Here is a 288358-nt window from a genome sequence, read left to right on the forward strand (position 1 = left end):
ATGACCTGAGCCGAAATCAAGGGTTGGATGCTTAACTAACTGAGCCATCCAGGTGTCCCTCTGGTGCCTCTTCTTATAAGGGCACTAATCCCATCATGAGGATCCCATCCTCATGACCTCATCTAAACCTAACTACTTCCCAAAGGCCCAGTCTCCAAATACCAACAATTTAGGCTTAGGACTTAGCATATGAATTTTGGAGGCACACGACTCAGTTCATAGCAAAAGGTATGTGAACAAAATAGCTTCAGGGCTTTGTTTAAATTTCAGAAGAGGACAGTGGTTAGGAAGAAGGGGCCCACAGATCTAAGTGGCAGAAACAGACCCTACCTCTCCCCCTGATTTTCCTCTCTTCCTTTGCCTGGCCCCTTGGGGTTTTGAGGTGGGGGGTTTTCCCCAAGATTCTGTTGCTGGCCCTCTGCTCTCTATGTACATTCTCTCCCTTGGTGAGCTGATCCACTCTTGCATCCTCAGCTATTACTTGTGAAAGACTCCCAGAACCCATCTCTGACCTCATTCCCCAGTTCTACTTCTGAACCAACCATGTGTATTGAATATTAAAAATTTAACCCATTAAAGATGTAATAATTACTAAAATTGTTATATTTCCCTCCATTTTCTTCCCATGCATATTTTATGGAGAGTTTTGAGTTTTAACTAAGTCGTGAAAAGCACAGGTCCAGGATCCAAAATGAGATGAGTCAAAATATAACAGAAAGCAGGTTACCTAGTAATTTAAAATGTGAAGCTTGATCCCACAGAATTATTACTGACATTCTCAGGTCTATCAATTCTCCCAATTATAAACTGCTTCATTGTATGAGAAACAAGAAGGAATAAGTGGCAAAGGTGATAAAAGTTTGGCAAATTTGCAAAATTTCAGCAGTTTTGCAAAGCAATAACTAAAGTGAATTTTATTTCTTTCTTTCCGTGTGTGTGTGTGTGTGTGTGTGTGTGTGTGTGAAGTTTGTTCTATGTGCCCTTAAAGCTACCAGGACAGTGATATTTCTACCCACGACATCATAAATTGATATTATGAATAACCGATCTTTAAATTTAGCTCGCTAATGAATAGATGGTTATAAAATGAAAGATTCCCCCCCCCCAAATACTCAATAGGAATCTATTCCATTTTTAAAAACTTTCTTGCACAAAATGTTCCTGGACTCATCATTCTTGAAACGAGAAAGAAAGAAACCTGCCTTCTTGACATTCCTTAGTGTGACTTTGAATTTCATCTCACACCAAGTACAAGTTCATGCTGGAAGCCTTGCAGGCTATCAATAGAACTCTGCTCACCCGCCTTATTTTAAAGCAGAAGCATGTTAAGCTCTCTAAGCCTCCTCTCATAAGACATACCCTTCATCTCCCAAATTAGTCCTGGTGCCTTTGCTGGACCCCTTCCAAGACTCAGATATTCTTTTAAGCTTCATGTCCTACCACACACCATGCAGTAGACTACAAGCAGTGAGAGTTCCTTTGCCTCAAAAATCTCCATTAATTTATGGACCCTAACAATGTCCAGCCTCCATATCTCCTCTGTGCTAACTGTGCTTATTGAAAACACACAAAAGTTTTCCTAAGTTTGATGACTGTAGATGACGTGTACATTTTTTTCAGTAAGAAACTAAAAATGAAGCAAAACAAAAAACATAGTAGAGTGTAATGTAACTCAGAGGTTCCTGACCTTGACCCATCATTTCCCATCTGCAGATTTTCATTCCTAGTTTCTGGCAGCTGAAGCAGCATTCCTACCCATCATAGTGGCTCCAAAGCTGACCGATTTTGGAAGATAAACTCAAAGGTGACTTCCTCCACAGAGTCTTTTCTGATGCTCCAGCTGGAAATTATCTCTGACTTCTCTGAATATGGACAATCTTTGCATGGTAATTACAGTCTTGTTTACCTCATATTATCCTTATTTATGTGTATTATTGCTTAAGCCAGAGATCTCAACCTGGTAGCCTATGAGCTAAATCCAGTTTGCAGATGAATTTTGCTTGGCCCACATACTTGTTTCATACAAAAGATATAAATATAAATGTATGGCTTCCCTTGGAAATATTTGGTCCAGATAGAAACAATATGGTGGAGCTCATAGGGACCACCCCAGTTTGTTTTTTGGGCCACTTCAGTCATTTGTGTTACATGCCTAGTCCAGGTGGGCATTTGAACTTGCAATACTTTGTAGACAACATCTACTTGTCTTAATCATATCTATAGCCTTACAGCAGATGCTTAGTAATTTGCAGCTGAAAAAAAAATGTATCTGGTCTGAGAGGCAAGTTTGTTCTTTCTTTCTTTCTTTCTTTCTTTTTCTTTCTTTCTTTCCTTCTTCTTTCTTTCTTTCTTTCTTTCTTTCTTTTCTTTTCTTTCTTTTCTTTCTTTCTTTCTTTCTTTCTTTCTTTCTTTCTTTCTTTCTTTCTTTCTTTCTTTCTTTCTTTCTTTCTTTCTTTCTTTTTCTTTCTTTTTAAACTGACTTTGAGGTATACCATTGGGATTTGGCCAATTCTTCCTCCCATTCCCTTATCCCATCATAACACTGTTCAAAATCTATCAGTAAGTATGTACTCACCTTCTACTATGTGTTGAAAACTTGGAGATACAAAACAAGCAAGTGTTGTACCCTGCCTTATCCCAAAGGGGAGATTTGAGGTAACAAGAAATATATACGTGGAATAATTTGTGAACAAGATATCTTTGCAATTTCAAGACCGCACAGAAAAGTGTTAAACAAATGAGATGCTGGAGCCAGACAGAATTGGGTCTAGATATTGGCCCTGTACTTAGAATCTTCCAATACTGAGCAAAGTATTTACCCTCAATTTCCTCCATCTTTTGCTGGCTCCCTTTCAAGAGATCTAGATGGGACAATAATAACATCTGCCCTATAGAAATGTGAGAGGATTAAATGAGCTAACACATGTGAAGTCCATGGCATCATGTCTGGACCTGCTAAGGGTTTTACAGGTGGAAGGGGTTAGTCCTGGCAGAGAAATGATTCAGAATCACCTATGGCAGATACAAGAACATCTCATCACTTGACAAAATTTGCCAAGTCCTCTTTCTCATCTGGTCCATATTATCAGGTGCTATATTCTACTAAAAATGGCTGCTTAATATTCAGACTTTACTCTTATGAGGGATTGCTGATGCTGTGTGTGTGGGTGTGATGAAAAAGATGGGCTTGTCACCATGAGTCCTTTCACACGATGGACATGTAACGGCCAGCCTTGGGTCTGCAGCTGCAGCTGCTATTTGCAGCCCTGGGGCCTCTGAGATGGGATTCTGGGGCTCAGATTTATTTTCTGCCCTGTGCCTTTGTTTGAAAAGACTCTGGTCCTGCTCAGCTGCCCTGACGGTTGCTGCTGTCCTGCAGTGCCCTCAGTTTGCCTCCCTGGGTGAAGGTGGGTTTCCTCCCTCGGCTGTCTCCCAGAAAATTCAGGGAAGTCAACGTCATTATTTATTAGTAAACATTTATAGTGTCCTGGACATCTTGCTAAGCATTTTACATGTATTATCTCATTTAATTCTTAAAAAACTCTGGGAGATGGGAAGCCCTTTTATTGTCATTTTAAGATGAAGAAACTGAGGTACAAGGAGATTAAAAATTTTCCAAAGCTCACAGTAAGAAGTGGAGCAAGTATCTGAAAGCAGGTATGTTTCCCAGAATCCATGGTCCTTTTTTTTTTTTAAGATTTATTTATTTACTTGAGGGGGGGGCTCCCAGGGGGGAGGGCAGAGGGAGAGAGAGACAAGCAGACTCCCCACTGAGCAGGGAGCTGATGGGGGGATCAATCCCAGGACCTTGAGATCATGACCTGAGCCGAAATCAAGAGTCAGACACTTAACCAACTGAGCCACCCAGGGGCCCCAGAATCCATTGTCTTAACCATTAAATTATACCTCCTCAAATAAATTTAGGTGAACGTCTTTCCTTTGAAAACACATTTCTTCCAATCCTCAGTTGTTTAATGTTCCTTTAGCATGACAAAGAGGGTGACAAAGAGATTCCCTCTGTAGGCTCACTTCATAGATCTCCATAGTGTCACCTGCAACAGTATTTTAAAGACTCTGAATAGCATTTGGGCTAAGTGAGGAAAAAGGAGTGATCCATTAGCAAAATCTGCAATGGACTTTCAGAATGTCTATCTATTGATTATGAAGTGAAAAGATCCACAAGTAAGGATCTTTGTATCTTAATTTTGAGGGAATGTGTCAGTAGAATGATTTCATGAGTTAGGACCACAAATCAGACAAAGTCATAGCATCATCTTAATATTCCTAAAGGGTATATTGTCCTTAATTTCCATAAAACAAAATAGAGAAACATTTTCATATCTTAGGACTTTGTCAAGTTCTAAGTCTTTTTTTTTAAGAGAGAGCACTTGCATGAGCCTGGGGGGTGGTAGGAGGGGCAGAGGGACAGAGGGAGAGAGATAATCCCAAGCAGCCTCCACTGCCAGCTCAGAGCCTGGTGTGGGGCTCATCTCACATCCCTGAGATCAGGACCTGAGCGGAAATCAAGAGTTGGACGCTTAACTAACTAAGCCACCCAGGAGCCCCAACTGCTAAGTCTTTGAAGTTAAGAAGAAAAACGTTTACGTATCTTCAAATTACATCAAGTCCAAAAGTCTTTAAGAATAAATGAGAAACCTATGCACATATCATAAGAGCTGAAGAAACAAAATGCAAACATCTGATTAGCATGGTTCAGAGTTGGTTGGGAGCTGCAGACTCTTGACAACAGAGAACTGGGTACTGCAAGATAGAGGACAGCCAGCCTCCCGTCAATTTTCAAAGCCCAAACCATAGTGACTACGAGAAGGAGCTCAGGTTGACAGCGGAGTGCAGAATATCTCTGGAGTTCTAGGTCTCATGTCTGGACAAAATCTCTGGTCCCAAATTATCACTACTACCTAGAATAATTTCTTCATTGTGCAAAGGGCAAGCTCAGTTAGCTAGCATAGTAATCATCTTCATTAAGTGATGATGTGTTTTTTTAAACTCTGGAAATATTTAAAACTAAGTGTAGGAAAGTTTCAGAGAAGCAAAACCATGGTATGAATATTTTTGTATTGATCTTTGACATTTGTACTGTACTATTTAGGAGACAGCCTCATAATTCCAATATAAAACGTGTAATTGATTTAAACTTGTGGTTTTAAGTTGAAACCTCATTGAGTTTTTGGGCAATATCAGCATATCTTAGAAAATTTTATTTTATACACACACACAAGTTATTTAAATATTTAAGGCATTATTTAATTAATAAAAGTAAAATCTTTTTTTTTTTTTTAGATTTTATTTATTTATTTGACAGAGAGAGACACAGCGAGAGAGGGAACACAAGCAGGGGGAGTGGGAGAGGGAGAAGCAGGCTTCCTGCCGAGCATGGAGCCCGATGCAGGGCTCGATCCCAGGACCCCGGGATCACGACCTGAGCCGAAGGCAGATGCTTAACGACTGAGCCACCCAGGCGCCCCAAAAGTAAAATCTTTTAAAAGAAAACCAAATATATAAATTTATAAAACTTAGCCTATTAGAGTGATGTGCTGTTTTAGAAAGATGATTTAGCTAACTAGATTTGTAAATGGAACAATCTAATGCTATCTCTTTAAAAGTGATGGCTAAATTTTACCACAGGTAAAAATATAATTATTACATTTGTAAGCTCATTTTAAAAGCTTAAAAAACCTAGATTTATAGTGTGCAATTACAATAAATTTTTTATTCCAAAATAAATTTCTGAATAATCTTTTCTGCATACAAATGCCTCCAGCAAACTCTAAGCTTTCCATGTGCAGGAAGCATCTCTAACCTGTCATTTGATTCAATTACAGTCTCTTGAGATATCCAAGATTCCTATGACTAATCCTTGTAAGGGACCTCAATCCAATTCAGTTCAATGTCTATTTATTGAACATCTCCTTTGGGCCTAACGTAGTATTAGCACCGGGTATTCAACAATGAAAAGACCCAGCACCTGCCCTCACAGAGCTTATAGTTTGCTGGGGAGACAGACACTAACAATTCACCTCACGGCAGTTCACCACATTATCAGACTCATGGTGGAGGGATGGATTGACACCTCTTCAATACCACCTAGTGGACTAGACCTCACTGTTGCTGATGCCACTGTTGGTTTAGTATGATTGTTGGTGACACCAATAGACTTGAAACTATTCAAGAAGCCAGATATGATTTCTTTCATTGGTTGAAGAAGAGTCTGTCCCCACCTCCATGAAGGACTTCTTACAGTCAAAGTTGCATTAGCCACACAGCATGGCTGTGGTTTCTCCCATATTCCTTACCCGGGTTAATAGCTCTACCACCAACCTAGTCGTCCAAGCCAAAATATTTGATTTCACATTGTCCCCACTACCCTGCAAACTCTGCTGAGTCTATTTCCACCATAACACCATGGTCATTTACCATCTTACAGACAAAGGGAGTAATATTATCACACTGCACATCTAGACCAAGTCTCCTATTACATCCATGTGTCTCTATTTGCGTGTGATTTGCCTCCTGGGACATATTCCCAAGTAGAAGATCTATAGAGTCATATCCCAAACTTATATTACATAAATGACTTAAACATCTAATAACATTTTTTAAATCCTGTGGTTTGCATGTATGTGATCCTGGGCCTTCCACACAGGACCTTAGTTAGCAATCCCCCATGAAGTTTGGTCTGTTCTATAATCCCAATTAGGTAATTAAACATTTTCTCCAAAGAAAGTTACTAAAGAGGGAGGAGGTTCAGATATGGTATCTAAGAGCCCCTTAGACCTTCCCTTCTAGGCATTAAGAACTTTCCTACACAGGCCCTTCTGCTCCTCAGGACCATGTGGATGGGTTCTGAACCTTCCAGGCTAACACCACAATACAAATATTTAAAAACTGAAACTAGAACAACCAACTTGGAAAAATGCCGGGCAATATTTACAAAAGCTGAACATGACCCTGCAATTCCACTCCTAGTTACATACCCAACAGAAATGCATTTTTTATGCACATGACAAGATAAATAACAGCATTTGTCATAATATAAAGAAAACTGGAAATAATCCAATTGTTTACCACCACTGTAATGGATAAGTTATGACACATTAGCTAGCAATGAGAATAAATGATATGGATAAATGTCACAGACCTAATGCTAAACAAAAGCTGTAGAGAAGCAAAAGACACAGAGAGAACATGCTATATACCCTTCTATCTATGAAGAACAAAACAGGCAAAGCTGACCTATGCTGTTAGAAGTTGTAATGTTCTGTTTCTCAGTCTAGATGCTGGTTACACCAATGCATTGTGTCTGTGAAAATTGAGCTATATACTTATGATATATGCACTTTTCCATATGCATATTATACTGCAATAACATTTTCTAAATGGAAACAATAAAATAAAGTATTTTAGCTATGTAAAAAATCAGCTTTGAGAATATAGGATTTGCTCCAAAATAATACAGAAAGCAAGGGACTTGGTAGAATATAAATCAAAAAGATTGGCTATGAGTTGATAGTTGTTGAAACTGGGTGATGGGTCATTATACCTACAGAACGAAGGTTCATTATCATTCTTCTGTTTGAAGTTTTTGATAATAATACAAAAACCAGAGAAAAAAGCTGACTACCTATCTCAGGCTAACGGTGACTGGAAAGAGACTGCCTGAAGGAAATGAAATCACCTTTCCCCACTTTCTCCTAGTGTGAAATCTTTGGGAAATAACAATTTAGTTAAAACTTCTTTATTCAACACGATAAGATGGTGGGTTGATAAAAAAAATCTGATAATTTTTTAAATGATATGTACCAATATTTTTATGTAAACTTTACAAGTGCACATTCAGTCATCTTTCTTTTGGTATAAGACTACATCTTTTTCTTTTTTAGATATGCTGACTGGAGATCTTTGTTATATTTATCACATAAATGACATTCATAGGATTTCCAACATTTGTTTCTCAAAAACAGAGCAAAAACTTAGTCCTAGAAGTCTTCTAGATTATTACCACTTTCTAAGTCTTACAGTTCATGATTTGACCACTTACGTTGACATTGATTTTTACAATTTGAATTAATTTATGCATTCCACCTAGTTATTATAGAAACAACTCTCCACATTCATATTTCATCTGCTTAGTTAACATTTAATTGAATTCCAATTACGAGTATAACTGGCATACACAAGTTGGGGAACAAACAATACTCTTGATAAGGTTATCACTCCACTGGTAGGAGAAATAAGCCTGTGTAGTTAAGAGTATTCCAGGGTGCTAGGGGCATCAGTTGGCACGTGTTTCTAGAGAAAGTAAAGAGAGGTGGTTAATTTGCCAGTCAGTTAAGTAGAGTTGGATAAAGACAGTTAAGATAGTAATATATAGGGGCACCTGGGTGGCTCAGTTGGTTAAGTGTCTGCCTTCAGCTCAGGTCATGATCTTAGGGTCCTGGGGTGGAGCCCTGGGTCAGGCTCACTGCTCAGCAGGGAGTCTGCTTCTCCGTCTCCCTCTGCCCCTCTCCCCATCTTCCTGTGCTCACGCGTGCACTTTCTCTCTCTCAAATAAATAAATAAAATCTTTTTTGAAAAGGATAGTAATATCTATTATTTCTTGACTACTTAGATATGGTACCTAACTCAAGCACTATGCTGAGCATTTTGCATAGATTATTCCATTTAACCCTTTATTAAGGATTCTGCATTTACTATTTAATTCTTCCAATGTCCCCAAAATTATCATCACCATTTCACAGATGAAAAAAACAAGTTTCAGAGAAACTGAGTCATTTGTCCAAATATATAAATGTTTAGGAAGTACAAGAGTCAGAATTTCAACTTGTGTGGTCTGTCTCCAACACCCACCCTTTAACTGCTGTGGTCTCTGTTTCTCGTGTTCAGTCAGCCATGAAAAGCTGGGAAGAAATGTTAACACATGTCCCCATTACCTAATGTAGGAGAACACCATTTGACCAAAAATGTCCTCCACTTGAAGGTGTCACAGGCTCACATTTTGAGGGCTTACTAAATAGGGGAGAGGGCAAGACACCAGAGGAAGCCAACTGTCTGGTTTCATCCTTTCTTAGGAAACTGGTTCTGAAGGGAGCAAAAGAACTTGGTAACCATAATTAGTAGCCATGAGGCACCCTCAGTAAGACAACTTCACTTTCTTTAAATAATTTCCTTGGGTATCTTTACACAAGTCAGATTCTCTTCTCTCCCCCAACTGTCTTGGTTATTACAGTCCACTTTCCCCCTTCTGAGGAAGGGAGGGGAAAAAATGTTAAGTTCTAAGTAGATGCTTGCAACTTGCTCAGGGAATTTGAAATAAAAATTTCTTTCAGATTTAGGTGGTTTGCAACCCTGATACCCATCAGAATCTCCTGGGGAACTTTGAAAAAAATACCCCTACCGGGACTTTCACTGCCTGGTTCAGGTCCACATTCAGATTTAATTGGGGTGGGTGGGACGGAGCTCCAGCATCAGGATTTTTTTTTATTCACATTCTCCAAGGTGATTAAAATGTGCAGCCAAATTTATAACCACAGGTGTCAACAGTCAGACTTTTAAGGACCGAGTGGTGTAGTTGATTGGTCCAAAGGAAGGATTCCTCCAGGTGTAGCTCCCTTTTACAGTGGGGGTATTCCTGAAAGGCCACTGGGATTATAAACACCTCCTTGCTCACTAACTTTATAATTTCAAAAGGCCTATTTTTTTCTTTCATTGTTGCTCACTGACATTTCAGCATCTTTGTCAAGTAGCAATGATCTAATAATTCTATATCACATAACTTTTTAAAATGTGTGAAAATTCACCACCTATTTTTCCCCCGATATCAATATCATGATAATCCAGGGGAGGGGTCAATGATATGTTCAGCTGACTTAGAACAAAACAAAGATATTTTTGTATTTTACTGGTCCACATCACCCAATTGTTTATGAAATAATCTGTTAGAAAAGACCCTAACTTTACATTTTCTAATTGATTTGAAAGGGAAATGGGAGAAGGAGAGAAAGATCTGGATATTTTTTAAGAACTACACTTTTGCAGGTTATGCTAATGATGAGCAAACCCTGTGCGTCAGAGTATAAAATCGGCCCCAGAGAGGCCAAAGTGGAATTTTCACAGCGCTACCTGGGGTAATTGGTCAAATGTGTCATAAATTGTTATCTTCCCTTTCCTGCCAAACCCAAATGCCTATCTTTCTTATCTATTCTGAGAAAATCAGATGTGCTTGAATTGTTCTTTAAGAGAGACAAGAACTCTGTCGGGACATTTCCATATTTACAGAAAAGGGCAATCATACATTTCCAGTTCTCTCTTATATTTCTCTTCAAGGTTTATTCAAGGTCGTATTAATGTTCTTTTTTTTTGTAGGAAAAACTTTACAGTCGCTTTGATCAAAATGGCTTTTTTTAAAGAAAGTAAAATATTAAACTCTTACACTGAGCTTTTCTGATACATTTATGTTAAAAGACACTGCTGCCTACCCAAAACAAAATGATGTGTCATCACATTTTTAAAAAATTAGAATTTGCTGTTCCTTCCTTCCTCCTTGGCCATTTTAAACATGTATATTTATAGGTTTGATGAAATGCATACTTTGTATATATTTATCCCATCAACTCTACAAGACTTAAGGAGATTTATGGAGTCCTTTTCCCAAGCATAATGGACTGAAATCGCTCTTCGTGACCTCTCAATGTCCCTGTAGCTCTGTGTTCCCCTCTGTAAACTGAGCGACCCTCACAGGAGTCTGAAATTTTCTGAGAGAAAGGGACAGCTCTGCAGGTTTAAAAAAAGTTCTCCCCTCCAGAATTTCCCAGTTTCTAAAGACAGAGAACTAGAGACACTGGTTGAGAGGCCCTCCTATGGGGGAAGATTCTTCATCCCAAAATAAACTCTTCCTGCTCAAGTTAGAGCCTCGGGCTTAAAGTCTCAGCATCCTGGAACCAGAACAATACAAACATGGGCTAAGTGGAATGAGACAGGAGCATTTGTACATGATGTGATCATCGCTTTGTTAGTGCAGGCTCGGTGACACATCGGGAATGTGTGGAAGTTAGGGGGGATTTTAGTCAATATAAAGGAAGACTAGGTGCCATCTACTGGTGAAGAAACGGAACACTCTCCATTTTTCCAACAAAACTTACTGTCTTTTCAGACAATGCAGTGTGCGGGAGCTGGTTACAGGATATACAAATCATCATCCTGTAGTCATGATAAGCTGGAAAGTCTGTCGAGCACATTCCCCAGCCTGCTTTGGAAACTTACATTTTCAATTCCAAAAATTTACTCTACAAAACTCTGCACAAGATGGTAAAGATTATGTAAAAGAACATTTACTGTGGCACTGTTTGCAATTACTAAGAAAATGAGCCAAGGGACCAGTAATAGGAGTCTGATTAAATATATTATATCTATCTGCTGCACAATGAGAGGGCACATGCAAAGGAACTTATAGCCATCAAAAAGAAAGAAGAGGGGCGCCTGGGTGGCTCAGTCCTTAAGTGTCTGCCTTGGGCTCAGGTCATGATCCCAGGGTCCTGGGATTGAGCCCTGCATTGGGCTCCCCGCTCTGCGGGAAGCCTGCTTCTCCCTCTCCCACTCCACTTGCTTGTATTCCTTCTCTCGCTGTGTGTCTCTCTCTGTCAAATAAATAAATAAAATCTTTTTTTAAAAAAAAGAAAGAAGTAGAGTTAAACAGTTTGTCATGGAGCACCATGTTTGACATATCAGGGGGAAATAAGCAAGCAGAACAGTAATATATATATATATATATATATCAATATATATATGATACATATAATGTAATCCTGTTTTGTAAATAATATGGAGGACTATTCAATAAAGTAGTGACAGTTTTTATACCATGTCCCATTTGTAACCAGGATAAAAAAAAAATGAATTTTAAAGGAAAATAAGAAATTTGCAAGATTTAGCTACGTAGTTTTTTTTTAAGATTTTATTTATTTATTTATTTGAGAGAGAGAGAGAGAGAGAATGGGAGATAGAGAGCACGAGAGGGAAGAGGGTCAGAGGGAGAAGCAGACTCCCTGCTGAGCAGGGAGCCCGATGCGGGACTCGATGCTGGGACTCCAGGATCATGACCTGAACCGAAGGCAGTCGCTTAACCAACTGAGCCACCCAGGCACCCCTTAGCTACGTAGTTTTTTATTATTTAAATCTTTTACATTTCTAAAAAATGGTTTATGCCCTTTTTAAAAACTTTGATTTACCTATGCACTTCCTTTTCTAGGAATTTATTGTACAAAAAAACACTTGCACGAAATAGCAAAGATTGTGTAAAATCATGCAGATATAGAAAAGCTAAAGAGGGGTGCCTGGGTGGCTCAGTCAGTTAAGCATCTGCCTTAGGCTCGGGTCATGGTCCCAGGGGCCTGGGATCGAGTCCCACATCGGGGGGGGGGGGGTCCCTGCTCAGCGGGGAGCCTTCTTCTCCCCCCCCACTCCCCCTGCTTGTGCTCTCGCTCACTCTTTCTTGCACGTGTGCACTCTCTCTAGCAAATAAAAACAAATAAAATATTTTTTAAAAAAAGAAAAGCTATAGAAATAGAAAGGGGAAAAATCCCACATGATATACAAAAGAAAAAGATAAATCACCTGAAATTCCACTCCCCATGTATTCAATGTTGTTGGTATATTTCCTTCCTTTTGGTATTGGTTTCACACTGTTCTTTACACACACATTTTATGTGCTGCTTTTCTGCACCACATTACAGTAACTCTAGAAACTGCCCAGTTTTATTTTTTTTTAAGATTTTATTTATTTATTTGACAGAGAGAGAGACACAGCGAGGGAGGGAACACAAGCAAAGGGAGCGGGAGAGGGAGAAGCAGGCTTCCCGCCGAGCAGGGAGCCCGATGCGGGGCTCAATCCCAGGACCCTGGGATCATGACCTGAGCCGAAGGCAGAGGCTTAACCGACTGAGCCACCCAGGTGCCCTGAAACTGCCCAGTTTTAAAGACTCTCCTTTTCACTTCCTATGCTGCATCTTGAGGTAATTTCAAACAAAGCATTCACAGTTTTACCGTACCGTCTTAGCCCCTTCTCTTTGTTAACCTAGTTGAAATATTGTTTTCATGCCGTCACTAAGGATAAAACTCTAGCATCTTCCAAAATAGAGACCAAGGAAACGATCAGATTTCTTTAATGCTCAACTTAGCATAATAACTTGGCTGATGGAATAAATACATGCTGAAGAGTGGCACAAGGGCCTTGTAAATAAAGGGCTGGTTACAAATATCACAATTCTTGCAAAATCTGACCAATTAAGAAAATAAGATCCTTTGGTGAAATGAAACCAACTGGGAAGATAGACTTAATCTGGTTGAAATCTGAGTGAAGAACAGTGTAAGCCACTAGGAAAACTTATTTAGAGAAGTACTTAATTAAGTCTGGCTTATGCACTTTCTCTTTAACTGGCAGGGAGGCTCCTAGTGGACTTGGAAAAGCAAAAAGCGGGGTTTATGCAACCCTGAGTGTTGACGGAAAATTTTATTCAAGTGCTTGGCTCGCCTAAGAAAGGAGAGAACAATTGGGGTGACAATGATAGCGAGCTGGAGGCTTGAAGGTTTTGCTACGTGAGGCCCCACTGTATTACACTGTGAGTTATTTTGGGATGGTCACAAGAGTACTTGAACCCTGAACAAAGAACCTCTCCTTGCCTTATCCTACTGCAGATGGGAGTGAAGTGTTTCAAGTGCCCCAAATCTGAAGCAACTGTGAAACTCCAACCAAAAGGCTAATGGATGGGGGTCTTTTCCATTCTTTTGGTCTGCCTTTCTACTAAAAACCAGTAACATTTCCAAACGCATGTTAGCCCTGTTTTCTCGTGACATTTATAATCGTCTGCTTAGGGGGCATTTGATAGGACTGTTGAAACAGAGTGGGCATCTGATACAGCTGGTGACAGGTACAGTAAGGAAATGTCACTAACTCTGGTTACACTTGGTTTTAGCCAACTTTGTCCGCCTTGGGTACTGGTGGGAGTTGAATTTAGAAAAGGAAAAACAGCACTACCAAGAACACATGCCCGAAGTCATTTTCCCTTGCCGGTAAGCAATTCAGGAATATTCAAGCCTTCAAGACTTTCTTACAGGAGAATAAGTTTTAAATAATAATACAGAGAAAAACACTTTTTAAGAAAAAAATTTAGTTAACATACAGTGCAATATTGGCTTCTGGAGTGAGGGAAAAAAACACTTTAAAAAACAAGCCACACTGTGGGTAAGTTGGGTAATATTAGCTTCCCTTTAAGTTCAACATTACTCAGTATCCACTCTGGAAAATATCCCCGTAACAAGTGAAAACATAGATCCCAAGCCCTATTATAGATTAGTACCGGCTACCTAGAGTCTTCTTCCCCTTCTTTCATTGGCCTGAACTCAACTTGGATCCCAAATGAACAAGGACCTTTCATCTAAGCAACAGACTTCCAGGGCAGTTATAAATATAGGCTCAAACTGCCTTACTCATGGGGTTAGGTTTAACTTCTGATATACGAAGTGCTAATAGTTTCAGTGAAGACCTGGCAAAGTACCTGTAGTGCTCTCTTTCCTTGTACTATATTATGATTCTATTACCCAAGCTAATTCCAACTCATTCAAATGAAAATTTCTCCTAGCCCCTTTGCTTTCTATGCTCATCCCATTTGGATTTAATTACAATGCTCAAGTTCTATTTCATCAAAACATTTAATATAAGAAGAAAACCATTCTCAACTCTCCATCTCAAGAGGACTAATATAATATTACTCTTTACTATTTATGACTACAACAATCCTATGTGGAAGGTAGTATTATCATCCTCATTTTTCAGATGAAGGAACTCCTTTTGCCCAAGTTACACAGCTAGTAAATGGTGGAGATGAGATCTGACTCTGGACTATCAGGTTCCAAGCCCATAGTCTGAAGCTTGGAGAAAATATAAGCTAACTAATACCCTCAGGCTTTCATTTTATCTCCCCCAACTCAATATCAGCTTGTTCATATATTTTGAGCACAATTCAGTGATATGTTTGTTGCTGATACAATTCTTCAATAATTCACTTTCACACATAATACTTAAAGATTTAGGCAATAACATCTTCTCCAAGGATACCAGATTATCTTACACCTATGGATAGAATTCATTCACTGGCTGTGCAAATTCTACCATACTAGTAACATCCAATAGCCATATCAATAGAGTAAAAAAGATACTTTAAGTTACAGTCAGGTGGTTGGGTCACCCCTTTCTCCTTTCCATCTTGGCAACCTACCTGCTGTTGTTACTCCTTTCACATGCCTTACCTCTGCTAACTTGGTTCTCCTCTTCCATTTGACTCTGACACATTCCTGCCTGCAGGTTGCCAAACACCCTTGTGATGGGGCAAAAAAGAAAAAAGTCATGTAAGAGTGTCTACAACTTTCCTTTCCTCTCTGCCAAAGAGAATTCTCCCTCTTCCCAAAGCCCTAAAAAAAGGATTCTTGCTTAATGGAAGAAAAACTAGGTCAATTCAAAGATGAGGAAACTGAGTCATAGAAGTTGCTTTCCCTAAAGTTCATTGTATGGTTAAATGATAACACAAAATTCTAAATCTAAATGTTGCAGGAATTACATCTTGTTAATGCTTGTACCCCCATAGCAAGGTGCTAAATGTGGTAGCATGGTGCTACGTGTCTGGTCAAAATTTGTTGTGTGAATGAAATAGATAGGAAAGAAAAAAAAAAAGGAAAAGAGAGAAGAAAAGTGGGGCATCTGGGTGGTGCAGTCAGTTAAGCGTCTGACTCTTAGTTTTGGCTCAGGTTGTGATCTTAGGGTGGAGGGATCAAGCCCCACATCGGGCTCCACGCTCAGCATAGAGTCTTAAGGAGACTCTCTCTCCCTCTCCCCATCCCTCCATGCTCTCTCTCTCTCTCTCTCTGAAATAAATAAATAAATCTTTAAAAATCTTTAAAAAAAAAAATCTTTAAAAAACTGAGAGAGGAGAAAAGAAAGGAAATTGCTAGCAAGTGCTATTTATTACTGTGCTTGAACTCATGGGAGGCAGTGATAAATTAGGTGAAATTATTATCATGGTTGTTTTTGTGCTTCTTCTAACTAGAACCCCTTGCGTGACATCTGAACATACCTAGGTTTATGCCTAATTCTGCTTTAGAGTTGGTTGTGTAATAGTGAGGTGTTGAATTAAGTTGTCCTTGGATGTCACTGAATACCCAATTTTCTTTCTGGGTTTTCATTCCCCATGGATTTTGCCAACCAACAGATTTGGAGGCCTGTTATTTACTAGTGACTATGCAGGGTGAAAGAGGAACAAAAAATGGGTGGGTATGATAATCTTGTTGGGGGCATCACAATATAGAACCAAATAGTTACAGTATAGGATGGTAGGTGGTCTGGTGGAGAAATGTACCCAGTGCTGGGCACAGTGGACAGTAGTTCCATCTTCTAGGGGAAAGAAGAAAATAATCAGGAAAACATTTCCAGAGGAACCCTGGAGGGTATGAAGGACATTCCTGACAGAGAAAGAAGCCAGAACAACGGCACGGAGGCATACACATCATGCTGTGTTCAGGGACTGGTGTAAAGACTGGTGGGGCTGGTGCAAACTGCCTGGTGGGGCCTGCACAGTGCCAGCGGCAGAGGCAAACAAGGAGGCTGAGCCAGATTCTCAGGGGCCTTCTCTGCTCAGCTAAGGAACTCAGGCTTCTTCTTTCTTTCTTTTTTTTTCTTTTTTAAAAAATAACCAGGCTTGGAGGCGCCTGGGTGGCTCAGTCGTTAAGCGTCTGCCTTCAGCTCAGGTCATGATCCCAGGGTCCTGGGATCGAGCCCCACATCGGGCTCCTGCTCAGCAGGAAGCCTGCTTCTCCCTCTCCCACGCCCCCTGCTTGTGTTCCCTCTCTCGCTGTGTCTCTGTCAAATAAATAAATAAAATCTTAAAAAAAAAAACAAATAAAAACAAACAAAAAAAAATAACCAGGCTTATCTCATTTTCTTGCATAGATTAATATCTGTGCATTCCTTGTTCTCCCGTCTCCTTCTGAGTGGACCTGCTTCACATGCCTTCACCAGCCTGTACCTTGGTCCTTCTGGCAAGAAGTCCTAGAAAACTCTGTTTTGGTAAGACTGCAACTGCCAGCCACAGCTTGATGAGAAGCCTGGAACAATGGGAATATTCTGGAGGTGTGTGTGTGTGTGTGTGTGTGTGTGTGTGTGAAGGGGTGTGGGGAGAGACATAAGTCTCTTAAGTACGCCACAAAACATTATTTTTGTTGTCCAAGGAAAAGCTTCCTAAGAAATTTTGTTTCTTAAATCGGCTTTCAGTATTATATATGTATTTTCACTGTTACATAATTAACTAATCTTAAAGTAAAAGGTCAATAAGATTAAAGAGGTAAATAATTCCATTTAAAATACCAACTACTAGCATTTACAACATTTTTTGCCTTTTTTATTTTAAGCATTGTGTAAATCATTTTTTATGTAACTAGTATAAAGCACACATGGCCTGTTTTCTACTTTTTCACTTAGGGTATCTCAGAGTTCTCCATTTGTCTATTCATTTGCCCATTTATTTTGTAAACTATAAAGTAGTAGTAGTAACCAGAAGGATATGCATATCTTATCTAACCATCAAAGCAAATCTATTGGTTAGATACTCTTGTTATCCCCATTTCAAGATGAAGAAACTAAAGCCCAAAGAAATTAACTGACATGCTTAGAGTCACACAGCCGGCAAGCGATAGACCCAGGACTCAATCATAGGCACAGTATATATCTAGTTCTGGCCTTCATGATTCTATCACAATGTACTTAGTACATTATGGTTTGCTTAATTACTCCCTGGTTTTTAGCCATGTGAGTTTTCTATTGCATTGCTGAAGAAAAATTTACACATTTTTTAAAAAACTAAAAGGGGTCATAAAGAGGGGAGAGGTAGCTATTTCTTCAGGATATATTCCCGAAGTGAGTACCATTTATTCTAGGAAATTTGTTTACGTGGCTCAGTTCCTTTCAACAATCATGCTACTGATTCTTGCAGCCCCCAATTACCTGTCAGCATATCTGCTGCTCCACAGTCCTGCCAACAATGAGGGCTTTTTTCTCATACTTTATTTGATTTTCCTTTCAAATCTCAAAAGAAATACCTCCTTTTTGCCACAAGCCTGAATAAGCGAACATTCTCCTCTGTAGGATTTCCTCTACCACAAATACCATCCTCCCTCAGATCTCAAGGTAACTAATAGTAACAGTTGAAATACATCCTTCCATACCTTTCTCTGTCATATACAAATATATTTATACATACGGAAGGCTTTTCCTCTTACCTTTTTTAACTTGAATGGATTGAGCTATACACATTATAGTACAACTTGTTTTCTCACTGTATCATGAATATTACTTAAAATAAATACATACAGCATTACTTTTACTAGTATGGATATACTACAAATTTTCTTTTTTTATGTTAATGGATATAATATTTTTGCTCAAATAATGCCACACTAAACACCCTTGTATAAATATCCTTATATTCTGGTGCTCCAGAAAGAACCAAAGGGTATGAATGTTTTTAATTTTATTGTATACTGCTACATTTCTTTCCCTAAAAGTTGTAGTAACTCAAAATTTTTTTTAGTAATTCAAATTTTTAATAGCAATGCATGGCAATGTCTATTCCCTCATAATCTTGTCAACACTGGATATTACTAATATTTTTAATGTTTTCCCAAATACTTCCCCCCCAAAATGGTATCTCATTGTTTTAATATACATTTCCATGATTACCAGTGAGGTAGAGTATCTTTTCATGTATTTAACATGTTTATTAGCCCTTGAGGGAAGTTTCTCTTCTATGAATCCATTTTTATTTATAAGCACTTTATAATGTATTGCTCTAATTGAAAATCCATGCATGAGAAACAACAGTTTTTATAAATCTTTATAAATTGATAAATGTAGACGTGCTTATTTCAGGTGAGAGAGGAGTTGTATAGATGGGTTGATTGTGAGGTGTTTCTATTTACTATTTAAAAATTTTTAAAGATACTACTCTATGTGCACACACAGAGTTGTTTCTGTGTTCTCTTCATTTTGCTCTTCACTCTGCTTTTCTTTTTCTCCATAACAGATCCTGTTGGTGCCCTCCCCATGACCCCTGGGCACTAACCATTCCAGTGCATGCTTGTAGGAGTCGTCTCCACTTAAGGGCCTGTTCTTGGCCCCCTGGAAGCAGGCTAAGTGGTTGGGAATTGGAATATAAATACCTTAGCTTCCTCTCCTCTGGGGAAGGCAAATAATTTTGAGATGCCTCTGAGATGGTCTCTCAGAGTTCCCCAGTGTAGTTGCTCAGTGACACACCATTATTGCCCTCCTCTTCCATGTCTTTCTTCCCCACCTCTTTATTAATGCTTCCTCCAGGAATATCTACTTCAAGCCAGGCATTTTGTGAACTGCTGGCTACACTCTGTTGAATAAGATGCCCAAGGTTCTTCTCCATGTGAACTTAGTTTTATTATTTTTTTATTCTTTGTTTCTGAACTTGTTGAATAGCATCAGCAAGGGCAAGTTGCAGAAAACAGATGCTACAGAGCCCAATATCGTTCATTCAGAAGGAGGTCTAATATTCAGATGGTGTTGGAGTGAACTCAAAGAGGCAGAAAACTTGGAATCTGCTCCTTTTCCCATTCTTTGCTAGGAATTTGGCATGAACACGTCTAACTTGAGACATGTTTCCATAACCAATCCCAAGTGTTTACATCCCTTACCCCAACTCTACCCCAGCCCCATCTCCCAATTAGGAACCCAACCTGACTGATAAGTAAATCCTCAGTCACAGGAGATCTCAGAGCACAGTGTTGGTCTTGACCCCACATCCTGTTCAATGGATTGTAAGGACTCCCTTCTACACACACACACACACACACACACACACACACACACACACACACACACACACATTAACAAAATGAAGAGTCAGAGTACAAGCTTCAGAAAATTTCTCTTTGAATATGTGGGTTGCTATGGGGATGGGAGTGTGGCAGAATTGGAGAGGGGCTTGTGGAAGTGACTATAAATGAAGCTTAAGTAATTTTCAAGAACGTTTTCCTCTCTAAGTCAGGCTTGAGCAAGAGCATCACGTTGGGCTCCCTTGGCTTGTGATGAGCACATTTTTATGTTCACTTATTTAGTAACTTCAGTGTGGTAGGTAATTGATCAACCATGGTGAACACATACCTGCCTGCCAGGGGTTGATGGTGAAATAAGACACCTTCCTTAGCAAGTAGAGGCATAAGTGAGATATATGGTACCAAGCAAAGAACAGGGGCTATAAGAATAATTCTATTTTATATTTGTTATTTATTTACATATTACATTTGTGATAGCATAAAAGGGGAAAACAGAGAGAGGCTTGGGGAAGGGAAGCTTTCTAAGGAAGCATTACTAACTGTGGTCTTAAGAATGAGTGACAGTCCTGAGCCATGCCTGAGAATGGAAATGGAGAGCAACAGCACTGCAAGGGTTAAGGGGTGGGAAAAAAGGTGCTACATTCTGGAACTGAAAAGCACAGGGAGCATAGAATCTAGTAAATGAGATGAAGAGTGGGGAGTTGGGGTTGGAGTTGGAAGTGGTGCCTTGTGGCTTCATACCATGTGTATTCACATGTCTGTCCCTAGAAGATTGTTATTTCACTCCTAGAAGTCTCTTAAACTTGGATTTTCTGTGCCTCAATTACCTCTCTGAAATATGCACCAAGGTTGATAACTGGGCCACCTGTTTGGGAAAAGATGAACCTGCTTTGAATAGAGACAATTATCAGGAAGGAATAAAAAATGATGTGTGCCAATAATCCCACTAAACCTTCGGGAGTATGTCCCTGTGTTGATACATGAGACCACTTGCCAGGATCACCCACATAGGCTTTCTCTGCTTCCTGAAACACTTCCTTCCCTTGGCTCCCATGACTCATGCCTTTTCTAGTTTCCTCCTATGTTAATATTTGCTCCTTTTTCTCCTTTGCAAGCTCTTCACTGGCTCTGGAAAGGTGGGAGTCCTTCACAGGTCAGCTCTCATTTTTGCTGGTTAGTGCCTACTTATCACTCAAATTTCATTCTAAGCATCAGTTCCTTGGTAAAGGGCTTTCCTGGTCTCCTTGACTAATCAAACCCCCTTGTGGACTGACATTTGTGTCCCTCTAAAATTCATATATTGAAGCCTTAATGTCCAATGTGCTGGTATTTGGAGATGGGGTATTGGGACATAATTAGGTTTGGATGAGGTCATAAGAGTTGGGACCCCATGATGGGATTTGTGTCTTTTTAAGAAGAGGAAGAGACCAGAGCCATGTGAGGACACAGAGAAGGTGGCCATGTGCAAGCCAGGAAGAGAGCTTTCACCAGAACCTGACCATGCTGACATGCTGATCATGGACTTCCGGCCTCCAGAACTATAACAGATCTCTCCTGTTAAAGCTGCCCAGTCTGTGGTATTTTGTGGTGGCAGCCTGAGCTGACTGATACACCCCCTCTTCCAGGCATGGCACCATTCTCCTGTCCTTCAGATGTCCTTATAGTCATGATTTTCATTTAATTGGTGTGATTAATGGATTTCTTTCCAGGATTTAGCTCCATGAGTACAAATGCTCATTTCCTAAGGCTTATCATAAGAACTAGCTTCATGTAATGTAGTCACACAGTCCCCATGCTCAGAAGGACCCCATGCTTGGTTTAATGCTCTGAGGTCACCATCTTGAAATTCTTAATGCTTTTTGAACAAGGGGACCTGCATTCTCCTTTTTTACTGACCTCACAAATTATGTAGCTAGTCCTGCTTATCTTTTTTTTTTTTTATCTCAGCACTGAGCATAGTATCTGGCACATAGTAGATCCTCAATAAATATTAGTTGAATGAGTGGGTGAATGCATTAGTAACTGACTGGTTGAATATAAAATGCCAGAGCTAAGAATTATGGCTGGGTCTGTCTGACTCCAAAGCCTATGCATTTTCTGCCTCCCCATATACTGCTATTTGTACTTACATATGGAGCTGGGTTTGACTAAATCTGCCCAAGGACCTTCCTCTCTCACTTATTTTCCAAATTATTTTCTCCCGGGGCATCTCTGGGGTAGTGTTGCAGTGGCAGCATTCTCTGGCATAAACATCCCTCTGAGTCATAGAGCAATGCCATCGCAAGGGGCCGGGACAGCTGCAGCTGTTAGGCATCTGTGAGTTACTTTGAGATGGCATGAAAAATATCCCCCGATTGGTTAAATCTACCTTACGTCCTGCCCCCAGATCTGTAGGATTGACGTTTCCAGAGAATACTTTTATATACATATGAAAATACACCACCTGCCACTGAAAGGAATGTACCTTCTCAAACTCAATGAAGAGAATCTTTCACTTCAAAATTAATTCAGATTTTTATCTGAAACTCTTTGACACCTCCCTAGTCATAGTTAACTAACAGGAGTAACGTGAAGGGATTACACTTGGAATCAGGAAGTTGGGGCCGTCCGGGAGAATTGATTCAGTTTAGGTAAAGGAATTTGCGAATTGGCTTGCCTCCCCAAAACCGAGAGGTCTGTCTCCATGGTTAAGCGTGCGGTGAGATAGATTGGCAAAATCCTACCTTGAAGCAACCATCAAAGCTAAAAAGCTGGGGCCGCCTTTGGTGCAGTGCCCACGGGGCAAATATTTAGCTCTTTCAGCATTCCAGAGATGAGCTCTGTGCCCATAAACCATCTTCCAATGGCAAGCTGGGGAGAGGTTCAGGCTCAAAGAGAATTAGCTGGTGTGCTTTCAGTCATGCATAAATCATACCCTGGGTGAGGGGCAAGGGGCAAGGGTTGCTGGGCAAATGGATCAGCTCCAGGAATAGCAAGGCCTAACATTCTTTAAATAAAAATCGGACCGGGGCTTTTTTTGTGAGATTGTGCTTTGCGGCATCAACAATGTCACTTACCCTATCACGGTCGTGCCACCTTTGCTTCAGTTTGTCCTCTTGGTATTATGATGCAGGGATGGATAAAAAAATCCCATCTACTTTGGGCTCCTTGAAAGGGTGGAGGGTATTATCTTTTGGATTGATAGGTTTAAATGGCTGGTGGTTAGAATCTCAAGGAATCTTCAGTCTGCTCAGTAACTCTGTGTACCCTAAAAAAGTCTCAAGAGCTGTGTTTGAGGTCCACATGAGTCTCTGGGAGGTACAGAAAGGACACTGTAGCACATTTGTCCATCCCAGACAGATCAGGAACTCTCAAAGACCAATTCATTCTCTCTGATACCATCCCAAGAGAACGCTAGACCAGCAATATCTCCTACCAGCCACTCAGCTCTCATATAATAGTATTGATAATAATGGTAAAGGCATCACTAACACTTTTTTAGTGATCAAAATATACAGAAACTATTCTACATGTATAGACATTTTACATGTATTGATTGATTTACTTTATGCAACAGCTCTCTGAGATAGGTACTATTGTTCCTCTCCTTTGACAGATGAGGAAACTGAGGCACAGAGAGTTATGTAGGATCCCTCTGCCTAGGGAAGGGACTACAGTGGTTTTCCTCACCATATTTTCAGGACTCTGTTGTAGGAGTTTGCAAAGGTGACTTGAAAAATAGGTTTCAACATAAGGCATTTGGTGGTGATGCAATCATTCAGTCTACAGCAGTGTTAACCACTAGGCAGTTTTGTGTGGTAATTTTTAGGTATCTCCTTGTGAGGCTCAGCCTACACTTACTCCTTTTTCTCTGACACTCAATAGAAATGTTGGATGACAAGTTTGAAGAAATCTTCCAGACAATATGTCAAAAAGAAAAAAAGAAGAAAAATAGAGCAAATGTAACACCTGAATAATAACAGTTATAATAAGAAAGAACAGAGAAAATGAAGGCAAGGAAAGCCTCAAAGAAATAATTCGAGAACATTTCACAGACTGAAGTATTTGAGCTTCTAGACTGAAAATATCCACCAAGCATCTTGGAAAATGTGTGTGTCTAGTCCCAGACCTTAACATCCACTGCTTACACTACCTCTTCTCTTGGATATCTTTGAGGCATCACCAACTCCACAAGTCAAAAATTGCACTCAGGGTGTTTCTCCCCTCAAATCTTGTTCTCTCTGTGCTCCATATCTTGAGGAAGGGTATAGCCATCCATCCAGTTATACTGCTTAAAATTCCAGGAGTTATCCTGACATCTCCCTCTCTCCTACTTTCTATATCCATTGCATCTCTAAGCCCAGTTGGTTTTACCGTCTGTCTTTCAGATCCATCTACTTGTCTTCACATTTGACTTCACCTCTTGAGTGGCTGATAGCAAGTGTTCTTATCTCCCTGCAACCTCTCTTAGCCTTCTCTAACGCCCCTACCCCCACCCTTTGCTCACCTTGTTATCTAATTATCTTCTCTTTTCTTTTTTTTTAATTTAAGTAATCTCTACACCCAACATGGGACTCAAACTCACAACCCTGAGACCAAGAGTCACATGCTCTTCCAACTGACCCAGCCAGGCACCCCTCTAGCTCTTTTTTTTTTTTTTTTTTCAAAAGACAAATCTGATCATGTCTTTCCTCTGCTCTTACCCAGAATGGAGATTCTTTGGTGAGACTTAAAATATGTAAGAGCTGCACTTCTTTTTCTGGAACAGTTGGTTTCCTCAGGGGTTCACATATAAGCTGTGATCAAAATGCCTCTATCATATGCTCTGCTAAACACTGAGAGAAACATGAGACTAAGGCTCAGAATTGGTTGGATAACTGAAGAAGAGCAGCTAAAGGGAGGACCAGACGTAGGAGTTGGATTGGTTGTTATTTTAGGTTGCACTTGATAAGAAATAAAGGCCATGCGTAGCCCTTTGCCTCGTCTCTATGTCTTGGTGTCCTGACATTTTATTTCATCATAATTACAAAGAATCAAAGTGAGGCTTGACCCAGCAAAGAAAAGCATCCCTAAGGTTTGCAGACCCAGTGACAGCTTCCCAATGTTCTTTATGTAAATATAAAGATGTTTGGCCCTACCTACTTCTAGCTAAAGCTCAGCCAGCCTGCCCTCACTGTTTCAGTCTCTGTCCCTCACTGTGCCCCTGCCACCCCAGGACTTCTACTAATGCTGTTCCCTCTGTCTAGGATGCAGTTCCCTGCTCTCTCTACTTGGTTCACTCCTACTTGTCCAACTCTCAGCCCTATCAGCAACTTCCCTGACCAAATCAAATGCCTTCCTCATAGGCTCTCAAAGCAATCCTTTCTCTTCTCAATAGCAATTATGTCAGTTGGCAATTTTATTTGTGTGACTATTTGGTTAACATTTCTATCCCCCCTGGACTGTAAGCTCATGGGGACAGGGACTGTATGTTCTGCTTCCTTTTGACTCCTCAGTACCTAGCAAAATTTCTGACCCATAGTAAGCCCTCAATACGTATTTGCTGAATAAATGGAGAGTTGAATGACTATATAGGTAAATGAATGAAAGAATTAAGATTTAGTCATCAAAAATATATTTTTAAGTGGCCCAAAACAACTGTTGTAGAATTACTCCATTGTTTGTTCAAAACCTGTCATAAAAGAGCTCCAGGTAATAATTAATATATCATGGTACTTAGGCCCTCAAATATATCCTGTGATATTAATATGGATTTGTAGCTGTAAGCCGTAGTTTCAAGAAGGCAAGTGCTGTCTTCTGCTGTAGTGAATCATGGTTTTAGTCTCTTAAGAGATCACCAGAAAGCAAGCTGGGATAATTCTATAGCTGTGAGCTTAATTTTATATCCCAATAAAAATATGATATTGCTTATTTGGAAAATTCAATAAGAATCTATTTGTAGTGGTGTCTGGCTGGCTCAGTTGGTAGAGCGTATGACTATTGATCTTGGGGTCATGGGTTCAAGCCCCATGTTGGGCATAGAGCCTACTTGAAAAAAAATTTATTTATTTTATTTTATTTTATTTTATTTTATTATGTTATGTTAGTCACCATACAATACATCATTAGTTTTTGATGTAGTGATCCACGATTCATTGTTTTCGTATAACACCCAGTGCTCCATGCAGTACCTGCCCTCCTTAATACCCATCACTGGGCTAACCCATCCCCCCACCCCCCTCCCCTCTAAAACCCTCAGTTTGTTTCTCAGAGTCCATAGCCTCTCCATGGTTCATCTCTCCCTCCGATTTCCCCCCCTTCACTTTTCCCTTCCTTCTCCTAATGTCCTCCATGCTATTCTTTATGGGCTATTCCACAAATGGGGAAAAAAAAATTTATTTGCAGACTTAATAGTATAAGGAACTTAAAAAATAATAATATAAGGAACTTTGTTGAGTTACAGGTTACCCATCTTTGTGAAAGTATAGCTCAAGACCAAACTCCCCCTGATAGTCTTTGTTTGACGTGAGATAGGAATTCTGGAGTGGCATATGATTATCTTCGCAAAATGTCAGACATATAGTCCCTATTTGGAAAGCTCAGAGCTGGACCTTATTGAAAGTTTGCTTTGATCATTATAAGGATGTGATTAAATGAATATCTGATGATAAGAAAAGGTAACATTTACTGAGCACCAACTCTGTGTCAGGCAATGTTCTAAGCACTCATTTAATCCACATAACAATTCTGAGTTAAGTAGGGACTATCATTTTTCCCAGCTTATAGATGAGCAAACTGAAACACAGAGGTTATGTAACTTCCCTAAGATTACATCCCCAGGTACTCTGGCTGCAGAGTACCCACACTGCCCAATATGGCGCCCACTAGTTCATGGGGCTGTTGAGCACATGAAATGTGATCAGTAAGAACTGAGATGTGCTATATGCTATATTTTGAAGACTTAGTATGAAGCACATATATTTCATTAAGTGTTTCTACTGATTACATGTTGAAATGATATTTTAGACAGGGTTCATCAAGACATGATTAAAATTAGTTTCATTTCTTTCTTTTCATGTAGCTGCCACAAGGAGGCTCTGCCCCGGGCTGGGGGAGGAGCTGTAACTGTAAATTTGTGCTTTTCTAGCTACATGTGTCTATTTAAATTTAAATTAATCAAAATTAATTAAACATTAAACAGTCAGTGCTTCAGTTGTGTTAGCCACATTTCAAATGCTCAACAGCCACATGCAGTTAGTAGCTACTGAAAGGGACACGCCAGAATAGAATATTCCCATCATCTCAGAAAGTTCTGTTAGGTAGCACTGTTACAAATTCATTGTAATTGGTTTTCGTTAACAAATGACAAACAGTAATTGAACAATAATCAAACAGTCCATACAAGAAGTATGGATTATATGTATATTGAATACTTCTATATGATATATAAGGCCTCATTTAAACCTCATAGCAACTTCTAGAGGAAGCCTCTATTATTATCTCCACTTGCAGATAAGAAAACGGAGGCCAGAGGTATGAAGCAGTCGAGATCACATAGCTAAGCGAAATGAGATAGTTGGGACTTGAATACAGCCCGCCTGGCACTGGAGCTGGTGAATCTAACTAGTCAGTCATTCTCAAAGTATCGTCCCTGGACCAGCAGCAGCAGCAGCATCACCTGGAGACTTGGTAGAAATGCAAATTCTCAGGCCCCACCAGACCTCCTGAATCAGCAACTGGTGGAGGGGCACAGCCTGCTCCGTTTTCGCCAGTGCCCTAACCAAGCTGGGTGCATACTCCAGTCTGGGAACCACTGCACTCTGCTGTGCTGCACCCCCGCTTTTAGGCATCTCTGACCTACCCAGCCCTGTGCTCAGCGTTTGCTGCTGGTATATCTTATTTTATTTTTTAAGATTTATTTATTTATTTGGGAGAGAGAGAGAGAGAGTGCGCACGCCAGAGTGGGGGGAGGGGCAGAGGAAGAGAACCTTCAAGCAGACCTCCTGCTGAGTGTGGAGCCCAACACGGGGCATGATGCCATGACCCATGAGATCACGACCTGAGCCAAAACCAAAAGAGTCAGACACTTAACCAACTGAGCCATCCAGGCACCCCATGACTGGTGTATCTTAAACTTGGAATCGTATGCCTAAAAGAATCTTTTTAGCAGATAAAAGGATAATTAACTAACATGTACTGAGCATTTACTCTGTAGTAGACTCAGGGGGCCATTTCTCACTCAAATGGACTTGGAGTCATCATCTGACTTATCCACAGTCATACAGTTAATAAGTGGTGGGGCAGGGATGTGAATCCAGGCTTCTGGCCCCAAAGCCCATCCTCTTCACCATGAACCCTTACTTAAAGAATGGTGGAGAAGCAACTCTTCATGTCCCTGAATAAAAATGAGTTTTCCAAATTCTCTGCTGCTGGAATGTCCTCCTCCTTGCTTGTCTCCTAAAGGACACAGACTGTCCCTTCTCCTCCCGAGGTCACATTCCATCCATTTCTTAAAGTGTATCCCAAGGGGATGGGTGAAACAGGTGAAGGAGATTAAGAGTACATTTATCTTGATGAGCACCGAATAATGTATGGAATTGTTGAATCACTATATTGCACACCTGAAACTAATACGACACTGTACATTAATTATACTGGAATTTTTTTTTACAAAGTGTATCCCAACATAAAAATAATTTTTCACATCAAAATATATCTGCTCTAGAATGTGCCAACCTGAGGTTCAGGATTTCTATTCCTGAAGGTTTTCAAACAATAAACATTCATTCATTCATTCTTCCATATAACAAATTATCAAGTGCCTTTTATGTGACAGGTGCAGTCCTAGGCAGTGAAGAGCAAACATGGTTAAAAGAGGAGGTTCCTGCCTTCATGGGGCTTGTGTTCCAGTGGGAGAGACAGACCATAAACAGGTAAGCATATAAACAGAAATAATAAACACATTGTAAAAAGTAGTAGGAAGGAAATAAATAAGATGCTGTGCTAGGGGATAAATGTTGGTCATTAGGCATAGGGATAACTTCGCTGAGAAGGTGACCTTCAGGCTGATACATGAAGGATGAGGCGAAGCCTGTCATCCAAAGAGCCTAGGAGATGGCATTCCAAATGGAGAGAACAGAACATGCAAAGGCCTGAGGCAGAAAAGAGCTTAGCTGGTCCTAGGAACTGACAATCTGTGGAGCATAAGGGGGTAAGGGGAGAGCTAAGCTGAGGTTGGAGATGCAAGAAGGAGCCAGGTCATGCAGGGTCATGTGGGCCAAGATAAGAAATTTGCATTTTATTCTAAATGGGACTTTATGCTTTAGCAAAGGAACAGCATGATCACTGTACCTATTTAATAACTATTTGTTGAACAAGTAAATTGATCAAGGGCATTTAAAACTGATTCTAGTAAGAAGAACTCTTATTTTTTCTTCTGAGAATAATAAAGTGGCAGCTCTAATTTATGAAACACCTTCTATACGCCACTTGTGCATTCATCAAATGTCCTCGCAACAACCTGGTGAAGTGGTACTATCATCATCCCCTTTTTACAGCTGGGGAAACTGAAATTCACAGACATACCTTCAACACATTTACTCAAGTGTTCTTTGAGTTCCTTATCTCATGGATAATAAGTGGCAGATCTAGTCTTAAACTTAAGACTGATTCTGAAGCCCATGCTCTTTTACTAAGTTATACTATGTCTGCTGAAAATTAGAGAATTGAGAAATCTATAATCTCCCTAGATTTGCTCTATAATTTGTAGGTAGCAGCAAGTACAAAATGGGAGCTGGCTAGGTCAGGTTCAGAGCACACCATAAGCCTGTACCTCTGACCTTTTATCCCCAACTCGGAACACTACTATGCATGACACCAGGATCTCTTGTCAGGGGTGGAGACAGGGAGCTGGCCGGCTCCATGTGTCTACATTCCCACTTGCTGTCCCAAAGGTCCAACTGCCTGCAGCTCCCCGACGTTAGGCCCTGACTGCTAAGTCTGGTCTGGCACAGGGACAGAGGGACTCCGAGGCCCACTAGTTGAGAATTCTTGCTGGCCGCTTTGGAGGGCCAGATAACGCAAGTGAGAGGCTGGCATGCTAAAAAGAGGGAGTGCTATTTCGAGCCTCTGTTCAAGGAACGTTTCACAGTGGAAAAATGGTGACACGGTGCACAGGATGTGACCTGACAGGAGTTATGTCTCAGGCATCAGTGCCCTGGGTTTCTATTTTTATTGCTAAAACTTGCAATTTGAACCAAAAAAGGCTGGCCCCTAAGAAATAAGTAAAGATTGGTATGAAATCTGGAAAATTTCTGGAAATGTCATGGATCAAGATCGGAGGGTCAATCTATTACATACATTATGTCATATCTACACAAGGAATACCATGAAGCTATTAAGATGATAATATGAAGCTCTACTTGCCCACAAAGAAATATGTTCATACTACATTTTTCTGTGTAAAGAGATGATTACACAGTGCGCACCGATGGCACCATTTTGTAAAATGCATGCATATGTATATGTGTATAGAAAAGGCTTGGAAGGAGATATTTTTAAAAGGTAACTATTGTGCCTTTATATCTATATTTTATGAACTTTTTACAAGAAGTATGGACTATATATATGCAACCAGGAAAAAAAAATGAAGCTATTGCCATTCTGAAGAAAAAAGATGGTGATGAAGGGGGTCCCTGACCAAGTGATTAAGGGGAATCCTGTAAGGTAAAGATTAGGTAAGAAAGGGCCAAAGTCCTTAACCTGTGCTTTGTTTCCATTATCCTCAAAGAAAGGGTTTTATTCCCAAAATTATACCACAATTGCTTATACTGTGATGATTACATGTGAGATCAAGATTAGATGTATAGTTCTGGGTTCAAAGAATATCTAAAAAGTCAATGAAGGAAAAAAGAAGAAATAAAAATTAATCGGCCATCATATCCACAAATTTATACTCAGTTCATGGGAACTAATTAACATGGAAAGCTTTGGCTGGGACCAGGACCACTATTTACATAGGGGTAACAGAAGTCTACCAAAGGCAGGGAGCCCTGTGAGAAAAGAAACTGAATGCTGCAAGAGCTTCAGGCACCTTGACCATGAAAGTTAATATGATGGACACATTGCAGAGAGAAAATAAAACTTACCTCACCATGTGCTAGTGTCACATTCATCTACCACGTTAATTTTCTTAGTTCTTCAATTTAGAGGGAGTGTTTTTTTCCTCTCAAGCTCCCCATGACAGGATATTCTGCCTACAAGTTGGTGTATTTAAACTGCATAACATTTTGAGTAAATATTTAATTGGAAAGAGGGTCTTTTTCATTAATACTTTGGAAAATATGTTAAATATTATGCAATTATCATATGTAGCACAAAGTTCTCTGTGGCTGGGTTATGGATTGAATTGTGTCGCCCCAAAATTCATATGTTGAAGTCCCAACTCCCAGTGTCTCAGAATGTGACCTTATTTTGAAATAGAATTGATACATAGTTAAGTTGAGGTCATACGATTGTAGGCTGGGCTTTTAATCCAGTATGACCAGTGTCCTTATAAAAGGGGAAAATTTGGACACAGATAGTTGCATAAAGGGAAGATGAGGTAAAGAGACACAGGGAAAGAGACCAAGAACAGACTCTTCCCTCACGGCCCTTAGAAGGAGCCAATCCTGACATCTTGATTTCCAAGCTTCTAGTCTCCAGAACTTTAAGACAATAAACTTCTGTTGTTTCAGCCACCCAATTTGGTGTACTTTGTTGCAGAAACTTTAGCAAATGAATACAAGGAGCAATATATCCTAAGGATATGTGTGCATTAAATTCTAATAATAGGCATTTGAGTTGGGTCACCATATTTTCCTCCTTTATGGGGGATATCACCAAAGCTCTAAGTGAAGAGCCTGCCCAAGGTCAAAGCTGGAAGTTATCTCCGTGTTCTCTTTCTACCTCTGGGTTCCTCCAGAAACCGTTCTCAATCCAATCCTTAGAAGGATATTACAAATGGTAAAGCTATTTATCCCAACAAAACCAACCCCTTGAGGAGATGGTTGCAGACCTTTCTACCCATCAATAGCAGAAAGAGTCCTGGATCAATTATTAAAGGTACCACGATAAGTTTAAGGAAGACTTTGTGCTCGCTGAGTTTTCTCCAAGGGAAGAAAACCATTATCTAAAATGAAGAGTCTTAAGGGTCTATGAGCAGTGACAAAGCCCCTCTCCACCATTTCGCTTTTACGTCCCCAGTTTTAGTTCTCCGCAAGATGTTTACAACATTTTTGTTTGTTTGTTTATGATCTGCCTCTCCCTTCTAGAAAGTGAGCTCCATGAGAGCTGAGACCTTGTCTATCCTGTATCCTTGATGGTGCCTGGAACATAGCAGGCTTCAATAAATGTTTTCTGAATAAGCAAATAGATCATTTTAATATAAGTTAATAAAGAAGTCAGGCAGTTTTATAAGATGTTGCAGTCAAATTCTGTTGATGCCAATTCTTAATGCTAGTGTAAGGATGGGAAGATTTTTAACAAATTCAAGCTCACCACACACTCTCTGAGAGGCTGAATGGTTTCTTCCTTAATGCTGTATGGAAAGATATAACTGAATGATTGTTCTGTATAGTAGAAGAATCTTAATATATGATGATGCATTTTGGGCTGGAAATCTGGCACAATCAACAGAAAAAAATGTTTCTACATAAGGCTAGTAAATTAAATTTCCGAGTTTATTCCTAGGTCTAATGACTTATTAAATTTTCTCAGTACCAGCACGGTAGTTAAAATCAGAGTCTCAATAGTCAGACAGTAGAGACTTAAATTCCAGCTCTGCCCCTTCTTGGCTGTGTGACTGTGGATCCAAAGTCAAATGAGCCGAATAAGTTCTTCGGTATGGAGGTAATAAGATAGCAAAAATATTTTTATGAGTTTGAGTGACATAAACCTTCTCTCACTCAGGGGACATGATAGGATATTCTTGCTTTACAAAAATGTTTTTACATCATCTTGATATCATGTAGTCCCTCCATATAAATGCTTCTAAAAATATCCATAAGAAACGTTGGGTTGTTTTTGCCTCCGGAAAAATTTACATAAGGATGGGCGCCTGAGTGGCTCAGATGGTTAGGCGGCTGCCTTCAGCTCAGGTCGTGGTCCCAGGGTCCTGGGATCGAGTTCCGCATCGGGCTCCCTGCTCCCTGGGAGCCTGCTTCTCCCTCTGCCTCTCTCTCTCTTTCTGTTTCCCTCTCTCTCTCTCTCTCTGTCTCTCATGAATAAATAAATAAAATCTTTAAAAAAAAGTTTACATAAGGAAAACTAAAAGAAATACCAATTTCCTATGACCAAATGCATACAACTCATGTTTTTCCCTGTATTTTAAGGTGCATTACATATTTTAAAGTACAGCAATATAATAATTCCATTTGAAGAGCCTAAGAAACAGTAATGTCTCTTATATTCATTATCTAACCTCCTTATATAAGATCAGTGATTTAAATAAAAGTGCCACACAAAATTGACAAATCATGTCACTGTCTTTAAAGAAAAACTCAAGGGCGCCTGGGTGGCTCAGATGGTTGGGTGTCTGCCTTCGGCTCAGGTCATGATCCCGGAGTCCTGGGATCGAGCCCCACATCGGGCTCCCTGTTTCTTGGGAGCCTGCTTCTCCCTCTGCCTCTCTCTCTCTGTCTCTCATGAATAAATAAATAAAATCTTTATAAAAAAAAAAAAAGAAAAAAAAAAAGAAAAACTCAAAGTTAGCTTACAAAAAAAAGGCAATGAATAAAATAATGCAATAAGTAGATAGATGATAGATAGATACACAGATATAGTTTATGCCCCAGTCTACCCAAAAAGTCTATAAAGAAGCAGGCAATAAATGCACATAAAAGTGTGTTTGATAGGGGTGCCTGGCTGGCTCAGCTGGTTAAGCGTCCGACTCTTGGTTTCAGCTCAGGTCATGATCTCAGGGTTTCAAGATAGAGCCCTGCATGGGTTTCTGTGCTGGGCATGGAGCCTGCTTAAGATTCTCTCTCCCTCTCCCCCTGCCCTTCTCACCCTGCTGGAGTGCGCTCTCTCTCTCAAAAAAAAGGTGTGTTCGATAAATGAAGATAAGAAAAAAACAAAATAAACATATACAAAAGATGAATAATTGAATCAGAAGTTATGAATAAGAGTGTTTAAATGGATAAATAAATGAAGGGGACTGATTGTTATTGAATGTCTACGATGTTATGTTCTGAATTTCCTGGCCATTGTGGCAACAAGGAAGGAGGAAGAAGCAAATTAGATGCAATCACTGCTTCTCAAACTTCCCCATTTAAGTTTGAGGAGAATGATTCCTGGGGTGCATAAACTGAAACATTTCACTAGAAGTGAAAAATTATTTTATGATCTAGTATAAGAATCAATGGAAATACTGTGTTCTATCATTAATGCATTGAAATTTGTTTTAATAAAAAAAAATCATTTTTCTTGTCCCTGTCTGCATAGAATTTGTTCTCTAAAATGAAGTAGCATGTTGATCCTTAGCTAAACACCATATTCCCACAACATCATACATTTCCTCTTACTCCTGGGAAGTAAATATGCAGTTTGAAAAACATATGTTTACAAAACTCTCATTATCTGATTTATTTGTTAAAATCATTCAACACACTTTTTAAAGTAAAAAATTTAAATTTAAGTATAACACATGTGCAGGGTTACACCCTAAGAAATAGTATTAAAAAGAAATAGGTTATACCTTATAAAGACTGAAACTCAGTCTTGAAATTCAGCCCCTAACTGGCATAAGGTGATCTACTCCTAATCTATATTCTAACCAAATCTACGAAAAAATTCTTTCTGGAGGAAATAAGATCATTCAGAGTCTATAATTTTTCATATTAAATATCTGGCATTCATTTAAAAATTACCAAACATACCAAAAAATGGGACCAAGAGGAAAAATAGACAATAGAAATAGACTCACAAATGATCCAATGGAGAGGTAGTAACTGCCTTGGCCAAGAAAAGTGTAAGAACCAAGTTGATTTGCCTCTGCCTGAGAAGTTTAGCATTAGGAGGCAACAGGTATCATAGAAAGCTGAGGGCAACATAGGATTGAAAACAATGATTAGTTGGAAGTCTTTAAATGGAGCAGCTTCATCTCCAATTCCTCCATCAGAAAGGTAACTCTTCTATCTTAATAGGAAATTATAAATTGATTATGTGAGGAAATTGAATCAGAATGGCTCCAACTTATGGTTGGAGGGTAAAGTGAAATGTGAAGCTAAAAACACTAGTATTAAGTGAACATCTGCTTATTGAATACTTCGATCTTTTTCAACCTGCTCTGAGAACTCCAGGAAACTTGTCAGTCTCCCTCCAAGGAGTATTATTCTTGGGAAGATTTCTTTGCAGGTGAGGGTATTTGGGTTTCCAAAGAAACAGCCAACTCTCAACCACACCATTTTAAAGGGAAGCCCATAGTTAGCAAATTCCACGAAAAAAATACTTTTTAGCGCATGTTAGTGGAGAGTCCAGAATCACCAGACATTTGAAGAAAATCACGAACATAAGACAGAAGGAAAAGTAAATAGGAAAAAAAAATAGAAAGGAGTACTTGGAAAGAAAGGAAACTATGCTGGAAATGGAAGAAAACTTATATATTTAATAACCTTAGAGAGATAGTAGAGGATAAGGCATAGTGGGGAGGAAATTATCAAAGAAGTAACAAGAAAAATATCCTATAACTAAAAAGCTCACGTCTCCAGGTTTAAAAGATCCCATAAGTGCTCAGCATATTTTTAAAGATACACATGTCAGGGCACAAATCAAGAAATTTTAGAATACCTAGGATAAAAAGGAGATCCAAAAGCTTTCAGAAAGGAAAAGAAAAGGAGCTACTGTCTCAAGGGCATGTAGTGTCACAAAAACAGTGAATATGAGAAGGCAAGGGAGAAACGCCTTCGAAATTCAGAAGGAAACTGGTTTTTAACCTTGAATTCTCTACCCAGTCAAACTATAACTCAAATATAAGGATAAAATGAAGATCTTTTACATATACATGGACTAAAAATATTAACCTATGAAGTTACATATTATGAAGTTATAACAAAAGTTATTTGAAGGGTGCCTGGGTGGTTCAATCAGTTAAGCGACCCACTCTTGGTTTTGGCTCGGTTCATGATCTCAGGTTGTGAGATCTAGCCCAGTGGCAGGCAGAGTCTGCCCAAGATTCCCTCTCCTTGTTCCTCTCCCTCCCCACCCCACCCCCAATTCATGTGCTCTCTCTTTAAGATAAATGAATGAATGAATGAATGAATGAATGAATAAGTAAATAAATAAAATAAGAAGTTATTTGAAGATGTTCCTTAGGAAAATGAGAGGAAGCCTGATATCCTATAAGTGTGGACCCAGCATAGAAGAGTGCAGGCTGATAATGTTAGTTGATAATATCTAAAGTTGGGAAACCAAGAAATAGTAGCACTAGCATTTATTTAGACATGTGTCATAAATATAAAAGAAATAGCTAAAAAATTTGAAGTGGTTGCCTCTGGAGAGCAGGTCTGGAAGAAGGGAGGATTAGAACAAGGTTGCTACTGTTTTTCTTTTTTGTTTGTTTGTTTTGGTTGTTGTTATTTTTTAAAGATCCCATCTATTTGACAGAGAGAGACACAGCGAGAGAAGGAACAAAAACACGGGGAGTGGGAGAGGGAGAAGCAGGCTCCCCGCCGAGCAGGGAGCCCGACGCAGGGCTCAATCCCAGAACCCTGGGACCATGACCCAAGCCGAAGGCAGACGCCTAACAACTGAGCCACCCAGGTGCCCCTACTGTTTTTCATTATAAACTTTTTAGAACTATTTGAAGCTTAAATTCTGTACATGAGTACTTTGACAAAAATTTAAAAATATACTGATTTCTAATTATATGTATTTAAGACTGATTAATATCATCACACTGTTTTCCAAAGGTATACTAATATAAACTCCCATCAATAGTGATGGAGAGTAGGTGGTTACTTTATATATGGTTTTTGCTAAAAGCATTGAATAATCTTAGCAAAGGCTTTTCTGCAAAATGATAATACTGTGAAAAAATAGCAGTGACACAGGAGAGAACCTATATTAATGCATGCCTAAGATAGTCTTTACATCAGCAGACATTATGGTGTAGTAGAAAGAATTAGATGAACCTGAGTTCAAATTGACAATGGGACCCTCATTAGCAGGATGACTTTAGAAAAGATAGTTAAATTCTTCTGGTATCAGTTTCTCCATCTATAAAATGGGGTGCTAACACCCACCTCAATCCATGGTATAGTCTGCCTGAAAGAGAAAGGGAAAGAGGGAGAGAGGAGAAGGCAAACAAACTAGTATTCTAGTAAATTCAATCTTCTGCTCTCATCCAGAATTGATACAACTGAGTGTCATAAGTAACTTGATTCAGTTAATGGCTCATATTGGGTCTTTCCCCTCCTCCAGAAACCGACACTAAGACAAGAATGTGAAAGTCAGTAGTCCGAGAGGTGGTTCCAGGAACTAGCAATAGGGAAATAGGGAAGTGCAAGAACATTTCTCAGCATTATTCCAACTATGGGATGAAGAAGCAGAGGTAAGTATCTACCAACTCCCATATGTCATTGATTGAGAACTGCTCTAAGGAGCCATTAAAAGCTTGAGTACTTCTAATGTACCCCCTCTCATCCTCAAAGCAAGCTCTGGCAACCAGAAAATGCTCGTGGGGAAAAATCAGTATTGGTTATCTTATTTAATTGTAACTGGTTAATTATATTATTTTGAGTTCTTCAAACTTAATCCCAATGAAATTAAATCATGAAACTGGAACATTGTAAGAGACCTTTGAACAAAGGAAAACAGATATGAATAAAGCCTCCATATTGTGAAAGTTAGAAATTATAGACTTCAATTTCTTAGGTTAGCTTCAGTTATAAAATATAAGTTAAAATTTTATTTAATGTTTGGAGAATTTAAATACTGTGCTGAAAGTGTCTTCTCAGAAAGATAAGGAAAAGTTGTTTAGAGACTATTTAAATTCCTACGAGCACAAAAGTACCAAGAACAAAGAGCATTTTTGGAGATTAGCCGGGTAGGGCAAAGGTCTTTAAAATTAAACTATACATGATATGATCCCTGTTACTGTAGTTAAAAATTCTAATGAACTTTCGTCATTCTTTTGGCTGCCCAGCATCTGAACCCCATTCTATGTTTGGGGAATTTTTGACCTTGTAAGTCTTGATAGGATGCAGAAACGGTCTCCCATTTTAAGAATTGAAAGTTCCAGATAATCACTTTTCTAGCTTTCTTTGCAGTCAAGTATGGACATATGACCAAGCATGAGCCAACTAGAAGTACCCTTCCCAAAATTTGAATGGGTTCTAGTGATTTATAGAAGCAGGGATGGTAGACAACCACCTGTGAATGCAATGGCAGTTGCAGCAAGATAGTTTCTGGGGACAATGGTGATGCTATGGTAGCTCTTTTCAGTGATACGTGAGATGACGTTAAGTCGAGGCATCTGGTAATTGGTAACACTGGCAGTGTTATGTGATGTCCTAACTTGGCCAGAACTTTGATGTGGTTTAGGGCTTTACGTCTGGCTGCTTATTCTCCAGCTTCCTCAGAAATTCTGTAAGCAATATTTTTAAAAACATCCCAGTGAATACTTCAGTGAGGTAAACCTTCAAAGCTGATTTCAGTTAGCTACAACCAAAAGAGTTCAAAATTCATTACCAGCAAGTAGGGTGTTGTCAGTAGCAAATGCTAAAATGTGGAATTAGCAATCTCAGACTTCTAAACTTGAATTAACATACTGCTACTCAGTACTGAGGAAATACATCTTTCAAATGCCTATTTCAGATATGACCATAGAAAAAATAAACTGGGAGATTATTCCAAGAGGCAGAACCAGGGATCATGAAAGACATGATGAAGGGCATTCCCTGAAGAGAATGTAAATAGGGTCAGCCTCACTGACTGACAGGAATTTACCTCTGTCCCAGGCGGGAATCTCATCATCCCTGTGTAGTTTGGATAAGATATGAGTTATGGGGAAGTGACCGGGAGTGGTTTTCTGCTCTTGCCCTTTCCCAATGTAGTCTATTGCTGAACCATGAAGAGCAAACACAGTTATGGATCAGAGGAGACAAATGAACATTTGTATGAATCATGTTTCTAGCTTCTGTAAACTTGATGCTTTAACGTCTGCCCTGCATGCATAAGCCAGACACACCTGTTTCTGGACAACCCAGTAATATGCCTGAGTTACCTTGCCTTAGCCAACTGCCTCCCTTGTCACCTTCTCCATCCCCCTCCAGGAGGAATCCTCCCTAAGGTGTAATTTTTAAATACAAGTCAATAAATCCAGAGTCTACACCCCAACCACTTCCCTTGTGGGGTTCTCATGCTCTGGGCCACTATGTACCCATCCTAAACACCCTAAGGCCAGGTACCAGGCAAGTAGGGGAAGCCTCTTTGCCCCACTAAATTATTTAAACTAGCCAATCCTAAACCTGTTCACCTGCCTCACCCATTTCTTCTTGCAGAAACCACAATAAAACCTTTTGCCCACAGTTTCCCTTTCCATCTGCCTCATGACTAACCCAAGTGCTTCTCCATGTAGCCATCATGGCATGATGTGTACTCTCTTTCTTGGAATTGTGAGTGCAATAAATTATTTCTTTGATGGCACTCTTACCATGTCTAAATAATAATAGTATTAAAACTACATTTTCCAGCAATCCTGGACTTGGATGTAGTAACCTGATGAGGTTACTTCCTGTTAGGGAATACGTGAATAATTTCAATAAAGGCATGAACACCTTTTAAGTATGGAGAGATATTGGGCACTCAAAGTGGTGGACTATAGCAAACATTGTTGGTTTTCCACTCAACATCCATTACTCTCTCCTTTCAGGCAAAATACTAGTTTCATTCAGGTATTCATCTCTCTCTTCACTAACCCAAGGGATCATGACCCTTTTCCTCCTCCAGGATTGAATTCCCTTTGGTCTGAGCCAGTAACAGTGGCTCTTTTCCTTTGCCAGTGAATGATTTAGGCCTGAGCAGGGATCCCAAGTATGGACAATAGGACATGAGATGTTCTGGGGGGTTCTGGAAAATTTCCCCGACTGAAAAGAGGACACTGGTAGAAGTGGCTCTTTCTGTTGAACACTGCTGTGCTGATAAGAGTTGGAACTGCAGTAGTCATTTTACTCTTAGCAAACCTGAGGAAAAGGCCAATGGCAAGAAAGTGTAACAAAAGACTCACCAGAAAACGAAGCCAGAACAATAATGTGTCATGGTTGTAGCGTACTCTTCCTTTGGACTTCTTTATCTGTGAAATATTAAATTTTCTTATCATTTAAACCAGTTTGAGTCAGGGTCTTTTGTTACTTGCAGCCCAGAGCATCCCAATGAAATTCCCTCCTTTTACTAAGAGTTAATAAGAAATGAAGTGTTCCAAGAGGTATCAGTCTGACTTATCTGAAACTTGTAAATGTGATCTTTCATCACGTAACTTGCTATAATTTCATTGCATATGTAAAGCATGATTATTAAATAAAATTTTATTTGTTCATCTATATCATAAATTTTTGATTATAGGAAATTCTGTTTGTTCACTTAAGCTGCGTATGAACTCACTGGCCTTTTGTTGATTAATCCTCCACTACAAATCCTGGGTGAGTGTGCTTATCAAGGAGAATCTTCCCTAGCTTCCACAGCTGTCAGGAATTAAACTATCTCTGATAGCAGATCCAAACATTGTACAAAGCTTTGTTCTTGCACAATTTGCAAATTTCTCATATTTGAACCACATCTACTTCTTTGACACTGAATGTTGACTCATCAGATCACCACTGAAACATTCATATGCTCTCTTCATTTGGATTTCTGATTCTGGGGTCCACTACCAAAAAACAAAACAAAACAAAAACCTAGATGCTCTAGATTCTTCTTCCACATTTAGTTAAACTAGTTCATGGCCAAGCTAAGTCAGGGCTGCTCCTGACAGACAATCTTTGAGGTAGTCTGTTTCACACATTTATGGGATGCCTCACTGTGCTTGCCTGACAAAGCCACAAATCCCGGGGCACCTGGGTGGCTCAGTTGGTTAAGCGACTGCCTTCAGCTCAGGTCATGATCTCAGGGTCCTGGGATCGAGCCCCGCATTGGGCTCCCTGCTCGGCGGGAAGCCTGCTTCTCCCTCTGACCCTCCCCCTGCTTGTGTTCCCTCTCTCGCTGTCTATCAATTAAATAAATAAAATCTTTAAAAAAAAAAAGCCACAAATCCCTACCTGCAGACCCTTTTCTTTCTAGTAACTATCCACTGCTCTTAAAATCCATCCAGGCTTAAAGAGGCAGCCATCTATTAAATTCAAGCTAATTTTTCACCATATTGCAAAGGCAAACATAGAGTATCTTCAGCTTTGAAATGGGGGGCAGGAAACTTGAATATGGTTCATTTTAGTTTAAAAGTATTTTCATTAACTTTCAACAATCCATGAGAAAGGAGTAAATTGCTTTAAGCCTATTTTACATTAATATCATCAGGATTTGTATGATCAAAATACAAACTCAAATTCCATCCAGATTACATGAGTTGGGTAAAAATATATTAACCAAAATATCTAAATATAAATTGTGGTTTTATGAGTGTACATCATTCCAACTCTGTGGAGGACAGGCATCAATGTTTGACAATAAGGGAACACTATCCATGTGAATATAAGAATATTCTGGGTCCATTTTATATTTATAAAGTCTGGAGATTGAAGAAGAGATTTCAGGCACTGTCTTTTTAAAAAATCAGGAGCTGAAAAGCAGTAAGAATAAATTCCTCTTATATCCAGCAACACTGATGAACTTCATATTGTATTGAGGGAAACAAAAGCAGATGCAAAAGAATACAAACTGTGATTCCATTTATATGATGTTTAAGAAGGTGGGCATTGGGTAAGAGAACCTTATGAAATGCTGAAGTGTTCTGTATCTTCATCTAGATGATGGTTAAGTGGGTGTATAGATCAGTCTGTACAGGTTAGATATAATTAATGTTGCCACATTGATGCACTTTACATACTTCACAATATATGTGCCCAATCAACCAATAAATTGCTCTTCGGTAAGGCATTAGGTAAACTTTGGTTAAATACTAATAAAACTTACCAATCTGTATTGACAGAATTGAAATTTCCTAACAGAAGAAACCATGTGTTTCACTTAGCACTGGACACCTCCTCACTGGAGAAGAGTTTGAGTCATTCAGCCAGGTGACAGTGACAAGATAGAGGTTGGGATACCATATATACTAGGAAATGAAGGGCCATGATAGAGTCTAACAAATCTCTCTTCCCTGTCCTTTGGTGGTGGTAGGGAGTAACACCCCGTTTGAAGTAGGGCACATGGCACACAATATACGGAGGTTTTGGTCTTTAAGGACTGACATGCTTGTGAAAATGGCCTTTGGTCAGCCCATTTTGGGTAAAAGGCAGAGCCCAGATTTCTGCCCAAGAGAAAGCTACTCTGTAGAACAGTACGAAACAGATTAGGGGCTGACTGGGGGCTTTTGGGAGAATTGTCAAGATGAACCGCTCAGGCTGGCATTGAGTTTAAGAGGGACTATGGAGAGAAGTAAAATGTTAATTTTATTGTTGGCTGAATGATCTGTGTAGTAAAACCTCTTCATTTATTTCCTCTTCACAAAGTCTGGTAAAATTTATGTGGTTCATTAATTTACAGAGCATATTTCTTTGTAGGAAAGTGAACACAAAAGTATGCTGGGTCCTACTTTTAAGGTGAGCACTGATTGGAGCTGTCTTGCTCCTTTTCGGCTGCTGTAACAGAATACTGTAAACTGGGTGTCTCATAAACAGAAATTTCTCACAGTTCAGGAAGCTGGGAAGTCCAAGATCAAGGCGCCAGCACATTCAATGTCTGGTAAGAGCCTGCTTCCTGGTTCATAGGAGGCCGTCTTGTGTCCTCAAGCAGAAGGGGTGAGGAAGCTCTCTGGGTCTCTTTCACAAGGCACGAAGCCCATTTGAGAGAGCTCTTCCTTCCAAAGAGCCTGCCTCCAAATACCATCACACTGGGGGTTACGTTTCAACATGTGATTTTGGGGAGGATGCAAACATTGTTTATACCAGAAGGCCAGACTACCTGTGCAGATGGCCAGTATCATTACCTTCACTTAGTCTGCCATGTTTTTAAGAATCCCTGAGGGATGAAGGGCACCAGGAGGACACAAAGAAAAAGGACAATGGTACAAATCAAATAGGGTAGGCTCCAAGCAGCTCTTGGCCTGGACTGAAGATAGCCCATGTAGTCTAGGAAGCTCTCCTGTGTCATGGTAATACAGATGGAATATGTATGAACCTGCCAGGTTTCGTAAGAAAGTTAACAGGGTTTCCTTCTTCATTACTGATGGAATGTTGAGAACAAACCATAGCTTTCAAGTCCTGGTTCCTTTCTGGATTTGCTAGTCTCTATCCTTTATCAAAATCTTTCTTTTCTTTTCTTTTTCTCCAATTGTTCCAGCCTGGTCTTAGCTGGGCTAATTCAAGGGAAGAGGAAGTCTTGTTTCAAAGTTGGGCCAGAGAGCCATTAACAAGGCAAGAGCACCTTCTTGTGGCTGAGCGGCAGGATAGCAAGAAACGTTAGCTCCTGGATCTACCCCAGGGGAGAAATGCCAGGAAATGACTTGTGGGTAGTATAAGCTTTGGAGTTCTCTTATCAGTAAGGTAGATCACATTTTCCTTAGATCATTTCTTTAGCGCCACAGGGTTACAGACCATGAGGTCTGAAGTGCAAAGAAACTATCTTTTTTAAATCATGAATGTATTTTCGCATGACTATCATATGCAATTTTGTTGTCACTAAAGCCATCAGATATGTTAGAGTGGTATTTTTTTTTGCCTTAGTGTATGACAGGAAAACAATATTTAAATCAATATAGGTAAAATAATCTCTACTAGCATTGTTTATCTGAAAGTGTTGCATAAACAATAGTAAGAGGAAGGACATTTAGTCTGTACTTTCAAATGGGGCTTGATCATTTACAAGTTGTTCACTGGCAGATTTTTTCACCAAGTCTGTATAGATTATAATCTGTTTAATGAAAGATTAGAAACAATGAAGTTAATTGTTTTTCCCTCTCCAGCATTTGCTTTAAGAGAAAAATCTTGAAATTGGTAGGGATTTCTGATGCCAGGAAATAATGAAATGTTAAGAGAGTATTTAGCAATCAGGGTGGCTTAGCTCATGATAATCAGCATATGGACAATTACAATTTGCATTCCAGTTACTGAAGCTGAGAAAGCCTTGCTCAGGTTGAACATACGGTGAGTAGAAGATCTCTTTTTCTAAGAAATAAGATGGAGAGAGTCTTTGGAGAATGGCTTCACTGAATTGGTAAGTTAGCTTTCTCCGGATTTTGGTGATTTCCCCAGTTCTTCCATAATTCCTCAGTGCTCTGGCCATTTTCTGGTAAGTCATGGTCTTCCGGTTGCCTTTTCTTTTCCCCCAAAGTTGGGCAAGTTTTTCTTTGTTTTTTGACACAAACTGAAAGATGCCTTTGGTTTTATCTACCCACTGAATACAAGATGCCATCTCAGGATTACACAGGGATTCATGAAGGTATTCGAACAGTCGGAGCTTCTTCCTGCCTAAAATTGAGAAAAACAATGTCATACTCCACCATGGCTACACACAAGGAAACATCCTCAGGAAGGGTTTGCTGAGTGACTACTAAATTCAAAGCTGCATTGGGACTTGAAAGTCAGAGGTCTGTTTGGCCTACTGAAGTTTCAGTTGGACCTTTCTTTGTTGGGGATGTTGTAAAAATTTTTGTACTGTCCTTCACTGGAAAAGGAAAGCCTGGTGCCTTTTTATCCGAGTCTGCCATCTGTCAGGTGGTCTTTCTTCACCATTAAATCTTTAACTACTAGTTCTATGTCATATGTTAGAACAACAAAACTAGGGCGCCTGGGTGGCTCAGTCGGTTAAGCGACTGCTTTCGGCTCAGGTCATGATCCTGGAGTCCCGGGATGGAGTCCCACATCAAGCTCCCTGCTCAGAAGGGAGTCTGCTTCTCCCTCTGACCCTCCCCCCTTTCATGTGCTCTCTCTCTCCATCTCTCATTCTTGCTCTCTCAAATAAGTAAATAAATAAATCTTAAAAAAAAAGAACAACAAAACTGAGCAAAATGAATTGCAAAGTTTAGTGGTTTTAAATAAAGAGAAGCCTCAAAAGCCATTTTCAGAAAGCAAATCATTTGAAAGGGCTTTATTCAAATAGTCAAGTCAAATGGGGTAAGGAATGTGAAAGTATTTTATAAAATGCAAAATAGTATTCAAATATAAAGTAATATTAGTAAAATCAATAACAAAAACTTAAGTAAAAAAAACTGTGGGTCTACATAGTTATGGGAAAAATAAAGAATAGAAAAAACTGGATTGGAAATGCCACCTTCATTGCCATATTCATGACATTTTGACATCATTTATGAGCAATGACAATGGGCATTGTGGTATTTTTCATTGCTGTGAAATAAAATGGTACTACCAGGGTTTTTTTCTCTTTAGGAATACAGCCCTATATTTCAGAATGTCTAGACAGAAAACTTCAGGAGGATTTGTTGTGATTTTTGCTAAGTTGATTGGATGTCTTTGGCCTAACAGAGAAGGGGACAGCCCATTTTGTGACTTCTGAATTGGCCTGTAAATATGATGCCTCACCAGATCTATCAGTAGCTAACACATTCATGGCCAAATTCCCTTTTCCCCTAGAGAGAGTGGAATAGTGGATTCCCAAACTGCTTTGAACAGTCTCTGGGGAGTAATACTCTTGCATCAGTCATCATTCATCCTAAAACCTCAAAGGTTTTTATCTTTTTGTGGTTATATTATCTCAAAATTAAAAATTGAGAAATGAAAGGGACTTACCAAAAAACACATCATGAATTAAAAGTCACAGCCTTAAACTTTGTCTCTTATCCGGTGGTCAAATCAATGGTAATGGATCCTCACCTTTTAAAATTTGTTTTCAGTTTTGAAAAGAAATATTTAAATTTTTATTTAAGTATGATGTGGGGTGCCTAGGTGGCTCAGTTGTTAAGCATCTGCCTTCGGCTCAGGTCATGATGCCAGGGTCCTGGAATGGAGCCACACATCGGGCTCCCTGCTCCGCGGGAAGCCTGCTTCTCCCTCTCCCACTCCCCCTGCTTGTGTTCCCTCTCTCGCTGTCTCTCTGTCAAATAAATAAATAAAATCTTAAAAAAAAAAGAAAGTATGATGTGCTCAGAGTAAAAGATTCAAACAAAAGCACAAAGTGAAAGTAAAATTCCAGTCTATTCTACATATTTTTAAAATTTAAAAAATTTGCATATAAACATACACATCCTTAAATACTAGGGGTGGGATGCCTGGGTGGCTCAGTTGGTTAAGTGTCTGCCTTCGGCTCAGGTAATGATCCCAGGGTCCTGGGATCGAGTCCCACATCAGGCTCCTTGCTCAGCAGGGAGCCTGCTTCTCCCTCTCTCTCCCTCTGCTTGGGCTCTGTCAAATAAATAAAATCTTTAAAAAAATAAAAATAAATATCCGTGGTATCATATTATTTTGCAGTTTTTTTCAGTAAGTAATATATCTTAAATCAGAGAACAATACAGAAATTAGCTATAGATGGGTAAAATACCCAGCTGTTGAAGTAACAACTGTTACTTCCGGGACATAACATGGGAAGAAAGAAGGAACACTTCGACTTATTCTTTGCGAATTTCTGAATCCTTTGAACTTTTAATAAATAATGTGCATTATTACTTTTAAATCATGGAATTAAAAAGGATTAAAACAATTTACTTTAGAGTTTTTTGGGGTTTTTTTTAGATTTTATTTATTTGACAGAGAGAGAGCACAAGCAGGGGGAGCAGCAGGCAGAGGGAGGGGGAAGCAGGTTCCTCGCCAAGCACGAGCCTGATGCAGGACTCGATTCCAGGACCCCGGGATCATGACCCGAGCTGAAGGCAGCCGCTTAACCAACTGAGCCACACAGGCGCCCTAAAGTTCTTTCTTTATCAACACATTAAGATACGCCTTCTTGCCTTTTAACAGCTATGTGTTCTGTTTTATGCATGTACTATTTTTCTCTGGATAATGAATCCCCAGGTAATTTTGAAATTTCATTCTGTTTCAAATGTATCCCTGTTTCAGGTGGAAGATGAAACGTTAAAAACAGAAAATGGTGGATGATATGGCCCATACTGGCAAAGCAAATAATAATATTGACAAGCTAAACACCTGGACTGAGGTAGAAGTGTTATTCTCCTTATATTAAATTACTACTAGTAATAGTTCAATATTCAATACCAATATTCAGTGATACAGATTTATTTTACGTGTGTGGTTTTATGCAGTATTCTTTGCTGGATTAGATTATTGCTGAATATTTAGAATTTTGTTCTAGGATACAGTATTCTAAGATGCAGATATAGGAACAAAACTAGTTTTCAAAAAATATTCATTGAAAATAATTTAGAAACTATGATATGAAAAAAATTTCATTGTAAAATTATGATGCATCTTACACATCTCTGTACCTTATACACAGACAGATGCAGTAGGTAAGTTCCATTCTTTTCCTTCAACAAACAACATTGCAAGGAACATCCTAATGTGTATAGTGTACACACAGACACCCCCTATGGTCTCTTGAGAAATTATCCAGTGCCAGTGTCAGGTTATGAGTGTAATGCTTTACAATGACTTTCTCATTTAATTTTTACAGCAATCTTACAATGTTAGTACAATTATCGTTATTTGTTCTTTGAATGAGGACACTGTGGTACAAAAGGTTAAGTGATTTTCCCAGCCTCGCACAATTAATCCAGAGTTCACACTCAGTCACTCAGTTATATAGTCCCTAAGAGTCAAAAGATACAAACATTTAAGTCTTTGTTAGTTATTGCCAAATTGCCTTACAAAACTTTGTACCAATTTATACACTCCCTCCAATAGCACATGTGCACGTGTGTGGCCCACAACATAGCCATCAGAGGCTACTATCCTACTTTATCACTTTGTCCATCTGTTAGGTGAGATCACCAACACCTTCAATTTATGAAATCAAGATTTCAAATTTATGAAATATCGAAATTATTATGAACTTCATTTGCAGGAAACTTAAATGGAGAGACAACTTCTATACTAAGGCCTTCATGATTAGGGTGGACTGCTAAAACAACTTATGGAAAAGTTCCCCTTTCTATACCCCAAATATAGACACATTATTCTTGAATACAGATTTATTTGAGTGAAGTGATACTTTGCAGCTTCACATTTCTATGAAGCAATAGGAAGGCTTACTCAAGCTGAATGGCTTGGGAGTGGTTCAGTCTGTCAGAGGTCAATTATTCTTAATCACAATACTATAATATTTTGCAAATGCAGTTCTAAACTCAGATATGAAATCCCTTTAAAGTTGATTTGAAGAAGATTTGGTTCTTTTACCTATAAAAAGAGTGCTGGATCCACATACCTTTTCCTCCCTTTTGATGGAGAACAGCAGGTTGTACCAGTTGGTTTTCAGGGATATTTGGCAGAGATGGATGAGTATTTCCTTCAAAATAGAGGTCCGCAGCACTGTTCTATATAAATAATGCAGCAGGATGTTAAAAGGGACTTTCCATGTGGCCCCCAGTTGATGGCTAAAGTCAAAAGCTGAGGACAAAAAGAGTGCTAAGCATCTCCCAAATTCTAAAAAGCATAATCCTCAACTGCAGCCAGATTATCTCCCAGGGCAGAACTAGCCTCAAATCCACATAAAGAGAGGACCAAGGGATGGAAGGTACTCTTTGGCTTTGTGAAGACTTTCATATCATCCCTTCCCTATAAGAAAGAAGAGGGGGTTGCTTCCTTCCTTCTCCCTAAAAATACCAGGAAGAAAAATTTTAAAGAATTATCAGTACAAAATTGAAGTGCCAGCAAAAAGGGGAAGATGAGTTTCCATTCCTCTGTTGGATGCCCATCTGGGCAAGAGGAGACAAGAGGAGAAAGATGACAGCCAAGGGAGGGCAGAGCCAAGAGAGCAGACAGGAGGAAGCAGCTGTTACCATTACATATGGCAAGGATATGTAGGTCTCCATGGGTTAATTCGACAAAGATTGACTTGAGCCACCTTACCATACCCCATAAGAGACTTCCCAGCAGGCAAGGAGTGCCCCCAGCCACAAGAGGCTGTGATATATACTGGGGAGTGGGAGTTGAAGGGGAAGCAGGGTTGCCAGATTTAGCAAATAAAAATGTTCACATGCTGTATTTTACCTGGCAACCCTAAGTGAGGTAGAAGAGGTTAAGTTGGAACCCAAACTCCCTGTTCAAAGAAATGTCTTGTGGAGAGGCCCTAACAGAACAATTTAAAGGGTCAGGGAAAGGACATTTGACATAGCACAATGACTGGGAAAAAAAAAGAAAAAAGAAAAAACATTTCATATTTACACCGCACCACATTAAGACAGCCGGCATTAAGAAAACAATACAGGGGCACCTGGGTGGTGCAGTCCATTAAGCATCTTACTCTTGGGTTTTGGCTCAGGTCATGATCTCAGGTTCATGGGATCGAGCCCTGCATCAGACTCTGCGCTGAGCGCAGAGGCTGCTTAAGTTTCTCTCTCCCTCTCCCTCTGTCCCTTGCCCCACTCACTCACTCTCTCTCAAATAAAGAAATAAATCTTTAAAAAAAGGCAAAAGAAAATAATACAAAAGAACACATGGAGAGATAGATGGTGGGGACACTTTGTTTGCAGGGAGCTATAACAATATCCATGAGTTGGTCCAAGACATGTAGCTAGCTCTGAGCTCGGGAAGGGAAACAGAGCAGGTTAATACAAGATTGTAGGTAAAGCCAGTGCAGGGGAAGTTTGGGCTTTGCCCTATGGCTTATAGGGGAACCATACTTTTTTGCAATTTTCCAGGTGGACGAGAAGCAGTAATGTGAGAACCCTAAAAACACATCTTTCTAGAAGTCATTCAAACCCTCTGATGCTGGATGGAGAGCAATGATGGAGGGCAGTTTCCTTCTTGACAGCCTTGCTGAGATCACCCATGTTGACTGTAAAATTCACAGCATTGATGTCTGTGAGTGTTCTCACAGTCACCACTGCCTCTAAGCTGGGTTTCAGCAAGCGTACACCAAGTGGAAGGCAGGTGTGAATAGGGAATTTGCCTGTTACTGGGAGATTGGTCTACTGGTACATGTACTCACTATTACTGTTCTCCAATTATAGACAGGTTCCTCTGTAGGCAGCACACCATAGCAGTTGGAATTTCCTCTAACATGAGAGCAGTGGTTGATGAAAGCCAGGTAATTTTTGTAATCTAATTTAAAAACAGAAAAAGAAAACTCCAAAAGTCAAAGTTTATAATTGCATGTGAATGTATGTTTATATATGCATATAAGCTTATATGTGTGGTTGCTTCATCATGTGTTCTCTGTCACTTTGCATTTCCCTACATTTATTGCATTATACTGGTATCTTTTACATATCCCATTTCCCTTACTGGAGCACATGTTCCTTGCAAGCAGAGATCCCATGATTTCTTTTATCTTGGAACTTCCCGAAATACCCTGTATAAATTCAATAGGCAAGATACCTGTGTTTCACCTACACTATCTTTCCACAGTCTATAGGGCAATGGGTGAGGAAGAAGAAGAATATTTACTCTCAAAAGAAAAGAATTCTACTTCTGAGTAGAATATCTCTTGTATGGAAGGTCTATAAGATAAATTAGAATAACCGAAAAGCCCACTCTGACAGTTAAAATTTTCTATTAGATAAATATCAACCAGATATGCTTAATAGCTAATAATTTTATGTGCTAGTATTCCTATGTGGAATGTCATTCTCTATACTCTTGCATTTTCCTATGTGACACTTTAAATTTACGTAGGCTAGGTAACCCTGGAAGCTTTTTGCCTTTGTTAGAATAAATCCTAGATGCACTAGATTAAAATGGTCTTCTCTGTTCTGATAATTATTATGTCTGTGTGACCAAGAAGCCATTTGATTACCACTAAAAGAAGGGGACTGACATCTTTACCTGGAGAGTACTGAAGATCTCCGGCTGAATGTTGCCTCAGCACCTCAAAAGCATCTTCAAAGGCTTGTCCCAGCTTGTCTTGTTCAACACAGGACTGCTACAATGGCAGAACCCTCAGGTTATGAAATTATCAATTGAACTTAATCTTTCTGATATAAAGGAGGGTTTCTCACCCATGACACTATTGACACGTAGGGTTGGCTAAGTCTTTGATGTGGAAGGCTGTCCTGTGCATTGTAGAAAATCTAGCAGCATCCCTGGTCTCTACCCACTCACTGGATGCCAGCAGCACTCTCAACCCTGGTTGAGATCCACTGCTCTATAATATACAGTATTTAGAGAACAGTATTCATGCTATGGTATAATATTTAACATTCTCATAAATTTTAGTAAGGAGTTGTATAGCAGGAAACTGATTTGGAAAGAAGGATCAAGGAAATATCTTTAATGAAACAGAATCTGAATCACTACTTAAAATGGAATGCTCTTAATTTCAAAAGTATGTCCCCAAGATGTAAAATTAAACTGTTTTTTTTTTAAAGATTTTATTTATGTATTTGAGACCCAGGGAAAGAGTGTGAGCGGGGAGGGAGGAAGAATCTGAAGCAGACTCCATACTGAGCATGGAGCCTGATGGAGGGCTGGATCCCACCACCGTGAGACCATGACCCAAGCTAAAACCAGGAGTCGGACCCTTAACAGACTGAGCCACCCAGGTGCCCCCAAATTAAACTATTTTGCAAACCATTTCATGCCCTTATAATCTAATCCATATATTTTCCAAAATGGAGGATATTCATCCTTCAAAGAGGATGCTCGTCCTCCAAAGATTTTAAAATGCCAACTTACCATGCTTCATTAATATATTGACAATTCTGAAAAAGACTAATAAATAAACAAAATTAATAGTGTATTTAATTTGCCTCTGAATTAAAAGATCTTACTCAAAGTATTTTCTGAAAATACCTTGTATGAATCCAAAGTACCATCTGAAGTCTCTTTAATGAGTACACATTTTTCTTCTTATAAAATTGCCTACAAACTTTTTTTGCTTTTCTATTATTACAAAACTTTTTAAATGTTAAAATAGCTAAATAGAGTTAATTACCTAAACTGCTTAACTTATAAGAGAATATAAAAATAACTCAGGAGAACACTTAAGTATTTCAAAATTCTTTTAAAGAATTAAAGTATTTAAGGGGCGCCTGGCTGGCTGAGTCAGTAGAGCATGTGACTCTTGATCTCGGGGTTGTGAGTTTGAACCCCACATTGGGTGTAAAAATTACTTAAAAATAAAATCTTAAAAACAAAAGAAAGTATTTAAAAATTCTGAAAATCAGAATCCTTTTTACCTTAGCATAGCTCTCCATTTACATCGGTGATTTTTTTTTCCCCCAATCTTTCTGGTGTCAGCCTACTGAGAATCTGGTGAAAGATAGGCTTTTTCTCCCTTGAAATGGAAATCTACATTACAAATAAAATTTACCCTGTAAAACCCATCCATTGACTTCTTAATATCCTAGGATAAGAGCCCCGGTCTACTTTCTTATCCATGTAAGTTAGATTTTGTTTTAAATAAACAGTGATAAAAAAAAACATTAAATGGTTTTTAAAAGATTTCAGTTCTATAGAACTAAAAAACAAACAAATTTACATAACAAGAAAGAGCATGTGGGGGGTCCAACACTGCTTATCATTTTATTTAGCACAGCAGCTGTTTACAAGTTATCATTTACCCTGCAAACAGTGAGTTTACTCGTTAACACTGTAGAATACAAAGAGATGATATAATCTAACACACTATTACAATATAATAATTACATCAGTATAGTATGTCAGACACTGAAATTCTATTCTGCTCTTCAAAATCACTATGCCATGTCAGTTGGAAGAAAATATGAGGGAAAAAATCCCTAAAAAAAGGTAAAAGTAATTATGTAAGGTGATGGAAGTGTTAACTAATCTTATTGTGGTTATCATTTCATAATATATTCGTATGTCAAATCATCACATTTTCCACCTTAAACTTATATCTCAAAAAAGCTGGAAGACAGCTTTCCACTGTGAGAGATATTGAACATTTTAGCAAAAACTTAAAAGAAAAAAAAAAGAAAACCCATAAACCATGCCTGGGCTATGATCCCTAATGATTATCATCAGTATATGTATTTTTAAAAAGCCATGTCAATGACTTTCAATTAACTATGCCTCAACTCATAAGCACCAAAGCAAATACATGAGTGTTGTACTTTGAATCAAATACTTAAATGACTTTAAAATACTCCACAAAATTATCACAACAATCACAACTCTTAAAAGTAGCAAACCCAAAGGGAAGAAAAAAGCTCAAAAACGCTATTGATCACTTCAATTGCATAATATTTCTTGTATCTGAACAATCAATATGAGAAACATTCTTTAGGGCAAAGGAGAAAATTATCACAAGGTATTTTGGAAAAACAGAAGCTAAACACTTACCAGGAAGACACTTCAACCCTTTACAAAAATGTTTCATTAATATCAGAATCGTTAAGACAGAACTGTCAAGAACTCACTGGCAGAGTTGCATTAAATAGCTGTTTTTAAGGAAGTGCTACAAAAGGGGATTTTTTTTAAAAGATACAGTGTACTCATGATTTCTATTTCACGATACAGCCAATAGACAACAGGGGCTATTATTTTGAAGAGACACATTGAAGTTTATATCCCGTGGGCCAAAAACATCCAAACAAACCCCATGAATCCCCCGCCCAGCCTAAATTGCAGTGCCTCTGGCCCCCCACAGACACACTGGAAACCTTTGACCTGCACAACTCTCGTTCATCCCTTTTTTGTTCCCGTTTTTCCCCCCGATTCTAGACCCTATGTTGCCTTTCTTGCCTGAACTGTAAACAGCCTTCACTCTGGCCTTCCAAAACTGGCCTCTTTCCTCTCAAACCACTTCGCTCCTACTTATCGCCTTACTTAGAGATCTTAAAGGCACAAGCTTTTGTCCTGGCATTCGAGGCTCCTCATCCCAACCTTAGCCTTATTTACCACCATTCATTTAGGAGCAGGAAATGGAATCCATTGCTATGGTCTTCCCTCCATACCTAAATCCAGCAGAGGTTCCCAGTCAAGAATGGCTCATGCGTGGTGATCCAGGATACACTTGAAGCTGCTGATCTGCAGAGAGGTCCAGTTCTCTTATTTAACTATAAGTTCTACTGGAGATGGATTTTGGTGACTCTGATGGAAATCATGGGGTGCACCCTCCACCTATAATTCTTCCTTCCCAGTCCATTTATCTGCCCAGTTACCCATTCCATTTTACCTGTCTATCAGAGTCTGATCTAGTATCCACATGTAGCAACCAGAAATAACTTTCCCTTCTGAAACACGTGTCTGAACCAACCTTACCTAACTGCAAACTTCTACCATTTTAATAGATACCACATTTTGCCAGGGGGAAAACCACCTGAGAATTTTTTGTAAACCTTTTGGGTGGGGAGAGAGATTTTCTGTTTTGCATTGTTGGAATCTGAGCTCACCTTTGATACGGGACTATTGTTCTAGACCATTTACTTTTTGGACCCAATTTGTTATGCAAATGTAAACACACATCCCCTCTTCTGAAATGTAGATGTTATAGTAACGACCATATAAAACTGTAATCACTAATGTTGATGAGGTTTTAATCTGTACCATTTCCATGTCTACGCCCTCCGCTTTGTTCCGTTCGATTCATTTATTTAACAAGTATGTATTTCTGAGCTTTTTTTCTCTACTGGACACTGTCCAGTGTCCTGGGACTATAACCCTGAACAAGTTCTAATGAGGAGAAATGATTTTTTTTAAAGCAAACTACTCAAGTGTTAGATAATGAATACTAAGAAAATGATAAGAGAAAGGTGACAGGGACAGAGTATGGAGTCATGATGAATGGTCACGAAAATTCTCTGAGGAGGGAATGTGTGTGTGAGCTGAAATCTAACAATAAGAAAGAGTGAGCAAAAGAAATGCAGGGATGCAAAGAACCAGGGAAGTAGCTCCTGGCAGAGGAAGCAACAGGTGTAAAGAACCTTAAATAGAAATGAGTGTGGTTTAGTCAAGGCAGAGGAAGAAAACCATGGGGGGCTCAAGCAAAATGAGCCTAGGGGCTGAGAGGCAAAGTTAGAAAGTAGGAGGGAGGATCCAGAACAACCCATACATCAAGCCAGAAGAACCAAAAATATATTTCAGAAGAATCTAAAAATTGCATGCTTAGCCCCATTTTACAGATGAGAAATATAAACCTAGGCTCAAAAAGGCTTCATGAGCACACTGATGCAAGTGAGAGATAGGCTGGGCTGGATCTAGATTTGGGTCTAGATGTGGGAGATAGGCTGAGCTGGGTCTAGATTTGGGTAATTTCATGAACACCCTCTCAAGCAACATGCTGGAGCCCTGTGTCTGCAGGTTAGGTTCCATTTGACCAGGGTTCTCAGTCCGCATGGCAGCCTCTGTAGAACTCAACAGATACTTAGAGGAGTGCAGGCTTGGTACGTATTTGAAATGAATGTAAAAATAAGTGAACTTTTTTTTTAAAGATTTTATTTATTTATTTGACAGAGAGAGACACAGCGAGAGAGGGAATACAAGCAGTGGGAGTGGGAGAGGGAGAAGCAGGCTTCCCACTGAGCAGGGAGCCCGATGTGGGGCTCGATCCCAGGACCTGGAATCATGACCTGAGCCGAAGGCAGACGCTCAACAACTAAGCCACCCAGGCGCCCCATAAGTGAACTTTCTAAGCCAGTATTTTCCCAGCTGGTGTCTCCAGAGTTTTATTCTGCAAGATATTAATAAATGGACCCTTGAGTGGCAGCCAGGCTTGCTATGCAGAACTTCTTCAGCCAAGCTCAGTTTGTAGAGTAGGTGACTCTTGATCTTGGGGTTGAGTTCAAGCCCCACACTGGGGGGGGTAGATTGTACTTAAAAAAAAAAAAAAATCTGGGCACCTGGGTAGTTCAGTCCGTTAAGCTCTTAGTTTCGGCTCAGGTCATGATCTCAGGATCATGAGATTGAGCCCCGTGCATTCAGTGTGGAATCTGCTTGACATTCTCCCTCTCCCTCTGCCTAAAATAAATAAATAAAATAAATCTTAAAAAAAAATCTTTAAGAACTTCTTCAGCCAAAGCAATGAGCACACTGATTTTTTTTTTTTTTTTGACACAACCCAATATTACAGATGAAAAAACAGAAACATAGTTTTGTGTCCTTTGTAGGGCTAAGATGTAAAAATGCTTTCAGCAACTTGAAAAGATGATGCAAGTCTTTTTAGCATTTTAGAGGTCAAAGCTTCTATTCCTTGAGAATCTACTGAAAGTTGTGAGTTCTGTCCCCAGGAAAATGCTATCACCACACATTATCTGACAATCCTCCAAGTAGGGCCAACAGACTCCAGTTTAGGAACTCCTGCCATATTGTATTCTCAAAGCCTTCCTATTTAAGGTCTAAGTACTTTTTTTTTTTTAAGATTTTATTTATCCATCTGTGGAGGAGAGAGAGAGAGAACACAATTAGGGAGAGTGGCAGGCAGAGGGAAAAGCAGGCAAAGGGAGAAGCAGGCTCCCCACTGAGCAAGAAGCCCAATGTGGGACTCAATCCCAGGACCCTGGGATCATGACTTGAGCGGAAGGCAGACGCTCAACCGACTGAGCCACCTAGGCATCCCTAAGTACTGCTTCTTAAGACATTTATACCCAATAGACAAACACATACACAGAACATCTTTATCGAGGTAGACATCAACGATTCCCTCAACACCAGAAATGAGCTGAGTAACAGGGGCTCTAAAGAGACGATTCCTGATGAAGTCTCTTTTGCAGAAGTTCATTGTCTGCAGTGGTAACTGAGATTATTTTAGAGAATCTTAAGCAACAGATGTTCTGGATTCTATATCATATGGTGCCAAGCTTCAGGTGGAAGATTGCATTTTCTGAGAATAGAGAGAATAGAGAGCTTCATATATATGTTTTTTTTTTTTTTTTTGAGAAAGAGAGTGAAGTCCTCTGTTGGGCTCCATGCTGGACATGAGCCTGCTTAAGATTATCTCTCTCCCTCTCCCTCAGCCCAACCACCAGCCCCCTAGCTCACGTGTACACACTCTCTTTCTAAAAAAAAAAAAAAAAAAGAATGTGGTGCATATATACAATGGAATATTACTCAGCCATAAAAAAAAGAAATCTTGCCATTTGCACCAACATGAATGGATATAAAAGGTACAACTAAGTGAAATAATCAGAGAAAGATAAATACCATATGATTTCACTGATATGTGGAATTTAAGAAACAAAACAAATGAACAAAGGAAAAAAGAGACAAACCAAAAAACAGACTCTTAACTCTAGAGAACAAACTGATGGTTACAAGAGGAGAGGTGAGGAGGGGGCAGGGGTGAAATAGGTGAAGGGGATTAAAAGTACACTTATCATGATGAGCACTGAGTAGTATATATAATTGTTGAATCACTATATTGTACACCTGAAACCAATATAACACTACATGTTAACTATACCAAAAGTTTAAAATAATAATAATAATAAAATAATAAAAATAATAAAGAAATAATTCCATTGTTTAGGGGATTAAAGAACTGAGTCTTAAACTTAGTAAGATCTTGGGGTGCTTGGGGTGCTCAGTCAGTTAAGCGTCTGCCTTCAGCTCAGGTCATGATCCCAGGGTCTTCAGCGGGAAGCCTGCTTCTCCCTCTTCCTTGGCCTGCAGCTCCCCCTGCTTGTGCTTTCTCTCTCTCTGCCTATCAAATAAATAAATAAAATCTTCAAAAAAGAAAGAAAGAAAAACTTAGTAAGTTTCTGAAAACCTAGCAAGCAAATAATATTGCTAGATTTGGAAAAAGGTGCTAGAAAATTTCTTTTATCAGAGTAGGAGAATTCACAGAATCACAGATTATAAGACAAATAACTAGCCTTCTCATTTCAATAATTACTTACACTAGATTCTTTGAAATTTATTGAGACTTGTTTTATGACCCAACATAGGGCCTATATTAATGAAGGTTCCATTTGTATTTGGAAGAATGTATATTTTACAATTATTGTACATAGTGCCTGATAAATGTCAGTTAGATCTACGTCACTGATAATACTGTTCAAATTTTCCATATTCTTACTGACTCTTTTTGGCCTGCATATTTTATCAGTTATAAAGATTACAGAAGGTTACAGAGATTACAAGGAGTAATGTCCAACTATAATTGTGGATTTGTCTATTTCTGTCTTTAGTTCTGTTCATTTTTGCTTCATGTATTTTGAAGCTCTATTATTAGATGCATACTCATTTGGAATTGTTATGTGTTCTTGATAAATTGAGTCTTCTGTCATCATAAAATGTCTGTATTTCTTTTTGGTAATCCTTTCTTGTAATCCTTGAAGTCTACTTTTATATTAACCATACTAGCGCTCTTAACCTTTTTACTTTTGACATGTCCAATCTGCTGTGTCCTTGTATTTAAAGTATGTCTTTTGGATTCAGTGGGTTAAAACATCCAACTCTTGATTTCAGCTATTTGTGATCTCAAGGTCGAGATCTCAGGGTTATGAGATCAAGCCAGGTGTCAGGCTCCTTGCTCAGCGGGGAGTCTGCTCTCTCTCCCCGCCCCCCCATATGTGTGCCCCTCCCCCCGCTTGCTCTCTCTTTCTCTATAATAAATAAATAAATCTTAAAGAAAAAAAAGAAATTTAGGTCTGTTATCTTCCTATTTGTTTTCCATTTGTCCTATTTATTTTTGTTCCTTTGTTCTTTTCTTTCTTGCTTTCTTTTGGATAAAACAAGCATTTCTATTATTTCATTTTATTTCCTCCATTAGCTTTTTATATTTTGATTATATGTTATGATATGATATACTTCTGTAATTTTTTTTAAAGATTTTATTTATTTGAGAGAAAGAGAAGGAGAGATAGAGAGCACGAGAGGGAAGAGGGTCAGAGGAGGAAGCAGACTCCCCGCCGAGCAGGGAGCCCGATGCGGGACTCGATCCCGGGACTCCAGGACCATGTCCTGAGCTGAAGGCAGTCGCCCAACCAACTGAACCACCCAGGCGCCCTACTTCTGTAATTTTTGAGTTACCATTATACCATTTCATGTATCATGTAAGAACCTTATTTCACTGAGATGTGGAATTTAAGAAACAAAACAAATGAACAAAGGAAAAAAGAGACAAACCAAAAAACTGACTCTTAACTCTAGAGAACAAACTGATGGTTACAAGAGGAGAGGTAAGGAGGGGGCAGGGGTGAAATAGGTGAAGGGGATTAAAAGTACACTTATCATGATGAGCACTGAGTAGTATATATAATTGTTGAGTCACTACATTGTACACAGTACACAGTTGACCCTTGAACAACACAGGTTTGAACTGTGCAGGTTCACCTATATACAGATTTTTTTCTTTTATAAATATAGTACAGTGCTGTAAGTGTTTTTCTCTTCCTGATGATTTTCTTTTCTTTTTTTAAAGATTTTTATTTGACAGAGAGAGACACAGCCAGAGAGCGAGCACAAGCAGGGGGAATGGCAGGCAGAGGGAGAAGCAGGCTCCCTGCTGAGCAAGGACCCCGATGCGGGGCTCCATCTCAGGACCCCAGAATCATGACCTGAGCTGAAGGCAGATGCTTAAATGACTGAGCCACCCAGGTGTCCTCTCCGTGAGTTCTGATTCTGGTTCCATATCTCCTATCTGTGTAAACTGGGGCAACTTACTTAAACTTTCTGTTTCCTCTCTGTAAAATGTGGATAATGATTTTACTTACACATAGAGTTTTGGAAAATCTGAGGGAATCCATGTAATGTACTTTCGACTGTCCTGACATTTAATAAATGCTCAACAAGCGTTAGGTACTGCTTTATAATTATCCCCCTTCACTGATGAAGCAACAGAGAGAGGTTCCAGGAAGCTAAGTGCCTTTCTCAAGGTCACATGGCTAGTAAGTGGTAGAGGTGAAGGTTTTTCAAACCAGTTCTATCTGACTCCAATCGAAGACTTTTAACCATTCAACCAGACTTTGCTTCCTTATCTTTGGAGTGAAACTGAGACAAAATGAGAATGAGAATAAGAACTTGATAATGGCTCTAGAGAGGTTTTATTGAGATAGTGCGGAATAGTAGTAAACATATAGTGTGGTAGCCGTGCCATCACCAAAACTGTGCACTTTCTACCACATTTGGGACCTGCAGCCTAGCTGGCAAGCAACAGAGTCAGGACTCAATCCCAGATCTTCCCTTGCTGTATCTGGTGCCTCTTTCCAATAACCGGGTTGCACGAATATTCTCCACAGTCTCTATGTATTTACTGTAATTAATAGCTCCTATCAGTGTTCATACCAATGGAGGAAACTCCTTTGACATAAGACTAGTGAAAAACCAGGTGCCTTGGTGGCTCAGTCAGTTAAGTGTCTGCCTTCTGCTTGGGTCATGATCCCAGAGTCCTGGGTTAGAGCCCTACCTCGGGCTCCCTGCTCAGCGGGAGTTTACTTCTTCTTCTGCCTCTCCACCACTCCTCCTTGCTCTCTCTCTCAAGTAAATAAATAAGCTTAAAAAAAAAAAAAAGACTAGTGAAGGCTCCATAGAGAAGGGGAGACAACAGATCTATTCTCATGGTCTCTGTGGGGTGCTGCAAGGGTGGCAATTTGTTATCCTGTGTTCTTTTTTTCTTTTTAATTAAATTAGCCAACATATAATACATCAATAGTTTTTGATGTAGTGTTCAGTGATTCATTAGTTGCTTATAACACCCAGTGCTCATCACATCACGTGCCCTCGTTAATACCCATCACCCAGTTACCCCAACCCCCCACCCACCACTTTCTGCAGCCCTCAGTTTGAGAGTCTCTCATGGTTTGTCTCCCTCTCTGATTTCTTCCCATTCAATTTTTCCCTCCCTTCCCCTGTGGTCCTCTGTACTATTCCTTATGTTCCACGTACGTGAAACCATATGATAGTTGTCTTTCTCTGATAAACTTATTTCTCTTAGCATAACACCCTACAGTTCCATCCATGTCGATGTAAATAGTATTTTTTAAAAAGATTTTATTTATTTATTTGAGAGAGAGAGAGAGCATGAGCAGGAGGAGGGGCAGAGAGAGGGAGAAACAGGCTCCCCGCTGAGCAGAGAGCCAGATGCAGGGCTCCATTCCAGGACCCTGGGATCATGACCTGAGCCGAAGGCAGATGCTTAACTGACTGATCCACCCAGGCACCCCCTATGTAAATGGTAGTTATCCTGTGTTCTAAACCATGACTGATCCTGTGCAGGGACACTCTCTGACAACCTACTGGTGTACCTGACTGCATTTTTAGGCAGGGAGAGGTGAGCTAAACCATAGCTGAATTCTTAATACATCCTTATCTTCAATCTAGAGAGCAAGTATCCCTCTTCCCTTCAGCCTTTCCGGCCTCAGAAGCTTCTAAACTCAAACTATTCACTGGCCTAGGAAAGGGAAGAGGAATGACCTCCCTCCCTCCTCTTACTGGGGTCATCATGCCTATTTCACTTTCTAGTTCACCAGGAAGAAAGGCTTACAATGGGTTCTGCTTCATCTCTAGGTCCTTTTGGTTAGGATTTTTTTTTTTTTTTTCCTAGCAGTTTATAAGTGGTAACCCTATGTTTTAACAAAATCCATTAACAAGGGGCGCCTGGGTGGCTCAGTTGGTTAAGCGACTGCCTTCGGCTCAGGTCATGATCCTGGAGTCCCGGGATCGAGTCCCACATCGGGCTTCCTGCTCGGCAGGGAGTCTGCTTCTCCCTCTGACCCTCTTCCCTTCGTGCTTTCTATCTCTCATTCTCTCTCTCTCTCAAATAAATAAATAAAATCTTTAAAAAAAAAAAAATCCATTAACAAGGCTACAGTGTCCTTAGTTATGGAGAAGCAGCAACCCATTGCTACAGAAGTTAACTGGTTAACTGGTAGGAAACTGGTACGGAAAGTGGGGTGGAGGTGGGGGGTGGGATACTCTGAGCTCAAAGCAGTTTGGGAAACTGACACTTAATGAGACCCCAAGTTACAGCTAAGGTATGTGTTTATAACTGGCTCTAAGTTTCTAGAACCAGTTGGCATTCATTATGAAATATATAGTATCTTTATATTGAACTTTTATCAGATAACTGAAATTAACAATGAAAATACTCATTTTTAAAAATCTATCAAGTGCCTTTGGTATGGTTAGAAAAAAGAGGAATTGCAGGGTGCCTGGATGGCTCAGTTGTTTAAGCATCTGCCTTCAGCTCAGGTCATGATCCCAGGGCCCTGGGATTAAGCCCTGCATCAGGCTCCTTGCTCAGCAGGGGTCTGCTTCCCCCTCTCCCTCTATGTTTCTCTCTCTCTCTCTCTTTCCCTCAAGTAAATAAATAAAATCTTTAAAAAAAAGAGAGAGAGAGAAAGAGAGATATATCCCTCAAAGATCTTCTTCAGGGGATTCTCAGTACTTTATGCTCCAGTTTTTCACTTTTATAATTTTTATAACTTTTACATATTCTTCATGATAACCACCACCACCACCATGATCATATAACCTTCTACTTCCATAGGATTCTGTCGTTTTCAGGGGGACGCCTGGGTGGCTCAGTTGCTTAAGTATCTGCCTTCGGCTCAGGTCGTGGTCCCAAGGTCCTGGGGTTGAGTCCTGCTTCGGGCTCCTTGCTCAGCGGGGAGCCTGCTTCTCCCTCTGCCTGCCTCTCTCCCTGATTGTGCGTGCGCGCTCTCTCTCTCTGACAAATAAATAAATAAAATCTTTAAAAAAAAAAAGGATTCTGTCATTTTCAGCATTATCTCTGCTGTAGTACTTTGACAACTCCAAAGAGGAAAAGAAGAGTTCTCATATATCTTTTGCCTTCCTGAAGTAGGTGGCAAAACACTATAACCCAACGTGGGACGTCAGTGAAGGTCAGATGAATAAATGAGGGCCGTGCATCATCTACACTCACAAAAGCCCATGAGGCTGGCAAGGCAAGTGTTATCACCATATTGCTGGTGAGGAAACTGATGCTCAGATAGGTCAGAAATCACTCAGTGAGTTAGTGTTACTTAGAATTCAGATCTCCTCATTTGCAATTCAGCTTTTCAGTTATCATCTCTGGAAAATGTTGGCAGATACCAACATTGTCTTTTATTTTTTTATTTTTACTTTATTTTAATGTTTTTCATCAATGTCTTTTTATTTGCATATTGGGCTGACTGCCCTCTTCAAGCAAGTATGTAAGGTACAATGCTCAGGTATCCTGGTTTATGGTTTGCATTTGATTCAGGGTGTCAGTCTGCTTCTGTTTTAATTATATCCATCTCGATATGTTATTACAGTCTCAGGAAAACTTCTTTTCATTCTATAAATGGCTATAAGTATATACACTGGTACATGAGTGCCAGGTTATCTGTACAAAGATGGTGTTAGCAGCCATGTCTATAATAGAAAAGATCTGCAAACAACTCATATCTCTATGGAGAGGGGAAGAAAGAGGTATTTATATACACAAACACACACAAAGATAGATACCTACATAGATACATCTATATACACATTGGCAAGAGAATGAGTAAATTGTGGTATGTTTGCATAATGGAATCATACAGAAGAGTGAAAATGAATAAACTCCAGCTAAATGCAATGACAAGGAAGAATCTTGACTACAATATTCAGTGAAAAAAGTAAAACCTAGGGGTGCCTAGGCTCAGTTGGTTAAGCATCTGCCTTCAGCTCGGGTCATGATCCTGGGGTCCTGGGATAGAGCCCTGCATTGGGTTCCCTGCTCAGCAGGGAGTCAGCCTCTCCCTCTGCGCCTCACCCTACTTGTGTTCTCACTCTCTCTCTCTCAAATAAATAAATAAAATATTTGTTTAAGAGAAGGAAAACCTAGAAAACCACTTAAAATATGGCAAGATTTTTAGAGTTCAAAAACAATTAAACAATATATTTTAATCAGCTTTTCTTTCTTTCCTATTTTTTTTCTTTTATCTCTCATCTATCTAACTACCTATCATCTATCTAGCCTATCATCTTTCCATGGTGTGTGTGTTTGTAAACCAAGGGAGTAATAAGCACAAAGTTTAGAGCAGTGGATACTCCTGAGAACGGAAAAATGGAGATTCAAGGAAGTAGCACATAATTTATTAAAAATGTTTTAGTTTTGGGGTGGGGGGCACTTGGGTGGTGCAGTAGGTTGAGCGTCCAACTCTTGGTTTTGGCTCAGGTCATGATCTCATCGGGCTCTGTGCTCAGTGTGAAGTCTGATGGAGATTCTCTGCCACTCCCTCTGCCCCTCCTGCTCGTACTCTCTCTGTCTCTAAAATAAATAAATATATCTTTATATATCTCTTTAAGATTTTGTTTATTTGAGAGAGAGAGAGAGAGAAATCACGAGCAGGGGACAGGTAGAAGGAGAAGTAGACTCCCCGCTGAGCAGGGAGCCCAACCCGGGACGATCCCAGGACCCTGGGAGACGCTTAACCAACTGAGCCACCCAGGTGCCCAATAAACAAATCTTTAAAAATGTTTTAGTTTCAGGACCAGGAGATGGCTTCATATATGTTCATCTTATCAGTGAAAGCATATATACAAAGGGAACAAGCAATATAAGAAAGTCATCTAACAAAGTTCCAAAAAAGAAAATTCTAAGGAAACAATTTTGCTTTGAATATGAAAATACTCATTAGTGTTGCAAAATTAATTTTTTATTCTATTAAAAGTCCTTCATGGTTTAAATATAATCTGTGTACATTTATGACAGAAATTTGGAAATATGACAGTAATGAAAAAGTCTGACCGTTTAGAAAGCCGATTTTGTCCCGCTCACCTCAGCCTCCAATCAATTCTAAGTGCAATTTCTTGTTTGAAGACCTACACTAAGTGGGAATAACTTTTCCATCAGATAACACTGCACTTTACATATGGACTCTAGATTCGTGTTTCTTGGCATGCTACTTTGGAAAAATATAAAAGCAGACCCACCTGATTTTAAATATATTTGGTAAGACATCTATGTTCTCTTATTTTGTTTAATGAGAAACCAAAAAGCCCAGTTATTTTTCTTTTGCATTCATGGTGCCAATTCCCACGGTTTCTGTGGAAAAGAAGAAGTTAGAGATTAAATTGTCAGATTTGTGGTACTGATTTGTGCTAATGTGCCTAAATGTTCAGGCGTTTGCAAGGATCGCCATCAGATAGGTTCAAAGTGAAAGTCTCTCAAGAAACTGGACAGAGGAAACATAATATTGTTCTCATTAGATGAAACAGCAAGAAGAATAAAAACAAGCTCAAAACCTCCTGAAAGAAATGGGTGAGCCGGAATATCCAAAAAGAGGAGGAGAGGATGAGTCATTCAGGAGGGAATGCTACTAATCCTCAGAGAAAGAAGCCTATTCTAGAACTATCCAAGAAGTATCCAGAAGGAGAGGTAAACCGCTTCTGGGGAAAACCATCTCTATTGTGGAAATGGGTGCTGGGTGTGGTAGAATACTCGGGAATCTCTTAGGAGACCATCCTCACGGTGGGATGCAGAGACAGATAAGGGTGGGCTGGGCTGGTAGGTTCCAGGAATAACAATCTACAATATCTAGCCCTAATCTATCACCACAAATGTATAGCGGTAAAGGAAATATATTTACCCGAATTCCTCTTGAGGCCTGTGCTATAATAAGTCATTGGAAAAAAAATGTTTGATCAACTGTGGGGCAGTTTGGGGAAGTGAAACACATGGACATCGGTGGGAAGACAGTCCAGGCAGAAGAAGCCACCAGGGAGATAGCAGGTCAAGGGCTGAAAGAAGCAGTGGGGCTGTGGGCTGCTGAGGAGAGAGTCCTGTTTAATTACAGGATTATATTATATTGCTTGCTTGGAGGCACTGAAGAAAGTGATCTTTATCTGACCTTTCCTGCACTCAGAAATCACTTCTAAGTACTTCAAATGTCAGATATTTTAGGGATATGGATTTGAGCATGCACCAAATTAGGAGCCTACCTACGATGCTTGTTTTGTTTCCGTCTTTTCTGATGCTGTTAAACATTCACCGTGGCTTGCTCTGGGGAGGAGAGGCATTTAAATTCCCCCTCTAGCAATTTGAGTTGAGAGCCTTCAAGCCTTCACACTAGGAGTACATCAAAACAAAAGGTAGACTTGCCCTACTAGGAATTTTAGCCTGATTTTGTACCTGTCATTTCAATCCCTGAAATTGGATTAAGGCAATCCCTGTTGTTAATGTCCTTAGGCACTTTTCTGTAGGAGATTACATCATAGCCTCAAATTACTTCTACGTTGTTTCAAATACAATGTTCAGCAGACATTAAAGAATCATCAGGCACATAGATTAGGCAAATTGAAGGAGAACCAGTTCATGACAAAAAATAGAGATAACCACACAAGGGCTTCTGACACTAGGCTTATCAGCCCAGGCTTAAAAATAATTGTATTTAAAAATAATTGTATTTATAGTGTTTAAGGAGATAAAACAGAAGATTGAAAGTCTCAGCAGGTAACTGGCAATTATTATTTTTTGTTAAAAGCAGAGTTGGGGGGCATGGCAAATATGAAGGACCAAATAGAAATTTTAGAACAGAAAAATGCAAAAACCACAAAAAAGAACTCAATACATCCATTCATGCTTTCTCTATTTTACAAAACAAAACAAAATAATTTTGTTGACCTTTTCAAAAAATGTCAACTGTTGCTTTTATTGTTTGCTTCTTTGATTCATTCTCATATTTACTATATCCTTCCTTTATTCTCTTTGGATTTGTTCTGTATTTCCTTTCTAACCTCTTATTTGGGATACTTGTCTTTAATATTTGTTTGTGCTTGTTTTGTTTTTTAACTACTATGAGCCTATGTAATTACGACTAAAAACATCACTTTTGCCCTATCTCACAAATTCTGATAAAGAATATTTTTACCACCATGCTGTTCTAATTGTTAACTTTCATTATGATTTCTTCCTTGACCCTTGAGTCATTTGTAAGTACATTTTTAATTTCTAAATACAGTATCTCAAGGTCTTTTAGTATTAACTTCTTTGTTATTAACGACTAACTCAATAGTGAGTGATTAGATCATGCTCTCCAATCACTCACTGTTGAGAAAAATTAGTAGCAAAAACAGAACCTAGCAAATTTTTTATGTGAAGAACCAAGTAGTAAATATTTTAGGCTTTGTGAACAATTTATGGTTTCTGTTGCACATTGTTCAATGAAATGTTATGTAGCTATGGCAATGAGGTACTTTTTTATATCAAAGTGGAATTCTAAGATATATTGTAAAATTAAAAGATGCACGATACTAGTGTATATGGAAGAATTTGATTGTATTTATAAGACTATATTAAATATTATGTGTGCTTACATACACATAGAATAGCCTGGAAGGATACATAAGAAACGGTTAAAAAAATGAGTGTCTTAGGGAACACTAGGGGTTGGGTACCAGAGATGGAAGACTTGCTTTTCATTATATAGTGTTTGATACTCTTTGAATTTCTTCTTTATCATATGTATTACCTAGTTTAAAAAATATAAAACCTTTTCAAAAATGAGAGGCTGGCATTTTATCATATAACACATGTTTAATATATACCTTCCTCCTTCGTTCAGAAGAAATTTTTCACAATTAGGGATAAAAGAGGGGATGAGTAAGAGTATACTTACCGTGATGAGCCCTGAGTGGGAGTGCTATTGTTCTTAGTGCACAGTTCAAGGAAGCCAACTTTATTTTTGCTTCTACATGCTGTAGACTAACAATATATTAACAGGTAAAAAAAATCATGTGCCCATGTGGTTTAGAAACCAAAAGTCGGGGCGCCTGCGTGGCTCAGTCGTTAAGCGTCTGCCTTTGGCTCAGGTCATGATCCCGGGGTCCTAGGATCAAGCCCCGCATCCGGCTCCCTGCTCGGCGGGAAGCCTGCTTCTCCCTCTCCCACTCCCCCTACTTGTGTTCCCTCTCTCACTGTGTCTCTCTGTGAAATAAATAAATAAAATCTTTTAAAAAAAGAGATTAAACTGAGGCACATTAAAGTTTACAAGAGTTTATATGAGCAAATATTGATTTGAATTTAGATTTCTAAAATAGGATACAAAATATTGATTTGAATTGGGCAGCACCAAACCAAAAGTGGTTAAAAGCACCCCCCGGACAGAAGCTAGGGGAAATGTTCTTAGATGCCTATAGAGCAGATATAGAAGCAAAGCAAGGAAATTGTTTGACAGGCTACAGCTTAAGCAGTTATTTTATGTGAGAAAGCCTAGTTTACTGTTTGTGATTGGTTGTTCTTAAATTTCTTTTTCTTTCTTTCTTTCTTTCTTTCTTTCTTTTTTTTAAGATTTTATTTATTTGGCAGAGAGAGCACACAAGCAGGGGGAGCAGCAGGGCAGAGAGAGAAGCAGGCTCCCCACTGAGCAAGGAGCCCTATGTGGGACTCAATCCCAGGACCCTGGGATTGTGACCTGAGCTGAAGGCAGAGGCTTAACCGACTGAGTCACCCAGGCGTCCCGGTTGTTCTTAAATTTCATCCTCTTGGATATGAGTGCATTTACAATTGACTGTGTCCTAGGTTTTGGTTTGCTTATGTAGGCTATCAAGCATGAGAGTCACCTCAGTCTAATAGTCTCTTTGTTTAATTGCTTTAATTGCTTTAACTGATACAATTTACATTCAATAAAATGTACCCACTTCAACTGTATACATTTCAAGTGTCTTCAATTTGCTCTATTTAATATTGTACTGGAGGTCCTAACCAGTGTAATAAGGCAAGAGAAAGGAATAAAAAGCATACAGACCGGAAAAGAAGCTACAAAATTGTCTATACGTAAAGATGATATGATTAGCTATGTATACAATACTAAGAAATCCACAAAAATGCTACTGCTACTAATAAATGAATTTAACAAGGTGGCAGAATATAAGGTTAATATAAAAAAATCGATTGTATTTCTATATATTGGCAACAAACAAGTGGACATTGAAATTTGAAAACAGTATCATTTTTTTAAATTTTTTTTTTAGATTTTATTTATTTATTTGAGAGAGAGAGACAGAATAGTGAGAGAGAGCACAGATGGAGTCCTGGGACTCCATCCCAGGACCCTGGGATCATGACCTGAGCCAAAGGCAGATGTTTAACCGACTGAGCCACCCAGGCACCTGAAAACAGTATCATTTATAATAGCATTTTAAAAACACAAAATACTTAAGGATAAATATGTGTAAGGCATGAATACTGAAAGCATTGTTGAGAGATATGAAAGAGATCTGAGTGGGGGCGGGGCCGCAGGCACCCACCAGATCCCATGGCCTCCACGCCGGAGCCCGGCGAACCCACCAAGTGGAAGCCCTTTAAGTTCTTAGGAATTTTAGATGTTGAAAACATTCCCTGTGCACGGGATTTGATATTGTATGGTTCATTAGGATCTGTTGTGGCTGGCCTTGGACATTTTTTGTTAACTAGTAGGATTAGAAGATCATGTGATGTTGGAGTAGGAGGATTTATACTGGTGACTTTAGGATGCTGGTTCCATTGTAGGTATAATTATGCGAAGCTAAGAATCCAGGAAAGAATTGCCAGAGATGGAATTAAAAATAAGATTTTGTATGAAAGTACCCACCTTGACCCTGAAAGAAAACAAAGCCCCAGGGTGGCTGGGTGGCTCAGTTGGTTAAGTGACTGCCTTCAGCTCAGGTCATGATCCTGGAGTCCTGGGATCGAGTCCCGCATTGGGCTCCCTGCTTGGCGGGGAGTCTGCTTCTCCCTCTGACCCTCCCCCCTCTCATGTGCTCTCTCTCTCTCTCATTCTGTCTCAAATAAATAAATAAAATCTTTAAAAAAGAAAAAGAAAAAAGAAAACAAAGCCCCAGTAAGAGCAGCAGTTGAGCGGAATCATGCTTGAGAATACAACTCCGTGGAGTCAGTGTGAATAAAATGGAAAGCAACTCGATTAAACCTCATATGTACCATTAGACTTTCAATCAAGTAAATAAAAGATGTGTTGGTTGTAAAAAAATAAAATAAAATAAAGAGATCTGAGTAAGTGGAGAGTTATACAATGTTCATGGATTAGAAAGCTCAATATTGTTATGAAGTCAAATCCTCTCAAATTTAATTATAGATTTAGATGATGCCAATCAAAATACAGCACATGACTTGTAGAAATTGACAAGCTGATTATAAAATTTATATAGAAGTTCAAAGAATGTGAAATAGCCAAACAATTATATAAAAGAAGAACAATGTTGGAGACTTACCATAAAGTCATGGTAATCAATATCATAGTTTGATATTGGCATAAGGATAGACATGTAGATCAGTGGAAAATAGAGAGTCCAGAAATAGACTTACACATGTATGATTGATTAATTTTTTAAAGTGAATCTGGAATAATTTGATATAGATGGAAAAAAAATAAACCCCAACTTTTACCTTATAACATATATAAAAATTAACTCAAAATAACTCGAAGATTTAAAGTAAAGAGGTAAAACTCGAAAACTTCAATATGAAAACATAAGAAAAAGATTTTATGCTCTTATATTTGGAAAGATTTCTAAAATAAGATACAAAATACACAGAACCTAAAACGGGAAGAATTGATAAGTTGAAGTTCATATAAATTTATACCTTGGCTCTTCAAGAGATTCTGAGAAGATAATTAAAAGCCAAGCCACAAACTGGGAGAATATATATGCAAAACTTATTTCTGATAAAGGACTTGTATCCAGAACATTAAAAAAAAAACGTTTAAAACTCAATAATAAGACTAAAACTCAAGTTTAAAAAGAGGACAAAAGATTCACTTCACTAAAGAGAAATATATGAAGGATAAACACATGAAAAGATGCTCAACATCATTCATCATTGGGGAAATTCAAATAGAAATCACAATGAGCTACATCTACACACATGCTAGAATGGGTGTAATTAAAAAGATTGATAATTACTAAGTGTTAGCAAGGATATGAAGCAATTGGAACTCTCATACATTGCTGGTGGGAATATGAAATGATATAGCCATTTGTGAAATAGTCTGCTTCTTTTTTTTTAAGATTTTATTTATTTATTCATGAGAGACAAAGAGAGAGAGAGAGAGAGAGAGGCAGAGGGAGAAGCAGGCTCCCAAGGAGCAGGGAGCCCGATGCGGGACTCGATCCCAGGATCCTGGGATCATGACCTGAGCCGAAGGCAGACGCTTAACCATCCGAGACACCCAGGCGCCCTAGTCTGTTTGTTTCTTATAAAGTTGAACATGCACTTTTTGACCCACTCATTCCACTCCTAGGTATTTGCTCAAGAGGAATGAAAACATGTCTACACAAAGACTTGTATAAAAATGATCATAGCAGCTTTATTCATAATATGCCCAAACTGGAAATAATCCAAATTTCCATCAACTCTCGAATGAATAAACAAATTGCGGTATAGCCATACAATGGAATTTTACTGAGGAGAAAAAGGAACAAACTGTTTTGCACACCCACTCAACATGGATGAATTTCAAAAGCATTTTGCTTAGTAAAAGAATTCAGATATAAAAGACACCATAATGTAAGATTCAATTTATATGAAATTCTAGAACAAGTAAAATTATAGTGTCACAGACCAGATCAATACTTATCTAGGATCTTTTTCTCAATTTAAGAAATCAAGAGAAATGGTTAAGAGCTCAGACTCTTAAGGTTGGAGACAGACTCCTTGGTTTGAAATCCCAGCTCTGCCTTTTCCAAATTCAATTTTTCCTGTGCCTAATATCAATAACACTAACAATGACATCACTGACATTACTTATGATATGGCACAGAGTGGTTAAATAACTTGCCCAAGGTCACATAGCACTATCTACCTAAGGAAAAGACTCATCTTGGTATGAGTATCACCTATGGTGATACTATGCAGAGGGAAATTAATCCTGACCCTCCTATTTGAAGCCTGGAATCCAGCAAAATTCAGTTTAACCCATTGATTGAGCCTGTGCAAAAACAGGACAAGACTTCTGTCCTTTGGGCCCTGAAAATCTTTAGGGAGTTATATGAGGAAACAGCTGGAGTAGTTGTGCAAGAGAAATAGACACGGGAAAAGAATTTTGAAAGCTGGGCGCCTGGGTGGCTCAGATGGTTGAGCGTCTGCCTTCGGCTCAGGTCATGATCCCAGGGTCCTGGGATCGAGTCCCGCATCGGGCTCCCTGCTCCTTGGGAGCCTGCTTCTCCCTCTGCCTCTCTCTCTCTCTCTCTCTGTCTCTCGTGAATAAATAAAAAAAAAAAAAAGAAGCATTACTAGAAACAAAAGGGACATTTCAATCAGGAAGATATCAATCATCCCAAATGTGTATGCACCGAATGGCAGAGCTTCAAAATACAAGCAAAACTTAACAGAACTGGGGAGCCCGGCTGGCTCAGTTGGTGGAGCATGCGACTCTTGATCTCAGGGTTGTGAGTTCAAGCCCCACGCTGGGTGTAGAGATTACTAAAAAATAAATAAATAAACTTAAGAAGTAAAATTATTTAAAAAAAAAAGAATTTTGAAAGCTTAGTTATGCATGGATATGAGAGGATATGAGATGAAGGTCTGCATGAATCAGGAAAAGCCACAGAGAGAAGGGACCTTGGAAAGGCACTTTAAAGCATGCTATTCTGAATTGTCTTCAGAAGAAGTTCTAGGTCCCCAGGACATTGCAATGGGGCCTGACTTATTCCCATATAACTATGGTTTAAGTGGGAGTCAATCTCAACTCTGTTCAGCTAATAGTTTTTATCTCTTTCAAAATATAAGTTATTAGGAATGTAGCATGTGCCTAGCATTGTTCTGAGCACTTTGCCCATATTAAATCATTTATTCTGTACCTCTTGTATTAATCAGAAGCATGTATGCAGAAAAAAAGACATTCAAGAGCTTTTTATCCTCTTTCAGAAATGATGATGGCTGGTTAGATAGGACAAATCTATGGGAAATGGGAAACAATTCTCCAGTAAGTATTTCTCACAGCTTATCTCTGCTTTGCAATATTCTGATTTATAACCTATTTGTATCCCTTTTAAATACAATTTTACTCTCCCAGTTTAAGGTCCTCTATAGAACTATTCTTGATTCAGAAACTCTTCTGACCTGGCGGAAAGAAGATTGGGAAACTTTGCCATTTGTTTGCTTGTTTTTCTTGGGTAGTTTATCCGCCCCCATGCTTTAGGGGAGGATGGGAAGCCACCAGTATCTGTGGTTTTTGTTGAGTGATTGATTTAGTCCATCAGTGCTTTGAGCAAGAATGAATTTGAATGGAAGGGGTGGTTTACTATATCTCAACCACTCCACCAGAGCCTTGGATTTCTGTTGCCAGAATGCCTTTGCTTTCAAAGGGGATTTCCATTTCTCCTCAGTTTTTATATTGCCATGGAACCTTTGGTTACAAAAATTCATGTCCCCTTCCAAACACCCCACTCAGAAACTTCATTTTTTTCCTACTTCAAAACCTCCAAGGAGGGGGAAACCATAACTTTGCTTTGAAGAGCAAGCCTAATGAATCAAAAGCCTTTATGATAAAGAAAGGCAATTATAGTTTGGATTCTACCAGTCTTATCTACAGTAAATTATCTACAGTGAATTATGTAGCATGCTGTACATATCCTTGCCAAAAACTTACTTTTCTGTGGCCAGAGTAGTGCCTGGTGCCAACCAGTCCACGAATAAATGCTTCTTCTTCTTTTTTTTTTAACTTTCTATTTTGAAATAAGACAAGATTTAAACAATTTTAAGAATAGTACAGATTTGGCAATTGTTAATGACTTGCTATATTTTCTTATCTTTTTTATTTATACATATATTTACAAATCCTTTGAAAGCAAGCTTTCATGCCCCTTTATGTCTAGATAGCTCAATGTACATGTCCTAAAAACAAGGACATTCTCTTTTTTTTAAAGATTTTATTTATTTATTTGACAGAGAGAGAGACAGCGAGAGAGGGAACACAAGCAGAGGGAGTGGGAGAGGGAGAAGCAGGCTCTCCATCGAGCAGGGAGCCCGATGCGGGGCTCGATCCTAGGACCCCGGGATCATGACCTGAGCCAAAGGCAAACACTTAATGACTGAGCCACCCAGGCGCCCCTAACAAGGACATTCTCTTATATAACTGTGAGATAATAGAAAATATATATTGGTCTCTGCCCCTGGTTTCTGACACAGAGCTCCTGAAACTCTTATAAATTCCTAAGTGATAAGAGCAGTAGAAGCATCTTTTGTTCTATTGAAATGACTCTGGTTAGGCTCCTGGATGGCTCCTGGATAGGGGTAGTCACCAGAAAGACCTAACCTTGATTAGAAGCTTGGGATCTTTGGCCCCAACCCCCAATTCTCCAGAGAGGGGAGAGGGGCAAGAAATGGAGTTAATATTTGATCATGTCCATGTGAGGAAGCCTCCATAAAAATCCCAATAGTATGGGGTTTGGTGAGCTTCCAGACTGAACATATCCACACCAGGAGGGTGACACACCCCAATGCCATGGGGACAGAAGCTCCTATACTCAGGATCCTCCCAGACCTCTCTTTGTGTATCTCTTCATCTGGCTGTTCATCTGTATCCTTTATCATATCCTTGAATAAACTCATAAATGTTAAGTGTTTCCCTGAGTTCTGTGAGCCTCTCTAGCAAATTAATCAAATCCAAGGAGGGGGTCACTAGGACCTCTAATGTATAACTGGCTGGTCAGAAACACAGGTGACAACCTGAGCTTATGATTGGCTTCTGGACTGAACCCGTAGGTGTGGGATCTGACACTATCTCGAGGTAAATAGTGTCAGAATTGAGTTAAATTGGGGCGCCTGGGTGGCTCAGTTGGTTAAGCGACTGCCTTCGACTCAGGTCATGATCCTGGAGTCCCAGGATTGAGTCCCGCATTGGGGTCCCTGTTCGGCAGGGAGTCTGCTTCTCCCTCTGACCCTCTTCCCTCTCGTGCTCTCTATCTCTCATTCTCTCTCTCTCAAATAAATAAATAAAATCTTAAAAAAAAAAGAATTGAGTTAAATTGTAGGACACTTGGTGTCACAAAGAATTACTCGGTGTAGGGGAAAAAAATCTCCACACATCTGGTGGCCAGAAGTGTTTTGTATGAGCAGTAAAGGAGACTCGGAGGGAAGAAACACATAGGTGGAAAACTGAGGTTTTTCCTTTCAATAACCATGGTATAATTACCTTAAAACAGCTGTCTCTGACTGCCATTGTAGGGGTTAATTATAATAATAACAATCACTAATTTTTATTGAGCACTTACTTTGTTCTAGGTCAAGAATTAAGAAGTGCTTTATTACATTCATTGCTTCCTTTAATCCTCATTACAAGCAAATGAACTGCTGACATTCTCATTATGATCAGTTTCCAAAGGAAGAAACTAAGGGATTCATTAATTTGCTCAAGGTCACAATTGCTAAGTGGGATCAGAGATTTGAACCAATATGTCAGGTGCTAAAGCCTGTGCTCCTAGCCACTCTGACTTAATCTCACCTATATGATTCATCAGAGTAAGATTTTGAAAAACAACAAATTGGTTTTTAATAATAAGAATTATAAAATCCATTTGTGTGATGATAAATGACCTCAATTTAGCTATTCAGTTGAAGTGTCTATTGTTAATGTCACCAGTAGTGGAGAAAACTGAGATCATGTGTGTCCTGATGAGACACTGAGAACACAACATGTGCAGCATTTCTGCCCAAAGTTCATGATCTGAATCTAATTGAGAAAAACCCAAATTGAGGGACAGTTTATGGAATAACTGGCCAGCACTCTTCAAAAATGCCAGTGCTATAATGGACAAAGGAAGACTGAGGAACTCCTCTAGATGTAAGGGGATTAAGAGAAGCACAAAGTGCAATGTGTGATCTTGAATTGGGTCCTGGAAGTGGGGGTCAGAAATGCTACAAAGGACACGGGACCTTAAAACTTTCTCAACCTCTTTTGTCATGGAGGTGGGGCCATGTGATCAAGTCTGGCCACAGGACTACAAGTGGAAGTGTCATGTGCCACTTCTGGACTAAGGTCCTCGCAAGACAGTGTGCTGCCTTCATCTTGCTCTCTCACCCTGCCATCATGACCTTGGAGGCTGTATGTTCTACGTAGAGTAGCTACAAGATGGAGATAGGGTGCTTATCACATATAGAATTTAAATGAATAAGAAGTAAACCTTTTTCCCTTAAGCCACTGAGATTTCAAAGTTTATATTTTACTATACAGAATCTAACATTTCCTTGATTAATTTAAGTAACGTCCACGTAATGTGTGAGCAATGACTTGACAATTATTTAAAAGACTAAATATACTTTCAGTTTTATCTTTACTGATAAAAGAGTCTATGTTTACTGATTGAGTCTATGTTTACTGATATTCAACAAATATTTATTGAGCTCTGACTATAAACCTGATTGTTCTGGTAAGTGGCAAGTGAAATCAGAGTTCCTGTAATCATGATAGGAATAGTCTAATGGGAGAGACAGGCATTAATTGAATAATGACATAAGTAGTTGCAAAGTGTTCTGCTTGGAGAAAGGGAGAGGAGCAGAGTGCTACAAGAGTCTGTAACTGAGAAATGTGGTCTATCACTAGTTGAGTTGCTTGGGTAACTTGGCTTGGCAGCCTCAGTTTCCTCTATAATACAAGTCCATTGGCTTTGCTTATCTTAAAGATCCTTTCTGGCTCTGTTATCTTATATTCTTTGTCAATTCTTCCTTTTTCTCTTGTTTGTGTGAGGATTTTTTTTTTAAGATTTTATTTATTTATTTGAGAGAGAAAGGAGAGCAGGCCTGCACATGAGTTGGGGGGGGGTGCAAAGAGAGAGGAAGAAGCCGACTCCCCACTGAGCGCAGATTCCCAACAGGGGACTCAATCCCAGGACCTGACTTAACTGATTTAGCCGCACAGGAGCCCTGTGTGAACACTTTTGAAGTGAGAAAAAAAACTAATTTAGCAGAAACACTGGTTAGCAGACAAGGCAACATGACTTCTTTTCAAACCACTAATTTAAATCTAATACTGTTAGGCAGCCTCTCTCAAATGTTTTTGTTGAAACTTTGGAATAATGCTTATTAATCATCTTCAGGGGAACTTTGTGAACTATGAGTAAGCAAGTTTCATTGAGTAAGAAAGGCAGGAGGTTTACATCCATTTAGCAAAGATGACCCTCTCAGGGTAGAAGTTGAAAAGTACCCATAGAAAGCGGCGAGAGGGGGAAATATCTCCCCTGCTAGCTACCTGAAACTGTATATTATTCATGACTTCAGAAAATGTTTGAACGACAATGAAAGTGTTAACTGGGGAGAACACTTACTAATAATTTCTTTTTTCCTAATACTTGAGTGTGAATGTCTTGTAGTAACTGGAAGTCACTAAGGGATAAACAAGGGAAAGAGCTCAGAAAGATCTAGAACTTGAGAGACTTGGCCAGAGACTTGGGTCTGAGTGCAGAAGTTAGTATGCTCTAGGAGGGCCCTTGCAGCCAGGCAGAAGAGACAACCCAAATGAAGGATCAAGGAACAATAACTTTACTTGGCAATGTTGCCCAAGGGCTGACAATCAATACCTGGCATGTTCATTAGCAAATAAATTCATTACCTAATGCCAGGCACCACAATAATGTGGAATAGTGGTCTCACATAGTCTAAGGAAAGAAATATAGTCTAAATACTTTAAGCCAGAGAAGAAAGGGGTATGATCTTTTTTCCCTGAAATGACTGGAGGTCTTTGCTATGAATTTCATAACATCTGTATACCGTAGAAAGGTGTCAAAGGGAAAAGGACAGAAAAAAATTAGCACTAACTTCATTTCATGTGACTTTGTTTCCCACGTTGATGCCAGCGAAAAAGCCAATACATAACTGCAAAATAACTTAAAAAAAATACATGACTAAGCAAAACTGGTATTAATAAGCCAGTTCTTCTTTTTGTAAAGGACTCGAAACTTGCTAACATAATAGGAGCAGTTTTCTCATGCCCATAGCATCATTTTCACATCCCACATTTTGCCAGTTTGGTATTTCCTTCCTTATTGCTTAAAAGATTGTTAGAAAATTTGAAAGGAGAAAAGAATTCAATTAAAATGCATGTAAACTGTTCTTTAAGAATTCTGGTAGACAAGGAGAATTTTAAAAATCAGAAACAATTGAATATAAGGGTGTTTTGATTATGTTTTTGTGTTTTGAGAGGGCAAGGAACTCTGGTTAATGTTCTATATCCTTAGGGAAAAATGTTGTATTTGTGTTAAAAGTAAATATGATTTTTTCATTCATTGAAGCATAGTAATTCACTTTATTTCATATGATTCTTGAGTTGTCTCAAACAAAAGCTCCACATGTAGTTTATAAGGAATTTAAGGAAAAAGAAAAAATTTCTCCATAATAATACACTTGTCTAGTTTTACAGAAGGGACTTTGAGGACCCAGTGATTTTCCAATCTTTTTCTTTCTTTCTTTTTTTTTTTTTTTTTAGCATTGGAACTGATTTCTATAATAAACTCTCATCTGGAAGGTCAACATATAAAACACATGAAAACTACTCTGGTGGGAGAGGGGACTGAAGACCCCAACCCAATTTCAATCCAGTACTCATTTCAAATAAACTTTCTTTACTTTACTACTTTATCACCAGAGTCCAGGAGAAGATCTGGCATATAGTAGGGCCTTGATATATATTTGTTGAAGGAAAATATTATGCTGCTTCAGTCACTATCAAATAGAGGCTATCCCTTATAATACACATTAGAAAATTTATAAAAATAAATAACTAATAATGGAAACTATTATTTAGTGTATTATTTTTAATAGCAATTGGCCAGGTAATAGTTGGCCTTAAAATACATTTTAGTACTTGGCAAAGCAATGTTAATTCATTTTCCTTTGAGAAGTATATTTTGAGTTCAACAGTGTGCCGTGCTGAAGTGAACTGGAAGGATAAAGTAGCTGCTGTCCACTTTGCCCAGACACTGTTCCCCAGTCCTTGTATGACTGGCTCCTTCTCATCTTTCACCCTTCAGGCTTCAGCTGAAATGCCACCTTCTTCAAGACCTTCCCTGACCCTTCTTTTTTTTTTTTTAATTTTTTTTTAATTTTTTAAATTTATTTATTTGAGAAGAGAGAGAGAGAGCACAAGAGGGGGTAGGGTCAGAGGGAGAAGCAGACTCCCCGCTGAGCAGGGAGCCCGATGCGGGACTCGATCCCGGGACTCCAGGATCATGACCTGAGCCGAAGGCAGTCGCTTAACCAACTGAGCCACCCAGGCGCCCCTTCCCTGACCCTTCTATCTAAAATAGCCCCTTCTCCCCAGTTAGTTACATTTGATCACATTACCCTACCCATTTCCTCCATAGCATTTATTGCAATCTACACACAGCTTGTTTATTTGTTTACATGCTAAAGGCAACATGTTCTCCTTTGCAGGGAAGTCCCCAGGACTAAGCATAGTGGTTGGCCTATCATCAGGGCTCAATGATATTTGTTCAATGAATGGATAAATAAACATCTTAGTGCCCAAGAGCACACACCTGCCTGTGATGAACTTAGAATTTAAAAGGAAGGGCACTTGGCTGGCTCAGTTGATAGAACATGTGACTCTTGATCTCAGGTCGTGAGCTCAAGCCCCACAATGGGTGTATAGATTACGTAGAAAAAAGAAGGAAAGAAAGAATTTAAAAGGAGTTTGAGTTCAGGTTGTGCTTGAAATGGCTGTGAATGGAGGGGTTCCTCAACCCTGGAAAGGCAATCTGGAGAAATAGAAGACTTTAAAATCAGTATCAGCTCCCTGCTTGAACACCACAGACCCACTTTTTTCCATCTTTGATACTTATCCTCACTTTTCTCAGTTGTAAATGACAACAATAACATCAATTTTGAAGTCCATTAATAAAAGTCAACTTTGGGGTGCCTGGCTGGCATGTGTCTCTTGATCTTAGGGTTGTTTGAGCCCCATATTGGGTTTAGAGATTACCTTAAAAAATAAACTTTAAAAACAGAACAAAACAGGGGCACCTAGGTGGCTCAGTTGGTTAAGCATCTGACTCTTGATCTCAGCTTAGGTCTTGATCTCAGTGTCGTGAGTTCAAGCCCCACACTGGGCTCCAAACCCAGTGTGGAGCCTACTTAAGTAAACAAATAAATAAAAATTAAAAAACAAAATAAAACAAAACAAGTCCATTTTGATGTCCATTAATAAAAGTCCCATTTTGCCATGCATGCCAATAAGGCTCATGTGAGGAAAGAGGACTCTACGGGAGCACTTCATTGTTTGGGTTTAGCAGTGGGAGTGGGGTGGTGTGTGTGACTCATCTTGAGCTAATGAATATAGTTTCATTAAATGGAGTGAGACCCAACTGGGGATATTTGAACTTTAGCTGAAGAGGGTCTACCAGAGATCTATTTGCATGAAAAACCCCTGAGCTTCATAGGAAGACTTATTCCAAGGGAATTACTGGAGAAGAAAGCCAATTTTGAGTGTTGCATGTTGTTTATCACTCATATTTGAAGGGCTTGTGCATCATGTCAAAGCCAAGAACTGGACAAGGCATTCTGACCCAAAAGTTTTAGTGGAGCTTGATAGGAGAAGAGATGTCATGTTGTCCTTTGTTGTGCAGAATATCATGGTATGAACTTCTCTGTGTGATGGCACCAAAGAGTTCACCTATATCTCTCATCACTTGGAGTCTGAGAGGACATACCTGTGGGATTTTCAGGGCGAGGGGCTGGAAATCTTCCAGTCACATATACAGGATAGAGTCCAAGAAACACTGTTTATTGATGTTAATGAATTTCTACTTTTCATTTCACTTTCTTCCCCTGTTCTTCCCCAATAGAACATTTTACCACTGTTTTAAAAGAATAAGGTAAAATTATGTGTATTGATATAGAACATTTGTCAAGATACATTATTGTTAAGTGTGAAAAGATACAGAACAGTGTGAATATTATGCTACCATCTAGATTAAGGGAAGCATACATATACAAGAATACCTTGGAGATATTGCAGATTTAGTTCCAGACCACTACAATAAAGCAAATATCATAATAAAGCAAGTAAAATGAAGTTTTTGATTTCCCAGTCCATATAAAAGTTGTGTTTAACTATACTATAGTCAACTAAGTATGCAATAGCATTATGTCCTAAAAAACAATGTATAGTTGCCACAAACAAGGTAGGGTTTAGGGGCACCAACCTCCATACAGTCAAAAATCCACATATAACTTGGGTCCTCCAAAATTTAACTCCTAATAACCTATTATTGACCAGAAAATTTACTGACAACAGTCAATTAACACATATTTTGAATGTTATATATATTATATACTGTATTCTTACAATAAAGTGAGCTAGAGAAAAGAAAACATTATTAAGAAAACCACAAGCAGGGGTTCCTGGGTGGCTCAGTTGGTTAAGCATCAACTCTTGATTTTGGCTCAGGTCATGATCTCAGGATTGTGAGATTGAGCCATGCGTCAGGCTCACATGCTGGGCATGGAACCTGCTTAAGATTTTCTCTCTCCCTCTCTCTCTATCCTTCTCTCTCTCTCTCTCTCTCAAAATAAATAAATAAATAAATAATCACAAGGTAGAGAAAATATGTTTATAGTGCTATATGTATTTATCGAAAACAACCCACATGTAAACGGACCTGTGTAGTTCAAAATCATGTTGTTCAAGGGTCAACTGTACATCTTTATCAATAAATATTTTATTGCTAAAAAATCCTAACCATCATCTGAACTTTCAGCAAGTCATAATCTTTTTATTGGTGAAGGTCTTGCCTTAATATTGATGACTGCTGACTGATCAGGCTGGTGGTTGTAGAAAGACAGGGTGGCTGTGGCAATTTCTTACAATAAGATGACAATGAGGTTTGTCATAATGATTGACTCTTCCATTTGCAAATGATTTCTCTGTAGCACGTGATGCTGTTTGATAGCATTTTACCCACCGTAGAACTTTTTACAAAACTGGAGTCAATCCTCTCAAACCCTGCCATTGCTTTATCAACTAAGTTTATGTAATGTTCTAAATCCTTTGTTGAAATGTCAACAGTCTTCACAGCATCTTCACCAGGAACAGATTACACTTCAAGAAAGCACTTTCTTTGTTCATCCATAAGAGGCAACTCCTCATCCATTAAAGTTTTACCATGAGATTGCAGCAATTCAGTCACATCTTTAGGCTCCACTTCTAGTTCTAGTTCTCTTGTTATTTCTACTCCATCTGCAGTTACTTCCTCCACTGAAGTCTTGAACTCCTCAAAGTCATCCATGAGGGTTGGAATCAACTTCTTCCAAACTTCAGTTAATGTTGATATTTTGATCTCTTCTCATGAATTCCAAATGTTCTTAATAGCATCTAGAATGGTGAATTCTTTCCTTTACTTTGCCCTGATCCATCAGAGGAATCACTCTGGCAACTATAGCCTTGCAAAATTTATTTCTTAAATAATAAGGCTTGAAAGTCTAAATTATTCCCTGATCTATGGGCTGCAGAATGGATGTTGTGTTAACAGGCATGAAAAACATTAATCTCATTGTCCATCTCCATCAGTGATTTTGGGTGACCAGGTGCATTGTCAATGAGCAGTACTATTTTGAAAGGAATCCTTTTTTCTGAGCAGTAGGTCTCAATAGTGGGCTTAAAATATTCAGAAAACTGGGACACTTGGGTGGCTCAATAGGTTAAACATCTGCCTTCGGCTCTGGTCATGATCCCAGGGTCCCAGGATTGAGTCCCACATCAGGCTTCCTGCTCAGCAGGGAGTCTGCTTCTTCCTCTCACTCTGCCTGCTGGTCTCCCTGCTTGTGCTCGCTCTCCCTCTGACAAATAAATAAATAAAATCTTAAAAAAAAAAAACTCAGAAAACCATGCTCAGAAAACCATGCTATAAACAGATGTGCTATCATCTAGACTTTGTTGTTCCACTGATATAGCACAGACATAATAGATCTAGCATAATTGTGAAGGGCCCTTGGATTTTCAGAATAGTAAATGAGTATTGGCTTCAACCTAAACTTACCAGCTGCATTAGCCCCTACCAAGAGAGTCAGCCTGTTTGAAACATTGAAGCCAGGCATTGATTTCTTCTCTCTAGCTATGAAAGTCCTAGATGGCATCTTCTTTCAATAGAAGACTGTTTTGTCTACATTGAAAATCTGTTGTTTAGCACAGTCACCTTCATTAATTGTCTTAGCTAGATCTTCTGGATAACTTGCTGCAGCTTCTATGTCGGCACTTGCTGTTCACCTTGCAATTTTATGTTATGGAGATGGCTTCTTTCCTTAAACCTCATGAACTAACCTCTTCTAGCTTCAAATTTTCTTCTACAGCTTTCTCACCTCTGTGAGCCTTCATAGAATTGGAGAGAGTTAGGGCCTTGCTCTGCAGTAGGCTTTAGCTTAAGGGAATGTTGTGGCTGGCTTGATTGATCCAGATCACTAAAACTTTCTCCATATTAACAATAAGGCTGTCCCACTTTCTTATCATTTGTGTGTTCACTGGAGTAGCACTTTTCATTTCCTTTATGAACTTTTCTGTTGCATTCACAACTTGTTTACTGTTTGGTACAAGAGGCCTCACTTTTGGCCTATCTTGGCTTTTGACATGCCCTTCTCACTAAGTTTAATCATTTCTAGTTTTTGATTTAAAGTGAGACACATACGACTCTTCCTTTCACTTGAATACATAGAAACCATTGTAGGATTATTAACTGGCTTAATTTCAATATTGTTGTCTCAGGGACTAGGAAGGCCCAAGGAGAGGAAGAGACATGTGGGAACAGCTGGTTGATGGAGCTGTCAGAACACACACATTTATCAATTAAGTTTCCTGTCTTGTAAGTGTGCTGTTCATGGGCCCCCCCAAAATTACAATAGCAACATCAAAGATCACAGATCACCATAACAAATATAACAATAATGAAAAAGTGTGAGGTATTATGAGAAATACCAAAATGTGACACAGAAACATGAAGTCAACAAATGCTGTTACAAAAATGGTGCTGCTAGACTTGCACTATGCAGGGTTGCCACACACCTTCAATTAGTAAAAAACACAAATATCTGCCAAATGCATTAAAGTGAAGCACAATAAACTGAGATTGCCTATGTATGTGTATATGCATAGAATACATTTTGAAGGATACCTGAAACTATTTATAGTGATTAATTCTGAGAAGATGACCCTGGGTATGGAAGTCAGTGTAGGAGAGAGACTTTTCATCCTTTATCCTTTTGTACTGCTTGAACTTATTTTTTGGATATATAAACATATGTAACTTTTAAAAAACTATGCACTGCAAAAAATAAAATTAAAATTGAAAATGACTGATAAATTGGTCTGAACTTCCTCGTATTGATTATTCCTATCTATCCCAAATAAAAGGAAAAGAACACATCACTTAGAAAATAATATGTAGGGTGCCTGGTAGGCTCAGTTGGTTAAGCATCTGCCTTCCGCTCAGGTCATGATCCCAGGGTCCTGGGATCGAGTCCCGCATTGGGCTCCCTGCTCATCAGGGAGTCGGCTTCTCCCTCTACCCCTCCCCCCTGCTCATGATTTCTCTCTCTCGAATAAATAGGATCTTAAAAAAAGAAAATAATATGTAAATATTTTCATATACATATCTATTTATTTATTTTTTTAAAGATTTTATTTATTTATTTGAGAGAGAGAATGAGATAGAGAGAGAGCATGAGAGGGGAGAGGGTCAGAGGGAGAAGCAGACTCCCCGCTGAGCAGGGAGCCCGATGCGGGACTCGATCCCGGGACTCCAGGATCATGACCTGAGCCGAAGGCAGTCGCTTAACCAACCAAGCCACCCAGGCGCCCTACATATCTATTTATAAGTAATAAGGAAATTTCTCATTTTGGGTAGATCGGTTTCTTTCCCAGTAGCAGAACCTAGCAATTCTGCTTAAAAAGTCTGGTTCTCATACTTGGGTCCAATCTTAGCACTACCAAATACTAGCTCTGCACCTTGGGTAAACTACTTAACCCATCTAAGCTTCAGTTTTTTGTTCTTTTTTTTGTGTGTGTGTCTTTAAAATGTGGAAGGGATGCCGGGGTGGCTCAGTCAGTTAAGTGTCTGTCTTCCGCTCAGATCATGATCCTGGGGTCCTGGGATCTAGCCCCATGTCTGGCTCCCTGCTCAGTGGGGAGTCTGCTTCTCCCTCTGCCCCTTCCCCTGCTCATGCTCTCTCTCTCAAATAAATAAATAAAATCTTTTTAAAAATGTGAGAGAATAACAGTATGCATTTTATAGGGTTGTTTATGAAGATGGAATGAAGTAAAGTAGTTGACACTGACTGACCCAAAGTAAGCATTTGGTAGATGGTATTAGAAAGTGTATATGATGAAAATGAAGGACAAAAATGGGAAAAATTAATGGGGAAAGTCAATATTTGTTTCCCTTTTTGAAAAATGTGGACATCCAGTGACAAATATAGATAATAAGACACATTTAGAGAAGTTCCATTTGTGTAATTGCCATCAAGTCATTTCCAGCCAGTGGTTAAAGTTTGAGTCTCTCAAGGATGGCTGACCATTGAGAGCTGAGTGGGGTGTGGATAAAATGGCAGGACTCCTGGGCGCCTGGGTGGCTCAGATGGTTAAGCGTCTGCCTTCGGCTCAGGTCATGATCCCAGGGTCCTGGGATCGAGTCCCGCATCGGGCTCCCTGCTCCTTGGGAGCCTGCTTCTCCCTCTGCTTCTCTCTCCCTCTCTCTCTCCCTCTGTCTCTCTCATGAATAAATGAATAAAATCTTTAAAAAAAAAAAAATGGTAGGACTCCCCAGCCAGCCTAGAGGAGACTAGGCTACCTCTTTCAACTATGTGTGTTTCTTGATGCTCTCACCATTCATAGTTTTCCACGTCTCATTTAAAAAGGTGGAAAGGGCCATGGATTGAAGAGAAGGAGAAGAATTCAAGCCTGAATCTAACTACAAGCTGAGTAACCTTGGGGCTGCAATATCCCTGCTTGTAAAATGAGGAGACTGGCCCTAGTGATCTCCAGTGTTCTTCCAGATTCTATAGAGATGACATTTTTCCCCCCAAAATTTCATTTTAAGTAATCTCTACACCCAACATGGGGCTCGAACCCACAACCCCGAGATCAAGAGTTGCATGCTCTACCAACTGAGCCAGCCAGGTACCTCAAGAGAGATGACAATTTTTAAGAATAACAAAAGCCCTTCTTAGTCCTAGTGGTCTCCATCAGTTGTATGTCCTGTGTTGCTCCATTCTGTTGAACTCAGATTGGGAGGTGACAGAGATTTGCAAAGTCTGAACTAAAAATAAATATTTTCCATAAATATTTTATCAGAGCTAGAGAAGTAAATAAAATAAAGACAATTAAAAATTTTTTAAAAAGTCTGCTGAGACTTTTCACTTCATTATTTATTTTGTGAGGAGAAGTTTCCATCAGAGGTGGGTAAACTAAATTAAGAATGGAAATCATTTGGAGTTTAAATAAAACAAACTGATTTAGATCACTAAAACCTACTAACAAGGAGATTTATTGTGACTAACTTTTCCATTCAAGTGATACAGTACTTCTACTAAGTGTACTCATTTAGCTCATATTTTCCAGCATTTTGCAGAAATGTTATACTTTATGTGTAATCATGATTAAAGTGCTTTACATTTGTGGAGCTGGAACTTCACAGTCTACCAAGAAATTTTTAGTTTGATAACTTACAACCAAAACATCTATCTGGTCAAGAATTTGATAATATACAATATAGCTCTTTTCTCTTGTCAAAAACAATAAATTGATATTTGAGTTAAAGTCTATCTTATAAAACAAATACTGCAAGTTAAAAAAAAACTTTAATGGAAATGCAAAATAGGGTACTATGTTCTGAAATGCTTCTAACTTTTTTCCCACAATAGTGAGTTAGGCAATATTCAAAGAACTTCCTTATTTTAGCTTTAAAATTTAAAACAACTTCTCTATATCAATAATAAAGACTTTGTTTTTCACCAGAGTTCACTTCATTGTTTGATATGCAACATGGTATTGGGTGTAAGGCAGTTTGTTTAACCAGGCTATTGAAATCATGATATAATACTAATTTTTATTCTAAGGACCAATCTTTTATTCTATATAATGCCAAGTTCTCACATGTAATATATTATGTGTATTTGGTTTTAGAAATTGGGACAGAAACAGTGGTAGCAATTTTTGTTGTTTCAGAAACTGCAGAGAGAAATTTGAATTTTAATATAAACTCATTTTAGATATTTTGATATCACTTATTTTTAAAAAGATCACATTGTTTAGATTGAGCTGCCTCATATAAGTGGACTGGGGAAATTCCATATTGGATCTTTCCTTCATATTCTAGAAAACAATAGAGTACAGTAAAACATTTGATTTCTCTCTGGAGTGGTAATGCTAAAGTGAGTCATTCATTCATTCATTCAACAATGATTCGTTGAGTACTTCCTATATGTGAGGCATTGTATTAAGCCTTATAGTAAAGAAAACTAACTGGGTACTTGCATACACACAAAAACCAATAATTATCTGTAGATGATGGGTCGAACAACAAGCACCAACAATAGATACTTTAATAGAGTGAAAAAAGATGGAGTAGGGGCACCAGGGCAGTCAGAGAAAGCTTTGCTCAGGAGTAAGTGCCTGAAAAGATGTGTTGGATTCATATAGGAGGAAATGAATGGAGAAAGCATCCCAGGGAGGAGAAGCAATATACAAAATGTTATAGTGTCAGTCACACAGAAGGCATGTCCAGAAGACATAAAAGGGTTATAGAGGACAGTTTTATAATTCCTTGAAGGGTGGTCTGTGGACCAGTAGTATTAACATCCCCGGGAGCTTGTAGAAACACAGGATCAGAATCTGATCCCACATGTTCAGGGTCTGTGGGTGCTTTGTATATACACATTAAAGGCTGAAAAGCTCTAATCTAGTCCAATCCTTCCTTTTGCAGAGGAATCTGAACCACAGAACAGTGGGTGGCTTCCCTGTTAATAGCAGTAAACTTCACTTCAGAACCAAAATCTAGAGAGTCCTGGAAACACTGAGTTTCCCCCCAATTCACAATGTTTGCCTAAACTAAAGAGGGGTAGTTAGTAAGTTGGACCTGACTGTGGAAGTATTTGAACGCCAAGTTAAGAAGCTCAGGCCTCATCCATTCATGTATTTAACAACCATTTACTCAACTCCAGTGTAGTAGCAGTGGGGATGCAGAGAAGAATACGAAAGGCCCTGCCCTTAAAATCCTCACAGTCTTCTGGAAAAGTAAGTAACCAACAATTATAAACATCTTGGAAAATGAGATTTAAAGGCTCATGATACAGAAATTAACATGAGTTTTATTCAGTTAACATTTATTTAGTACCTAGTACTTGCTGGACTTTCATTAGAAGCAAAATGGTGGTGTTCAGGGGTATTTGAGAGTGGGGAGAAACAGATGAATCAGTTAAGTGGCTACTGCCTAAGAGTAGGAAGTAAAGGAAGAATGAATAGGGTTTGGTCACTGTGAGGCTGATGGAGGGCAAGAGAAAGCAGCAAGTTTGCATTAACCAGAGGTGGTAAGGCAAGATAGAATTTGGATCACTGAGCAGAGAGATAGGGAAGCTGGGAGAGTGAATCAGATTTGGGGGGTTTTGTTTATTTTACTTTTCTTTTAGAAGAAAATATAGGTGTAAATCTTCATGAGCTTGGATTAGGCAATAATTTCTTAGATATGACACCAAAAGCACATGCTACAGAAGAAAAAATAGGTAAAATGGACTTCATCAAAATTAAAAAGCTGTGCAGGCTCCTGGGTGGCTCAGTTGTTAAGCGTCTACCCTCAGCTCAGGTCATGATTCCAGGGTCCTAGGATGGAGCCCCGCATCGGGCTCCCTGCTCTGCGGGAAGCCTGCTTCTCCCTCTCCCACTCCCCCTGCTTGTGTTCCCTCTCTCGCTGTGTCTCTCTCTGTCAAATAAATAAAATTAAAAAAATTAAAAGCTGTGCATCAAAGGACTCTATCAACAAAGTGAAAAGACAACTCACAGAATTGGAAAAGTATTTGTAATCATATATTTGATATAGATTTGGTATCCAGAATATGTATAGAAAACTTTTACACTCAACAATAAAAAGATAAATAATGAAAAAATGGGCAATAGATTTGAATAGATATTTTTCCAAAGAAAATATACATATAGCCAATAAGCACATGAAAAGGTTGTTAGTTATCAGGAATTATTATTTATCAGGAATATTAAAATAAAAACCACAGTGAGATACCACTCTACACCTACTGTAATGGCCAGATTTTAAAAAGTGGAAAATAAGTGTAGGTGAGGATGTGAAAAATAAGAACCCTCAAACTTTGTTGGTGCAAATGTAAAATGGTGCGAAATAGTTTCAGCGAACAATGCAGCTGGAAAACAGTTTGGTAGTTCCTCAAAAAGTTAAACATAGAAAAAAAAGTTAAACATAAGTGTTACCATATAATTTAGCAATTCCATTCGTATGTATATACCCCACAAAACTGAAAACACTTATTCCTACAAAAACTTGTACACAAATGTTCATAGTATCATTATTCAAATAGACAAAAGCAAGGACAACCCAAATGTCCATCAACTGATGAATAAACAAAACATGGTATATCCATTTAATAGAATATTATTCAGCCATAGAAAGGAATGAAGTGTTTGATAAATGCTGTAAATGAATGAACCCTGAAAACATTATGCTAAGTAAAATAAGCCAGACAAAAATTGGACAAATATTGTGTATTCCCATCTATATTTTCCGATAGAAATATCTAGAATAGGCAAATTCATAGTGATAGAAAATAGATTAGAGGTTACAAGACACTAGGGGAGGGGTCAGCTGGGGAATTACTGCTTAATGGGTACAGAGTTTTCATTTGGGGTGATGAAAATGTTCTCAAATTTGGGTGATCATTGCAAACCTTGTGAATATACTAAAAGTCACTTAATTGTACACTTAAAATTGGGAATTTTATTGTATGTGAATTACAACTCAATGAGAAAAAAAGACCTTTATTTTTATTTACTTTTTAAAAAAAGATTTATTTATTTTGAGAGAGCAGAGGGGTGGGGGCAGGAGGGGCAGAGGGAGAGTGAAGGAGAGAATCTTCAAGCAGACTCCCCGCTGAGCACGGACCCCAACATGGGGCTCCATTTCATGACCCTGAGATCATGACCTGAGCCGAAATCAAGAGTTGGGCGCTTAACCGACTGAACCACCCAGGTGCTCCAAGAAAAAAAAACAAAACAAAACACAAAAACCTTTAAAGAGAAATTCTTCTCTGTTGGCAAAATACATGTCATTGAAAGGACACATTTGAAATATAAATAGACATCTTGCTCTGTGAAAATCACACGCCTAGTTATGATTTCAAAATGCTCCTTAGTTTACAATTATAAATACACAGTATGATAAGCCCTTCTGAAGCTTATATTTATTATATATTTATATTTATTATATTTCATAGGTTTCTGCTTCATGGAATATAACCTGAGCAAAAGAATGCAACTTTCACTAGGTAATGAAACATACAGAAATGTTAAGTTTCCAACTTTGGAAACTACAGATTCTTGAGTCATGGTCATGTGTTTGAAAATCAATTTACCAAATGTACAGATCATGGCTCAGTTACAGAAAGCATCATAACCTAGTTACTCCAGGTCTGGAAGTTAAATGATCAGGATTGCTGTCCTGGCTGTTTCTTAGCTTGTTTCTACTTCATCTATAATTGAGGTGGCAGGAATTGAGGTTCCTTTTAGCTTTAAAATTCTGAACTTATTTGATCTTATTGTGACTTTATAGTCAAAGGACTTTTGAACTTGTTTTACTTGCTTGGACTGCATTAAAACATTCACTTTTTTTAAAAAAGATTTTTATTTATTTATTTGTCAGAGAGAGAGCACAAACAGGGGGAGCAGGAGATGGAGAGGGAGAAGAAGCAGGCTTCCTGTTGAGCAGAGAGCCTGATGTGGGACTCGATGCCAGCACCCTGGGATCATGACCTGAGCCGAAGGCAGACGCTTAACGACTGAGCCACCCAGGCGTCCCAAAACATTCACATTTTAAAATTTAGTAAATTATTATTGGACCATGAGATTTGAGAAAGATTAAATTATCCACTCAGCTTTTAATTGGACCAATTGATCTGTCTATGGAGAATTAGTTTGAAGCAATACCACCACCTGGTGGCCTCTCCTCAAATAAGACAACCTCCTCGAAAATGATAGTTTGGCCTCTATCAAACTATGACAGGTGGTTCGGATGTATCTATTTTAGGAAACACGTTTAATTATATTGCACGATATATGTTTAAGTTAACTAACGCTTATAGCATTCGCCTTAACAACTTATTTTATAATTCAACAAATTCTCTCAACAAATATTTTAGTGCCCAAGTACAAGAACAAAACAGTGAAAAAAAAAATATTGCCATTCACAGACAATATATAATAGGTATAGTAAGTAAGCAAATTATGTTTAGTGGCAAGTTCTAAAAAAACAGCACAAGGAGGATGTTGGGTAGGTTGCAATTTTAAATAGAATGACATTTGCGCAAAGACTTGAAAGGTGAGGTCAATTCTATGTGCTTGTCTGAATAATAAAATTCCACAGACTTACAATCTAAATATTTAGTTTTAATTCTAGCATGCCACTGTAATTCTGTTTCCTCAAGTATCTCTTTTTCGTGAGCAGTAACTGTAATACCAGGCCAATATTAATGACTACATTTTAAAAAAATGATATTGCCCTAAAGATAAGTATCTTTCCTAGGTAATGACTGTCTTTAGTATCAGAAAAGATACAGGAAGTGGAAGTTTTGTTATCTTACTTTTCACAACCTTAAATTTTCCTTTACACATTGAAAACTATGTTCCCATTAAAGTAGGAACTGCTCTAGTCTTATGAATTGAGATTGAGAGAAGGGAGGAGAAGGTAGAGATGCGATGTTATCACCAATAAAGATTAGCTAAATTTCTCTAAGCAGTTTATGGTTTTGCTTTTATAAATGTCTCAGCATTTTATGAAACCATTTAAATTTTCTGTCTTAAACACCCTTGGGTTAATGAGTGAACCCTTGAGAGTAGGCATAGCATATTTAATAGGCATAGCATAGGGCCTTGAACATAGTAAGTGGTCAGGAAAGTTATTTTAGTTGTCCTGAATCTACATTAGAAAAAAATTTAAAGGTAATATCTTAATATTTGGGGATTTTTCTTTAGATCAAAGGTTTCTGAGAATGGAGAAGAATTTTTGATGCAACCAGGAAATGAGATCAAATCTTAACAGACAAAGCAAAGAGTTAAATGGGTAAAATTTAAAAATACAGTGTTTCAGGGCACCTGGATGGCTCAGTCGTTAAGCGTCTGACCCGGTTTGGCTCAGGTCATGATCTCATGGGCCCTGAGATCCAGCCCTGTCCTTAGCGAGGAGTGTGAAGAGTCTCTCCCTCTGCTCCCCGCCCCCCATGAATAAATACATCTTTAAAGAAAAATAAAGTTTTGATCAAATCGCCTAAAGAGTTTTTATTTGTTTTTTATTACAGTTTCCATAGTGACTTGTAATTAGGTGCTTAATACACATTATGAAAGGCTGAAATGCCACCTGATAGTATTAACAATGCTTTTTAATCTGTATATAGCACTTCAGTTTACACTGCGTCCTCACATAGGTTTCATTTGTTTATTTGGTTCAGAATATGCAGTGCAAATATGAACTTTACAGCGTATCTTTCCTTTTAGTTCTCCCTTAAAGGGAATTTGTATTTTCTGACATGGACAAAATTTGAAGTGGCAATGGTTAAGATTTGCCAAGTGGCAGTAGCTAATCTTGGCGAAGACATGGACTGCAGGTGTATGAAGAACGGGTGAAAAAGGTCAGTGGAATCTCAGCCCACTTAAGTCCAACAGCTGGGACAATGTAAAGGTCCAGCTGTTTAAAGAGTCACTCAACTCTCTCCATAAATAAATAAATAAATAAATAATAAATAATAAATTAATAAAATAAAAACAAATAAAACCAAACTTTTCCTTGCGAGAAAAATTTCTGTGAATTTATGATTTAGAAGTGGGGAAGGGAGGCGAGAGCAACAGGCAAATCTAGTTCAATGCCTAGGCAGCTGGAAAGGTCTGAAAATTGAAGTAAAAAACAAAACAGTCCATAAACTGTTAAATGGATGAACATCTCTAAATAAAAACATAATATGCAAAAATTATATTTGGAAGGAGGCCTAAGAGTTTACAAAGGTGACTTCTATGAAGAACTGTGGGGTTGGGGGCTAGGGATAGGTTTACTTTTCTATGTACCTTTACGAATTTTTAAGACACGCACGCTCAACCTTAGAAAGATTAGAGTCTAGGAGAATCCCTTCTTCCCATCCTCCAAGTATCTCTTCCTTCCTCCCAATACAATTTCCTCTCAAGACCGGCAATACTCTCGACGCCCCTTGAGGGAACAGGTCCTCAGTCCTTGTGAGCTGAACCAGTTCCTCTATACTGCCTATCCCAGAAAGGTGGTCAGTTAAGTGGAAGAAAGGGGTGAAGGGCTCTAACGCTGACCCTACAGGCCACTGCGACTCCAAAAACCTCCAGTTAGCGGCCTCAGGTGTAAGGTTGATTAGCATTGGCCGCGCGGGGCTGTTCCTATTATTATTACGTAGTCCTATTTCCGTGCGGGAGAAAGCACCCAGGGAAAAGTGCGTCGCCCACGCACGGCGCTTTAGGACCTGCAACTTCCACGACGCTGCACCCTGAGCCGCCGTCCAGTCAGGCTACAGCATCGAGGCCCGACTCGAATTCTTGGCTGGCAGATTCGCCACTGTTGGGTGTCAGAATTTAAAATGAAAATTCGAATTTCTCTATTTTGGAAGCCCTTTCAGTACAAGAAAACAGAAGCAAGAGAGATTTGGGGTCCTTGAATATTTTTATCCTCTGGCTTCCACCCAGTGGGCCGGGAAGTTTCGTTGAAAGTGACGACGCGGACGCTCAGGTCGCCGTTCCTGGCGCGTAGTCGCCGCGGCCCGTCGCTCCCGCCCCCGCCGGGAATCCGACGTGGAAGTTGCTGGCCGACCGGACCTTCCAGGGATTCGCCAGAGAGCCGGAGCCGGAGCTGTAGGCCAAGGCGAGCAGAGGTGGCGGCGCCGAGGCTCGAATAGGAGTCGCTGTCAAGTCCAGGGGCCTGTCTCTCACCACCGATAAGGGCGGACAGGCGGTTCATCATGGGTGAGGGATCCGAGAAGGGCTCCCGGGAGCATTGGAGGGGCTGCGGCCGACGGCTGGGGTCAGGAGGAGGAGAGGGCCCGGCCTGGGAAGCCCACAGTAGCCAGCTTTTCGGGGGCGGGTCGCTGAGGACTTAACTTACCTTGGCTGTTCACCTGTGGGGGTGGACCCTGCCTCGAGCTTTTGCCCCTGCCCTCACTCTTGTTCCTTTCACCCCAGAAGGGTAAGGGGGTGGGGGTAGCGCGGGCCCGGAGAGCGCTGCGGCCTGGGAACCCGGCCCTGAGCCCCTTCCCCCGACCATGAACTTTTCCCTCACCTGGTCAGACCCAGCTCGACTTGGGGGGCAGAGTTGGCCTTTAGAAGCTTGGCAATTTGTCAATCGCAGGTGCGCTGAGGTTTCTTGCGTGAAAGATGAGATCTGACCCCACAGTGGAAGCTTGATTCTCTCTTCCTGGCCCCTGGGATTGCGTCAATTTAAAAAATCCAAAAAGAATTGTTGCTCACAGTGTTTTATAGCCAGCTTGGTATTTGCCTGCTTATCTGTAGCTTTTCATGTAGATGATGGAGTAAGGTGGAGAAGGAAATGGGGAGGGTACTGGTCATTACTGGTCAGTGAGTGAAATTTTAATATCGATATTGGAGTGCTAATTGAGGGCACTACATTGTCATCACAAGCACAAGCTAGCTTCCCTCCCCGCTGGAACCCAAATGAAGGTGCACATTTTTAAACTGGTTTACAACTGTCCAAATGATGCAAATTCTTTGGATTATTTTAATTCCTCTACCATTTTCCAGGGGATTTACTTCTTGTCCTGGATCATAAGTGCTTTCCTGTCTTTTTCCATACCTCCCTTCAGGTTTTTTTTTTTCCTTAAAGATTTTATTTTTAAGTAATCTCTACACTCAAGGTGGGGCTCAGATTTATAGCTGCAAGATTAAGAGTCGCATCCTCTACAGACTGAGCCAGCCAGGTGCCCCTGTTTTTGTTGTTGTTGTTGTTGTTGTTTTTAAGGTGTAAAAGGTAGAAAGGATTTTGTCAAGTTACACACCTTCTGTTACACTTTACCAGGGTTCTCTGGACCATGGTGTTTTCATTTTTCCAAATTTGCGTCTCTTAATTGTGCCATTTCTTTGTCAGATAACCATGTATTGCATGTGACATCACTTCAGTTGTCAACTGTTTTGTTTTGTTTTTTATTGTTAATGTAACTTTCTTTTAACCTTCTCTAATGGCTTTTGGTGGGGAAGGGCCAAAGTGCTTTTTTCTGGTAATCATTAAGGAAAAAATGTATTTTAAAAAAGCTTCTGTGGTGCCTGGATGGCTCAATTGGTTGAGCCTCCCATTCTTGATTTCGGCTCAGGTCATGATCTCAGGGTGGAGATATCCAGCCCTGTGTTGGCTCTGTGCTGGGTGTGGAGCCCGCTTGGAATTCTCTCTCCCTCTCCCTCTGCCTTCCACTATACTTGTGAGCGGGCTCGCTCTCTTAAAACAAAAACAAAACCCTTTCTTTTGTTGTAAAAAGAGTAATAAAGACTAAATCACCACCTCCCCTACTCTTAGGGATTTCTTCTTTAAGTGCAATCCAAATGAATCAATGCCTTAATCTGTTACCAGGAGGCCCTGCTGAGACAAAAGTTAATTTTTTAATTTTAATATTTTTCCAGGTTTCTTGAGGTATGAATGACAAAACTGCATATATTTAAGGGATACAATGTGATGTTTTGATACACATTGTGAAATGATTACCACAATCAAGCTAATTAACACATCTATCACTTTACATTAGCTTTTTTGTGTGTTTGGTAAGAACACTTTCAGATCTACTCTCTTAGCATATTTCAAGTGTACAGTACATTGGTTTACTGTAGTTACCGTGCTGTTCATTGGGTCTCCAGAACTTACTCATTTTATAAGGAAAGTTAGTACCCTTGACTGACATCTCTCCCATTTCCCCCACTCCCCAAGCATCTGATAACCACCATTCTATCATTCAGTCACCAGTGGTGATTCTGATAATCACCACTCTGTTCACAAGTGCTTTTATACTACACATTACCTTATGTACAAGAAACTTCCTGGAACTATTTCATGAAACAGTGAATGTAGCTTTATTATTTTTTTAAATGAGTTTTCTCTCAAAAATAGGTTTTGTTATTTTGGGCTTCTGTGTCTCAATTTCTTTTGCAAGTTATATTGCTTACAGAGAAATCTCAGTGATTGAAAGTAGTTATGATGCTGGTGTACAGTGATAATAATTGCTTTTCCCATGTGAGAACCTCATTGTCCCACTGTCATTCTGATTTGTCCCTTGGTGTTTAGGGGTTGTGAGATCATGCTAAGGTATCTATATTCTCATGATTAGAAAGTGAGCTCCAGGGAGTGCCTGGGTGGCTCAGGAGGTTAAGCAGCTGCCTTTGGCTCAGGTTATGATCTGAGGTTCCTGGGATCAAGCCCTGCATCCCTCTGCATCAGGCTCCTTTCCCTCTCCCTCTGCTGCTCCCCCTGCTTGTGCTCTTGCTCTCTCTTTTTCTCTCAAAGAAAGAAAATCTTTTTAAAAAATTTTTATTTAAAAAAAAAGTGAGCTCCATGAGGACAGTGGTTCTTGTTTCTCATTCTGGAATATATCTTCTTGTGCCTTCCTGACACAGTATCTAGGACATGGTGACAATCACTAATTACTTGTTTGAAGTTGGTTAATATATACCCTTGGGAGCAAAGTTATGCACCTAAGAGTTGAGGAGAATATTACAGTATTATTTAATTTGGTATAGCTTTCAAAGGGCAAGATTAAATGTTTTGTGGACTTAGTTCACAAAATGATTTTGAATGCATTTTTTTATTATTTTTTCAGGTGGCTTTTTCTCAAGTATTTTTTCCAGTCTGTTTGGAACCCGGGAAATGAGGATTTTAATTTTGGGATTAGATGGAGCAGGAAAAACTACAATTTTATACAGATTACAGGTTGGAGAAGTCGTTACTACTATTCCTAGTAAGTGTTGGTATGATAAACTAATTGTAGGGGTTTTTGTTTTCTGTCTAATGTAACTTTATTTCTGATTAAGTAATTATCTAATGTAATTTTAATATAGTAAGGTTTGTAAACTTCTAGTGTGGACATAATATTGATAACATTATTTTTTATAAATGTAGAGGCAATTTGTAAACCCCTGTGCATGGCTGGGTTTTGCTGTTTTTAAAGTTGGCTAGAGTTAAGCCACTTAATCTCATTGAGAGTCAGTATCTTTATTGATAAAATGAAGATAATACCCACTGACTTTAAGGGGGAAATAAATGAAGTACATAAAATACTTTGTAAACCTGTTTAAAGAATTATATAGGTGTTAAGTGGTATTACTGCATCTGATGTGCTTTTTTTCCCCCCTCTGTTTGTTACTATTTTAATTAAGATTTGTTTCTCTTAAGTAATTCTGTTGATTGCTTGTAAAGAACTGAGGGGAAGAGACTGACTCTTGAATTAATCTGGTTGCCTAAAAGTATCAAGAGAAGAAATACCTCAACTTTAAATCAGTTGTTGATATTTTAGAAGGATATTCTTAAACAGTCCTGTTTGACTACATGAAAATACTGTTATTTATACTTTTTAAATTTGTTGACGTGAATTTACTTAGAGAAGATTAATATATTTAAACTAAGTTTAAGAGTTTGTAGAGTTTGCTCAAGAGTATTAAATTATGCCTCTAAAATCACTCTGTCACGCAAGGTATTTCTATATTTAGTAGTATTTAAACTTCCAGATTAAAAAAAAAAAGTCTAGGTTTCATGAAAGAAGAACTTTTTTTTTTTAAATATTTTATTTATTTATTTATTTGACAGAGAGAGAGACACAGCCAGAGAGGGAACACAAGCAGGGAGAGTGGGGGAGGGAGAAGCAGGCCTCCTGCGGAGCAGGGAGCCTGATGCGGGGCTCCTCACGACCGGAGCTGAAGGCAGACGCTTAACGACTGAGCCACCCAGGTGCCCCGAAAGAACTTTTTAAACCCTGTGGCTTCTGTTATTTCTTTGTGCCACCTTCAAAAAATTTCAGTTCCCTTGGTTTTTACTTCTCAAAATCACCCATCTCTATTATGGTTAAGTCTTGGCCCCTGCAGCGCACACAGCCCAGTGGATTGCATTTCAGTGAATACACTTTACACCATACTCTTGTCCAGCATACTCTTGTCCTGTGCGTATAAACAGTGTTTGTAATTGAGGTAAAGATGGTGATTACACTCCTACTTAATTCTAAGGGCGACATCATGAACTTGCTTTTTAATTTTTCACTCAGGTTTATTATAGCTGTTTTTTAGTTGTGGTAGGGAATGCTTACCATATACTCATTAGCATCATTTACCAATATAGACTTAAATTTAAAACAAAAATTAATTGTCCAGTTATAGCTATGTCGTTTTTTACTTTGATTTTTTTAAGCTTCTAAAATCTTAGTAATCAGTTTTTTCAGTATCCTCTCTATCCTCCCTTAGATTCTTTTCAGTGAAAATAGTATCGTGCCTCAGCTGTGTGATGCTAGAGCTCCACCTAAAAAGGATGTCAGGGAAGAGAGATGGGACATCTCCCCTTTGACCATCCAGCCATGACCTTATTACAAATGAGCTCTTGAGGAAGTCTGCAGAGGGTCTGTGAGATTGCCACACTTAGAGAACCCAGTTTCCATAAAGTGGTATATAGCTATTGCTGAATCCTTACCCACTAAAGTTTAGAATTTGGGCTTTCTTGGTTTTGTTCCCTGTTTACTTGCTGCCTATCAAAATTCCATTTTTTGTAATATATCTACGGCTGTTCTTTCTAAACATAACCTTCTAAACACTTGTATGCCTGGATTGTATTGTACAGGGAGTTAACATAGGATTTCTGTTGAGCTAAAAATTCTATATTTGCAGAGGTGATTGGGGATTCTTATATAACCTGAAAGTGGTGCTGAACTTGCTAATTGATGGTGTGCGTGTGTATAGCACAGCAACTGTTTTGTCTTAAATGGAATAATATTTTAACCAATAATGTGATTCAGTAGTAATTCATTAATTGCTAAAATTGGATTGGATACTTTGAAGGTAGAATGCATTAGTCTACGTATACTACTGATTGTGATTTATCTTCTAGCTATTGGATTTAATGTTGAGACGGTAACATACAAGAACCTTAAATTCCAAGTCTGGGATTTAGGAGGACAGACAAGTATCAGGTATGGTACAGAGACCAGATTACTTTGTAGTATTGAACATTTATTGGCCCTTTTAAGGTTAAGAGCAATAAACCAAATATGTTTTCTTTTGTAATTTAAATGGAAGCCATTTAGTTTAAAATGAGGTAAAACTGCTTATTCTCTCAGCTGAATTAAAATAAAATTTAAGGAAGCCGGCTCTTCAGATATCTCCTTAATGACAAATTTTTTCATAAAATCTCAAGATCTACTTCAGTAGTTTTCAACTGAAAAGGGTCTTCCATTTAGTTCTTGTCACTTTGTGAAACAGACTGTTTTGGATTTTATAAAAATAACTTTCAGTCCACCATTTAGGGCTAATGTGAACATAGATGCCCTCTAGAACTTAGGTCTCCTTAGGTCTCCTGCCCAGCATTCTGTGCTTGGCATGGCAACTGTGAATGTTTGGTTACTGTCAGTATTGCTCACTATGGTACCTACCATCTTAAAACATAAGTAGTGCATTCTCCAAACATCCTGCTGCCTTTTAACTTGTTTTATTTTTTGAAGTGCTTTTGAGTCCCTCTCTAATTTTAGCCATTTCTACTTCATGAGGTCTTCAGTAATCAATTTAATGTCTGCTATATAAAATCATATTAAAAGTTTTTTTAAGAATCCATTCCTTAAGGAGTTCCTAGTTAGAGATTTATTAGCTGTTAACAGTAAGGTCCGTGTATAACTTTATCTCAGTACAGTTAGTGATTTTATAGATTGATTATAAAGTACTCTCTTAGCCTAAAGTCTGAACTCATTTTGAAACTTCTTGATCCTGTGATTTAATGTTTATCATTCCACCGCCATTACATCTGAAGGATATGATACGTACCATCAGAAGCAATGAATCATGGCATTGATTCTAACATGGGGGGGGTGGCAAGATTGGCATGTAAACCCCCCACTCCCCATTATTGCCAAGTCCTAGCATATAAATTAACATAGCAGGTTCTTTTTCTTTCAAATAATAATATATTCTCCCTTTCTGAATGTTCTTTAGGCCATACTGGAGATGTTACTATTCAAACACAGATGCAGTCATTTATGTAGTAGACAGTTGTGACCGAGACCGAATTGGCATTTCCAAATCAGAGTTAGTTGCCATGTTGGAGGTAAGAAAACTTTATTCAAATGTGGGGAAATCTTTTACGTTTGTTTGCTAGTTTTCATTGTTACTACATGTAGGAATAATTAAAAGGAAAGTAGGGATTTTTCCCCCCTTGTCATTAGTATAATTTTCTTTTATACAAATTATTTCCTATTCCAGAAATTCTGTTGGGAAGAGAGAAGGAGACAAAAAGACAAAAAAATCAAATCCAGCCATGTAACTTCCTTTAAACTAGATTTCTTGATTTCTAGGAAGCTCAGAGCTGAACTCTTTCTAAACTGAGGAACTATTTTAAGTTACTCCTGTGAAGTGCTTTTTTATAAAATTTATTTCTAGTTGTATAAGTTAGTTTATGGAAGCAGATAAGGGTATAAATAATAAGAAAGCCTATTTGTTTGTTTTAGAATTTTTGGGTTTCTGGCACACCGCTGGCCCTTGTTTATCTATCTCTTCCAGCTTTTTCATTCTTTATTCTTCCCTGTGTTTACAGTCCTTTAGCCATACTGACCTTTCTGTTCTTTGGATACACTAAGCTTGTACACTGATCATGTGGCTTAGGGCTTTTTGCACCTCCTCATCTTTCTGCTTGTAATGCTCTTCCTCCAGATCTTTGCATGGCTACCTTCTTGGCATGTTTTATCTCCCGTTTCTGCCTCAGAGAGGAGCCTCAGTTATTTTCTAACACCTTATTCTACCTTATTTTTTGTACCACTTACTGTTTCTTTCCATTATTTTAAAATATATTGGTTTGCTTATATATGTCTCCCACCCTAAAATGTAAGTTCTTTGAGTTTACCCTAATATTCCTGATGTGTGGAACAGTGTACAACACTTATTTAAAATCTCAAAACATTGTAGTCAATGAAGATAATTTATTGGCTAACTAAATTCAGAGGATGCATTAAATAATCAAAAGTTTAAAAAAATCTCCAGTTGTTAAATAAGCTTTTCAAATGTACTTATGGTTAATTTAAGTAATAATGAAATTACCTTTGCTTGAGAAAATTAGATGAGTAAGTTCCCTTTTCCCACCAGAACAATGATTCTGAATTAGCCGATCATTGAATGCTTAAATAAAAGTTTTCTAGGCCATTTAATTACCTAGGTAGAAACATTTTTGGAATACTTTGGACTTCTGATTTGACTACTGACTTCTTAATGGCTTCTGAGTTAAAAATTGCAGACCTAATAGTTTTAAACTTTTGCTTAATTTTCTTCACAACATAGCATCATATTTATCATAAGAGCTTCTCAGTCCAAATTCAAGTATAAGGAATTTTAAGGGACAGTTTAATTGCTTTCAGTGTAATGAATTTTTTAAAATAAACCTTTAGTTAGATGTAATTCAAATGGTATAGATTTTTGTCACTAAAAGTACTGCGTTAAAGAAATGCGTTATTAGCTTCAGTTTATAGTTTTTGAGTTGTGCTGGATTGTTCTTTGTGATATTAGGATTTGACTTGTATAATTGTATGAGAAAGAACTAAAAATTGTATTTATTCTTTAGGAAGTAATTTTTAATTGATTCAGTCAATAAATATATAAAGTTACATGTAGCATATGATCAGGTCTGTTCTCTATTACATTCAAACTTACAGACAAAACCACTGTAAGTTATCCCATTTTTGTACACAAAAATAAATTCTTCCTGGAGTAAAGAATTAAATGTAAAAAATAGAAATCGTTAACTCCAAGAATATGTAAGTGAATATGGCTAACATTTCTGGATAGGGAAGGTCTTTCTAAATCAAAGGATTGGAAGGAATTACAAAAGAAAAGATAGATTTAATTATATTAATACAAACAAAAACCCTACAAATACAAAGTAGCGTAAAACAGGGAACTAGGACATAGTTTTACAACCAGTGACTAAAGATTAGTGTTTTTTTTGTTTTGTTTTGTTTTGTTTTTAAAGATTTTATTTATTTGAGAGAGAATGAGAGAGAGCACGAGAGGGAAGAGGGTCAGAGGGAGAAGCAGACTCCCTGCTGAGCAGGGAGCCCAACGCGGGACTCGATCCTGGGACTCCAGGATCATGACCTGAGCCGAAGGCAGTCGCTTAACCAACTGAGCCACCCAGGCACCCTAAAGATTAGTGTTTTTAATCATATCAAGACCCTTTGCAAATAAATAGAAAACTGAGCAAAAGGCATGAACTTACAGTGCACATGAGAAAACTCTATTGCTGATAACATTTGCATTATGTTTGGAAAAATATGTAATTTCTAATTCTTCCAAGACTGCTGCATTGAAGAACAGTACTGTCATACACTGTTGGTGGAGTTTAAAGTGTTATAACCTTTCTGGGAAGCGGTTTATTAATGTATATATAACAAGAACCCCAAAAAAGTTCATACTTTGATTCTATTTTTAGAGAATTTATTAAGGAAATAGAGATTCACACAAAGATTTCTGTGTAATGACTGTGTCCCTTGAGTTTCTATAATAGTCAAGTAAAAAGAATCTAGTAAGTGTCTAATACTGGAGAACAGTTACATAGTTTATGGTGCATGCATTCATAGTATAGAGTATATTTAACCATTAAATTTTTTTTGAAAATTTTGATTGGGAAAATATCCATGATTTAATGTTTATTTTTTAGAGCAGGGTATAGAACTGTATGTAAATGTGATCTCAGATGTATAAATGTATTTATTAATGAACTTTAAGTATCTGAATTACAAAGCAGTAGAAAATACCCAGAATGTTAAGAGTGATCGTTTGGGAGGTAAGATTATGGACGAAGCTTTTTTCTTCATACTTTTCTATAATTTCAAATGATTTATAATGAACATTATAGATTCATAATTAGGGAATATACTTTTAAAATAATGTATTTGTTGGCATTTCTTTCTAAACTCAAGGAAGCAAATTGATTAGAGAAAATTAAATACCTTCTATTTTATTTAGGAAGAAGAACTGAGAAAAGCCATTTTAGTGGTGTTTGCAAATAAGCAGGACATGGAACAGGCCATGACTCCCTCAGAGATGGCAAATTCACTTGGGTTACCTGCATTGAAGGACCGAAAATGGCAAATATTCAAAACTTCAGCAACCAAAGGCACTGGCCTTGATGAGGCAATGGAATGGTTAAGTATATTTCCAGAAACCATTTGTGCATTTGTTCTTGCATGCAGCTGTTTGCACACGTGTGATTTCCTCTTAGTCTTAAGGATGAAATTCAGATTACTTAGCAGCTTATTAAGTTCCTCCAGCCTTTTCTTCCACTGGTCTTCATATGCATTAGCTGTTATTTCAGTCACACCTACCTGATTATAGTTAGATAAGCCAGTCTTCTCTCATTTTTTTTTAACTTTTCCCTTCCTCACCACATCCTCCATTCCTTATCCTTCAGGACTTAGGTTAAGACTGTCTTCTTCTCAAGAACCTTCCCTTGCATGTCTCCATGCCCACTGCCTTTCCACACACATAGTTGGATGTCCTTGTCACAGACCAGTGATACAGTAGTTACACTGTCCTGTAATTGATTAGTGCATCTACTCATTAGATTTTAAGCTTCATGAGGACTGAGGCTAGTTTTCACCTCTGAGTTATCTACATCTGGCCATGCTGCAGTAGTTACAGCCTGGAAAGAAGATATTTGGTCTTTTTGATTATTCATTCAGAGCATAGACAAAAGTGAAAGCTAAAAGGCTTTCATGGAAATTGGGTCCATAACATCATTCTTCAGTGTAACTGTCTTAGCCTTCATCATTTAAAGTGCTTTGGAATCCACTTTCAGTATAAAACTTACCATAAATGATCATGCTCTATACCTGAAAGTTTGAAGTTAATGTTATGAAACTGTTGATTTTCTCTTCACAGGTTAGTTGAAACATTAAAGAGCAGACAGTAATTCAATCACTTCTAGCCCTGTGAAATGAAGACTACATCACATATCCCTTTGGAAACAGTTAAGTGTGCTTCATGCTACTAAATGTTAAAACTGTGTGATTGTTGGCATATACTGGACTGCGATATTTGTAATAAATATAAAAAATAAGTATTTGGTTGGAAGGGTAATTCACCCATGATTGAACCAACTGAATGTCTGTTCTGTGTAATGTAAAATCTTTCCTTGCTTTCTTGTGTTAAGTATATATTCTATTTGTATGGAATTCTTATCCAAATAGAGTCCTATTAAAGAATGTACTCTTATTGAGGAAAAACCCTCCTATTTTTGAATTAGTGGTTACTGCTTGTTTGTATAAACACTAATAAATATCTTAACTCAGATTTTTTTCCCCTAAAATGAATTAAGTTCTTCCAAAGATTAGACTCAGTAGAGTAGGAACATAGTGTGGGTCATACAGTCTTCATTTGTTTAATGACACTTTATTTAAGCTGTTTTGTTTAAAAGTTTTTGGTTATAGGCATGAAGCTGAAATATTATTTTGGTGGTTAACCTCACTGACATCTGTAATTGTCATTTTATAGTACTTTATAGTTGCCAAAAATTTTTTCATATATACAGGAACCCTGTGATGTAGGTAGGACAGGTTGTAGTGTCTTTATTTTATGGACATGGACCCAAGGTTCTGATAAGTTGGCTTGCTCAGGGCCACCTGCTAGTGAAGTCAGAACAGGGCTGAAAGTGAGATTTCATTGTCAAGCTCATCCCATAAAGTATACCATAAATTCCTGGAAATGTCAACACTGGTAACACAGACAACCTTAATTGCTTAAATAAAATTATGCTAATTGAAGTAGACATGGTACATTCAAAATAATTTCTATAAATTTGTCTATACTGGTAGAGGTAGTAACAATCCTAAATGGTTATATTTGATGGAATCCACAACGTATTAAAGGAAATTAAAAAAATCTGTTTTAAGAAGCATTGTAAGAGATGTCTTTACTGTCTTTCATTTGTCTGTAATTGGACATGTAAATTTGGTGAAAAGTCAAAACATTATTGGTTGTACAGGGAGAAATGGAGCATTTTTGGTTTTAAAAAGTAGACTTACTGCTAGGGTATCAAAAACAATTATGTTCAGAGGAACTTTTCAAACTACCCAGTCTACCACAGGATTGGCTACAGTGGTGACAGAATATGGTCCCTTGTATTTACCTTAAACTTGGGGGAATCTTTAAGTTGGACAACCAGCATTTAAAATACTTGATGCCCCTCACTGGTGTTCTTGTGAACACTAGTGGTCCATTCCCTGTTCTAGCCAACGCCTTTCTGGAGGCCTATAGCCTCTCCTTCATACTTTTGGTCTTTTAGATCAAATGAATGTGGCTTTCTCTTTTTACCTGTGGGACTTTAATTTTTTTTTTTTTTAAAGATTTTATTTATTTATTTGACAGAGAGACAGCGAGAGAAGGAACACAAGCAGGGGGAGTGGGAGAGGGAAAAGCAGGCTTCCCGCGGAGCAGGAAGCCTGATGTGGGGCTCGATCCCAGGACCCTGGGACCATGACCTGAGCTGAAGGCAGACGCTTAATGACTGAGCCACCCAGGCACCCCCTTTTTATGGGGGGGACTTTAATCTTTCTGCCCATTCCCCAGCACCATTCTTAATTTGGTCTCTGAAGTCTTTTTTGGAGACCTTCCAGGCCCAAGTGTTAGTGCTGCATCTAATATTACTGAGAATGTAATTAACATTGTTTCATAGTTTCCAAATCGCTCCTGATGGACAGACTTTTTCATATATATCCTTAGAATCCAATGTAGTGCCTGGCACATTATGGCACCTTAGAGTATATGCATGGTTGAAATAGTAGGTTATATGTTTGCCAGCTAGGAAAATAGTACTGCTTCAACTTCTACTTGGGTTTCCTTCTGGTCAGTGGCAGGGTTTGTACCTAAGTAGCTAGGTGCCCCACACCCCCACCCCAGCACTTTAGGAACATTGTGAGAAGTGTGGGCGGAGAGAGGCCCAGGCAGGCAGATGCTGGGCAGCACATAACATTCTTGCCATCTTGAATACTGAACACACCTGAAGTAGTAGCAGACACCGGCACTTGAATGACTGTGATCTCTCTGTTTTATCACAAAGGCTAGAATGGGGTAAACAGAGCATACACTAATTTTAAAATGGTATAATTATGAGGTCCTTGTCTAGTAGGAAACAACTATATAGGTAAGTTACAGGAGTTTGAATGTTACTTAAAAAATCTACTGAATATTATTTTGCAGAACCCTGAAAATGGGAGAAGCACCAAACTTAAAATCTGAACACGAGTTCTAGGCATAAATGGCCATTCCTTCAGTTTGTTTGTTTTCCATAAAACGAGAGACTTGGACAAATCATATCAAAGGCTTCTTTTAGCTCTAATATTCTGTTTTATAACTCTGGTTGGTAATTATGCTGTGTCATGTGTTAACATTTAAAAAGAGTGGTGGAATTTTGCTATTAGAATATTTGAGATAAGTGCTGAGTTGTAGAAAGGTAAGCTCCTTGAGAGAAGGGACCATATCTTATTGTTAGTATCCCTTGCATCTAGTGTGGTGCACTTGGCATACAGTAGGCACTGAATAAATATTTACTAAATTGTGCTCAATATCCCTGAGATACTTGTTCTTTCTGATTTTTGTCTTAGTGTTAACTTCTGATTTTTTTATTTTAAAAATTTTTATAAAAGCTGTACATGCACTTTAAATCACTTAGAATTAATTGCAGTCAGCCTTCTGTGATGCCCCATGTTTATGCTTTTGGCACATTACAAACCCCTTGGAAGTGTGAGAACTCCTGTTTGAGACAAACTACATCAAAACACAGATGCTGAAGTTCAAGAATGTTTGAACATTTGATTTCTATGCCATATGCTATATTCTGACTCCATAATTAGAAATTATAAAAAGCATAGGCTTTCAGTCCTGGGTGTGAATCCTACTTATGCCACCTGCAACCTCTGTTACCCTTAGGTAAATTACCTAACCTGAGTCTCAGTTTATCAGTTAAATAAGAAGCAATTTTAGGCGGCTCTCAGGAATACTATGAGGACTAAACAAAATGTTAGCAAAGTATCTGGCACATAGGATGGATTCTTCCCGCCTCCCCAATATATTGAGCACTAAAGAATATTGCTTCCACACCACGTGTAGATTGAGACAAAGATACCGTATAGGTGAACAAGATAATACCACATTGTTTTCCAAAGTGGTTTATAAGAGTTCCCTTTGCTTCCCCAAGCTTGCCAACACTTGGCATTGTCAACCTTATCAAACTAAAGGGTTCAAAATGGAATTTCATTCTGATGTTAATTTGCATTTTTGTAATTACTGAGGTTGAATATAGGAGTGATTCAAAGTATTAAATAACCAGACATAGCTGATGTAGGAAGACCCCTACTAGTCCAGGTGTTAATCCTGTAATTTTTGGTGTGGGGAGATAGGGAATCTAGGGACTCACATAGCCAAGGTGGCACTTGTGTGTCCCAAGGCAGTGACTACTTACCAACTAGTACATAAGTACTTGAATGTTTAGGAACTAGGATAGCCACATCAAGTATTAATGTTTAAGCTCCATTTCTTTTTCTTCTCTGCAGTGACACTTTTTCTACTGGATTGTCTTTGTTGATTCATAATTATTCATTATGTAACCTGGGTACTACTACATTCATTATCCATATATGCTACATACCATATCCCGGTTGTGTCCGCACAAGCAGAAATTTTTAATTTTCATGTAGAATTTATTACATGTTCACTATGGAGAGCACTTCTTGTGACTTACTTTTGATATCTGACAGGGAAAACTCACCCTTTTCAGCTTATCTTCCATATAAATTTTAGAATCAGTTTGTTAGGATAATATGAAGAACTCTTGGGATTTTACACAGATATGCCTTTAACCAATGGGATCCAGTTTGGGAAGAACTAGTATCTTATGATACTAAGTCTTGCTGTTCATGAACATGGTTATTTCTTCATTTGTGCAGATTTCTTTTAATGACTTTTGATAAAGTTTTATAATTTTCTCCATAAAAGTATTGCATATCACTTGTTTTATTTCTAACTTCTACATTGTCTTGCTATTTTAAAATATGACTTAAAAAAAAACATTATCACTAGTGTCATGTTTTTTAGACAGTGAAGATACAGTAGTATTATGAAAATGTTTTAATTTAAAAAATATAAGCATGATTAAACTGTGTAATATACAATCTGTGCCAGTTTAACTTAAATAATAAAACCTGCTGTGATTTCAGACCAGCAGATACATGGAGAAGTTCATGCCTTGGGGTAAATTGTGATACTTTATCAGCAGAGGGAGCATATTACTCCACTATTGCTAAATCTTTCAGGCTGTGGCTCTTTTGTCTCTTGGTCTTATAGCCTGGACGCAGGAACTCTATCTTTCTCTTCTTTGCTTCACTTTTATTTTTGTGTTTCTTCAGCTTTTTCTTGGCAGCAATATCAGGATTAGTTACGAACTTGAAAAAGACAGAAATTTTATATTACTTTTAAAGTAAATGCTAAACCAATAAAAATCAAATGCAGAAATGGGCCATTTTGTTCACCTTTAAATATCACACATGCAACACATTCCCATTAAAAAGAATCTGGAGCCCCAGCTGTAAAGTCGCCACTTCTCAAACACAACCGTTCCTCTTTCCTCCCTGAGTAAGTGTGACACACACATGCACACACCCCTGATTAAAAATATTAAGTCTAATGAACACACCATATTTTCAAACAGCAAACGTACACACCATATTTTCAAACAGCAAACGTACCTCTAAAGCCTTCCTCTTTTTCCGGAGTGCCCTTTTCTCATTAGCCTGTTTCTGTACTGAGGCAAAGGCTAAGGAGAAGCTCTCAAGTCCAACCAGCTTTTTGAGTAATTCTATGATTTCCAGGGATAGATTCTTCAGCATAGGATCTAATCACACACAGAGTAATAATTAGATAGTCATGTAGGAAAGGACACATTTGAACATCTATAAAATTAACAACATGCAAAATATAAACTCCTACGGCATTATCACTTATTACTTGAACATTAAACACTGATCTAAATCCAGCCTTTACGTTTCTGAGATGGGAGAATGGAAGTGTTGGGCATGACACTCCAGCCACCACTCCTCTGGGATGCACCAAGGAGCCCACTTTCTTTTGGAATCCTGGCTCAGAAGACACTAATTTGAGAACCTGACAGAAACATTTTGGGTTGCTTTATTAACCTGCTCAACTCTGTGCAGACAGGGGAAAGGTAAGTGTGTCTCTAGGCCCTCTCTAATTCATGGGTCATAAATGTTTAGCTCTGGCCATAACCTTTTTTCAGGGGGGATCAAAGACTCTGAGAAGCTGACAAAAGTCTTTGCTTCCCCACCCTTCCCTGCCTTCTATCTCCCAAATGCAAATAACCCACAGGTTTTTGTATTCAATTTCAGGAGCTGTTCTGGGTTACAAATTTCTCGAAGATGGGGAGTAGTAGGGTCTTTTCTACCACTGAACCCCCTCCCCAGTGCCTGGCAGATATTAGGGGCTCAATAAATGCTGGGTGATGAGAACCAAAGCAGACCTGACCTTGACCATTGCTTTTCCTCTGAGAGGAAGGAAACTTTCTCAAGGTTGTAAGACTAAGAATATTTCCTACTTTGACATTCACTTTATTTTATTCTAAAACTTAATAATCCACTTTACCTCCTCTCTTTCCAACTCCCAATTCCTTCTTTTCCTATTATCAAAAGAGACTGTTTAGGATCAGTGAGGGAAATGTACCAAATGCCCAGGCAAGAAAAATGAAAAATAGGAAAAGTAAAAATATTTTAAAAGTACTTCACACTTTTAGGGCACGTGAGTGGCTCAGTAGGTTAAGCTTCTGCCTTAAGTGTCTGCTTTTGACTCAGGTCATGATCTCAGGGTCCTGGGATGGAGCCGCAAATTGGGCTCCTTGCTCAGCAGGGAGTCAGCTTCTCCCTCTGCCCCTCCTCCCTGCTTGTGCTCTCTCTCTCAAATAAAAAAAAATTTTTTTTTCACACTTTAGCCTTATAATTAACAATAAGAGAATATCATTCATTATTGTCCATAGCACCATGAGGTTTAGAACCACCTCAAGTTATGGATTTCTTTGCATATTTAACCTATGCTTAGGAGTAAAACATCTTTTAGGAGAGAAACATTCACTCTTCGACACAAGAAAACACAAAGAAGGCAGTCAAGTATAACAAATATGCCTTATTTGTTTGCTACTAATTGTTTTGATCCCTAGCATGTTTTCTTAAACTCTGGCAGGGAGGGAGGGAGGACAGAAAGGAAGAAGGAAGCATTCAGGAAAGAAGTGAAGATTCAGAAGACAGGCTGCAGTTACCCTCGTCCGAGTAGGTGCTGTTCATTTCTCGGAACAAAGGAGCTATGATCACTGGGAGATACGGCTTCACCTTGTCTATTCCAAGATCCAATGCTACAGCTCCGAGAAACTTAAAGATGCACGATCTCTGAAAGTACAGATCATTCATTGTTCGTTTGAAGTGTTTCTCTTGCAATCCTACAAACAGTTAACTTAGAAAACAAGGTCTCTTTTGGGGCAGATATTACTGCTGCAGTTTTGGGTTAAAAAGTTCTAGAGACTTGGGAGGATTACTAGTACCACTAAAATGCTTTTTTAATGTATTTTTTTAAGTGACTACTTTCATTCTATACATTCATCACACCTTTAAGGGGTTTCTAGGTGAATAGGCAGCCTCCAGTTTTGCGATCCGGGACAACTTCTGGATCAGCCACAGCAGCGTGGCTGGCTTGCTGTGTTCTTCCTTTGCCTCCTCGTTCTCTTCTTTGTCAGGGTCCATCTTCACATGTGCACAGGACTTGTGTTCTTTCACTTCCCCTCTGGCCACACCATCTCCTAAAGCTGCTTCTTCTTCCATGTCTTCTTTTATCTTACCTTGCTTATCCTCAGATTCAGGTTCCAGTAAATACAAGACTTTGGCTACAAATAACAAATTCTTAACAACCTTAATGGGGGGCGAGAGAAAGGGAGGAATTGGGACTTTGATTTTGAAATAAATACAGCTTAGTAAAATAGGTATTCTACACTTAGAAAAAAAAAATCACTGGGTATTGTACTATTAAACTGAGGACTATTCCATATTTTGATAATCTTCAGCTCTACTTTATAGTGTATCCAAACCCATTTTCATGTAACTCATCTACTAGGCCTAGTTCTACCCTCCAAGGTCACAAAGAATACTAAGGAAACGATTTCATTCCAGACTATCCATTTACATTTTTAAGAGAGCTTTCATTCCTCCTCCATTAAATCTCTTCATACAAATAAGTTTCCATTTCTTGAGCAATGACTTTATACACAGCAATTCTAATTCAACTCTAAAATATCACTATTAGGTACTATTATCAGGAGAGAAAAGCAAGGCTCAGAATTATTAAATGACTCACCCAAAGACAAGAAAGTGGTCAGCCAGGATTTAAGTCTTTAGAATGCAAGCCTAAGTTCTAAAGCACTGAGCTCTTTCTCCTCAAATCCCATTTCATCCAGTTAAACAGCCCAGGGACCAATTTTAGACTTAATAATAATGGACCCATATATTGAGTCCCTAACTCTGACATCCATGAAATCTCAGACTTAGATGTTTCACACTAATTATGTGAAGGAGGACGCCAAGTTGGTTTTGGGTTTCTTTACCTTCCTGGATGCTCTATTAGAGGTGCTATGTGCCAAAAGTTTCCCCCAAATGAAGGACTCAGAATTGTATACACTGTCCTAGGCTAGCCTGGCCATCAAGAATTCATGCCAAGATTCTAATTTCCTTCTTCTGGAACGCTGGCCTTCCTGAAGATAGTCCCAGTTTTGGAGGCCTTTTCCCCTTGTGGCAGCCACTTCACCCTAAGATTACAGTGAACTAAATTCTATAATTTCTTTCATCCTGGGTCAGTACTAGTAAATCCCTTCCTGTCCCAAGTTTCTATGGTTGTATCTGTCAACCTCCGTTCAGACTGATAATGTGGGAGACCCCACCTGCTACTACCCTGGCAGGATTTCTCTGGTCTCACTTTGCTATCCACCTAATAGCTTTCCATTCTTTCTCTGGCCCTGCCATATAATGAAGCATGCTATATTTTCATGAAAATGGGATAGAAGTATCTGGGTTAATGGCATGCTATTTGAGATCACTCTTTGGATACAGCATTCAGTTTCCAGTTGTCCCATAACTTAATCTACATTGCTGCTCTATCTTGTCCATAATGACAAGAGTCATGATCCAGTGCCTTGCTCATATCCAGATAACACATCTGTGTCATCATCTACCAACCCAATATGGCTTTACCAAAGGAGGTAAAAAATAAAGGAACAGTAGACCCTGTTCAAAAGTAATTGACATTTGCTGCATATTTATAAATGCTTCCCTATTTACATTTTACTTACAGTTAACATTTTATAATATGAAAATCCATAAAACTTTTTAGTGACTTATCTGCCTTCTGTTAAGGATAGACAATTCTCAGACCACACTGTAACATGACCATTATTACTTTCTCTTCAGCTTCCAGGGGTAAGGGAAGGAAATTCAGTAATACAGTTTATTGTAGAACAATCACAATCCAGTCAACCAACTAATGCCCTTCAAAGCTTTGGTCACAATGTGGAATAGATCTTAAAATTAAACATGAAAAGATAAATAACCTCCCACTGCATCATCTTTATTGGGAATTTTAAATTGGAATTTTTAATGGATCCATCCCCAAGATGGATCCCACAGCTGATTAGATTTATGTTATAACTGAACATATATTTCCATGTATGTCTATATTTAATTCCCCAAGCATTAAAATAGGAAAACAAACACAAATACCAAATGTAAGCCTATTCCTAGACTTGGTGCACTAGATCCCTACTATTAAACCAGAAGGATGGCAATACTTACCTGCTCTCCTAGGGACTGATCTAAGAATTTGGAATGCAATTGATGGCAAGAGGCTAGGGAGATACTTTTCATCTGTGAAAAGAAAATGGACATTGGCAGACACAACGCAGGATATTTCTTATTGTTTTTAAAAACTCCAAGTAACTAACAGTAATAGAACAACTGAGGTGCTAGATTTTGCTCTGAATGACTTGTATAGGTCTGGAGAGGGAAGGTCCGTGACCAGAAATTGTGTCATGCCTTCTACCTGCCCAAAGCACTTCAGCCCAAAAAAATGGGATACTTTCAAGCTCTGGGGCAATATAATCCCTCAGATTATTAGTAGAAAACTTGACAACATTCCAGTATCTTCCTTCTTTCCTTCCCTTCCATTTTCTACTCATTCAGTATTTATGGATTCTCACTATGAGTCATGCATTGTTTTAGGCCCTAGGAAATCAGAGATGGATATAACATGATCTCTAATATTTTCATGAACATGATCTCATTTAGGAGGCAGGATTGACAGTATTGATATCATTTAAAAAAGTATTTTCCAATGTTGATAAAGAATTTGAAGGTGGTTAAAAAAAAAAAGAATTTGAATAGAGGATGAATTTGCTAAATAAGCAAAAGTCTGACTAGACTGATATAAATTATTTTGGAAAACCCTGGCCTTGAGGTTGACCCTTCTCTAGTTCCCACTACTCCTATAGAATCACATGTGCAACAAAGTCAGCTGTTAAGAATTTCTCCCTAGGGCCAACCCCAAGATAGTTACATGAAGCAGAATGAAGATCACAAAGAAAAAAAGGTTTTAGGGAAATCTTACCTTTTGCTCAAGGTCATTTGTTAGGAACCTTATTGCTACAGGTACTGAGAGTTTCTTTTTAGTTTTTTTGGCCTTCTGTCTAATAAGTTCCTCTGGTTGGCAAGAGGCAAAGAGTAATCCAAAAATCTGGGCTGCAGTGAGCCACACCCAGCTGTGTGGATGTCTCAGGTGACAGTGCACATAACCTAAGGGAACCAAAATGCATTTTCAGATGTCTCAACTTTCCTGACTCTTTGGTGGTAAATATGATTAGTGTATGCATTCATTATCTATTATGTGCTTGGATTTAGGAACCAAAAAGGGACAAAATAGTCCCCGCTTCCCAGAAACTCTCAAGGAGCTAGGGAGAAGTGAGGTGGTGAAACACTGGAAACTTCAACTAGAAAACCAACTCCTAACATGGTGAATGACAAAAGAGGTAGGAGTAAGCCTAGAAACTGACCAGTTCCATTGGAATTAGTTTCAGGTTCAAGGGAGATAAGGTGGCTGTAACACTTAACAATTTCTAAATTAAGTAACATAAGTAATATATATAGGCACACATTTGTTTCTAATAATTCTTGAAATCAGTGGAAAGTTATCATTTCTTGAGGCTTTCTGTGTGCCAGGCACAGGGCTAAGTGTGTTACATGTATTATCTTGTTTAGACCTCACAACAGTTCTGTGACATTAGAATTGTCAGTTCCATTTTACAGATGAGGAAAGGTTTCAGACAGGCTAGCTGAAGTGCCAAACTGTAATAGGCAAAACCAGGCCCGGGCCCCAGCTTCATCTGGCCCCAAAGCTTATACTCCTATGTTACCTGGCCACTCTGAAAAGTCTTGTGGGTTTTAGGGAACAGGATTAAAATTCTGGATGAACCAAGTCATATCTGAGTTTTAGTCTATGCTACTTTATTTCATTAACAGGGTTTTACTTTTGTTCTCTGTGTATTCTATTTTGTAACAATCTGGCCATGCCTCAGTGAAGTCATACCAGAGTGGGCCATATAGTAACTGTACTTAAAGCTTTCACTTCAATGTCTATTTCCTACAGACTAATCAAAATTGAATATGTTAAATTAAAAATTCTAGGATCTTATTTTTCATTTAAAGAGTGATATATAATAAATGTCCCATAGAAATTAAATGGTTTACTAAATCATGGCACATTTGCATGGTGGACTATTTATAGCTATTTTAAAAACCCATCTACTGAATGTGTTATGGTATAATGATATTCTTATTTAGGTAACAAACAAGATAATGAAATGTATTACTTGTGAAATCATAAATACATAGTACTTTTCTTAGAAAGAAACGTTTTCACCGTAATCAATTTGAAAGGGCCTTTTAAATCTTTTTCTCATGGACTTTTTCCCGGACATTATATACTTTCAAAGTGTTCATATTCTAATTTCCCAAATCTGTTTTCAGTAATTCTTTTACAACTAATGTGTTTGTTTTTAGATTTAAATAAAAAGGAAACACTTACTCCAGATTTTATTCAACGTCTCAGAGGGCTTGGTAAACTGAATAATATTACATTCCTTGATGAGTTTACTAATCAGTGTAAGAAAACTAAACAGAAGGCGATCTGCAGCTTTTTCTTCAGTCTCTTCCATGATCTAAAAACAGGATGGATGTAAATCAATTAAGACAATTTCAAAGTCTCTGATGGATGCTTTTACTCCAGCATGTAAATCTGGACCAGGGTTTCTCAAAATCTCAACTGACATTTTGGGTCAGATAATTCTCTCTTGTGGGGAGCTGCCGTGTGCACTGTAGAATGAACTACAGCAATCCTGGCCTCTGCCCACTAGGTGCTAGCAGCACCCTCCACCCTCCACTTGTGACAAACAAAAAAATGTCTCCAGATGTTGCTAAATGTCCAGAGTAGGTGGTGGTAGGCTGGTGAAATCACCTGCTGGAGAAATTTCTATCTTCATATACTATGGAAGATAACTTACTTTAAAACCTCATTAAAAAAAAAAAAGATCCAACTACACAATTCTTTTTTTTTTTCCAACTACACTAAATTCTTGCTTTCATTAATAAACATTTTTTGAACACAAATACTATTTAATCTATTAGCTAAGCCACCTTACGTAAAACTACAAAAATTAGCAAAAGTTTTATTCTCTGGCAAATTACTTACATCTTTAAAGTTTTCGGGATCAATTTCCTTTTCAATCACAGGAAGAACAGTTCCAAGTCTTCTCTCAAAAGAGACTCCTTCACTTTCCACAAACAAGCCACAGATGAGGGCAGCCAGTTGTCTATTTAAGCTCTACCAAAAATAAACCACCAGAAGACAATGTTAACACAACTTGGGAGGCCATTTCCAAAATCATAAAATGAAGGTGGGCACGACTCTATCCTCAGTATTTCTTTATGATGCCAGAAGTCAACAGAATATGGACCTTTGGTGGCTAACATGAAAAATATGGAGAAATCTTCATACCCAAGAATAACATTTAAAAAAAAAAATGGAACTCATCATTATCCATTAATACTTTTTTCCATTGCAAATTAAAAAAAAAATCATGGTGAGTACCAAATAATATACAGAATGGTCAAATCAATGTTGTATACTTGAAGCTAATGTAATATTTATGTCAATTCTACTTCAATAATAAAAAAATTTTAATTAAAAAATGGAAATATTCATACAGTACCCCCATTCCCCATTCTGACTTTAATACTTAAAGCCAATATTATGACATATGTTGTTTATATTCCACAAACACAGGCCACTGATGATGGTGGTAGAGTCAGCAATGAGATACAATCATTGACAAAAATTTCATTTCATTAGCTGAATAAGCAAAACTGAAAACAAAGATACTCAATGGTTAAGCACATAAGTGATACATTCATGTAGTAGTGTAACTGGCTGACAATCATGTAGTGGGACTACATATGTATTCTTACTTAAAGTGAACACCAAAAATAGACTTTTCATTGAAATATGACTAAAAGCAACCCTAACCTTTTTTGCTCCAAACCAGGTGGTAACCATTTCAAAGAGCCAATCTTTTTTCTCAAGGTTGATTTTACTGAGTAAAGATTTGATTGTCATGGATGCCATCTTTTTACACATGGCAGAGTCATCATTCACCATCATTAGACAAAGAGGAATAAAGAACATTCCGCAGTTCTCATGGAGCAGTCCCTAAAAGAAAACAGGCAGTTATGAGCACACTCAGACTGGAATTATCACAGGTGCCCATATGGGAGGCCTGTGGCTCCCAGGGATCAAGGGGAACACAGCTACAGTTTGTGATTCAAGGTACCTGAGGGAATGTGTCAAAGAGATAGGAGATCATTTCCAGTGCAGACTCTCTCCCAGTCTCATGTTCGTAACTAGGGCAAGATTAGATAGACTTGTTAGTATCTTTTAAATTTACCAATTTTTTAAAAAAATTTTAAACATTGTTTTAAGGTGTTTGTTTCGGGGCACCTGGGCGGCTCAGTCATTAAGCATCTGCCTTCGGCTCAGGTCATGATCCCGGGGTCCTGGGATCAAGCCCTGCATTGGGCTCCCTGCTCAGCGGGGAATCTGCTTCTCCCTCTCCCACTCCCCCTGCTTGTGTTCCTTCTCTCGCTGTGTCTATCAAATAAATAAAATCTTTAAAAAAAAAAAGGTGTTTGTCTATTTCTTAAAAAGTGGAAAAAACTCCATTTTCCCAATTTTAATGCATATATATATATCATGCTACCATATAGCTTTAAATGTAATTTTGTTAGATTTTTTACCATTCTCCTTAAGTAGACTCTAATGAAAATCAATACCCAGACTGAATTCGAAAAGCAACGTACAGAACCGTCACAGGAAGCCATGCACATTGTTTGATAACCAAGTCAATGATTCACATGATAAGACCCTTAGAGAAGGTGCCATTAGGTTTAGGTTTTGTCATTTTTAAGACAGCTGCCACATTAAAATGAGAGGGGATACTAACTCTTTACCCCTATGTAGTTTGTGGCTTAAACTTACTTCAGTTGAGCAAGCATGAATTCCAAGTTTGGTCTCAATTTGTCACCCAGGGGATAGTCAAGAATATATTTCAGAAAAACCTAGAAACAGAAGTCATACAGATGATTATTTGGGTCCTGTCTCTCCCGGATTCCTGCTTCCTAACCTGCTTTCTGACATACACTGGTAAGTTATAAAGACCTTTCAGAAGGGTAATCAATCAGGTGAAGCCTGCCTTCTGAGTCAACAATGCACTTTCCTTTCTCCTCTGACCTCACTTACTCAGGTCCTGCCCCATGTGCCTGATTACGACTCAAGTTCTGGCCTACCACTGGCATGGTTGTTTTGGGCTCCAAATCTAAGCTCACATGTAGGAAGCACCTCTCTTCCATAGTTGGTATGCTGTGGTGGACTCAGTATGGACTGTGGTTCAACCCTGTATTTCCCCCTGAATAAGAATGACAATGGTAATAACATTAATACTGATAATACTATTTATTAAACATCTTCTATATGCCAAACACTGTACTAAGTGTTTTGCAGTTAACTGTCATCAGTCCCTTGGAAGGTAGGGGATATTGACCCCATTTTACAGATGAAGAGAATGACGTTGGAACAGAGAGGTAAGTTAACTTGCTCAGATGACAATGCCAGAATTCTATGCCTCGTCTATCTGCATCCAAAAGCTCTGTTTTCAAGCGATTATACTAATCAGCCTCTTTTACTAATAAACTGCAAAAGCTAAGGCACATCATTATACTTCTTAAGGCCTATTTTTTTCCCAGCCATAAAATGGGGGTATTTCTTCTGAAGGGTAACTCAAACAGAAGTCATGTATGTAAAGTTCTGGATACACAGCTAGTGCTTAATAACTAATAGCTGGCCCTCCCCTCCTTCTTCCTAACAATACTCAAGGAGACTTTTTCTAAAGACCTGCTTCCACCCTTTCCAACGTGGCCTCCTCAGCAGCCCACAGCTTCCTTCAACCCCAAGTTCATATTTCCAGTTCAGACCCTTCTATCCTGGATGTGATATGCACTCATATAATCATGGATGAACAAATGTATAAATACAGATCTTCTCATGTCACTCTCCTCCCTTGATTTCAACAGTTTTCTGCTATTAGAATAAAGCCCTAAAGTCTTTAACAAGACCATAAGGACTTGCCTGAACTGGCTCCTTCCCCATCTTCGTTTAGCTCCTCCAAAAAGCGAGGCCCTTACCGACCTCAAGGTTTACCTTCCTCAGGCTTTGGCTACCTCCTTCACCCGGAAAGCTAATCCTTATTCTTCCTTCACATTTTGGCTTATAAGCCAATCCTCAGGAAAGTCTTCCCTGATTCTAACACCAGGGTGGTCCTCAACCTGATCATATGCTTTTCCATATTTTCTCAATTCTAAGAGGCACAGTTTTTCACATTTTAACATCTCTGAAATCGGGCTATGTCTTAAAATTGATGGCATCTTACCGTGTCATAGATTTTTCTTTCTTTGAGGTATATAAATAATGGTGTGTCTTGTAAAAGATGAAATAGGATGGCGCTTTCCCTCTCCTGGCACTTAGTATGGTCTGTAATTAAAGAACTGTAGAATTTTTGCTTTGTGCCTGTCTACTGTAAAAATTTCATTGGTAGGGACTGTAAAAATTTTGTTGACTGCCTTTCCAGCAGCACCTGGCACCCAGTGATATGCACAGTCAGTTGATGACTGGACCAATGGATGGAAACCTTTGGTGCAGGTTACTATGCTGCAGAAGGAAAATGTCTTCACCCATGTGAAACATTCCACACGTTATGGGCTATCACTCAGTGCTCTATGTTAACTGAAAATGCCCTAAAGACAAAGCAGAGTTGCTCCTCAGACTTGGTAAGTAAATGGGTTCCCGAGTCTTAGAATAAAGCAACAACAATGTGACACAAAATCATCTTCAGAATTCAGCCAATGTTGACATGTCTCTATCTAAAAACCAAACCGAGAAGACAGGACCCAATCCTTGCTATGGGAATAAGGTCTCTCTACAAACCTGTCTGCACTGGACTCTGACGGGTTCGCTTTGTGCAGAAATTGCCAACTTAGATACTTTCCGCATGACATCATCGATTTCCGGGACCAACAACTTTCTTGATAAAATGGCCTAAGATACAAAAGGAAAAGACATCTAATTTCATGTTCTACTACAGATGGGTGTAAGCTGACCTGATGTTAAAGCAGTCATAGGCAACTTCAAAAATAATGGAAGTAATCTCCAAAAGAAAAAGAACATACACTTAAAAATATTTAAAATGGTGAATTTTAGGTTTTATATAGATTTTACATTTAAAAAAAAAAGGAAAAAAACTCCAATGTCCAATACAAGCATGGTATTTTTTAACCTATATTTATTTTCCTATATTTTTATAGAAGTCTCTGGAAGTGTTAATAGAGAGTTCACGTTCAAACATTTAGTAAGTAGATATATTAACTTACAATTAATCCACCAAAATCATAACAATGTTTATAAATTAATTTTGGAAATCTACAGCTAGTCAAAACACTATGCTCCACATTATTCTAAGTATCTAACCCGAGACTCAAATCCAACATTCTGGTGACACTGTACCTTCAGAAGACCGAATGCAGTAGCCTGTCTTGAAGTATCATAAATGTCTTCCTCAGCATATGCTAGTAGAACTTGAAGCTGCTTCTCGGTTATCTGGTAAGACTTCACTTTCTTCACAAGTATGGTCACACACTGCAAATTACAATAGTGAGGTTAATAACCAGGACATCCTACAAATGAAGATCCACTGAAATGGTATGGACTTCATACAACATCAATGCTTTTTTACACAGGATACCAATCCTCTGGCCTTAGCAAATTAATCTGGAAAAGATTCTGGCCAAGACTACAAAGGATGATGGGGAAAACTATTCTTTTGATGTTAATTATGGTCCTGGCTATTTTAAGTACAACTGAAAACACCTCACCTTGAAACAATTTACCACCAGGTGGAAGTTCTGGCCCCTGGCAGCTCCAAGTTTTGCATAGTCCTTCAGCAAAAGGAAAAGGTGTTTGGTCAGCTGTTCTGCTTTTGTTTCTATGGAAGGCAGAGGGAACCTCAAGACCCAGATCAGGCATTGTAAAGCACCTGTGATCACCTGAAAAACAAAAACAAAAACAAAACCTATCAACCTGTGTAGTGACCAAACGCAATAACCCAGCACCCGAGGCTGGGTAGACTCTAAAAGCAATCAAGTTGGAAGAGTGAAATACTCTGTCCAGCCCAGTCTGGAAGCACTATACCAAAAGCCTAAGAAGACAGGAAGGTTTCCTATTCTCTATGGTAGAACTTGTTGTTTCTCCATGGCAAGTAAAGATATACTGCAAGCAAGTTAAGAAAAAGTGGTCACTGTATTCTTAACCTGTATGAATAAATGATTGGATGGGCTGGCCAATTTTAGCACCTTTGTTTTGTGTATGGAAAAAAACATTATAAATGACTTCTATTTTCTAGAATGGTACTTTATCCACTCTAAGCATATGTGTATAAGGTATTCTATATATTAGAAATACAAAGATAAAGAGAACACGGTCCCCCTATTTTCATTCTTTTTTTAATTTTTAATTTTATTAAGTAGGCTCCATGCCCAGTGTGGGGCTAGAACTCATGACCCTCAGTTCAAGAGCTGCATGCTCTACCAACTGAGACAGGCACCCCACACCATCCCTCTATTTAAGGAACAGACAGCTGGCTCAGAAATTAAGCATGGGAACAATACACTATAGAATTTAATATAGTTAAGTGCTGTGCAAAAGACATGAAAAACATATGCTGGAACCAAGCAATTACATGAGAATCCGTGAACCTCTGGGCTAAACCTTTGAGACTGTTGAGATCACCTAGTTCAGCTCTACCTAACAGATCCATGCTATTCTGGTTGCTGTAATGGTCTTTTTGGACTGAATTAGACAAAGACAAAGGAAAGGCCTTGGGAGTCACAAAGACCAGGGATCATATCCCAGCTCTGTAGTTTATTACCTATTTGACTACACAGATGTTACTTAACCTCCTGGCACCTTCACTGTAAGAGAGGTAATCAGAAAATGGGAGAAGTGTAGGCTCTGGAGTCTGACAGACTGAGGCTCATATACTAGATCTGTGATCTGGGCCAAGTCACTTAGCCCAAGAACTAGTTTTCTCATCCATAAAACAAAAGCATTAATAATATGTGCCTCATGGGTCATTATGAGGATTCATACCAGTGGGGGGTAGTAGTATCAAGGTTGATGGAGAGGATTAGTGCTGACACGGGGACCCCACTACTCACCCTCAAAACACTGTTGTGAGGATCAAATGAAATAAGTAATGTACGTTCCAGGGCTTGTAAAACCGTTAAAGGCTATCCAAATACATGGGATTATTACACTGGAAAGCAATGTAATGCAGGGAACAGAGGTAGTTTATAATATCATAAATCCACTTAAAAACTCAATCATCTTGTGAAGCACAAGCCTTGAAGTTCTGGATATTTTGCACAACATGGCTCTTGTGAAGGAACAGAACTCACCTTCACATCCATGGAAACCAGGCAGTCTATGAGGAGAGAGACAAAAGGATCCAACATTTCCAGAATAGGTTCACTTGAAGACTTGATCTTGGAAGTCTTCAGACTCAGATGTAGCAGCTAGAAGATTCAAAACGATATTTCACACCAGTTGCCCACAAGACCAAATGAGTTAGGTAAAGGTGAAATGATTTTAAGAGACAAACATGAAATGTTAAGATGCTTCTGTCCTAATGTGACAAAATTTTGAAGGAATGGGAAAGGGCCTGGGACACTCTCTTGTAAGTGAAGAAAGTGGGAGCTCAGGATGGAGCTGAGATGCTAAGTTCATTTACCAAGTGATTACCCAGCAGTTACTTTGATTTAGGTGCTGGCTCTGCACATAGGACACAGCAGTGATCAAGATGAACACAGTCCCTGCATGATGGATCTTAGCCAGGAAGACAGACTAGCAAATAATTAATTGTAAATGCAGTGTGCTTTGAGACTTCTGTGGGGGACCCAGGCAAAGGGAGGAGCATGTGGTGAGGTCCTGGAGTGGGAAGAGTGTGGGACTAAAGAACGGAAGCTGGGGGGCTGGGATGTGTGTTGCAGTGGTACAAAAGGAGGCTAGGCCTCATAGCCCAGATGAAGGACTGGGCTCTCAGGAAAAAAGGGAGCCAATGAAGGGTTTTAAAAGGAAATAAATGATCAAATTTTTGTTTTTAGAAGCTCACATCTTTTTAAAAAAAATTCAGAATAAATTTAGAGATGTCCATACAAAACAATAGTGAACCCATAATAATAATGTTAGAGGTCAGAATCATTAATTCTGAGATAATTATATCATCAAAATAAGTACTGGAAGAGAGAAATGGTAAATGGACCAATTCACCTTTAAAAAAAAGTCCCATAATTTACTTACAGTAAGGCATTTACAGTGGAAATGAGCAGTACTGGAAATCTAGCAGAGGATTAAAATAGCCACACTCACTGCGGGTAGCAAATTGCATTTTAAGGTTAATTCTTACCCGAAGCCCGGACTCAATAAATATGTGCATGTTGGTTTTCCTGCTCACAGCAGCTTTCTGCCCACCTCGAACTGGAGTTGGGGGGAGCAGAAGACAGCTCTCGGGTGGGAGACGTGGATCTAGTGCATGGGCTCCTGGATTTCTGTCAATCACGAAGGAGAAACAGGGAGAACACTATACGCTGCACTCCAAGCAGTTACTGTGGCCCTGCCTGGTGAATGGAGCCCAGCGCTAAGTAATGTGCTGCTCACTGTGGGCATCTTCTCTCCTTTAACCGTGAGAAACAAGAGATTCTTACGTTGTTCATCAAGGTTGTACACAACCCCAGAAAGAGATACGAGATTGATGAACACACAGTTAAGATGAATAGTAAGGAGACACATCTGAATTTTGAAAACATATGCCAAGGAGTTTCTTTTAGAACCAGAAGCAAAATCCAAAGGAAGGTATTTTAAAACCTTTTAAGGTCTAAATATGTGTTTAATCAGTATATATTTAAAATCTATCCTAATTTTGATTCAATAAATAAAACAAAAATGGTCTCAGAGAAATGCCAAAATACCTGGCTAACTCATTCATTTATTGGAAAAATAATCTCAAGGTGAAATTTATCACTTGGAAGGACGTTAGCTCAAACACCACTAAGTAGTACCATCTTATAACTCAGACAAATACATATATATATATACACTACTAAGGTAAATTATTAAATTAATCCACTTACGAGTAAGAACTGAATGGCTTATCAGAAGCAAGCACCTAAGGATAGGTTTTTTGTTTTTTTTTTTCTTTCAAACTTACTTTTCTTTTTCTGTTAACAGGGGGAGATTTTCACTGACCAAACCATAACTGAGCAATAGAATGGATTCTGCAGTCATTTCCTGATTTACAATTAATCCTGCTATGATTCGGCGCAAGGTTTCATGAACTTTCCGGGCCAGTTTTAAACTTGTGGTATTTTGTAAGATCTAAAGGCAAACATAAATATCATGCTGAGGTAACACAGAACTGCATTTTCATTTGTTGTAATGGTAGTTTTTAAAATGTATATTTGCTTTTTAATATATGTTTGGTTTTGTTTTCTAATTAAGAAAGAAACATTCTTAATAAAATTTCAAGTATTATCTACACATAACCTCAATTCCAGAGACAACCACTAGCAGCAGAAAGTGCACCTCTGAATTTCTTTACTCCCTCTTGTGCTCTCTGTTGGTAAGAATTTGGGGCACAGGGTTGGAGATATGATGTGACACTTGGAAGATGTGAACCCTCTAAGCGCATGAGGGGAAAGCACACACACATAGACATTAACAAAATGCAGTCACTACTCATCTGAAACCATGCTAATAACGTGCTATGATGGCCAAGCGTCAGGGTTTGATATTAGTCATTGGGCCAAATCAGAGGAACTTAATGGGAATCCAAGACCACCAACCCCAACACAAACCTCAGCACTATAAAGCTATTCCCTTCCCTTGCACAGGACATGGTATTAATAACTTTCATTACCTTGGAGGAACTTGATAATATACATGGAAAATTCACATGCTCTGTTGACTTTTTTTCATCCTCAAAACATATCTAACATTCTTAGGTTTAGATAAGATTAATGCATGGCAGGAACAATTACAGAGTTAATCTAACACCAAAACATTTGGAATTATGGTTAATTCATGTTATTAAATAGTGCTGGTTTTAGTACATAAAATTGTAATAAAAGGAATTATTAACATTTATTGAATGTTCACTCTTCCAGTAGGCACAGAGAACATTATGAAGGTAAGTAAACTACAGCCCCTGCCCAATAGGAGGCAGAATGAAAACAGTGCAGAACCCCAAAGATACAAATGTAGGGATCCGAAGGGGTACGTGCACCCCGATGTTTATAGCAGCAATGTCCACAATAGCCAAACTGTGGAAAGAGCCAAGATGTCCATCGACAGATGAATGAATAAAGAAGATGTGGTATATATATATATATATATATATGTACACACACACAATGGAATATTATGCAGCCATCAAAAGGAATGAAATCTTGCCATTTGCAACAACGTGGATGGAACTGGAGGGTGTTATGCTGAGTGAAATAAGTCAATCAGAGAAAGACATGTATCATATAACCTCATTGATAGGAGGAATTCTTAATCTCAGGAAACAAACTGAGGGTTGCTGAAGTGGTGGGGGGTGGGAGGGATGGGGCAGCTGGGTGACAGACATTGGGGGGATATGTGCTGTGGTGAGTGCTGTGAATTGTGCAAGATTGTTGAATCACAGATCTGTACTTCTGAAACAAATAATGCAATATATGTTAAGAAAAAAAAAAGAAGATAGCAGGAGGGAAAGAATGAAGGGGGGAAATCGGAGGGGGAGATGAACCATGAGAGATGATGGACTCTGAAAAACAAACTGAGGGTTCTAGAGGAGAGGGGGGTGGGGGGATGGGTTAGCCTGGTGATGGGTATTAAAGAGGGCACGTTCTGCATGGAGCACTGGGTGTTATACGCAAACAATGAATCATGGAACACTACATCAAAAACTAATGATGTAATATATGGTGATTAGCATAACAAAATAATAAAAAAAAAGAAAAGAAAGGTGAAAACAGTGCAGAGAATGTGAGCTTTGGAACAGAAATCCTTACTCTCCTCTTTAACCATGACTTTTCTGAACCTGCATTTTCTCATCTGTTAGATGGAAGTACCATTGATCTCAGAGTGGCTCTGCGGATTAGAAGTGATAATGAAACACAATGCTTAGAACATAATACATGTTCAACAAATGCCACTTTTCTCCCTCTTGGCAATCTGGGAGTAGCAATCTGACTCCACAAAAGCTATGTTCTTAGCTGCTCACTTGACCCAGCTATAAAATTCACCTGCATTTCAAATTTTTTGCTTCTGCATCACACAGTTTACATCCAGGACTGGTTCTTGGTTTAGAATGCCCAAATAGGGCTGCCAGCTAGTGGCTATATAGTACAGGTTCCCTTAGCATCAAAGGAAATCCTGGTGGTCAGGTGCAGCATTAAGACTTATCCCGCATGGCTCTTTTCAAGAACTCATGATACCGTAACATGGGGATCTCCTGTATTGCATTCAAGTCCTTACCTCTTTTAATGGAAGGATAAGTTTTGTAACCTGATCTTTTCCTATAAACTTGCCCAGGATTTCATAAGAATCGTAACTTTTGCTTCTTCGTGCCTCCATGACCTTGGAGAGGATCTGCTTCACTTCCTTCTCTTCAGCAATGGCACCAAACAACTCATGGTTAAAAATCTTTGAGAGAAAAAAGCCAAATGGCAGTTATATGCAATCAGCAAGATATGTCAACATAAGTAGTCTCTGATATATCCAGATCAAGGGAAAGCAAGTTAGACAGGACTGAAATTAGATGGTAGGAATTCCTATTAGATTTCACTTTTTCAAGGTAGTTCAGGGACCAATTACTGAAAGACAAGCAAATATAGAAACACCTAAAAGTTTTTTCTAAGGGGAAACAAAAGAAGAATACTATATAGATTTACATATACAATTACGGAATATACAGACAGGTACTACTTCTTTGATATTACCCAAGAGCAGCTTAATTTCTCTTTAAAAAACTAATATGATATGATATTTGCAACTTAATTACCAAAACTGATGTGTTTAATTCAAAATGTTTAAGTGTCTACATTTTTTTTATGAACAAAGACTGTGTAGCACTTAATCCTGCCCCGCAAATTATCACATTATCCAATTTTAAAAATTGATTATGAATTTTTCATTATTCTACTTTTCATTGTTCTAGGTAAAGCTTTATAGCTTTTATATAAACCGCAGACTAAATATATCTGATTATTCCTTTAAAACAGATTCTTGGAAGTAGTTGAAATTTTTGCTTATTTTAAAGTTCTTGATACACAACATCATTCCAGAAAGGTTATACCAAAACTCATGACCTACTAGCAGTGGCAGGTGCCCATCTCACGTCACTTGATCAGCTCTTTAAACCTCTGCTAATCTAAGAGATAAGACAGTACATTATTTTCATTTCTATAGGCTATAATTATTCCTTAATTTGTGAACTGATTTCCTGTGTCCTTTGCCCAGTTTAAAAAAAACAGTGAAACTTCCCTTTTCTAAATCTTACCTCTATCATTATATCTAAACAAGAGTCCAAATCCCCAACTTGTAGCTTGTTGGTGAGGCCTTGCAGCAACATGTAAACAGTGAAAGTTAGCACATGGACCTAAAATGAAATGCACAGTAAGAATATGAATGGTGAAGAATACCACATTAGGAAAAAAATAAGATCTAAGAAGTACTGTAGAGGGCACTCAGAGTAATATCTGTCATTACTATAGGGAGAAGCTTTGATAAATATCACCGTGTAAAAGACTAACCAGATGATCACTTTGAGCAAAAGATGCTCAGAAACACATTTCTATGCTTGGGATCTATTACTGACTATGACTAAACCAGGCCACTGATTTATAAAGAAAGGCACAAGAGCCTTGAATTTTAAAAACCAACCTGTGAATTAAGGGGCTTGCCAATGTTGAGTGCAATCAAAGCTGTCCTGAAGGAAACAGACGAATTTTTGCCCTTAATATTAACCATAGCTAACATTCCTAAGAGCTTACTATGAGCTATTAGTACTACTATATGAATACCACATACATGTATTAAATTATTTAATCCTCATCCACTGTATCTATGGTGTAGGTGCTATATTATCAGCACTTTTCAGATGAGGAAGCTGAGGCACAAAGAGATCAAGTAACTTGCCATAGGTTGCATGGGTAGCAGTGGTAGAGTCAGGATTTGAAGCCATATGGACTGGTGCCAGAGCCCCTGCTCTGTATCACTATACTATGTTGCCTCTCAAGCTTTTTGCATTCTTTATGCTGCTTCTAATGCTATAAAATTATCATAGTGAACATGAGATAATGATCACAGGCTAACTAAACATAATTGGTTATGAATATATAGATTGGCTTTTATTTTTTAAGTACTCTCTACACCCAGTGTGGGGCTCAAACTCAACCCCAAGATCAAGAGTTGCATGCTCTACTGACTGAGCCCGCCAGGCGCCCCTCGACTGGATTCTAAAGGCATAATTTCATATGTAAATACTGGAGATCTTTATGTACTTTTATGCACTTAAAATGTTTGCTGCGGGCTTTATACTTAAAAGTCCTTTTGTGGGGGATGAAGAATGACATTTGAGGAGTACAATTTTGAATAGTGTCTACACAATTCACACTAAAACCCAAACTAGTTGTTCTTTCATCCCTATTTTAATTATTTTAACAAATCATGGAATGGACTTAAGGAACAGGTGGTTAGAGAAAAAAGGGCTACTCATTTAAGTATCTCATGTTCTCCATTAAAATATGGATGAATCCAAAAGACAGAAATATACTGTATTTATCCTTCTATGCCCACGCCTAACACCGCACGTCACATAAAGCAGCAATGGAATAAATGCTGGTTGGAAGAATAGAAAAAAATGAATACTGACAGGGGCTCTGATCCCAGGTAAGATGGAGAAAGCACACTCTACTCTGTCTCTCCCACTGAAAGCAGCTGTTAACACCTGGAAAGATGCATGGAACAGCTATTGGGGAAGAACACCAGAATGCAAGTACCACCAAACTTCCAGGGAGTTTACCACTGTTTTCTGTTCAGTATCCCCCAGCTAACATGCAAGTAGATGCCAGGACGAAGGGAACTCTAGGAGAAGCCCCATATCTTGCTGAGTAGGAGCAGGAACACATAATGCTCTACGTGAGGGAGGAAATCCCTGGTTTTCTTTCTTTCTTTTTTCTGTTCTCCCACACCCCAGCCTCCTACAATCCTGCAGTGATGGTGGTGGCAATGGCCTAGAAATGGGAATTGGCAGGAGCCACAACTCTGTGGGAGGGGACCTTCCTCTGCTTTAGTGGAACTGCATGCTGAGAGGGTAGGCCAATGCTAGCTACTCTTCTCTTTCTGTTTTGCCACCACTAGGCCCCTCCTGTGGGCACAGCCGTGGGAAGTGACAGCAAAGTGGGAGCAATAAAGCCCCAGCTTTCTACCTGGAGGACTGAAACAAATGGAAAACTAAAGTGCTAGCAAAGAAACTAAAGATATAAAGAATTAAATGGAAATTTTAGAACTGAAAAACCCAATAACCAAAGTAAGAAATTCATTGGATGAGCCCAGCAGCAGGATGGAGATGAAAAAGGAAAGAGTAAGTGAACCAAAGACAAATCAATAAAAACTATTCACATCCAAACAACAGAAAGGAAGAACTGAACAAATAAAAAACACGAAGAGAGCCTCAGGAACCAGCGGGACAAAAACAGAAAGTCTAATATTCATTTCCCTGGAGTTCCAGGAGAGGACAGAGTACAGTGCAAAAGAAGTATCTGGAGAAATAATGGCTCAAAATTTCCCAAATTTGGGAAGCAAATCTCAAATAGACTACCCCCCTGCCAGCCCCCCAACCGCAAAAAGCAAACTCAAATACATCGTAATCAAACTACTGAAAAATAAAGGCAAAGAAAAAGTCTAAAGCAGCCAGAGGAGAAAACGATGCATTACTTAGAGGGGGAAAATGATTTGAATAACTGGATTATTCATCAGAAAGGCCAGAAGGAAGTGATTCAACATTTTTTTTTTTTTTTGTGATTCAACATTTTTAAAGTGCTGAAAGAAAAGTACTGTTAATGATGACAGAAAACTAAGAGCATTTGCTGCCACCATATTTGCCCTACAAGATTGCTGATGGAAGTTCTTAGGCTGAAGGGAAACAATTACCAGAAACTTGGAAATTCAGAAATTAAAGAAGGGCAGCAGAAATGATAAATATCTGGGCAAACTAACAGACTGTTTTTTTCTTCTTGAGTTCTTTAAAATATGTTTGACAATTACAAGCAAAAACTGTACCACTGCCTGATGAAGTTTTCAATATATGGAGATATAATAGACAAACAACTATAAAATAAAGGATGAAGGGATCCATATGGGGGTAAGGTTTCTATATTCCACTTGAAGTCATAAAATTCTGATTCTAAGTAGAATATTAAAAGTAACTATGTATATGGTAATTCCTAGAGCAACCATCAAAAAACTATTCAAAGAGAGAGTTAAAATGAATACTGATATTTTAATGTGTTAGATTTATAAACTATAGAATAGGAAGCTTACCTTTGAACAAATTCAGATACAGAAAGTAAAGCTAACTATGAGAAGTCTTGACTGGATACTTGAAAAGAACAAGCTACAGTTTTTCTCAAACTTGATTATCACTCAGGGATCCTACTGAAATGCAGATAGTGTAGCTTAGGTGTAGGGCCCTAAATTGTGCATTTCTTTTTTAATTTTATTTTATTTCATTATGTTATGTTAGTCACCATACATCATTGGTTTTTGATGTAGTGATCCACGATTTATTGTTTTCGTATAGCACCCAGTGCTCCATGCAGTACATGCCCTCCTTAATACCCATCACCTGGCTAACACATACCCTCACCTCCTTCCCCTCTAAAACCCTCAGTTTGTTACTAGGAGTCCATAGATCTGATGGTTCATTTCCCCTTCCGATCCCCCCCCTTCATTTTTCCCTTCCTTCTCCTAATGTCCTTCCTTATGTTCCATAAATAAGTGAAACCATATAATTGACCTTCTCTGCTTGACTTATTTCACTTAGCATAATCTCCAGTCCCATCCATGTTGATATAAAAGTTGGGTATTCATCCTTTCTGATGGCTCAGTTAATATTCCATTGTATATATGGACCACATCTTCTTTATCCATTCATCTGTTGAAGGGCATCTCGGCTCTTTCCACAGTTTGGCTATTGTGGACCTTGCTGCTATGAACACTGGGGTGCAGATGGCCCTTCTTTTCACTACATCTGTGTCTTTGGGGTAAATAGCCAGTAGTGCAATTGCTGGGTCATAGGGTAGCTCTATTTTTAATTTTTTGAGGAACCTCCACACTGTAACCGAAAGTGGCTGTACCAACTTGCATTCCTACCAACAGTGTAAGAGGGTTCCCCTTTCTCCACAACCTCTCCAACATTTGTTGTTTCTTGCCTTGTCAATTTTTGCCATTCTAACTGGTGTAAGGTGATATCTCAAATGTGGTTTTGAATTTCTCTGATGGCTAATGATGATGAACATTTTTTCATGTGTGTGTTAGCCATTTGTACGTCTTCTTCGGAGAAGTGGCTGTTCATGTCTTCTGCCCATTTTTTGACTTGATTATTTGTTTTTTGGGTGTTGAGTTTGAGAAGTTCTTTATAATCTTGGATATCAGCTCTTTGTCTGTAGTGTCATTTGCAAATATCTCCTCCCATTTTGTGGGCTGCCTCTTTGTTTTGTTGACTGTTTCCTTTGCTGTGCAGAAGCTTTTTATCTTGATGAAGTCCCAAAAGTTCATTTTTGCTTTTGTTTCACTAGCCTTTGGAGATGTATCTTGAAAGAAGTTGCTGTGGTCAATGTCAAAGAGGTTACTGCTATGTTCTCCTCTAGGATTTTGATGGATTCCTGTCTCACATTGAGGTCTTTCATCCATTTTGAGTTTATCTTTGTGTATGGTGTTAGAGAATGGTCGAGTTTCATTCTTCTGTATATAGCTGTCCAATTTTCCCAGCACCATTTATTGAAGAACTTTTTTCCATTGCTTATTTTTTCCTGCTTTGTCAAAAATTATTTGACCATAGAGTTGAGGGTCCATATCTGGGCTCTAACAGAGAATATAGACATTGATCTATATGTCTGTTTTTGTGCCAATACCATGCAGTCTTGGTGATCACTGCTTTGCAATATAGCTTGAAATCTGGCAATGTGATGCACCCAGCTTTATCTTTTTTAACATTTCCTTGGAGATTCGGGGTCTTTTCTGATTCCATACAAATTTTTAGGATTGTTTGTTCCAGCACTTTGAAAAATGTCATAAGAACTTTGATCGGGATGGCGTTGAAGGTATACATTGCTCTGGGTAGCATAGAAATTTTAACAATGCTTACTCTTCCGATCCATGAGCATGGAATATTTTTCCATATTCTGCTGTCTTCTTCAATTTCTTTTATGAGTGTTCTGTAGTTCTTAGAGTACAGATCCTTTACCTCTTTGGTTAGGTTTATTCCGAGGTATCTTATGGTTTTTGGTGCTATTGTAAATGGAATCGTTTCTCTAATTTCTCTTTCTATGGTTGCATTGTTAGTGTATAAGAAAGCAACTGATTTCTGCGCATTGATTTTGTATCCTGCCACATGACTGAAATTGCTGTATGAGTTCTAGTAATTTGGGGGTGGAGTCTTTTGGGTTTTCCACATAAAGTATCATGTCATCTGCGAAGAGAGAGAGTTTGACTTCTTCTTTGCCAATTTGAATACCTTTTATTTATTTTTGTTGTCTGACTGCTGTTGCCAGGACTTCTAGTACTATGTTGAACAACAGTGGCGAGAGTGGGCATCTTTGGCATGTTCCTGATCTTAAGGGAAAGGCTCTCAGCTTTTCCCCACTGAGGATAATATTCACTGTGGGTTTTTCACAGATGGATTTTATGAACCTGAGGAATGTTCCCTCTATCCCTATACTCTGAAGTTTTAATTAGGAAAGGATGCTGTATTTTGTCAAATGCTTTTTCTGCATCAACTGAGAGGACCATATGGTTCTTCTCTCTCCTCTTATTAATGTGTTCTATCACATTGATTGATTTGTGAATGTTGAACCACCCTGCATCCCAGGGATAAGTCCCACTTGGTCGTGGTGGATGATCCTTTTAATGTATTGTTGGATCCTATTAGCTAGGATTTTGTTGAGGATTTTTGGAATCCATATTCATCAGGGATATGTCTCTGAAATTCTCCTTTTTGATGGGGTCTTTGCCTGGTTTGGGGATTAAGATAATGTTGGCTTCATAGAATGAGTCTGGAAGTTTTCCTTCTGTTTTTATTTTTTGAAACAGGAGAATAGGTATTATTTCTTCTTTGAATGTTTGGTAGAATTCCCCAGGGAATCCATCAGCCCTGGACTCTTGTTTTTTGAGAGATTTGTGATCACGGCTTCAATCTCGTTACTGGTTACTGGCCTATTCAGGTTGTCAATTTCTTCCTGTTTCAGTCTTGGCAGTTTACAGGTTTCCAGGAAGACATCCATTTCTTCCAGGTTGCTCAATTTACTGGCATATAGTTTTTGATAATAATTTTTTTTAAAAAGATTTTATTTATTTATTTGAGAAAGAGAGCACATGAGGGGGGGAAGGTCAGAGGGAGAAGCAGACTCCCTGCTGAGCAGGGAGCCCGATGCGGGACTCAATCCTGGGACTCCAGGATCATGACCTGAGCTGAAGGCAGTTGCTTAGCCAACTGAGCCACCCAGGCGCCCTTGATAATAATTTCTTTTTTTTTTTTTTAAGATTTTATTTATTTATTTGAGAGAGAGAGAACGAGAGACAGAGCACAAGAGGGAAGAGGGTCAGAGGGAGAAGCAGACTCCCCGCTGAGCAGGGAGCCCAATATGGAACTCGATCCCGGGACTCCAGGATCATGACCTGAGCCGAAGGCAGTCGCTTTAACCAACTGAGCCACCCAGGCGCCCCTCCCATAGGTTTTGGAACAATGTGTTTTTGTTCTCATTGGTTTCCATGAATTGTTTAAGTTCTTTGATTTCCTGGTTGACCCAAACATTCTTGAGCAGAATGGTCTTTAGCTTCCAAGTGTTTGAATTTCTTCCAATTTTTTTCTTGTGATTGAGTTCCAGTTTTAAAGCATTATGGTCTGAGAATATGCAGGGAATAATCTCAGTCTTTTGGTATCAGTTGAGACCTCATTTGTGACCCAGTATGTGGTCTATTCTGGAGAAAGTTCCATGTGCGCTTGAGAAGAATGAGTATTCTGTCGTTTTAGGGTGGAATGTTCTGTATATATCTATGAGGTCTATCTGGTCTAGTGTGTCATTCAAAGCTCTTGTTTCTTTGTTGATTTTCTGTTTAGATGATCTGTCTATTGCTGAGAGTGGAGTATTGAGGTCTCCTACAATTAACGTATTATTATCAATATGACTCTTTATTTTGGTTAACAGTTGGCTTATGTAGATGGCTGCTCCCATGCTGGGGGCACAGATACTTACAATTGTTAGATCTTCTCATTGGATAGACCCTTTAAGAATGATATAGTGCCCTTCTTATCTCTAACCTCAGTCCTTTAGCTTAAAATCTAATTTGTCTGATATAAGAATTGCTACCCCAGCTTTCTTTTGAGGTCTGTTGGCATGGAAGATGGATCTCTATCCCTTCACTTTCAGTCTGGATGTATCTTTAGGCACAAAATGAGTCTCTTGTAGACAGTATATGGATGGGTTGCCGTTTTATGGGAGCATTTAGGTCGTTCACGTTGAGCGTGATTATTGAAAGATATGAATTTATTGTCATCATGTTGCCTGTGAAGTTCTTATTTCTACAGACTGTCTCTGTAAATTTCTGTTCTATATCACTCTTGGGGTCTTTCTCCTTTTATAGAACCCCCCTTAATATTTCTTGCAGGGCCGGCTTAGTGGTCACATATTCTTTCAGTTTCTGCCGGTCTTGGAAGCTCTGCATCTCTCCATCCTTTCTAAATGATAGCCTTGCCAGATAATGTATTCTTGGCTGCATGTTCTTCTCGTTTAGTACCCTGAATATGTCTTGCCAGCCCTTTCTGGCTTGCCAGGTCTCTGTGGATAGGTCTGATGTTATTCTGATGTTCCTCCCTCTGTACATAAGGAATCTCTTCCTCCTAACTGCCCTTAAGATGGTTTCCTTGGTTCTAAGATTTGTGAGTTTTACTATTACATGCCAGGGCGTTGGCCTATTTTCCTTGATCTTGGGAGGGGTCCTCTCTGCCTCTAGGACAAGAATGTTTGTTTCATTCCCCAGATTAGGGAAGTTCTCAGCTACAATTTGCTCAAATATATCTTCTAGTCCTCTCTCTCTCTCCACCTCCTCAGGGATCCCAATAATTCTAACATTGGAACGTTTCATGGTGTCACTTATTTCTCTGATCCTATTTTCATGGATTCTGAGTTGTTTCTCCCTCGCCTCCTCTTTATCCTTCTTTTCTATCAACTGGTTTCCTAGATCACTGATTCATTCTTCTGCCTCGCTTACCCTAGCTGTTACATTATCTAGATTAGATTGGATCTCATTGATAGCATTTTTAAGTTCTGCTAGTTCAGCTTTCATTTCTGCCCTTAGAGACTGTTTCCATTAATCAATTTCTCCATTCTAGCTATTGTCTTCACAAATGCTACCCTGAATTCCATTTCCGACACCTTGGTTTTATCTGTATCCATTTGTAAATCTGTGGCAGATGTCACAGTCTCTGAGTCCTTCCTATTTTGGGGGTCCCTCCTCCTAGTCATTTTGTTGATGGGTGGTTGAAGGAATGTACAGAGTCCAAATTACTGACCACAACCCAAGCAAGATGTACCTGTTTTATAGGGACCTTAGGGTTGCAAGTCTCTTGTTCTCCCGGCGTGTCTTTTGGGGGAGGGGCCTGCTGCGCTGTTTGGGCAGAGTTGCCCTGCCCACTGTTGGGGGGGAGGGGATGGGCTCAGTGAAAACCGGTTTTTTGGGGCTTTTGTTCTCTGACAGCTTTCCCTGGCGGTTTTCCGCATCTCTTCCAAGAGTCAGAGCAGAAGAGATTGTTTCCAACCCTCTGCCTCAGAGCGGAGAGATCGCACTCTGTTCTTCAGTGAGCTCTCCAGGCCACACTATCTCCGTTTCTGACTGTGCTGCTATAAACTGCAGTGTCCTGGGTTGTGTGCCCCTCAAGCAGGGCTCCCAGTCCTCACCTCCAGGATGGGACACGTCTCTGCCCTTTGTGCTTCTACAACTGCCAGCTGCCACCAGTTTGCACATGCACGGCCCCGCCACTCTGGGTTTCCGTCTGGGGGACTGCCCTAAAGTCCTTTCCCCATTGCTACCAGTCTGTGAGTCTGTACCCTGTCCCCAGTGCAGGAGGCTTTTGCGCTCCTGTGTTATTTCACCTTCCCGGCGCCAGAGCTTATAGCAAGCAGCTCCCTCCCCCTTCCATTTATCTTCTAATATCTGCCCACGGAATCACAGCTCCCTGCTTCATACCTCAAAACCAACCACCTGCAATATTCTTTGTAGAGATCCAGATCTATCTTCTTACATCTCAGGCTGATTTTGTGGGTGTTCAGAGTGGTCTGGTAGATATCCAGCTCAATTCCGGGGACTGGTTGGAATAGGGTCCCCTACTCCTCCGCAGTCTTTTTCTGCATAATTGTGCATTTCTAACAAGCTCCCAGGTGTTGCTGATGGTGCTTATCCAAGATCCATACTTGTGGAGTAGTGAGGAGCTAGCCAGTCATGTCACTACTTAAAGAGCTTTGTACTCCAACTGGGGTTCCTATTTTATTACTTCTATCATATGGTTCAACTCTTAAAGCAAATGTGTATGTTCTTTATTATTCACATTTGTGGTAATACATTCAACATGCATTCAACAAGAATATTTTTAAAAACTCAGAAAATACAAAACTTGGTATCAAATGATTTGGGAAAAAAAGAGGTTATGTAACCCAGGCCTGTAAGTGACTTTATAAAAATCAAATATAAGAGATTTTTTTTTCTTTTAAATAGATTTTTAAAATGCTGATTAGAAACCTGTGAATATTCTTGATTGCTACTGTAGTGGATCAACTTTACTGAAGACAAACCCATAGCACCTTCACTTATAGAGTTCAAACTGCAAACATTTGAATTTCAATCTGACCTCTGTGAATATAAGGCACATAATGCAATTTACCTGATATCCACGGACAAGGGTAGTCTGTAACTCTTTTAAAATATACTGTAGGTAGTGCACACCTAGATCTTCTATTATTTTTGCTAGAGTGCTGCGTGCAATGTCTCTGATTTCCTGTGTTCTGTTCTTGAGGAGGGCACATACTTTCAACAAAATACTAGAAAATGAAAAGTTGAAAAGGACTAATCAAAATACAGAAGCAAATAAAAATACAAACATCCTTTTGTCTCTTAATTATTCAGTAACCCAAATTTCCCAGTTAAGATTCGAAATCACAGCATATTTTGACAGTACTTCTCTTCCTCACAAAAGAGATTCAAGAGTCAGGAAGAAAGAACTGATTTTTGAGTTTCACTGAACTTTTCTAATTTGTCACACAATATACCTTGGCAGATTAGCTTCCATAACTTCTTGTGGAAGGGACTGCATTAGTTTAACCATGGCAAAAGCTAAAGGAACGCGAACTACTTCCTCATCATTCACAACTTTGGATTTTATGAGCTTGTGTTCTTCTTCCCTTTTAGTCTGTAAGAAAAATTTAGGTTAAACTAAAACAAAAATAAATGGATCAGGGACCTACAAACATTGCAACCTTGCATTTGAAAGGTAAGCTCTTTTGATACATTTTATGACCATTTCCAAGTTTACGGTCTTGAAACTAAATTATGCAATTTGAGAATAACCCTCTAAAAATCATAAAACTAGTAGGAATAAGGTTTTTTCCAAAGGAGAAACCAGAAAAAAATAAAGCCAAATTTTCACTGATGTAGATTAAGACTGCTGTGAAATATATAAAAATCGTAAGAAATCTCTATCAATTGGGATTTTCAAGACTTTGAGTGACACTGTTGGTATGTAAGAAATACAGTGCCTCAAATAAGTTATATTTACAAATATACCAAATGATCAAGTCAATATTTTACACCAGGGGCTGGCAAACTTCTGTAGAGGGTCAGATAGTAAGTATTTTTGGCTTTATGATCTCTCTTGAAGCTACTCAACTCTGCTGTGGTAACGTAAAAGATGAATTAAACAGTATGTGTACAACAATGAGTGTGAGTGTGTTCCAATAAAACTTCATTTACAACAACAGGCTGCAGGCTAGATCCCGCCCATGGACCACAGTTTGCCAATCAATGTTTTACACTGAGAAGGAAAGGCTCTGACTTCATGAGAATCCACTGCTAAATATTATCCCTGTTAACCAGGAAGAAGATGAATTTTGAACAGCAGAGAAGTGGCCAACATGTTGAAAAGGAAAACATACTCTAATTTTTTAAAACTTTTTCTTTTTTGGATATAAGAGTCATCTAATTAATTGCTTTGGAGATAGGAAGCATATGTCTACCATATGAAAATCATAATGAAGAAACATTAGCTGCAGCAGGAGATGAACCTAAAGATGATGAGACAAATCAAGGGAGGTAAAACTGTGAAGTGTTGAGGTAAAAGAAAATCCAAAAGCTGAAGTCAATCAATGATAGTTAGGAGCCTCAGTCTGACAGGGCCACACAAACACCCGGGTTCACACAGACATCCTGCGCCCCAAAGAGAATGATTACCGTAGATGCCAGGCATTTATGTAGCCGGGGAAGGATATCCCCAGTTATGGTTCCTTGGATATTTTTAATTGTTCTCTCCAATTCTTCCTTATTCCGAGGAAGGAAAGAGATGGACTCCGTGATACACTCAGGTTCTCTAGCTGATGTCCCTTCACAATCAGCTGGATCAGGATTTCCCAATTCTTGGCTATTGTCTGACAAACTCTTACATTTGTTTTCCTTCTCTTCCTCATCCATTTGCTCTAATTCCATGGTTTCATGCTCGGGCAACTCAATCACTTCTATTGTGTCTATGTTTAGTAAACAACAAAAGTCACCTTAAATCAAATAAGGAAACAACACAGTTGTGTTACGTAGTCTTTCCCACCAACATCCAATAAAAACTAGTCATCACTATGGGTAGGCAAGGTAAGTGCTGAGGAAACAGCACTAAATGAAAGGGTTATGGTTTTTTGCTGTCTTACACTTTGGAGCCTAATGACGAATAGAGACAAGTAAACTCACAGTTATGAGGGTGGGAGAGCAAGTACAGGGTACTTTGGGAATATACTAGGAGGCTAGGCTGGGAGGAGGGTCTTAACCAAAAGAAAGCTTCTAAAGTACTGTGGTTGGAGGTTTCCAAAAACAAAAACCTATACTCATGAGCATGAAAATCATAATGGCAGCCAACAGTTGTCATGTGGAAATGTCCCTTACTATAGGGTCCAGTTTATTAAAGAAAATTAGGCAGGACAGTACTGTGGGACAAGTCCCGGCTTGGCTCTGCTAATAAGCCATGTGACCAGCATAGGCTCTGGATTCTTTATTGGTAAGCTGGAGATGGCACCTACCTTACAAGGCTATTGTGTGAGGATTAAATGAGATAAAAAGTCTGTAATGCACCCAAAATATGTTTCTGACACTTCACTGACTTTCAAAAATGGTAGCTATTAGTCTTTATTTTGTTTACTGGCCATGTAGCTTTGGGAAAGTTACTTTACACTTCTGAACTGTAATTTCTCATATCAAAAACGATGGGGTAACTAACAACTAAGGTTCCTGTAAGATTCTTATGAAAACAAATAAGATAATGTCTATATAAAGGTCCAGGTCATAGAAGGTGCTCAATTAATGTTTCAAACTTCAGTCATATCTAAGAAGAAAAGAGATAGTTAAGCAAATTAAGTATCTTAATTTTTAATGTTTCTGTTTATGCAAAATTGCAAAATGCAGATTCCACTGCCTGAAAATAAACCGTTAAGGGGCTGTAGTACATTAATAGTTTACAACATACATAGTTCCTACAAATTCAAGCCAGTCTTTGCTATTAGTGTGGCTCTACAGTGATTTTACTGTGAATCAAAGAATTAGAAAATTTTGAATAGGAAGGAATGTTGGAGTAGTGCAAACTGAGAGCCAGAATATTTCAATGTCTTTAGCAAAAACAATTAGCCTATTGGCCCATTTAAGTGTTCATTCTTTTCTTTTAATAGGTTAAGGAAATTTCCAATTATTCCTTATTTGATATCAATAGATACTGAATTTAATCAAATGTTTCCCTTGTGTCTCTTTAGATGACCACATGTTTTTTGCATGCTAATATGTTAAATTCCATTAACCAAGTATACCAACTTCATGAGTTGGTGGAAGCTTCCTTTATCAATCATCTGAAATGGCAGGCATAAGGTTGAAATTCCTTAAATATTTGTAGAACTTGCCTATAAAACAGTGTGAACCTGGTATTTTCATCAAGAGGTTTTTAAACTATAGTCAATTTCTTTAGTGGTTAGAGATACACCCAGATTTTCTATTTCTTCTAAAGCCAGCTTTTGTATTTTATTTTTCTAAGAATTTGTATGTCTCACTCAAGTATTCAAATTTTTAAGTATAAAGATCATAACATTATTTAACCTTTTTCATTTAATTGTGATCTTTTAAAATTCATAATGTTTTTATGCCTTCTATTTTTACTGACCAATTTTGAAAGAGCTTTGCCAATTTATAATTTTTTCAAATATCTAAAATTATTTTTAGCTATGATGATCCTTTCTTATTGTATCTACTTTATATTTCATTAACTGTTGCTCTACTTTTTAATTATTTCCTTATACTTTCTTTGCATTCATTGCTTAATGTTCTTTTCATACATGCAGGTGGTAAAATTGGATTTCTATATAAATAGTCTACAGCTCAGATTTTTTGCCCATATAATTTAGACTGGCCTTCTCTATTGTTAAATAAGTTTTTACACAAATACTCAAACCATCTGCTTTAACTTCCTCCTGACTCATTCAGTGGTCACTGCTCTAGGAGCAGAAAAGGGTGGTAAGCTGAATTTTGCCATCTTTAATTCATCATCATCAATTATCCAAGAGCAGAATGGAAATTTAGTTTAAGAAAGTTTCAAAAACTTACTTTCATCATTCTGGATTTTTCTCACTTGTTCTTCAAGAGTTTTGTGGTCAAAGTGGAATGCTTCTAACACTATTACTAGCAAACTGTTAAAAAAAGAAGGTACACAGAAATGTTTGCTTGATTCACAACATCATTTGATTAAAAGTAAACATTTAAAGACTTACAAACATTAATATTACTTTTACCAGTTTTAGTTATTTTTGATGTTAACAAACATTAACATAACCTCAATACAAGGTAAAAGTAAACTGAGATGAGCAAGACTACTTCAAGAAATAATCCAAAACTGACATTTTAAAATACAAAGAAGTTTGACCATACATACCTGACACCCAGCTTTTGATTGACCTGTCCTGTCTGTAAAACATGAATGAAATGTTTCAAGTAATAGATATATGCTGACCAAGAGAGATGTCTGCAAATAGCTCCAATAACTTCTGTGGCAGCAATGGTTATATTTTCATGCTGTAAAACATATCAAGAATATCAACACAGAATTACATTTACTAACAAAATGTTAGTAACAGAGCCAATTTCATACATTAAAAAGCTTAGATAGTAGGTGACCAGCAATTACAGAAAGGAAGGAATGACCAAGCTATACTCCACCCCCCGCCCCACCTAGCTCTAAGAAAAGACACTGTCAATTAAAGGAATGAAACTGTATTTTAATTAAATGGTATTAATACACTTTGGGGTTTTTTTTTTCCACTCAGACCTCTCTGATGGGTTCAAGCCTACAGACTGTGAATGAAGTAAATTCATATGTAAAAGTTGACAAACACTAAAATTAACTTTAACACACAGTTCAGCATTCAACAGTACATTATGTTGGAGACATCTTTTTCATGCCATCATAGAGAACAGGGACTGGATTTACCCTCATACCTTAAACTAGAAAAGTAGACAAAAATATATGAAATAGCAGTTTTCAGACTTTGGACATCAAACAGTACAGTTCAGTGCTCCCTGAGAGTATGGCAACAAATGAAGTGTGTCTTATAATTGCCCTAATTCACAGTGTCAAGCACAGGAGGAGAAACCCAACAAGGGCCCAGTGGTCTCCCTGATATAAGGAGACAGAGCTGAGGCTATGGCAGCTAGAGTCCACAGGGCAAAGCACCAGACAGGAGAGAGCTATACAGAGTAAGCCGCATAGGCATACCAAGAAGCAGAAAAATACATCTCATGAGAAGAAAAATCAACTAGTTGAAAGAGACCCCAAAATGACACAGATGATAGACTTATAGTAGACAAAGGCAGTAAGACAAATGATAAAATTACATTCCATAAGGTCAAAAAGGGAGAGGAAAGCAAGAACATGTTAAGAAAAGAGAGGTAAGATATAAAAAAGGCCCAAACTGAACATCTAGAAATGGAAAACAGTTCTGGGAGGGAAGACACACTGGATAGGATTAAAAGCAGATTAAGACTCTGAAGAAGAAAAGCAGTAAACTTAAAGACACAGTAATACAAAAATCAAACAAAATGAAACCCAGAAAAAAAAATAATGGAAAAAAAAAAAAGAGCCTCAGTGTGTTTGAAACAACTTTGAGTGGCCTAATATACACTGGGGTCTCCAAAATCAAGAAGGGGACCCAAAAGTATCCTTGAATAAATAATGGCCAAAATTTACAAATTTGAAGAACACTACAACTCAATAGCTCCAAGAAGCTCAACAAACCCCAAACATAAGAAACATGAAGGAAACTACACTAAGGCACATTGTAATCAAATGGCTTAAAACCAGTGATAGAGAAAATTTTCAAGGCAGTCAGAAAAAGAATAGATACATTACACTCAGAGTAATAAAGATAGGAATGACTTCTTTTTGGAAATGATATAAACCAGAAGACAATAGAGCAATTATCTTTATAAAGACCAGAAAGAAAAAAAACCTGTTAATCTAGAATTCCATACCTAGAAACATTACTTATAAAAGCAAAAATGAGAAAAGACAAATAAGAACTGAAAGAATTCACCACAAGTTGTGCTACAAAAAAATCTGAAGGAGGTCTTCCTTCCTATAAGGAGTAAAATGATACAGGAATATATCTGGATCTACCCAAAGGAATGATTGGAAAATTATAATTAATTGGAAGTGACCAGAAATTATAAATATGTAAGCAAATATAAAAGATCTTTCATTACTTTGAAAGATTTCTTTAAAAGATAATTGTTTATTCTTTTAAAGATCTTATTTATTTATTTGAGATATAGAGAGACAAAGCACAAGCAGGGGGAAGGGCAGAGGGAGAAGCAGCCTCCCCACTGAGCAAGGAGGCAGATGTGGAACTCGATCCCAGAACCCTGGGATCATGACCTGAGCTGAAAGCAGACGCTTAAATGACTGAGCCTCCTAGGCGCCCCAATAATTGACTGTTTAAAGCAAAAACAACAACAACGTGTGGTGTGGTTTAAAACTGATACAGAGGTAAAATCTACAAAAAAAAAAAAAAAAAAAAAGCTCCATGATAACTAAGCCAACAGAGAAAATAAAATCATTTAAAAAATCCAATTAATCCAATACAAGGAAAGAAAAAAGAGGGACAAATGGAAAATAAATAACAACATCAACAATTTAAACCTAACATATTAATAGTGATATTAAATGTAAATGGCCTAAAACCAATTAAAAGGCAGAGATTGTCAGATTTGATAAAACCGCCAAGACCCAGTTGTATGCTATCTACCAGAAACCAACTGTAAATATAAAGTCACAATGTGTTAAAAATAAAACTAAAAGGATATACCAAGTTAACATCAACCAAAACTAAATATAACTTATTTTTTCCATCTACACCTCTTTCCTATTTTACTGCCATCAAAGTATAAGTTGGTTGTGCCTACTGACTTTTAAACTGGAATTTGGGGGAGTATTCTTTTATTTACTTAGGTAATTCTTTAAAAACTTTTGAAACAACAGGGGAAACCTAACTTTGCACAACACTATGTGATCAACACAGCATAAATTCAAGTCACAACTCCTGATATCACCTCAATTAGACTTAAATTTCTGGGTACTGTCTTTCATTATTCTAAACAATAATCTATCAAGGCCTTACAATGTGCCAGGCACTGTTTTTGGCACTATGTAGTATAATAGTGAAGACAGTCCTAAGTTCAAACACTGATTCTCATTCTGTATGTCTCTAAGAAATTTAAATACCTCACTTATTCCCAGTTTACTTTCCTGTAAAATAGTGACAACAGTCCCTATAGGGTTAAGCTGGGGTGATGATGAAGTAAGATTATATAAAGTACTTAGAATAGTTCCTGTATCTGGTACAATGCTAAAGAAAAGGTAGCTATTATTTAACTTCATTTCTTATGAGCCATTTGGGAAAACAATGATTCTGCTGATTAATGGCATTTACCAGAATTAAGTCCTATGATACAAAAATAAAAGTATACTAGGTTAGTAATGTGATCATTTATTTCTAAGAGGGGAAATATTTTGTGGTTGGCCTTTGTGGGCTAATAATAGTGAAAATAAAAATTACAACTACCATTTATAGAGCATTTACTATGTGCCAAGTACAATTCTAAGGGCATCAGAACTATTTTAAGTCTCTAATTATTGTGACAACATCAATATGGATGTTACCAACCCCACAGGCACTTTGGAAAAGTGTCATGGTATGGGTAGAGGTTAACGGTTTCTAGATCTAATGTCCTACCTTGAGCATTTTCTCATCAAAAATTGGAGTCATGGCATAAGGCATGATGTAATTCTGAAGAGCTTTAGAAGAAAGCACAACTTTGCCTTCCATTAGTTGTTTTGCCAGTTTCTTCAAGGCTCTTGCTCTTCTGTGGATCTATGAGTTAGATAAAATAAGAATTAGTTACTGAATACACTCACCTACAACCAGCTCCATTTTAGTATCATGTTCCTTTTCCATGAAAAGATTAAAGGAGTGAAATACAGTCCATGTGTTACATGAACAAACACCTGTGCCTTGATTTGTTTCCAGAGCTATAATCCATAGCATTTATTTAACAATGGATCCTAAAACATTTATGTACTTCTTAGGAAATGGCAGAGAAATGTGACACTATTATTGTGGTTTATGATACCATGAAAAGACCCCAGGAAAATGATCATTTCCTGTGCTAATTTGACTGACGATCATGAAGACCAAGGAATGAGAGGCTCAAAACTTTTTGGAAAATTAATATATCTTTTTACATGAGATAGAACAGTTTGAAATGCTTATTTTATAGGCAGAAAAAAAAAAAACAACACGGAAGTGTCTTCTACCTGAATGTGCTTCATATTCTCAAAGAAGTCCATTTCTGGATCATGGCAATCAGTAAGCTGTACCAAGTCTTTAAATTCTGGTTGATCTGGAAAGGTTTGAACTAAACAGGAAAGCACTGTGGTATAATCCTGTTGTATATTCTGCAAATGCCAAGTTGAGAAAAAAAAATATTTTTTTAAGAATTTGCTTTCTAGGGCGCCTGGGTGGCTCAGTTGGTTAAGCGACTGCCTTCGGCTCAGGTCATGACCCTGGAGTCCTGGGATCGAGTCCTGCATCAGGCTCCCTGCTCAGCAGGGAGTCTGCTTCTCCCTCTGACCCAACCCCCTCTCATGCTCTCTCTCTCATTCTCTCTCTCAAATAAATAAAATCTTTTAAAAAAAAAGAATTTGCTTTCTAGATAATATAAAGAGACACACAAAAAAGCCCGTATAATTTTTTTAATTTTTTTTTTAAAGTAAAACATTCCTACTGTAAACACAAACTGTAAGATCAGAAAGGATCACTCTCCTTTCTATTCCTACTGTCCTTTTAAGAGTTTGGTGAGTATTTATGCAATCAAGTATTTTAATTAAATGTACTAAGCCTGACTGCTTTTCAACAACAGCCTAAGTAGGGAAAAATAAAACCAAAACCAAAACCCACAACAGTAGCACGTAAAAGACAAAGATACAATTGAAAACCCCAATACCTCTGTCTGGCTCTTCAATCCTTTCCTCAACTTCTCCAGGAGTGAACGATGAATGATTTCCCTATATTCTTTTTCTGTGACGTTCAGAGCAGCTAGTTTTTTGATGATACTCATCAGGCACATGCTGGCATTATCACTTAAAGACATGTCTCCTAACTGGAAACAGGAAAAGAAACAAAACAAAACAAATTATTCTGTGTAATAACTATAATATGGAATATTATTTCCCAATGGAAGAGTTTACAAAATGTTGCCACTCCTCTACGTAAAGATCCCTCCTAAGAAATGTCCGCCAAGTACATCATACCTAAGGAAGAACCAAATGTAGGTCTGTGAGGAATATGCAGGTTTACCTCAGAGATATTGTGAGTTTGGTTCCAGACCACCACAGCAAAGTGAAAATCGTAATAAAGTGAAATAAATAAATTAATTTTTTGGTCTCCCAGTGCATGTAAAAGTTATGTTTACACTATACTGTAGTCTATTAAGTTTGTAAAAGCATTATGTCTAAAAAAACAAGGTATATAACTTAATTAAAAAACACCATGATCTGTGATTTCAGTGCATCATAATCACTGATCGCAGATCATTGTAACAAATATAATCATAATGAAAAAGTTTGAAATACTGTGAGAATCAACATAACGTGACACAGAGATAAAATCAGCAAATGCTGTTGGAAAAATGGCACTGATAAGACTTGTTCAAAGCACTGTTGCCACAAACCTTCAGTTTGTAAAAAAAAAAAAAAAAAAAGAGAGAAAAAAAAACCTAAAACCCAAAAACACAGTATCTGCAAAGCATGATAAAATGAGGTATGCCTGTAGTAAATAACTCTGAAAAATCATGCTTATTGAGAAGTGACACTCTGATTTGGAAAATACAGTGAAATAGACTTTTTGATTAGTTTTATTTCTCAAACAGAACGAAAGGTTCACTAAAGCCAGTTTTCAATATTCAATATAATGTGTAACTGAAAATGACAGATTTGGGTGGTATAATTCTGGTTAGTTGTGCTCTAGTTCCTGGTTTGAACAATGTAGGTAGTGAACGTGGAGAAAGAAGTATTGTCAACTCAGCCAACCAGGCAGTGATTTGGAGTTCTTTGTGCTAGAATTTGACATTAAATATGAAGAATTAGCCCCAAATGGGGAGATTACTTTTCCACATATTACATAATCATTAATATCAGATGAATAATTATGAAACGCCACAAAGAGATTACTGATGCCATTACATGGTTAACTATAAATCAAGTGTTCCATTCTCCCCAGTTTTGGGTTTTAATTCAGTTCAGCAACATGGTACTTAATATAGTCCAAACCCTTTATATTTCTGTATCAATAAAAGTAATCTAATATATATATTATATGTTATGTACATATAATATAGTGACGAAATAATATAGTGATGAAACTTCAACAAAAAACTGAGATGTAATTGAAATACTATAAAATTCACCCTTTTAAAGTGTACAATTCAATGGTTTTTAGTAGATTCATAAGGTTGTGCAACCACTACCACTATCTAACTTCAGAACATTTTTCATCCCGCCCAAAATAAAACCCTGTATCAATCAGAAGTCCTCCCCCCGGTTCCCATTCCTCCCTCCCCTGGCAGCCCTAGTTAACTACTAATTTACTTTCTGTCTCTATGAATTTTCCTATTCTAATACACAGCTTATGGATTTTTCAAAGTGCTTCCACATGTATTATTTTATTCAAAATATTTGTCTTTTAAATCACGACAATAACAATATGGTCTTCACCAAACAAAATAGTCTGCAGCTAAAAGAAATTTTACACAAAAATCTTTGTCTTGGGGCGCCTGGGTGGCTCAGTTGGTTAAGCAACTGCCTTTGGCTCAGGTCATGATCCTGGAGTCCCAGGATCGAGTCCCGCATCGGGCTCCCTGCTCAGCGAGGAGCCTGCTTCTCCCTCTAACCCTCCCCCCTCTCATGTACTCTCTCTCTCTCATTCTCACTCTCTCAAATAAATAAATGAAATCTTTTAAAAAAAAAAATCTTTGTCTTGCTCAAAATACAAATTAAGAAATCAGGTCATGTAGTTGTATTATCAAAACAATGAAAAACAATCCATAAATTTTTGCTATAAAAACCTACCTCCATATTATAGAAACAATTATGCATAACTGGAATTAGGTAGTTAACATCCACAGTTTGCATCTCTTTAATATAAGAAGTGATGGTCTGGAATGTTGAGAAGCGAACATCAAAGTTGATATCATCAAGATGTCTTTGATCAAAGGCGTTAAGCTACAAGAAATGAAAACATTGAAATACTGTGAAACACTGAAAACAGAGATGAAGGTATATAAATCTTAAATAAACAAAAATGATAATACTTTTGAAGCAAAAGAGAAATATAAGACTTTCTCTCTTACCTTGACAATATCAGTAATATATTTTAATCCACTCTGAAAATCAGAAAGAGTCTAAAAGGAATGAAAACAGTATATTATTATTGAATAAAACCTTAACTTTTCTGCCCTCCTCCCTTCAACTCCCCCTTTCCTCTCAAATTATATGAAACATCATGTTGACAAGAAAGCTGTTAATATGTGTTACATGTCATAGTTATCTTTTTAAAAAGGGGTGGTTTGGGGGTAGAAATGGGCATTACAGACCTGGAAAACTGTACAAAGCAATTGTCTTGACAACTTATTTTTAATAACCGAAAAGAGTTTTGCTAGAGGCTTGAGGAAGCTTGTAGGCTCCAGACAATGTTTCAACAGGTTTTGTACTGTCACCAAAATATCAACCTCTGTATCCTTAAGAAGAAATATTAAGAGAAATTACATTTCAGTAATTTAGAAAACTGGTCAACTTGGCTTTAATATTACAGAACAAAAAACAAACAATTATCACTAAGAAGCAGAAGTAGTAATTAGAAAAGTTATTTCACAGGCCTTTAAAAGTTCTTAGCATTTTAACTTAACATAAAATCCACAATAATGTCCATTAACAGTTTCTTCCTTTAATTCTAATAGAAAAAGACACATGGTTTTAGAACATAATTTCTTCTATGTCTAGTCCAAAAAGGGCCAAGAAAAATGAGCTTGTTGAAGAAAAATATACACTTCTGGTTGTCTACAGATCTGTGGTCTTCTATACTGAATTACTATGTGGTAAGAGATGTTCAGTGTAGCTACTAAGGTCTTACTGAGTTTGAGCCATGGGAAGACTCTGACTTGAGATTGAACTAAGGTTTGAAAATCATTTTAGAAAGTCTTAGCTGCATGTAATATTAATACAGACTGACTTTTCATTCAGTTCTTTAACTGTGATCCATATTTAAGATTATACAATGCATTTCTTGGGTTCCAGATTTGTTATTGATCAAAGTGAGAGAGGAAAAAAAAAATCCTGAAATGGACTGGAAGCTAAAGAAAGGAAAATGACTTTTAGGACTGATGATGGTGCTTCTACCTTCTTGCTCACCCTCATTCCTACCTCTGTCCCAATGTTTCTTCTCTATTTTTAATTTTATATTTCTGTATAAAGTCTTTTTGCAAATACATCACAGAATCAAACCAATGAAATTACCGCTCATGGATAAACCTTAATAATGAAGTGCCACTTTAAAGACAAAGCCAAGGTCCTGTGAATTTGTACCTGAGCAATATTGCCACGGTGAAGGAAAGGAAGAAGAAGTGTAATGAGTAGAGAACTTTGTTCTTTGTCTCTGATGAACTTGCTGATCCTAGAGAAGGGGAAATACTGATATGTAAGGAAGATAACACAAGAGTACTTCTCTAAAAAGTTAAACTTTTTGTAGAAAAACATGTTACATACACAGGTGGCTTTTATGTGTTCATGTAGGAAAAGTTTAACTGACTTATAGCAGTGTCCACTTTTATTTCTCTCCAACTTCAGGCTCATGGCTACTATTCTATTTCTCTTATAACATCTGATTTTGTAGGTGGGTTATAGTAAACTCCGATGCTATAATCTAACAATTAGTAATTTTTAAAAAATTTTTTTATTTTTGGGCATCTGGGTGGCTCAGTTGGTTAAGCGACTGCCTTCGGCTCAGGTCATGATCCTGGAGTCCTGGGATCGAGTCCCACATTGGGCTTCCTGCTCAGCAGGGAGTCTGCTTCTCCCTCTGACCCTCTTCCCTCTCGTGCTTTCTGTCATTTTCTCTCTCTAATAAATAAATAAAATCTTTAAAAAAATTTTTTTTAAATTTTTTAATTTTTTTGACAATAACTTCTTATTTTACAAAGAAAATAACATTTTTTAGTGCCAAGAGTTGTTTAAGGCTTTATGTACAGTATTTCGATTTAACTCCCACGATACCCTTCAATGTAGGAATTATTTTTAGCCCCATTTTGCCCAAAGAAAACTGAGACTCAGAGAAGCTGACATCACACAGCTAAGAAATGGTAGAGCAGACCTTTCAAACCCTGGTCTTTCTGGTGCCTAATCTCTCATCCATTTTGCACTACCACACAGCCTGTGATAAAATTTAATGAGTGTATTTTGTGTGGTTTCCCATTCTGCATAACTTAGAAATACAATAGTATAAATAAAACATTTCAAAGAAGTTCCTGAAAGATTCTAATATATCACTTTTTGTTGTTGTTGAGGTCACAGAAAAAACAAACTTTAAACAGCTAAGTCCTGTAACAATTTAAGAGTTTAAATGGAAACATTTTTTACACTCTGTAAGTTTATCAACCTTGCTACAGAAATCTCAATTATATATTACTAGGTCTATTGCCAAAAAGAATCTTTAAAAATCCTTGCAAGATCTTCACCTTAAAAAACAAATAAACAAAACAAACACAACCTGCTCTTTTAAATGAATTATTTTTTATCAATTAAACTAAAAAAAAATAGGAAAAATGTGATCTCATGTAAATCAAAACTGTAACTGAACAAAATATATAAATCTGTTAGTCAAGTTTAGAATTTTGAAGACTGTTCTCTCATAATAAAATGAAGGCAGATGCCATAAAAGTTTTCTAATGAATATTCTGGCAGAGAAACAGAACTCTATATTAACTTAAAAATGAAGGGCATTTAAACTACTGAAAATCTTTTCAGATTACCACATTAAAATAATTGAAAAACTAGATATAATTTAGCAAAAATTAAAACCACGGATAGTATTGTTATCTTTTAAGGACCAATATATCACTTACTTTGACAGAATGCCAAGTTCCTTACTGACTTGTGCCCTATTCTTCTTCTTTTTCACCCTTTCTGCACTTATTGTGGTTTTGCTGAAATACTGGAGAATTGCAGGAACATGAGGTAGAATTAATTGTCCTCCCAACGTGACAGACTCTGAAAAAAAAAGTGATAAATGTTTTTATTTTAATTAACTATTCTCTTAAAGGATAATCATACACTATCTTCATAATGACAGGCAAGGAGAGCACTCAATTTTCATAAAAATTTAATAAATTTCAACTCTAAAGATTAAATCACTTTTTTCTTAGTCACAATAGCTGTTTTATTAGCTAAATTAAAAATTGATATGCGAGACCCCTGGGGCTTTATGCAAGGCATTTTTGGTAGTAAAAGAACTGTTAGGATAATTTGACAGGAAGAATTCAGAGACATGACAGTGGAAGTCATTTAATAATTTCCTGATGGATAGTTGAGCTCTCTGGAGCATAATTCTGAATTTCTATCACTGGAAAGAAAATTGTTTATAGAGAAAAGAAAGTTTTTTAATAATATAAGTAATTAAAAGAATCAAATTGTATTGACTTTTTCCCTTTTGAGGGCACAAATGCTATTTCAGAAATCTAAGAATCATTTGCATTGTACAGCACACATACCATCTGCACTTTCTGTGTATACACATCCAGTTACTGGCAAGCTCAAAAGTGTTTCTGTGGGTTCAAAATCTGGAAGGTTAAGAAGGTCATCAGCTATATCCATCACAATAGTGGCTGTGGCTTCAGAGAGATTCTTTGCTGAGAGAATTGCAAAAACGTTGGTCAGAATATCACACTCTGGGTACCCAGGTTTCTGTTTAGCCAGGAAAGGGAAATATCTGCAAGGAAAAACATTGAAATTGTCATCTTATTTCTCAATATATTTATTTCTGAAAACATGCTCCATATGCATTTTCATACTGAGTTTAAATATATATGTGTATGAACATCAAAAGGGAAATTACTTTATTATTTTTTTTTAAAGATTTATTTATTTATTTATTTGAGAGAGAGAATGAGATAGAGAGAGAGAACATGAGAGAGGGGAGGGTCAGAGGGAGAAGCAGACTCCCTGCCGAGCAGGGAGCCCGATGCGGGACTCGATCCCGGGACTCCAGGATCATGACCTGAGCCGAAGGCAGTGGCTTAACCAACTGAGCCACCCAGGCGCCCGGGAAATTACTTTAAATTCTAAAATTTGATGGATAATTCTAGGCACCTCAAAAGATTATGTTATTTAGGCACTTTATGTATATCTCTCATTTAATCCTCATAACATCTCTAGAATGTGGTAACATTGTCCCCACATTACAGATTAAAAAACCTGAGACATGTCTAAAGCCTCAGCTAGTAAGTAGTAAAGCTGAGATTTGAACCACAGTCTAAGCCTTTTCTAAAAGAAATGTATTGAAGACAGGCTACTTTTCAATTATAAGCCTTCTAGAATGTGAACGTTTATACCCTCACATAAAAACCAATGCACTACAACATGGGAATCAGGAGTACAGACCAAAGAAATATTTGCTGTATCAGGATATGCAAGATTCAGAGATCATGATCATTTTTTGGGAGAGGTGGGTGAATCCATCCCCAAGTATGAAAGATGAAAGACTCACACAAATGATAGAAGCATCCCACCCAGAGGAAACACACCAACAAGGGTAGAGAGCACAAAGGCTTTCCAGCCAGTGGCAAACCAGCAACTGTTTTATGTCAAGGATGTAGTCCTCTTAACAATCAGCAGGAAGGTAAAACCAAAAAAATTCAGATAGTTTTACTAATTTATGATCCTTTGAAAAAGAGCTCAAACACTTTTAATTTACTTAGTACTAACAAACTGAGGAAAAGTTCTAAGTGGTTGTTTTCATACATCTTTGTCCAACAGATATTGGGCATGGCGTGGGCAGGCACAAAGCCAATGACTTTCTTAACCTTCCAGATTTTGAACCCACAGAAACACTTCTGAGCTTGCCCGTAACTGGATGTGTATACACAGAAAGTGCAGATGGTATTACACATTACCATCTCTATTATCAGTGAGGTAGGTACTGCTATTATTTCTATGCTACAGGTGGTAAAATGGAGGCTCAGAGAGGAGAGGCCAACTTTGTCAAAGAACATGCAGTGGTGCTAGGATTTGAAGCTAGGTTTGTGTGGCTTTGGAGACTGTTCTCTTAACCACTATGCTGTATGTTGTCTTAACATGTTTTCAAGCACAAAAGGTGAGAGGACTGCTTTCAGTTGCTGCCAAGGTCCTAGCAAGAACCCATTCAAATTCAGTGCAACTTCTAAGTGACCAAACTGTGTTTCTTGAACAGCAGTAGAACTTGAAGCCAGGGTATCCTGGACATGCTCCATGCTTAAGTGTACAGCTCTGTCAGAAATTTCAGTCACTCTTTTAACACATAATGAATACTGACCAACCATGGATTAAGATGGGTACAAACCCCCCGTGGAGGAAGGTACAGTAATAAATGAGAAATGGTCTCTGCCCTCAGGGAGCTTTAGGTAGGTCAGCTATTAAGAAATGAGTGCATTAAAGGCAGCATGTAATCACAGGCCCTTCCGCGAGTGGGAAGCTCAGGGGAAGAGATGGAACCACGTGGGGGTCATGGTGGTCAGAACCGGAGCAGCTATCAGAGAGAGTGGCCAGGGACAGTCCCAGTTTATCTTGGTTATCCTGGCTTAATTATTTATAGGATCTCTTTTCGCCCTCAGGAATATAGTTGGGATGATATGATCAGTCTAGTTAGTGAGCAAGTTTTTGTTGTCCTGAGTTCACTTAATTTCTGAGACAATTTAACCTTAGTTGTGAGCTTGAAAATACTGGCTATAGTTCAGCTCTACTTGCATCTGTCCAAATACAAAGTAAAATGCTAGACTTCTCTGTAGATGAAAACCTGTTTGAATGTCTGACACTATATAAACGGTAACCATACTTCAAAATAGAATTTTCTTTTACTGAAGAGACACATTCCCATCAAGTGGTTCTGAAATATGCATTTTTAAATTCTTCCACACACAACAATATACACGCATATCTGTTGTTATGGAGATTTCAAGGGAAGTCAATACTTCTAAAGATTTCTTTCAGGTAAGAGTTACATAGAAAATTAAAAAAAAAAGTTCTGCAGCCTACGTCCTCTATTGCTCTGTGGCTTCTATTTTTCTCCAACCCATAATGAGAAAGACACTGCAGAACGTACAATGAAGTGGCACCCAATGATGGGGATCTGTACCTTAAGTAAGAACCCAACTAATATAACAGGGAGTCACTATTGCCAAGTGTTCTCAGATAAAGAGTCCTTCATAGGACATGCAAATTATACAGCTATAAAACACTTCTCAAGTATGCCTATGAAGTGCTGCTTATAAATGTCCAGTTATAAGACAAGATATGAAACAGCTTTCTCAAGTTGGGAGATAAATGAAAAGAGGCCTTACTACCCGTAAAAATATTTTAAACAGGTTTTCCTGAGGAAGACAATGTCAAGGTCTTTGGTTTGTTTCTGATGACTATTTAATGACGGGGAAATGTTCATGATACAATGGTACAAGAAAAAAAATAAAATCAAAAGTTGGTTATACAATATGATACCAATTTTGTAAAAACTGATGCCAAGATATTAAAATCTTGACCTTTACTGAATCAGTAGTAAAAAAAAAAAAAAAAAAAAAAAAATTTTTTTTTTTTTTTTTTTTAATTCTACCTTTCATTCTTCAAAACAGATCAGGGCAAACTTAAGTCTGTTTCCATCACTGAAATAAACAACATAGGTTTCTACACTCCTCAGTAAGTATGCACTTGGTCTGTGACACAAGCATCTCTGAACCATCTGTAGATAAAGGTCTTGTAAACAGCTCATCATGTCCTCAAAAGGATGTTGATTTATGACTATGAGAACTCTATGTATATTTAGACATAGTTTTACAAGAATGGAGGACATCTAGAAAAACTAAAAAAGCCTGTGAAATTTTCCTGATTTTAAGTGGTAACTGGGAAGAAGACATAGAATGCCAATTACAAATCAGCTTTTATTTTTAAGCAAGCATGCAAAAAATAGGAATATTTATAGTTGGCATAACTACAGGTATCCCCGGCTTTTTGAAAGTTCGTATTATACCACTTTGGTTTTGTGAAAGAAGGTGGTAAGCGAAAAGAGCCTTCACCATTTGTTTTGCAGTGAGCCGTTACAGGGGCAGCATGCACCTCTTGAGCAGCAACAATGGCCCCATCAGGCTCCTTCCCTGGAAACTACACTCCGTAGCTCAGCATCCAGCCGCCAGAGCTGTGAACAGTGTCTGGGAGCATCTGCGCTTTATCTCGATTTATTTTGTGCATCCCTTAGCAAGATGTGACCTAAGGTATCGGAAAAGCCTAAGAGAAGTTATTTTTTGGATCTAGAAACACTAAAACATTCTTCCATATAAATTAATAGGAATTACTTCTTTGCTTTATGCCATCTCGGCTTATGAAAGGTTTCACAGGAACTTTCAGATAGCAGGGGAAACCTGTATCTGCCATGTTTCACATTCTGTTTTTCCCTTTCCCAGGCCAAATCAAACTACTGAAACAATTACTACAGATTAGAAGAACATCCCTATCATTTCCAATACTTCTGATTTTTAAGTATTAATGAAACTGTAAAACTAGCAAAAATGCGTAAGTTTTACTAGAATATATACTCTACAATTTTAACTTACATTGCAAAATGTTATTTTACCTACTTTTCCCTTTTTTAAAAGTTATAAGTGAACATTCCAAAAATATCATAAAAAGTACCTCTTCCCTGCTCTGGGGTACCCAAACCTCCACATGCTATAGCAACACTAACAGTTTCTCACGTATCCTTCTAGACATTTTCTACTTCATTTTATATTTATATGAATGCACAGGTATTTTTCTTGGATTACACTGTTCAGCAACTTGTATTTTTCTTTAAACCTGTGTATTCTGAAATTCAGCTACCTATTCTCTTTAACGGCACCTGTGGTATTTCACCATAAATTATATTATTAGTAACCCTGACTCATTTTGACTAGATTGGTCTAAAACACTGTCCTTTTTAAAGGTGGGAGAAAAAGGGTCATACCTTGCATTTCTGCTCCAGATACTAATTAGTTTCAGCAGAGGAGTAGGAGAATACTGACTCTCAGATCCAAGCCTTCTGATCTAGGACACAAAATAGAAACAGAATACAAAATAAAAGCACATACAGAATTGTGTGTGTGGGGGGGAAACAACTAAAAAGCAGAACAAGTATAGAAACCACACCAGAGGATAAAGAGCCAAGGGACAGAGATTAACATTTAAAGGACAGACTGAAGAAAAAATAAAGGAATCTTAAATAATATCTACCCGGGAAAAATGGCAAAGATGGAGCAAGGAAGTGCTAGACACTTAAAAGGAATGAGGTACTTTAGGTTTCAACTGGTTAGAAACAGTAGAGCTCAAGCAGCTAGAATTCCTAAAATCAAGTCTCCTCCATAGTCTTTTTAGCTATAGTTATACCAGGTATCATTACAAAATGGTTACAAACAAGGAAATATGTAACAAGAATATCTGTGTATTTTCTCTTATGCTTGTCAAAATCCAGAGACACATCACTGAGGTGCTACAACAGTTAGATTCCATTTGCTTAAGATACACAATCATATTCTAAATAACCTTAAGGTATAAAAGTCACGGTATTACAGAAACCAGCTCTTGAGCTTTAGGTGACCGTAGAGGGAAAGAAAAGTGTTCTAAAACTTCCAGAACCAAAGGAAGACTCGATGTAAAAGACCAGGACTCGCATTCATAGACTGTGCTGGTTAAAGTAGTAACAAAGGAAGTAGCAGAAGGTATCCAAGCAGAATGTAGTAATAAAGTTTACCTGGGGCCAAACTGCACCATGAAATACAGCATCAATTTCTTCAGTTCTGAATTGGTAAGACTCCCAATCCAGAAAGATGTCAGTTACCATTTTGATTCCAAGACGTCTTAAATTTTTCAGTGGGTTAATAAACCTGAGGTGTATCTGTAAAACAAAGACCTTCTCTTAAAAAAAAAAAAATGTATTTCATTTTTATCTTGATTCCTCAAGGAGGCACTATTGCTCAGATGGTTAAGAATCAAACTGGAAATTCTGTTATTAAGTCTGTTGACTGTGGCTCTGATTCACGTGGAAATTCAACTCATCATATCATACTGCTTTTCTAATCAAACAAGATGGGAAAGCAGAAGACTTAAAAAATCAAATGGTGAAGATGTGCTCCATTATCACTGCCCAGTAAATTCATTTTAAAGTGTCCTGGGGGGGGGGGGTGGAATCACAAGTGGAACAGCTGTTTTGTTGTCCTACATTATTGTATTTCTTTATCCAAGTAATTGTCTCAAATAAAATCCCGATTTCTTCCTATGAACAGAACATTCTAAATAAAACAAACTTTTTTTTCCCTTTGCCATCACAATGCCTTAGATTGGGGGGAAATCAAACCTTTATTTCAAATGAAAGTTACTTTCTCTTTTGTTTTCATAACTTGTACTATTATTTTTTACTTTTTCTAAAACTAGGAGTTTTCAATTATTCTTATTAAAATTAGTCTAGGAGACTAAGGAATTTATGGTATCTCTATACAGTAGAACACCTCACACAGTATAAGAGAATGAGGCAACTGAATCAAGGCATGAGAAGATCTCAAAATATATAGCTCAAAGAAAAATGCAATTTGGAAAAAAATCACAATTTGTCTGTTTAGAGGCATAGAGGCTGGAGTGGGCAAATTAACAGCAAACTTCTTTCATAACAGACTCTGCTACTTCTACTGGCATCTCCTTCCCTGCGGGTTACAACATCACAAATATGTGGCCAGTTTCCTCAGGCTCAGAGGAGAATAATTTATTGAGCCGCCACCAATGAGTCCAATGGTATGACTGCCATAGGTCTGACTTCAGCTTAAAATCTCACTGAAGGAAAATGTATTAAATTACATGACAGACTGAAAATGCCAAAGATATCCAAGAGGGGAGGAATTACAAATTTGAAAAGGGAAAAGCTTCATGGAAGAGGCAGAATTTCTAGTGGATCTTAAAGGAATGTTGTAAAAACCAAACAAATGAGGTAAGGTGCAACCCCTAATTGTTTTTCCATTTGATTAATATACTGTGGTCTCTGGATATGTAAGTGGTGACTTATTTTTACATGTGACCTTAGTGACCTACATCAAAATCCAAAAACCACCCTGAAATTTATGAAGACAACACAATACTCTAATATAATGAACATCAAGTTTTATGGCCACAACATCATGAAGAAAATTGTAGACTTTAGTTCCTAGAGGAATAGTCCATTTGACTGAATTTCATGTACATTTAAAAGTTACCCTGTTGTTTAAATGTTCCAAAATAATAAAATCAAACTAAAACAAACCTCATCATATACACTTAAGTCAATGCCTTGGAGGAACTAAAAGATACAAAAAAAGTAAATGTATAACTTAGCTCAAATACACAAATGTAGAAGTTTAACTTACTTAAGCAGTATTACTGTGCAGTAATTCATTACAGTACCTTAAGGAATTCTTTGAACTTGTCCAAGAATTTTTTAAAAAGCTCCAAACTATCAAAAAGCTTAGCACCTCACTAACTAATGATCTATGAAATTGCATAAATGATCTTTTGAGTTACTGATTATTGACACAGGAGTAAGGCTGCATTACTGAGTAACTTCTAAGTTAACCAAAAAGTCAGAGAACTTTTACAGAGTTTATAAAATCTCTAACCTTTCATGATTTAATATATACAAGTATAGATAAAGTCACTATCACTCACTATAAGGCATAAATGAAAATTCTCACAGAATTCTCCCTATGGCCATGAAACTCTCATACAACATAAAGAATTTTCCAAGACCTGTTTTCAGCTTCCACTGCTGGCCCTCCACAAGCCTCTTTTTCACAAAGCAATCAGAGTGAAATTTTAAAAACATCAAACAGACCTTATCCCTCACTCCCTGGCTTCAAACTTCTTCAGTTTTCCCAGTAGACTTCAGAGCGCATCCATCTCAGAGCCCATGAGGCCCTATCTACCTCTCGACTTTATCTTACATGATTCTTCTCCCTCCTTGTGCTCCAGCCATCTTGCCCTTCCGTCTGTTCTGAGAATACGTCAAAACTGTTCTACCTCAGGGACTTTGCACTACTAGCCATTTTCTCTGCCTGAAATGTTCTTCCCACAGCTGGGTAGATAGAGGAGTTCAAATATTACCTCCTTAGACCTATCCACTCCCAGTTTGGTCACTTCTTATCACATTCCCTCAATTTATTTTAAACTCTTCATGTCTTCTTGTCTCTCCTCAACATGCTCATGTTTTCCTCTACTTTTGTGAATATATGGAGTGTCTTCCTAATAGCTGTTTCAAGTTTTTGGCTAATTCTACCATCTATGCCACTGCTGCATCTGCTTCTATTGATTGTTTTTTTTTCCTTATTATGAGTAAAATTTTCATCCGTCTTGGTATGCCTGGTAAAACTTGACTGGATGCCAGACACTGAATTTTGTTTTCATTTAAATCATTTGAAAGCTTTTGAGTCATGTTCTCAGATGTAATTAATTTACTTGGGAAAAGAGCATGAGCTTTGTAAGCTTTGTTAGGTATTGCTAGGGCAGCCTTTATTCCAGAGCTAATCTGGTTCCACTACTGAGGTACTCCCCTGCCTAGGACTCTTCCTGGTGCCTTGGGTATTACGAAGTTTCTACTCTGGCTATTGGGAACATGACCTGTTCCTAGCCTTGTGTTAGTCAGAGGACTGTTCTCTGCCTGCTCCTTTCTCATGGTTTTTCCACATCTGTTCAAGATGGATCAACAGGGACTTGATTTGGCCTTCCTTCTCAAGCAACTAAAAAACTGAAGAGCATCTGTGAGAGAATGATTTTTAGATACTAGACAGTGGGCAGCAAAGGGCAGTAAGCCCTGAGAGGGTAAACAGATGAGGTGAGTACTATACGTTCCCCAGATTCCTGGTTGGAGTTTCAGGGATTAGTGGGAGAAGGAAGAGTCTAGGCACAGGCCCGTCATCCTCCCAAGATGAGGAGAGAGAGTAGTGCGGCTTGGGGAGAATGAAAAGGCAGAGTACTGGAGGGGAGAAAGCTACACAGACATCTGCAGAGGTTCTCATTTACTTCCCTCTCAGGTCTCACCACCAACTGACATTATTCTAATTATTTGTGTATTTATTTATTTATTCTTTTTCTCCCATGATACTGAGTCCTTACCTGTCTCATTCCCTACCTAGAATGATGTATGATAGATGGTAGATATGAAATAAGTATTTACTGAATCAATAAATGGACAGGAATTTTTGTTTGCCTTGTTCACTGCTCCATCTCTGGTGCTTAGAACAGTGCCTGTCACATAGCAGGGGCTCAATTAATATTTGCTGAAGGAATGAATGAAAGAATAAAGAAAATGGTGTCTAACAAAATAGAAGGTGTGTTCTAAATCCCTGGAGCTTGGTAATCAGAGAATATTATTTCATCACTAAAGCAGATTTATATCCATGTGTAGCCCAAGAAACAGCGTAAAATTCTGGCTGTCAATTTTTAGCTATCATGACCGTACCTGAGAGGCAGTTCACCAGGCATATCCACAAATCAAAGGAAACAGATTTTTGCCCAATTAAAACTGTGCCCATTTATCATTAACTGAGAATCAACAGCAGAAATCTTGAGTCTAGATCTTCACTTCAAGTCCCATTAAGAAGCCTTTAGTCCATAAAGACATTAAGTTTCCCTAAGCTTTCCAAAGAGCATACTTACGCCCACACACTTGTTTCAAGAGAACATAAATATATAGTCTTTAATACAATTCAGAAAATATTTACTGAGCACCATCTTGTTAAGCCTCTGGCAGTTAGCTCAATGCTGGGTCTTGCTACTTATCCTTATTCAAAACATTGCACTTACAGTAGGCAAGAATTTACTTGTAAAAGACCTCTGGGCAACTCTTATCTCAAAATAACAAGGATGATGCTAACCGTATTCTGTTCATTCTCCAGCCATTCTTGATAGAGTTGGAAGATGTCCTATACCTCGAGGCTCTTGAAATCAGCTCAACTATCCCTGATTTTAGTTTGAGATGTATATAGAACTAACTCACACCCTATTATTTAAAAACTCTTTAAAATACACAAGTGACATACAGCTGACCCTTGAACAACACAGGGGTCAGGGGCATTGATCCCCTGCACAGTCAAAAATCCCTGTATAACTTCTGACTCCCCAAAATCTTAACTACTAACAGCTTATTGTTGACTGGAAGCCTTACCGATACCATAAACAGTCAAATAACACATACTTTTTATGTTTTACGTATTATATACTGTACTCTTACTTTATAATAAGGTCAGCTAAAGAAAAGGTTATTAAGAAAATCATTAGGAAGAGAAAGTACTTTATGGTGCTGCACTATATTTATCGGAAAAAAAATCCCATTTGTAAGTGGACCCACACAGTTTAAACCCATGTTATTCAAGGGTCACCTGTAATTTGCATCCTCCAACTACACATAAATATTTAAAACAGTGAAGACTGTTAGATATTCAGGTCCCAACCAATTTCCCAAGTAAAATGCTTTAGTGCAAGAAGAAAGCAACCTCAGTGAATGTCTCTCACCTTTTCTCGCTGGTCAAGGATGTGCGATGCAGTCGCTGTCATGCACAGCAATATCTGCAAAATCTTTGGTAAGTATGCACTGATCAGATGACTGATGTTCTTCAATACTATTTCAAGGCTATTTAAGATACCATGCTGACGACCTAAAGGAAGAACTTTAGACAAATCCAAATCTTCTACTGCTTGAATGACTGCAGAATGACATTCTCCTAGTGAAAGAGAGATATCATATAAAAGGAAATATTACTCTCTAATTACAGATTCCTTTGGTCAATTCCCTCAATTATAGAGTATTTTCTATTGTTCCAATGATTTACAGATAATGTACTTTCCTAATGTATTTTCTCCTGATTCTCTTACCAAATATTCAATGAACTAGGCATGATAGGTTTTAGTATTATCACACTATAGATGAGGAAACTGAGAATAAAGGAGAAACTTGTGCCAGAATTAAGTCTCTAAGCCCCATTCTCAACCTACTTAGACTACTCCCCAAAACCTGAAATAGCAATAGTCTTCTGTTCCACCTAACAACTTCCCATACATTTTTCTCACTCTCAGCTTTCACTGTCTATGACTTGAGCAGTTCCACAGAAAGTGTCCTGCCTGCTACATTAGAAGCTTCTTGAATGCTGAGGATCAAATGTTTTCTCTTGCCACCCCTGAATAAAAATAAAAGAATAGTCTTTTATAAATAGGCACCATATTGATTTTGTAATTTACTTAAAAGACTTGAATTGTTATGGCATGAGCTTTACTTCAAACCAACTGGCATGAAATCATGAGCTTGCTAGTTCACACACCTAAATGGTCTGTCCAAAAAGAGTACCATTTATAGCTATCCTCTTACAATGGGAGCTGTTTCACTGAACAAAAGCCTTTGTCTTCCTTCATCAGAGCCAACTTCCTTCGCAGGGCAATATTACACTGAACGAAAACATTTTAACAGGTGAATCCATTATCATAGAAACAATACAAAATTTCATACAACACATTACCATGCAAATAAATACCTGTGTTTGCCTAAAGCAAAGTGATTATGGGGTGAGAGCAGAGATTCTACAGTCAGAAATATCTACTATTTTCTAGCTGAGTGGTCATAAGCAAAATAGTAAACTCTCTAAGCCTCAGTTTCCTCATTGGTAAAATGGGAATAGCCGAGTAATGATACCTCAGGTGGTTGTTTTAAGGATCAACTGAGCTGTATGTAAAAGGGCCCATCATAACGTCTGGCATGGAGTAAATGTTAGCTATTATTATTATTATTAATTACTAACATTGCATACCAGAGAAAAAACCATAGAGCATTTCAGCTCACTGGATATACCTATTATATACACTTAGTTTAGATGGTGACGTTGAGAGCATAAATATTTACTTTTCTATTTTCAAAAGTATCCAGGGCACAGGAGGTATTCAACAAGTCTTTACTCAATAGATGAATGACTCAGTGAATGAATAAATACTGAGACAATTAAAATTAATTTCTCAGCATGCCCTAAGTTTCTAAGGAGAAACCTATACATTGTACCTGGGTAAGTACCATTTTTCAAATGGCCTAAATGCACAACAGCAAAAATACACATTTCTTTTCTTTCTTATTTTATTTTTTTTAAGTAATCTCTACACTTAATGTGGGCCTCAAACTTACAACCTTAACTCAAGAGTCATATGCTCCACCAACTGAGCCACCCAGGCGCTCCCAAAAATACACATTTTCTAATCAGGGGCTTACTGACCCGTGGATGATGATAATCGCCAGGATCAACTGTGAGCTCCACCTAATCCAAACTTTAAAGGTCACCAATGAGATTGGAAGGAACAATCCCATTAGAAAGATGTCCAAGAGCATGGGAAACCTAGCCTGAGACATCTGAAGTCTACAGCAGACAATACACATTCAGAGTAGCAGGAAGTTGAGAGCTACCGTTCTTGAAGTGCTTCACAGGTTCAAATAGCAGGTCTAAGAATATCTGGATCTCCTCCGGTTGGGTCCCAGCGAGGAACCTCAGGACAATGGACATGCGGGTGCCTGAAGCGGCTTTCCCCTGAGTTTTACTGCCAGTCTTATTCTTCATTCGGCCATACAAAATTCTAATAAGTCAAAAGAATATTATTTTGTTTGCACATTAATCCTAAAACATAATACTAGTCATTTTGTTTTCCTAAGAGGCTAGAATAGCAATTCAACAGACTTAAAAGGTTATATTATAAAACAAGGAAGGATGAAAATAGAAATTAGATACTTAACAGAGAAAATTTAGAACAACAAAAACAACCACAAAACAAAAAACAACAAGGCTGAGGGAAGTAGGAACAAGGAAATAATAAAGATAAAAGCTGAAAGGGGGCTCTTTGTAGGAGGAAAAAAACAGTAAAATAGGCAAGCCAAATGAAAATGAGAATACACAGATTAACAGGAAGTAAGTGAATACAACTCTAATAAACAAGGAAACTGGAAAGACTTCAATTAAATGGGTAATTTTCTGGAAAAGAAAACAGAACAAATAAGCAAAAGGAACTTAAGAAGAAAACCTGAATAGAACAGTAATCATGAGTAAACATGGAACCCATACAGTTCTTCAGATGAATTTTCTAAATTTCAAGGAAAACTAATCCCCATGCTATAAAGTTTCATAGTTAAGAGAAAGAAGGAACAGTCCTTTCTCATTTATGAAGGTTGAGATGGGTTGAGGAACAAAAATAAAATTATAAAATTATATACCAATCTTGCTTATAAACATAAAACCCTATATTTCTAAATACAGTATCCAGTGCTGCATTAAAACAATATTAAAGCCAAATAAGGATTTATCCCAGGAATGCAAGAAAGAATCACTAATAAAGCCTATTGGATTGATATAGATCAATGGCTCATAGGAAAAGTTAATATAATCATTTTAATACATGCTTAACAGGCATTCTAATAAAATTCAATATCCATTGCTGATAAAATACTAAACAATCTAGTGATAGGACTTACTTTCTTAGTATGGCAAATGTTAATTTATAATAAATGTTAGTGCTTTAACATTTGAAATTGAAACACAGTGGTTTTTAAACTTTTCGATATTAGGACCCCTTTATATTCTTAAACATTTTTGAGGTCCCCAAAGAGCTTTTGTGCATGTGAGTTTTATCTATTGATATTTATCTTGGTAGAAATTAAAATGAGTTAATGTAAATAACAATTTTAATGAAAAATTTTATTTTCCAAATCTCTCCCCCACCAAAACTTAGTGAGTCTAGAAGCATGTTTTACTTTCCTTTTTTCACATTTCTTTATTGTCTTGCTTATTAGAAGATAACTGGATTTTCCTATCTGCTTCTGCATTCAATCATTTACAGTATATTATAGTTGAAGAAAATCCAGCCTTAAACAGATATGCAGCTGGAGAAAGGAAAAAGTATTTTGTAAGCCTTCAAGTAATTCTTTTGAGATCCTTGTGGATATCCCACTTTGATACTACAGCAAACCTCAACAAGTTAAAGGCTAGTTGCAATGCAGAATCTTAAGCCTTATTAATAAGCTTTGTGATCTGTTACATTAAAGTCCATCTGTCTATCTTGCACTCTGAATGGATCTTTAGCCATGAATGATTCTGTAACTTGCATCCATTATTTGGAAAACACGCCACTCCATGAGGATTCAGCAGAAGTGCTTTACGCACACTTCCCACTTCATCATATAAAACGATAAAAAGACAAGTACTTGAGGCTTAAGACTTACCAAGAACATTAAACGAAACTAGCTTTTTTTCTTTTTTTAAACTCCGGGTGTGTGGCAATGAAGAATGCCTTGTACAGTTCGGAGCCACTGTCCTGATTAGTGCTAAGGCACCCACAGTTTTACCCACTGTTGTTTTTTGTGTTGTCAACACAAATCTGGGCACGGTGGTAAAAGGTAATGTCTTAGTAGTATTATTAAAAAAGTTCTAACCTCAGGGACCCCCCAAAAGCATCTCAGTGACAGCCCCTGCCAAGAAGGAGCAGACCAAATTTTAAAAAGGGCTGCTCTACAAGCATTACTGTTAAGTGCACTAGCGACACAGGGATAACCACAAACACTACCACCACAGTTAATTCTTCTATGATGTGTAGGTAATACGTAAATTAAAAAACAGAAAAAAAGAGGGTTTTTTTAATCATAAAAGAATGCAAAATTAATTTGACTAACATTTTCTACAGGCCATGGAGTTTACCTTCTGGCAGGGGAGAAGAGTGATAAGTAGGAGGCTATGTCGGACGATTGTGAGGAAAAATAAAGCAAGGTAGGAGACTACCGGGTGATGACAGGAAGGTGTGATTTTACATAAGGTGATCAAGGAAGGCATCCTGACAATATAACATTTGAGAGGAGACTGAGTGAAAAAGAAGAGCTAGTGGTCATGTGTTCAAAGTACAGGGAAGAGCAGGTCCACTGACATGGAAGTGGGCTCTGAGGGGGGCGGTGAATGGGTGGTGGGTTGGACATACCAGGCCCTTGAAGGAGGAATAAGGACTTTCTACTTTATTCCCAGTAAAATGGAACCTCAAAGCGTTTTTTCCTTTTTTTTTTTTTTTAAAGATTTTATTTACTTGAGGGAGAGAAAGAGAGAGGGAGAGAGAGCATGGGGGAGGGGCAGAGGGAGAGGGAGAAGCAGCCTCCCCACTGAGCAGGGAGTCCAACTTGGGACTCGATCCCAGGATCCTGGGATCATGACCCGAGCCGAAGGCAGAAGCTTAACCGACTGAGCCACTCAGGCGCTCCCTCAAAGGGTTTTTTTAAATAGAAGTCTAACACTTTGATGACTGTTATTGACTATTACTTTTTCATCCAAGAAAATCCAATAAAAACAATTAAAACTAATAAGAAAGGTTTGTAATGTGGATGGTTAAATAATCAACACCAAAAATCAATAGCCTTTATATCTCATAGTTATATACCCAACGAATTATCTTTACTCTTTTTCAATAATAAAACTTAGAGGAATAGAGGATTCAATTTTAACATTATTATTAAAATAACTCCATGGCAAGATCTTTCCTTATGTTAGGGACAAAATATTTTAAAATAAGTCTCTATAACAATTTGATTTCCCTAAAAGGTTCAATTAAAAAAAAATCAAAATCAAATAAAAAATGAAATACTCCATTATAATCACTGAAAGAATCGTAATAGTATATTCATAATTGTTTTTGTGATCAACTTTTAAAAAAATCAGTTTTAAACAGTGTAAATACCTCATCAGAATAGGAAACAGATCTGCTCGGTGGGCTGTTTTCACTACTGAATTATCTTCAGAAATGCTAAAATGCACTATCTCTTCCTTAAAGCTTCTGTCTTCAAGCAATCTTTGTAAGTTTTCCCTTTAAAAATGGAATATAGCACAAATCATCACTTAAAAATCAATGGTACTTTAAAAAAATGCAATATAGTACAGTAATTTGTAAACTGAACTAGGAACTAAGAATATCTACGTTGTGGTTGACATCCATAAAGGAAAATTTTCACAAAATAACAGGTTTTCAAATTTTAAAAGGTAAAAGTGATTGTGAGGAATTAAGACTTAGTCAATAATTCAGCTGTTTAAAAGAGATTAATATAAAAGCTTTCTTCAGTTCTTACAGAGAGTGATCAGTATGATTCCCTAAGTAATCACCAAGATTTTGACATTACTGAAGCAACAAGAAATGATATAACCTTCTCAACATATACTTATCAATTAGTTGTCTCTTTCCTACCTTATTATCTATGGAGAAACATTCTTAATACACAAATATACTTTCAATTTTCATTTCTTACCTGAAAATAGCATTATGATTATAGTAGAAAAGGGAAATTTCCAGGCCTTCATAAATTTATTTTAGAAGAGGCTCTAATGTAGAAAGTTAAAAACCAGCCAAAGAAAGCGCATTTCTTTAGCTTCAAATAACTTACCTGTAAGGGAGGATATGTGGATGTCTGTATGTCATTATACAATCCAGGGTTATTTTTTGCACCATTTGATCTTGATGTAGCAACAACTAAGAATAATATTTTATAAAATAAGTTAATGAAGTTACATATACACACACCATGGGATAGTAATTTACTTGTGTCAATTTGCTACATTAGATTTTTACAATCTAAATTTTTAGGTGTGGGTTAAAGCTGTTTGCTGACAACAGCTTTACATCTTCCTGGAGGTACAGCACCAATAGAATACATGCAATGAACAAAGTGGAAACAAAACTCTGACCCCTGAATCCCACATGCCAGACCCTCGGTTCTGTCAGTCTTTTGGTCAAGGCCAAATCCCTTCATAAATTTGGGTTTATACCAGCGGGGCTGGTCCCATGATGAGGGAAAGCTCCCACAACACTGTGAAAGTAATGGCAATCGTTAAGATTCCAGGAAAGAAGACCTGGCACAGAGCCTCTCAGATCAGTTAGTTAAGAATTTTGCTTCCTGCAGTTTTGAGCTCTTGCTTTATAAACAAACTGTATCTGAATTACGGGGCAGAATGAAGATAAATTCTGCTGAAATCATAGAAGTTCCACCTAAAAAACATCCAAATGAAAAAAGGAAATTTTGTTTTCCCAGATGGCTTAGAATGACATCCAGTGCTTACTCTGCTTCTGACATCAAATTTTTTCTGCAATCTTTTCTGTAACTGAAGATCATATATTGTGACTGAGATAGATTCTTATTCCAACTATCCAGCTTTCACTCAGTGTAATAGATCCTGAAATCCCAGCACGCTGTAAGGCTAACTTACCTAAAAGTAAAAAGTAGTTACCTTTTTTTGGCACAATCTCCACTGTTAATACAGCTCACCAATGTTTAGTCACTCAAAATGTCTTTAAAATTAACAATATTAGTACAGTCTAAATCTGTTTCTCAGGACACAGAAAATAATTATTAAATTTTTAAAACACTGTACTTAAAATGTAGACATGGGCCCTATTCATCAACAATTATTAAGAACCTAAAAGTTATTTTGGTGAGCAACAGAGAAAACTCACAAAGAACTGCAGTGGCAAGAATTTATTTTACTTACCTGAAGATACAGCTCATATAATTTAGACTCCAGATATAAGGCTCGTGGATTTGAAAACTTAGAGAAAACTTGCAAATGAGCAATTAACTGCCTAAAAAAGCCAAAAAACAAAAACCATAGGGTATTACAGAATTAAAGAACAGAGATTTTCTTTTTTTCTTTTTAGAGAGAGCGAGCACATGCATGTGGGTGGGTGGGGGGCACAGGGAGAGGGAGAGAGAGAGTCCCAAGCAGGTACAACGCCCAGTGTGGAGCCCAATGCAGGGCTCGATCTCACAAGCCTGAGATCATGACCTGAGCTGAAATGAAGAGTTGGACGCTCAAGCACCTGAGCCACCCAGGCACCCCCAGAGGTCTTCTTTTCTTTTTTTTGAAGATTTTATTTATTTATTTGAGAGAGAGAGCATGAGTGGGGGAGGAGGGGCAGAGGGGGAGGGAGAAACAGACTCTACTGAGCAGGGAACCCAATGCAGGGTTCGATCCCAGGACCCCGAGATCATGAGCTGAACTGAAGGCAGACACTTAACCGACTGAGCCACCCAGGCATTCCATCCCCAAAGACTCTCTTAGGATCATAATACCCACCAACTTTAGTCTTTCTGACAAGTATGCCAAACACCTTGACTATAGTTTCACTGTTAATTACACAAACAAGTTTTAGTTATTTGGATTTCAGAAATTATTCTCCAGAAATTCTGTATCTCAGGCAGGCCTTCCCCTAAAGTCCAGGCTTCCCCACCCCAGAAAATCATTCAGGATGTGCACAGAATGGTTTAAATTAAACCAGACACAGAAAGAAAGTAATCAGAACAGCGATGTATTTGCAAAGCTGAACACAGATAATTTTTGGAATGACTCCTTGTCTGGTTTCTATGCAGTAGACAGGTGGTAAAATACATTCTTCCTCATTTTCATACAACATAAACACTGATGTCGGGAAAGAGAGGTCCATATTTGGACAACCATAGCTCTTGCTTACCAAGAAGGAAGAAGAAAGAACAACACCCTGTGGTCAGAAGTTAAATATGGAGATGTGACTCCAAGCCAATGACATCCACTGCAAGAGGTCAAGAAGAGAGCTTCCACTACAATTACTAGCTTGACTTCTTAACTCATAGGCTCCAGAAAGCTTTAAAAATACTTGGCAAACAGTTTTCTCTCTGTGTATAACTGATAAGATGTATTAGGGCTTTAAAAAAAAAACCCTGAATGAATAAGTGGTTACAATTTGGAGATTTTATTTGCCTATTTCAAGAACAAGAGCAGGGAGAAGTGAAGAGAGACAGAAACCAAGCAGCGTGTGTGGTACTGACTTTGGGGAAAGTGACTGAACACTTCAGAGTCTCCTTTTCCTCATCTTGACAAAGACAAGATCTGGACTTTGTGCAAAGACTGAACGAAAAAACAAGAGTTATGGGGCTTCTGTTCCTAAGAGTTTAGTAAAAAATGTGCCTCTCTGCTCCTGGGCAAAAAAATGGAAAACTGTAGAAGTCCTACTGGTTAATAGAGAGAAAATAATCTGGAAGTTATGACCTTCTTACATATGATAGAGAAATAAGTAAGGTAGCACTTCTGCTTATATTTAGCTTAAACGCCTGTGATGGTTAGTCTTATGTGTCAACCTGTCTAAATTACAGTATTTAATTATAACATTAAATTACATGTAATGAAATACTAATCTATGTGTTGCAATTAAAGTATTTTGTAGATATTCACATTTATAATCAGTTGACTTTAAATTAAGGGGATTACCCTCAATAATGTGGATCGGCCTCATCCATGAGGTCTGAAGAGAGAAAACTGATGTTTCCCAGAGAATAAAGAATTCTGCCACAGGACCATGACATAGAAATCCTAGTCTGTGAGTTCTGGACTCAAGACTGCAGCATCAAATCCTGCCTAACTTTCTGGCCTGCTGTCTTGCCCTACAAATTCTGGACCTGCTGGCTCCCATAATCACGTGAGCCAGTTCCTCAAAATAAATTTGTTTATGCACACACACACACACACACACACACACACACACACACACTCCTTCACCCTCTTCGTCTGCTTCTCTGGAGAGCTCTGACTGATACGATGTCCCTACATACTTATCACTGAGTCCTTGCAGTTTGACAAATAAACTTTTAAGACTTTCTTTTGAAACATCCATTCCTTCCCCCCAATATTTATTATATTTTTATGAGCCAGGTAGCCTTAAAGAGCCAGAGAGGGGGCACCTGGGTGGCTCAGTCAGTTAAGCATCTGACCCGTGATCTCAGCTTAGATCTTGATCTCAGGGTTGTGAGTTCAAGCCCCAAGCTGGGCTCCATGCCCAGCGTAGAGCCCATTAAAAAAAAAAAAAAAAAAAAAAAAGAGCCAAAGAGAACAGGAGCCAATTTACATGTTTTCAATAAATACTTGCCAGCAAGAAACATGTTCCATAACGGATTATAAATCTGGGATTAGGAATGTATTGAAGTGGCACTAGGAATGTGATTACCAATTTACTTACATTTTCAATGGTGTATGTTAGCAATATTCTAAGTTTGGCTAAAGATGTGGACCTTATCCCTAAAGACTGATTAACATGGCAGATCTATAAAAAATTAATATCCAAGGCAAGGAGAGGCACCATGATAGAGGCATGGATGGCTCTTCTGAAAGTCTGAAGCCGAGTTAAGAGAACTTTCAGTTTAGAAGACAGGAAAAGCTTCAGTGACGAAGTAGTACAGGAACTGTTTCTGGAAGTATGAGTAGAATTTCAGTTGGCGGAAATGGGGCAAGGGCACATTATGGATGTGGGGAAGGACACAGAAAAGGTCCAGGGGTGAGAAAGATGAGGCATGACTGAATAAATAGCTTATTCATTTATTCACCAAAGACAAGGACTAATCTTTTGCTATTTGCTGAGGACATGAAGAAGAAAACCACGATTTTTGTCTGAGAGGGAGTAGCAGGGGACAGAACGCTCAGGGATCTGTCAGGTAGAAACAGAGAAGGAACTACAGCTTCAGGATGCGCAGCCATGCTCTTTCTTGCCCCTCTGCCTTACACACTATCTCCATCAGCTGCAGAGTCCTTCCCTGCCCCAGCTGCCTGGCCGACTTTCATCTTTCAGCTTCAGTGGGGCCCTCTGTAACAGTCTTCTCTTTGTGGTAGAATTAAGTCATTTTTTAGTATGTTCCTGTAATACCTTGTTTTTTTTGTTGTTGTTTTTTTATTCGTCTTATCCTTGAACTCCTTTAAAAATACTTCTATAAAAAAAATTCGACCAGGCATCAGACTGTGCTTTCTGCGTAGTGGAGGCTAAGTACCCTTCATCTTTGCAGCCCAACACTTAGAAGGCACTCAATACAGTTGCTGAATGAACCAATGAAGATCTAAAGTTTTAAAATAACATGGAAGCACCAATACACTGGATCCTTGCTGCCCCAATTCAGACAGTCTTCAAGCAAGCTGCAGGAACTTCTGAAAGCCTGATCACTTCTACTTTTTCTAAGATTTCTTAACAAGTTAGGTAAATGAACAACCCACAGGACAGGAAAGAGAATGTAAAAGCATGGGGAAAAAAGGCAACCAGGCAAGAAGTCAAAAGGCAAAGTAAAAGTGCTGACGCAGTTTATTTATAAGAGAAGAGATGTTCCATTACGTGGTCCCCTAGCAAAGAAACATAACACCGGTGCCATCAAAGTGAAGGGCAAAGGTCAAAGAGTATTCAACCACTCCAGGCCCAATGCTCTATCTGTAAAAGACTTATGATTAGATGACCCCCAAAGTCCCTCCAACTCTAACAGTCTGAGGCTAACTAAGAAAAAATTAGTAATAACAAGCAAGCAACCAAAAAACTCTGAAGACAGGAAGTTAAGAAAATCCCCGGGGGATATACAGCACTTATGTAAGTAATCATCTGGGTGGTTCATCTTGTCCAAGGCTCTGTCACACTCAGGCCATCAGAGGTCTCATCCCATTTCTCCTAGAACCCTGGATCTGTGATCTTTCAGCAATGCTGAACTTACTTTGCTGCAGCTCTTCTTGTCTTTTTCTTCTGTGAGGGTTCATCCATGGGCACCACTTCTTCCTCCAGCTCTTCAGCATCTCCTGCAGCAGGTTCCTCTTCTACTTCCTCTGCTGCCTCCCCTTTGGCTTTCCTTCGCAGATCCTGGGTTGGAGCGACTTGCAGGTCTGCCGGGTAATACTCATTGCTATAGTGGAAAGAGACGAAGCCGAAATGTCCTCATTCTGTTTATGACAGATGGATGCACGGCCATGGTTCAGAGTCACGCACTGAGCAGTCTTCAGCAGCACCTCAGCCAAGCCTCCTCACATTATTTTTTTTTATTCAGCCCCGTTTAAGTACCCTATTTGACAAACTACCACTAACTGCAGTTACACTTTTAAAATCGCACTGTTGAAAATATTTGAAAAGTCCCTTTTGGACAGAGTTGGAATCAGTCTCCCTGTTTCTGGAACCATAACTGGGGGAGGTAGTGTAGGGGTGGATTATATTAAATAATTAATTAAAGCATAGCATTAAGAGCATGCTGGTCACTTTCCACCAGACACATTCTACTCTGCCAATGTCCTTTTGCAAATACAGTGCCTCAGTGAAATTCAGTCCTCTGGACGTGGTCTGGTAAGACAGATGGAACGGTCAACTCTGTTGCATTAGGGGGCAGTCACAACATGACACTGACTCAAACTGAATGTCCAGGCAATGAAAATCAGTAAGTCTTTCCCTTTTGTCTCTTTAAACTAAGCTTGTGCAATTGGTATTCACAATTATTTTTATTAAATTCCATCCCTTTAATTGTGGCCCATTGTTTTAAGTAACTAATATCTTGAAGGCTGTCATATAGCGCACTGGTTATGTGTCACTTTAATTTACTCATGCAACAGTTATTCATTTGTTGTCTGTTTTGTGCATGGCACTGGGCTATGGATGTAAGGAAATTGATCAGACTTTAAAGTCTGCAATTAAAAATATACTTATAAAATAACGTGTGAGGAGAGCACCCTATCAACACACAGAAGAAACTCCAGGTTAATACATGTTAAACTCCAGGTTAATACACATTAGACACCTGGAGAGCTGAGATGCTACACCATATTCAACTTTGTATTCTCACCCAGCAGGATCTAGCACTAAACACATTAAAAATGGATGAGTGAATTAAAATGAGCCAAGCTGCTGTGTCAGTTACACACCATACCGTCATCTACTTAATAACATCCTAGTATATTCTCAACATTCAATTAACCATATAGGACATATTTGTTTAAACCTTTTCTCCATATGCACAGCATGTTCACCCATGTTAAGTGAGCTAACTCAGAGCGCTTATAAGAGTGCTCCTAGTACGTGGCAAGTACTCATTAGATGTCACCTATTATCAGGATACTGTGTCATCATTAGTGATTACTGCTTCTGGTTTGGTTCTCTCAAAGAATGGTTATAAGGGATTCACAAATTAATTCTAATACTGAATGGTTTGAAACATATTTTGAAATACAAATTTCTAGTCAAAAACTAAAAAATAAAATAAGATAAAATAAAAAGCCCATAATATATTTCAAAGTTGGAATTAAAGGTGACATTTGAGTTTTCCATTAGTTTGGATCACCTATATAAAAATACTTGCTACAGGTAATCATTGCCAACTAATTTTAAATATTTAAAAAAATTGTGTGTCTTTAGTCTCTAAGTCTTTTTAAATTCAGAAACCACTTCTTTTTACCAGCTCCTCTCTCCATCTTTAGTAATCCATTTGTAATCTACTTCTTTCTTTAGGGAAAAATTTGGAAACTTAACATGGTAAGAAATTTATTTCCTATTAACACCATTAGTCCTAGCTTGCATACGTATAGCTTTTTGCACTCCACAAAACAAGTGATAAACATTATATGATATTCAAGACAAGGCAAGGAAGCTAAATATCACTGTTTTCATTCTATAAGTAAATTAAAGCCTGAAGAATCAGGCGAAAAAATCATTACTCTTCCACCATGGTATCTAGTGATCTGCCTGAATTTTCGCTTATAACCTTTGCCAGAATGAATTATTCACGTAAACTTTTCTACTTATGCATTGGATCCTATCTTCTCTTAACTGTTCAAAATGACTCCAGCAATTTTATTCCCACTCTTGCATTACAAATTTTCCCTCCCTTCATTCATACCAGCGTTATACAAATATATGCTGTTTAAATCTTTCATAGCTATCTAGCAACAGCAGCTCTCTCTGCTCCCACATCTCCCTCTACCTGTCTGCTTCTTTTTTACAAGAACTGCCCATACTCGTTTTCATTTTTCTTCTCCATTTCCTTTTAAGCTCATTTTAATCAGGCTTTCATCCCTATTAGGTTAACCAAAACAACTCTTGTTAAGGTCACTTCTAAAGCCAATGGTCAAGCCTTATGCTTCATCTGACTGATGCCTCAGGTATGTTTGATCCAACTGATTACTTCCTCTTTGAAATACTTTCTTCACTTGGGTCCTGGGATACTACAAGGTCTTGGTTCTTCCTCTGTCACTCTTTCCTGGTTCCTTATCTCCAACCTCTAAATAGCAGTATCAGTCCTTGGAAGTCTTCTCTCTCTACATTTGCACTTTAGGTGTGGCCTCGTTCCTGGTCGCTTAATTTAAAAAATCATCTGTATATCTGTATACTGATGATCCTCAAATTTATAACCTCTAGGCCAAACCTTTCCCTTGAACTTTAAACTCCAAATTTAACTGCCTACTTAACACTCCTACTTAGATGTCTATTCAGTATCCCAAACTGAACACGTCTAAAAATGAACTCCGGATCTTCCCCACAAATCTGCAAACCTCTTCAATCCTTCCAATCTCAGTAAATGGTGACTCTCTTCTTCCAGTCACTCAGATCAAAACTTTAGAGACATCCCCAATTCCCCCCTTTCACCCTCCTGGATGGCCCCTCTGCCCCCCAAACACCCATACATCTGGTCTGTTGGCTGACCAAACCCCACAGGCTGATCTGGTTGCAATCCTTCAAAAATATTTTTTACTGAATTGAAATCCAAGAATATCCAGAATCCAAACACCTTTCCTCAGTTGTACTCTGTACAACTAGTTGTACTCTGTACAATAGTACAAGATAATACTAGTACCTTGGTCAAGTCACCATCATTTCTTCCATGGACTCTCATAATCTCTGAAACTGGTCTCTCTGTTCTGGCCAACCTACAGTCTATTCTCAACATGACAGTTAGAAAAATCCTCAAGAAATTTAAGTCATGCCATCCCTCTGTTTAAACCTTCTAATGGCTTTCTATTTCACTAAGAGAAAAAAAATCAAAGTCCTTTACTATCACTTAAAGGCCCTATACAATTTGGTCCCCTGTTAAGGTTTTGCCCTCATTTCCAACTACTTTCTCCTAGGGTCACTGCTCTGGCCACTGAAACTTCCTGACTGTTCCTTGAACAAACCAAGCATGTTGTGGTTTGTAGCCTGCTTCACCTGTACCTATGGCATTTTCCCATATAATGAAGTATTACTGGAAAACATACTTTTTATTGAACGATTAGTACTGTTCTGTACATCATATCCCTTATCTTTAGAGTTTTAAAGTAATCCAACTCTCACACAGCCTACTTAGTCACAACAAAACGACGCTTCAGAAAGTTCTTGTTATTCTTTGAGAGTATATTCCCTCAGCATCCTGGGAAACATCAGGAGGCTCACAACAGAGTGGCTGGGCTTGGGTTACTGGAAAATAATGCCCTAGGCAGGAAATAAAACAATAAACAACAGGGCAAGAAACAAGGGCTTTGTACATTGATTGAATTCAATATGGCCCTTCTTATTTTGTAACCTGGAATTTTTATTTTTAGATTTTTTTTAATTTAACCTGGAATTTTTATTAACATCATTTATAGGCTGGTGAGATTTTCACTTGTGTAAAATTAAGTGGTGACAAAAACTAGTTGTTCTCTGAGAGAGCCAGTGCTATACAGACATGCCCATTATTTAAAAATGTGACACATATAAAAACACTCAGGCTACTTGGGAGCTTAAGACTTTGCATCTTCTCTTCTTCACACCCCACCAGGGATGTTCCTAGAAAAGAATACTTACTTGATAAATCTCAGGAAAAGTGGGGAGAGCTCCCTGGACCGTGGTTCTACCCTCTCTGGGAATTTTGCCAGAGCTCGCCAGAGCAAAAAACGAAAGTTGGTGTGGTCCAGTCTTTCCTGACAGTCAGTTTTCAATGTTAACTGCTCATGATAAAGAGCTCCAACATCTCCTTCCTGAGTCTGCTCCCAATTTTCATCTCCAATGGACTCCTCGTCTCTGACATCATTTTGCAGCTCTTTCTCTGCAACGTGAAAAGTCGTCAGAACCACTCGAGAAATGTTGGCATTTGTCCTATGTGTTTCCTCAAGTGAGAGCGTTTCTTTCTCAATGTATGAGGAAACAATGAATTATATCCAAAGGTTATCAAGATAATTCATTTTTCTTTTTTTTTTAAGAGAGTAATTCTTTTTTTTTTTTTAAAGATTTTATCTATCTATTTGAGAGAGAGAGAATGAGAGGCGGGACAGTCAGAAGGAGAAGCAGACTCCCCGCCAAGCAGGGAGCCCAACACAGGACTCGATCGCGGCACTCCAGGATCATGACCTGAGCCAAAAGCAGTCGATCAACCAACTGAGCCACCCAGGCGCCCAAGATAATTCATTTTTCATTTGTTTCCCCATTCATGTGCAATAAAGCAGTAAAAAATTAAATAAACATCTTTTCTTCCCAGTCTCCCCTTCACTTCCCTTACATACCAGCGTGTACAGCTGCTTTTTCTAGATGTTCATAGTAAACTTTCCAAAATTGCTTATTTTCCATTTCGTGTGCATGAGAACTAAGAGAAAAGATCACAAAACAAAATATGTGGTATAATCCTTTTAAAAGATCTCTCATAGGAAAAAATAAGTGAAAGGATATAACTAAAATTTAATTAGGTTATACCTGAATATAGGGCTTAAACAACATTTGTACTTTTTTATATTTTTCAAAATGCCTTCACTGAGCTGGAATTATTACTATTATTAATTAATTTGAGTATAGTTGACACACAATATGAGTTTCAGGTGTACAACTTAGTGATTTGACAAATTTATTATATTATGCTATGTCACCACAAACTGTAGCTACCATCTGCCCTATTATATCGCTTGTACAATATCACTGACTGTATTCCTTATGCTCTGCCTCCATTACTTATTCATTCCATAACTAGAAGACTGTATCTCCCATTCCTGTTCACCTATTTTGCCCAACCCTCCCATCCCCTCCCCTTTGGGAACCATCAGTTTGTTCTTTGTATTTGTAGGTCTGATTCTGCTTTTTGTTTATTTCCTTTTTTTTAAGATTCCATTTACAAGTGGAATAATATGATATTTATCTTTTCAGTCTGACTTATTTCACTTAGCATAACACACTCTATCTCAAATGGCATGATCTCACCTTTTTCTATGGCTGTGTAATAATCCATTGTATACATACACCACATCTTTCTTACCCATTCGTTTACTGATGGACACTTAGGTTGCTTCCATATCTTGGCTATTGTAAATAATGCTGCAGTAAACATATATCTTTTTGAACTAGTGTTTTTGTTTTCTTTGGTAAATTCCCAGCAGTGGAATTACTGAATCATATGGTATTTCTGTTTTTAACTTTTGAAGAGGAATTATTTTTATAATCACAAAATACTAAGGGATATTTTTAAAAACCTAAGCAGATGCCTATAAGAAGACTATTTTTAAAGGCACAATAATGGGAACACGTATCAGGTATGAGGCGATATGGCACAGTAAAGAAAGGAGAGGACTTAAGAGAAAACTGTTGAAAGCTAATAAGTACTGGTTTTTCCTCCACCAAATTAAAATACACTTTTGTTAACAAAAAGGCAAAATAAAAACTACATGAAACATACCTTTCAGAATGTGAAGAGATGAATCATGCGTTTATATAATCTGGTATCTTAGCAACAATAGTCTCAAAATGTTTATATTCTTTCTGTCATTAATTTTCCAAGAGTATGATTTTTTTTTCTGTTCCTAATATTTTATTGATCACCCCTAGGCCTGTGCATGACCACATGGACTCCAATGAGGGGGTCAACATTCACCAGCACCCAGATGGGAGCATGCGAAGGCCTTGGCCTAGCTCTTGGGGGTCACAGACTACGGAGTTTGAAGGAGCAGGTCTGGCCTTTCCCAAGCAGCACAGGGCACCTGGTCAGGGGTGCAGGTGAGGACCAAGAGCCTTTTTTTTTTTTTTTTTACATTTGGAGATTGGATATCATCTATCATCTTTAATTAATAATGCCACAGCCCAACACCCTTTTTATTGCTATAGCTGGTTGTGATTGTGTGTGTGTGTGTGTGTGTGGAATATGTGTTTGTGTTCCTAAACAGATGACGGGCCAGTAGAGACTCTTAAGCAGATCTCAGCCAACAGCTCTACTGAGCAGCAACCTGAAGACAGTCTCCATAGTGACACAGGCTAGACTCCTGCCTCCCTTTTCCTGGCTACTTTTCATGCATTCTGAGGCCCATGTCAGCCCAGATTAAAGGGCTTCTTAGCAAAGATCAGTCTCCAGTTCCTAGGCATCACTGCCTCTGACCACAGGGATGTCCGTGGGCAAAATACAGATTGTTACATAAGACATGAACTATATATATGTTGTTGACTATACGTGACAAATAAACCAGTTTTCAGACAGATAAATGTGCCCAACAGGAGATAGCCTACCAGCTATGGAGAACCATTAAAGGCATTCAGTAACTGAGAAACCAACACTTTTAACAGTGGACTATTGGTAACACATATATCAGATTCTTCCTTAAGTGCAATAAACAAAATTATGAAGTTGATGTTAAGAAGGCCTTGATTTTCAGCATAATGGCTGGATGGTTCTGAAGGGCAGTAAAAGGCAGACAAATCGATTCCAAATTGGAAAGAGATTTGTTTATTCTACTTCTGTCAGATAAAAACCAATGGTTAGGGTTCTGAGAAGTCACACATGATATATTTCTAATCTGACAAAAAGCAGAGTAGACCATCTGAAGACAAATGTCTGCAAACATATGACGCACAATATATGTATTTTCTATATGATTATTAAGGTCCTTTTTAGAGCTAAGGGAATTTTGCCTTAGACAACTAGGGTTTTAAAAAGTCCTTATTTTTAAACTAAAGTGTGGCTCACTGACTCAACATATATAAAATATTAATAAAATATATAAAGTATAAAACATTTATATAAAAATATGAATATATTTATAATATATATTTTCTATAGACAAATATATAAAATATATTAGATATATAAAAACCTATAATATAATACAAATACAAATATATATTAATAAATATATAAATATAAATAAAAATTTAAACTAAAGTGTGGCTCACTGACTCTATATAAAATAAAATTTTGCTATTATTATATAACATCTTGTCACTGTAAAAAAAATAGAAAAATCAACAATACAGATGAATCATATAAAGTAAAAAGAGAAAGTCCTCCAAAGTCATTTCACTGCACGAAGAAACATACACAGAATATTCGAACTGTTGAAAAACTTGGCATTAGAATAATTGAGGTTTCCTTTTTCTTTACTTTGTCCCACAAAGGACTGGAGCTACAGATACTATCCACACCCATTCATTTAAGTCACACCTAGAAGGAGTAGAATAATGGCCTGATCACTCTGCAGCAGTAGTTAAAAACATAACGCTTCATCCGTTGAACCTATGCTTACCTTATGAGTTCAATGACAGGATCCCAGAGGGCACTGAAGTTAACATATAACATGCCTAATAAATAACGAAGCGGCACCTGCGATGATAGGAGGCAAGTTTAGTAAATGGGTAATAAAGCTACAATACAACACCCAAAAATACAAATATCCCAACTCAGACAACCGGAGGTTGGAAAGAAGTGTGTGCTTTAAAGAACAAGTTGTAGGTACCAATCCAAAATTCAGTGTATAATAATTTTCCAACTCTCCCCAAAACATCACTCGCTATTTAACAGAGAAGAATCATTAAAGCAAATGTACTCAAACTCACTCTAGCTGTTCACAAAGGGTACAGCATTTGAATCAACAGACCTGACTCATGATTAAAATTCCCACCTACCAAAGACTGCTCTTACTGTTACCATGTAGGACAAAACCTCAGGAGTAAGCAGTAAAGCACACATACTAAGGAACCCAAGACAGTACACTGTGAATGGCAGCTGGGGCTTTGCAAGCAGATGGCTGAGTTTTCAAAACTAGGCATCAGATGTATTCAGTTCAGAGGGTCTGAAGTTTTCTCAGTCACCTTGAGAACAACCGTCATTATTACTCACATCCCCATGTGCTAGGGAGGCATCATAGAATGGTAGTTCTAATAATATTTGGAGGTGAGGTGTTTGTTACTATTTTCGCAGCAGAGCCCTTTTCCAAAACGAAACAATACAGGACAATAATATATAAAACAGGTTAAGAGTGGAACCACTCTGATCTACAGGGAATGCCTCCACTTGGCTTTCCTGCCGCCAAAGGGATCTGTGATCCATCTTCAAGGGTCATGGATGAAAAATCCCCAATACCAAAGGTAGAGGCCTGACATCCTGAGGTAATGAACAAAACTGAGGAAGAATATCAAGTTTTAAACTTGACGTTGAGTACTCCTGTTGCCACTTCCTACCTGCCTTCACGTTTCATGCATCTATTCAGGAGAACAGAGGAGAGTAAATTATTTCCACTTTGAAAAAGCTGGCAGAGCCATTTAATTCAAAGCCATCTAAGAAAGCGGGAGATTTATCTAGTTTAAAAAAAAATTTTTTTTAACTACTTGATATGTTTTTCTTTTCAAAAGCCAGCAAAACAGATCATAAAGCATAAATTAAGTTTAAAAAACATGGACACTATTTTATACCTCCTGTAACGGCCCATCAGGGACTGCAGCCTGTACCACATCATGTCTTAGTTTTCTCAAATGAAGAAGCTTCTCTCTGTAATCGCTCACAGTTGCTGGGACAAGTTCTGCCTGGCGTAATATAGCAAAGGCAGACTGACGCTCTGAGAGCCCATCATCCTGAGTGAATGGAGAAAAAAAGGAGGCAGGTCAGTACTTTAATTTCCCAAAAAGACCATGAAATGTGGCCAAAGATCTAAAAAAGAAAAACTGGGCTATGTTAATGTTTTAAATTAAATAAGCAACACTTTTTTGGATAAATGATTCATTTTTCTTCATAGTACTTAGTTTTTGGTAGATAATTTAAGATTAATGTTTAGCACAGAAATGACTAGTAAAAAAGAGGAAACTAATTCTCAAAATGACTAAAATCAACTGGCCACATTTGTTGAAATAAAAATGTGTATATATACCACTCCACAATTCTACTTTTAGAAGTAGTACTTTGCATTATGGGACTATTTCCCTATTCAAAGATATCAGCATAAGGATGTTCACTACCCTTTTACTGGAAAAGCCGAAAAATGACAAACAACCCACCTAAGCAACCATCAACAGAGAACTGGTTATGTAAGATACTTTAAACTGTGGTATACTGTTTAAACTTCAGAAGAAATGAGGTAAATCTCGAGGTGCTGATATGGCAAAACCTCCATGATGCCATTGTTTAAATTATACATTTGGATACAAAAAATCTGAAAGAATATTCACCAATTACCTGTGAATTTTCAGTGTGGGCAGGAGTAAGAATTACAACAAAAATTTCAGTTTTTAAGATAGATATTTATACAACAGTGTTTGAATTTTCTGCAAAAGTGTCATTTTGGAAATTAAAAAATGAATTATGTTTTTAAAAAGTTATCCAAATTAACAGTTAAAATACCTCCATCAATTCTGGAAGTCGAAGCTCAAAATGGTTTAGGATCCTTATTGTCAAAAGCCGAATCTAGAGAAAGTGAAAGGCATGTTTCAAATTCCAAAGTTTACACATAAGAAACTGATTTACAGCCAGTGAGATCTAAGTGTTAGAGAATTAAGGAAAATATACCACTATCAAAGAGATACCTGTTATTGTATCCCTTATTTCATATTAGACACCAACCAACACCTTATTCAAATAGTATATGGAACAATTTAATGACAAGACTAGAAGATAAAGTTGCCCATAGAACCATGTTTTTCTTTCAACTATGACACTATAAGCATCTCTGTAAATAAATGCAAAGAATCTGATTTAAGTATACAATTCTCTTGCAATTAGTGATTTTTATTCGTATGTGATGTATTTAGATATTTCTGTACACCTGACCAAACAGCAGAATCACCTAGGGGGCTTTAAAAAACTACGCAGATTTTTCAGTTTCAGCCCTACTGAGTCAGAATTCTGGCGAACCCAGAATTCTGTGAGAACCCAGTTCTGTGAGAACCCAGAATTTGTATTTCTATTAAACTTCCCAATTAATCCTGCTGCAATCTTTGTAGGTCAGTGTTTAGGAATCACTACTTTAAACAGAAATCATCCCACAGAAGCATCTTCTGATGAAGGAGCTCTGACAACCACTGGCAGTACATACAGAATCAAAAGATGAGAGACTGAGGACACATCACAAACACCATTACCTTGGATATACCAGTTGAAATGTTTGCTTGTAACTTGGGAAATAATTCCATTAAAGCTTCCTCAGAAAGTGGCCCTTTGCAGCCACATAAGGATAATCTCTGATAATAGAGATCGGCTAACAGCAACACAGATGGCTCCAAAGGAAATGTTCTGCAACAAGATATTTATTAGACCCAACCTGCACCATACAGTCGAGTATGTAGACTATAATAGAAACTACAGAAAATTACAACTGGTGAAGAAACTGTAAAAGGGACCAGGTAAAAGTTTAATGCGGACACTTAGCGTCATTTTAGAGATAAAGAATCTGAGGTCTTGCAACAGTGAGTAATTTGCTCGAGGATGACAGACAGCTAGGTACAAGCATTCACCTATATCCTATCTCTGTGGGAGTTGCAGAGGGATGTTTTCTCAGGGAAAGAGCACAGAAGCTGTGGCACCTGCCTTAAGCTAATATGTCTCCATTAATTTATTCATTCTTATCAGGACATATCTCAAGGAGGATTTGAGATGTCTGAGATGGGCTCAAAGGCCAACAAAGCAGCTTCATTCCCACGGCTTAGAACCCCCAGTTTTGGTTCCATGCAAGAAATATGCCTGTTGGAGGTGGGCTTGGTGCTGCAATCAAGAAAAAAGTTCCACAACAGCTCCTTGCCAGGCACCCCCTACAGCAGTGACACTCAAGGATCCCCAGGTCAAGAACGCAGAGAGCCCCAGATCCCACATCCCTCATGATTTACTCCCTTGATGCTTCTGTGCTTCTGCTCAAATGTCCCTCTCATTCTTGGTAAGGCTTTCCCTATTTGAAACCGTTGTCCCCAACCTCCAGACTCTCCCTATCCCGACTCTGCTTTAATGGTTTTACCGCTGTCTAACATGCTATACATTTTACTTATTTTGCTCAGCGTTTCTTCTTGCTAGAATGGTAGCTCCATGAAGGCAGGGTTTTTTGTGTGTTTCATTCACTGACTGTGTTTCCCAGTGCCTAAAAAAGGGCCTGGTATGTGAGAAAAGGAAATGAATATTTACTGAACAAAGGAAATTAATAAATCTGTTTTAACAAGAAATGGGACTAAAATGGATTAGACTAGGGGCGCCTGGGTGGCTCAGGTGGTTAAGGGTCTGCCTTTGGCTCAGGTCATGATCTCCGGTTCCTGCTCAGCGGGGAGTCTGCTTCTCCCTCTCCTTCTGCCTCTCCCCCTGCTCATGCTCTTTCTGTATCTCTCTATCTCAAATGAATAAATAAAATCTTTAAAATAAAATAAAATAAAATGGATTAGACTCCAGAAAAAGTCATCAACTACTTCACCAGGTTTTCAAAAGGTGTGACCTTTAGAAAGGGGCTGAGCTGAGTAGAAAATGGCTTTCTGGTAACAGTCCAGTGCTACACCAAAGTTGGGAGTTTGTTGACATCAACTTACAAAAACAAAAGCAAAAAACTGGGTTGTGTTGGTATGTAGTAAAACAACCACAGGAAAATGTTCTGAAATGGTGATCATGTCAAGCTGAGACAGAATGAGTGTAGTAGAAATATGTATGTTGGAACGACTCAGGAAGTTCTAGAAGGTCAAGAGAGTGCAATGTTAGGGTTGGAGACAACCTACAACACTAGTTTACACACATGGTAAAATATCTCTCCACAAAGATGAAGAATCTGCATTTAAAGACTGTGTAAAAAATGTACTTATGTTAAGGATTCAAATCAATAATACATTTCTAATACGAATACAACTTAGGTATAAAGTAGATCAAAACAAGAACTTTCATTATGCCCAAGATTTCACAAAAACAGAAGCTTTTATATTTTATTTGTGATTAATATAAATGGGAGGTATATTTACTTACAATACTAAATTCTTCACACGTTCCACAGGAACCAAATGAAGAAGTTCAGAAGATTCTTCCAAACTTAGCAGAGTATTTACAGCTTGACAAAGAACAAATAAGTTTCCTAAGGGCAGAAAAACAGGAGAAACTACATAACTTATTCCTTTGACACAATAACTACCAGACATCTCATTTATCTAATACTTGCTATTTACATAAGTTCTTAAAGTGAATTTGTGCCTCCTTATCATCTATCAAATGTCAGAATATAACAGGAAGGAACTGAAAAGAGAAGGTTCCCAAGTCTTATATTTCAGCTTTAAGAGAAAAATATATTCAAAAATAGAGAATAAAATGTATGTTTCATTAGTTACGATGAGAAGGAAATCTGGTGGTCCCACTCACTGGCATTATCCAAATTAGGATTTTTTAAGGAGATGCACTTATACTTTTCAAAAGCTAATCAATTATTTTTTTAAATGAGATATTCATTTAATCTTAGACCAGAGGCTGGCAAACTTTGGTTCACAAGTCAGATTTGTAGGTAGCCTGTTTTTTATACGGCCTGCAAGCTAAGAATGCTTTTTATATTTTAAAAGCTTTGTTTGAAACAACAAGCAAACAATAAAGAATATGCTACAAAGACTGAATATGAAAACCTAAAATATTTATTATCTGGTCCTTTACATAAAAATTTTGCCAACCCCTGCTCTCGATATTAGAAAAGTGCTGTCCAATACAATTTTTCTGCAATGATAGAAATGTTCTGTACTTGTGCCAATATGCAGCTGCAGTCCAATATGGTAGCCACCAGCCACATATGGCTATTGAGCACTTGAACTATGATGAGTCTATTTTATTCTCTAATGTGTCTTCTTAGTATCTAACAGAGAACCTAGCGCAGTAATATCTAAATGAATGAACAACTACTATACATAATGTTAGAAAAGAAATACTGTACTAAAATGAAACAAAATACCTACTTTCAAATTGCTGTTCTCAGGCTAGTGAAAGGAGGTATTCAAGTATACAACATGAAAGGGTGTTTTGAGCAGGGCAGGCTAGTATCTTGCTCAGGGTAAAGCAAATGAAAGTGCCTGGATATAAGGTGTATAGAGTGTGCGTGGGAGAACGGAGAACAAGACACAAGCTGGGGCTTGAAAACAAGGGGTCTCAGATGCCATGGCACCCCCTGACATTTTGTCCTCAGATTCAGCTTGTGCTCAAGCTGCCCTCACCTGGTCACCACGTTATGAGGCACAAGTGCAACATCTCCATCTTACCCTCTTTTTTCTGTATTTACCATAGAGGGCGTTGTGTCAGAGCACAATGTTAGCACTATTCTCTAGGATTCCACATGTTTACAGTCACTTTGGCTGTGTCAGAAAAGACAGAGAAGAAAACAAATGGGGATTGTAACTGACCTTTTGAAAAGCTGCCTCTGTCAACATTCACGAAGAGTGACTCTATGAAGCATGTGACTAGTGGTATCACCTTATCTTTCTCAAGAGGTCTGTCCAAGAAGTCGGGAGACAAAGGGAAAAGTTCAAACCAGCATTCAGTGGCTTTTTCAGGGAATAGCAAGGAAGGGCTAATAAACGTTTAAATCAGCACACTAAGTATCTCTTTCACAATTAACCAGTTTATTTTCTCACCTAATATGAGGTAACACGACAAGGGCTGCCCAAGAATGTGAAAGGTAAGTAGCATCTTTATTTGGGGGTAACTGAATTATAGATAAGAGGTGGTCCAATACTGGGATCTGTTCTTTTCCTCCCTTGGATCTGGTCTTCTTCTGCCTTAAATAGGATCTGAAGGAAGAGAAGAAAAACAAATGTTTAAAAGAGGAGAGAACATAATCCCTCTTGCCCTCTGAAGTTTAAAATAAAACTGGTTCCTTTCCACGCGTGGTAGATTTGTGGGGAGGAGGGAACTGATGGTGGTGGTTGAATATAAATAACAAAACAAATGCAAGTCGTTTACTGATTTTTGGTAAGAGGCTTTTTCGATGCCTTTGGTTCTCCTTTTTTCTATTTTAATTTGCTTCATAACTTAAAGCAAGTCTCTTCTAGTTTTATGTATTATTTCTGAATTTTCTGATTCATTCAGATTCCTTCTTTTCTGTCCATTCTGCTGATGGACATGTATTTAAAAACTGGAGAGGTAATTTATTATAATGAATGGACTTCCTTCCTCTATTCCCCCTTTCCTTTTTGACACAAATTTTACTACTTTACAAACACAGAATGATGTTGCACTAGTGGTGAATTTGACAAATGTCACTAAAGTGATTATGATTTAGAACTGTCTCTGCTTCTTTAATCTCATAAATGTTTACTTGATGACATTTTCTGACATGACATTTGGCTTTAGGTATCTGTTACTTTGGCACTTTTCTTGTTTGCCTCTTTTCCCTTTTGCCTCAGTTCTATTTGAAAGACAGAAATCTAATTGAAAGAAAAGTCATAGAAACAGTAAGTAAAATGATTTGTTTTAATAATTTATCCCCCATGGCCAGTTTGGTTAACTTGTTACATAACAGAAGTGGAACATCAGGTTTTTAGTCCTGTGTCCCTATTATCATGAAAAAGTTCTACTCTTTTCTGTTTCATGCTTACCAAGATATGAATGTTTGGAAATTTTAACAGATAGTTTAGTTAATTTCACTGACAATTTCTGAAAGTCACTGTACCTTGATATATAGTCTTCCTAGTAGTAAAGACTCAACAATCTGCAAAAATCTTACAAGAAAACATTGAGATGCTTTAAAAAAAAAAAAAGGCAGGTCATTGCTTGCCTGCTTTATCACACTTGCCAATGAGCTCCTCCAATAAAATCCACACTCCTTATCTAACCTTACAAGGCTCCATGTGATCTGATCCTGGCCTGCCTCTCATTCCACCTTCTTCCTTGCTCCATGCTCTGTACGCACACAGGCTTTCTTCTGGTTCCTCAAACATACTGAGCTTATTCCTATCCCAGAGCCTTTACACTAAGTCTTCCCTCCACATGGAAAGCCTTTCAACTAGATCTTTGCAAGGCTGGGTCCTTCCCATCATTACAATCAGCCCAAAGGTCCCTTCCGCCAAGAGGAGTCACACTGCCTCTCCATGCATTCTCCCTCTCAATACCCTAGTTTTATTTTTCTTTTTATCATTAAAATTATCTTGTTTATTTGTTATCTGTCTCACATTCCTCCACTCCAAGAATGTCAGCTCCCCAAAAAGAAGGAACCTTGTTCTTATTCATTATTATATACCAATGCCTAGAATAGTGCCTGATACAATTAGCACTTGTCAGCTGATAGAATAAATATATCTTCTAAAGAATCTTTTCACATCTATTATCTCTTTCTAGTCTCACAACAAATCTGTGAGACAGGTGGATGGAGTATTACTAAGAATATTCAGACAAAGGTGACCATTCACATGTATCCTATCTCTGTGCGAGTTGCAAAGGGATGTTTTCTTAGAGAAAGAGCACAGAAGGTGTGGCACCTGCCTTAAGCTAATATGCCTCAATGTATTTATTTATTCTTATTAGGACATATCTCAAGGAGGATTTGAGATGCCTGAGATGGCCTCACACAAGCCAACAAAGCAGCTTCATTCCCACTGCTTAGAACCCACAGTTTTGGTTACGTGCAAGGAATATACCTGTTGGGAATTGGTTTGGTGTTGCAATCAAGAGGAAAGTACCAAGGGAATTATTCTACAGGAGTTACTAATTATTCATTCCTCAGGAATCAGAGCTCAGTAAAATGGAAAACCAACAGATTCTATTAGCATGTTTTTGATAGAAAAGCTACTTTTAAGGTCAGCAGAAGAGCAACATGTGAAGAAAACGAGCTCCTCCAGAATCTCAAGCTGATCCAGAATCAAAAACTAACTCTGCTGTGTGACTGTGGGGACAATGATACCCATCTCAAGGGATGCTGTGATGCTTCAAAGCGGAGTACTCAGCAAAAACTCAAGGAATGTCCATCTATTCCTACTGCCCCAAAGCAAACCCCAAATGCAGCAAGTCTAACAAATCCCAGAGAAATAAGAAACAAGTACAAACACATAGGAATGATAAGGGAACTGGTTTCCTAATTGTTAATTTCTAAAAACACATCCACAACTACTGGAAAAATGATAACCAGAATTCTCACATATTTATATAAACCCTGTTTTCAATTCTAAAGGGTATTAATTATTTTTATTTTTTTTTTAAAGATTTTATTTATTTATTTGACAGAGAGCATAGGCAGAGTGGCCGGCAGAGGGAGAGGGAGAAGCAGGCTCCCCGCTGAGCAAGGAGCCCGAAGCAGGGCTCCATCCTAGGACCCTGAGATCAAGACCTGAGCCGTAGGCAGACACTTAACCGACTGAGCCACCCAGGCGCCCCAGGGTATGCATTATTTTTAATGAAATTAAGAAAGTAATCCATGGCTCTCTTAACAATTCAAACAATGCAAAGGTATATAATCTAAGAGTTAACAGTCACTTCTTTCTTCTCCTTCCCAACCTCCTGACAAAAAGTTAAAATTTTGTGTATCCTTAGGGAAATGTCAATTCTTCCCAAATTGATCTACAGGTTAAAGGCAATTCCAAACAAAATCCCACCAAGGTTTTTTTGTAGACATAGACAAGATTCTTCTAAAATTTATATAGAACAGCAAAGGACCAGGAATAGCTGAAACAATCCAAAAAGGAATAACAGAATGGGAGGAATTTTTTTTCAAGATTTCAAGACTTATTTTAGACAGTCTCTATTAGAGGAGAATAGATACATGGATCGATGGAAGAGAAGAGAGAACCACACATATATGCCCAACTGATCTGACAAAGGTGCAGAAGCAGTTCAATGAGGAAGAATAGCCTTTTCAACAAATGTTGCCAGAACAGTGGGCATCCACAGGCAAAAAAAGAAACTTGACCTAAACCTCACACCTTATATAAAAATTAACTCAAAATGGACCATGGACTTAAATGTAAAACATAAAACCATGACAATTTTAGAGAAGGAGGAGAAAATATCTAGGACCTACAGCTAGGCAAAGAGTTCTTAGACTTGACATCAAAAGCATTATCCATAAAAGAAAAGTTGGTCAACTGAACCTCATCAAAATCTAAAACAGTGCTCTGTGAAAAATCTTAAGTGAACAAAGACAAGCTATCAACTAAAAGAATATATTTGCAGACCATTTATCTGACAAAAAAAAAGCTTTGTATAGAATATATAACGTGTTCTCAAAACTCAACAGTAAAGAAACAAACAATCTAGTTACAAAATGGGCCAAGGAAACAGATATTTCACCAAAGAGGATATATACATAGCAAATAAACCAAGGAAAAGATGGTCAACACCATGAGCCACTAAGGAGATGCAATTTAAAACCACAATGAGATCTCACTACATCCTACTAGATTTGACAAAAAATAAAAATCAGTGATGATACCAAATGCTGGAGAGGATGCAGAGAAACTTGATCATTCAGACTGCTGGTGGGGATATTAAATGGCACAACTACTCTGGAAAACTGCTAGGAGTTTCTCATCAAACGAGAGATGTACTTAGGATATAACTCAACAATTCCACTTTTGGGCATTTATCTCAGAGCAACAAAAAGTTATGTACATGAATGTTCATAACAGCTTTATTTATCATACTAGCCCAAAACTAGAAATGACCTAAACATCTTTCAACAAGTGAATCATTACATGGACTACACTACATCCATGCCATGGGCTATGACTCCACAAGCACACGAAAAGATGTTCAACAAAGGGATGGACTCTTGACACACACAACTTGGATGGGTCTCAGGGGAACTGCATGACTGAAAGCTGATCTCAAAAGGTGTATTCTCTAATTCCATTTATATAATGATACAACCATAAAAACAGAGAACAGATTAGTGATTGCCAGGGGTTAAGAATGGAAAGCAGAGCATCAGAGTGACTGTGGCTATTAAAAGGAAGCACAAGAGATCTTTGTGGTGATGGAACAGCTCTGTATCTTGACTCTGGTGGTGGTTATGAATCTACACATGTGAAAAAACTGCATAGAACCATACAGCCAGATACACACACACCCAGAGGTGAGCGCATGTACAACTGATGAAATCTGAAAAATGTCAATTTTATGGTTGTGATATCGCAGTTAACTTATGCAAGATGTTACCACTAGAGGAAGCTGGGTGAGGAGTACACAGAACCTCTCTGTACTTCCTTTCAACTGCACGTGAATGTACAATTATTTTAAAATAAAAGATTAAAAAAAAATCAGTCACCTCTTTCTTTCACATACCATCCTCCTGACATTAACCAGGTTAACCTGTTTATGTATCCTTCCATGTCTTCTTCTATGCTTATTTACACTTTTTGTTTTAACGTTGCGAAATGGGATCATACTAAACAACTATTCTACAACTTCCTTTTTTCACAGAACAATATATCATGGACATCTCCCCAGTTAATATATAGAGATCTTCATTTTTACAGCATTCTTATGTATTATAAAGTGGATAATCTTACCAACACTACAGGGAATAAAAACTTAGAACTTACCCCACTGTCTGTTGTGAAAAGACCAGGGGGTACTTCTCAATTGCCATCGAGCCAGCAGTGGGAGGTGCTGCTTTGTTCAGAATGAGCTTGGCCAAAATGGCCAGAGCTTCATCTTTGACAGCAGCCTCATCAATCAAGAAGCAATTTTCAATATACAAGAGAAAGCTTGGTAGGAAAAGCTAAAAATAAGAAAGGAAATCACATTTATTAAAAGATATACATTTCATAACACCTAAGGAAGAGAAGATTCTAACACTTCCATAGACGGAAAAATAGATCATAGACACAGGATCAGAAATCATAAAGGCATGAGACCTCTTCTCCACAGAAACAATGAAAGCTAGAAGACCATGGAGTAATGCCTAAAAAACTGAAGGAAAATGACAAATCTATAGTTCTATACTTATCTTGCTAGCAATATGAATAAAGACATTTTCCAAGGTACTAAATCTCAAAATTTTACTTCCATTTATCCTTTCTCTAGCACCTCTGGAAAAAGTGTACCATCAAAATTAGAGAGTAAACTAAAACAAGGGAAAGGTGTGGGACCCAGGAAATAGGAGAAAAGCAAAAGGAAGTCCTATTACGATATCTGTGCCGTGGGCTGAGAAAGCAACTCATTCAGACTTGCACTGCTCTAGGAGGAATGTGTCTAGGAGAGGAAAGAAAAAAAAAAAATTGAGCTGCTAAATTTTCTGACATGTGAAAGGCTGTTGGCAGACTCACTGACCAGCTATTCAAGGAAAATCATTTCCAGTTTTTAAAGAATTTGGCAATCTATAACTTCAGGAAAAATGAAAAGGCATATGAAAAAGGAAATGTAAATATAAAATACTCATTCAGAAAGATCAATTATATGGTGAACAGGAATCCAACCAAAATTTGTGATGTAACTCCATTGAGAAGATGAGAGGTAAAAAAGAACCAGAACCCATCCACCATAGGAGGAAGTCTACAGAAGAGTACTAAAACTAACGAATCAAGGAAAAGCAGTGTATTTGAATGATCAGAAAATATAAAGTAACAGAAAAAAATAGATAAAATCCAAGAGATGTGGTTGTTCTTGGCGAGGAAGGTGTGAGTGGAAATCAAGTGACTAACTTTTAGCCCTGCTTGACTTTTAAAACTACATACAAAGAGTACTCTGATGAAAATAAGATGTTTATAAAAAGACGAAAGGTAACAGGAGAGAAGGAAAAGATGCAGTTGCTAAGAAAACCAGAGCAAGGTAAAGGGCTCTCATTAGACAGGAAGGAAGAGGGCTAGGATATGAATGAAGAAGGTTTTTCTCGAAGCAAATGAGAATATATTAATGACTAAAGGGGAAATCAGAGAACGGACACAGAGACAGGCTTCCACGAAGTATGCTATGGGAGATCAGTTACAAGGAGTGGCAAATGTCGGACAGAAGGGAGGGGATAGGGATAAAATAAATGCAGGATTTAATGGGAAAGATTTCTACTTCATTACATCACATATTGACGTAGTAGCAATGAAATGTCTTAGTAACCACCCTGCAATCCAAATGTTTCAGAGACTATTTTCTATGCTTCAAACTCACATAAAAGTTCCTTAAAGTCTTTTTTTAATTTTACTACATGGTTCTGTAACTTCCTAAAGGATTATTTAAAAACAAGTTGATTATCTAATGTCATTTCAATGCCCTAGCATATGGAATAAAGTTTTACTTGTGAACTAAAACTGAAATATAATTGCTTTAAAAACTATGGACTAAAACATCAAATACTTATTCTATTCCTCTCAAAGAAAAATCATAGGATTTTAAGTTTGATTATTTTATCATGACAGATTGATAACAAAACAAAACAAATCCAAAACAAAACAAATCCAAAACTTTAATTGCTCACCTGCTCAAACTGCTTCATAACAAACATAACTTCAGAAAAATCCAAAATTAAACGTCTTTCAAATCTGCTCTCAAAAATCTGTGGACCACAGGTAAAAAACATTAAGTGTACAGAGAGTACTTTGTCCATTCCCGAAAATAAAAAACATCTTAAACCTTCAAAGTCCTCTAACTTGTAAGCAGGAAGTGGTGGGACGCTTGATACAAGTTAATAGAAGCAAAAATGACTTGACTGCTGAATTGACCACTGTGCGGAGGGACACATCCAGGTGTGAGACACTGGCACTGAACGTTTCTCCCTGGGAAAGTAGCTGGAGTAAGGGAGTGGCAGGCACACTTCAACCAGTTTTCTGTACAAATGCTTGCCCTTCGGCTGAAAGAACTTACTTAGAAATGTTAGGGGCACTGGGTTTCTGTGCTGATGCGGGGCTCTGCCTAAGAGCTGCCCAGTTATTTCCCAGAGACAGAGAATTATGAAAGGACAAGGAGCACTATTTTATACCTTTTTCCATACTATATACTGCTACACTGCATGAGTCTAGGAAGAACCTAATTGGTCTTTCTATTTTCAATCCCACTTCCCTACAAGCCATCTTCTAAACTTATTAAAATGCAAATCTATCAAATCATTACCCTGCTTAAAATTTCTCCAGGGCTTTTCACTACTTGCAGGATAAAACCCAACCTAACTTTGCAAAGCGAAGCAGAGACTCGCCAATATACACCAAACCTCCTCATGTGTCCTTGTACCCAGGGGCTTACGTTTTTGGACTTTTCTTTTTTTTCCATTTCTGGACTTTTTGATGCATCTTCTGCTGTTCCCTCTCCAGGAATTTTTAACCCCTTCACTGACTGGCTGATGATATTTAACCTTCAAGGACTATCCCAAATATAAGTCCTTTGGAAAGCATTCTCTGTCCCTCAACCCTCATTATGTTTCAATATGACATCAATAGATTAATTCAACAGATTATAATAACTCACTCCTAGGGCCCCACTTCCCTAACAATCAAAAACCACAGGTACGAGAATGTCCACCCTGGAATACCTAGTCCATACCCAGTACATGGTAAGCTACACATGTTTGTTGAATATTTTTCATTTACTTCATCACACTGTTTTGCCTCTTTCTATTATAGCATGAAATTCACATCTCCTTGACAAGATTATAAATTCCCTGAAGGCTGAGCCTTTGCCACACCATACACTTCATAGTATTCCCCAGGAGGCTTACTCAATGCTAAATATCTTATTAACTACTCAATTAATATCTGTTTAAGTAAATTACTTTTTGTATGGTTTCTTTGATAAGAGTCTCTGGCAAGGGAACATTTTCACCCAGGATCAAAGCAGAAATTACAGCCAAGAGGGTCTCCCGGCAAGCTGTAGAAAGATTGGCTATTTGTAATGTTTGAGATAACACCTGTAAAATAAAAGAAAAAACAATGCACACTTAGCAATAGCTTTTAATGAACAGACTCTAAGCAAATGAAGTTGGGAACTCACCTTACAAACATCGATAGGTTTGATTATCTTTGATCCGTTCCCATGTTTCACAAGTATCAGATATGTTTCTAACAACCTTCTTATCTGTTCAGAACTTTCCCCACAGTTAGTTGTGGTTACTTTTGTATGTAGATCTAAGAGTGATTCCTGCCAATGGGGAATTTAACAGAAAGAATAACTATAAAATATCAAACTTATCTGTTAATCCAGTAATGAAAAGTACTGGGTGAAGCAATTCAAATTTTCACACTTTTATTTTGAAAAAAAGACACATTTACCAGGAATCACTAAGGATAATAATAGCTAATATTTTTGAGTGCATGTTTAAACAGTGCTTTATAAGTATTTACTCACAATCCTCATAGCAACCATGAGGTAGAGAATATTACTGTCTCATAGTCCCACCAGATAAAAAAACCGGGGAACAGAGATTTAAGTAATTTTCCCAAATCAGTGACAAAGCCAAGATGTGAACAGAGGCAGTCTGGCTCCAAAGGCTGTGCTCTTAACCACAATGGTCTACTACATCTCAAAATACCAAAGAAGTACAGGGGATAGAGAGGGGGAAAAAAGGTGGGGGAAATCCTAATTATGCGTGTAAAAGTATAAAGACACAATTATAAAATACAATTTCCAGCGGTGGTCTGCTAAACTAAGAGCAAGAACAATCAACTCTTAGGCTCCTTATTACACACAAATCCATAAAAATTAGAACTCACTTGCAAACATTCAAAAAATGTACCAAAATGTTCCTTGTAGATGTAGGACGCAGTAGATTTGACCATGTTTTTGAGTGTTTCTCCAACTAAAATCCATGGTAGTTGAGTTTCTGTTTCAGTAACTGGTCCTAGTTTTTGTAAAATTAGCTTCACTGCCTGTGGGAATCCAATAATCACTAAAATGGACATATATACTCTTATTTTTCAGTATTACACTGTTATTTCCCACTCTGATTAAGCTATATTTAAATCTGATCTAGAATAATCAAAGATATGGAAGCTTTGATGGTTAACTACACGTCTCAAAAGGAATTTCCAAACTAGGATGGAGAATTTTACCATCCAACTGCTCACTCCTCACTCATTAATCAATTTATGTTACCTTCTAGGATCCAGGATAAAGAAAATAGCAATGATTTTATAAGTAAACATACCTAATCACCTAGAACCTAGGTAGGCATTGTTATCAAAGCCCTAATGCTCCCCCCTTAGTGTTTATTTATTCCAGACTATCCTCTCTCCATACCATTTACATAAATCTTAATTTATTTTTCTTTTAATCTCTTTCACACAGACTCAAAATATCCTCCCGGTCATTTACCTTCCCTGTACAGGAATGAAACATGTTTCTAACTCCTTTGCACATTTCAAAGAGCAACTGTCCAACTCCTTCTACCTTTTCCGGATGTTCATCAAGATCAAGAAACATTATATTGAAAAGTGCATTTTTATCAGAAACCTAAAACACAAAATGCAAGTGGAAAATTGTATTTACAACACAACAAATCCAAATGAAGACATATTATTTACTGTTCCACAGGTTCATAGTTAAATTAGGATAAAATTCTAAAAAGAAGAGACACTTAGAGTGACTTCAAACTACTATAATAGTATACCACTTCTAATTTCACACACAACACTGATTCAGTGAAATAACATCAAGGTCTGTGCCAAGAAAAACTACATAAGGCAACATTCTATCTTTTAAAGTAAATCATATACTTATGAGTAGAAAAGAAATTAATACCAGTGTTTCTGTTTCATTACAAGAACCCTCTAAAATTTACTATGGAAATACAAGCGATATTATGATATCAGTTTCTTCTGTGAAATTATCATAAAAGTTTCTATTACTCTCACCATTCATATATTTACTGACTTGAATTAGAGGGTCCTTCTGATATACATACATTGAAAGCTACCGAAAACCTAAGTAACAATAAAAGGGTGACTCAAATTATTTCACATTAGTGAGCAAAGACAACCTAATGATGAGATAAACTCAAAATAGTAAAAGGTTTCTTCATATATATATATATATATACACACACACACACACACACACACACACATTATAAAAGATGTTTCTGTTCATCAGATTCTTGAGGATTAATGAACAATAAACATATAAGATATCAGACTAACCTTTCTCATCAAAAAAGTAAAACTTTCAGCAGCAAAATTTCTTATATGTAGTTTTTTATGAGCCAGGAGTGTACTATACATGCTATAAATGAGAAAACAAGACATGTTTAATCACATTTTAATAAATATATACTCCATGTCAACTATATGCCCCACACTGTACTAGGTATGCAAGGAATACGTTGCAAGTATAAAGCAAGTGGTTTAAATCTTGCTCAATTACCAAGACAGAAGATGAAGGTAACAGAAAAGAAAAATCCTAGGGTTGGTGGTACAGGTGTTACAGAAAAGACTCCATGAATAGCTGAAACTTGTAGGGATTCCTGAATGATGAGAAGAATTCAGGTGGGTACTGGAGTGCATTTGACTAGAGATAAAAGCAAGAGCAAACACAGGGTGGGCAGAAACGATCACAGTCAAAGGACAAGGAAGCTAGTCCATTTGAGAGAAAAAGGGGGTTGGGGTTGGGGATGGCTGCTGCAGATAAAGCTGCCCAGGTAAACAGGTAGCTCTGAACACCAAACAGAGGTGTCTAGACTTTAGCTTACATCTGTGTAAGCACTCACTGTGTTACTTCCTCTAACCAACACAACCCCATGGAGTATAGTTACTGTTATCCCGGTTCCACAGATAATAAGCCTGAGACAGAAAGGCTAAGCAACCTTCTCAAGGTCATAGACACGTAGCTATAACTAAATAATTACTTGTAAAATCATATTGTTTAAACGGGTGACATGGTTTAAACATGGTCTCCTATTTTTACCATATCCTCAGTATCTAGCACTTCCTTGCCCACAGTAGGTACTAATAAATATTGGCTGAATGAGAAATGAGTATTTCCAAGAGAGTAATTTAGTAACAGTATACAGGATGAAATAAAAGAAGAGCTGGCAGTCCAACTAGAAAGCTGCTCAAGTCATGTGAGCGTGGGCAAACAAGGGCATGAAAGAAGCTTATGGTAGAGGGAAATGCTGAAAGATGGACCAAGAGGCATTTCAAGAGTCCTTGCAGTGGAAGCAAAGACCTTACAGTGGCCACAAGGCCCTTATGTGATCTGGACCCTACTAGTACAACGTAGCACCATCTGATCACTCTCTGCTTATACACACTGCCCCACGACCATGACTCCTTGCTGTTCCTCGCGCACACCAGGTATCACCTAAGATGTTCTCCTGCTAGACTGTAAACTTTGCACAGAGAGGGATTTTTATCTGTTTTATTTGCAATTGTATCTCAAGTGTCGTACACGTAGGCAGGGCTCAATAAACACTCACTGAATTGAGTGAGTATATGAATAACAGAATCAAGAGGATGTGGAGTCCCTGAAGACAAGTGGGTCAAAAATGCCTCTAAGACACCGAGCCTCAGTTGATGAGAAGAAAAATGGAATCACTGTTGGAAAATGCGCAACCAAACAGGGCCTAGCAGAGAGTACATATTTACTGAACACATGAATGGATGAAGAGTTACTTTCAGTGGGAATGTATTGACTCTGATTTCAGTAATACTTAAGTGGAAATAGCCAGGCTGTTGAAGATGTCACACTGAGAGAAAATATCTTTAGAACTGGAAAGCCCGACTTAGGAGATATAAAGGTAACAACAGAAGTCATGATCCCAAATAAGCTATACAGTGGTCCCCTCCTTATCTGCGGTTTCACGCTCCATGGTCTCAGTTACCCATGGTCAACTGCAGTCTGGAATCAGATGCTCCTCCTACTGACTACGGTCAGAAGGTCGACAGGAGCCCAGCATTACACGACAACACGCACGTCGTCATTCCCCTCACCTCATCTCATCATGTAGGCATTTTATCATCTCGCATCATCACAAGAAAAAGCGTGAGTACAGTACAATAAGGTATTTTTGAAGAGAGATCACATTCACACAACTTTTATAACTAAAGGTTGTTCTAATACTAGTTATTGCTGTTAATCTCTTACTGTTCATTTATGAATGATACTTTATCACAGGTATGTATGCATAGGAAAAAATATAGCACATATAGAGTTCAGTACTATCTATGCTTTCAGGTATCTACTGGGGGTCTTGGAACATAAACCCCACACATAAGGGGGGACTACTGTATATTGCCCTAAGATCTTGCTGGTTTTGAATGAAGTAATCTTGGTTTCTAATACATTTTACCAAAAGCTTCACAGAGAACTAGTAAAGACTGGAAAAATATTTCTTTCTCATTCTTTGTTCAAAGTAGGGTAGAGGGAAGGGTGGTTCAATGAAGGGTAGGGTGAAGGGGGGTGGTACAAAAACAAAATCGACAGTTCTATCCCACACCCACACCTATATTTGGGAGGAGGGCGTTAATCTTCATATTCCTGTGACAATTAAAGTATGTAGAAATAATCAGTAAACCAAGGGGAAAATTTGATCAAGTCCCTGACTGAAATTGATTATAAACAATCCTTCTCTTAAACAGAAAGGAACTATGGAATTCATCCTTTTTCCCTGTCCACATTTGCTCACAATGTTCCCTGAGTATCTCTTTGGGCTTAATTAATATGTTAGGGGCTGGGTAAATGCATATTTAAGACTGGATTCTTGAAGTGTTCACAGGTTTGTAAAACACATCATTACACTGCGAACAAACAATTGTAACAGAAGTTGTGTGATGTAAGTGTATAAAATGCCAGAGGGGTTCAGAGTAAAAAGCTTTTTAGCTAAGGTGCCCAGAAATATCTGTGGAGGTTATGAAAACCAAGCTTGGTTTTGATGGCCAGAGGCAGGATTTTAGTAGCTGGAGATAAGAGAAGATCAGGTCAATACAGACTAATAGAACAGACTATGGACCACTTTGGCTGGAGAACCAATTTCGTATAATTAGAGACTGAGTTGGAAACGCAGTGTGGAGTCAGACAGAACCTAAGGAAAAAACAATCAAAAAAACATGTCAAGTTAGGCAGCCATGTCAGCAGGTATACATGATGGGTATTGTGCATATTTTAACTAAATATGGGGTGGGAGTGAGAAATTCTGGTTGTCAGTATTGATAAAGACTGCACTTGACCAAAAAACAAAAACTTGAAACTCGAACGCTAAAAAATTTCATTACTGAGGAGGACTGTCCTATTTAGGAGCCTCAAGCACAAGCACACAGTTGTTTTCACAGAGGCAATCTTGAATATTTAACACGTGTATATTGCCTTTGCTCTCGAAACTGATGCAAGTGGGGAGAAGGACTGACTGTAGACAGACTTGAGAAATCTTTTGGGGATGATGGAAATGTTCTTAAACTAATTATAGTGATGATTTGCACAACTTTATAAATTTACTAAACAGCACTGAATTGTAAATAAGATAAAATCATATTTAAAAACGACAAAACCCCTAAACCAAACCTGTATTAGAGAGAGAAAAGGGTCACCTGTATATATTGGACATGTCCTTCACCATTAGTCTCCACAGGTACTTGTAAAGATAGGACAGTGAGGTGAAAGCCCATTCTAGTAACTCTGTGTCCTGAGTCTCCAGGAGTGAGGTGATAGTCAGGAAAAATTCCTGAAAATGTGGATAGAAGTCCGTCTGCAGATCTCGTGCCAACTGTACAACCAAACTGGATTAAAAATAAGTAGAAGTAACTGATTGAGACATACATATCAAAAAACAAAGACTGCAAATCTATTTCACAAATGACAGCAGATTGCCTGTGATCACAGGATTAATTAAACCTTTCAAATTAAGTCTTAAGAGATATGTAACATTTTTCACATTTTAAGGGTTTAGCAAAGAAATCAGGCTGGAGCAAGAAGGTGCATTTCATCACAAGTTATGCTCAGTCATTCCTGTAGTGTGAAAGAAAAATAGGGTTTTCTTAAATGTATAAAACAAAAGCAAAAAAAGGATACCTCAAAGATTCTGCTTTTTGGCAAAGCACTAATGTTCTGATCTAGCAGAAAAGGTAAATTCTTATTTTTAAATTCAAACACCAGATATAAGGCAAATGTAGCTATAAAACACAACCTTTATTAGTTTCTTTTTTTAAAGATAATTTATTTATTTAAGAAAGAGAGAGAGAGAGCATGGGAGAGAGCGAGCACAAGTGGGGGAGGGACGGGGGAGAGGGAAAAGCAGACACCCCACCGAGCAGGGAGCCCAACACAGCATTCGATCCCAGGACCCCGGGATCATGACCTGCACCAAAGGCAGTTGCTTAACTGACTGAGCCATCCCAGTGCCCTTTAAAACACCTTTCTCTTTTTTTTTTAAAGATTATTTATTTATTTGAGAGAGAGAAAGGGAGCGAGCACAGGTGGGGCCAGGAGCAGAGGGAGAAGCAGACTCCTGGCTGAGCAGGAAGCCTGACGTGGGCTCGATCCCAGGATCCTGAGCTGAAGGCAGAAGCTTAACCGACTGAGCCACCCGGGTGCCCCAAAACACAACCTTTCTTAAAATTCAGGGAAGTGTTATTGAGCTTTCTCTCAACATACTACTTACTCCAAAAGGGGCTGATAGGCAAAACTGTTCTTGATTTGCAGGTGAGTCTTCAGACTCTGAACTATCTCATTTTGATGATAGACCAACTGATTGAAGGATTGGCATTTGTCAATAACTTCTTTGTAAAATTTGCCTGGGTAAAAAAAAAAAGAAGAGAGCGAGAATAGGTTCTGCTTTTCTACCATACCACTATTTAGTTGTTTTGAACACATAAAATGCAAATGATGGGAGAATAAAATAGGAACAAAATGGAATATACCGAAGTGTTCTGTAAGGTTCAATTCTCTCCATTTCAGCAGACCCTCAAAAAAGTAGGTTTCGACTTCCTGCCAAGATTAAAGCAGTCCATTAATTAGGCAACTCAAAAACTATGATCAAAGTAAATAAGAATAATGATATACCTTGAGACAATGATAAGAGTCAAGAGTTTAAAAACATTTCTTTTAAAGGGCATTAACTAACACACTTAAAAAGCAATCAGCTGTACAATATAGGCACATGATTTACAAAAACAGTATTTTATTGATTTGGTTGCAGCAAATAATTCACTAAAACCTATGTAATAGTCACACTAAGGAGAAAAATTTTTTTCTGTTTTCTACAATTTTAGGCCCAGGAAAAAAATGTGCTGACTTTTAACAGTTGTCATTCTGCTTTTAGAAATATGAATTATAACCTTGTGGGGAAGTACTCTGGCAATTATTAAGATGAAAAGAAAAAGCCAGGTATGTCCTCTGACCCACCAATTCCCATTTTAGAGATATTTCTTATAAAACTTACAAACATACCAGTATAAAGATGTTTATTCAGCTCTACTGTAGTGGGGGAAAAATATCAAACACCCTAAATATCCAACAATAGGAAAGTGTTTAATGTAACCTATGGCCCATACATACTAAGGTATATTACATGGCTATTAAAAATAGTTATATCTCTATTGAATTAGAAGGATGTTGATGATAAACCCCCACAGTAATAAAAGCAAGAAACGTAGTGAAGTACACAGGAGGAACCAATTTTTTATAAATACATACATTTGCACATATTATATGAGAGAAAAGTACAGAATACATACATACCAAATTGTCAATATTAGTTTCTTTGACAATAAGGAATGGGAGGGGTGAGATAACAGGTTTTTCTAAGTTCACCAATATGTTGTCATGTTATTTAGCTTATCACAGTATATATTACTTTGTGCTTTGGAAAAGTAAAACCAATAAACTATTTGTGTGTGTGTATGGAGAGAGAATATAAACTAGTACACACACAAGCAGCATGCCAAATCTTCTACAATCTCAAAATATGTCACTTTCCCTTTGCACTGTGATTCACAGCCCCTACCACAAAGGGATGGAGTCTACTTCCTCACTCCTTGAATCTGGCCTCGCTTTCTGACTTCCTTTGACCATAATGTGTAATGGAAATGATCTTGCAACGGGCAAAGTTAGGCTTTAAGAGGCTTTGTAGCTTCTGCTTTCCCTCTCTCGAAAAGAACCTGCCATCATGAAAAGAAGCCTACTGGAGAATAAGAGACCACGAGTACAACCAAGACTAACATGCCCCTAGTCAAATGTGATTGAGACCGTTGTGGACCATCCAGCCCAAGATCCTATCCTAGGCTCTCTTCTCTACTAACTCGACATTCTATCTCTTACCCATCTATCTCTCCTGTGGCCCATAAACCATATACTGAATGCTAAATCTGTAATTCCACCTCCAAAGTTACCTGTACTTCTCCAGATCCATCGTTTGGATGGCCGTAGGTATATCATTAACAAGCCCCAAATGGAACCAACCCTGTGCTTCTCTTCCTACAAATCTATCTTGGTAAGTTATGTTCTCAACCACCCAGTTGTTAGAACCAAAAACCTTAACCCCCTTCCTCCTTTCATAACCAGCGGGTCACAAGACCTATCCATTCTACTTTTTTAATATCTCGGGAATCCTTTCCTTCTCTCCCTCTTGACTGCTACTTAGATGACTACCATATCCTCACACCTGGTTGTCCTGACTCCAATCCTGCTCTTTCTTCCACATTAAAGCAAGAAAGATCTAAAACTTAGACCTGATCATGTCACTCAGTGCCCTACAATCCTTACAATCCTAGAATGACATCCCATAGCTTCAGGATAAAATGCAAACTTAGCTTGACATATGAAGTCCTCTATGCTCCTTGACTATTTCTTCAGTTTTATCTCTCACCAGCTATGTCCCTCCACTACCCCAGTTATCATCAACACACATAAACATGACATATACAATTATAAACACATTGAAATGTTTTGCAGTTTCTTGAATGTGACATGCATTTTCTAGCCTCTGTTTATATAGGCTTCTCTCTCAGCCTGAACCAGCATTTCCTGTCTTCTTTGCCATGCTAAAACCTATACAAATAACAAGACTCAATTCAGCTTTCATCTTGTCTACATTACCTTTTCAACACCCCACCATATACCCACAAGGAATTTAGGTTAGGCTCCTTCAGTATGAGTTGCCAAAGCCTTAAGCGCTTATCCAGATCACCTCAGTCAACACGCTACATTAACAAACTGGAGATAAGGCAGCCAAAGAGACAGTGAGCAGAGTCTGACTAGAGCAAAGTGAAGAACTGTAAGAACTGAAGTTGAATCCCTAAGTTAAAGGCATGATATATAGGACCTTAAAAGGCTAACAGAGAAACAATGACTTCATGTAGCAAAACAAGATTTTTAAGTAGAGATGTGACTAAGAGCATGTTTACAACTGAAAAAAATTATGTGGTTTAGCCCCCTTTTTTTTATGAAGGAGGAAACTAAGCCCCAGGAAAGTGATGTGCTCAAAGTCTCTTTAAAATTGCAGCTTTAGGCGTATGAATCTGCAGCAGAGCTCTGAGAATGCACATGGGAAAGGGAGAGGCTAGAATCACAAGAGGACAGCTAAGTGTCTTGTTAACTGTCTAACACAGCATTACCCAACAGAACTTTCTACAATGATGGAAATGTTCCATATTTGCACTTGTCCAATATTGTAGCAACTAGCCACATGTGGCTATTGAGCCCTTGAATTTTTATTTTGCTTTAATTTACATTTAATTTGCTGTGTGTAGCTACTGTATAAGATCACACAGGTCTAATGCATTTCATGTTCATAAAGGAATGGCCTAAAAAACAATTCACTTCTACTAAGAGGAGAGACTAAAAAATCAACTATGAATACTTGAAGATTCGATAATGTTCTCTTACCTCATCATAGCTTGCAGTTCTATCAATCCGGTGAATAATATCAATATTCACATTCCCCAGTCGTTCAGCAAATGTAAGGAACTGTTGGGGGATATTTAATATACAATCATCATTTAATACTTATCACATCTTGAATCCCTGTTTTGAATGCTGTATAATAATCACATGTTGACAATTTCCTTGTGAAAACAGAAAGTTTAAAGTTTCAATAAGCTTCCTCCCGTACTATCATTAAAAATAACGGTATGCTTTGCTTGCAATTTCAGACTTGTATTTTCAATCAATCATAAAATATATAATTGTGTTTTGTAACTAGAAGTAGACATCACTGATGAATTACAAAAGTGTAAAAACAAACTCAAAGACAGTCTTAGACGCGCTGCACTACTTTATGAAAATAATTAAATACTTCCATGAATGTATTTGCAGAAGTTCAGTTGTGTCATTTCAAATAAAATTTCCATGCTAGATTGTGGTGGACCAGGTGAAAGTTGGCGATGTGGCTTCACCAGATGTTAGATTTCATGACCCGCTACAAGCAGAGGGATCTGGTTAAGTCGCTGCAACAATAGTGTTTTGAAAACACAGACAAACGGTTGTACCGTAACAAAGGAATTCTCAGGGAACAAACAAAAAGTGATGTCACGGCCATTAGCTGGAAATCACTCACCTCCTCCCGCCGGCTCGCCCAATTTGATCTTTATGGATAAAAGAGCAGTAGAGAAACATCTCCTAAGCAGCTAGTCTATGATCATGAATCTCACTCTGGGCTAAGGGAATTCCCAGGCAAGTCAGGCCCCACAAACCACGGGCGAAGTCGGCTATCCAGACGTCTTTCCCCACCTCATGTTTACTACACCCGGAAAGTCTCCCTTCTTTGCCATATAAGGGACTCACGCTCAGCCCAGAACACTACAGCCCCGGGAGTCCCGCTCAGACCCAGTAGCAAGGCTGAGGCAGCAGGGACCCACACCACTGTTCTGGGCCCAAGTTCCTTTGCTCACCCGGTACGTGTTTTCGGTCTTGTGGGAAACGGGCTTTGTCTTCATGGCTGCAGAGAGGCAGGGGGCCGCGAGGACCTAGTTGGGGGGTGGAAGGGATGCAACAGACGGTACAGAAGGAAACTGGCTCACACACTTGCACGCACTCTCCGATTGCCCGGTGCTCGGACTTCATCACGTGCGGCTTGTGCCCCTGGGTGCCGCCATATTGAAGACGGGGAGGGGACTGGAAGGATCACGTGGGCGGAAGAAGTGACAGAGCAGGCGCAGCCTCCTGGAAACCCGGTGGGGCCTCGGAGAGCTGCTGCAGGTGCGGACGTGGAGTTCTTTTTCTCGTTTCAGGAAAGATTTCTAGGAAAAATCTGTATTTTTATTATAAAAGAAAACATGCCAGTCAGCATTGTCAGCTAACAGTCATTATCCTTCAGCTATGCACTCTGCAAAGCTCTTTACATTAATAATTTCATAGTAAAACTCATTGTGAACGCTACGTTAACATAAATAAGGAGCATATTTTTAAACCCCTTTGGCATACGAAGAAAGCAGGGATGTGCAGCCGGTAAGTGGCAGTCTAGCAGAAGTCTCCGAGCGTGAAAGTCTGATACACTTAACCACTACCTGTCCAAATAAAATTGAAAAATAGAAAAGGAGATTTAGGGGAAAAAAATCTTACAATTTCATGTGCAGTCAGTTAATATTTCGGTGTTTTTCCTACCACTCTTATGTTGTGAAACATAACTGTACCAACGGTTGTATGTATATTTTTTTCACTTATTCACTCAACAAGTATTTCTTGAGAATCTACAATGGGCCATGCCCTGTTCTGTGAGCTGAACAAGACACACAATAATAATATTAATATAATTCTGTTTGGAAATATTTAGTATGATGCTTACAGCTTACACAAGGAGAGATGTTAAGTAGACAACTGAATACATTCCTGCCCAGAGCTCAGTGTAGAGGTCAGGGCTGGAGGTGTGACTTACATGCCTTAAATACTCTTCACTGCTGAACCATGTTGGGTATTTAAAGCCATGGAACTGGTTGAGATCATTTAGGGAGAGAGTGATGAAAAGGAGGATGAAGAAGAGAAGACCCAGTTGGACCTTGGAGTGCTCCAACATTTAGCAGTGGACTGGAAGGAGAATGGGATAGAGAGCCAGTGAGGTAGATACAGGCTAGTCTTGGCATGGAAGAAGAACCAGTGGTCAACTATGCTGAAAGCTGAGGCTAGGAAAGGAGCTGCTGGATCTGACAAGGTGAAGGTCACTGGTGACCTTGATAAGTACAGCCCAGTGTTGAAGAAAGGAAGCAAAATATGCATGGACTCTGGAGGAAATTGGGTGAAGAGGTGAAGTAGGTATAACACTTTCATATTATTATTGGCATTATGACATCAGTATTTTCTATGTCATCATGGGATTGTAAGTATTTTTAATGGCTCCATAGCATTCATGGATTTTTTAATAATAAAATATAGAAGTGCCCAATATTTGGTTGGTTTCCAGTAAGCTGTTTTTTTTTTTTCTTTAGGTGGTTCTTCACCTTAATGCATCACAGATCTCTTAAGGAAGTCAGTGAAAGCTGTAGACCTTCTCCTCAGAAAAGAGCAAATAAAGTCATTCACACTAAACTGCGTAGATGATTTCAGAAAATTAGAAGTCTACAGTCATCCTAAGGTAAGAGCCTCCACTCTAAGCAATATTCCCAAACTGTTACTAAAATCACCCCCCAGATAATTGTGTCCTTTCCTTTCTCTGTGCCAAGACCTTGAATACCTCATGCCATCTTCTGTTTTTCCCCACTGTTGTTCTGCCTGATCCATTTATTCCAGTCAGGAAACTTACAGTTCCTTCCTTCCTTCTTAAGCTTGATCATGAATTCTTGGAAGTTGTACCTTTTAATCTTCGTTTCCTTATTGCCTAGCACACAGCAGTTTCAAGTCCATGGGACTATATGATTACATGAGTTTATGGAAGTGGAGTCCAGAGAAGGCTTCTGGGTACAGGTGACATCTAAGCTGAGACTCAGGAAATGAATAGAAGTTAGCCAGGCAAAGGAGGAACACAGACATGAATGATGTTATCTAGGTAAAGGGAAAAGTATAAAATGAAGGGAACAGTGTATGAAAAGGTTCAAAATGGTTGAGTATAAATCTGGTATTTTTAATTCCTCATTCTAAGCCACACCCTGTCAAAGTAGCACTGGGCATTGGCATCATCCCTATCATCCTTGGGCTAATGGAAAACATAAGGGACAGGGTGAAACTGAGAGGTGGGGAGAGCCTCAGTTTCCTGATCTATAAAGTGGGGACAGCAGTCATACAAGGCTGCTGAAAGATTACCTAAGGTATTATATATGATGGTCTGGGAGGGGGCGGGTCTGTCTGGTGTCATGGTCTTGTCTAGAAAGGGGCGCAAGGGGTGCAATATGTCAAATCAGAGATGATCTTGACCCGACAAGGGACTAAGGAGGTGAGGGCTCAAATGAACAGAGGCGAGTGAAATGAAAGAGAAGAAAGAGTGGACCAAGGAGGATCTCTTAGTGACCTGTAAGTAGCAGGGCAAGCTGATCCAGAAGTCATTCTGTTCTTGAGAGAACTATGTACTGTTCGCGGTTGTGTGGAAATCAGGAGGCATCAAGAGCATGGAGGTTAGATCCAGAACAGTTGGGATTTTCCATGTTTAGTTGATAACTGACTAGTGACTTAACCACTCAGCTTCAATTTCCTTATCTTTAAAAAAAGCATAGTAGTCCAATCTGCCTTTTTACTTTCTGATCGGTAAGGAGATCCTTTGTTGTAAAGCAGGTCAAAGTCTCCTATAACCTAACAGCCATTTAAACATTAGTTATTATTATTTTAATAGTTATCTTTCTCAGTTATGTGACCACATTTTAGCACGGGAGCACTGAGCTTCTATTCTCCTTTCCCTTGTTTAAAACGTAGGCATCAGAGACATCAGACCAGAAATTACAGATTGATGGGTTTGACAAGCCCAGTGTAGCCTAGTAGTATGTTTTGTTTACAATATTCTTTTTTTTTAAATATTTTATTTATTTATTTCAGAGAAAAAGAAAGCACAAGCAGGGGGTGAGGGGGCAGTTGGGCAGAGGGAAGGGGAGAAGCAGACTCTGCAGAGCAGGGAGCTTGATGTGGGGCTCAATCCCAGGACCCTGGGATCATGACCTGAGCCGAAGGCAGACGCTTAACCGACGGAGCCACCTAGGCGCCCCTGTTTACAATATTCTTAAAATATTTTAATTTGTCAAAAACCTAGGGATTTCAGGTGAAATCCAGATTTCCAGCTTCTCTTAAAAAAAAAAATTCCGCAGAACTCACCCACATTTGGAAAAGCAACAGTCGAGGCCCCTGGGTGGCTGTCAGTTAAGTGTGTCTAACTCTTGATTTCACCTCAGGTCATGATCTCTGGGTCCTGAGATGGAGCCCCGCATTGGGCTCCCCGCTGAGCATGGAGCCTACTTAAGATTCCCTCTCTTCCTCTGCCCCAACCTCCACCCTCCCCCTGCCACACCCAACCTCCCCCCTACCCCCTGCCACACTTGTGCTCTCTCTCTCTCTCTCTAAAAAAAAAAAGAAAAGCAACAGTCAGCTGGAATTGAATAGTGGCAGCACCCTTTCCCCTGTCCCTACCATTCCCTGCTGTCCTTCCCTGGCCCATACACTGGTTTAAGGTGTCCACCTGGCCCTGTAGGCATTTCAGTTTGCAGCCTCTGCATTAGACTCTTCCAAGTGGAAGGCTATTATCTTCGGTTTTAAACATACCTCTGGCAAATAGGTTGCTTCTGCTGCTTTTCTCGTTGAATACAGTGAGTGGCTCAGCTATTTATAGGGGCGTTGGTGTGGTTCTCAGTTGGTGTGAAAAGATATGTAATACCCTCCCCCATCCTCTGAAACACACACACAAACACGTGCACATACACATGCACGTGCATATATATGCACGCGTACACTCACGTGTACACACCATTGCCTTCTATGTTCAGCTTGTTTCTTCCTCATTTCCACTCACCATTTGCATTTCTGTCATGAACATTAAATTCCTTATTTTCTTTTAAAAGCTGTAAGAGGAGGCTCAGTTGGTTAAGCATCTGCCTTCAGCTCGGGTCGTCATCCTGGGGTCCTGGGATCAGGTCCCATGTCGGGTTCCCTGCTCAGCGGGGAGTGTGCTTCTCCCTCTCCCTTCGCCCTTCCCGGTGACTTGTTCTCTCTCTCTCTCAAACAAATAAATAAAAATCTTTTAAAAAAGATATGAGAGGTTAACCTAAATTAACCTGTGTTTTGAACAATTTAAGCATCTACATATTTTTACATACTTATTTTCATGATTTCTACTCTTTATTTCTATCCTTAACTAGATTACTGATGTCTTCTTTAGGAAGGATGAGGAGTCTCATAATTTGGATATATTTCTCCTTTTCCATTTTCCTACTCTCCCCTCGGGTTATGCCATTGCATCAAATTGATTTTTGTCTTGGTTGTTTTACATCATAGTTGCTTCTTTGAATGAGAGGTGGGGTGAGCTTGGACTCCACTGCCAGGTCTCCCAGGATCCCTTGCTCTGCCACTACTGTGTGGGTCTCAGTTTACTGAGACAATTCAAGTGCCCCTCATGGAGTTGTTATGAAGAATCAGTAACCTAGTAAGTTGGTTTTCCAAGTGTGGTCCCCCTACCAGCAGCATCAGCACCCTATGGGAACTTGTTAGAAATGCAAGTTCTCAGGTCCCACTGCAAACATACTGAATCAGAAACTCTGGAGGTGGGGCCCCTGGTAATGAGTGTTTTCACAAGCCTGCCAGATGATTCTGATGCAGGCTTAAATTCGGGAATCACTGATTTAATGTATGTTAAAACATCTAGAACATTGGCACATACCTCACTCTTGATGTCTGAGGTTCAGGTTAGGTACGAGGGAGGGCCTGTGTCTGAGGCTGTATTTCTTTGGCTAACTAATTGGTTCAGAGAAGAACATGTGTCCCAAACTGGGCTAAGAGCCCTATCTGGACCTTTGGGTAGAGCTTTAGGGAAAGAAATGCTTCCTTTTTTTTTTTTTTGATGTGCCAAGATAATAGGACCTTGAAGCTATTGGTGGCCATTGTTATCACTACAAGGAGAAGTTGACCTGAAAATGAAGTTTATGCAAAGGAAAATAGAGCTGAGAGAAAAATAGGGAGGGAAGGGAGAGGGAGAGAGAGATCAAGAGATTGGGATTAACTACTTTGAGCCACTGGATCCATCCAGTCCTTGGGTTTTTTAGTTACCTTACTTCATTAATTCCCCTTTCATGACTAAGCCCATTTTAATTGGGTCCTGTCACTTGTAACCAAAATAATATTTACACAACTAATGTAAATTTTTTGAGTTGCTGATAAACAAGGCTGGAAACTTAAACTTTCCTCTAAACACAAATATTTATGTAAGAAGTAAGAATCGAAAAGTCAAATATAAAATCTTGATGATAGGAGTCAGTGTGATGGATTGGAAAGAATATCAGACCAGGAGTCAGAAAACTTGGGTTCTAATCTTGGGAGGTTTACTCGGCTGTGTGACTTTGTAAAATTAACCCTGTGTCAAAAGAAGTAGTGTACATTTTCATGATTTAAATGTTGCATTATGTGAAGTCAAAGAATTAATAGAGTTGCTTCCAGAACTTCTTACATATATAAAATGGTAAGTTTTCAATATTAGTAAGAGAAGGCAGAGGAAAGGACACTTTTTAGTTTTTCATATACCACTCTTTGATCCGTGATAGAATACTTTAAAAGATACACTTCAACATGTGTCTGAAGAGGATGAAAAGACAAGCCACAGAATGGGAAAAAATATTTGCAAAACACATATCTGAATAAAGACATGTGCCCAAAATATGCAAAGAACTTTTAAAATTCAACAATAAAAAACTCAATTAAAAAATGGGCAAAAGAGGGGTGCCTGGGTGGCTCAGTCATTAAGTGTCTGCCTTCGGCTCAGTTCATGATCCCAGTGTCCTGGGATCGAGTCCCACATCAGGCTCCCTGTTCGGTGGGGGGCCTGCTTCTCCTTCTCCCACTCCTGCTTGTGTTCCTGCTCTCGCTCTCTCTCTCTCTCTGTCAAATAAGTAAAATCTTAAAAAGAAATAGGCAAAAGAACTGAATAGACACCTCACTAAAGGAGATACACAGAGGGCAAATAAACATATGAAAGATGCTCAATGTTATATGTCATTAAAGAATTGCAAAATAAAGTAACAGTGAGATACTCCTACATACCTATAGAATGGCTAAATTCCAAAATAGTGACAACACCAAGTGCTGGTGAGGGTCTGGAGCAATAGGAACTCTCATTCATTGCTGGTGGGAATGCAAAATGGGACAGCCATTTTGGAGATATGTATGTATGTATGTATTTAAAGTAATCTCTGTACCCAATATGGGGCTCGAACTCACAACTCCAAGATCAGGAGTCACATGCTCTACTGACTCAGCCAGCCAGGTGCCCTCTGTATTACCTACTATCTATTTCTTACAAAGCTAAACAAAGGCTTATCATATGGTCCAGCAATCACTCCCTTAGGTAAGCTAATGAACTGAAACTTATGTCCACACAAAAATCAGCACATGAATGTTTATAGCAGCTTTATTCATAATTGCCAAAACTTGGAAGAATTAAGATGTCCTTCATTAGGTGAATGGATAAACAAACCATGGTACATCCATATAATATGGTATTACTCATCAGTAAAAAGAAATGAGCCATCAGGTTATGAAAAAACATGGAGGAATGTAAATGCATATTGCTAAGTGAAAGAAGCCAATTTGAAAAGGCAACATACTGTATGACTCCCAAGTATGTGATGTTCTGGAAAATGCAAAATTACAAAGACAGTAAAAAAAAAAGTGGTTGCCAAGGACTTGGGGAAAGATAGAGAGGGAGAGATGAAACCAATGAAACACAGGATTTTTAGGGCAATGAAACTATTCTGTATGATAATGTAATGGTGACTACATACCCATAGAACTATACAACACAAACAGTGAACCCTCAGGTATACTTAGACTTTAGTTAATAATGGTGTATCAATATTGAGACATTCATTGCAACAAATATACCATACTAATATAAGATATTCATAATGGGAAAAGTTGTATGGAGATGGAAAGTGGGTATATGGGAATTCTGTGTTCATTTTTTTCCTATACTTAAAACTGCTCCAGGAATAGGGGCATCTGGTGGCTCAATCAGTTAAGCATCCGACTCTTGAGTTCAGCTTAGGTCATGATCTCAGGGTTGTGAGATCCAAGCCCCATGTTGGGCTACATGCTGGGCATGGAGCCTGCTTGGGGTTCTCTCTCTCCCTCTGCCCCTCCCCTCTCCCTAAAAAAAAAAAAAAAAAACCTGCTCCAAGAATAAAGCCAATTAATTTTCTAAAAATTGTAGTTCCTTTTAACTTCTTCTCCTTCTAAACCTAAAGTCCTTTGGAGAACAATATGGCTACCTGAGATGGGATTTAGAAAGACAACACGCTGCTCTTAAATCCTCAGAGTGCTGAGAGGAATTTGGACCAGAATCTCAATACTAGAAACCAAGAAAATTTGGAGATCTATGAGATCCAAAGTGAATTAGAAAGAGAAATGAGTGCCTCCAAACACCAGAAAAAAAATTCATTTACTCAATTAGTCTTTATGAGTGCCTACTGTGTGTTAGGCACTGATCTAAGGGTTGAAGATGCAGCAGTAAAAAACTTCTCTAACCTTATGGGGCTCATATTCTAGTGTGGGGAGATAAAAAACAAACATGTAAATCTACAGATCATTAGATCGCAATAAGTGCTATGGAGATATAGTAGGTGGAGAGAGAGTGTGGCAAAAACTCTTAATTGTTTCACAGAATTTGTTCTCTTTTTTATCTTTTAGAAAAAGAATCCCTATCTCAAGTTTTAGCTGGTAATGTGGTCATACATTTCCTCCCCTCCATTTTATACCTGGATATATTGTGACCAAGGTCAGGCCAATGGATTATGAGGGGAGGTGTTTCATGTAACTTGCAGGTCATGTGCTGAAGGATAAAGCCACTTACCTTGGAACCTTTCTTTCTCTTTCCCACTGGCTGGTAAATGGCATGGACTGAACCCTCCTTGGAAGCCAAGTGTGGAAGATGGCAGAGCCCCCAGCTTTAGATTGTTCAATTCTTGACTGTTGCGTGAGAAGGAAATAAATATATATCTAATATGAGCCACTTCATTTTTGTATCTCTTGGTTATTACTGCTTAGCTGGTACCTAATTCAGGGAGCACCAGAGCAAAGTGGGGAGGGTTTGTTATGTTATATAAAGTGGTTAGGGAAGCAGAAATCTGAAGGAAGGGAGTGGGGGAGGGAGCCGTGGGGCTATTTGGGTGATGATAATTCCAGGCAGAAGGACAGCAAGTGCAAAGGCCCTGAAGCAGGATTAAGCTCTGGTCTGGTCCAGGACTAGCCAGGAGCCCAGCTTGTCTGGTATACAGTGAATAAGGAGGAGAGGAAGTCAGGGTTGGTGTGGGGGAGCAGATTGCATAGGACCTATACACTATAGTAGGAAATTGCTGAAACACCCTCTTAGAAAGACCTGAGAGTCTCAAGGCAAGGACAATGGAAGAGAGTCCATGGAAGAGGACATTGCCAGGTGCTTTGTAGGTTAGAAGAAAGGAAGACTGCCATCCTTTTCTGGAGGATTTATAAGATGATCTGTGCTTAAATACATGTGGTCATTGTGGTGTCAACACATACTCTTGGATGTATTCTTTTAATCAAATATATATTTATGATAAAATGCCATCTGGAAAGATGTATTTTCCAGAGATTCAGTGGTGATTTAGCTGAAGTGATGGGTAATACTCTACCTACAAGTGATCAGAACCCTCTGTCCGAAGAGCCATGCAGTCACAGTACTGCAAGCATTCCTCATTTTACAGACTGGAGCACCCCAGAGAAATACAATGACCACCCAAGATGACACAGTAAGTTAACTGCAGAACTGGGAACTAGAATCCAGATGTCCTGACCCTAAATTTAATAGTTTCCATTACAATCAGCTTAATTTCATGCTAGGTATCAAGGTGGTGGTGGGTGTTTCAGATCACAAAATAATCCTGATGACTTTTGACCTGGGTTTGGTTGGGGAATCCATTATTTTATTTCAGCAGCAGATTTTCTTTCCTAATGATTCCTTACTCAAGCAGTGTGGAATGGAAAACTTCCCTGCTAGCACACAAATCAGATCATCTGGATAGCAATGATCTGTATTAATAAAGGACTTAGAGTTTTCAAAGAAGTTAGAACCCGTCATCTCTGATCCTGTGGCAAGCCCTATAAGGTAAGCAGGGTAGATCTAATTTCTATCATAGTGTAAATGAAGAAACAAAATAATCTCAGAAACAGTAAGTGACTCAGACAAGGTGACACATCTTTGATTTATTGTGCCACACTTTCTTACCTGACATTCAAAGGACTGGTTGCCACATGCATCCTCCAGATGATTAATAGCTGACACTTTATAGCTCTTATTAGCACATACCAGATACTGTTCCAAGTGCTTTGCACAGAATGACTCATTTTCTCTTCCTACAAGGTAAATTCTATAATCTCCACATGCTGAGGGGAAAACAGGCACAGAAAGACTAAGGAACTTCCCCCCAAGTCACATAGTGTCATAAAGCGGTCATAACTGGGACCCAAACATACACAGACTATCCAGAATCTGTCCTCTTAGCCACTGCACTATGCTACCTCTCCAGTTAGGACTTGGAACCAATTTTATGGGTCAGGTAGCTTATGGGCACACTTCAAGAGTCTTTGAGATCAAGTTCAGATACCTGATAGCTTCTATGGCTGTCACAAACATTTCCTTTGATGTGGATGGCCACTTGATCTTATCTACTTACATGACAGATGTGATCAAAATCTGATTTTTGACCATTTGTCTGAGTGGGGTGGAGGAAGCATTGCACATGGAAATAGCTACTTTGACATTAATGTTGAAAAGTTTTTATGGGTAGGAGTGAACCACTTACTGTTCTGCAGAAGAATCAATGCTAAGAAGTCATCACTTCACTCTCTTTTTCCTTAATTCACTAGTAATACTGAAGAGTAAAGAAGTCATATGTTGTTTTCATCTACTGTCCATTCTTTTGATAGCACTACTTCAGTTTTCCTTTAGGGAACCCCTTTTGGTTTATTCTTAGTCTGTGTGGTTTCAATACCAACACATCCCCTTTCTCCCAGGTTGGATCCATGACTGAAGCCTAGACCCAGGGTATCTCCTTGAAAAAACAGGGGTAGGCATGTGATCCTAGTCAGTTACTTGAATTATTGGGAAACAGAAGTCCTATTTCTACTTAATGATGAATACAACAGAGTTTAAGCTGAAAGCTGTGGGTGGCCATCTTATCCAATGTGGGATAAGCATGCATGAGTATGAAACTAAGACAGACAAAGGTAGAACTGAAAGGTAGAGGGAGTCAAGTTCACAATGACAAATTTGGTGCATCTAGATCTAGCTGTGTCTACCCTTGCTCTTTTTAATAACATAATCCAAAAAATTCCTTGTGTGCTTAAGCAAGTCTGGGTCAGATTTCTCTCACTTGCAGCCTAGATTAATTTTCCTGATGAATTATTCTGATTAATACAGGCATAGTTCATTTGCCATATTTTCTGCTTTGCCTGAAAGTTAACCATGTCAGTTGTCTGTTGCCACAGTAAAGCTTCAGGGAAACAACAACAACAACAACAAACAACAACAACAACAACAAAATAGCCATAGGGGCATGCAACAGGTCTACATTTGGCTGGGTATTCTACTGTTCTGGGTTGGTCTTGGCTGATCTTGGCTGAGCTTGTCAAGCATCTCTGGTCTGCTGATAGCTTGGTCGGGAGCTGACTAATCTAGCATGGCTTTGACTTGGATGACTTTGTTCTGCTTTGTTGTGGTCTCTCATCATCTAACAGGCTAGCCTGGGCTTTCCTTGTGGCCAGCTAGAGGCCTGAGTGAGCCTGGAAGAGTGCAAGGCCCAGGCTCAGGACTCTCACACCATCATTTCCACTATATTCTGCTGGGCAAAACAAGTCACAAAAGCAGCCCATATTCAAGGGGTGGGGAAATAGTTGCCATCTCTTAATGAGAAGAGCTGCAAATTTCCATTGTAAATGGCATAGCTACAGGGAGGAGTGGAGAATTAGAGCTGTTTTTGTAATCAGTCTGCCACACTCATCTTTGTTTCCTTTATAAAACCATTGTGATAAGGAGGTAACATAAGCAGATGGACACTGCAACTTAACCAGTTGCTCACCAAGGGAAACAGCTGTTCTCTTCCCACACCAAGGCAGTACAGAGTGAAGACTACATACTCGAATTTTGGAGTCAGCCAGCCTGGTTCTAATCCTTGTTTCATCACTTAATGAGCTTACAAGACCTTGGACCAATTATTTGCCTCCTCTGGGCATGATGATAGTAGTACGTACCTCATAGGGCTGTTGTGGGGATTAAGTGAAAGAAAGTAAATAAATCACATAGTAAGTGTTCAATAAATTTTACCTATCATCATTTCTTAAAACACAGCACTTTTCTATTTGACTTATTCCTGCCTACGTTGAGTCTGGCTTTAGGAGTTTAGGGGAACTGAAAATATCATAACTCCTAATATTTGGATTTCGGGCAGTAAATAACTTTTTAAAAATTATGTGGGAGTACAATTCCATGTTTCTTAAGAGATGCTTATAGCCTAGTTCATCTGTTTCTTTACTAACAAATATTTACTGAGGGTGTCCTCGGAGTCAGGCATTGCGTTAATTTGCTATTGGTGCAACATATTACCACAAACATAATACCTTAAAACAATGTATGTTCTGGAGGCCTCAAGTCTAAAATGGGTCAGCCAGGGATGCCTGGCTTGCTCAGTCAGTTAAGCGTCAAACTCTTGATTCCGGCTCAGGTCATGATCTCAGGATCGTGAGATCAAGCCCTGCATCAGGCTCTGCACTGAGTGTGGAGCCAGCTTAAGATTCTCTCCCTCCCTTTCCTGCTGCCCCTCCCCCCCGCTCCCTTCCCTACTTGCCCATGCATTCTCTCTCTCTCTCTCTAAAAATAAATAAATAATTTTTAAAAATCTAAAAAAATAAAATGGTCAGCCAGGCTGTGTTCTTTCTGGAGGCTCTAGGGGACAATCTACTTCTTTGTTTTTTTCCAGCTTTTTGAGGCTGCTGGCATTCCTTGGCTCATGGCCCATATCACCCCAACCTCTACTTTTATCATCACATCTCCTTCTCTTCCTCTGTTTCCATGGTCTCATTGCCTTCTCTGACCTTCCTGTCTCCTCTCATAAACCTCTCCCTTTGGCTTGATGTTGTATACAGCATGGTGGCCTGGAGTAATCAGACTTCTTACATGGCAGCTCAGAGCTCCTAGAATGACTCTTCTCCATAAGCAAGGCAGGAATCTTCAATGCCTTTTATGCACTTTTATGCACTAATCTTAGATAGCTTCATTTCCATTATATTCTGCTGGCTGAAGCCATCATGAGCCTACTCTATTTCTAGGGGAAGGGACATAACATCACATGTCTTGAGGGAAAAAGTTTCAAAGAATTTGTAGTTAGGTTTTAAAAACACCCAAAGGGACTTCTCAAATCTGAATTTTTTTTCAGTCACTATATTTTCCTTGTCATTTCACCTGCCTTGGGACTGTGAAGGTATCTGAAGTTGTCAGTGGTTTCCTGCAGGCTTCTGAATTGGGTGGCAGTAACTCTCTGGCTCTCAGACAACAAAGCTGAAAGCTAGTGAGGATCTCCCTGAATTTAGCGTTGGAAGCCTTTCTGCCAGTTCTGCAAGCACCTATTTCCTGTATTAAGTATCCTTCTACTTGAAATAGGTACCTAGAGTTATATCTGTTTTCTTTATAGCATCATGACTGATACAAGCTTCAAAGTCTGCTCTTTTTTTAAAATTTAAATTCAATTAGCCAACATATAGTACTCATTAGTTTCAGATGTAGAGTTCAATAATTCATCAGTTGCATATAACACCCAATGCTCATCACGTCACATGCCCTCCTTAATGCCCATCACCAGTTATCCCATCCCTCCATCCACCTCCCCTCCAGCAACCCTCAGTTTGTTTTCTAGAGTTAAGAGTCTCTCATGGTTTTTCTCCCTCTCTGATGACTTCCCATTCAGTTTTCTCTCCCTTCCCCTATGATCCTCTGCACTGTTTCTTATATTCCACCTATGAGTGAAACAATATAATTGTCCTCTGATTGACTTAACACTCAGCATAATACCCTCCATTTCCATCCATGTCAATTTAAATGGTAAGTATTCATCCTTTCTGATAGCTGATATATATATATATGTATATATATATATACATATATATATATACACCACATCTTTATTCACCTGTTGATGGACATCTTGGCTCTTTTCACAGTTTAGCTATTGTGAACATTGCTGCTATGAACATTGGGGTGCAGGTGCCCCTTCAGATCATTACTTTTGTATCTTTGGGGTAAATACCTAGTAGTGCAATTGCTGGATCATAGGGTAGCTCTATTTTTAGCTTCTTGAGGAACCTCCATACTGTTTCCAGAGTGACTATACCAGCTTGCATTCCCACCAACCGTGTAAGAGGGTTCCCCTTTCTCTACATCCTCGCCAACATTTGTTGTTTCCTCTGTTGTTAATTTTAGCCATTCTGACTGGTGTGAGGGGGAATCTCATGGTGGTTTTGATTTGTATTTCCCTGATGCTGAGTGATGTGGAGCATTTTCTCACGTGTCTGTTGGCCATTTGTATTTCTTCTTTGGAGAAATACCTGTCCCTGTCTTCTGCCCATTTCTTGACTGGATTATTTGTTTCTTGGGTGTTGAGTTTGGTAAGTTCTTGATAGATCTTGGATACTAGCCCTTTATCTGATATGTCATTTGCAAATATCTTCTATTCCATAGGTGCCTTTTAGTTTTATTGACTGTTTCCTTTGCTGTGCAGAAGCTTTTTTTTTTTTTTAAGATTTTATTTATTTATTTGACAGAGAGAGACACAGCAAGAGAGAGAGCACAAGCAGGGGAGGGGCAGAGGGAGAGGGAGAAGCAGGCTTCCTGCTGAGCAGGGAGCCCGATGCGGTGCTCAATCCCAGGACCCTGGGATCATGACCTGAGCCGAAGGCAGATGCTTAATGACTGAGCCACCCAGGCCCCCCCAGAAGCTTTTTATCTTGATGAAGTTCCAGTAGTTCATTTTTGCTTTTGTTTCCCTTGCCTTTGGAGACCTGTCTAGCAAGAAGTTGCTGTGGCCAAGGTCAAAGAGGTTGCTGCCTGTGTTCTCCTCTAGGATTTTGATGGATTCCTGTCTCACATTTAGGTCTTTCATCCATTTTGAGTTTATCTTTGTGTATGGTTTAAGAAAATGGTGTAATTTCATTCTTCTGTGTGTGGCTGTCCAATTTTCCCAACACCATTTGTTGAAGAGACTGTCCTTTTTCCATTGGATATTCTTTCCCACTTTGTCAAAGCTTAGTTGACCATTGAGTTGAGGGTCCATTTCTGGGTTCTTTATTCTGTTCCAGTGATCTATGTGTCTGTTTTTGTGCCAGTACCATACTGTCTTGATGATTACAGCTTTGTAATAGAGCTTGAAGTCCGGAATTGTGATGCCACCAGCTTTGCTTTGCTTTTTCAACATTCCTCTGGCTATTTGGGGTCTTTTCTGGTTCCATACAAATTTTAGGATTATTTGTTCTAGCTCTGTGACAAAAGTTGATGGTATTTTGATAGGGATTGCTTTGAATGTATAGATTGCTCTGGGTAGCATAGACATTTTCACAATATTTGTTCCTCCAATTCATCAGCATGGAATGTTTTTCCATTTCTTTGTGTCTTCCTCAATTTCTTTCATAAGTGTTCTGTAGTTTTTAGAGTACAGATCCTTTACCTCTTTGGTTAGGTTTATTCCTAGGTATCTTATGGTTTTTGGTGCAATTGTAGATGGGATTGATTCCTTAATTTCTCTTTCTTCAGTCTCATTGTTAGTATATAGAAGTGCAGCTGATTTCTGTGCATTTATTTTGTATCCTTCCACACTGCTGAATTCCTGTATGAGTTCTAGCAATTTTGGGGTAGAGTCTTTCAGTTTTTCCACATAGAATATCATGTCATCTGCATTTGAATTTCCCTGATGTCTAATGATGATGAACATTTTTTCATGTGTCTGTTAGCCATTTATATGTCTTCTTCAGAGAAGTGTCTTTTCATATCTTCTGCCCATTTTTTGACTTGATTATTTGTTTTTTGGGTGTTGAATTTGAGGTTATTTATAGATCTTGGAGGACATTAGGAGAAGGAAGGGAAAAATGAAGGGGGGAAATCAGAGGGAGAGATGAACCATGAGAGACTATGGACTCTGAGAAACAAACAGGGTTTTAGAGGGGAGGGGGAAAGGGGGAATGGGTTAGCCTGGTGATGGGTATTAAGGAGGGCACATACTGCATGGAGCACTGGGTGTTATATGAAAACAATGGATCATGGATCACTACATCAAAAACTAATGATGTATTGTATGGTGACTAACATAACATAATAAAATTTAAAAAATTAAAAAATTACAGAATGCATAAAAAAATATGTCATCTGCAAAGAGTGAGAGTTTAACTACTTCTTTGCCAATTTGAATGCCTTTGATTTCTTTTCGTTGTCTGATTGCTGAGGCTAGGACTTCTAGTACTATGTTGAACAACAGTGGTGAAAGTGGGCATACCTGTCATGTTCCTGAGCTTAGGGGAAAAGCTCTCAGTTTTTCCCCATTGAGAATGATATTCACTGTGGGCTTTCTGCAGATGGATTTTATGATTTTGAGGTATGTTCCCTGCATCCCTATGCTGTGGAGAGTTTTAATCAAGAACAGATGCTGTATTTTGTCAAAATTTTTTTCTTCATCAATTGAGAGGATCACGTGTTCTTGTTCTTTCTTTTATTAATGTGATACATCACGTTGATTGATTTGCAAATGTTGAACCACCCTTGCAGCCCAGGAATAAATCCCACTTGGTCATAGTGAATAATCCTTTTAATGTATTGTTGGATCCTATTGGCTAGTATCTTGGTGAGAATTTTGGCATCCATGTTTATCAGGGATATTGGTCTGTAATTCTCCTTTTTGGTGGGGTCTTGTCTGGTTTTGGGATCAAGGTAATGCTGGTCTCATAGAACAAGTTCGGTCGTTTTCCTTCCTTTTATATTTTTTGAAACAGCTTCAGAAGAATAGGTATGATTTCTTCTTTAAATGTTTGGTAGAATTCCCCTGGGAAGCCATCCAGCCCTGGACTCTTGTTTGTTGGGAGATTTTTGATTACTGCCTCAATTTCCTTTCTGGTTATGGGTCTGTTCAGGTGTTCTATTTCTTCCTGTTTCAGTTTTGGTAGTTTATAAGTTTCCAGGAATGCATCCATTTCTTCCAGATTGCCTAATTTGTTGGCATAGGTTGCTCATAATATGTTCTTTAAAAAAAAAAAACATTTTATGTATTTATTTGACAGAGCATACAAGTAGGGGGAGTAGCAGGCAGAGGGAGAGGGAGAAGTAGGCTCCCCACTGAGTAGGGAACCAGATGTGGGGCTCAATCCCAGGATGTTGGGATCATGACCTGAGCCAAAGGCAGATGCTTAACCGACTGAGCCACCCAGGCGCCCCACTCATAATATATTCTTAAAATTGTTTGTATTTCCTTGGTGTTGGTATGATCTCTCCTCTTTCATTCATGATTTTATTAATTTGGGTCCTTTCTCTTTTCTTTTTGCTAAGTCTGGCTAGGGGTTTATTGATCTTATTAATTCTTTCAAAGAACCATCTCCTAGTTTCATTGATCTGTTCTACTATTCTTTTGGTTTCTAGTTCATTGATTTCTGCTCTTTTATTATTTCTCTTCACTTTCTTGGTTTAGGCTTTATTTGCTGTTCTTTCTCCAGCTCCTTTAGGTGTAAGGTTAGCTTCTGTATTTGAGACTTTTCTAATTGCTTGAGAAAGGTTGGTATTGCTATGTACTTCTCTCTTAGGACTGCCTTTGCTGTATCCCAAAGGTTTTGAATAGTTGTGTTTTCATTTTCATTTGTTTCCATGAATTTTTTAAATTCTTCAATTTCCTGGTTGATCCATTCATTCTTTAGTAGGATGCTCTTTAACCTCCAAGTTTTTGAATCCCTTCCAGATTTCCTCCTGTGATTGAGTTCAAATTTCAAAGTATTGTGGTCTGAAAATATCAGGGAATAATCCCAATCTTTTGGTACCAGTTGAGACGTGATTTGGACGTGATTGATTCTGGAGAATGTTTCATGTGCACTTGAGAAGAATGTGTATTCTGTTGCTTTAGGATGGAATTCTCTGTATATATCTGTGAAGTCCATCTGGTCTAGTATGTCAAAGACCTTGTTTACTTGTTGATCTTTTGCTTAGATAATCTGTCCATTGCTGTGAGTTGGGTGTTGAAGTCCCCTACTATTATTGTGTGATTATCAATGTGTTTCTTTAATATTGTTATTAATTGGTTTATAAAATTGGCTGCTTCCAAGTTAGGAGCATAGATATTTATAATTATCAGATCTTCTTGTTGGATAGATTCTTTAAGTATTTCCCTTTTCATCCCTTACTACAGTCTTTGGTTTAAAAATCTAATTTTGATATGATGATTGCTACCCCAGCTTTCTTTTGATATCCACTAGCGTGATAAATGATTCTCCACCCCCTCATTTTCAATCTGGTGTGTCTTTATATCTAAAATGAGTCTCTTGTAGATAGCATATCAATGGGTCTTGCTTTTTTTTTTATCCAATCTGATACCCTGTCTTTTTATTGGAGCATTTAGCCCATTTACATTCAGAGTAACTATTGAAGATATGAATTTAGTGCCATTGTATTACCTGTAAAGTCCCTATTTTTGTAGGTTGTCTCTGTTTCTTTCTGTTCTATGTTACTTTTGGCTCTCTCTTCACTTAAAGGATCCCCTTTAATATTTCTTGCAGGACTGGTTTAGTGGTCACATATTCTTTTAGTTTCTGTTTGTCCTGGCAGCTCTTTATCTCTCCTATTCTGAATGACAGCCTTGGTGGTTAAAGTATTCTTGGCTGCATGTTTTTCTCATTTAGTACCCTGAATATATCATGTCAGCCCTTTCTGACCTGCCAGGTCTCTGTGGATAGGTCTGCTGCCAGTCTGATGTTTCTACCATTATAGGTTAAGGAGCTCTTGCCTCAAGCTGCTTTCAGGATTTTCTCTTTATCTCTGAAATTGCAAGCTTCACTATTATATTTGGGGTGTTGATCATGTTTACTGATATTGGGGGGTTCTCTGCCTCTAGGACTTGAATACTTTCTCCCCAGATTAGGGAAGTCTCAGTTATGATTTGCTCAAATATACCTTCTGTCCCTCTCTCTCTTTCTTCTCCATCTGGGACCCCAATAGTTCTAATATTGTTTTGCTTTATGTTATTGCTGATTTCTTGAAGCTTCCCTTAATGGTTCATTAATTGTTTTTCTCTCTTTTCCTCAGCTTCCTTCCTTTCCATCATCTTGTCTTCTATGTCATGGACTCTCTCTTCTGCCTCATTTACCCTAGCTATTAGGACATCCAATTTAGATTGCATCTCAGTTAAAGCATTTTTAATTTTGGCTTGATTAGATTTTACTTCTGACTAAGAGATTCTCTAGTGTCTTTTATGCTTTTTTTCAAGCTGAGCTAGTAACTTTATAATCATTATCCTGAATTCTAGCTCTGACACTTTACTTGTGTCCATATCAGTTAGATCTGTGGCAGACAGTATTACCTCTGGTTCTTCCCTTTGTTGTGAATTCCTCCTCCTAGTCATTTTTTCCAGAGAAGAATGCATGAACAAGAGAATAAGATCAAAGATATCAACCACAACCCAAGTGAAATACATGCTAGACAAATCCAAAGAGGACAGGAACCAAAAAAGAAAAAAAAAATGGAAAAAAAGAATATAATCTCCCATGTGGACAAAACAGGGTGATACACTTGGTCCTGAGTGTATTTTGGTCTGTTTGTTAAAAGACGCTAAATCCCAAAATTGTAAAGAGAGCAAAACTTATATAAATATAAAAATAAAATTGAATACAGTGAAAGGAAGCCAAAAATGAAGAGTATATCTATAAAACGTAAATGTAAAGACGAAAACTATAAAAAGCCTTAAAAACAAAGAGTTGGTGAAATAAGAAACTAGTTGAAAAGTAAAAAAAGAAAAAAGAAAAGGAAAATTTTAAGCTGAAAGACAAAAGAACATGAGAAAAAAACCCTCAAATTCTATATACTGTTTTCCTCTAGCACTGGGTTTTGCAGTTTTGTGTGCTTGGTGAACTTGGTGTTCACCTGTTCCAGCTGGCCTTCTGGGGGAGGGGCCTGCTGTGCTGATTCTCAGGTGTCTTTGCCTGGGTGGAGTTGCACCACTCCTTACCAGGAGGCCAGGCTCAGTGTAAGCTGCTTCAGGTTTTTCTGTGTGGCTTTTGTTCCCTGAAGGCTTTCTGTGCCAGTTTAGAGGATGAAAATAAAAATGGCCATGCCCCCATCTCCAGCCCCAGAGCTGATAGATCAAGGCCCCTTCTCTTCAGTAAACCCTCAGGGAAAAGCAGCCTTCACTTTTGTGTGCACCATACTCTGAAGACTCCTGTGGTGCAGACAGGCACCAATCCTCCTGGGGGAGGGAAGACCCCAGAAGGGGACCACCTCTTTGTGGTCCAAAACAACTAATGGACCATTAAGGGAAGCTTCAAGGTCACCACAGGCCTGACGCTTGCAGGTCCCCCATATGGAGAGTGGTCACCAGATCCTGCCCCAGTTCATGGTTTATGGCAAACTCAGCTGAGAGCCGATTCCTGGGTTCGCTGACTATACCCGGTTTCCCCGCTCCAATGCTTGGGAACTCTGCCAGCTCAGGCACCCCCATTCTTTCTGTGACTCCAGGGATCCTGAGCCCACATTCTCCCACCTCGAATTCTGCTCCATTTCACCACCTAAGCACCTTTCAGGCAGGGACATCTCTCATTGGAACAGACTTCTAAAAGTCCTGATTTTGCACTCTGGGGCTGTATGACTTTCTGGTAGCCACATTATGGAGACTCCCTCCTCCCTCCATTTATCTTCCAATATATCCCCTCTGATTCGCTTCTCTACACTTCCTACCTTGCAAAAATGGTTGCTTTTCTATTTGTAGAATTCCAGCAATCCTTTTCTTATATCTCAGGTTGAATTCATAGGTGTTCAGAATGATTTGATAGTGATCTAGCTAAATTCAAAGGACCAGATGAAATGAGGTTCCCAACTCTTCTACCATCTTGCCTCCCTCTCTCCAAAGTCTGCTCTGTTAACTGCTACATCTCACCTTATTAACCCTTGCCACTTTTCTCAAGCTCCCAGCCTGTTCCCTCACAACTCACCCCCATGCCTGCACAGCCAGCATGCCCTTGGGAAGATGACTCTGCTTCTTACTGCTCAGGAAAAAAGAGTACATTAGGTATGACTTCTGTCAACTATCCTCTCTTCCCAATTGGATCTGTATCTACCCTTTTATTTTCTTCTGCTCCATCTTAAAAGAATTATTCTGTAATTCTGGGGGGGAAAAGGGTAAGATGTTTTTATATGGTACATGACACCCTTCATTTACCTTTTCAACCTAATTTTCTGCCACTTTCTCATATGTGCCAATATTACAGTAGACTAGCTGCATTAATAAAGAGACTCATAAAATAGGTGGAATTGTTGCTGTTAATAAAGATACCCAAAGATACATAATTTCTTGTGTAATTATAACATTCATTTCTTGTTCAAATAACAGTGCTGAGCAGGTGAATAATCAGTGGGGCAAGCGCACCTCTACTTAGGGATCCAGACTGATGGAGACTGGACCATTTTCAACATGTGCTTTCCAAGGTCATTTTTTCTAGACATCCAGAAGGGAGAAAGCATGTGGAGGATATAGATGGGAGGTTTTATCAGTCAGGCCTGGAAATGGTACATGTCTTTTAGTTAGAATTCGGTTACATGGCTACACCTCACTGCAAAGGAGGCTGGGCAATGTAATAAAGCTGAGTGCCCTTGAAGACAAGAAAATGGGTTTTGATCAATAGCTATCAGTATGTGCCATTGTGCCTTAAACTTTGGAAATCTTACTTAATTTATCAATAGTTCAGCTTTATCATTTTTTTATTTTTAAGAAATTTTTAAAAATATTTATTTCTTTGATAGAGAACACAAGTAGGCAGAGCAGCAGGCAGAGGGAGAGGGAGAAGCAGGCTTGCCACTGAGCAGAGAGCCCAACATGGGGCTTGATTCGAGGACCCTGGGATCATGACCTGAGCCAAAGGCAGACACTTAACCAACTTAGCCACCCAGGCACCCCAGCTTTGTCATTTCTAAATTGAGGATAATTGTTGTACCTCCTTCCTAGGGCAGTTGTAAGGATAAAATGTGTTGGTACTGGAAAGACTTTAGAACATTGTCTGGCACAGAGTCAGCATCCTGTCAAAGTTATCTGCTATTATAATCCTTAGATGTTACTTCCTGTGTCAAGCTTTTCTTCTCCCTTTTTCCTCTTGCCCATTTCTTTTTTTAAAAGATTTTATTTATTCATTTATTTTAGAGAGTGAGAGAGAGGGAGGGAGGGAGTGAGGGTGGGAGAGGGGCAGAGGGGGAGCGAGAGGGACAAGCAGATGCCACGCTGACCATGGAGCCTGACGTGGGGCTCAATCCACAACCCTGAGATCATGACCTGAGTCGAAACCAAGAATCAGACACTCAACCAACTGAGCCACCCAGGTGCCCCATCTCTTGCCCATTTCTCTACCAGAGTTGTGTTGTATTGTAAATACCTGTTTTATGATTGGTGGTTCTTCCTCTGCATGCTTCTTGAGGGCAAGGATTGTTTAGTTATTTTTGTATCTCTAGTACCTGGTAGTCCCTGGATATAGGTACTTACTAAGTATTTATTGAAGGAGGAAAAGAGAAAGTTAGTAAGGAAAGAAGGAAGGAAGGGAGAAAGGGAAAGAGGGAAGGAGAGTAGGAAGGAAGGAAGGAAGGCCAGCCCTGTAAAGATCAACATCTTGTCATAGGTAGATTCATGAAAGGTCAGCCTGGTAAGCTGGAGAGCAACTTTAGTAGTCACTGTATTCCAGGTCCCAGAGGGTCACTTGATACTCCTGCCAGCTCAGGACTAAGGCTGTTTGCATCACCTTCATGCCTTGCATTGGACACCCCTGTACACTGCCTCACATCCTCTCAGCCTAGGTTTACTCCAGCCAGTGCTGCAGCATCCAGCTACCGGAGGTGTGAACCTATAGTCCCTCACCTCAGAGGCACTGCATCTCATTCTGCCCTGGGGCTGTTCTTACTCCTCTTTGGACACCTGCAGAAATGTGTTTTGGCTTCTACATATGCAAACATGCAAGTGCAAGGGAGTTGCATCTCTGTCACAGGGCATCTTAACCAGTGAAGGATGGGGGCTAGTGAATAAATGTTTCCCTCTCCTGGCTCTTGGGCAAACAATTCTAATAGAGTGACCAACTCATCCTGGTTGTCCCAGGACTTTCCTGGGTTTTTTTGCACTGAAAGTCCATGTTGCAGGAACCCCCTAACTCTGAAAGGCATTCTTTAAGGTTCCTCCTAGGGTCCCAGTGAGGTCAAGTCCAGTGAGGTCAAATCCCAGTTGCCCAGATCTTAATAACATACCTTTATGGTCCTTCCCTGCTTCCCCAGATTATAGCCCCAAATAAACTACCTCCACTCAAGCCCCTTCTCAGACTCTGCTTTCTGTTGGCCTCTGAACTGGGTAGCCCTGAGCTTACCTGTACAGTGAAGAGTGTTTTCAGTTCTAGAAAACTAAAAAAAAGGGAGAGGTAGAGGAAATGAGTCAGGGCCCCCAAACAGCCAAATTATCACTTTCCTGATGCTGCCAAAATTAATCTAGAAGATATGGTGTGGTTCAAAGATATTATCATGAAATGTTTATTATAAGGTTTAATTGCTTCAATAGCAAGGTGTTAGAAAGAACTGCAGACAGGCAGAAGACTTGGTTTTTAGTCCCACTAAAAGTATTTAAAATTCTGTATGACTCTTGTCACTTTTCTTCTCCTTGGGCCTCAGTTTCCTATCTGTAAAATAGGAGGTTGGATTGGTCACTTTTGCCTTTACCAGTGGTCCTTTCCTTGGCTGTTTTAGTTACTCATGGGGTGGAGGGAGGGCAGAGGCTTGAGGGAGGTCAACTGGCCTGGTGGCTAGGGAGGGACAGGGGCTGAGGGTTCATACTCATATCAGTAGTTGAGTACATGTGGCAGAAGGAGTTTATAAATGGGGCCCTGTAGACTGTAAAGAACCCCTAACTCAGAGGAGGAGCAAGATGGCGGAGGAGTAGGAGACCTAAATTTCGTCTGGTCCCAGGAATTCAGCTAGATAGGTATCAAACCATTCTGAATACCTACAAACTCAACAGGAGATTGAAGAAAAGAAGAGCAGCAACTCTCTAAACAGAAAAGCGACCACTTTCTGGAAGGTAGGACATGTGGAGAAGTGAATCCGAGGAATATTCAGGAGGATAGATGGCAGGGGAGGGGGCCTCCATCAGCTGCTACCGGCAAGTGATAGAGCACCGGAGCACAAAATTGGAACTTTTAGAAGTCAGCTCCGCTGAGGGACGTCGCTCCAGTGGCTAAGCAGGGGGTGGAACCCTCACTGGGAAAGTGTGGTCTCAGAGCCCTCAGGGTCACAGAAAGACTGGGGGTTCCTGAGTGTGGCAGAGATCCCAGGTATAGGAGAGGCGAAGCTGGCTGCAGAGACAGAGCCAAGGAGTGGGCTCTCAGCTTGGGGTTGCCATAAACCATGATCTGTGGCACAGTCGGGCCACTGCTCTTACAGCAGGGACCCAACAAGCAGCAGATCCGGGGAGACTCCCTTTCCTCCCCCAGGAGGAGCGGTGTGGGAGCTCACTGCAGGAATCTGCTGGGTTTGGAGACTTCACACAGAGTCAGGTGCCAGAGATAGAAACGCTCAGTGATGGGCCAGGTAAGCACAGAGTGCAGCTGGAGACCAGGGAGACAGGAGTGATTGACTGCTTTTCTCTGGGGGCTCACTGAGGAGTGGGGCCCTGAGTTCTCAGCTCTTCTGGGAAGGAGATTGGGAGGCCGCCATTTTCACTCTCGTCCTCCAAAGTTGTATGGGAAGCTTGCAGGAAACAGAAGCTCCCGAGAGCAAACCCAAGCAGATTACTTAGCCCGGACCGGCAAGGGTGGGGCAATTCTGGCTCCCGCAAAGACATTTGGGAACCTCGGCAACAGGCTCCTCCCACATAAGATCAGCAAGAACAGCCAGCCAAGACCAAGTTTACCTATCCATGAGAATGGCAGAATGCCTGCACTAGGGGAATACAGCACATAGAATTCATGGCTTTTTTTCCACATGATTCTTTAGTCTTTCAAAGTTAATTTTCTTTAATTTCCTTTTTTTTTTTTGAATTTTTCTTTTTCCCTTTTTCAACCAACATCTTATCAATTCTTTTCTATTTTTCATTTTTAGAGTGATATTTTATCCCTTCATTATAGTTAACCTTACTTTTAGTGTATATATATAAGTTGTTCTTTCTTTAAAATTTTGGGATACAGTTTCTTCTAACAGACCAAAATATACCCTAAATCTCTAGTGTATGGCTTTGTTCTAGTCTCCTGCCTGATCACATTCTCTCCCTTTTTTTTTTATTTTAGTTTTGCTTCTTTCTTTTTTCAACCAACTTCTTATCTTATCAATTCCTTTTATAAAATCTTTTATAATTTTGATCTTTACAGTCATATTCCATCCCTTCCTCGTGTTTACCCTTATTTTTGTACATATATAAGCTTTTCTTTCTTTAAAATTTTGGGAGGCACTTTCTTCTACCAGACCAAAATATGCCCCAACTCTAATGTGTGGCACTGATCTATTCACCAGCCTAATCATATTTGATCATATTCATTTTCTTTTTCTTTTCTTTTCTTTGTTCTTTCTTTCCCTTTCTTTCCCCCCGGTTTCAGGTCTCTTCTGATTTGTTTAGTATGTATTTTTCTGAGGTCGTTGTTACCCTGTTAGCATTTTGTTCTCTCATTCATCTTTTCTTCTCTGGACAAAATGACAAGACAGAAAAACTCACCTCAAAAAAAAAAAAAAAAAAGGCAGTACCGACTGCCAGGACCTAATCAATATGGACATTAGTAAGATGTCAGAACTAGAGTTCAGAATGACAATTATAAAGATACTAGCTGGGCTTGAAAAAAGCATGGAAGATTTTAGAGAAACCCTTTCTGGAGAAATAAAAGAACTAAAATCTAACCAAGTTGAAATCAAAAAGACTATCAATGAGGTGCAATAAAAAATGGAGGCTTTCACTGCTAGGATAAACGAGGCAGAAGAATTAGTGCTATAGAAGAGCAAATGATGGAGAATAAAGAAGCTGAGAAAAAGAGAGATAAACAACTACTGGATCACTAGGGGAGAATTTGACAGATAAGTGATACTGTAAGATGAAACAATATTAAAATAATTGGGATCCCAGAAGAAGAAGAAGAGAGAGAGGGGCAGAAGGTGTGTTGGAGCAAATTATAGCAGAGATCTTCCCTAATTTAGGGAAGGAAACAGGCATCAAAATCCAGGAGGCACAGAGAATCCCCCTCAAAATCAATAAAAATAGGTCAAAACCCCAACATCTAATATTAAAACTTACAAGTATCAGAGACAAAGAGAAAATCCTGAAAGCAGCTCCAGACAAGAGGTCTGTAACCTACAATGGTAGAAACATTAGATTGGCAACAGACCTATTCCATAGAGACCTGGCAGGCCAGAAAGGACTGGCATGATATATTCAGAGCACTAAATGAGAAATATATGCAGCCAAGAATACTATATCCAGCTAGGCTGTCATTGAAAATTGAAGGAGAAATAAAAACTTCCAGGACAAACAAAAACTAAAAGAATTTGCAAACATGAAACCAGCCCTACAAGAAATATTGAAAGGGCTCCTCTAAGCAAAGAGAGAGCCTAAAAGTAACGGACCAGAAAGGAACAGAGACAATATACAGTAACAATCACCTTACAGGCAATACAATGGCACTAAATTCCTATCATTCAATAGTTACCCTGAATGTAAATGGGCTAAATGCCCCAATCAAAAGACACAGGCTATCAGATTGGATAAAAAAACAAGACCCATCAATATGCTGTCTGCAGGAGATTCGTTTTAGACCCAAAGACACCTCCAAATTGAAAGTGAGGGGGTGGAAAACAATTTACCATGCTAAAGGATATCAAAAGAAAGCTGGGGTGGCAATCCTTATATCAGACAAATTAGATTTTAAACCAAAGACTATAATAAGCGATGAGGAAGGTCACTATATCATACTTAAAGTGTCTATCTAACAAGAAGATCTAACAGTTGTAAATATCTATGCCCCTAACATGGGAGCAGCCAATTATATAACCAATTAATAACAAAAGCAAAGAAACACATCAACAACAATACAATAATAGTAGGGGACTTTAACAGCTCCCTCACTGAAATGGACAGATCATTTAAGCAAAAGATCAACAAGGAAATAAAGACTTTAGGTGACACACTGGACCAAATGGACTTCACAGATATATTCAGAACATTCCATCCCAAAGCAAAGGAACACACATTCTTCTCTAGTGCCCATGGAACATTCTCCAGAATAGATCACATCCTAGGTCACAAATCAGGTCTCAACTGATACCAGAAGATTGGTATCATTTCCTGCATATTTTCGGACCACAATGCTTTGAAACTAGAACTCAATCACAAGAGGAAAGTTGGAAAGAACTCAGATACATGGAGGCTAGAGAGCATCCTACTAAAGAATGAATGGGTCAACCAGGAAATTAAAGAAGAATTAAAATAATTCATGGAAACAAATGAAAATGAAAACACAACTGTACAAAATCTTTGGGATGCAGCAAAGGCAGTCCTAAAAGGAAAGTATATAGCAATACAAGCCTTTCTCAAGAAACAAGAAAGGTCTCAAATACACAACCTAACCCTACACCTAAAGGAGCTAGAGAAAAAACAGCAGATAAAGCCTAAACCCAGCAGGAGAAGAGAAATAATAAAGAGCAGAGCAGAAATCAATGAAATAGAAATCAAAAGAACAGTAGAACAGATCAACGAAACTAGGAGCTGGTTCTTTGAAAGAATTAACAAGATTGATAAACCCCTGGCCAGACTGATCAAAAAGAAAAGAGAAATGACCCAAATCAACAAAATCATGAATGAAAGAGGAGAGATCACAACCAAAACCAAAGAAATACAAACAATTATAAGAACGTATTATGAGCAGCTATATGCCAGCAGATTATCTAATCTGGAAGAAATGGATGCATTCCTAGAGATGTATAAACTACCAAAACTGAACCAGGAAGAAATAGAAAACCTGAACAGACCCATACCCACTAAGGAAATTGAGGCAGTAATCAAAAAATCTCCAAACAAACAAGAGCCCAGGGCGAGATGGTTTCCCAAGGAAATTCTACCAAACATTTAAAGAAGAATTAATACCTATTCTTCTGAAACTGTTCCAAAAAATAGAAATGGAAGGAAAACTTCCAAGCTCATTTTATGAGGCCAGCGTTACCTTGATCCCAAAACCAGACAAAGACCCCAACAAAAAGGAGAATTACAGGCTATTATCCTTGATGAACATGGATGCAAAAATTCTCACCAAACTACCAGCCAATAGGATCCAACAGTACATTAAAAGCATTATTCACCCTGACCAAGTGAAATTTATCCTTGGTTGCAAGGTTGGTTCAACATCTGCAAATCAATCAATGTGATACAATACATTAATAAAAGAAAGAACAAGAACCATATGATCCTCTCAATAGATGCAGAAAAAGCATTTGACAAAGTACAGCATCCTTTCTTGATCAAAACTCTTCAGAGTGTAGGGATAGAGGGTATGTACCTCAATATCATAAAAGCCATCAATGAAAAACCAACAGCAAATATCATTCTCAATGGGGAAAAACTGAGAGTTTTCCCCGTAAGGTCGGGAACACAGTAGGGATGTCCACTATCACCACTGTTATTCAACATATTACTAGAAGTCCTAGCCACAACAATCAGACAACAAAAAGAAATAAAAGACATCCGAATTGGCAAAGAAGAAGTCAAACTGTCACTCTTTGCAGATGATATGATACTTTATGTGGAAAACCCAAAAGACTCCATCCCAAAACTGCTGGAACTCATACAGGAATTCAGTAAAGTGGCAGGATATAAAATCAATGCACAGAAATCAGTTGCATTTCTATACACCAACGACAAGACAGAAGAAAGAGAAATTAAGGAGTCAATCCCACAACTGCCCCCAAAACCTGGGATACCTAGGAATAAATCTAACCAAAAAGGCAAAGAATCTGTACTCAGAAAACTATAGAATACTCATGAAAGAAATTGAGGAAGACAAAAAGAAATGGAAAAACATTCCATACTCATGGATTGGAAGAACAAATATTGTGAAGATGTCAATGCTACCTAGAGCAAGCTACACATTTAAAGCAATCCTTATCAAAATACCATCAACTTTTGTCACAGAGCTAGAACAAATAATCCTAAAATTTGTATGGAACCAGAAAAGACCCCAAATAGCCAGAGGAATGTTGAAAAAGCAAAGCAAAGCTGGTGGCATCACAATTCCGGACTTCAAGCTCTATTACAAAGCTGTGATCATCAAGACAGTATGGTACTGGCACAAAAACAGACGCATAGATCAATGGAACACAATAGAGAGCCCAGAAATGGACTCTCAACCCTATGGTCAACTCATCTTCGACAAAGCAGGAAAGAATGTCCAATGGCAAAAAGTCTCTTCAACAAATGGTGTTGGGAAAATTGGACAGCCACATGCAGAAGAATGAAACTGGACCATTTCCTTACACCACACACAAAAATAGACTCAAAATGGTTGAAAGACCTAAATGTGAGACAGGAGTCCATCAAAATCCTAGAGGAGAACACAGTCAGCAACCTCTTCGACCTCAGCCGCAGCAACTTCTTCCTAGAAACATCACCAAACACAAGGGAAGCAAGAGAAAAAATGAAGTTATTGGGACCTCATCAAAATAAAAAGCTTTTGCACAGCAAAAGAAACAGTCAGCCAAACCAAAGGACACCCAACAGACTGGGAGAAGATATTTGCAAATGACATATCAGATAAAGAGCTAGTATCGAAAATTTATAAAGAACTTATAAAACTCAACACCAAAAGAACAAATGATCCAATAGAGAAATGGGCAGAAGACATGAACAGACATTTTTCTAAAGGAGACATCCAAATGGCCAACAGACACATGAAAAAGTGCTTAACATCGCTCGGCATCAGGGAAATCCAAATCAAAACCTCAATGAGATAGCACCTCACACCAGTCAGAATGGCTAAAATTAACAGGTCAGGAAATGACAGATGTTGGTGGGGATGCAGAGAAAGGGGAACCCTCCTACACTGTTGGTGGGAATGCAAGTTGGTGCAGCCACTCTGGAAAACAGTATGGAGGTTCCTCAAACAGTTGAAAATAGAGCTACCGTACAACCCAGCAATTGCACAATTGGGTATTTACCCCAAAGATACAAATGTGATCCGAAGGGGTACGTGCACCCCAATGTTTATAGCAGCAATGTCTACAATAGCCAAACTATGGAAAGAGCCAAGATGTCCATTAACAGATGAATGGATAAAGAAGATGTGGTGTGTACACACACACACACACACACACACACACACACACACACAATGGAATATTATGCAGCCATCAAAAAAACGAGATCTTGCCATTTGCAACGATGTGGATGGAACTGGAGGATATTATGCTAAGCAAAATAAGTCAGTCAGAGAAAGACATGTATCATATGATCTCACTGATATGAGGAATTCTTAATCTCAGGATGTATACTGAGGGTTGCTGGAGGGGTAGTGAATTGGAGGGATGGGGTGGCTGGGTGATAGACATTGGGGAGGGTATGTGCTATGGTGAGCACTGTGAATTGTGCAAGACTGATGAATCACAAACCTGTACCTCTGAAACAAATAATACATTATATGTTAAAAAAAAATAAGATAGAAGGGCGAAATGAAGAGGGGAAATCGGAGGGGGAGACAATCCATGAGAGACTATGGACTCTGAGAAACAAACTGAGGGTTCTAGAGGGGAGGGGGTGGGGGGATGGGTTAGCCTGGTAATGGGTATTAAAGAGGGCACATTCTGCATGGAGCCCTGGGTGTTATACGCAAACAATGAATCATGGAACACTACATCAAAAACTAATGATATAATGTATGGTGATTAACATAACATAATAAAATTAAATTAAAAAAAAAATCCCTAACTCATTTCCCTAATATTTTTGAGTTTTAGCAATCTCAAGTCCTCTGTCCACAGTGCCAACTGGACAAGATTTCAGGGCCAAGAATATTTGCCTCTGAGATATTTTTTAATTATTATTTTATTTACTCCAGCGGGGTGGGGAGGAGCAGAGGGAGAGGGACAGGCAGACTCCGTGGTGAGCACGGAGTCAGACGTGGAGCTCCATATCAGGACCCTGCGATCACGCCCTGAGCCAAAACCAAGAGTTGGATGCTTAACCGACTGAGCTATCCAGGCACCCCTTGCCTCGAAGTGTTCAGAAAGATCTTTATAATATCCAAAGGTCTGGAGACTGTGATCATCACAGCCAAGTCAAACCTCCAACCAGTGGTGTGCTGGAATGGCTTATACCTGCTTGCAAAAGCTGATTGCTGAATATTCAGGAATTTTGCAAGCCAATCAACCAGAGGCAACTTGAAACCAGTCATGATAGGAGTGTTGACACCATGGAAATTGGAAAAGACTACAAACAAATGGGGGCTCCCTTGGTCCACCAGCACATCATTAGATCCAGCTTTGAACACTGGTAGCTTCTTTTCCAGGACTATGGATTAAGCATTTTCTTTCTTTCTTTTTTCTTTTTTTAGATTTTATTTTATTTATTTGAGAAAGAGAGAGAACAAGCAAGGGGAGAGGCAGAGGGAGAAGCAGACTCCCCACTGAGCAAGGAGCCTGATGGGATCAAGTTCCCAGGACTCTGGGATTATGACCTGAGCTGAAGGCAGACTCAACCGACTGAACCACCCAGGTGTTCCTAAATATGTATGTCTTAAGAAGATTTCTTTTTCCTCCCATGCTGTTTGGATTGTGGACACAATGAGCAGAGTCATTAAAACCTGTCTTTCCCTCTCCCTCAGCAGTGGCTTTACAGATCCTGTGAATCTAATAGATGCAAATCCCTGCAGAGACAAGGCAAGTTTCCACAACTCCAAACCCTACAGGTTCTGACAGGGGCTGGCTCTGCCAGGAAACTCTCAGAACCACATCCGGGTGTTGTGCTGCCATTTCAGGGGTTTGTCCTCATGAATTGTTGATTTGGTGGCTTTGGGTAATTCCTTAAGGATTTTGGAAGCCTGGTTAGAATACTTGCTCTGCTACTTGGGAGACAGGGTTATGTTTAACCTCACTGAGCTTCCTCATATGTAGAATGGATAGTACATATTTGAGAGGGTTTATGGGTTTACCCTGAAGCTAAGAAAGTTTAAGCATCAAGGTACCTCACTTGTATGGGACCCTCCTAGGGAGTCTTTAGGCATATTGTATTTTTAATTTTACAATCGAAAAGGCCCCCACCCCAAAGTGTATGAACTTCAGAGCCTTACACAACTTGGCTCAGCTCCTGCTTGTGGGAATAAATCACATAACACATGTAAAGCGCTTAGCCCGGGGTCGGGCCCATTATGAGAGCTTCATAAATAGTCCTCATTGTAACACAGGTACTTTTCCTCCATCACCACACATCCCACATGATTTTCCTCCACTCCCTAAGTATCCTCACTCAACCACATTCTGTTGGTAGTTTGCCTTTCTTCCCTCTATAACATTGGTTTTTGCCAATCACTTGCCACTTTGCTAAACTTATTCCATGAAGTGCAACGTTCACTGTGCTACTATGTTCATTTTAACGACGGGAAAACAATGGTTAGCAATTATGCTCTTCACAGAAGTGATGTGACGGCAAGGAGAGATAATAAATAAATTGCCCAAAGTTTCTTGGTGTGATGGGAAATCAAAGTCATATTAATGCTTAACAAAACATCTAACAGGATGGGGAACAAAGGGCAGTTGAGGCAACACTGTGATGTTGTGCCAGTTGTTAAACAAAGAGGCCAATTGTCAGTCAAGCATGATGTAGAGACACTTCCCTTAAGAGCATGTATATCTCAGAATTATCAAAGGGCTCTAAGTCACCCTAATAATGGGCTTTTACCACAAGCAGAGAGAATGAAAGCCACGTTTAGTCTTAAAAGATGCAGCACTTTACACTGCAGTTGTAATAAGGTTCTCACAGCCATCTGTCTTTACTCAGGGTGAGTGAAGGGGTGAGTGGATGCCTGTGAGCCTCGCATGGTACTCCTGTCCTGAGCTGTAAGAAAGGACTCGACTCTTATGCATCTCGGGTGCAGCCATTTTCAATAGCCTGTTGTATACAAGGTGCTGTGAGTGGTGACGAGTAAAACCAGGTGTCTGGTGCTTTCTACCATGCAGTGCTGGAAACTGTCTGGCCAAGTGGAGAGGGTGTGGCCATTGGGATTAGATGAATCTGGTTTAATTCTGGTTTTGCTTTGTACCAGTATGTGATTTAAATTATTTCTGTAACCTTGAACCTCACATTTCCTCATCTGTAAAATGGGAATGATACCACTCATCTTGCAGGATTGCTGAAACATAACAAGTACTTCGTAAGTGTTAGTTTCTTTACCTCCTTCCAAAAGCCATAGAATCTAAGTGCAATTTTAGTCCTCTCAAAAGCTGTTTATGTAACTTTTCTGAATCTTGTATTATTTTAGTAGTTGAAACTTTTTTTTTTGTATCGCAAAAGCAATACATTTTTGTGGCACAAGAATTTAGAATAGGTAAGCAAAAAGGAAAAAATTAAAAATTACACACAATTCCAATATATAGCTATAACTTCTATTAACACCCTTGGGTTAGCCTTGCAGAATAGTTTTTATGCCTATAAATATGTATGTTACTAAAGATATAACTACAGAATACATGCAATTTTATAACCTGTTTTTCTCAATACAATAGATCTTTATTCTGGGAAATCCTTGGGAAAATCTCTCTCATGACAAGGCCAGGTAACAGTTTTTCCTTACCAGGGGAAGCAGTTGAGATTAACACACTATGACAATTGCCTATTGTTGTTAAGAAAGTTATACCAAAATTTTGGTGCCCCTTTCCCAGAGAAAGGCTGTGTAGCTACTATAAGGAAAGGAAACAAGTAACATCTACAAACCCCACCTTAAAGCCACTTTATTTAGAAGTCGTGCTTGTTTTAACTAGTAAGAAACTTATCTTGTATTTAAAGCAAGGCAAAAAAAGAAACTTATGATTGGATACTGTGTTAGCTTGGGCTGCTGTAATGAAATACCATAAACTGGGCAGTGTAAACAGCACACACTTATTTTCTCACACCTCTGGTGAATTGAAATCTGAGCTAGGGATGCCAGCAGATTTGGTTCCTGGTAAGAACTCTGTTCCTGGTTTTCAGATGGCCACCTTCTAGGTGTGTCCTTATGTGGTGGCAACAGAGAGCTCTGGTTTCTTCTTCTTCTTATAAGGACTTAATCGCACCATGGGGGCTTGACCCTCATGACCTCATCCTAATTACCTCCAGAGGCCCACCTTCTAATACCATTATATTGGGGGTTAGGGCTTCAACATATAAATTTGGAGGGGGATACAAACATTCAGATCATAACATGTTGTTATAAACCCATAGTTTCTGCCCTAGAGAAGATAATAAGAGGGGTCAAAATACCTTTATGATCCATCTTGGTAGAAAAAAAATTACTGGATTGACTCAAATAGGCAACCAGTCTACTGCTTGGATGGTTGAGGAATCTTACCCCTGACTGAGAGATGGAAGCAGTACTAACATCAGTATATAACTTAGTGGAGCAAGGTAGAATGGCACTACTTGTCCCTCTGATATCTCTTGTGTCCACAATATCCTTCTCACTGAAAGGGAAAAAAGAATCAAAATAAAGTCTTGTTAGAAGAGGAGCTGTTTCCCCAGTTTGGGCAAGTTTTAGACTAATCCTGACTATCTTCCCATACCATACATATAATGTTTGCACATTATGCAGTTTTATAGATTGTTCCTCAGTTTCTCATGAAGATAGGGATTAAGAAAATGATCCAACTATTTACAAAAAGCCTACACTCCAGGGATTGCCTCTTACCGTCATTCCAGCAAGTGCTGTGAGCCCTTACTATGTTCCACACACTGCTTTATGTGCTGGGAATACTGTGGTAAACAAGACAGGCAAAGTTTCTCTTCCCATGCAAATTACATCCTACTATTTGCTGACATAAAGTATGGTAAGATAAACTTATTGCTGAGGATTTTCACTTAGCGATGCATCAGAAGCAAGGTGAAGGGAGTCACAACATGAATGGGGAGATTTTTATGAAATGTCGATTTCACTTGAGAATTTAAGGGGCAAGGACATAACTTTTTTTTATGTTATGTTAATCACCATACATTATATCATTAATTCTTGATGTAGTGTTCCATGATTCATTGTTTGTGCTTAACACCCAGTGCTCCACGCAGAATGTGCCCTCTTTAATACCCATCACCAGGCTAACCCATCCGCCCACCCCCCTCCCCTCTAGAACCCTCAGTTTGTTTCTCAGAGTCCATAGTCTCTCATGGTTCGTCTCCCCCTCCGATTTCCCCTCTGCATTTTTCCCTTCCTACTATCTTCTTTTTCTTTTTTTAACACATAATGTATTATTTGTTTCAGAGGTACAGCAAGGACATAGCTTTTTAAAATTAAACATTTTATGGAGTTGAAGCCTAAATTTTTAATGAAATTATATAGGAAATGAGGCCACACCAATATTTCTTTTTTTTAAATTAACATAATGTATTATTTGTTTCAGGGGTACAGGTCTGTGATTCATCAGTCTTACACAATTCACAGCGCTCACCATAGCACATACCCTCCCCAGTGTCCATCACCCAGCCACCCCATCCCTTCCACCCCCCTCTTATTTGCAGCATCTGCTCACAGCTACACCCCTGGATCACACAGGATTAGAGCTGGCTCTCTGCATGTTGAGGGCATTTGGTGGTATTGTTTGAGAAGAATTGCTCTTGAGCTTATATCACCTTCATAGCATTTTTGGGAGAATTAGATTAGATAACCAGTATAAAACACCTCACGCTGAACTGGCACATAGAAAATGCTCCATAGATGTTAGGTCCCTATCCTGCCCTCATTTCACAGAACACTGTGAAACATCCATGGGCTTTGGAGTCAAAGAGACCAGGGTTTGAACACTGGCTCGTCACTTATTTGCTGGGATGTCTCTGAGTGTCATTTTATGTATGAGGATGTCCGTTCCTGGGGTGACTTGCCTGTCTATTCCTCTTTGAGGGTTCTTTCCCATACCAAACTAAGATTTAAAAAAGGGAAGAGAGAAAGCATCTTTGTTACAAAGAGGAAGAAAAATTCAGTCTGTTTGCCTACCAGAGCATTTGATTTATATTGTGGGAAATGGCCAATATGAGCAGGTGATTGGATCGTCTTGTGCATGTTTCACTCAGAGGTTGGGAATAAAAGAGCTGTTTTCTTCATCCCCTTCACCTAAGCACAGCACTTGAAGCCTCTTCTCTGTCTCATCCAAAGACGGCCACTGGCTCCACCAAGGAAAATATTGGTGACCCCAATTAATGATGAGGACTTGGAAGAAAGAGGAGAGAAGGCATCCAGAGGAAAGGGATTGCCCAATAGCTGAGGATGTGGTATGGACTGAGAGGTGGCTCAGGGGAAAATCTCTGTGCATGCATGCTAGAAAGACATCCTTCCCTCTAGTGTTAAAAGAGAGAACACACTGAAGAGGTCGTGTATTGGATGGTAATACTACTACCCTCTTTCTCCACTCTGTTCTCCTTCTTTAAACTCTAAAATTTAAGATCTAAGCACTGAGAATACTATGGTGCCACTCTACCCACCCAGCCACCAACCACTTCTGTTTGTAATTGTGACTGGTTTATACTGAATGAGCTAAATTTGGTGGTATAAAACCTTCTGGCCAACTCCATGTTTTGGTAAATTTAGTAATTATGATCCCCCTGACCACACTGCAAATGCTTCCCTCTCCCTGGAATGTTTTCTTATCTGCCTTCCCTTGGTGAACTCTTACTTATCCCTCCAAAGTCAGATCAGGCGTCATCTCCAGGAAACGTTCCATGATCCTACTGGAGTTTCCATAATACAGCTCTACCCTGTGGCTATGTAAATATGTTAGAGTATCTACTGGTAGACACATTCATCTTTTTATTCCTTTTTATCTAGTCTCGGCCCTGCCAAATAAATAGTTGCTGTATGACAATTGTATTTATTGCCCTTCTTATCTTTGGTAAAAAATGATAGTACAGGCATCTCCAGTTATGCATATTTGCAGATCAGATTCCCTGGGAAGCAGACTCTGAAATGGGGTTTTATGTGCAGGAAATTAACTGGGGAGAGCTGTCAGGATCAATACCTCTGGAGTAATGAACAAAGCAAGAATGTGGCAGAGGAAGAAGTTGGGAGATAAGGCTGACACAACAGAGGCCTAGGCTAATCCCTTTGGAGCAGAAATGGCCCTGCAGACTTGTCCTGAGTTGTCATGAATTGGAGCAAGAGACCAGGCCTTCTCACCAAGCCTTTTCAGTCAAAACATGCAGACTACACTGAGAAGGGGCATGATCTTGAGTGCAGAGGCTGTCTTCAGCTAAGGATTGTGTGAGCTATTAACCATTATAGCCTCTGCAACTGAGGGAGTGCAAGGGGAGGGAAATGGGGTGGCACACGCCTGTGTCCATCACAGTTCACACCTGGTACTGCTTGAGTCCACATGCTTCCAATAAAGGGGCTTTCCTGAATAGCAAACATGAGTATGCTCTTCCTTAAAAGGTCTATACCCAAACATGGGTAAATACCTTGACATTCTGGTTTATACATCAGTTTTTTATTATCTTGGTGAGCATGAGTTTTGCCCAGGTAGGGTTCTGAACCTAAAATGTAAGAACCAGATTTTGAATCTTAGCCTGCTAAGATATTTGGAAGCCCTCTTCATTTAGCACTCTATAAATATGGCATTTCTTGAGCAATAGAAACTTCTTAGAAATATACTCATCTGCAAGAAAATTTAAATGAATATACACACAAAAAACCTGAGACTATAAGTTTTGTTGTTTCAACCCATGCAAAATAGATCCTGGACTAGGGACCCCCTTCTATCCTTGTCCCTGAAAGTACTTAGCAAAGTCCTGTCTGAACATCTCCTTCATTGACATCTCTCTTTGAATGTAAAAGTTTAAAAACCAAAGATGACCAAAGCAAGTAAAACTTTGTGAATTTGGAAATGCAACCTCTTAGGTCTGAGGGGGTAGTTTGAGAGCACTGAAGTTTCAGTGGATGGTGAGAGAAGCAAAGAGGATTAAACCAAGTTTCTGCTTAAGTCTTTAGTGAAATTAGAGTTGGCACAGTTTTCTTTGACTCTGAATCTGAGGCGTATTTTGAAAACAAGGTGGGGCCACTGCCAAGAATAACCTGCCCTTTGACCAGTGCTTATAAAGTAACTTAGTAAGTTTTTGCAAATGTCAGGACTTACAGTCTCAGATGGGCTTCCTACTGTTATGGGTTGAATTATATTCCCACAAAAAATGTATATGTCGAAGTCCTAACCCTCAGTACCTCAGAACCTGACCTTATTTGGATAAGGGGTCTTTACAGAGGTGATCAAGCTAAAATGAGGTCATTAGGGGATACTCTAGTCCAATATGACTGATGTCCTTATAAAAATCTTGGAAATTTGGAGACAGACACATGGAGAGAATGCCAAATGAACATGAAAGTGGCTGTCCACAGGCCAAGGAGAGAGGCCTGGAATACATCCTTCCCTCAAGGCCTCAGAAGGAACCATCCTTGCCAACACCTTGGTTTGGGACTTCTAGTCTCACTCGGTTTGTGGCATTTTGTTACTAGCAAACTAGTACCTGAATGCCTCTTTTCCATTTGTCACAGAGGTAATTATAAACTATGGGATGTGTCTTCTGGTAGCAGGTAACAGAGAGACCATAAGTGAATCTAGTTGAAGCTAGTTTAAGTGAAAAGTGGGAATTTGTTATAAGGGCAGATGGTCTTCTTAGAAACCCAAAGGCATCATATCATCTGCAAAGAGTGAGAGTTTCATTTCTTCTTTATAGATTCAGATGCCTTTTATTTCTTTTTGTTGTCTGATTTCTGTGGCTAGGACTTCTAATGCTATGTTGAATAGCAGTGGTGATAGTGTACATCCCTGCCGTGTTCCTGACCTTAGGGGGAAAGCTCTCAGCTTTTCCCCATTGAGAATGATATTCGCTGTGGGTTTTTCATAGATGGCTTTTATGATATTGAGGTATGTACCCTCTATCCCTATACTCTGAAGAGTTTTGATCAAGAAAGGATGCTGTACTTTGTCAAATGCTTTTTCTGCACCTATTGAGATGATCATATGGTTCTTGTTCTTTCTTTTATTAATGTATTGTATCACATTGATTGATTTGCGGATGTTGAACCAACCTTGCAGCCCAGGGATAAATCCCACTTGATTGGGTTGAATAATGCTTTTAATGTACTGTTGGATCCTATTGGCTAGTATTTTGGTGAGAATTTTTGAATCCATGTTCATCAAGGATATTGGTCTGTAATTCTTTTTGATGGGGTCTTTGTCTGGTTTGGGGATTAACATAACATAATAATAATAATAAAAAAGAAACCCAAAGGCAAAGATCTGGGCCCCGGAGACAGACTAGAACCAATGGCTCACTTATTATGAAGGCTGGTTCTATCTCTGCAGAGGGACTGGCTTTGAGTTTCCAGACCTTGTAGCAGGACAGATAGATAGGTTCTCAAGTTTACATAGTTAAGGTCCAGTTACCAGAGAATGACCAAAATCTCATAGTACCAAACCAGAGGAAGGGACACTAGCTCAGCTGTGGTTACTGGTTTTACTTCTGCTGTCCCTGCTTCAGACCAGTCACATACCAGCATTGCTGCTGCAAGTGGGTTATGGAGGGAAAGGGCTTAATTTCTTAAGACTGCTATAACAAATTACTACAAACTGGGTGGCTTAAAACAACAGAAATTTACTCTCTTGCAGTCCTAGAGGCTTGAAGTCCAAGATCAAGGTGTCATGCTCTCTCTGAAGGCCTTAGGGAAGAATCCTTCCTTACCTCTTCCTAGCTTCTGTGGCGACTAGCAATCCTTGGCATTGTTTGGTTTGTAGCTACCTCACTCCAATCTCCGCCTGTGTTTTTACGTGGTGTTCCCCTCTCTGTCTCTGTGTTCAAATTTCCCTCTTTTTATAAGGATACCAGTCATTGTATTAGGGCCCACCCTAATCCGTTATGATGTCATTTTAACTTATATTCGCAGAGACCCTAGTTGCAAATAAGGTCACAAACACACATACTGGGGCTTAGGCCTTGAACATATTTTTTGGGGGAACACAATTCAACACACAATAGATGAGCAATCCAATCGGTATCCACCACACAAAATTCACTTTTATTAGTTCCTGCCGCCTTTGACTTTTCTGTGTCCTCGGATTAACTAGACCTTCTTGTGCCAACAGCCTGACTTCTCAACCCCACTGTCTGTTAGCATACATCATCAGTCATCTCTTTTGTCCTCTCCCTCTTATCTCTGAAGAAGGGTCTGGATAGGGTTATTGGATAAAATACAGGACACACAACTGAATTTGAATTTCAGCTAAACAGTGGCTAATTTTATAGTGTAAGTATGTCCCAAATATTGCATTGGAGACTTGAATTTGCATTTGCTAAATCTAGCAACCAACATTCTTCACTTAAAGACCTGGAAGTGTTCTCGATGAAGCATGTGTTCTCCAGGATGCCATCACACCAAAATATCTATACCTGGCCTGTTTTATTCAGTTAAGTTACCTGTCTGTTGCCTGTTGGCATTTCAGTTTGCAACACCTAGTTTAGAGATAGAAGCCAGTTAGAAGATGAAAATTGGGTGGAAGATGACCAGTGACTGAACTAAGGCAAAAATACAGAGATGAAGAGGAGAGGGGTGGATTTGAGAACCATTAGGATACAGAATAAAGTATTTGATGCCTGTTTGAATGACCAGTTTCATCAAGTGGGCTACCAAATAAAGTCAGTCAATGGAGATATTAATACAGGAGGAAATGAGGTTGTGGGGTAAGGTGGTATCTTTGTACTTAGTCATTTGGGGTTTGGGGTGTCTAGATGGTTGGATGTGGAATGCTCAGGAAGGATGGAGGGGCTGCAGATATAAATTTAGAATCTTAAACATGTATTAAGATATGAAAGTTGATATAGGAAGGTAGTTGGGATTTCCTAAAGAGAAACTATGGTGTTAGAAGAAAAGGAAATCCTGTGGAAGACCAATATTTCACTAGTATTTAAAGTAACAGTAGAGAGAATCCAGCAAGAAAACAGACATGGTTAGGAAGTAGATGAACCAAGTAAGAAGATAGACAGACATGTTTGTGCATTGTATGAAATAAGAAAATAGTGGGATAGAACCTAAATATTCATCAATAGGGCATTGGCCAAATATATTTTACAATGAGCATACAATGAAATACTGGCAGCTGTGCAAAGAGTAAGGAAGCTTCTCTGTTCTGATGTGGAGGAATCTCAAAGACATGTTATGTTGTTAAGTGAAGAAAGAAAGATACAGAGGGACATCTATAGTATGTTGTGAATATAGGAGAGGGGAGGGAAGAGGGGAAATACATACTGGTATTCACTTGTATATAAAGAAAAACAATCTCTGGAATGCGATACAAGGAGCTAGTATACGAGTGGTCATTTATGGGGGGAAGGTAGGAACTAGTTAGATGAGAGGGCAGGGGTGCCTGGGTGGCTCAGTTGGTTAAGCGTCTGCCTTTGGCTCAGGTCATAATCCCAGGTTCCCTGTGTCTAACTCCCTACTCAGCAGGGAGTCAGCTTCTCCCTCTCCCTCTGTGTGCTCTCTCTCTCTCTCTTTCAAATAAATAAATCTTAAAAGAAAAAACTAAAAAAAAGATGAGGGGGCAGAGGTGGGATAGAAAATTTTGACTGTAATCATTTTTAGACTCAGAATCTTCGATTAGGTGAATGTAAAATGATATATATAATCTATTTGAAATGTTAAATAAACTGAAGGAAGCAAATAAGGAGGGAAGAAAGAGGGGAGGGAAGGAGGGAAGGAAGGGACATGTTTAGATTCCACCAAGTTCTACCACAGGGTACTAGGAAGGCCATTTGGCTCAGGACATTCAGGAAGGGTCTCAAAATCACATCTCCAAAGGAAATTTTACCCACATTCACCACGATTACATTTATCAGCAACTTTATAGATTTTATTTATTTATTTATTTATTTATTTATTTATTTGACAGAGAGAGAGAGAGAGAGAGAGAGAGAGGGAACACAAGCACGGAGGAGCTAGACAGGGAGAAGCAGGAAGCAGGCCCCCTGCTGAGCAGGGAGCCCGATGTGGGACTTGATCCCAGGACCCTGGGATCATGACCTCAGCCGAAGGCAGATGCTTGACTACTGAGCCACCCAGGGGCCCCTTATCAGCAACTTTAAACTTGTGTCCCATCATCAAGTATATTTTGAAGTAATGTTTTTATAAATACTTTAGTTGCCCTTTAGATAGCACAATCTGTACACTATATTATGTTTTGTTTAAAAATTAACTTGTTAGGGGTGCCTGGGTGGTTCAGTTGGTTAAGCATCCAACTCTTATTTTTATTATGTTATTTTTATTATGTTATGTTAGTTACCATACAGTACATCATTAGTGTGGGGTTTTTTTTTCTTGCATTTTAAATGTAAATTGGTGGTTCACTTTTTTAAAAAATTTTATTTTATTATGTTAAGTTAGTCACCATACATTACATCATTAGTTTTTGATGTAGTATTCCATGATTCATTGTTTGCATATAACACCCAGTGCTCCATGCAATACATGTCCTCCTTAATAGTCCATCACTGGGCTAACTCATTCCCCCCACCCCTCTCCCCTCTAAAACCCTCAGTTTGTTTCTCGGAGTCCATAGTCTCTCATGGTTGTCTCTCCCTCTGATTTCCCCCCCCTTCATTTTTCCCTTCCTTCTCCTAATGTCCTCCATGCTATTCTTTATGTTCTACAAATAAGTGAAGCCATATGATAATTGATTTTTCTCTGCTTGACTTATTTCACTTAGCATAATCTCCTCCAGTTCCATCCATGTTGATGCAAAAGTTGGATATTCATCCTTTCTGATGGCTGAGTAATATTCCATTGTATATATGGACCACATCTTCTTTATCGATTGGTCTGTTGAAGGGCATCTCGGCTCTTTCTACAGTTTGGCTATTGTGGACATTGCTGCTATGAAAATTGGGGTGCAGATGCCCCTTCGTTTCACTACATCTGTATCTTTGGGGTAAATAGCCAGTAGTGCAAATGCTGGGTCATAGGGTAGCTCTATTTTTAAATTTTTGAGGAACCTCCACAGTTTTCCAAAGTGGCTGTACCAACTTGCGTTCCCACCAACAGTGTAAGAGGGTTCCCCTTTCTCCACAACCTCGCCAACATTTGTTGTTTCTTGCCATGTCAATTTTTGCCATTCTAACTGGTGTAAGATGGTATCTCAATGTGGTTTTGATTTGAATTTCCCTGATGGCTAATGATGAACATTTTTTCATGTGTCTGTTAGCCATTGTATGTCTTCTTTGGAGAAGTGTCTCTTCATGTCTTCTGCTCATTTTTTGACTTATTTGTTTTTTGGGTGTTGAGTTTGAGAAGTTCTTTATAGATCTTCGATACCAGCCCTTTATCTGTAGTGTCATTTGCAAATATCTTCTCCCATTCCGTGGGTTGCCTCTTTGTTTTGTTGACTGTTTCATTTGCTGTGCAGAAGCTTTTTATCTTGATAAAGTCCCAAAAGTTCATTTTCGCTTTTGTTTCCCTTGCCTTTGGAGATGTATCTTGAAAGAAGTTGCTGTGGCCGATGTCAAAGAGGTAACTATCTATGTTCTTCTCTAGGACTTTGATGGATTCCTGCCTCACATTGAGGTCTTTAATCCATTTAAAGTTTATCATTGTGTATTGTGTAAGCAAATAGTTGAGTTTCATTTTTCTGTATTAAGCATCCAACTCTTGATTTTGGCTCAGGTCATGATCTCAGGGTTGTGAGAGCCCCACGCTGGGCTCTGTGCTGTGAGTGGAGCCTGCTTGGGATTCTCTCTCTCTCTCTCTCTCTCTCCCCCTCTGCCCCTCCCCACTGCTCATGCTTTCTCTCTCTTTCCCCCTCTCCCTCTAAAAAAAAAAAAAGCTAAAATAAAAAGAAAATAAAAATTAACTTGTTAAATTATTAATTTGTAAATATTTAAGAAGACCTGCATATCAAGTAGCCATGTGTTTGCATTTCTTTATTTTATAGAGTTGGGAACTTTCAGAAATAATAATGGCCTGGACTTCTTTCTATGTGTTCCAGCATCAGACCTGACCTGTTTGAGTTAATAACTCTACTCAGGAAAGCAGTCTTGGGTCTTCCATAACTTAAATAATTTTTTTCATAGGATCTCAAACCAAATCTGGCTCATTAATTTTTATGTCTGGGTTGTTATATAAAGGTGTGTTTTTGCAAACTGTGCTTAATTTGAATTGTGAGGTTTTTCTTCCTAATCCAGTTGAAAGGGACTGTATATATTTAAGTTCTGGATCCTCACTAGTTAGAAGAGAGTTCAGGATTTCAGATTGTGCTTCTTCCACAGGATGTAGATGTATATTTATTAAAACATACATGGCTATACATAGATTCAGTCATCTCTTTGTAAGAAGGGTCCAGTATAAGTGGAAACTTTGCTTCTACTCTTCTTGTGAGGCAGTATTGCTTAGTGGTTAGGGGCACTGACTCCAGAACCAGACTGTCTGGGCTAAATTCAGTCAGCTGCTCCAACTATAAGTTGGCAATCTGGGGCAAGTTAGTTAATTGTTATGAGTCTCTATATTCCCATCTGTAGAGTGAGTATAATAGTTGTTCCTATTAATTGTTATACCTACCTTATAGGGCTATTGCAAGGGTAAGAAAAAAGTAAAAAAACAAAAAATGTAGTAACTTCAAGCACTTAGAACAGGGTCTGGCATATAATAGAGACTATGTAAGTGTTAGCTATTATCATCCTTTTAGAGTCCTAATAGGACTGGCAGTTTTCATGTTTAGTTCATGTTTGAGTAAACAACACGTGATATCCTGGATGCCTAGATATATCAGGTACTATGCTAGCCTTTGAGCAACAACAAAACACAATACCCATTTTCCATTTCCTTAAAAAAAAAAAAAAGCACAACTCAAACACACAAATCTAAAAAAAACTTTGTGGCTGGGGTTGTAGAGGTCCTTTTATCTAAAGCAGGAATCCTGGGAGTATGACCATGCTCTGTAACTTAGAACGCTGTCACTTTGCAAGAATGAATAATATGGGGTGTGTATTGAGGTCCCCAATGCCAGCTCTTCCTGAATATGCATCTATACAGTAGTCTGCACTGCCAGCATTGGCAGGGTGTGGTGACATCAAGATGGGGCTTGGTTTGGGGACACACAGTTCCTGGAATTTGCCCTGTTGGCCTCTCATAGGGTAACTTCTGCCCTGCTTTCCAAAAATTTTCCTCCAGCTAGTCTAAAGCTGAGATAATGAGGCTACAAATTATTTACTTTGAAAATTCGGACTCTCTTCTGGTTAAATCTTTTGTACACGTTGTTAAGTTACTTGCATTATTAGCAGGGCTGAGGGGCTCCTACAGCGCATTCTTTTTCATTTTATTTAAAAGGAATTCATGGGGCTTTTTCACTTTGCATTAAGGATGAGCATGTGGAAGGGGAAAAGTGGGGTAAGAGAATTAAACATTTACTTAGCATTTCAATTTAATGTGCCTGATAGAGATTTTCCAGTTAAAAGCATGCTGACCACAATGTCTTGTCTTCCCTTTACCTCTTAAAAGGAGAGAAAGAACCTTTTTAAGGGTCAATGGGGATAAGGGACCAATGGCCTATCATAGTTCTAACATCAATTATTGTTTTGTAGGGTGTCTTCTTTCATAGAAGCATCTACCATCACTTGGGAGGAGGGCCGTAATGGTTAGATTGACCTGTACCAAACATTGGCTGTCAGACCTGATGATGTTTCTGGACTTAAGGGTTCTTCTTCCTAGAGGTCTTCCAGGCTATTATCTATAGCTGTCAGTGCATTCTCCAAATAGGTCCTAGTTCTCCTTGATGCATTACAGATCTCATTTCTCCCTGCAGTTCATGGATACTTCAAGTCAGAGGCTGCAGAAATTTACTTGAAAAAGGACTACAGATTAACAGCAACCATATGCTAATAGTGGAGTGTATTAAATGCACATTTAACTTGCTTGAGAGAGAGTACAAATTGGAAACATGCCCAAATTTGCCATGGTTGGTCTCTATCATGGCTTCTTCTGAGGCTGCCCTCAGTTCTATTACCTCTGGAAATCTTGGGGGCTTTAAAAAAATTACCATTACATCCCTTCTCCTCTTGAGTTTCATAGAGTGGTCAGTCTGTTAGGGGTGTGTGTGTGTGTGTGTGTGTGTGTGTGTGTGTGTGTGTGTGTGTGTGTGTGTGTATGTGTTTGTGAATCTCTGTCATGAATTCTTCCCCAGGTGGGTTGAGTTGAACCTTATTCCAACTCCATTGTTTTACCATCATCAGAATCCCAGTGGGAGGTCTCCATTCCTGAATGAACTAAAACTCTCTCCGTGCTGGCAATGGCAGGCACCCTACATATTCTCCAGTTTATTATTATGAAAGAACATAAATGTGCATTCTTATCAGTATTTTACCTATCTATACCTGAGCTCATAAAAATGACATCTAGGAATCAGAAATTTTGTTTTTCTTAAATGGGCTTATAAGTGCATTAGGAGTATATCATATTCTAAGTAAATACTTTCTAGATGCAATTTTAGATATCAATTATGGATTTTCTTTCATGTGCAAAAATTAAAGCGTTGATTACATACTAGCAGAAATAATAAAACTCTTTATCAAACACTTAGAAAGCACTTATATGTCCTAGACATTGTTATAAATTGCTTTATAATAACTCATTTCAACTGTATCACAATCTTATGAGCACCTACTATGTGATTGTAAAGCACTGTACTTTACTGCATTCTTAGTCTCACAATAATCCTTGAAGGTACCTAGTATTATTCCCAATGTTGTGACCACTCCTCAGAAACAAAGGGACCCCAACCCCAAATTGGGTTTGCATGTCAAGACTGATAATGGCACATATATAGCAAGAGGGTATGAAAAAGTTTATTACATAATGAGGCTTTCTGGGGAAAGCAGGGTGGCTCCCAAGGAGATGGCTTGAGAGAGAGCAGGGAAATGGGACTGGCTCAGGTGTTTCGTTTCGTTTCGTTTCATTTTGTTTTGGTAGTTGGGGGATTGGGCTAGGATGAGGGTTTAGGGAACTTTGAACTTCCCATCAACATCAAAAGAGGGAGCATCTTGGCATTCTTACCAGTCCTCCCAGATGTAGGGAAAAGGGGTGAGGCTTAAAAGCTCTCAGTAGTCAAACTTCAAAAAATGGAGTCAGATTATGTATTATACTGGTTTTACCAATGAAGAAACTGAGATTCTATGATATTATGTTTTGAACTAGACATGACCTTAGATCAATCTTTCTGTGTATAATTTATTCCACATTGTTCTGTGGTCACATACTAGGTACCCATCTTGAAAATACACACCCCTGATCATTGCAGGGCAGTGAGAGACATAGGAAAGCCAAAACACATTGCAAATCTATCTATAACAGAGAGACTGGAAAAATAATGCAGCTTGGCATGGTGGAAGGAGCATGGCCTTTTCAGTTAGGTTATTGTTTGGCTTTGCCTTGCTTTGCTTTGGATTTGTTCACCTTGCTGAGTTTTAGTGATACAGAATACCTCCAGTGACATGGAACTTTATGAGGTATCCCATTCCATTTTAGGGAGTTTTGTTGGAAATTTCTTTCTTACATAATGGTATTTTGCTACATTAAGTTTGGTCTATATATGCATTCTTTGAACACTGGCATATCAAGACAGGTTGTCAGGAATTCTAAAGTATGACTATAACTGGCCATCTGGAGAAAATATTAAAGAGGACTTTGGGTAGTAGAGGGTGGATATAGGGACAGTAAGATCAAACTCAACAACAGGTGAGAGGAAGGCCATCCTCAGCCTTTTGGAAATCTAAAAGACACTGGAAACTACCCCAAGTGAGGAGAAAGTTGCAGTACCTAGGACATTCATTGATTACTAGCAATAGTTTTAGTACAACACATTTGCTATTCAAATGTTGCTTCAGCCCTGTCCCAGGAGAGCTTAATTCCCAGACTGGCTCTATAGCCTACAATTTTACAAGCCCAAAAGTAAATGTCTCTCTTGTAATTGTTCTGGCAAAAGTCCCAGGGCTGACTCTTCATTGATCCAAATTGGGTCATTACCCACATACCTGTCCATCAACCAATCACTGTTTTTAATCACAAAACAATCACTCTTATCTGTTAGGCCTGAGTCACTCATTTGTGCACCCCTGGGGTGTCGTAGTCAGCTTACCTGAACTGCATCCATTGAGAGCATGGGAGAGTAGATACCTATGAAAACTGAACTGTTGCCCAAACAGTGAGAAAGTGATGCTGGGCAGGCATGACAGCAGATGCTCATGACAGGTCTGCAAAGAGTGACTTGACTGAGTTTTCATGTATTTCTAATTGTGTGAGAACTCAGCATCTTCCTCAAGGGTAGCATTCACTTGGGCTATGATGCGAACGGGGACCCTGGATTTTTGCAGTGCTTTGCTCTTCTTCCTCTCTCCCGGCTACGACTATTTCTTCAGCTTCTGGTCTTAATAGGTTTTCAATAGATGGAGGAGAGATAGGACTCAAAGCACAGGCTTCCACAGAGATACTGATACTGGGAGTTCAGGTAAGTCACACTCTTAAAGAGTCCAGTGCCTAGAACCTAGGGCCACAGTCTTTATGCTGTTGATTCAGACCTTCTAGCACATGCACATGCTTTCTCTATGACAGAGAAAACTGCTACTAACTATATCTTCAGAGTTGTTTCATATTTATCATAGGTCATGTGTGCCTTTGATAATAATAGTAATTGTCATTTAATGAATGCTTACAAATGAGTTTTTGGAACATAGCCTATTTATAAACTGGGAATTGCCTGTGAATTTGGAAATGTGTGTCAGCATTAACCTGACTAGACATGCTATTTTGGTCATAAACCAATAGGGTTTTATTTTTTTATCCCTGTGTTTGACTGACATTAATTCCTTTGCTGTAAACCACTCAACTATAGATACAGAAGTCTTCTTTCTCTGTTCCTTCACATAACCTCTAAAGGGTAACATTTGAACTGGAGGAAAAATGGAGGTAAAGGTAGAATTTATAAGCTAAAGGGAAACATTATGTGTTCTGTTTATCATATGGTATATTATGTACTGTATAAAATATAAAAAATCACACACACATTATTTATAACTTTCTTTCTTTCCAAGTGTTAAGTTTGTGGTGTATCTGTGATTTTAACCAATTTATCTTGCCTTCTCTGATATATGTCAGGGGAATCCAAATAGATGACAAGTGTAAAGTCAATTTAAAGTGCTTAATGGAAAAAAATAAAGTTCAGGGAGTACTTGACTGTCAGTATCTTAGAGCAAAATTTTGCTCCACGGTTTATTATATGTCTTTGATTTCTCAAGGTTTCAGAAGTACAGAGGTATCATTACAGAGGTATAATTACAAGGTATCAAAACCAAGTTTTCCACATTTGTTTTAATTTTCTATGCATCATTTCCAAGCTCCTTGACCTTCTAGACCCCCTAGGCCATTGTTTCTTTTTTTATTTAAATTCAATTAGCCAAAATATAGTATATCATTGGTTTCAGATATAGTGTGCAATAATTCATCAGTTGCATATAACACCTAGCGCTCATCACATCACGTGCCCTCCTTAATGCCCATCACCAGTTACCCCATCCCTCCACCAACCTCCCTCTCAGCAACCCTCAGTTTGTTTCCCAGAGTCCAGAGTTTCTCATGGTTTCTCTCTGATTTCTTCCCATTCAGTTTTCTCTTTCTTCCCTTATGATACTCTGCACTGTTTCTTATATTTCACACGAGTGAAACAATATGATAATTGTCTTTCTCTGATTGACCTATTTCACTTAGCATAATATGCTCCATCCACGTTGATGTAATTGATAGGTATTCATCCTTTCTGATGGCTGAGTAATATTCCATTGTGTATACATATACATACCACATCTTCTTTATCCATTCATCTGTCAAAGGACATCTCAGCTCCTTCCACAGTTTGTCTATTGTGAACATTGCTGCTATGAAATTTGGGGTGCAGGTGCCCCTTCGTTTCACTACATCTGTATCTTTGGGGTAAATACCTAGTAGTGCAATTGCTGAGTCATAGGGTAGCTCTATTTTTAACTTCTTGAGGAATCTCCATACTGTTTTCCAGAGTGACTATACCAGCTTGCATTCCCACCAACAGTGTAAGAGGGTTCCCCTTTCTCTACATCCTCACCAACATTTGTTGTTTCCTCTGTTGTTAATTTTAGCCATTCTGACTGGTGTGAGGTGGTATCTCATGGTGGTTTTGATTTGTATTTCCCTGATGCTGAGTGATGTGAAGCATTTTCTCATGTGTCTGTTGGCCATTTGTATGTCTTCTTTGGAGAAATGCCTATTCATGTCTTCTGCCCATTTCTTGACTGGATTACTTGTTTCTTGGGTGTTGAGTTTGATAAGTTCTTGATAGATCTTGGATACTAGCTCTTTATCTGATATGTCATTTACAAATATCTTCTCCCATTCCATAGGTTGCCTTTTAGTTTTGTTGACTGTTTCCTTTGCTGTGCAGAAGCTTGTTAGCTTGATGAAGTCCCAGCAGTTCATTTTTGCTTTTGTTTCCCTTGCCTTTGGAGACCTGTCTAGCAAGAAGTTGCTGTGGCCAAGGTAGAAGAGGTTGCTGCCTGTGTTCTACTCTAGGATTTTGATGGATTCCTGTCTCATATTTAGGTCTTTTAACCATTTTGGGTCTATTTTTGTGTGTGGTGTAAGGAAATGGTCCAGTTTCATTCTTCTGCATGTGGCTGTCCAATTTTCCCAACACCATTTGCTGAAGAGACTGTCTTTTTTCGATTGGATATTCTTTCCTGCTTTGTCAAAACTGAGTTGACCATGGAGTCGAGGATCCATTTCCAGGTTCTCTATTCTGTTCCATTGATCTGTGCATCTGTTTTTGTGCCAGTTACCATACTGTCTTGATGATGACAGCTTTGTAATAGAGCTTGAAGTCTGGAATTGTGATGCCGCCAGCTTTGCTTTTCTTTTTCAACATTCCTCTGGCTGTTCAGGGTCTTTTCTGGTTCCATACAAATTTTAGGATTATTTGTTTTAGCTCTGTGACAAAAGTTGATGGTATTTTGATAGGGATTGCTTTGAATGTGTAGATTGCTCTGGGTAGCATAGACATTTTCACAATATTTGTTCCTCCAATCCATGAGCATGGAATGTTTTTCTATCTCTTTGTGTCTTCCTCAATTTCTTTCATAAGTGTTCTGTAGTTTTTAGAGTATGGATCCTTTAGCTCTGGTTAGGTTTATTCCTAGGTATCTTATGGTTTTTGGTGCAATTGTAAATGGGATTGATTCCTTAATTTCTCTTTCTTCAGTCTCATTGTTAGTATATAGAAATGCAACTGATTTCTGTGCATTGATTTTGTATCCTGCCACATTGCTGAATTCCTATATGAGTTCTAGCAATTTTGGGGTAGAGTCTTTCAGGTTTTCCACATAGAGTATCATGTCATCTGTGAAGAGTGAGAATTTGACTACTTCTTTGCCAATTTGAATGCCTTTGATTTCTTTTTGTTGTCTGATTGCTGAGGCTAGGACTTCTAGTACTGTGTTGAACAATGGTGGTGAGAGTGGGCATCCCTGTTGTGTTCCTGACCTTAGGGAAAAGGCTTGCAGTTTTTCTTCCATGAGAATGATATGATATTGAGTTATGTTCCCTCTATCCCTACACTATGGAGAGTTTTAATCATGAAAAGATGCTGTATTTTGTCAAATGCTTCTTTTACATCAATTCATTCTTAATGAATACTTATACCAGCTGTGAATACATACCAGGGCAAACAAGCTAATATATTGGTGCCCCTTCAAACTGATATTATTTAAATTTGTATTCAATTCTCTAGTCAAGCTTTCAGAGGAGACCCCAACCCTGGCTGACACTTGATTGCAGCCTGTGTGAAATCATGAAGTAGAGTACCAAGGTAAGTCATGCCTGGATTCCTGACTCACAGAAACAGAGAGATAATAAACATGTGTTATTTTAAGCCACTATATTTGTGGTAATTTGTTACACAGCAATAGATTAATAAAGTACTGAGCAGAAAAGTTTGCCTATACCTAGCCAAAACTTCCAGTGTTAACTAGAAACCACCCTTTTTACAAGATAATTTGACAATCAACTGTGTGAACTGAACATATCCTTCAGAGACATTACCTCTTGTACTGGTCAGAACTCTTTGGGCTGCAAGCAACTGGAACCATGTAAAAAAAATGAGACTTATTGGCTTATGTACCTGAGTGTCAAAGGGTATACCAAGCACCCTCAAACTCAAATCTACTAAAGAGGACTATAATTGACTCTTTTGGGGATATATGCCAATATTGGACCAATCACTGTGACTAGATAGATAGGGTACTCTAAGTAGGTGGCTTGAGTTGCATGTGTACACCTGTAGTGGGGAAGTGTGGGGGAAGGGACATTGCATCTGAAGGGCTCATCATGTAATAATAGATAGTTATCCAAAGGAAAATTGAAATTTCACTTCTAGAAGAGCAAGAAGGTATATAGGGCAGGCAAAAGAGCAGATATTTCTACATACTACCTTCTAGCCAGTATGTTATGAAAATACTGCTTCCAAATACATGCAAACACTTCTAAGAGAAATTCTGGTAAATATGGAATATTAGAGTTCTATAGTTTCAGTGATTTTTTTAAAAAAACTTTTTTACTAAACTATAACATGAATTGTAATATGCACATATCATAAGAGTACAGATGGGTGAATTTTCATAAACTGAGTGTACCCTTATAACCAATACCCCATCTAGAAATATTACCATTATCACAAAAGCCCTGCTGCATGCTCTTTTTCAGTCATTATTCACATTCCCCTTCCCCTGTCAAGAATAACCACTGTCCCAGGGGCGCCTGGGTGGCCCAGTTGGTTGAACGACCGACTTCTGGTTTTGGCTCAGGTCATGATCTCATGGGTCATGTGATAGAGCCCCATGTGGAGCCCCAGTGGAGCCCCATATGGAGCCCCATTCAGGCTTCACTCCACTTGGAGTCTGCTTGGGATTTTTTCCCTCTTCCTCTCCCTCCCCCTCTATCCCCCCAACCCACCTACTCATGTGTGCTCTCTCTCTCTCTCAAATAAATAAATAAATCTTAAAAAAAAGAACCACTGTCCACTTCTAACAACATTGATTAGTTTTGCCTATTTTAATATTTTATATAAAAGGAACAATAGTATATGCTCTCTTTTGTGTTTGGCTTCTTTGCCCAACATTTTTTCTAAGATTCATCCATATTGCTATTATAGTTCTAAAATTTTCCTATTTCTGTATAGAATTCCATTGTGTGACTATATTACAATTTATTTATCCATTCTACTATTGATGGGCACTTGGGAAATTTCCATTTTAGGGCTACTATTTAGAGTACTGCTACAAACATGCTAGTGCATGTCTTTTCGTGAACACATGTATGAATTTTTGTTAGGTATATAAATAGTAGAATTGCATACATTAACATTAGGGCCAAACAGTTTTCCAAGAGGTTGTATCAATTTACATGCCCAATATTGGTGTATGTGGATTCTGGTTGCTGCAAATCTTTGCCAAGTCGTAGTATTTTTCATCTTTTTCATTTTAGCCATTCTGGTGGGTTAGATATAATATCACATTATGGTTTTAATTTCCAATTCACTGATAACTTATGAAGATGAACACTTTTTAATATGCTTATTAGCTATTTGGATATCTTCTTTTTTTAAGTAAGTCTTATGGCTATTGTCCCATTGTCTTTTTCTTTAATAATTTGTAGTTCTTTATATATTCTAGATATGTCATTTATCAAATATAATTATTGCAAATATCATCTCCAACTTTATGCTGCTTTTTCATTCTTAACCAGGTCTTTTGTTGAACAAAATTCCCAATTTTAACATAATCTAAATTATCAATTTTTTCCTTTTGTGCTTGTGGGTTTTATGTTCTACTTAAGAAACTTTTCAAACTTAATTGCAGCAATGTTTTATCATATCTCTGATATTTTAGGAACCACAAATTTAGGTGACTTCTCATGAATAAAAGACATCAGTTTAGGTTGATATTTCAGTTACTTTTGAAAGGCCCTTGAGTTTTTTGTTTGAGGGTAGAGCCTAATTTAGCCAACAAATGTGTTTTGGGATGTTACATTTCAGTAAAATATTATTTTCACCTTATTTTTTGGAAGGTTACCTTTTTTAGTTCTCAAATTGGAAAGAAAACTCAGAATGTTGTTTACTTAACTTTATGACAGCTTGGCCTAAAGAAAACACCCATTTACTACAATGAGCTTTTGTCAGATGCTTTTTGGTAGCAAATCATTCACTCTCTCTGAGCCACAGTAACCTCTTCTGCAAATGTTGGGGAATAATTCCCACCATGTCCATATCACAGTGTTGTTATGAAAATAATAGCAGCAATAATAACAATAACAATAAGATGGTAAAATGCCTGCAATGTATCAACTCTTTATGGGGTAGCTACCATGGGAAGACACACTGACAAGAAGTTTGGCAAATAAGAGTGAGTATGACACAGAATTGGAGGTTTACTGCCCACCAAGAGTGACAGGAAAGTATCAAAAATGATTGCAATTATGGGGAAAAGATGGTCTCTTCCACAAATTGTGCTGATAAAACTGGACAACTACATGCAAAGGAATTAAACTGGACCATTTTCTTATGCCATACACAAAAATAAAGTCAAAATGGATTAAGGACCTAAATATGATACCTCAAACCATAAAATTCCTAGAAGAAAACATAGGCAGTATTTTTTTGACATTGGCCATGGAAACATATTTATAGATATGTTTTTGTTCCCTTCCCTTCAGGCAAGGGAAACAAAAGCAAAAATAAACTATTGGGACTAAACCAAAATAAAAAAGCTTTTGCGCAGTGAGGGAAACCATCAACAAAACAAAAAGGCAACGTACTGAGTGGGAGAAGATATTTTCAAATGATATATCTAGTAAGGGGTTAATATCCAAAATATATAAAGAACTTATATAAGTCAGTGCCCCCCCCCACCGCCAAAATTATCTGATTAAAAATAGCCAGAGGACCTGAATAGACATTTTTCCAAAGAAGATGTACAGATGACCAACAGACACATAAAAAGATGCTCAACATCAATAATCATTCTGGAAATGCAAATTATCATATGGTTTCACTCATATGTGGAATATAAGAAACAGCACAGAGGATCATAGGGGAAGGGACGGAAAACTGAATGGGAAGAAATCAGAGAGGGAGAAAAACCATGAGAGACTCTTAACTATAGGAAACAAGCTGAGGGTTACTGGAGGGGGTTGGGGGTGGGTATGGGGTAACTAGGTGATGAGCATTAAGGAGGGCACGTGATGTGATGAGCACTGGGTGTTATATGCAACTGATGAATTATTGAATGCTACATGTGAAACTAATGATGTACTATATGTTGGCTAATTGAATTTAAATTAAAAAAAAACCCACAATGAGATATCACCTCACACCTTTCAGAATGGCTAGTTTCAAAAAGATAAGAACTAACAAGTGTTGGCAGAGGATGTGGCGAAAAAGGAACTCTCATGCACTGTTACTAAGAATGCAAATTGGTGCAGCCACCGTGGAAAACAGTGTGGGGGTTCCTCAAAAGATGAAAAATAGAATTACCACACAATCCAGTAATTCCATTACTGGATACTTACCCAAATATAACAAAAACACTAATTTGAAAAGATATATGCACCCCTATGTTTATTGCAACATCATTTACAATAGACGAGATATGGAAGCAACCCAAGTGTCCATCCATGGATGAATGGATAAAGAAGATGTGGTGTATTATATAGAATGGAATTTTTTAAAAGGGCATATAAAAAGCCATAAAAAAGCATGAAATCTTGAAAAAAACATGAAAGCATTTGCAACAAATGGATGGATCTAGAGGGTATAATGCTAAGTGAAATAAGTCAGTCAAAGACAAATACCATATGATTTCACTCATGTGAAATTTAAGGAACAAAACAAATGAACAAAGAAAAAGACAAACAAATATAAAAGCAGGCTCTTAAATATGCAGAACAAACTGGTGGCTGCCGGAGGGGAGGTAGGTGGGGGTGGGTGGGTGAAATAGATCAAGGGGATTAAGAGTACACTTATCTCAATGTATAGAATTGTTGAATAATTATATTATACACTTGAAATTAATATAAAATTGTAAATTATGCTTCAATAATAAAAAATATGTTAGAAAAAAAGCAGGAAAAGCTATATAGAGGAAGGGGTCAGTAATTTTGTTTTGTTTCGCTTGCCAACAGCCTTCACTATTCTGTTGAGGTCTGTTCAAATATCTCCTTATTTCAATAAACACTGAGCTTTTTCAGGAAAAAAGGTGATTCCATTTTTTTTAATGGAGAAAGTTAATTTACCAGGAAGTAAACTCATTTGAATTTCTCTAGAGAAATCTTCTTATATACTTCTTCCCAAAGTATAGCAAAAGACTTTATAGAGTTACATGCAAATAATAAAACTAAGCCAAATATAGAACCAAATATATAAGATTCAGCAGTGAAATGAAAATCTTCAATCTGACACTAACATTTGATGCCTTACACAAATTTGTGGCTCTGTTTTGTTAGTTTCTGCTCAGAGCCTGGCTTTCTTGATTATTTTGGAAGGCTAACTACTTTTTAAAAGCCTGCTATTGATTAAAGCCATTTTGGAACACTCTGAGCAGACAGCCAGTTTACAAGGCCTATCAGAAAACCTGTCTGCTTACTTTTTAATGTTATTTTTAACCAAAAGTGGCATTAACCCTTCTTGGCATTGCCTCACTTTGAAAGACTTTAGACTGTGTCTGAAATCACAATCACCTTTCATGGAAGACTGTCATCCTCATGTAAGTTGTTTACATGGAAATGCCCTTGATGTAGGCTTGCCAGAGTTAGCTAATAAAAATACAGGATGCCCATTTAAATTTGAATTTCAGATAAATAACACATACTTTTTAATGTAAGTATGTTCCATGCTTATACTAAATTCAAATTTAACTGGGCATCTTGTAATTTATCTGTGATCCCTACCAAGGTGTTAAAGATAATTCAAAGAAAAGGATTTTTAAAACTTTTGTATAATGGTGGCATTGCAGAACTAGAATATGCATCTAAATTATAAGATTTTTTTATAAAAAGGGATCACCTTATCTTATTATCAGACTTTATAACATTATAGCCCAGAAAAGTACACATCAGGAGGTAATGAATCACATAAAGTATGTGGATTTCATTAGTGTATGTTGTTATTACACCTTGGCCAGTCTCTTAAATTAATAAACAGTTCCTTGTAACCTCTCTAAAGTCAACCTAAGCTTATTTAATGAGTCAAATTGGCTGTTTTTTTAAAACCACTTTATGGAGGTATGATTGACATGTAAAAAACCATACATATTTAATGTATAAAACCCAGTGAGTTTGGGTAGACCAACTGGTTTTATCCAACTATCATAGGGAATAATGAATAAAACAGGAAAATTGTATTACCATGACACAGATGAAATGGGGAATTCCCCATTGAAGATTTGCCTTAACCTTGACTGGTTCCTGGTTTCAACTTTGTTTCCTCTGACTTTAGTGGTTGAGAGGTACAAGAATCTGTAAGGGAGCGCCCTAGTGCCTCATTCCTTGTTTAACCATTATCTAGTAATAGCAGCTTGTTATTACATAACCCAAGCAGTAAAACACCATCAACACACAGAGGACTTATAGAAATGAGAGGGCTGGGGCTGTGATGTATGAGGCATGCCTTCAGGAATTTTTTATCCTTTCAAGTATTTTAATAATACCTTTTATAGAGTCAGTATTTTCTTGACACAATATGCCTTCTATACTGAACATGAATTTCCTTTGATTACATTTCTTTGTGCTCTTAGTAGTTATAGTTCTTTCTTTAAAAGTGAAAATTTACTTTTCTGTGGACAACAATCAATAGAAGAATTTTGCCAGAAAGCAGGAAAGGCAATAAGAAGTCTTTTCTCGTTCTGTCAGTAGGAAGTATCTTTTAGAAACTTAGACTTTCTTTGTTTAGCCAATTATTTTTCTAAAGAATTGTATCTCACTGAGTACAAAGTGAGATGCCTAAAGGTTGGGAAAAAGTTGAAGATTGTTACTGCTTTTGCAAATCTGAGTCTTGCAAGTCTAAATCTTGCCTGAGGACAGAGAGTAATTGGGACAGTAAAGATAAAAGAATTGTTAAGAGGTTCAAAGAAAATAAACAAATAAAAAACAAAGAGACAAACAGTTACTAATTCTAGGAAAAGCAAAAGATTACATAAGAAAATCAGTTTCTTTTTAATACACTATGTGACTTGGCTATGAATAATTATATAGCCGTAAAAAATATATGCTGAGTTTTTCTCTAACAAAAAATTACGATACATCTCTATTGGGAAAATTGGGAACAGAAAGTGTGTACGTGTATGTGAAGATGAAGAAAAGAGGGACCTGATTTCTCTGGTAGGGAGGTAATAGAAAATACCTAAGCCTTAAACATCAAGAAAGAGCTATAGTACATAGCTACTTAGAAACCTGGGGGTCAATACTAGAAGAAACAGCTAAAAGAATATAAAGTGGTTTTTCAGGAATGAGTACTTAATGGGAGGAGGGTATTTGGGTTATAAGCCTTATAGTTCCATTTGACTTTTTATCATATACATGTATTAGCTTAATTAAAACAAAATTTTAATAGAATCAGGGACCCCCCCAAACAAAACATATCAAATTTAAAAAATAATAAAACAAAAGGAGGGGACTGTTTCAGGGAAGGGCGTGGAATATATTCTTAGTTCCAAACACATTTTGTAAATAAATAAGACTTAGGTCCATCAATAGATTAGATTAGATTAGATTAGATTAGATTAGATTAGATAGATATGATATAGATATCGAGGTTGACATCTGGATAGATAATATATTTAGAGAGATATATAAATATAGAGAGAGTAGATAGGTAGGAATATTACTCAGCCATAAAAAAGACTAAATTCTTACCATTTGTGACAAGGTGGATGGACCTAGAGGGTATTATTCTAAGTGAAATAAGTCAGAGAAGAACAAATACCATATGATACCATTTATATGTGGAATCTAAAAAATCAGTAAAAAGCAGAAATAGACCCATAAATAGAGAACAAATTGATGGCTGCCAGGGGGAGGGGGATGGGCAAAATGGATGAAGGGGAGTGACAGATACAAGCTTCCAGTTATGGAATGAATAAGTCGTGGCAATAAAAGGTGGATCATAGGGAATATAGTCAATTTTGTATTATAATAGGGTTGTATGGTAAGAGATGGCAGCAACACTTATGAACAGAGCATAATGTATTGACTTGCTGAATCACTATGTTGTACACCTTAAACTAATGTAACATTGTGTGACAACTATACTTCAATAAAAAAACATACAAAAAATAGATTTTAGGAACATAACCTGTTCATAAGGATGGGACTTCCTACCTTTCAAACTCAATAATGGTATGAGATCTGCCTTAGGAGATTCTAGATACAGCCTGGCTTCCCCCACCTTGCTCCCTTGTTCAGTCCTTTCCTGTTACACGTTGGGGTTGAATAGCATTGCCTTTTGGAGGATTGCAAAGCACCAGCCTAACAAAGCTAATGTTTCTAGGATGATCCAACTCAGTTTTCCTAGAAATAAGCATGGGAATGAAGTTTTGAGGCCTATTGAGCCCTTTTCTGATCTGAGAATGAGTTGGGAAATTCAAACCTCCTTCCTTTCTTTGCTCTTTTCAAGGAGATGAAGGGGCTTGTGATGGCACTTGAGGGGGCTTTTGCCAGATTAAGCACACAGGGTGCCATAGGAAATAAATAAAATTGACAATAGATTCAGTTTAATGAGACTTTGACAACTTTCAGAATTCTTTAGTCAAGCTTCAAATTTGGGGAGACAAGAGAAAGCTCTTCATCTACTAGGTTTACAATTGGGTTTAGATTGGGGTGCAGGTGCTTTCCACTTGGTTAGCAAAGTTCTCCAACTGCTAGAATTTGAAAAGCAGCCAGGGCTGGGCTGGGAGCATTTCTTATAACTGTACTAAGCCAAGTTTCCCCCAGGAACCAATTATCCTTTGGCATAAAACAACACTTGACCAGTGAAAGTTCCAGCACCACCTGCTCCAGGTGGCTGCCCTTTTGAAGAAGAAAGGGCAGAGGGGATACTCACAGTGCCAGTGAGCAGAGCTCTCACAATGTAGGGAAACATTCCTTCTCTTCTACCTTTACAAGAAAGGAAATTTGGAGTGTTTGTTCTCTGCTATTGGCCCTTCTCCTCATCACTGAGGCTCTGGGCCCATTTGCTATAGTAGATTGTTCTGTGCTGGTTCTGTTGCTGAGAAGACAATGATCCCTATAGATGATTTTCTGCTATTATAGATTTTTTTACTTCTTTTTTTTTTTAAAGACTTTATTTATTTTGAGAGAGAAAGAGAGCACGAGCAAGGAGGAGGGGGAGAGGGAGAAGCAGGCTCTGTGCCAAGCAGGGAGCCTGATGGATGTGGGGCTCAATCCCAGGACCCCAGGATCATGACCTGAGCCAAAGGCAGACACTTAACTGACTGAGCCACGCAGGCACTCCTTTACTTTCTTCTTAAGTCCTATCTCCACACTGAGAATATAAGATCCTTGAAGTCGAGGATTGTGTGATGCATTTCTTTCTTATCTGTTTCTTTTTTGGGGGGGTACCAAATTACTTTATTTGAAGAATGGTACAAATGAAAGAAGTTAAGTAGATGTTTTGGCACAACTTATAGAAAAGGTAAAGGTGTAGATACTCAATATATGCTATATATTTATGATGACATTTACAAATACTTTTCCTCTGTGTATACAAAATATTGAAGAATAGCCATAATAAAAATGTGGGTTAGACTATGAGTATAATAGGTCTTCTTTTTGCTTATCTGCACATTCTAATTTTTATACAATGATGGGGGGTGGGAGAGAATCTCTGCCCTCAACAACCTTCTTCCCTCCTAGAGGGAAAAGGGGCCACAAATGTATTTGAACATAAAATTAACTAACTAAATATATACATATATACATTAAAAAAAAAACAGCCAAAGCTAACTTTTATTGAGCACTTACTATATGCCAGGAACTGCTTTAAATGCTTTACATGTGTTAGCTCATTTAATCCTAAAAATGATTCTTCTAATCACAGATGTCTCACATTGTCTTAAGAAACATCCTGTGCTTAAAAACTGGGTTATTTCCTGATTTTACGCAAGCAGACTGACACACTTTATAATCCTAGTCATCATGATACAGTAACACCTGTACATTCATTTGAAAGACTTTAGGGAAATGGTTAATATAGTGGCACAAAGGTGTGCCTTCACTCCATTGTGAAATTGGGACTTGTATATGTCACAAGTATAAAGGCAAATAAACTAAAGAAATTATTTCTGATCATTGGAGATTTTGAAACTGATAGTCTACTGGGTCCCATATCACTGCCTCATGGCATGACAAGAACTTGCTCACCAGATGACAATTCTCTGAGTATCACTCTGCTTAACTAATTCATCTTAAGAAGCATGGAGTGACCACATGTGCACTTAAATGATTCTATTTAAAGTATAGCCTGTATCATACAGAGTTTTTGAGATTGGCCTTCTAGCTCTGAGGATCCCCCCATCTGATATGCAATGGAAGCTACCTGGGATTCTCTGATGTTTCCAGGGAAGTAAAAATCATATGTAATGAAAGCAGAGAAGTTGGCGCTAACCCAAGGCCAACCCATCACCCCACCCAAACCAGAAAAGTAGGCGCTTGATGCCATGGAATGTGCTAATTCCTTCTGCCAACCACCAGCTGGACTCAGAGCGTCCTGAGGTAGTTCCTGGAACTTTGAGCAAATGGAATTGAGAGAACAGGTCACACCACCACTGTCAGACACTGGAGCAGTCACTGCAAGTATAACAGAATCTATCATAAGTACTATTAGCAATAGAAACAATCCTGCCTATTTAGATTGGCCTGCTGACATTCTAAAACATTTCTCCACTTTGGCCCAGAGTCAAGAATAGACGCTACAGAGGGAAGAAGTAGGAGCAGCTATTGTTGGCAGAAAGGACAATCAGAATTTTGAAGCTGGGAAAGCCTAAGACTTTCCATTTCCCAAAGAGGAAACAGAGGCATAGAGAGATTCAGAGACTTACCTAATATCACACAGCACGGTCAGTACTGGAATCCAGATTTCTGGACTTCCAGTTCAGCATCCTTTTACTTCGGATATTACTTTTTTTTTTTCTTACCTTCATCTTTAGTTTTTTAAAATATGCCCATGAAGATATGCTAGGTAAAACAGAACATTACCAATATACTTTTTATTTTTTATTTATATTTATTTATTTTTAAATTTTATTGTTATGTTAGTCACCATACATTACATCATTAATTTTTGATCTGATGATCCATGATCCATTGTTTTCGTATAACACCCAGTGCTCCATGCAGTACGTGCCCTCCTTAATACCCATCACTGGGCTAACCATTCCCCCTCCCCCCTCCCCTCTAAAACCCTGTTTGTTTCTCAGAGTCCACAGTCTCTCATGGTTCATCTCTCCCTCCAATTCCTCCCCCCCCATTTCTCCCTTCCTTCTCCTAATGTCCTCCACGCTATTCCTTATGTTCCACAAATAAGTGAAACCATATGATAATTGACTTTCTCTGCTTGATTTATTTCACTTAGCATAATCTCCTCCAGTCCCATCCATGTTGATGTAAAAGTTGGGTATTCGTCCTTTCTGAAGGCTGAGTAATATTCCATTGTATATATGGACCACATCTTCTTTATCCATTCATCTGTTGAAGGGCATCTCGGCTCTTTCCACAGTTTGGCTGTTGCGGACATTGCTGCTATGAGCATTGGGGTGCATATGGCCCTTCTTTTCACTACAACTGTGTCTTTGGGGTAAATACCCAGTAGTGCAAATGCTGGGTCATAGGGTAGCTCTATTTTTAAATTTTTGAGGAACCTCCACAGTTTTCCAAAGTGGCTATACCAACTTGCATTCCCACCAACAGTGTAAGAGGGTTCCCCTTTCTCCACAACTTCTCCAACATTTGTTGTTTCTTTCCCTGTCCATTTTTGCCATTCTAACTGGTGTAAGGTGGTATCTCAATGTGGTTTTGATTTGAATTTCCCTGAGGGCTAATGATGATGAACACTTTTTCATGGGTCTGCTAGCCATTTGTATGTCTTCTTCAGAGAAGTGTCTTTTCATATCTTCTGCCCACTTTTTGACTTCATTATTTGTTTTTTGGGTGTTGAGTTTGAGAAGTTCTTTATAGATCTTGGATACCAGCGCTTTATCTGTAGTGTCATTTGCAAATATCTTCTCCCATTCTGTGGGTTGCCTCTTTGTTTTATTGACTGTTTCCTTTGCTGTGCAGAAACTTTTTATCTTGATGAAGTCCCAAAAGTTCATTTTTGCTTTTGTTTCACTAGCTTTTGGAGATGTATCTTGAAAGAGGTTGCTGTGGGTGATAGAGGTTACTACCTATGTTCTCCTCTAGGATTTTAATGGATTCCTGTCTCACATTAAGGTCTTTCATCCACTTTGAGTTTATCTTTGTGAATGGTGTTAGAGAATGGTCGAGTTTCATTCTTCTGCATGTGGCTGTCCCAGCACCATTTATTGAAGAGACTGTCTTTTTTCCATTGCATGTTTTTTCCTGCTTTGTCAAAGATTATTTGACCACAGAGTTGAGGGTCCATATCTGGGTTCTCTGTTCTGTTCCATTGGTCTATATGTCTGTTTTTGTACCAGTACCATGCTGTCTTGGTGATCAGAGCTTTGTAATATAGCTTGAAATCGGGCAATGTGATGCCCCCAGGTTTGTTTTTCTTTTTCAACATTTCCTTGGCGATTCGGTGTCTTTTCTGATTCCATACAAATTGTAGGATTGCTTATTCCAGCACTTTCAAAAATGTCATTGGAATTTTGATCAGGATAGCATTGAAGGTACAGATTGCTCTGGGTAGCATAGACATTTTAACAATGTTTATTCTTCTGATCCATGAGCATGGTTTATTTTTCCATCTTTTTGTGTCTTCTTCAATTTCTTTTTTTTTCTTTAAATTTTTTATTGTTATGTTAATCACCATACATTACATCATTAGTTTTTGATGTGGTGTTCCATGATTCATTGTTTATGCCTAATACCCAGTGCTCCACACAGAATGGGCCTTCTTTAATACCCATCACCAGGCTAACCCATCCCCCCAACCCCTCCCCTCTAGAACCTTCAGTTTGTTTTTCAGAGTCCGTCGTCTCTCATGGTTCCACTCCCCCTCTGATTTACTCCCCTTCATCCTTCCCCTACTGCTATCTTTTTTTTTTCTTAACATATATTGCATTATTTGTTTCAGAGGTACAGATCTGTGATTCAACAGTCTTGCACAATTCACAGCGCTCACCATAGCACATACCCTACCCAATGTCTATCACCCAGCCACCCCATCCCTCCCGCCCCCCCCCACCACTCCAGGAACCCTCAGTTTGTTTCCTGAGATTCAGAATTCCTCATATCAGTGAGGTCATGTGATACATGTCTTTCTCTGATTGACTTATTTCACTCAGCATAACACCCTCCAGTTCCATCCACGTCGTTGCAAATGGCAAGATCTCATTCCTTTTGATGGCTGCATAATATTCCATTGTGTATATATACCACCTCTTCTTGATCCATTCATCTGTCGATGGACATCTTGGCTCTTTCCACAGTTTGGCTATTGTGGACATTGCTGCTATAAACATTGGGGTGCACGTACCCCTTCGGGTCCCTACATTTGTATCTTTGGGGTAAATACCCAGTAGTGCAATTGCTGGATTGTATGGTAGCTCTATTTTCAACTGTTTGAGGAACCTCCATACTGTTTTCCAGAGTGGCTGCACCAGCTTACATTCCCACCAACAGTGTAGGAGGGTTCCCCTTTCTCCGCATCCCCGCCAACATCTGTCCTTTCCTGACTTGTTAATTTTAGCCATTCTGACGGGTGTGAGGTGGTATCTCATTGAGGTTTTGATTTGGATTTCCCTGATGCCGAGCGATGTTGAGAACTTTTTCATGTGTCTGTTGGCCATTTGGATGTCTTCTTTGGAAAAATGTCTGTTCATGTCTTCTGCCCATTTCTTGATTGGATTATTTGTTCTTTGGGTGTTGAGTTGGATAAGTTCTTTATAGATTTTGGATACTAGCCCTTTATCTGATATGTCATTTGCAAATATCTTCTCCCATTCTGTCGGTTGTCTTTTGGTTTTGTGGACTGTTTCTTTTGCTGTGCAAAAGCTTTTTATCTTGATGAAGTCACAGTAGTTCATTTTTACCCTTGTTTCCCTTGCCTTTGGCGATGTTTCTAGGAAGAAGTTGCTGCGGCTGAGGTCGAAGAGGTTGCTACCTGTGTTCTCCTTTAGGATTTTGATGGATTCCTGTCTCACATTTAGGTCTTTCATCTATTTTGAGTTTATCTTTGTGTATGTTGTAAGAAAATTGTCTAGTTTCATTCTTCTGCATGTGGCTGCCCAATTTTCCCAACACCATTTGTTGAAGAGACTGTCTTTTTTCCATTAGACATTCTTTCCTGCTTTGTCAAAGATTAGTTGACCATAGAGTTGAGGGTCCATTTCTGGGCTCTCTATTGTGTTCCATTGATCTATATGTCTGTTTTTGTGCCAGTACCATATTGTCTTGATGATGACAGCTTTATAATAGAACTTGAAGTTCAGAATTGTGATGCTGCCACCTTTGCTTTTCTTTTTCAACATTCCTCTGACTATTCGGGGTCTTTTCTGGTTCCACACAAATTTTAGGATTATTTGTTCCATTTCTTTGAAAAAAGTGGTTGTTATTTTGATGGGGATTGCATTGAATGTGTAGATTGCTCTAGGTAGCATTGACATCTTCACAATGTTTGTTCTTCCAATCCATGAGCATGGAACGTTTTTCCATTTCTTTGTGTCTTCCTCAATTTCTTTCATGAGTATTTTATGCTTTTCTGAGTACAGATCCTTTGCCTCTTTGGTTAGATTTATTCCCAGGTATCTTATGGTTTTGGGTGCAATTATAAATGGGAATGACTCCTTAATTTCTCTCTCTTCTTCCTGTTGTTGGTGTATACGAATGCCACTGATTTCTGCACATTGATTTTATATCCTACCACTTCACTGAATTCCTGTATGTATTCTAGGAGTTTTGGGGTGGAGTCTTTTGGGTTTTCCACATAAAGTATCATAACATTTGCAAAGAGTGAGAGTTTGACTTCCTCTTTGCCCATTAGGGTGACTTTGATTTCTTTTTGTTATCTGATTGCTGTGGCTAGGACTTTTAATACTATGTTGAATAGCAGTGGTGATAGTGGACATCCCTGCTGCGTTCCTGACCTTAGGGGGAAAGCTCTCAGCTTTTCCCCATTGAGAATGATATTCACTGTAGGTTTTTCATAGATGGCTTTTATGATATTGAGGTATGTACCCTCTATCCCTATACTCTGAAGAGTTTTGATCAAGAAAGGATGCTGTACTTTGTCAAATGCTTTTTCTGCATCTATTGAGAGGATCATATGATTCTTGTTCTTTCTTTTGTTAATATATTGTATCACGTTGATTGATTTGTGGATGTTGAACCAACCTTGCAGCCCAGGGATAAATCCCACTTGATTGGGTTGAATAATGCTTTTAATGTACTGTTGGATCCTCCTGGCTAGTAGTTTGGTGAGAATTTTTGCATCCATGTTCATCAAGGATATTGGTCTGTAATTCTCCTTTTTGATGGGGTCTTTGTCTGGTTTTGGGATCAAGGTAATGGTGGCCTCATAAAATGAGTTTGGAAGTTTTCCTTCCATTTCTATTTTTTGGAACAGTTTCAGGAGAATAGGTATTAATTCTTCTTTAAATGTCTGATAGAATTCCCCTGGGAAGCCATCTGGCCCTGGGTTTGTTTGTTGGGAGATTTTTGATGACTGCTTCAATTTCCTTAGTGGTTATAGGTCTGTTCAGGTTTTCTATTTCTTCCTGGTTCAATTCTGGTAGTTGATACATCTCTAGGAGTGCATCCATTTCTTCCAGGTTATCTAATTTGCTGGCATATAGTTGCTCATATTATGTTCTTATAATTGTTTGTATTTCTTTGGTGTTGGTTGTGATCTCTCCTCTTTCATTCATGATTTTGTTGATTTGGGTCATTTCTCTTTTCTTTTTGATAAGTCTGGCCAAGGGTTTATCAATCTTGTTAATTCTTTCAAAGAACAACCTAGTTTCGTTAATCTGTTCTACTGTTCTTTTGGTCTCTATTTCATTGATTTCTGCTCTGCTCTTTATTATTTCTCTTCTCCTGCTGGGTTTAGGCTTTATTTGCTGTTTTTTCTCTAGCTCCTTTAGGTATAGGGTTAGGTTGTGTATTTGAGACCTTTCTTGTTTCTTGAGAAAGGCTTGTATTGCTATATACTTTCCTGGTAGGACTGCCTTTGCTGCATCCCAAAGATTTTGAACAGTTGTGTTTTCATTTTCATTGGTTTCCATGAATTTTTTTAATTCTTCTTTAATTTCCTGGTTGACCCATTCATTCTTTAGTAGGATGCTTTTTAGCCTCCATGTATTTGAGTTCTTCCCGACTTTCCTCTTGTGATTGAGTTCTAGTTTCAAAGCATTGTGGTCTGAAAATATGCAGGGAATGATCCCAATCTTTTGTTGAGACCTGATTTGTGACCTAGGATGTGATCTATTCTGGAGAATGTTCCATGGGCACTAAAGAATGTGTATTCTGTTGCCTTGGGATGGAATGTTCTGAATATGTCTGTGAAGTCCATTTGGTCCAGTGTGTCATTTAAAGTCTTTATTTCCTTGTTGATCTTTTGCTTAGATGATCTGTCCATTTCAGTGAGGGGGATGTTAAAGTACCCCACTATTATTGTATTGTTGTCAATGTGTTTCTTTGCTTTTGTTATTAGTTGCCTTATATAATTGGCTGCTCCCATGTTAGGGGCATAGATATTTACAATTGTTAGATCTTCTTGTTGGATAGACACTTTAAGTAGGATATAGTGTCCTTCCTCATCTCTTATTACAGTCTTTGTTTTAAAATCTAATTTGTCTGATATAAGGATTGCCACCCCAGCTTTTTTGGGTGTCCATTAGCATGGTAAATGGTTTTCCACCCCCTCACTTTCAATCTGGGGGTGTCTTTGGGTCTAAAATGAGTCTCTTGCAGACAGCATATCGATGGGTCTTGTTTTTTAATCCAATCTGATAGCCTGCGTCTTTTGATTGGGGCATTAAGCCCATTTACATTCAGGGTAACTATTGAAAGATATGAATTTAGTGCTATTGTATCGCCTGTAAGGTGACTGTTACTGTATATTGTCTGTGTTCCTTTCTGGTCTATGCTGCTTTTAGGCTTTCTCTTTGCTTAGAGGAGCCCTTTCAATATTTCTTGTAGGGCTGGTTTCGTGTTTGCAAATTCCTTTAATTTTTTTTGTCCTGAAAGCTTTTTGTCTCTCCTTCTATTTTCAATGACAGCCTAGGTGGATATAGTATTCTTGGCTGCTTATTTTTCTCATTTAGTGCTCTGAAGATATCTTGCCAGTCCTTTCTGGCCTGACAGGTCTCTGTGGATAGGTCTGTTGCCAATCTAATTTTTCTACCACTATAGGTTACATATCTCTTCTCCCGAGCTGCATTCAAGATTTTCTCTTTGTCTCTGAGACTCCTAAGTTTTACTATTAGATGTCGGGGTGTTGACGTATTTTTATTGATTTTAAGAGGCTTTCTCTGTGCCTCCTGGATTTTGATGATTGTTTCCTTCCCTACATTAGGGAAGTTCTCTGCTATAATTTGCTCCAATACACCTTCTGCCCTTCTCTCTCTCTCTTCTTCTTCTGGGATCCCAATTATTCTAATGTTGTTTCGTCTTATCGTATCACTTATCTCTGGAATTCTGCCCTCATGATCCAGTAGTTGTTTATCTCTCTTTTTCTCAGCTTCTTTATTTTCCATCATTTGGTCTTCTATATCGCTAATTCTCTCTTCTGCCTCATTTATCCTAGCAGTTAATGCTCCCATTTTTTATCGCACCTCATTAATAGCCTTTTTGATTTCGACTTGGTTAGATTTTAGTTATTTTGTTTCTCCAGAAAGGGTGTCTCTAATAACTTCCATGCTTTTTTCAAGCCCAGCTAGTATCTTTAAAATCATGATTCTGAACTCTAGGTCCAACATCGTACTAATGTCCGTATTGAGTAGGTCCCTGGCAGACGGTACTACCTCTTGTTCTTTTTGTTGAGGTGGTTTTTTTCGTCTTGTCATTTTGTCCAGAGGAGAATAGATGAGAGAACAAAATGCTAACAGGTTAACAACATCCCCAGGAAATATACTCTAAACAAATCAGAAAAGACCTGAAACCAGGGGAAAAGAAAGGGAAAGAAAGAAAAAAGAAAGAGAAAAAGAAAAAAGAAAAAGATGAAAAACAAACAAAAACAGAACAAAACAAAAAAACAGAATATGATCAAATATCAGGCTAGTGCATAGATCAGTGCCACACTCTAGATTTTGGGTGTATTTTGGTCTGTTAGAAGAAAGTGCCTCCTAAAATTTTAAGATTGTATTTATTTTTTTATTTATTTGAGAGAGAGAGAGAATGAGAGATAGAAAGCACGAGAGGGAAGAGGGTCAGAGGGAGAAGCAAACTCCCTGCCGAGCAGGAAGCCTGATGTGGGACTCGATCCTGGGACTCCAGGATCATGACCTGAGCCGAAGGCAGTCGCTTAACCAACTGAGCCACCCAGGCGCCCGCTTCCTAAAATTTTAAAGAAAGAAAGACTCATATATGTACAAAATAAGGGTTGATACAATGAAGGGATGGAATATGACTGTAAAGATGAAAATTATAAAAAATTTTAAAAGAGGAATTGATAAGGTGCTTGAAAAAAGAAGAGGATTAAAAAAAAAGAAAGGGGAGAGAGTTTGATCAGGCAGGAGACTAGAACAAAGCCATACACTAGAGATTTAGGGTATATTTTGATATGTTAGAAGAAACTGTATCTCAAAATTTTAAAGAGAGAACAACTTATATATATATGCCAAAAATAAGGGCAACTACTATGAAGGGATAGAATATGACTCTAAAAATAATAAAAATGTTTTTTTAAAAAAGGGATTGATAAGATGTTGGTTGAAAAAGGGAAAAAGAAATATCCAAAAAGAACAGTTAAAAAAATTGACTTTGAAAGACTAATGAATCATGGTAAAAAAGCCATGAATTCTATGTGCAGTATTCCCGTAGCGCTGGAGTTCCGCCGTTCTCATTGATCAGTAAACTCGGTCTTGGCTGGCTGTTCTTGCTGATCTTCTGGGGGAGGGGCCTGTTGCCATGGTTTCCAAATGTCTTCGCCGGAGGTGGAATTGCCCCGCCTTTGCCAGCCCGGGCTAAGCAATCTGCTCGGGTCTGCTCTAGGGAGCTTTTGTTCCCTGCAAGCTTTCTGTACAGCTTTGGAGGATGAGAGTGAAAATGACGGCCTCCCAATATCTGCCCCGGAGGAGCCGAGAACTCGGGACCCTGCTCCTCACTGAGCCCCCAGAGATAAGCAGTCAGTCACTCCCGTCTCCCCAGTCTCCGGCTGCACTGCGTGCTCACCCGGCCTGTGACCGAGCATTTCTATCTCGTACCCGACCCCGTGTGGAGTCTCCAAACCCAGCAGATCCCTGCAGTGTGCTCCCGCGCCGCTCCTCCCGGGGGAGGAAGGGGAGTCTCTCCGGCTCTGCTGCTTGTTGGGTCCCTGCTGGAGGAGCAGTGGCCTGTCACCGATCACAGTTTATGGCAACCCCGAGCTGAGAGCCCGCACCTCGGCTCCATCTCTGCAGCCGGCTTCCCCGCTCTGATACCCGGGAGTTCTGCCGCACTCAGGCACCCCTGGTCTTTCGGTGACCCCGAGGGTCCTGAGACCACACTGTCCCGCGAGGGTTCCACCCCCAGCTTAGCCACTGGAGCGACGTCCCTCAGCGGAGCCGACTTCTAAAAGTTCCGATTTTGTGCTCTGCGGCTCTATCACTTGCCAGAAGTGGCCGACGGCAGCCCCCTCCCCCGCCGTCTATCCTCCCGAATATCGCCTCGGATTCACTTCTCCGCACGTCCTACCTTCCAGAAAGTGGTCGCTTTTCTGTTCAGAGAGTTGTTGCTGTTCTTTTCTTCGATCTCCTATTGAGTTCGTAGGTGTTCAGAATGGTTTGATCCCTATTCAGCTGAATTCCTGAGACCAGACGAAATCCAGGTCTCCTACTCCTCCACCATCTTGCTCCTCTTCTTCAATTTCTTTCATGAGCGTTTTGTAGTTCCTAGAGTATAGATCCTTTACCTCTTTGGTTAGGTTTATTCCGAGGTATCTTATAGTTTTTGGTGCTATTGTAAATGGAATAATTTCTCTAATTTCTCTTTCTACAGTTGCGTTGTTAGTGTATCAGAAAGCAACTGATTTCTGTGCATTGATTTTGTTTGTATCCTGCCACATTACTGAATTGCTGTATGAGTTCTAGTAATTTGGGGGTGGAGTCTTTTGGGTTTTCCACATAAAGTATCATGTCGTCTGCGAAAAGAGAGAGTTTGACTTCTTCTTTGCCAATTTGAATACCTTTTATTTCTTTTTGTTGTCTGATTGCTGTTGCTAGGACTTCTAGTATTATGTTGAACAATAGTGGCGAGAGTGGGCATCCTTGATGTGTTCCTGATCTTAAGGGAAAGGCTCTCAGCTTTTTCCCTTTGAGGATAATATTTGCTGTGGGTTTTTCATAGATGGATTTTATGAACTTGAGGAATGTTCCCTCTATCCCTATACTCTGAAGAGTTTTAATCAAGAAAGAATGTTGTATTTTGTCAAATACTTTTTCTGCATCAATTGAGAGGACCATATGGTTCTTCTCCCTCCTATTATTAATGTGTTCTATCACATTGATTTATTTGCGAATGTTGAACCACCCTTGTATCCTGGGAATAAATCCCACTTGGTCATGGTGGATGATTCTTTTAATGTATTGTTGGATCTATTAGCTAGGATTTTGTTGAGGATTTTGGAATCCGTATTCATCAGGGATATCACTCTGAAATTCTCCTTTTTGATGGGGTCTTTGCCTGGTTTGGGGATTAAGGTAATGCTGACCTCATAGAATGAGTTTGGAAGTTTTCCTTCTGTTTCTGTTTTTTGAAACAGCTTCAGTAGAATAGGTATTATTTCTTCTTTGAATGTTTGGTAGAATTCCCCGGGGAATCCGTCAGGCCCTGGACTCTTGTTTTTTGGGAGGTTTTTGATCACTGCTTCAATCTGGTTACTGGTTATTGGCCTATTCAGGTTGTCAATTTCTTCCTGTTTCAGTCTTGGCAGCTTATAGGTTTCCAGGAAGGCCTCCATTTCATCCAGATTGCTCAGTTTATTGGCATATAGTTGTTGATAATAATTTGTAATGATTGTTTCTCTTTGCTTGGTGTTAGTCGTGATCTCTCCCCTTTCATTCATAATTTTATTAATTTGGGTCCTTTCTCTTTTCTTTTGGATAAGTCTGGCCAGTGGTTTATCAATCTTATTAATTCTTTCAAAGAACCTACTTTTAGTTTCGTTGATCTGATCTCCTGTGTTTCTGGTTTCTAATTCATTGATCTCTGCTTTAATTTTAATTATTTCTCTTTTAATGCATGGCTAGGCATCATTTGTTGCTTTTTCTCTACTTCTTTAAGGTGTAGAGTTAGTTGGTGAATTCGGGATTTTTCTATTTTTTTGAGTGAGGCTTGGATGGCTATGTATATCCCCCTTAGGACCGCCTTTGCAGTATCCCATAGGTTTTGGACCGATGTGTTTTCATTCTCATTCATTTCCATGAATTGTTTAAGTTCTTCTTTGATTTCCTGGTTGACCCAAACATTCTTGAGCAGAGTGGTCTTTAGCTTCCAAGTGTTTGAATTTCTGCCAAATTTTTTCTTGTGATTGAGTTCCAGTTTTAAAGCATTGTGGTCTGAGAATATGCAGGGAATAATCTCATTCTTTTGGTATCAGTTGAGACCTGATTTGTGACCCAGTATGTGGTCTATTCTGGAGAAAGTTCCATGTGCACTCAAGAAGAATGAGTATTCTGTTGTTTTAGGGTGGAATGTTCTGTAAATATCTATGAGGTCCATCTGGTCCAATGTATCATTCAAAGCTCTTGTTTCCTTGTTGATTTTCTGCTTAGATGATCTGCCCACTGCTGAGAGTGGAGTATTGAGGTCTCCTACAATTAACGTATTGTTATCAATGTGACTATTTTCGTTAACAGTTGGCTTATGTAGATGGCTGCTCCCATGTTGGGGGCATAGATATTTACAATTGTTAGATCTTCTTGTTGGATAGACCCTTTAAGAATGATATAGTGTCCTTCTGTGTCTCTAATTACAGACTTTAGTTTAAAATCTAATTTGTCTGATATAAGAATTGCTACCCCAGCTTTCTTTTGAGGTCCACTGCCATGGAAGATGGATCTCTATCCCTTCACTTTCAGTCTGGATGTATCTTTAGGTTCAAAATGAGTCTCTTGTAGGCAGCATATGGATGGGTCCTGTCTTCTTATTCAGTCTGCAACCCTGTGCCATTTTATGGGAGCATTTAGGCCATTCACGTTGAGAGTGATTATTGAAAGATATTAATTAATTGTCATCATGTTGCCTGTGAAGACGTTTTTATAGATTGTCCCTATAAATTTCTGTTGTATACCACTCTTGGGGTCTTTCTCCTTTTATAGAACCCCCCTTAATATTTCTTGCAGGGCCTGCTTAGTGGTCACATATTCTTTCAATTTCTGCCGGTCATGGAAGTTCTGCATCTCTACATCCATTCTAAATGAAAGCCTTGCCAGATAAAGTATTCTTGGCTGCATGTTCTTCTCATTTAGTACCCTGAATATGTCTTGCCAGGCCTTTCTGGCTTACCATGTCTCTGTGGATAGGTCTGACGTTATTCTGATGTTCCTCCCTCTATACGTAAAGAATCTCTTCCCCCTAACTGCCCTTAAGATGGTTTCCTTGGTTCTAAGATTTACAAGTTTTACTATTACATGCTGGGGTGTTAGCCTGTTTTCCTTGATCTTGGGAGGGGTCCTCTCTGCCTCTAGGACGCGAATGTATATTTCATTCCCCAGATTAGGGAAGTTCTCAGCTACGATTTGCTCAAATACATCTTCTAGTCCTCTCTCTCTCTTCACTCCCTCCGGGATTCCAATTATTCTGACAATAGAACGCTTCATCGTGTCACTTATTTCTCTGATTCTATTTTCATGGATTCTGAGTTGTTTTTCCCTGGCCTCCTCTTTTCCCTTTTTATCTATTATATTGTCTTCCAGTTCGCTTATTCGTTCTTCTGCCTCAGTAACCCTAGCTGTTAGATTATCTAGATTGGATTGGATCTCATTGATAGCATTGTTAAGTTCTGCCAATTCAGCTTTCATTTCTGCCCTTAGGGACTCTATGTTGCCATTAATTGATTTCTCCATTCTAGCCATTGTCTTCACAATTGCTAGCCTGAAGTCCATCTCCGACATCTTGGTTATATCTGTATCCATTTGTAAATTTGCAGCATAAGTCATAATCTCTGAATCTTTTCTATTTTCAGGGCTCCTCCTCCTAGTCATTCTGTTGATGGGTGTTTGAGGGAATGTATAGAGTCCAAATTATTGACCCGAACCCAAGCAAGATGCACCTGTTTTCTTGGGACCTTAGGGTTGCTGGCCTCTTGTTTTCCCAGCCTGTCTTCTGGGGGAGGGGACTGCTGTGCTGTTACTCAGGCAACCCTGTTTGGGCGGAGTTGCCCTGCCCCCCCTGTGGCAGGGGATGGGCTCAGTGGGAATCAGTTTTGGGGGCTTTTGTTCTCTGGTGGCTTTCCCTGGCACCTTTCCACGTTTTTTCCACGTTTTTTCCACGAGTCAGAGCAGAAGAGACCGTTTCCAACCCTCTGCCTCAGAGCAGAGAGACCTCAATCTGTTCTTCAGTGAGCTCTCCAGGCCACACCGTCTCCGTTTCTGTCTATGCTGTTATAAACTGCAGCGTCCTGGGTTGTGTGCCCCTCTGCAGCGCCCCCAGTCCTGCCTGCAGGTCAGAGCACGCGTGACCCTGCTGCTCTGGGTTTCCATCCCAGGGGCTGCCCTAAAGTCCTTTCCCTGCCGCTATGGGTCTGCGAGTCTGTGCCCTGTCCCCAGCGTGCAAGGCTGTCACTCACCGGCAGTGTAGGATCCCCATGGCCAGGCACCCTCCCGCTGCCGTTTATCCTCCAATATCTGCCTGCAGAATCATGGCTCCCCGCTTCATACCTTGAAACCAACCACCTGCGATATTCAGTTTGTAGAGATGCAGATCTTCTTACATCTCAGGCTGGTTTCGTGGGTGCTCAGAGTGGTCTGGTAGATATCCAGCTCAATTCCGGGGACCAGTTGAAATAGGGTCCCCTACTCCTCCGCCATCTTTCCTTCTCTCCCCAGATACTACTTTTTTTTTAAATAAAACAATGTAACATTTCAGAAAATGGAAAGTTTAGCAAAAAAAAAAAATTACCCATAATCACAACTTTCCAATAACTATTGTCATTTTTATTTTCTTCTAACATCATTATTTTCGTCTTTAACATAACTATAATAATTATGTTTTTCTTTTTCAAAACCAAAAAATAAGCCTTTTCTCACTTAAAATTTAAGTGAATCTTGTATGTTCATTCCTGTTTATATTTTGTTTGTTTCAAGTTTTTATTTAAGTTCCAGTTAACATGTAGTGTAATATTAATTTCAGGTGTAGGGTTTAGTAATTCAACACTTATATACAACTCCCAGGGCTCATCACAAGTGCGGTCTTTAATCCCCATCACCCATTTAACAATCTCCCCCCCCCCCCCCCGTCCCCACACACCTCCCCCTCCAGCAATCCTCAGTGTGTTCTCTATAGTTAAGAGTCTGTTTTATGGTTTGGCTCTCTCTCTTTTTTACCCCCTATGTTCATCTGTTTTGTTTCTTAAATTCCACATATGAGTGAAATCATATGTTTATTATTGACTGCTTACATGCATCAGTGTACTGTTCTAAATAACACAATCCCTGTCCCACAGAACTAACATTCTAGTGAGGTAGACATAGACTACATAAATGAATAAGTAATGTACAGTAGTCTCCAACCAATGAGGATAATTTGTTTCTGATTAAAGGCCCTTGTGGGGGGAAATATAGCTCATTTTCTCATAGGCTGAAATTGTAACTAGCATTAATTTCAACTGGAAAAAAATTTTTCTCTAAAACCCCTAAATTAACTCTCAGTTATGCTAAAAACAAAGCCAACCCCATTAAAATAGACCCAATTCTATCATAGCTAAATAACTATCATAAGACTGTGCTCACAAACCATCTGTATGCTACCCAGTGTTTATGTAATTAAATGTATAAGAAAAAAAGAGCAATAAAGAATAAAGATAGTGGGAAGGAATAAATGAAGGGGGGGAAATCAGAGGGGGAGACGAACCATGGGAGACTATGGACTCTGAGAAACAAACTGAGGGTTCTAGAGGGGAGGGGGGTGGGGGGATGGGTTAGACCGGTGATGGTAAAAAAAAAAAAAAGAGTAAAGACATGAATGAAAACAATGCACAAAATGAGTATTTCCATATATTTGGAACTATTTTAAAGGGAGTGTTTTAAAGGGAGAAACTTAAAGCAATCCACATCATTTTCAAGGCTGCAAGGATGACACATGGGTGCTATGCCAAATGTGCCCAGTGATTTCCTAGCCCAGGAAGTCCAAATCCATCTTCCTGAATGTGAAGAATGACTCATAAGCTGAAATGAAGGTATTAGTTCTTGTAACACCCCCTCTACCCCCACTGCAAACACAGTTCTATCCAGGACAGCAGGACTGAATAGAATAATGGCAGGTAGTGATAAGTGGTAGGAAACAAAAATAAAAATATATTTTAATATATTTTAATAAATATATATATGTATATATGTATGTATATATATGACTAAAGTGTCATTCAGGAAGCTACTGGATGGTGTGTGCAGCCAAGACAAAGGAGTATACCAAAGAAGACACATGAGATTCAGGTAATAAGAGATCAACTGGGAAAAGACTGGGAAAATCCCTGGAGTATGATAAACTGAGATCCCAGGGCAACAACTATGTGAGAGGGCAAACAGTCCACAGTGATGACCTGATGTACTGAGACACATTGAGTGGAGATTTACATTCTTGACGAAGAGTTTGGTAAAGAGATGACTGGGGGAAGGATGCAGAGGGTCTTCTTTTATTGAGTATATAGATATTCCCTTAGTCCGCCTGTTTTCAGTATAACAGCTAGGCTACAGTTGTATCCAGTGTCCTCTGTCTAAAGTCTCTCTGGTTTAATCTCTTCTGGAAGTGAAATTAAGTCTTCCGCTGGGGTGGGGGAGGGGCTGTTGCCCAGCTGCCCAGGGTAGGGATAAAATTTCCTCATATACAGATTTTCAACCAATTCTATTTTCAGCTGCCCCTCCTCAGCACCCTCTCCCCTTCAGGAATTATTGCTACCTCCAATTCCTGATCTTTTTGGGCTTCTGAGGTACAACTAAGCCTGCTTCTAGGCTTCCTACACTGTTGGCTTGAATTTGAGCTTCCTCTGGTTTTCTAAGTTTCTACTTATTCGTCTGCTTTTTGGCTTCCAAAATTTTATTCTTCTTCTTTTGTCTTTCACTCTGTTTATCTTTTATGGTTTATACTATTTTTGTTCCATGGCAGTCATGTCAGTGAGGTTTGAGAGGGAACAAAGGGTAAATATGTGTTCAATCTGTCATGCTGTTTAAAACCTAGTTTTCTTTTAAATTGTAAAATATTTGCATACAGTTTAATGAATAATTATAAAGTGAACAATCATTGACCAAAACTCAAAGCTTTCAGGGTTTGAACGCTCTCTATGTATCCCTTCCTGATGGCAACTCCCTACCTCTCCCCAGAGATAACACTATTCTATCTTTTATGATTACAGCTTCCTTCTTTTTCCTTATGTTTTTACCACTATTTTACCAATCATTGTGAAACAACACAGTCTAGTTTGGTTTGTTTTGGAATTTTATATAAATAGAGACATACAGTGCATGTTCTTTTGTGTCTGACTTCTTTTAGTTAACTCTATAAAATTCTACCATATTGTTGCACACATCCATTTTGATTGTGTGAGGATACCACAAACTATTAATCCATGTTACTGTGGGTATACTTTTGGGTTATTTCCAGTTTGAAGTAAGTCTTATAGCTATAGACATTCTTGTGCATACTCCTTGGTACACAGATACGTAAATTTCATTTGGTATAGAACAGGAAGTGAAAATTTGGGGTCACAGTGCATGAATATCTTCATCCTTATATTACCAATTATTTCCCAAAGTATTTGTATCAACATTATATGCATGTTCCCCCTGCTCCATGTTCTCACCAACACTTGGTATTATCTGACTTTAGTTTTTACCAATTTGGTAGCTATACAACTTAACATACTTAGCAGGAAATACAGTTGACCCTTGAACAACATGGCTTTGAATTGTGCATGTCCACTTATATGCTATTTTTTCAATAAATACAAAACAGTACTGTAAACGTATTTTTTCTTCCTTATGGTTTTCTTAATAACATTTTCTTTTCTCTAATTTACTCTATTGTAAAAATACAGCATATAATACATATACCATACAAAATATGTGTTAATTGGCTGTTGATATTATTGGTAAGGCTTCCTGTCAACAGTAGGCTATTATTCAGGGAGTCAAAAGTTATCTGTGGATTTCCACCATGCATTTAAGGTCAGTGCCCCTAACTCCTACGTTTTTCGAGAGTCAACTGTATTTTGCTTAGTTTTACCTGGCATCACTTAATCACCCCACTTTTTGAAAGAATTTTTAAAACTCCTCTCTCATAAAGGTCAAACTGTAAGCAATCTATATACTTCATTGTTTTTTTGTTTGTTTGTTTGTTTTTGGATATTTTCCACATGGAGCTTCCTGGTCTCCTTGGATCTTCCTGTCTTCCTCTTTCTGCATTTTATCCCTGTTTTCATAAAGCACATTCTCCAGAAGCTTTATAAGAAATGGTGTGTAGAGAATATGATTTTGGGGATCTCGCATATTTGAAAACAACTTTATTCGCCTCTCATATTTTCTTGATAGTTTGATTGGGTTAAAATTTTAGGTTGGAAATAATTTTCTAAGGAATTTTGAAGGTACTTTATTGTCCTCTAGCTTGCAATGTTGCTATTGAGAAGTCTGATGCCATCCTGATTTCTGATCTTTGTATGTGACTTCTTCCCCCCTTTTTTTTTTAACTTCTGGAAGCATTTAGGATTGTTTATGTATGGGGTTCTGATGTTTCAGAATGTTGGGTCTTGATGTGGGTCTTTTCTTTTAAAAGATTTTATCTATTTATTTTAGAGAGAGCATGCACATGTGAGTGGGGAGAGGAACAGAGGAAGAGGGAGAAAGAGAATTGCAAGCCAACTCTGCACCGAGCATGGAGTCCAATGTGGGGCTCGATCCCAGGAGACTGAGATCATGACCTGAGCTGAAATCAAGAGTTGGTCGCTTAACCCACTTAGCCACCCAGGAGCTCCTTAATCTGGGTCTTTTTAAATTCACTTTCTATGCACTTGGTAAGCACTTTCAATCTGAAGAATCTACCATAGAACACTCATGAAAGAAATTGAGGAAGACACAAAGAAATGGAAAAACAATCCATGCTCATGAATTGGAAGAACAAATATTGTTAAAATGTCTATGCTACCTAGAGCAATCTATACATTCAATGCAATCCCTATCAAAATACCATCAACTTTTGTCACAGAGCTGGAACAAATAATCCTAAAGTTTGTATGGAACCAGAAAAGACCCTGAACAGCCAGAGGAATGTTGAAAAAGAAAAGCAAAGCTGGCGGCATCACAATTCTGGACTTCAGGCTCTATTACAAGGCTGTAATCATCAAGACAGTATGGTACTGGCACAAAAACAGACACATAGATCAATAGAACAGAATAGAGAACCCAGAAATGGACCCTCAACTCTATGGTCAACTAAGCTTTGACAAAGCAGGAAAGGATATCCAATGGAAAAAAGACAGTCTCTTCAACAAATGGTGTTGGGAAAATTGGGCAGCCACATGCAGAAGAATGAAACTAGACCATTTTCTTACAACATACACAAAGATAAACTCAAAATAGATGAAAGACCTAAATGTGAGACAGGAATCCATCAAAATCCTAGAGTAGAACACAGGCAGCAACCTCTGTGACCTCAGCCACAGTAACTTCTTGCTAGACAGGTCTCTAAAGGCAAAGGAAACAAAGGCAAAAATGAACTATTGAGACTTTATCAAGATAAAATCTTCTGCACAGCAAAGGAAACAGTTGATAAAACCAAAAGACAACTGACAGAATGGGAGAAGGTATTTGCAATGACATATCAGATAAAGGGCTAGTATCCAAGATCTATCAAGAACTTATCCAACTCAACACCCAAGAAACAAATAATCTAGTCAAGAAATGGGCAGAAGACATGAACAGACATTTCTCCAAAGAAGACATACAAATGGCTAGCAGACACATGAAAAAATGCTCCACATCACTCTGCATCAGGGAAATACAAATCAAAACCACCATGAGATACCACCTCACACCAGTCAGAATGGTTAAAAACAAGTCAGGAAATGACAGTTGTTGGTGAGGATGCAGAGAAAGGGGAACCCTCTTACACTGTTGGTGGGAATGCATGCTGGTGCAGCCACTCTGGAAAACAGTATGGAGATTCCTCAAGAAGCTAAAAATAGAGCTATCCTATGACCCAGCAATTCCACTATTAGGTGTTTACACCAGAGATACAAATGTAGTGATCCAAAGGGGCCCCTGTACTCCAAAGTTTATAGCAGCAATGTCCACAATAGCCAAACTATGGAAAGAACCCAGATGTCCATCGACAGATGAATGGATAAAGAAGATGTGGTATATATACACAATGGAATACTACTCAGCCATCAAAAAATGAAATCTTGCCATTTGCAACAATGTGGATGGAACTAGAGGGTATTATGCTAAGTGAAATATTTCGATCAGAGCAAGACAATTATCATATGATCTCACTCATATGTGGAATTTAAGAAATAAAACAGGATCATAAGGGAAGAGAGGAAAAAATAAACAAGATGAAATCAGAGAGGGAGACAAACCAATAAGAGACTCTTAATCATAGGAAACAAACTGAGGGTTACTAGAGGTGAGGAGGGTGGGGGGATGGGGTAACTGGGTGATGGACATTAAGGAGGGCACGTGATATAATGAGCACTGGGTATTATATAAGACTGATGAATCACTGACCTCTACCTCTGAAACCAATAATATATTATATGTTAATTAATTGAATTTAAATTAAAAAAATCATGTTCTTAAAATTTTGGGAAATTTTCTTGAATTTTCCTTTGATAATTTCCTTTCCTCTATTCTCTCTCTAGAATTCCTATAGTCATGTTTTAGACTCCCAAGATTGAACTTCTAAATTCTTTTAGCTATTTTTCATCGCTCTGTACTTTTGTTCTGCTTTATAGAAGGTTTCTTCAATTTTTTTTTTTTTTTTTTTTTTTTTTTAAATTTTTTTTTTTTTAAGATTTTATTTATTTATTTGAGAGAGAGAGAGAGAGAATGAGAGATAGAGAGCACGAGAGGGAAGAGGGTCAGAGGGAGAAGCAGACTCCCCACTGAGCGGGGAGCCCGATGCGGGACTCGATCCCGGGACTCCAGGATCATGACCTGAGCCGAAGGCAGTCGCTTAACCAACTGAGCCACCCAGGCGCCCCGGTTTCTTCAATTTTATTTTCTGACCTTTTGCTAATTGTTAATTTCTCCTTCTGTATTTTTTGATTTCCAAAAGCACCTTATCCTCTGTGAAATTAATAGCAAACTCTTTGCATTTCACAACATGCAGAATTTTCCTTGTTTTCTCAGAAATAACTCTAGATTTGTAGGGTTTCCCTTTGCTTCATGCATTGACTCTGTTTTTTTAATGTGTCTTTTTTTATTTTAAAGAATTTATTTATTTGAGAGAGAGAGAAAGAGCAGGAGCAGGGGAGAGGGGCAGAAGGAGAGGGAGAAGCAGACTCCCTGCTGAGCAGGGAGCCTGATTCGGGGCTCCATCCCAGGACTCTGGGATCATGATGTAAGCCGAAGGCAGACACTTAACCTGAGCTGAAGGCAGACACTTAACC

The 288358-nt window shown here is 38.6% G+C and overlaps 3 protein-coding genes, 1 long non-coding RNA gene, 1 other non-coding gene and 1 pseudogene across 13 annotated transcripts; 4 read left to right on the forward strand and 2 right to left on the reverse strand.

Moving 5' to 3' along the window:
• The first annotated feature begins 25844 nt into the window (after window positions 1-25844).
• On the forward strand, window positions 25845-25917 carry TRNAN-AUU. Its single transcript has one exon. It is a non-coding gene; the product is annotated as a tRNA-Asn (tRNA).
• A 16583-nt stretch (window positions 25918-42500) lies between these two features.
• SPIC (Spi-C transcription factor) lies at window positions 42501-53534 on the reverse strand. 5 transcript variants are annotated; one of them, XM_027591594.2, is made up of 7 exons: window positions 53439-53454; window positions 52313-52410; window positions 51810-51845; window positions 50961-51057; window positions 50125-50237; window positions 48400-48508; window positions 42501-44534 (listed from the first exon to the last, which is right to left on the reverse strand). In XM_027591594.2, exons 3-7 carry the CDS (start codon window positions 51810-51812, stop codon window positions 44107-44109), a joined length of 750 nt encoding a protein of 249 aa, XP_027447395.1. In that variant the 5' UTR covers window positions 51813-51845; window positions 52313-52410; window positions 53439-53454; the 3' UTR covers window positions 42501-44106. The 5 variants fall into 5 exon arrangements, with proteins under 5 accessions (XP_027447395.1, XP_027447394.1, XP_027447392.1 ...); XM_027591593.2 differs by lacking the exon at window positions 52313-52410 and having other exon boundaries at window positions 53439-53534; XM_027591591.2 differs by lacking the exon at window positions 51810-51845 and having other exon boundaries at window positions 52313-52424; window positions 53439-53498.
• A 15725-nt stretch (window positions 53535-69259) lies between these two features.
• LOC113923120 lies at window positions 69260-69449 on the forward strand (annotated as a pseudogene).
• Window positions 69450-93732: 24283 nt separating this feature from the next.
• Window positions 93733-105341, forward strand: ARL1 (ADP ribosylation factor like GTPase 1). The gene is made up of 6 exons (XM_027594723.2): window positions 93733-94183; window positions 97033-97170; window positions 99300-99381; window positions 100394-100505; window positions 103412-103590; window positions 104327-105341. The coding sequence occupies exons 1-6, from the start codon at window positions 94180-94182 to the stop codon at window positions 104355-104357; spliced, it is 546 nt and encodes a 181-aa protein (XP_027450524.1). The 5' UTR covers window positions 93733-94179; the 3' UTR covers window positions 104358-105341.
• A 145-nt stretch (window positions 105342-105486) lies between these two features.
• UTP20 (UTP20 small subunit processome component) lies at window positions 105487-206629 on the reverse strand. Of its 5 annotated transcripts, none has more exons than XM_027594716.2 (63): window positions 206394-206629; window positions 205803-205921; window positions 205390-205470; window positions 202425-202491; window positions 202166-202298; window positions 201096-201284; window positions 197715-197796; window positions 196891-197028; window positions 196290-196445; window positions 195571-195717; window positions 195353-195487; window positions 194066-194143; window positions 192198-192376; window positions 187299-187454; window positions 187068-187156; window positions 185662-185767; window positions 183816-183966; window positions 183079-183141; window positions 182157-182315; window positions 180992-181068; window positions 178001-178080; window positions 177306-177546; window positions 173224-173409; window positions 169223-169313; window positions 168121-168206; window positions 167424-167549; window positions 164128-164294; window positions 162201-162409; window positions 157423-157566; window positions 156640-156719; window positions 152168-152385; window positions 151523-151667; window positions 149988-150075; window positions 149000-149143; window positions 148757-148807; window positions 148476-148628; window positions 146354-146509; window positions 145665-145805; window positions 145084-145221; window positions 141729-141868; window positions 141404-141486; window positions 139010-139326; window positions 137833-137972; window positions 137448-137604; window positions 127791-127889; window positions 126767-126934; window positions 124458-124624; window positions 123657-123798; window positions 122650-122766; window positions 121069-121239; window positions 120701-120832; window positions 120125-120235; window positions 118124-118203; window positions 117420-117489; window positions 117116-117298; window positions 116282-116413; window positions 115619-115751; window positions 114146-114330; window positions 113335-113406; window positions 111106-111405; window positions 110763-110889; window positions 109186-109331; window positions 105487-108882 (listed from the first exon to the last, which is right to left on the reverse strand). In XM_027594716.2, the coding sequence occupies exons 2-63, from the start codon at window positions 205851-205853 to the stop codon at window positions 108727-108729; spliced, it is 8409 nt and encodes a 2802-aa protein (XP_027450517.2). In that variant the 5' UTR covers window positions 205854-205921; window positions 206394-206629; the 3' UTR covers window positions 105487-108726. The 5 variants fall into 5 exon arrangements, with proteins under 5 accessions (XP_027450517.2, XP_027450519.2, XP_027450518.2 ...); XM_027594718.2 differs by having other exon boundaries at window positions 139010-139299; window positions 206394-206628; XM_027594717.2 differs by lacking the exon at window positions 205803-205921 and having other exon boundaries at window positions 206394-206628.
• LOC113922611 lies at window positions 206061-214625 on the forward strand. The gene is made up of 3 exons (XR_003520002.1): window positions 206061-206396; window positions 207924-208069; window positions 214531-214625. It is a non-coding gene; the product is annotated as an uncharacterized LOC113922611 (long non-coding RNA).
• Window positions 214626-288358: the final 73733 nt, after the last annotated feature.

Source organism: Zalophus californianus, chromosome 9 (genome assembly GCF_009762305.2).
Source record: "Zalophus californianus isolate mZalCal1 chromosome 9, mZalCal1.pri.v2, whole genome shotgun sequence".
Taxonomy (NCBI): domain Eukaryota; kingdom Metazoa; phylum Chordata; class Mammalia; order Carnivora; family Otariidae; genus Zalophus; species Zalophus californianus.

Bases quoted from the DNA above. Each gene is read 5' to 3' on its own strand.
- ARL1 (XM_027594723.2), top strand. The intron at 97,171-99,299 runs GTAAGTGTTGGT...TTTATCTTCTAG, and splicing joins AGTCGTTACTACTATTCCTA to CTATTGGATTTAATGTTGAG. The intron at 103,591-104,326 runs GTTAAGTATATT...TTCTCTTCACAG, and splicing joins CTTGATGAGGCAATGGAATG to GTTAGTTGAAACATTAAAGA.
- SPIC (XM_027591591.2), bottom strand. The intron at 48,509-50,124 runs GTGAGTACATGT...TTATTTATATAG, and splicing joins ATAATTGGAGAACAGTAATA to AACAGTGCTGCGGACCTCTA. The intron at 44,535-48,399 runs GTATGTGGATCC...TCTCAATTTTAG, and splicing joins CCATCAAAAGGGAGGAAAAG to GCAGGAAGAAGCTCCGACTG.
- UTP20 (XM_027594716.2), bottom strand. From the start codon at position 205,853: ATGGAAATTTTATTTGAAATGACACAACTGAACTTCTGCAAATACATT. The intron at 202,299-202,424 runs GTATATTCCATT...TTTTTTACCCAG, and splicing joins GAACCTTACAGAACACTTCG to GCAAATTTTACAAAGAAGTT. The intron at 120,236-120,700 runs GTACAGTGTCAC...TTTGTATCTTAG, and splicing joins CTGCATTCGGTCTTCTGAAG to GCCATTTTATCAAGAAAGTT.